Raw genomic sequence first — 288358 nt, 5'->3', positions numbered from 1 at the left:
TATGAGTGCTCATAAGCAAGGAATGTCTAGAGTCAATGGGAAACAAGCAAGAGAACTTGTGGCCTATCCATTTTTGATAAGTTTTGCGGCTTATGAATATTCTAAGCAGGGTAACCATGTTTGTGGCTTGAGTGTCTGCTAGACAGGAACTATGTTGGTGGAGAAAGCTAGTAAAGCAAATACCAACAACCTTGCTGTCTGTTAACTCTAGCCTGCCCAATATCCTGCCTAGGGAAATGAGGCCTGCCGGAGGAGTTCTTGAGAACCACTTGGCAAGTGACCACCGGTATGATTCATGCAAGCTTAACGAAAATTAAATACCCAGTTTAGCCTCTCTCTCTCTCTCTCTTTCCTTCCAGTCACAATAGAGCAGAAGCTGTCAAATGGCAGGCGCATCTAGATGCCCTTCTGCTTTCTTTCCAGAGTGGTGGTTGCACCTTAATGCATAAGTGGTACAAAAGGAGTACTTGTTTGTGGCTTTGAGTCAGGCTTGCAAATGAGTGTATTCGGCATTTAAAAAATGAATATCTAATTAGATCAACACAGACCAACAAAGAGGAAAATGGTACAAAAACCTGCACGGGTATTTCCTTTTGTCCCAAGTCTGCCACTTGTAAGAAGAGACAGCAATAGCAACCTGTTGTCCTTTCTAAAAATGAACTCTCGCCCTTCATATAGTGCCAGTTTTTGACCTTGCTAGCCCCGATTTGCTGCTCAGTGTTTCTTGCAGAGCTGGAGGGCCCGCCACCCCATTTTTCTTTTCCTCTTAACGCTCCTTGGCAGCGTTTATTCTCCGTCTGCTACCAAGGGGCCAATTAGTGCTTCACTGTTGTTGAGCTTTGTGATTTACCTAATAGGAACTAGATTGGAATTAAATAGGGCACCAAACAGCCATGAGCAGGTATCAGCATTATGGGCTGCATTCAAACAGGTGGAGATCCTTGATGCGAAGCAGTAAGCGCAAAGAACAACAACGGTGTGATAGGTCTTTCATGCCAAAAAGCTTTTCAGTGAAACAAAACACATACTGGACATACTTAACTATGCTACAAAACTGTAAAAAAATAAAGCAGTGCTGGAAGCAAAGGCTCTCACAACAATGAAATCAGTCCCTGATCAACATAATACACGTTACTCTGGACCCAATGTGATGACATGTGTATTTAGTAAGAACATAGGAAGATGAAGGTGTCTCCAAGTGGGACAGAAATAGGAAAGTCCAGCACCTGTGTGGAGTATGTCATAAAAGGGACGCAGGTGGCGCTGTGATCTAAACCACTAAGCCTCTTGGGCTTGCCTATCAGAAGGTTGGCAGTTCGAATCCGCACGAAGGCGTGAACTCCCATTGCTTTGTCCCAGTTTCTGCCAACCTAGCAGTTCGAAAGCATACCAATGCAAGTAAATAAATAGGTACCGCTGTAGCGGGAAGATAAACAACGTTTCCGTTTGCTCTGGCTTCCGTCACAGTGTCCTGTTGCACCACAAGCAGTTTAGTCATGTTGGCAGCATGACCGCGAAAGCTGTCTGTGGACAAACGCCAGTTCCCTTGGCCTGAAGCAAGATGAGCGCCGCACCCCATAATTGCCTTTGACTGGACTTAACCATCCAGGGGTCCTTTACGTTTACCATGTAATGAAGTTATACAACTGGGGTGCATCTAGGCTGTCTAGCAACTCTTAGCACTCCTCAAATCATTGCCTTTCTGCTGTAATCCACATGCCAAACTGCAATTGACTTTCTGCACTTCAGGGGTTGCAACGCTCCATACATCCCACTGTTCCGTTTACACTACAGTACTTGCAAGTTTGCAAATGGTGGGGAAGAGACCATAATTGCCAGCACAGCATTTTAGAAATCAATTATCTAATTTATGTTAAAATGCTTAAAAAGAAAAAAGATGCTTTTGCAAAGCACCTTGGTGGCATTTTAAAAGGCTAAAAAGTGTTAAATGAATTAGGGTGGGGAGCGCCAACCCCAAAGTGTTAAAACAGTACCGATTGGAAAAGCAGCATGGGTTTTCGAATCAATTTCTAAACTTACCCTAAAACCCTTTTAAAAAACTATATAAACACTATTGTGCAAATATTTCAATTATCTTTTAATATATATATTAAAATTATGCATTTTAGCATAACTCAGAAGTTGAATTAAAGCAAACTTAACTCACTGACCCCCCCAAAAATGTAAACAATGTAGTTATGCTGTAGTAGATGCATGGTGAGAGGTTCACTCATCCATCACTGCACACATAAAAGCCACACCTCTTTTAAAATGTGAGTGAGTAGTGTTAAAAATAACCCATACTTGTGGTCCTTATGGGGATGGTCTATAGAGAGAGTAGGGTTATAAGGGTAACTAGCCTCTGTCCTATCTTCTTGCTTTGTGGCCTTCTTCTATCTGATGGGGGAAGGCAGACACTTGTAGATCACCATGGCACCTTTTCTATAGTGACAGAGAAATGAAGAGGTAGAGCCCTACCCTCCAATCCCTGACCGGAGCCAACTGCCCTCCCCAGCCTCTGAGACGCTACTCCTTGCCACCCCCTGCATATTCAGGTTCTCCTCGTTGCCACCCCCCCCCATGAACTCCTTGCTATGGGCATTACTTCAGAAGGTCAACAGCAGTGGTGTAGCAAGGTCAGGTGGTACCCGGTACAGAAAATCTCTTGTCACACACCCCCATTGAAATTATTTTTAAAAAAAGGAAAAATAAGATAATTACAGTTGTAAGTGTTATTTTCTGGTTTATTTACTTAACATTGTGAGCATAAGCACTTAAAAACCTTTCGTTTGCGATGGGAATTTCTTAATTTAAAAACACATATTTTTGCCATTTTGTCACCCCCCTCAGTGATGACACCTGGGTCGGCCCGCACCCACCACACCTCCCTTCCTATGCCACTGGTCACCAGCACACTTCTAGTAAATCAAATGATGAAATTCTGCACCTTATACCACATTCAAGTTTTACACAACAATTCCAGGGAACACACAAAACTCAGATGGTAACACACAAGAAGAGCAGAAACATTCTAATCTCATGTTCTGTTATGAGGTACAGAAGATACGTTTCTGCACCTCGTAAAGGAATACATCTGACATTTTTGTAAAGTATTCGGCATTTGTATTTATTGTATTAACCATTAGAATAGGGTAGAATTTTATGCCTCCTTTGTGCTGCTGTAAATGCCTATTAGACATGGAAAGGAAATAAGCTCGTCTGGCATTAATACAGGTATTATATATTTATGGCATACATATGTTTTGCCTCATGAAAGAAGCGTGCTTTATGTAGACAGAAACTCTTTGCCACATGCATTTTACGTATTGTGCGACTGCTCATTCTGATATGCATCTGTGAACATTTATAACTATGTATGAAATAAACCAACAAATTTAGTCTTAACATCAATATAAGAAAGTGCACAGATTGACCAGTGGCAGATGCCCAATTCTGCACAATACACACAAATGTAATGAGCAATACCACATTGTTAAGATAAGAGTTAGAGCTTCAGGATCTATGCTTCTTCACTAGATCACCAACAGAGATCCTTCCTTCTCCACCAAAACCTCACTAAAACTTCAATCCTCTCTCACTTATAATCCTTCCTACAAGGCCTATCTACATAATTCTCATAATTTTATAAATATATCTACCTCCCTTTTCACAAACAAACAGCAATGCTCAGTTGTATCCCTCTCATTTTCAACAATGACCAAGAGCTCCTCTTTCATGTCAAAATGTACCTTGCAGAAAGAGCTTTCATGGATTATTCTGAACCTCAGTTCTGGAGTCGCCCTGTTACCTTATCTGCATACTTGCATTGTCTCTCTCCCCCTTCATACTACCTCGATCCAACTATACACATTTTCGCACTCATAATTTCACCCATACACCTGCACATACGCAATAACACTTTCCAAGTATGTGAATATGCTGCACGCACATACACACACAAAGCACATGTAGAATTTTCACCTATAATGGTGTGCATAGATGTAACCACTCTTTCTCCCAATATCTGTTTGGGTAAAGTGTCATGTGCAAAGCAGCCCTGCATTAAGAAAAAACCGTGCCCTTCCTCTCTTTTTCTCTCTTGAGCCTGTCCTGCATCCAATGGTCTCAAAACTTGGGTTCCTTCTCTTGTCCTGACTTACTACACTTTGATCTTCCTTCCTCCTATTTACTCCTATAACTGCATTGTACATTGTGAGCTGCACCTAACATTAAAGATACTATCTCACCCAAATAAAGTTTGGGTGTGGGAGAAGTGCTGGAGTGAGTGTGTGTGTGTAGAGGGATGGGACTAGTCACTAGACAGAATTCATGCTTTGCACTTTGCAGAGGCAGAAGAGAGCCTCCATTTTCCTTGCTAGACTGAGGAGGGTCTCAGGCCAATTTTGTCTCCCTCCCCCTTTCTCCCATCCTGCTCAGTCTTTTAACGCACATGGTAATCTCCTACAGGCCTGGGAAAGCATTAAACCTCTTTCTCCCTCTTTTCCTCACCCTCCTCAACCCGCTCCTGTATGGTTCCAGTTGCATTGGGGGACATTGGGGAGGGGGGAGTATTTGTGCCACTCAAGACTTCTACAGATTTCTAGATTCTTGCTATTTGTCCAAAAGTAATGCACTTCAGACTTATGGTGTGTGATAAAAGCTATGAGACCTCAGAGAATTCAGTTTCAGTTAAAATCCCATCAATATTTTAAACATAATGGGAATCCACAGGAACGAAGAGCAACGTTATTGTTTTTAAGGAGCAGCAATAGCGAAACAGCTCTTTCCCCTTTTGAGCACTGCCTCAACAGCAGTTAAGGTTATCCCCTCCAAAAGCGGCAGCAGCAGTGAGCACACAGACCTCTTACATTGTTGCCCCTCACACTCGGCCAGCTATTTGCTGAATGATAAATAGCACCGTTCTCTACATAAAATGTTGTTTACTCTCTCAAATCCATAAGAGATGTTGCCCTAAAAAAACACAACCCGCAAGCTTTATTGCAAACCGTCTAGATTTGGACGTGTCCGCTAGACTCAGAACAACCCAAGATTCTGGATATAACAATGACAAAAGATTCATGGTCTCATTCTTCCTGGCATCCAGCTTTTTGAGGGGGGGGGGGCAAAAGAACACAACATATGTACAATTAGAGAGGCGGGTGAAAAAACCCGATTCCTCCTCCCACCTCATTCTCAGTATCAATCGCCCAGTAAATCTTGCAAAAAAGACACAACAGAACACGACAAGGAGCCAACAGGTGGGGGTGGGGGGGCGAGTTAAAACATTTTCCTAAAAGAAAAGCTTTGTGTTCATTTGCAAACGGCCGAGCTCCTTCCCTTCGCCTCTTTGTAAATCGGAGGGGCTCATGCTTTCTGAAACGCGATTAAAAAGACAAATACATAAAAACCGCGCTAAGTTTGACCTTCTCATTAACCCTTGTGGCCAGCGAGAACAATTTTAACGCCACAATGAAACAATTCCCTTGGGTGGGTTAGATGGGTGTGCATCTTTTCTTTTCTTACTACGGGGGGGGGGGGGGACTGAGGCGCATGGCAAGGAGGCGGAGATCGCCGCCGCCACCCCTAGTGGGAAAAGTTTCGTGATGCCCCTTCCTTCCCTGCCCCATTCCAGTCTCAGCCCTGCAACCTCGGTGCATCTTTCGCTCAGCAGTAGTGGCGGCGGCAGCCCCAAAGCTGGGCTGGGTCTTGTGCAAAGGCGCCCCCCCCCCGCCCCCCAGCCAAGAGGGCTGTTGCTCGCCAGGCAAGCGGCTGCGGAGGCTGCTTTTAGCCGGGCCAGCAGCGGCGGCAGCCCTTGCGCTCTCCGAAGCGGTGAATGAAGGAGCAAAGGGGAGGTGGGGAAGCTTGGAGCTGCGAGGCCGCCAGCCAGGAGCCTGCTGCTCCGCGCGCGCGCCCCTCCGCTTGCCCAGCAGCGGCAGCCGCCCCCCTTCTCTTGGGCTTCGCGGGGCGAGGAAGGAGACGGAAAGCGGCGGCAGCGGCGGCGGCGGGGGGGGAGGGAGAGAAGAGAAGCGCAACTGCAACCAAATAACAGCGCCTACCAGGAGCCACCTCCAATACATGCATGCATAGGGAGAGAGAGGAGCACGCATTCCCGGGCTCGCTCTCCCCGGAGCGCCTGCGAGGCGACCAGCCGCCTGCCACTCACTGGCCCCCAACCCGGCGAGGCAGCTCCAGCAATGCGTGGTCCCCCTCCTCCTTGCCAAGCATAGAGCGCTCCAGGCTGGGGAGCAAACAAGCTCCTCTCGGGCTGGTGTTGCTGCTGTTTTGTGGTGCCACACAGAAGGGGAAGGGAATGTAGCCTCTCTCTTACCTGTTTTTCTTTCTCTCTCTCTGTCTCTTTTTTTTCCCCTCTCCCTCTCTCTCCCTCTCTCTTTTCTCTTTTTTAAATTGTGTGTTATGAGGAGAATTTCTGGAGAATCATTTTCCGCCAAGGCGAAAAAAGAAAAAAAAGGGGGGGTGGAAAGTGAAAGGAAACAAAAAAACAAAAACAACACCCGAGCCCCTTTCCTTGCAAGCCCCCCGGCCTCCTGGTACCAAGACACGAGGACAACATCAAAGCAACTTGGGGGGAACACTTGAGGGGCCTATTGTCTGCTCCGGGCGGCTCTGTTTTTCCTTCGGCCTCCCCCCTCTCGCTGCCGGGAGACTTGGTACGGCCCAGGCATTCATGCCAAGTAGCTTTCACACATGGAAGCTTGTCTCAAGCAATTGCTGACAAGCCACAAACAAGACATTCTCCCTCCCCCTCCTCCTTTCTTCAGAATGCAAACTAAAACTCCAGTGACAGGCAGGCGGGTTTGGCTTAGCCCCCCCACTCCTCCCTCTACACACACACGCAGAGCTCAGCTCACTGCTGTACTGGTGGAGTTAAGAGACAGGGAAAAAAGCCCAGGCTGAGTTGGGGGCAGGGAAAGAGCTGTCTGCTGTGTCCCAGTAAAATGGCAGAGAGAGAGAGAAGCTGTGCACACAACATTGCAAAGCATTTGCCTTCTTCGGGTGCAAGGCGGGGGGGGGGGGTCAAAGAAGGAACAACTGGGGCGGGGAGAAGGCAGGCGAATCAAACTCTTTTGCATCGTATTTTGGGCATGGGGGTGGGTGAAATTCGCCTTGCAACCTCAGTCAGATGAGATCGATCTCCCTCTCCTTCTCCCTCCACACACACACAATAGATAAATAATAGGGTGTTTTACATAATCCATTCCGGGTTTCATTATTTCACTTTCTCCCCAGCGTCCCTCACATCCACCCATTTCTCCAGCGCACTGCCAGGGCACAACGTGTTCTACATCCCACAGGGCTGACCTTCTTTCCGTGTCCTCACAACAACCCTGTGAGATGTGGGTGAACGGTTGTTGTGCAACCTTGTGGAGTGACTTCCACAAAGCCGCCCAATGAACTTCAGGGAGGAGGTCAAACCTGAGCCAGAGGCTCTCTCACACATTGATCCTGATGCTGCCCATTGCGCAATAGTAACACTTAAAAAAAACCACACCACACACTCCCGAGGGCAACACAGCATTGTTCCAAGGAAAGGGAGTCAGCCGTCCAAGGAGTTGCTCAAGGTCATGTAGTGCACTTGTTGCAAACTGGAGCTAAAGCTCATATCCGTTAACCGTCCGTTTAGGGTATGTTAGGTAGATGAGCTGGTGTGGTGCAATGGTTAGAATGCCAGGCTAGGACCTGGGAGACCAGGGTTCAAATCCCTACTCAGCCATGAAGTTCACTGGGTGACCTTGGGTGAAGTCATGATGCTCACTGGGTGACTGTCTCTCAGCCTAACCACAGGGCTGTGGTAAGGATAAAATGGCAGCAGGAATCATGTGCCCTATTTCTGAGTTCCTTGGGGGTGGGATAAAAGAGTAATGGAATTAATGAAGGGCTTGGGAGGTAGTAGATTCCGCTTAAAATACTGCGCTTCTGATATTGAGTCCAGTGGAACTTAAAAAAGAATAGCGAGAAAGGCAAGCATGCTCGTGTGATAAAGAAGTGTGATAAATTGTTAGACTCACATAGGTAACAGTCAATCACCCCCATCCCCAAAAAAGCAACTACTTGCATCAACATATAACTCATGCAATAAACATGTTTATTCAGATTTGTTATGGTCCCCAGGCTGGGAAGGGTTGCGGTGCAACAATCTTGCTAGAAAGCTAAGCAGGTGGAGATCTATTCAGGGCTTGAATGGGAGACAAGAGTACCCTACATGTGCCATAGATGGGAGACATGATAATTAGTTAATACAAAGGCAGTCCCACTAAGTTCAATGAGATGCTTTAGCACTGAACTATACATGATCATGGGGACGTGTCAATATATTCCCTCCCTCTTAGGTTTTGCAAATAGTGGCTGCTTGGGGATGGCTGATCCAGATTTGGACTACAACCCCTTCTTATTTGTTTTTTGTTTTAATTTCATAAAATGTATATATACTGCTTGATTGTAGAAAAACCTTCAATGGAAATCAACAGCCATCCCCCTGAAGCTACTTATTGGACCCATTAGAATAAATGTTTATGTGGCAAAATAATGACAATGGCATCTTGGGGTGGGGGATTTTCATTGAGAAGATGGGGCAAGAGGTGGAGTTAAGACACCTTCTGCCTCCATTATGGTCCCAATGGCTGTTATCTGAAACCCATCCATCTCTGTTAGCTACTTGGTGTGTTTAGGCCTGCAACCTTTGAAAGGAACAGCCCACAGTTCAAGAATTACAACTTGCTTCTATCAGTTTGGATCTGAACAGAGTCAACTTTCTTGCCCCACTACGTGTGTTCATTTATTCCACAATGCTTGCTTCTGTAGCAAATGGTCATATATTGTGCATATATTTATATTTAAGCTCTTAAGTGAATTGCCACATTTTACATTCCATTCCTACCAGCAGAACAGCAGTCCTGTCAAGATATGACAGGTGCCCAGTATCCGCACCTTCCAGAAACAATTGAAGATATTTTGTTCCATTGGCTGTCTCAGCTGGATGGCTGGGTCTCTGCCATGAATGTCTATTTTGTATTGCTTTTGGTTTTTAAACATATCTGCTGTTCTTTTTTCATCTGCTCTTTTTCTTGTACAACACCTTGAGACACTTGTACAGAAGGCAGCTAACAAATTAAGAAGAATAAGAATAACAAACACCACCTTTTATAATTCTCCTTTCCCCTCTACACCATGAGAGCATGGCAATTCATGGATCTGATTATATGGATTTTTGTTCCAGGAAACTTCCGTCATCATAAATTTGTTAGTCTTTACTATGCTACAATATTCTTTATTAATTCAAGAGTTGAGAAGCTGAAAACAAGGACTTGTATACCTACTTCTCTATAAGATTGGGGATGGAGTATGTGAAATGCTTGTGCCTGATCTATTTATTGGTTGTCTGGTTTTTGGATTTGGATTTTTTTATTTCTCATATTTTCTTTCCCCCCAGAATCCTTATTTGGAAGTGCAAAGACTAAACAAAAATCTAGGTGGTACAATGCATTATGTTCTGCATACTATGTATGAATTTGTGTTGAACTGCATGAACGACTGTCGGAAGTTTCATGAGACAAAACTGCAAAGCTCCACCTTGAAAAACATGCACTGTGCCCAGAGACAACAAAAGGGCCGGTTTCTCAGCTTGTCAGAAAAAGGATTGCAAGGCCCTAGGAAATGCCACAAAAACTTCAGCAGGCTTCATGTGTATAACAGTGCCTTTCATCCAAGGATATCAAAGTGATTTTGTAAATAAGAGCAAACGTTATTATCTCAGTTTCGTAGGTGGAGAAACAGACAATGATTAAGCACTTTGCCCAAGGCCACCTAAAGGAGAAGGAGAGAACCCAATTCTTCTGACTCCGTGCTGACTTAAGTGTTGAAGCCATAAAAAATTCTGCCTACCTTAATACTCATTCACAAAGGTAGCTGGGGGTTTTTCCAGGTCTCATTTTAACTGGCACCTACTGTGTGGTTTGGGGATTAGATGGAGAAGAAAGAGGAATTGATCAGAGAGAGGGGAAAGACAATGGGGGAGGGTATTTTTGCTTTTCAGAAGCATGTGACATATGAAAAATGGAACATAAACAGAATGTTGCAAAAATCCAGATGGCATGAAAATGGAAGGCTCAGATGATAAGGAAAAATGTATCCAAAGCAGCATGAAATGTGCATGAAAAAGATGTCCAGGTTATATAAAGGAAGCTATTAAAATTTGCTATTAGCCAAGTTACTTGCATTTATAAAAATATATATTTCACCATTAGCAAAGTATTTAAAATCTACAGAATACAGCCACTAAAATTAAACATAGTATAAATATAGACTTTATACTAAAGATGTTAAGTATATAAAAGTTATACTTCAAACTATAAAAAATATTTTTTATACTTACTTTCTCCTGTTTATATATGTTGATCTGTATTTATTTTTACATTTCCTGCAACATACATTTGTACACATTAAACAGATGTTTATCATTAAAGCTATTTAAAAGAGCTATTTATGCAACACAATTATTTTATCAACTTTTGATGGCATTATAATATCACTCCACTATGTAATCCTAGGCCAACATAATGGTTAGATCCTTAACCTTGGCTATAACTAGCTAATCGGAAGAGGGAGGGCTGAAAGAGACTGCAGAAATATTTAGAGAAACAGCAGGATTAGTCAGCCTCTGGGTTCCAAAATCTGGGGATGTGTTTGTACAAGACCTGGAATGTCAGGAAACCTATCTTGCAAAACAACTTAGAAAAATATTCAAAATGAGCAAATAATATTGCTACGTTTAGTAGCATTACTACGTCCAGAATTTCCAAGGCACCTAGGAAAATAGATCCTAAACCTAAGGAATTAACCATGATTTTTTGTTGAGGGTGATTCTTTGCTTTTGACACAGCCAGAACCAGAGAACCGCTTTGGTCACACAACTTGCAGCTCTGATCCAGCAAAGCAATTATTTGCATTGATAAGCCAAAGGCGTGGCCATCCCTTTGAGTGCCATTCCTTCAGGCTTAGCATGAGGCTTAGGGTGCCACTCCATTTGGTTCACTGATTGTGGCACTCTCCTAGTGACAGAAGAAGGAGACCACTGAGGATAATGCCTTCTCTGAGAGCTAGGGGGCTGGGTTGTCTCTGTGAAGAGCAGGGCTATTGGGTATTGTATGTTGAGTATTTGGAAACTCTCGACATACCCTATTTGTTTTTTTTTTTGTTTTTTTTATAAAAATTTTTATTGGTTTTACAATACTTTTAAAACAAAACAAACATATAAAAAGACATACAAACGTGTATAATTTCGTAACCTTTTTTTCCTAAACCTTATTTCACAGACTCCCCCATACCTCCCCTTTCTGCATCCCAATGTCCAAAGTTTTTTAGCAACTTCTAAATATTTCTGTCAAACCTCTGTCCTTTTAATCTTTCCTTCAGTCTAATCTTATATCACTGTCACCCTTTCTTTCTCATAACCTCAACATTCTAGCATTCATCAAGTTTATAATAATCCTTAAGATAAATTTTAAATTTCTTCCATTCTTCTTCCGCTGTCTCCTTCCCCTGATCGCGGATTCTGCCAGTCATCTCAGCCAGTGTCATATAGTCCATCACTTTCATTTGCCACTCTTCCAGAGTGGGTAGACCTTGTGTCTTCCAGTACTTTGCGATGAGTATTCTTGCTGCTGTCGTAGCATACATAAAGAAAATTCTATCTTTCTTTGACACCAATTGGCCGACAATGCCCAAGAGGAAGGCCTCTGATTTTTTAGGGAAAGTACATTTAAGTACCTTTTTCATTTCATTATATATCATATCCCAGAAAGCCTTAATCTTCGGGCACGTCCACCAAAGGTGATAGAAAGTACCTTCAATTTCTTTACATTTCCAACACTTATTGTCAGGCAGGTGATAGATTTTTGCTAGCTTGACTGGGGTCATGTACCACCTATAGATCATTTTCATGATATTTTCCTTTAGAGCATTACCCTATTTGGAAGAAGATCTGTGGGCAACTTTCACTGCTCCCATGTTGACAGGGGTTAATGGGATTTTTATGTTTGCATTCCTGCACTGTAATTTATGCATTTTATATTACTAGTGTAGTTTAATTTACTTTTTACCGCTGCAGACGCTTTCTGCAGTTACTTTGCGTTTCTGGCTTACAGTTTAGAGTATGGCATGCTCTGGAAGTAAATTATTATTGAAATGGATTAATTGCTAATTGTTTGTAATGCTTACATTATTATTTTACTCTGTGTTGCTGTTTGTTACTGTCCTCTTTTCATGTGCTGTAAGGTGCTTTGGGCACAATTTTTTGGTAGAAAAGTGGCATACAAATTGACGGATTACAAGTTCTGATCTATGGAATCCTTTCACCACTTGGTAGCTATTTAATTAAGTGGAATGACTTTCATTTTAAATGCTGAGTCTCACCGTATTACAGGGGAAGCCGTCTCCTGAAACAATTCATTCAGTCATGCTGTCAGGTCGCCCAGGGGCTTGAACCGTGAACTTTATATCCTAGGGCTCCACTGTATCAAGAGGTCAGAGCTATGCAGCAACAGCTCCTAAAATCAGCAGGCAGGATGATGCCATTGCCATAGCTAGGCCTTCTGTAAATGCTTCTAGAAGATGGCCTTCTGACCTGGATGGCAATTCTGATACCAGTAGTAGTCCCCCTGCCTCCCCCCACAATTTATGAAATGCTCTCCCTAGCGAGACCTGCCTAACTCCAACCTTGACATTGTTTTAGTGCCAGACAACTATGTTTTTGCTTTCCTGGGTATTTGGGCATCACCAATGATATGTCATTCAACTATTAATTATGTTTGCAATAATGTTGACATGATATTTATGTGGGTTATTTTACTTTGGTTGGAAATCCTTTTTGGTCTTTTGGCCACCTCATGAGAAGAGAAGACTCCCTGGAAAAGACCCTGATGTTGGGAAAGATTGAGGGCACAAGGAGAAGGGGACGACAGAGGAAGAGATGGTTGGACAGTGTTCTCGAAGCTACGAACATGAGTTTGACCAAACTGCGGGAGGCAGTGGAAGACAGGAGTGCCTGGCATGCTCTGGTCCATGGGGTCACGAAGAGTCGGACACGACTAAATGACTAAACAACAACAAAAAGCAATGGATACAATTAATATACCAAATAATAAACTTCCACACACACCAGACTACCGAAAAGGCTGTCTCCATTTCATTTCACTTTATGGGGGCACTGAGAGCAGGGACTCACTCTGAAGAGGCTCTTGCAGTTCAAATAAGCATCTGAGGGAGAAGGCAGTGTTTCAGTTGCCAAGCTTTTGCAGACTTTCGTAGATTAAAACCAACATTTAAATTGGTCCCAGAAGCAGAATGGGAGCCGCCGCAGCTGGCAAACCACGGGCACGATATGGTAAAAATTCCTAGCCTCTGTTAAATGTCTTTTGACCCTGTTTTGAACCAATTGCAGTTTCTGGACCATTTATGAAAACAGGCCAGCATTGCAATAGTCGAAGCAAGAAGTTATCACAGCATGGGTAAACTGTGCCTAAGCTATCTCCATTCAGGTATGCTGCATCAGCCAAAGATGATAAAAGACACTTTAGCAGCTGCTTGAACTTCTAATGGCAATGTTGGAGCTGATCGAGTGCAATCTCTTCCAGAACAGGGTGAATGCCGTTCACCAACCATAAGTCCCTCCATCGTATCACAATTGAGTCTCAGCTTGTTCACCCTGATCGAATCCATTATCACACCAAAGCTTCTCTTTAGGAGGCCCAGAGCCTTACAGAATCTCTCTGCTGTGAGGAGTGAGCTAGAGCTGGATGTCAGTTGTATACTGGTGACATCTCAGTCCAAACCTCCCAGCGCTTTCATGTAGATGTTAAACAGCATAGGAGAAAAGCAGATCCTTGTGGGACCCTAAAACACACCTTCCAAGAGGTCAAGCAATAATCCTCACACTGCACCTCCATGAATTCGCTCCCCTTTTAAAAAAATAGCAGAACCAATGCCAGGAACTGCCTCCAATATGGCACTCAGGAAGCCAATGCAGAGAAGAAGATGATGGTCGATGTAGTAAAAGAATAAACACAGTCAATCTTGCCTTGTTTCTCTCTCAGCAAAGGTCAAGTGACCAAGCCACACCTAGGCCTGAAGCCAGATTGAAATGGACAACACTGATATATCAGCACCAAATTGACTGAACTCCACCTGAATGGTACTGAAAGCTTCTAATTAAATTAGATAGATAGAACAGACACAGGTAAAGTATGAACATTCAGAAGTGTTTTCACTTCAAGAAGTCACATCGCTGAAAGAAAAAGATGATAATCAAGAAACAACACGACTGCAGAAATTAATAATCAATCAGGGATGAACTTTAACAGAGTGTTCCTCAGTCTCAGAACAATCATATAACACAAAACACTAAAGAGCAAATAAAGGATGGAAGTTCCGTTAATTCTGATTACAATAATTATGATGAATCCATAATGGTGCCAATGCTATTTAATATTTTTATTTACTGTGCTTATTTATTCCTAAATCTTGACACCCCTTGTCTTTCAGAAAAGCACTCAAGGCTGCTTACCTTTAAATCAATAGGAAAACATGATCATATAGGCTAGTAAAATCAGTGCAAAACATCACAACACATGTTGCATAATCCAAGGGTTACCACTCAGGGAAATATGTTGAATACTTGAGCATCATACATGCTTTAGTGATGGATGATTTATCATGTTGCATATATTTGGGAATAAACATCCAAATCATTATTCTAGCCCACTTGTGCTTATGAAGTTAATTTTGAAGAATAGGAGCTGGTTTGGTTATTTCCCCCACCCCTTTCCCTAAGTGTTTGCTCTGCTCTTACCCTATTCATTTTTAAGGGAAGTGACTAAACTAAAACTATCCACAGTATTCCAAGTGTGGTTGAACCATAGATGTGTAGAATGGCACTGTGATATTAGTAGTTTTCCCCCCAATCTGTTTTCTAATGAAACCTAACATCAAATTCATTTTTTCCACAGCTGTCACATGCTGGTTGATAACTTCATGGAGCTATCCACTATGAGCCTCCCAGGTCTTGCTCCTTCCCAGTCACCACCAGTTCAGACACTGTTAGTGTATATATGAAATTAATATTCCCCCACAATGTAAATCATTTTACACTTCTTCTTTTACAGTCCATTCACCCATGTTGGAAAGATCCTTAAGGAATTCCTCATAATATCTTCTTCTTTTTTAACCACCTTCAACAATTTCCTGCTATCAGCACACCTGGCTAGCCCACTTCTCACCTCTGTCTCAATTTTTATAAACAAGTTAAAAAACACAAGTCCCAATGCCAATGTTTAAGCAGCTCCACTGGGAGAACTGTCAATTTATTCTTACTGTCTGCTTCCTGTTCCTTAACCTGTTAGGGATCTAAGTATCCTATGTCTCTTTTCCTATGACTGCTAAGCTTACTCAGAAGCCACATCATCAAAGCTTTTTGAAAGTATATAATATACACCAGACCACCTCTATCCATTTGCTTATTGACACTCTCAAAGAAATCTTCTCCAGACAGGACTTACCTTTTCATAAGCAATGCCGTAGCTCACATTGACTTCAATGGCACTTGTTCCCAGGTATTAAGTGTTCCTAGGATTGTCTCCTAAAATGGAAAATGCTGAGTCAAGATAATGAAGTCAAATGGGAAAAGGCAACTGGATAATGTATGAATGTTTGTTTGTGTAGGTAGTTGAGGGACACTAAACGCTCCACCTCTAGCCAGCAGTGCCAACAGACTTGAGCAAATCAATGTCTCTCAGCCTTCATTTCTCATTTTATTAGAGAGGAATTATCATAATATATACACGCTGCATTACATGGGCTGTTGCAAGGATAAACTAAATAAATATTGTGAAGTGCTTTGTACATTAAAAGTGCAATATACGTAAATCAAATTAGGGAGAAAGCTGTTTATTCCTCCTTGTTTCATAAGCCAGTCACATTGCTGTTGATTACTTTCCAGGTTCTAACATGCTCTTACATTGCTTAACATTTCAGATAAGCATACCCTGCACTCTGAAAACTAATGGTATATTTATATTTACGTACTTACAAGTCTGCAACTTTGAGCTGAACCTGAGCTGAATTTCAGCAGAACCGAAGGAACCGCAAGTGATGCAGGGGAAAACTTTGGTAATCTTTCATAATATGGTGCCCTGTGTGAAGCCAAAATTTGTTTTCCCCCAAATGGATCTTCTCAACTATGGATCTTCTCAATTATGCTCTCCCTCGGCTCAGTGTCCTGTGCAGGGGAACTGCCTGCAGAGCCCTAAATAGAAGGTGTGAGGTCAGTGATTGGAGGCATCTTGCTTCCCTTTGTGGGAAGGTTCACAATCTAGGAGTTATCCCAGACCTCCAGTGCTGTCCTGCCCACTACTGCTGCACCGGGAGACATGAAAAAGTGACAGTTCCACTCAGCAACTACTAGCCAATCCTCATACATCACCTATATTGCTTTATTGCTTAGGAAAGCAGAAATACTTGTGCTGATGGGACAATCTCCTTAGTACAATGCTGAATACAACCCTTAGTTATCCTCTTCGTCTTCTGGGATAGGTTTTGGGAAGGAATTGAGACATGACTGGTAAATACACTGAGAGTGAGGTTCTGTTGCATCCAAGTCCTGCCTTTGTACATGGTTCCAAAATACCAAGTTTGGTCTACCTAAAGTCTGCACAACATATGTCCCTCTACCAATTATGCTGCCTCACAGTCTAGGAGGTGGCCAATGGAACAGGATGTAGCACACAAACAGGGAGATGTACCCTAGAATTTCCTGCTATGCCACAGAGGCTTGTGACAAGTTACCGTACACATGTGTACAAGTTCAAGAGCATTTCCAATAATTCTGTGGCACACTGCAAAGGCTAATCTTAGCGGATCATCTGCATGGTCATCTTGCAGTCTAGATTTGGGGAATGTTTGGTCCTCCATGTGTTGTTGAGCTGCAACTCCCATCATGCCAGGACATTGATCATGCTTGCTAGGGCTGATGGGAGTTGTAGTTCAGCAACATCTGAAGGGCCAAAGGTTCTCCACACCTGTTGTAGTCCAATAACATTGGTGCCAGTGTAAGGTGGTTGAGGGCAACAGTTGGCATTCTAAATCAAGGTGACCTTCCTCATGTTAAAATCACATTCCAAACCTTGTAATATTCTTGTTTCCCCTTGCTTCATCAGCAAACAGGTAAAATCTAGAGGGAGAGGGGCTGGATATGTCAGCTCAATTGCAACAGATTTTGGACAAAATATTTATGCAGATGTATTTTTGTTGTTGCTCTGATTTCTGGCTCAGACAAGACACAGTAGAAAGAGCTTCCACTCCCATAGCAACTGTCCACACCTCACTTAGAAAGGCCCCCTCCAAGCTGAAGACCAACTGCAGAATTTTCTAGCTGTATTAATTTGCAGGCTTTTAGCACAAAATTCTCATTTTCTTCCCACTTACCCTTATTAAAATGCACATTTATTTATCAGAGGGGAAGCCAGCTATAGATTAATACATTTGCATTATTTTATGGGAGCAACGTGCTAAAATCATGCAATTTCTAGTTGGGTCCAGTAGGTGGACTTGGGCTGAAGGAACAACAGAGCTCTATGCTTAATCACTATGTCAGAGCTCAGTTGCTTTTCTTTCATTCATCTCTTTCCTTTCTTTCTTTTTTTCCTCTCCACCTCTCCTAGCAACACAGATCTGCAAGCGGAATAGAGCGATGTCAAACCGGGGGATGAATGGTCGTAGAAGATGCTCTCTTTCGTTTCCAATTATTCCAATCCAGTTTTCTGTAGAAACTGAAGGAGCCAGGCATAATTTGCCTCTGTGATTCATACAACAAGCCACTTGATAGAAACATTGCCTGCCTGTGAAGTGTTCAGCCGAGTCCATTTTACGGAGTTCCGTCCCCTGAATTCCAAGAAAGAATAGGTGACAGGCAGGATGTTTGCAAAGTATGGCATGCCACATATGCGGCCGTCAGTCTCTTGTTCATAGAATCATAGAATCATAGAATCATAGAGTTGGAAGAGACCACAAGGGCCATCGAGTCCAACCCCCTGCCAAGCAGGAAACACCATCAGAGCACTCCTGACATATGGTTGTCAAGCCTCTGCTTAAAGACCTCCAAAGAAGGAGACTCCACCACACTCCTTGGCAGCAAATTCCACTGTCGAACAGCTCTTACTGTCAGGAAGTTCTTCCTAATGTTTAGGTGGAATCTTCTTTCTTGTAGTTTGGATCCATTGCTCCGTGTCCGCTTCTCTGGAGCAGCAGAAAACAGCCTTTCTCCCTCCTCTATGTGACATCCTTTTATATATTTGAACATGGCTATCATATCACCCCTTAACCTCCTCTTCTCCAGGCTAAACATGCCCAGCTCCCTTAGCCGTTCCTCATAAGGCATCATTTCCAGGCCTTTGACCATTTTGGTTGCCCTCCTCTGGACACGTTCCAGTTTGTCAGTGTCCTTCTTGAACTGTGGTGCCCAGAACTGGACACAGTACTCCAGGTGAGGTCTGACCAGAGCAGAATACAGTGGCACTATTACTTCCCTTGATCTAGATGCTATACTCCTATTGATGAGGCCCAGAATTGCATTGGCTTTTTTAGCTGCCGCGTCACACTGTTGGCTCATGTCAAGTTTGTGGTCAACCAAGACTCCTAGATCCTTTTCACATGTACTGCTCTCAAGCCAGGTGTCACCCATCTTGTATTTGTGCCTCTCATTTTTTTTGCCCAAGTGCAATACTTTACATTTCTCCCTGTTAAAATTCATCTTGTTTGTTTTGGCCCAGTTCTCTAATCTGTCAAGGTCGTTTTGAAGTGTGATCCTGTCCTCTGGGGTGTTAGCCACCCCTCCCAGTTTGGTGTCATCTGCAAATTTGATCAGGATGCTCTTGAGTCCATCATCCAAGTCGTTGATAAAGATGTTGAATAAGACCGGGCCCAAGACAGAACCCTGTGGCACCCCACTAGTCACTCTTCTCCAGGATGAAGAGGAACCATTGATGAGCACCCTTTGGGTTCGGTCAGTCAGCCAGTTACAAATCCACTGAGTGGTAGCATAGTCAAGTCCGCATTTTACCAGCTTCTTGTTGTTGGGAACCCAGTAAGGTCAAGGAAGCTGGTGTTTCCAGGCGTCCACAGCCTTCCCTCCATCCCTGTTTCGTATATTATACACAGCAAGCATATGGTCCATGGATCTGCTATGTACCACTCCCTCAGAATCTTCCAACTTTTGTCAAGTATGTCATTTGAAGTGTTTGCTGCTGCTGCAATTGTCACACAAATGCCTGTATTCCCACGAAAGTCTTTAACCCTTCCTCATGATTCCCCCCCCCCCACCCCGCCATAGCAATGCTTGAAAATGTTACTGCTACGTGTGCTCCAAAAACACAGTCATTTTCACAGACTGGCTCTTTTGCATTGGACACAGTATGGCTGCCTCTATGATCATTCTCCATATCCGTGACCTGCTCTTCGAACTTCATCCTAGTGGCTGGCTGTGCTCACCCCACCTGGTATCGGGAAAGTGTGCAAAACGACAATAGGCTTTTCCTGTGTGGACCTTTCTCCCTCTAGATAACCCTCCCACAACCTGGCACCATCCAGAGGCTTTGGGTTACAACTCCATCAACTGCAGCCAGCACAGCTTAGCTCCAAACCTCCAGAGAGCGCCAGGTATACAGTACTGTCTTGTGAAAAAAGCTCCTTTAGATTGTGCATGTATTTGTTACGACAACAATTTCCAAGGGCTTTTAGCGAATTCACTGGACCAAGAATAATACCAATAGCCAACGTTAATTGGAGCTGAATCCAGAGTCCTCGTGTAATCGACATAAGAGATCCAGAGTAAGCATGAGCCAATTTCAACTAACCTGGTTTGCTAGCAGAAGTCAGTGCAAGGGCACCTGCTAGTGCAATGGGGCTTTCCCCTTCTCCTCCTCCCATACATCCCTACACCTCCCCAAATCCACAGACATCCCACAGACATCTGGGTGGCCACTGTGAGAATAGGATGTTGGACTTGACGGGACTAGCCTAGAAGGAAAGGCGTCATAAGACCTAGTGCCTCTCCATTGGTCAGTGGACCACCTCAGTCTGTGAGGTTCAGCTGAAGGCACTGAGGCCTAGAGATTTCCCTTCAGTGATGAATCCTACTCTGACTGGTTAAAGGCCCAGAACACCAGTAGCACCAGTGCTGAAGGCTGGCCAACGTCAGGCTCCAGCTCAACACTTTCTCAGTGCTTCGCATCATTTCATTATGGCGGCATTTGTTAGCAAGGGCAGGAGCAAGGACTTTTCCCCACCAACCCTTCAGCCGTCACCAGCAAACCCAGCAGTGCAGCAAAGCTTCTCCTACTGGCTACCTGCTCTAACTGCAGGCATCTCCAAACCAAAAAAGAACAAGCGAGTCGTCATTGACAAAGGCACTTGTTGTGCCAAAATGCTTGGCCAAGGCCCAAATAGTTCTTTTGGATTCAGACAGACAATAAAGACACCCAAGTTGATGTTTAACAGATTTTATTCAGAGGATAAATCAAGAACGAAGCAAACAGAGCAGAGATATTCTTACGACCCTTCTCAGTCTGCCAAGAACCCCCTCCTTTCTGGGAGGCTGTGGTTTTAAGCATCTTACAAGCAAATGGTGCTGGGCTTTCGTTGACAGCAAGATCTGTGGTGTTTGGGTTTTGGTTTATCACCTGTTATTCTGGCATTTTCTTGACATGGATTATATCTACCCTGCCAGAGCAATTCTTTAAAGGGAGATGGCAAGGTGGCTAGCAGGAGACTCCCATGCCATCCTTAAACACACTTATGGGTTTGGCAAGCATAGTGTACCCACAGTTCACCTGTGGACCCTATTCTGGTTTGTCTCTATAAGACAGAGAACCCCCACTTCAGCTGCATTTCTACCAATTGCATACATTTCACTAATTCCCACAAAATAGATGCTGAACTTGCAACTTCAAATAACTGCTGCCTATACAGATTCATATTAGCTGATACATGCATAGGCTATACTTATTAAAGCAGTGCTAGGTCCAGGCCTGTTAGGCTCAGTTCCAAGGCATCAAGGGGAAACTTGATGACAGCGCACTACCGCCTTGTGATGCAGTTCTCTTCCACATATCCCAATACGGCCATGACTCCATTATGCTTACTGTAAGAACCCACTCCGTAGGATCTGACTGCCTGCTCTGTAAATGTCCTAAGAAGGATGGGGCATAGGCCTAGAAAAACTGTAGCTTTTGAAAGAACCGAAGGTAACGGCTGATGTAAACGCACACAATATATTGCTGTCAGTGAGATATTTAATTATTGGAAGCTGGTGAGAGCCTAAGGTCACTTTCAGACTGTCAGCACTATTCTGCAGACCTCTCACTCATTGAATAGATGTCAGTATATATGTCCTTAGAGCAATAATGTGCGCTTGTGTAGCCAACCCAAGAAAGCATCTACATTGTGATAAACAGCAACAGAACTATAGCACTCTTGCTCAACATTAGAACATAAGACGAGCCTCTTGCACTGGACCAATGGCCTGTCTAGTCCAGCATCCTGTTCTCACAGTGGCCAACCAGATGCCTGTGGGAAGCCTGCAAGCTAGACATGAGTGCAGCAGCGCTCTGAACATCTGCAATTCCCAGCAGCTGGCATTCAGACACATTATCCTTCTGATAGCCAACATACCTAGTTGTCAGGCAACAGAGGAACCAACCCCCATGGCAGATTGCCAGGAATGGACAAGACGAGGGGAAGTCCTTACCATCTGCTTTTATTCAATATTCACAGAAAGAGGCTTAGAAATGCATCCACTTGGAGTAATGGCGTTGCTCCGAGTGAGTATCATCCCCTCCCTTTCTCCCATTATGCATCATCACAACAGGTCTGAGATGTGCCCTCTGTCTCTGAGCTCTCTGCTCTCCTACTTTCAATGCCTGCCAGGTTCTGGGAGAGGGGGGTCTGGAATGCTTTCTAAAGACACTGCGTCTGTCAGCTGTCCCCACTCTGGTGCTTCTTCTCCCTCCTCTCCCGTTATTTCCCAGCTTTCCCCCCTCATCTTCCTCTGAGCTGTGATATCCCTCAAACCCCTGCTGTAATTCTGAAGTCTTCTTCTCTGGAAAGGTCAGGCTGGGGAGGCAATCTCCACCATTCCTCCTCTGCCCAGTCCCTGACATTAGTAGTCACTGATAGCCTTGTCCTCTGTGAATTGGTCTAATCCTCTTTTAAAGCCATCCAAATTCACTTTTTAAAAATTACAGACTTTTTGCCGTAATTAAAGTGATGGAGAAAAGAATTAGAAAGCATGAGATAGCTACCGCTTGATGGTGACATCTTTTAACCTCCACAAACAAATCAGGACTAAAGCTCATAAGCAGGTTGTCTGGAGGTGGTCAGAATTTTTGTTGTCGTTCTAATACAGCTAATGCTTTAAAGGTGTTTGTCCATTATTTGACATTAAGTGACCAATATTGGAGTCAACCGGCCATTTCTTTCCTGCCCATTGGCTAGGGGTTGCTGTCAAGCATCTGGTGGTGTGCCCCAAAGAGCAGCAAGTCTGGCACCTGCTTGACTGAAATGATGGATGAGACTCACTCAGTGTTAATGGCCTGGTTCCTGTTCCACATGTCAATCTTTCAGAAACAAAAGATGTCTCTTAACCAGATGTCAATATGTATCAGTTTAGCATTACTCAAAAGAAGTTGTGAGTTGGGTTTAAGCCAGACAGGCAGATCAGATGCTGGAGACTAGCCACCTTCCTTTCTAGCAAAGCTCTCCAGCAGTGGCCAGGCCACGGTGAGAAGGCAAGGTCTGAGCAGAGAATAGCAGCTCCACAGAGGCGCCACTGTCCTATTGTTAATGAAAGCACTGCATGGTCTGACCTGTGCCCTGCCTGCCTGCAGCCACAGCACTGAAAAAAGAGCATGCTTAGCCAATCCTCTCCACCCCTACACACACACACACACACACACACACACACACACACACACACACACACTGGTGTTAGTTTATGTCACCTTACAAACCTACCTCGTAGCCTTTCACCTGTCAGAGTGTTATCCCCGAAAGTGAAATGTGTGACAATAAGCTCAAAAATGGGACCTACACACGCATACATAGTTGGGCTTATTTTACAGTTGAGAGATCATGTTTGCTATTTTGCTTTCATGTTTAAAGTTCTCCACTCTCTCACTCTCTCTGTGCAAATGTAATAATGCAATTTTACGACAAACAATCCTGGGAAAATCCATTCATGTGGAGGGTGAATTCAAGTCCCAGAGCTACCTCAGGCTTCTAAAATAGCTGTTACTCTCTTTGTCAACCAGCTACAACAGGGGAACTTGACACTCAATTTGTCAATGTGTTACAAACTGTTTACTAGACAGCAATAGAACTCTGGAGAATAAGGGCACAATCCACCGGGAACATCCTCTCATGCAAGCCCAATTGATTGCAAGATAACTTCCTGCTAGATTTTCACCCTTAATCTCCAGCATCTATTACTGTCTAGTAAACAGGTTAATTTCACCAGGGCTTACACAAAGGAAATTCCTGGTGAGCACATTTGCACAAGAGATACTGAGGGCAGTTTTTAATCTCTAGGACGGCACTTTGGAATGTTGGCAAGTTTTATAAATCCAATGGATTAAGAAGTGTGGTTCTCTTGTATGATTTATAAACCAAACAATCAGTTATCCCACTGGGCTTGTCCAGAATAGAGTTGCCAACCTTCCGAGACAGAAATGCAATACCAAACAGCCACAGCTAATCTGTATTAGTAAACTGTGAGGTGCTTCAGTGGGGTATGGTAGCAATTTTAAAATATAGATGATTTGAGGCTGATCAGAAGCTCCCAGGATCCTACACAAGTATCCACCAAAGTTATCATTCCTTCTGTTAGCAAGACCCTTGCACTGGGTTTGTTTCATAAAGTAAGTAAAAAAACCACAGGTTCAACTATACGGATGGTTGCTGGGAGAGGCATTGAAATCACAAAAAGCGGCAACATTGTCCCTTTATGTGAGAACTGGTGGCTCAATGATGGATGCTATCAGATTCCGTCACACCGCAGGAGCTCAATGGATTAGCAGCTGTGTGTTACTTCCAAGCTGTCATTGCCACTGAATGGTGGACACAAATTGGTGTTATCTAATTTCCAGTGTGCAGTTCTTCAGGCTTAACTGTGATCTTCAGCTCTTCTATGCAGCCTAAAGGCCTGCACTCTTTGATTTAGCACAAGCTGATGACCTAACCTCCTTTGTCTTTCCTTGCCAAAATGAAAACACCCATAGGCCTTCCTCAACAGGTTCCCCCCCCCCCTAATCTGTACTTAATTTTGCTGTGTTTACTTCAAGAAAAGCAACCTGCTACCAGCGGGGGAGGTACCTATTGCTTTGAACTTCTGAAATAATATATTTGCAGTTGGCAATTTCTGCTCTTCCTCTGCCAGCTGGCATGAGATAGCGGGGTTATGTCTTCTCAGTACTGAGCAGTGTCATCTATCAGGAGCTGGATTTCAACATCTGGGACCAGTTTATGGAAACCTGCTACCTGGGCCTGCCAATAGATAAACAATGTTGGCTGGTGAATGGGGCAGATTGGAGTGGCCATCCCCAACTTTGTGTGTCTGTGCCTTCCTTCTGTGAGACACCCTGCAGAATAGGGATTTGAACCTAGATCTTCCTGGTTCACCTCTTATGTTCTAAACTTGGTATTTTTAAGCCTTGGGCCTCCAGATTTTGTTGGACTACAACTTCCATCTTCCTCAAGCAGCTTAACCAATAGTCAGGGATGATGGGTGTTGAAGAAGACTGTTGCTTCTGTTTTTAGTAAATTTATTACCCATTCTTCACCTACAATTCCCAGGGTGGGTCACAACAATTTCACACCCCACCGCCTCTATATAATTTCACACCCCACTGCCCAGTGACCGGAAAATATTTGTGGCACATTTTTATACCTGATCAGAAACCTGAAGAAGCAAAGGATGGTAGACTCTCCCAATCATTCTGTTGTTGTTGTTGTTGTTAATTCAACATAACAGCTGACCATCTACCAAGTAGTTACATTTATATAACACGCTCTTGAAGGTTGAAAGGTAAAGGTACCCCTGCCCGTACGGGCCAGTCTTGACAGACTCTAGGGTTGTGCGCTCATCTCACTCTATAGGCCGGGAGCCAGCGCTGTCCGCAGACATTTCCGGGTCACGTGGCCAGCGTGACAAGCTGCATCTGGCGAGCCAGCGCAGCACACAGAACGCCTTTTACCTTCCCGCTGGTAAGTGGTCCCTATTTATCTACTTGCACCCGGGGGTGCTTTCGAACTGCTAGGTTGGCAGGCGCTTGAAGGTTAACCTCTTGAAGGTTACCAGGTAATAAATGGTTGCCTGAATTCACCCAGTGGATGGGAGATATGAATGAGCAGAGAACTCCTTTGAAGAAGAAAATGGGTGAGATAAAAAAAGATAAGGAAAAGAAAGGAATTTTTGAGCAGGAGAAGATTTTTCTGAAAGGAATGAAATGATGAAATCTAAATAGCAGACCATGTGAAAAAGAATCTCTGTGTGTGCTCACACATCTGCGTTTGGGGTGGATCTACCCATGTTCTAGAATAAAATATGAAGAAGGCAAAATAAAGCGAACAAGAGAAACAAAGGTTTTTCACTGAACTGAAGTTTAACAGGAGAATGTCACAACAGAGTGAATACAAAATCATGTACACATTATGTAACTGTCATCCACTGAACAGCTCACAAATATCCAGCCCCAGCAACTCAACATACAGGAAAAGCTGCTCATCACCATAGACTCAACAGTCCTAGGAAATGTAAGAGGGTGAAAGAACAAAAGTCTTGCTGCTGTAAATTTGGAGAATAGCTGTTCCATCTACTTCTGGACCTCAGAAGTAGAGAGACCGTGGGATGCCCATTTACAGGGTAAAGACTTTATTATTATTATTATTATTATTATTATTATTATTATTATCATAATTCTGTTGAAAAGTGGTCTCCAATAAATAAGAGCATAAAACCAGAAGCTGAGTCCCGTTAGATCAGACCAGAAGTTAAAAAGGTAAAGGACCCCTGGACAGTTAAGTCCAGTCAAAGGCGACTATGGGGTTGCGGAACTCATCTCACTTCAGGCCAATGGAGCTGCTGTTTGTCAGTTTTCTGGGTCATGTGGCCAGCAGGACTAAACCACTTCTGGCACAACAGGACACCATGACAGAAGCCAGAGTGCACGGAAACACCGTTTACCTTCCCGCTGTAGCAGTACCTATTTATCTACTTGCACTGGCATGCTTTCAAACTGCTAGGTTAGCAGGAGCTGGGACAGAGCAACGGGAGCTCACCCCATCATGGGGATTCGAACCACAGACCTTCTGATCGGCAACCCCAAGAGGCTCAGTGGTTTAGACCACAGCGCCACCCACACCCCAGAAGATCCATCTAGCTCAGCACCAGCACCCAAAGCACTCTGTCCATCCTGGGGGAGGGATGTTAGCAGGGCTTTCACTGCTTGCATCGGTGAGGGCTTAACACTTCACATTTTCCATTCTTATGGAAAGAAGAGTTAGGAGAGCATTGGTGCTCTTTCCTATTATTATTATTATTATTATTATTATTATTATTATTATTATTATTAAAATTTCTACACTACTCTTCGTGTGAAGATCACAGGCTGGTTTACAATATAAAGCCACAAAAATACATACTATAACAACACCCTCCCTCCACAGTTTAAAGGCCATAGGTTGCTTAATTCGCCAAAGACCTTGGAGAAGAGGAATGTTTTTGCCTGGCACCTAAATATATAGGCAACAAAGGCACCAGGTGAGCCTTTTGGGGGAGAGCATTCCACAAAGGGGGAGTCACCACAGAAAAGGCCTAAACTCACGTTGCCACTCTCCAGACCTGTCATAGAGGAGGCACATGAATAAGAGTCTCAGATGATGCTTGCAGGGTCATGTGGAGAGAGGCTGTTCTTGGTATTGTGGTCCTGAGCTGTTTAAGGCTTTTTAGTTCAAAACCGGCACATTTAATTGGTTCCGGAAACATCTATTTTCTGATCAGATTGTACCCAAGTCAAATGGTTAAGCAGGTTGAGATATTTTAGCCACTTCAAATCACTCACTTCATCCTGTATATAAGTGGGTGAAGAATTTATATGGTGGTATTGGGATATTTTCAGTGCTTAATTTCTTAAAGGTTTGTAACATTTGACTTCTATAACCAACACCAGCTATTCATTGAACATGGGTATGGTTAATTTTGATGTGGTGTGATCCCTTCACCATAGGATCAGGGCCCTGAAGAAGGGGCTTAAATAGCATATTTACTCTCGTTTCCGTAGGCAAAGGAATCAAGAAGCCACTTTCTTTCTTCAAGTGGCTAGGTAGTCTTACCTATAGCGAACCTTGTAAGCAGATAATGGCCTGGCTCACACATAACACCAAGCCATGGTTAATGTTAACCATAGCTAATAAACCATAGTTAAAGCTGAGGTGTTTGGCAGCAAAAGGACTCTTCACATGTGTTTCTGTAGCTTTAGCTCTAACCTGTAGTCCCAGCATAAGGGATTTAAAATTCTGGCCAGTTCCTAATTAATTTAGGGTCCCATTGATTTCAGTGAGTCTACTCTAAGCATGGCTAAGTCTAAATCCGACCCAATGCTTTAAGACCCTTTAAAACTTAGCACAGGTCCCAGTTACTAAACAAATGTCTGGCATGAATATAAATTTTTGGCTAGGCGGAAAGATAATTAGGAGTCCTGGATAATTGTGGTGGTTCGACTGCATTTGGCTTGATGACCCAAGTATGAATCAGCAGAAAATGCCGCAATCCAGCCCTTGCCATGATATTTTTGGAGCACATGGCGGTGCTCCAAACAACGCAAGCGAGGTAGTGTCTCAGCGTATGTGCAATTATTCTGTTCCCTTTCAAAAGGGTGATTCAGAGAGAGGGGGAGCTGCGTGGCTGGGAAAGAGACGGAAAAATATGTGCGGGTACATGCTTGCATGTGCCAAAAAGCAAGGGGGGGGAACTGACAGGCGAGAAGGGAGAAAACGGAATGCAAAAGAATGAAGACAAAAAGCTAAATTGAAAAGGAACCCACCTCACAGGGATATGTGTGTGTGTGTGTGTGTGTGTGTTAGAGAGAGAGAGAGAGAGAGAGAGAGAGAGAGAGAGAGAGAGAGAGAGAGAAGGTATTTAGAGACCATGAAGGGATCAAAATGCAAACATGATAATCTCAGCCTCCTGCGCTCATAATGCTTTCAACAACAACAAAATGTAGATTTTGATTTAGCTGTGTAACTCACAATTCTTTCACACACACATGCACATACAAAAACACACCTGTTTTCTCACTACCAGGCTCTGCTGCCCTCTTGTGGGAAGCAGAAGAATATCTAAACAAATGATGTGATTTATTTCATTGTGGTGGTCTTCATCCATTTTAAAGGGGGGGGAAACCCTTTTATTAGGAAGGGAAACCACCAGTGCAACTGCATATTTCCATAGGTTAGCATACAGGAAGAAAACAAATCTCAAGGGTTTAATATTCAGAATTGCTGGGTTGTCATCTCACCTCTGGTATTGACCTTGGCCAATATATTCTCTTTGCCTGATTTCTAGTTGTATGAAATAGAGATTGGGTCCATTAATTCACAAGGTTATTGTGAGGGTTGGAGCAAGGGGTGAGGAAGAAGGATCTGTGATTCAGGAGCAGAACTATCACACAGGCTCTGATGATGATAAACATGTTGTTGTTGTTTAGTCATTTAGTCATGTCCGACTCTTTGTGACCCCATGGACCAGAGCACGCCAGGCACTCCTGTCTTCCACTGCCTCCCGCAGTTTGGTCAAACTCATGCTGGTAGCTTCGAGAACACTGTCCAACCATCTCGTCCTCTGTCGTCCCCTTCTCCTTGTGCCCTCCATCTTTCCCAACATCAGGGTCTTTTCCAGGGAGTCTTCTCTTCTCATGAGGTGGCCAAAGTATTGGAGCCTCAGCTTCACGATCTGTCCTTCCAGTGAGTGCTCAGGGCTGATTTCTTTAAGAATGGAGAGGTTTATCTTCTTGCAGTCCATGGGACTCTCAAGAATCTCCTCCAGCACCATAATTCAAAAGCATCAATTCTTCGGCGATCAGCCTCCTTTATAGTCCAGCTCTCACTTCCATACATCGCTACTGGGAAAACCATAACTTTAACTATACGGACCTTTGTTGGCAAGGTGATGTCTCTGCTTTTCTTTCTTTTTCTTTTTTGGATAAGCATAGACAAGCACTTTTTCAGCCTCTGTTGATGGGTAAGTTTAGGGGTAGAGTGTGTACCAAAAGGCTGTCATCTCTCAGTCCAGCCTATGTCTCATAGGTATTGGAATAGGTAAAAACAAAGCATCCTGGCCAAGGTCTTCTGTTGGTCATGAGAAGAGAAGAACCCTCCTTTGCACAATCTCATGCTCTGCTCTCCTTTCTTGAACTGCTGAAGCTGATCCTATCCTCACTTGGGAGTAAGCCCAATTTACCGTATTTTTCGCTCTATAAGACGTACCAGACCATAAGACGCACCTAGTTTTTGGAGGAGGAAAACAAGAAAAAAAATATTCTGAATCTCAGAAGCCAGAACAACAAGAGGGATCGCTGTGCAGTGAAAGCAGCGATCCCTCTTGCTGTTCTGGCTTCTGGGATAGCTGCGCAGCCTGCATTCGCTCCATAAGACGCACACACATTTCCCCTTACTTTTTAGGAGGGAAAAAGTGAGTCTTATAGAGCAAAAAATACGGTAATTAATTGGGGCTTATTTCCAAGTAGGAGATACTGTTGTTGTTGTTGTTGTTGCTGCTGCTGCTACTGCTAATAAATTTATACTCTGCTTTCTCCCTTCACTTTGAGTTGCTCAAAGTGTCTTATAAATAAAAAGCAAAGGTGAAAGCAAAAAGAGAAGGCAAGCAGCAGCTGCGCAGGATTGCAGTGTAAAGACCAGTAACCCCTTCAGTAGTTGTTACACTTACTTACACACACAAACACACTATATGTGAAGGAGAGCAGGGAAGAGCTCCTGAAGTTGGTAGGCACTTGCAAAAATACAACAGGCCCTGCATGTTTGCAATCTAAGGGATTGTGCATGTGATTCATTGTGTTTGGAGGAGAGGGAGTATTTTGTAGGAGAATTCAGGATGCAGAAGGAGTTGGGGAAGGACTGGGGTGTAAAAAGTCACATCCTCCAGTGCTGCTGTTTCCCACCACCACCTTCTGCACTGCTTTGCAGATGCTGCCATACCAAATTCTCCATTTTATAAAGCAACTGGGGAGCAGTAAGAACTATTTAGCAGAACATTTTGGAAGGTTTAACTTTTCACATTTTAAATAGTTTCTGGAGTCGGTTTTGTTTTTACCAATCCAAGGATAAGGGTGGATTACAAGGTAAAAGAAAGGTGACCTTAGTAAGTGAAAAGAGCTATAATGAAATGGAAAATTGTAAACTCCCCTTAAATAAAAATGCCAGCTCCCACAACAAAAAAGGAAGAAAGGAAGGAGTTTGTTTTTCACCAAGATCATCAAATTTTTGAGATTCATTGTAGCAGTGTTCAGGTGATTGCTACCGAGACAGTAAGAAAAGGCAACAAAGTTTCCCAAATTATGAACAATACATTGTGTCTGTGTGTCTCCAAACTCTACACCATTAGCTACTTCTGCGGCAATTATTCCTGTTTAGCATTTAGGGCTTTTGTTCCCTCTTAAGGATGATGTTCTACTACTGCAGTAATACGTTTTCCAGTTCTCAAGCAGCTGCAGCTTGAGAGATAGAAAACCTCTTACTTTTACACTAACGTCAAGGCCTTTTAATGTTACTCTGGCAGAATGAAACCATAATATACAAGACAATCTGGCCCTTAACTCAGGTAAAGCCTCCAAGGATATTGCAAGGGAAGTCTGTAATTGACCCTCCTAGGTGGCACTCAAGCACTGCACTTATAATTGAACCACTGGTATTTAGGAATCAACTCACAGTGGCATTCCGCTCCCTCTCTATACTTGACACAGGTGGAGCCCAGCGGAGTACACTCAACCACTTCCATTCATCCAGTTGCAGAGGTTCAGCCTCTCCTAAGATAGATGGGAATTTGGTGTTCTAAATGCCCAGGAGGCAAAATGTGCAGGAAGGAGGCTGAGATGGAGAGAAATACATTGCTGCTTTGAACAACGAGGTGCCCTAAAAGATCTGAACTGAGCGTTTTGAGGAAATGCCCTGATTTTCTGGCCACAGAGGGGATTAAGCACGGCCTGAGATACATGGACACGAAGGGGAAATGTGCCATTGGTAAGCATAACATAAGAAGAGTTGGCTGCCTACTGGTCCATCTAGCTAATAATTGTCTGCACTGACTGGAAGTGGCTCTCCAGGATTTCTGGCAGGATCTTACCCCAGTCCTGCTTGGAGATACTAGGGACTGAACCTGGGACCTTCTGCATTCAAGGCAGGTCCTCTGCTAAGGCCTTCCCATAACCAGTAAATCTCAAGTACTGGCTTGTCTGCACATGACAATGAGACATGCTCAAAGCACTTCACTTATGTCAGCTTGCAATCCTTACAACAACCTTGCAAGGTCAGCCTGCATTATCTCCCCCAGAATACAGATGGGGAGGTAAGCTTAAGGACAGAGAAGAGAGCCTAGCAGAGCGGGGACCTGAACCAAGGAGTTCCTGATTTTTAGCTCAGTTGCTTAGCCACTCTACTAAACACATCAGATTGAGGAGGAAGAGCCTTGAGACAATATTGTGAGTTACAGGCAGAAAATGGTGAGGGTCCCCCCCCCCCCCCCAGTTTTGAAGATGCTTCCACATTAAAAAAAAGAACATTTCCCCGCAAACAGAAAATGAGTGCAATAGGTGGGATGCTCCCTGCTGTGCTAATTTTCTGCTTGCAGGGAGGGATTTTTGTATATGTGTGGGATTCAAAAAAGATGAGTGTGAGGAAAATGTTGCCCCTCTAATCAGTTTCCAAACTTAGAGCAAAATGTTAATCAAGAGACCAACCAAGGCCATACCTAAAATGTTAACTGGGAATCATTGGTAGAGTACCTGCTTTGATGCAAAAGGACTTGGGTTCAATCCCTGTCATCTTCAAGTCAGATTGAGAGAATATTCGTGTCTGAAACCCTTGAGAAATGTTGCCAGCCAGTATAGACCATATGGAGCTAGTATAGAATAAGGTACCTTCCTCTGTTTGCTAATGGCAAAACAGCTGCTAAGCTGTTTCTAGAAGAGTAAACTTGTTAACAATAATCCTTTCATTCATTAAATGTTTGTATTTTGCTAGGAACTAGTAATGTTGAATTAATATAGATTTTGTATATGTTCAGCAGAGCTTCCACAACTCAGATTATACCTATGCAAAAGTTCTAGTGATCTGAATCTGAATGTGTTTCCTTCGTATAAATAGCTCTCACCCAAATGCTTGGCTAACTAACAGTTCAGATACAATGGTTGTAGTTAGTTAAAGTCATCTCAGGCTCACCTACCTGGGAGTGACTCTAACTGAACTCCGTGGAAATTGCTTCTGAGTGAACATGCATATGCAGTGCTTTGGGGGGGGGGTACGCAGGGGTACGCATACCCCTAAACATTTTGTGAATCTAATGGGAGAATAAACTAAAATTTAAAAAATAAATTAGTTTCTTCTCTAGCACGGTGAATCGTCAGTTCCGTTGAATAGTACAGTGAATCGTCAGTGCCATTGCTACCCCCAATGGCGGGCTCATTTCCTTTCCTGGTGTTTCCTGAAGTGAGCGTTTAATGTGTGAAGCAGTGTGGAATGTGGATGTGTGGAATCAGGAAGATGTTAGTGCACACAACCTCATGCCAATGTGGAAGTTACTATGAGCTCTCAGCTGTGTAATATGAGGTAATGCATGTTCTTTGTACTTTTGTCCATTTACTGTATTTATTTTTCCCAATTCGAATTATAAAATGGTGAGTTTCTTGAGTCAAAATGAGAGTACCCTTAAACATTTATTATTATTATTTCTTTTTAAAAAGCATTGTACATATGACTGTGCACTGGAGTTCTCTTTTTGCTCTCCTCAGGTCCTAGCTGAGGAAGAGAAATATTTCTTGCCCATTCTCATCAATCCAGCCTTTACCTCTTTATTCCTCAGACTGTAAATGATTGGATTCAACATGGGTGTTATAATGCAATACAGTGAGGAAACCAAAGTATCTACATCCAGGGAGTACCCTGAACTTGGCCTGTCGTAGTTGAAGTTGGATGTGCCGTAGAATATCATGACCACCATCAGGTGCGAAGCGCAGGTGGAGAAAGCCTTTATTCTGCCCTCAGAGGAATTGATCTTCAGGATAGCACAGATGATGCGGACGTAGGAGACCAGAATAAAGAGGCAGGGGCTGAGCCCTATCAACGCACTGGCCAGGTGGAGCACAGCTTCATTCACGGAAGTGTCTGAGCAAGAGAGCTTCAGAAGCAAGGGGACATCGCAGAAGAAGTGGCTGAGCTCGTTGGACTTGCAGATGGTTAAGGACGATGTCAGGAGGGTGTGCACCAGTGAGTTTGTCAAGCCGCACATCCAGGAGAACGCGGCCATCTTGGTGCAAGCCCCCTTGCTCATGATGCTGGAATAATGCAAGGGGCTACAGATAGCCACGTATCGGTCGTACGCCATGACAGCCAACAGCACACATTCTGTCCCTGCGCAGGTAATGAGGGAGAACAGCTGGACAATGCATCCCGCATACGATATGGTTTTCTTTGCTCGGAAGAAGTTAGCCAACATAACGGGGACCGTGGCAGAGATATAGCAAATGTCTAGGAATGACAAGTTGCTCAGGAAGTAATACATAGGGCTATGAAGGGTCAGATCTGTTCTGATCAGGGCAAGTATCAGAGCATTTCCCGCTAGAGTTACCGTGTAGATGACTAGGAATACTAAAAAGAACAGAACATAGAGGCTGGGGTGGTTTGTAAAGCCCAGGAAAATAAATTCGTCTACAAAGGTTTGGTTTTCCATTTGCTGAGGGGCCATTTGTAGAAAAGAAATGGAGTAGCCTTTTGAGATGGGAGAATGATCGACGTGTGTGAATACTCAGAATGCGGAGTCAATCCGCTGTAAGCAATCTAGCAAAGATTGGCATCTGTGCCTTCATATCATGTAGGTCCCAAGTAGCATTTTGCTACAGAATTAACCCCACAATTACTAAATCACCAAGAGAAGGAGCAGTTTATAAAGAAGAGCGTATAACCCAATCCCTAGTAACTGGTTACCTGTATGGAGAAGGGAAAAGAAACAAATGATGCCAATGCGAATGTGAGGATCACTAGGAGCTAAAGGAATCACGATCAAGAATAAGGACCCGTATGAATATAATTTACAGTAAAACTCTGCTATTCAACTATCAGCTAACACTTCCCATTGTCAAAATTCTCTTAGTCCCTCATGTAGCCTTCATATTCATGTAATTTATTTTTTAAAAAAACATTTCTGTTTACTTCTTTCACCACGTTCTACAGTGTTTCTATGAGAAGGGCTGTAGCTGAGGGGCAGAAAATCTGCTATGCATGCAGAAGGTCGCAGGTTCAATCCCCAGCATCTCCAGGTAGGGCCAGGAGAGACCCTGGTCTGAAATCCTGGAGAGCTGCTGCCCACCAGTGTGGACCAAGGTTAGCCAACATGGTGCTCACCAGATGCTTGGGCCAAAATTGCCAGTGGTCAGGGATTATGGGCATTTTAGGACTGGAAGACACCATGTTGGCTACCCCTAGCATAGGCAATTCTGAGCTACCACTGTTCTGGCCCAGGTCTCACCCACTACAAAGCAGCATTCCTAAATTCTTATGTTTTGTGATTACTCCACACACACACATGCATACCCTCTGACCTGCAGACTCATGATCTCTGCAGCTCATTTTGGAACACCGGTGATCACATTTTGCCAATGCTCCATAATAAATTCCAATGAGTTCATATATTGATCCTGTGTATATGAAAGAGTGAGCAATTCTCACAGCTGCAAACAAAACATAACCCTGCTAAGCTTGAATGTAAAGGACAAATCAGATTTAAGCTCCTTTCCTTGCGTATCATGCCAATTTCTACTACCTAGTTACTCCTTGTATCACAAAATGTTTAATTTTTCAGCTGTGTTCCATTATTTTGATCTTTTCTAATTAAATGGCATTATGGTTCTCAACAGTATTCGTTATTTGTTTTTGTTTTTTAAAAAATAAAATTTCTGCTTGCTAATGCTCATTTGAAAATTGAACGTATGAAATGTTTCAGACTTTTATATGAGAGGTTCTCTTCATCCTTGGTTCTTTCTACTACTCACTTCCACCCCAGATTTTTGAAATGCTTTTAAATAACTAAAACAACTGCAGTGCTGATGGTCAGCTCCAAGCTGCAGTTTTCCTTCTGATGGCTTATTATCTTGAAACCAGTCACAGAGCAGACAGCCCTCAGAGTAGAGGCCACCTTCAGAGAACTGGCCTTGGTAAAGGATGTTGTATGGCACCCAGACTCAGGGGCCAAAATAACTTTGCTGGCTTTGGGCGGCCAACAGTGAGACTTGACTGTAGGGGTAATGCCATTTGCTGCTCTGAGACAGGCTGCAAATTGTCCTGAGCCAGCTCTGGCAGCACCTCACAAACCTCCATTTTAAAATATGGCCTCCTCAAGGAGACCATTTTAAATAATTCCTGAGGTACTCATTTTCAAGCAATAAGCTGGACAATTTTCTCTTTAGATGCAAGACAACAAAATTATGGTCTTCTTTTCCCAACTTATTTTTTTCCCTGTCACCCATATAGCAAGATAATTTATTTAGCTTCCACATCCTTGAAGCAAGATTAATTTTTAAAAATATCTTCTACCTCATAAATAATTTCCATGCACCACAGTTGTGCTAAATCTTTGTCTTTCCTTCTTTACCCTTAACACAGCATAGAAGTTGATCTTATTTCCTGAGTTTTTCCTTGTGTCCTACAGGGTGCATATTTTCTCATAAAAACGTAATTTCTACTAAATCAAAGATAAGGTTTCTTGGCTGAAACTTATATTTATTGCCATTCTTTAGACATAACATCCATTTGGATATTTTCATGAGAAATTATTTTGTTTATCCCAAATAAAACATTAATGCAGCTTCTTACAGTTTGTGTGGGTGGGTGTTAACCCTGCATTTTCTCACAAAGGAGCAAATCAGATCCGTAAGATGAACAGTCCCAAATCCAGAACCTATTAAGCTAGTCCTGTGATCTCAAGGACACCTCAGACCCGTTTACAGTAATAAGCAGCCCCACTACTACCACTGCTCTGTCCTTTATGGCAAACTCTGTTTGAAATGAAGCGGTGTTTCAAAAGCAGCTGATAATAAGAGATAGCAGCCAATTGTTGGGAGGGTGGGGGGAGTAAGTCCAAAATTCTGTTGGCTGACAGTCTCCCCAAGCAACTGCCTGGATCCATTGAAATATCTTTTAAACATAAAAGCCATGGAGTCAAAAGGAGTGCTTAAGCATCTTCAACCTGATCCAGGAGGATCTATATTTTGATTGTTTTAATTTATATTTGTTGTTTGTTTATTGAGCTAATAGTTTTTATTAAGAGTAAAAGAGCCACATTCATTCATGCCAAAGCCCTGTTTAGGGAAATTTTGAATGTTTGATGTTTTATCTCATTTTTAACATTCTGTTGGGAGCCGCACAGAGTGGCTGGGGAAACCCAGCCAGATGGGTGGGGTATAAATAAATTGTTGTTGTTGTTGTTGTTGTTGTTGTTGTTGTTGTTGTTGTTACACCAGTATTCTGTTCTGACGGTAGCACAAGAGCCCTCTCCCCTCCGGTAGTTTCCAGCAACATTGCATATTATATACAGTGTTACTGTACATCTTATATATTGTGTTTTTATTGTTATTGTTTGGCAGGGGGTTCTTTAATTTCCATTGTAAGAACATAACACTGGTATGTAAATGTCTCAGATGATCACACAGACTTATGTGTGTATCATTTGATGGATTGGGACCTGGGGGCATAAACTGGATTTCCATTCAGAGTCACACTTGAACAGACAGTGGGATGCACATTCTGACATGCATTCAGATGAACATCCCAATTCACACGTTACATGTTGCGCATTAACATCTGGTTCGTTTGCATGAACAGAGCTGGGTTGGAGCCCTTCTGGTTTCAGAAGACTGGTACTTGCCTTATCATGATGTACCAGGTCCAACACTATTCTACTCTGACTGTCCATAGCTCTCCAAATCTCTCAACTAGTCCCCACAGGCATAAGCTATTCCAACCTTCCCCAACTTGGTGTCATGCAGAACCTTTGGAGCCTAGCCCCTGAAGGCAGATCTATTGTCACTGGAAGTCAGAGGTGGTTTGTGAGGCATTTATGGTTCTTCTTACAGAAGTCAAAGACACGCAGAAAAGAGGGGGGGGGGAAGCAACCTGATGTGTACGTGCAGAGGTGGTGTGCACCTGATACTTCACCATTCTTTTGTCTCACAACACTGGAGGATATACACGACCAGCCAAGACAAAGGTTCATGGTTCCTCATGGTTAACTCAAGGCTATGTCTCACATAGACAAAGCCAAGCGCAATGCATACAATATTCATTTCAAGTAGGATTCTTTATTGAGCTGAATCAATGGATTGGATGCTTAAGTCGGTGAGCCACTCTTGTAGTCAGAAAAAAAGAACCTATGCATCTTTTCATGTATTTGTAAAAGCAAGCAAAAAGCAAAAGCAAAAAAGACCACATACCTAACCGAATAGAATTATGCGATGCATTTAGGGTGCTTCCAGACTGCCAGCATTTTGTGGGAGGGAGTGAAACAAGCAGTGGAACTATTGACTTGTGCAATTAAAGTGGACCAAAGGAAGGGAAACATCCGAAGCACTGAGAGGGGAAACTGGGAGCTACAGGAAGATGTCCAATTTGAGAAGGCAAAAATGTCCACCGAGGAGAAAGAAACAGTGTGTTGTGGGATGTGTTGCATGGATTGAATTCATTTAAACTGTCTTTAATATTGTGTAATATTGTGTTTTAATATTAATGTGGTGCTTTAATAGTTGCAGTCCACCCCAGGACCTTATGGTAAAGGGCAGGAATTGTAACAACAACAACAAAATAGTGTTTCACCTGTAGTTTTAGGAGGATCAGTAAAATAAGCTTCCATGAATGAAATGTTTAACTAGATTGCAAGATTGTGATCTAAACCTTGAGCCCCTAGGCGTTCAAGAGTAAGTTCAAGGATGGTCAATGGCTCCAGTCCTTAACCATCCCTACTTCTGGGTGAATCACCTGAGTTCAAAGATCCTTGCATGCAGCAGCAGGTTGCATGTATATGGCTGTTCACACAGATTTCATTTTGGGATAGATGGTTAGTACTGTTAACTCTTTTTACTCTGATTATTGTTGCAAGAGGGGAGGAAAAGGGACACATCCCTCATCCGCAAACAGGTAATATCCGCTGTCAGAGCCAACCATATTTCCCTGCTCTGTTCCTGGTCTTGTTCATGAATGGGGAACTATGTGTATAGAGTATGTGTATACTCTATAATTGTATAGAATGGTTTGACAAAGGAACCAATGACATAGAGGGGTTGTGGGCTTTCTTTCACTTTTCAAGGAGATGCTGGGCAGTCATCTGTTGGGGAATGCTCCATTTCTGCATTTCCTGCATAGAGGTTGGACTATGTGGCTTGCAGGACCCCTTCCACTCTATATGATTCTATAGACCTTGGATGGAGAGATACTGCAGAGAGACCCAAGTGAACAGCATTCATTTCCAAGCAAGAAACCTGATTTGGATGAGGAATCATGAGTGTTTCTCAGTTTCTGCTTATGAATGGCCCTTGTTGGCTTGGGAAAGTAGGCTTGAATTGCAGCACCAAGAGGTAATCCTCATAGGAACCTAGGAAGCTGCCTCAACAGTCCACTAGCTCAGCACTGTGCACACCAGCTGCTAGTGGTTCTCTGAGATGAGTAGGCTGGGATCACTCCCTACCCTACCAAGAGATGTTGGGACCTTCTTTATGCACAACAGATGCTTTACCACTGAACAATGGCCCTTCAAAATTGAACCTGGAGGTAAAACTCAGGACTTCCAGTAGCTTAGATTGCAAACTCCACCTCCACAATGGCCATTCCGTTATAGCTCATCCATTTATTTAAAAACCTGTACCACCCTTCATCCCAAAATGGGTTTACCTACCTCACATTCATGCACCCCGCTTGATAGATCACTCACAGCTGAATGTGTAAAGTTTACACATTGTACTGTATTTGAAGTGATGTCAGATGATATGAATGTTTCGCTAACACAAACTGGTTTACGGGTGTTTCAGACATGTAAAGTTTCATTTGGCTACATTTCTCGAGTGACAAGCAAAAGTGTGAGCTCATTCAAGGTAGCATGGAAATACTATTACAGATAGATCAAGCATAATCGATATATTTCATTCCTGACAGTCTGGTCCTAGCAAGAATGAGACTAGAGTTCTATTGGCAGGATAATGTGACTTATCTATGTGAGAACCCAAAACGCTGTTAAGAAAGCATACAGGTACCTACCTGAAATTGCTGTACTGTATTTACCAATGAACATCAGCATCGCTTCCTCTCAGGCTCCTATAGATTAATTCAGGAAGCACTATTTAACCGTCAGTCTAAGACCTGGGGGACATATTGTATTCGGAGAAGTATCTCAGGGACATATGCAAATAACAGGTAATTTAACTGTTTATTGCTTTTAAGGAAAACAGCAAAAACTACAAAAACATAAAATTTACCCATCCAGAGAATATACATATATATGTGATGAAAGCCTGGCTGCATTTAAAGTCAGCTGGCATTTTGCCATTGTTGCACTTGAATGAGAATTTCATTTACAGTGAATAATGATAAAGATGCTATTTAGGGTACAAAATGGATTTTATTTGAAGAACAGGATTAGGGTATAATTTTCTAAGAAATAGCTTTTGCAATACTGTAAACTTCAGCTAAGGATACTACCAAAGCTTACATATTATTCTCCCGTCAGCAATCTTCCACTTGCTCAGCTAAAACTGATACCCTGGAAATGCAAGTGTGTGTGTGATTGTGGTGGGTTGGGCATTCTGAGCTTGAGCAATAATGAAAATATGACTAAGATTTGGTTTTCCCATAGCTGTTTGAACTTCAGCATGACAACTGAACTGCATTTGAAGATTTGGGAGGTTTTAATATGTGGCAAGTTAATCTGTTTTTCACACTTCCCCCAGAAGCTGCCCAGAGTGGCTGGGGTAATAATAATAATAATAATAATAATCTTTTTCATATTACTTAGGCCCAAACATGCATTTAAGGTCTTAAATTTTAATTTTTTACCATATGTTTTCATAGTGGAAGTGCTACTGTTGCAACCCACCTTAGTTCAAATGATGTGGATCCTGATGCACCAGCTGAAGACCAATTATCTATTTGATTGAAAATGACACTCTTCTATTTTCTGTAGCACATTAACAACACTCAAACATCTGAATTAAAGCCTGTCACTTGAGAAAAGCTGTCATTTTCTCATGTACTGTAATGTAAAACAAGTTCAAAGCTCAATTCCAAAACATTCAGTTTGTTTAGACCAGGCTTCCTCAAACTCAGCCCTCCAGATGTTTTTGGCCTACAACTCCCATGATCCCTAGCTAGCAGGACCAGTGGTCAGGGATGATGGGAACTATAGTCTCAAAACATCTGGAGGGCCGAGTTTGGGGAAGCCTGGTTTAGACATTGCTTTCATTAGCTGCATTCTTGCTTGGTGCTGCTTACAGATGCAGAGGTCATTCCCATCAAAATACCACTCTACGGTATCTCCCCATTTAATTCAGGTCTACCATTTCAACAGACTATCCACTACGTAACAAACAAGACAGAAATGGTAAATCTGGATTAGATGGGGTGGGTGTGTTTGTGGAATGGCATTTTGATGAAGATAACAACATTGTGTGATCACTGAAGGGAAAAAATAAACTTGCATGCATGAACATCTTAGGCTGTATGAAGAAGAATAAGTATTGTGGCCATGATTCTAGCATCCACTATGTGCTTGCATGAATACACATCTGAATGGCTGATTATTATTATTATTTAATCACACGTTTATCCCTCTCTTCCACCAAGGAATTCAGGGCAGTATAAATGGTCCTCCCATTTTTTCCTTACAACACCAACCCTGAGAGGTACTGGAGAAAGAGAGAATCTGGTCCAAGACCACGCAGTAAGTTTTGTGGCTCAGTTGGGAGCTGCTGCTCCAGCAATTGTAACCCTTGTACCACATTGGTTCTTATGAAATGGCTGTTTGTGTATTACATTTGTATCACTCTTTTCCTCCAAGGAGCTCAGAGTGACAGGGAAGCCTCAGAACAGCCCTGTGAAAAGGAGAGTCATTAGAGGAGCTTCTGGGCAGGTGGCTTCTAATGCTACCCAGTATTGTTTTTCGACTGTAAGTTCCAGGAAGAACTTTGCAGCTGACCTTTAAGAGTATTCCAACACCTGGGAGCTTGGGGCTGCAGCTGAATTGCTCATCAGTTCTGAACTAACAAACTGATAAAAGGATGTCTTTGCCACATCTGCTTGGTCATTATGACTTCAGTGTCTGTATCTACTGTCCCCAGATTTAAGCTGCATGTATTACAACCCCAACATAAGAGAAGTAGCAGCAGAGCTTGCAGAAACAATTGAATTTGTTAGTATTTATTCAAAATAATTTCAGGGGGGAAGTGGAGAATTATTCACAGCAAGCGTCTAAGGCCAGATATTATCTTTCCAAAGAGATGCAAGCTTTGACTGTCTTTTGCAAACACACACTGTATTTTCTTTCTAAAGGCAGGGAGTTGGTTATCTTAGACTTATCCAATTCACAACATGCACCTCTGAGGCAGTGTCGCTCATAGTGCAATTCCACAGGTCTGCCATCCCCATTGAGTTCAACAGAGCTTACTTCTCTGCAAGTGGCCTGCGAGGGCACCAGTTGGAGAACAGCCTTTACCAAAGGTGTCATGGGCTTTGAAGACACTCGAACTCAGGACGCAAGGGAGAAATGTGCTAAGAGGAAGGCACGCTTGGCAAATCCACACCGTGATCAACTCCTGCCTGGAAACCAATGTCCCCACTGTGGAAGGACGTGTGGATCCAGAATTGGCCTCCACAGTCACTTACGGACTCATTGTTAAAACCATGTTTATGGAAGACAATCTTACTCGGCTACGAGTGATCGCCAAAGAAGAAGAAGTAGGATTGCAGCCTAAGTGACTCAAATATAAAACCACTGAAGGAACTGAATGAAAATACAAATGCAGCACAGAATGTTCCTTGCTCTTTGCCGCTTTTATATTTATGACTTTTTTGTTTCTTCGAGTAAAGATGTAAGAAGAAGTTGAATTTGACTGAAGATCAGATTTACTGCTTCATATTCATGCTAAAACTAAGGGCTGATCTACTTGAGCAAACACACTCATAAACAGTCCTAGTCCTCGGATGGTTTTTTATTAAAACTCCACAGAATAATCTAGCCAGGTTTCATGTAGGGTCTTAATCCAGAATAAGGAGATGGAAAGGCAGTGCCAGATTTAGTATAAGCTAAACAAGCTTGGATGTACATTTCCAAAATATAAGATAAAAAACTAATAAAATGGCTTTAGATAAAAACTAATAAAATGGCTTTAGGTTTTCCCAGTAGTGATGTATGCAAGTGAGAGCTGGACCATAAAGAAGGCTGATCGCCGAAGAATTGATGCTTTTGAATTATGGTGTTGGAGGAGACTCTTGAGAGTCCCATGGACTGCAAGAAGATCAAACCTCTCCATTCTTAAGAAAATCAGCCCTGAGTGCTCACTGGAAGGACAGATCGTGAAGCTGAGGCTCCAATATCTTGGCCATCTCATAAGAAGAGAAGACTCCCTGGAAAAGACCCTGATGTTGGGAAAGATGGAGGGCACAAGGAGAAGGGGACGACAGAGGACGAGATGGTTGGACAGTGTTCTTGAAGCTACCAGCATGAGTTTGACCAAACTGCAGGAGGCAGTGGAAGACAGGAGTGCCTGGCGTGCTCTGGTCCATGAGGTCACAAAGAGTTGGACATGACTAAATGACTAAACAACAACAACAAGGTCCATAAATTACCATATAGCATATATTCAACACAAACAACAGCGACAATTTGTTGTTGACAAAGGACAGCTGGACATATAAAGGGCCCCATTACCTTCAGTAGCTTAGGGCCTCATCAAACCTAAATCTGGCCCTGTAGAAAAGTCTAGTAAAGACAAAACCTGCTTTTGTGTCTGATTATGAAGGCATGGAATTTATGCATCTCTTTCTTTGCTTATTTAACTCAGGGGCCTAGTCATTCAGTTGCAATTTGGAACCCTGGGAATGGAGATATTCCAACAGGTAATCATTCAGTCACATCCTGTTCTTGATCTTCTGAAGTGCAGAGTTTCCTCTGCAACGACATCAAATCTATGGAAACGTTTGAGCTATGTAAATACTCCTAGCAGTTGCAGTTAGATTTCACCCTGTTCTTTCATCATGTGAAAATTTCCAAAATGTCTGATGGGATTTTAATTTCTTGAATTTCTAAAGGTTAACCTTCTAACTTGAAATAATTTGACCTAGTAGAATAAAGCTCTGGACAATTATACACACAAACGAAAACAATGCAGCTGCTTTATGACTTTATTAGCACACATTACAAGGTTCCTGTCAGAATTAGAGCTCTGTCTCATTCTCTCTTTTGAAGCAAGCACACTTGAAAATGTCAGGCACTCCCAACTATAGCAGCTTGCAGTGCTTATATATCTCAATGGAAAGTTTCGATAAATGAGGCCATAAAATTAGGTGTTGAAAGGTCATATGGTTTGACCATCAGTGTATCTAAGCAGTAGTCACATTGTTCACTTCAGTGTAAAGTTGTTACTGTTTGATTTTCGCCCCCTACCCGCCTGCCGCCCCACTTTTTTAAAAAAAGAAAACGTCAATCATTTTGTATGCTAGAATGGAAAGGAAGGTCTCTGGAGTTCTGTCTTGATGTTCCTGTCTGCAGCACAACTGCATTCCTTAATGAATGCTCAGGGCTCTATTTCTAATTTTGGAATTGAGTAAAATGAATTTGCTGCAATTCTCAATCACTGGGGAATAATCTTAATGTACTTCCCCCTACTGTTTATGTCTTTATGCAAACAGTGTCTCCTTAACAATGCCCATTGCAGCTAATTTGCAACTACAGATCTCAAAAATATTGTCTTCTAAAAGTTTTAATAGAGCCCCATGCAACTTAATTATCCATTATTGGCAGCTTCTCTCCTGGGGTGATTAGTTGGATGAAGCTAGTGAACTTTGAAACTGCAAAATCTCAGATGGAAAGATGATTAGTTTATTTAGCAAGAGACTGGGATAGGAGGGAATGATGGGACTCCCTCGACTCATCTTTGATCAACTTGTTTTCTCTATGGCAGGCTATTTCTTTGCATGGAAGAATCTCATTTAAAGTTTTGTTGGAGAGTTCTCCCTAACTGGAACAGTCCCTGTGTAAAGTTCACATGAATATGAATGAAAAATGAATTCATCCATTCATCAGTGTACTTTTCAGATTTTAGTTTCTTCTTCTTAATAGGTCTCCTGATGTTACCGAAATCCATTCCGGGCACTCTGCAAGGCTGCCCATTTCCTCTCAAGTTCCTGCCAGCTGAAGTGGTTTATCATGTTTTGATTCCCAAAAGGAAAAAAAGGATAATTGAAAATCAATGTGGAGTCACATCAGGGACATTTTTTTGACATTATGATAGTTAGCTATCTAGTTAACTCTATTTACATGCAAAAGACAGATGGCAATAATAGATTGCTATGTCCCAAGAAAGTTAAGGCCTTGTGAGATTAGACCACAGAATATGGTGCTATATTAAAATACATGAAACAGAGTGGTCATTGAGATTAGCAGTCTAAAATCTTGCATCTTGTCTAGACAAACAGTATAATCCAACACATGCCTACTCAAAGCAACACCCTCAGAATTCAATGGACTTACTCCCAAGTAAGTCTGCATTAACTTTAAAGCCTAAGTATGGCTAACTAACTGGTTCATAAATATTCCTTATGAATTTAAAACAGAAAGCAATATGGATATATACATTATATATTTGCTTTCGTAGATTTTCACGGGTATAGGAATGCAGGTTTTGGTGTCCTCGGGTGTCTTCCCGTGTAAAAGTTGGGGTGTCTAGGCGACGTTTCGACGAGGTCTCACTCGTCATCTTCAGGCTGGTGCTTTCGGCTTCTTGTTAGCTCTGTTCCAGTAACAAGAAGCCGAAAGCACCAGCCTGAAGATGACGAGTGAGACCTCGTCGAAACGTCGCCTAGACACCCCAACTTTTACACGGGAAGACACCCGAGGACACCAAAACCTGCATACATTATATATATATATATATATATATGCAGGTTTTGGTGTCCTCGGGTGTCTTCCCGTGTAAAAGTTGGGGTGTCTAGGCGACGTTTCGACGAGGTCTCACTCGTCATCTTCAGGCTGGTGCTTTCGGCTTCTTGTTACTGGAACAGAGCAGGATCTCAGTGTTTGAGTTCCTATAAATACTGTTGAGGAGGTGTGGCCTCTAATGTTCTGGGCAGAGAGGAAGTTCCCAGGCTAGTGTGCCTTTTCTTCTTTTGTTTCTTAATTACTTGAGGGATATCTTGAGTGATTTCTTGAGTTGTATCCTGAGTACCACTTAGGTGGGTCATTAGGTGTGGATTAGTTGCTAAAGCCTTTGTGTCTTGACCTCTTGAACTTTGTGAAGAGTTTTTCTGAGAAGATGGTTGTACTGCATTTTGTTGTGCTCTGGCTTGGCTTCGTGTATAGGGGCGAGCTGTGGTTTTGTGGTCTGTGCCAGCCAGATCTGTGTAGGGATTGCAGGGGGGTGCAGCATCCGGAGGTGCCACCATGGTTTGGCTACTGGATGGTATCTGTAATTCATCTGTGGAGAGGGTCTGGGTTTGGGTCTGGTGTGGTTGATTGGTGATGGCGTTCTGTGTGCCTCTGGCTCTGGTGTCAGTTTTTGTGGGGAGGGCTAATTTCCAGATGTCTGGCAAGCGGGATGTGTCGTCACGCTTGTTCATGTTGTGAGGGTGTTTCTCTATCTCGATGGCTTCCATGATTATTCTCTTGTGGTGATGTTCCATGTTAAAGAGCAATTTGGAATCTGCAAAATTAATTTCGTGTCCTGTTTCTTTCATGTGTTGGAAAAGAGAGGAAGTTTTTTCTTCTTTTTTGACGGCATTCTTGTGTTCTGCGATACGTGCATTTATTCGTCTGTTAGTTTGTCCAATGTACGTGGCTGGGCAGACTTTGCAGGGTATTTCATAGACCCCTTGGTTTTCCAACTGGATTTTATCCTTGGGGTTTCTGAGGATATTGGCTATTTTTTTGGTTGGTGCAGAAGGCTGTTTTGATATTGTGTTTATGGAGGATTTTGCTAATTTTATCTGTAGTGCCCTTGATATAAGGAAGGAGGGCCATGCCATTGTTTTCTTCTGTGTCTTGGTTTTTGGGGGGTGTTTCTTTGGGGGGTGTTTCTCTTCGAGTGAGACCTCGTCGAAACGTCGCCTAGACACCCCAACTTTTACACGGGAAGACACCCGAGGACACCAAAACCTGCATTCCTGTACCCGTGAAAATCTACGAAAACATATATATATATATATATATATATATATATATATATATATATATGTACCAGTATTGCTTTCCAATATTGGGTCTGGTGACTTCTGTTTCAGTGTATTTGAAGAAGTGTGCATGCACATGAAAGCTCATACCAATAACTAATTGAGTTGGTCTCTAAGGTGCTACTGGAAGAATTTATTTTATTTATTTTATTTTGTTTCAATATTTAAACGTTTACTCAGAAGTGCCACTTAGGCCAATGGTACAGTTGTAGCCTTAGGTAGCCTTAAATCTCTCTCTCTCTTTCCCCCTTTTTGGCCTCATTGGGACAATTCTGCAGAGCAGCATACATGGCTTTCCCCCACCAACTATCGGTTTTACCGTAACCCTGTGAGGTGGGCTAGGTGCAGGGCCTTGTTTTAGTGCCTTCTGAGCATTCTATTTTTAAAGCACATTTTAGTCCCTGATCCTCGTTTTTCCTCGTATGGAGCATCTTAGCATTCACCTTTTTTTACAGAGTACTGAATGTCAAGTGTGGCCCACGGTGCCTAGCGTTCAGGATTCCCTTTGAGAAGGAGCGCCGAAGACACGCGCCTGGGAGAGTTCCGCGCTCCGACGTGCCTCTGCGCACGGGAAACGGCATTGGTTGACCCGTTTGATCGCGCTAGCGACGAGGACAGCAAGTCTGAGCCCACCGCCGCTCCGATGCTACTGGAACGGCTTGCCGGCTTCCTTACGGAGCTCGGGGAAGCCGCCGTCTTACGTACATTAAGCACCATTGAACCCAGAGCGATCAGTTAGTTGCAAGTAAACAGCGGTTGCAAGTCAAAAGATTGGGTTGCATAAGGCTGATTTGCACAGGCCTCGTTCCTTCTCCGTTGGGCTCCGTCAGAGGACAGAATCATCCTGCTGGTCGGACAACGGGAAGCGCATTAATAAGGTTTCCATCCAGATATTGTATTTTTTTAAAAATAAACAATTTCTGTAATGCTCCGCCCGCCCCCCGAAGATCTCAGATCTGGTGGTTCCAGTAGGTCTTCCGAAGTGGTCGTGGCCCCAGATAAGAGAGCCTTATCTTATTGTTCACGCCTACTTTTGTGCATATTGACTACTCGCAAGCAAGCCCATTGAGTTCAATGGGGGGGCGTAAATGCGCATCGGGATATTTGCAGTCGTGCAAACGCGTCAGAGACATCTAGGGCGCAATGCTGCCCACACTGACTTTTCCAAGAGGCTTACTTCCGCGTAGACATGTAACTGTGTACTGCTACTCGCCGATGATAAACTACAAGCCCCATAAATCAGAGCGGCACAGCAGGGACGTAATTTTCGCGCCTGCGTAGTTAAGGGCTCGAGGCGCTGTGAGACCAGAGGTTCCGTCCTTTCCGTAGCTCAATGAAACCTTCCTAATGGAGCGCCGGAGCTTTTGATGGTGCTGCGCAAGCGCTGTGGCTGGAGCTGGCACGATGGAGCATCCGCGGCTGCTACAAGTTGCAAGCCTGTTTCTGTTTGTTCTGTGCTGGGGAAAGAGCTCGGCTGGTGAGTCTGGAGTAAATGCCGCCGGGATCCTGCTTTGCAGGGGGGTCGCGCCCCCCGTTGGCATGTGCGCAGCCCCGGCGCGCCGCTTTCTTGTCCTTGCTTCTCGTTGTTACAGCTTTGTTAACAGTAGGCTGCTGTGTGTGTGTGTGTGTGTGTGTGTGTGTGTGTGTGTGTGTGTGAGAGAGAGAGAGAGAGAGAGAGAGAGAGAGAGAGAGAGAGACCTATAAACACCGGCGTAGAAGGGTCTTGCAATCTTGGATCGTTGCCTCCGGTCCTGGTTCTGGCCACATGGAGCGATGCGTGCCCAAAGGCAAAACTGATACTTCCTAAGTGGCTCCCTTCTCTTTGTCCCGCAGAAATTCTGAAGTCTCCGAGAACTTCCCTGCTTAACTGCTCAAGAAGTGCTTCTGCGGCTGCTGGTGGGGGCAGTACAGTACTGCTCAGCAAACAGGAACTGATTTACCCAACTTAAAATATTAAGTGTGTGTGTGTGTGTGTGAGAGAGAGAGAGAGAGAGAGAGAGAGAGAGAGAGAAGGAGAGAAGGAAGGAAGGAAGGCCCTGATGAAACTCATACCCTTAAACACATGGGGGTCGTCTTTGTCTTGGAACTTGTGTCCCCACCCCCCTCCTGCCAGAGTAATGGCAAAGCGGACCTGCAGGCAAAATGAAATGAGTGTCCCAATTTTAGACACTCTTGGAGTGCACTGTTTTCTTCAAACATTTGGGGGTAAGGATAAAGTTGCTCTTGCATCATTAAAATGTCAAAACTTGTGACATGTTACACAGTCCTCTTCTGCTGGTGATAGCAGACTCTTTGTGGGGCCTGGCATTCTCTTCCAAAGTTCCAATCCATGCATCTCAGTCAGGCAATCTGGTCTAGAAATGGAAGGATGTGCATGAATTGAACAGCAGCATTTTTTTTAAAGAACACAACAACTTCACTTCGCAGATTGGGCGAAATATCAACCTAAAAGGCTCGTTGACAGAGGAAGGTCCTTGGTAGGCACTGAAAAGACAAGGAAGCAGCACCTGACTGATATTCAAGGATTGTAACTTTTTTATGTTGCTGAAGCTGGGTTTCTGGGTTTAAAGCAGATTTCCTGTAAGACAGGCTACCCTTTCTTAACTAGATTAGGTCTCAGAAACAAGCCTGCCACTACACCAGTCTCATGTGGAAATGTGATAACAGAAAGCTACAAAACCAAGACCCTCAACCTCCCACATTGTTGCTGATCTGAAGGTCCATGAGGTTACCACCTTGCTGAAGCTAAACAGATCTAGGCCTGGTTAGTGCCTGGATGGGTGGCCTCCTGGGAGCAACATGCACCACCTTCAGTTCCATGACAGAAGAAAGGCTGAAAGGAAATAGAATTAAATAAATATACAATAAAATCCTTCCCTTCCTCCAAAGAGTTCAGGGCAGTATAAATTAATGATACAAGAAAGTTGACCAATACTCGTTACTGAGAAATGCAACTCTTTGAGAAGGGATTCAGCAAGGAAATACCATTATACATTCAGGGGAGTGTTGAGAAGTTCTGGAGGGCAAATAAATGGTGGGGGAATTTGGCCAGGTCCCCCCACAAGGGGTTCAGAGTATTTTCCCTGAAGGTGCTGTGGTTAAGTCACTGAACAGGAGGCTGGATCCAGATTCATTCTCAACACACAGGACAAAGCCTTGGCCAATCTTGGCACCTTTATCCTGTGTGGGTGGGCAGTGGGACCTCTTGATGATTGTGTCAGATTGGCCAGAATTTAACCCTCCTTTTGTATCTTTCAGATACAAAATGGAGCAAATTCCTGGTTCAGATAGACAGAGCTGTGGAGAACTACAAACCATGTATGCAGGCAAACTGCAGCTGTCATCAAAGGTAAGGGGCCAGCATCTCTCACAATCCTATTAATACTTACAGTGTGATATAACTCACCAACTCTAGGTTGAAGGTGTTACCCTAAGTATGCTGAATTATAAGCACCTCATGTTATTGGGGATCATTTGCAACAACCTCGTTATTGGGAAGCAGATGATGTGTGCCAAATCAGACCTGACACCATTTACACAGTTAATAATTGTGACGGTTTCTTTTAAAGAATAAATAGCATGAGTGGTGCCCTGCTTGAGATTGAGAATTGATTCGAGGGTTAATCCATCTCAGGTCCCAGTCTGGATTAGCACCTCACCTGCCACTGGCTTTTAACAATTTTTGCACATGCAATTCGTTCACACAGTTGCTAACTGCATGGCATGTCTAGTTGGAACTTGTGCTGTCTTGAAATAGTAATATTTAACATCGTAACCACCACCACCTGTTTATGAATCGCTTGTTGCAGATGACAGAGCCTCGCAGTGATAAAGCACTAAACACAACAGAATATCAGCTTGAAATATAGCACCTTAAAATGTCAATCCACAGTCAATCAGATAAAGGATGGTATAGCAGTTTAATAAATAACAACTATAACACAGAAAAATCCCCCTCAACACAGAATTGAATTAATATTCCTATATTAATTCCTATACAGTATTTAATATTTAATGACACAGGGTCATTAAAAATAGGTTCTGATTATTTGTGTGTATCTATTGACCAAAAGTAGAGAGGAAGTATAGCGTCTTTGTTGGAAATATAGTAATATTGTTACTCGGTGGACCCAATGGTGTTAATAGTTGAAAGTAGCTCCCTGTTTCAGCTCCTTCTCTCTCTGTGCAAGGCAACAAGTTCAATATTCTACTAAAGTGATTGTATTGAACCATCCCATGCTAAAATCCCTTCCTGGAATGACTTAGCTGTTATACTAATTTTCCTTAATGTGTTTAATGATGGGTGGAATCTTTCTTCCCTTAGAGTTAGGGAACAGGACTTGGCTCCCTTCCGAGAGGGGATCTCCGAGGAGCTGCTGTCAGAAGCAATCAGTCGAAGGCTTGGGGCGCACTACCAGATCATTGAGAAGAAGTTGTACCGTGAACATGATTGCATGTTCCCTGCAAGGTGAGAGCAATACGGAATGTATCAGAGAGAGAGAGAGAAACAGGAAAATCTCCCTAGCCTCCTTAACCTATGGGTCACTGAGCAGAAAACATTTGAAAGGGCTAAATTCCAGTGTAAGAGGAAGAAACTGATGAGGCATTGCTTTGCCTGAAATGTAGAAATTGCATTTGCTTTTGTGAGAAATCAATATTGACATGGCACTTTAGTTGTACGAGGGGGTGATGCGGGTTAGAAGCTGAAAGAAATCGGCAATAAATGCCTCTTGGGAGCAAGGATAATGGAATAATGCTGAGTTGTATAAAAACAGTTGTTTGGGTGTCAGAAGGAGCTTGTGTCTGCGCCCAGCTTGGTTTATAGTCATAGTAAAAAGCAAACAACACCAGCATTGCAATGTGTCCCTATTGCTTTCTTGTTTCATTTCAGTCCCTGGGCTTTTTGTGTGGTCATGCTGTTCCTATGGGTATAAAAGCCTTTCTCTGTCCTCTGCTTGGTGTTTCCCTTCAAGTCTATCTAGAGAGACCCCATTAGCCTTTTATCAATTGCCTTGCATTCAACCGACTCTTTCCTTCGCTATCTCTGCTGCTTGTGTGGTGTGCCTTCATTCAAGTCTTGGTCTCCAAGACACGGACACTTTACCTTCAGTGCGGTGTAGTGGTTTGGGTGCTTGACTAGGGTTGGTGAGACCTATGTTCAAATCCTCACACAACAGCAAGACTCAACTAGAAGACATAACCTACCATACGGGGAGGATAAAAGTGCAGGTGAGGGAGGAGAACCTGTAGTTCTTGGGGGAAGGAGTAATACAAAAATGGGTGGGAGTCAACAAAGTTTTACACAGAGTAGGCCCATTGAAAAGGGGACAAACTTAGTCACATTCATTAATTTTAGTGGGTCTACTCTGAGTAACATGCAGTTGAACACTATCAGTGATAGAAAAATGCTATACATATACTCTCATTAATCCTTACAGCATCCCTCCATATCCAGTTAGTATAATTTTTCCTCTGTTGAATTGTGCGAAGCTCTATAAGTGCAAATGTGAGGCAGAGGAAGACTGCTGAAGGGGATAATGAGAGATGGGGAGTTTCTTGCTTGGGGCCACCCGGTAAGTTTGTGGGTGAGGCTCAAGCTCAGGACTTATTGACTCTTAACTCAAACACTTAACACTGGTGCATCCCTCCCATCTCATGCGGGTAGTTCTCTGAATCTTTTCGAGCTTATTTTCACAATATAACTGAGTTTAAGTTATACTGTAACTGTGTCCTTACAGCACAGAGTCCTAACATATGGACAAGTAATTCCATCAACATTGTCTATAAAATTTTCAAGGGTTCACCCTTAGGTAGCCAAAATGGCACTACCCATGCACAAGGAGATGATATTGGCAGACATGGGGGAAACTGCTTTGAGGTTCCATTACAATAAATCAGTAGGGACATTTACTTCAATAAAAACTGAATAAAACCCGAATATTTGCATAAGTACAAATTTTGGCATCTGTCTGTTTCATGACACAATTGAAAGAGTGTGCCATCGGGGTTAAAGTCTACCTGTTGGAGTTACTGTAGAGACCAATACGAGAGAGACATGTTTCATTGCAGCTGGGGCAGATGAAAGCATCCAGTTATCCTGCTGCAGATGCACCATGGCATTTCTTCTCTCTGCTCTTCTCCCAGCAGTCATTTCTCCTCTGGTCACTGCTGTGAATACATGACCTGACTCTCTGTCTTCAGGCACTACAGTTGTCTGCAAGGGATTCCCACACAGCAGGGTTGATGTTGCCAGCCTTCACGCCATGTTTTCAGACATCTTTGTAACACAGAGTTGGTGTGCCAACAGGCTTGGTGCTTGAAGCCAGCTCCACAAAATACGTTAGTACGTGTTAGTTAGTGGCCATAGCACACTAACTTTCTTTTGCAGGCAAAATCTGAAAACTGAGTAGGAAGGGAAATGAAATGGAGGATGATCAATGAAGGCATGGCTGGGACTTCATTTTCTTACAGGTCTCACCTGGTATGAGTAATTCTCAAGGCCACCCCTTGCCCGTATTGATATCCACAGGTGCAGTGGGGTTGAACACTTCATCCTTGAGATCATTAACAACCTCCCGGATATGGAGATGGTGATCAATGTGCGAGACTACCCCCAAGTGCCCAAGTGGATGAAACCAAAGATACCCATCTTCTCCTTCAGTAAGGTGAGAGAGAGAGTGGACAACTCCTTGGTCATACTTGGAGGGGACAGCTAATACGCTTATTTGAATATCTTGCATCACGGAGATATTTTGCAGGAACTAATGTGCTTCTGTCTCTCTATTTTCTGAAAGACGTTGGAATACTATGATATTATGTACCCTGCTTGGACATTTTGGGAAGGCGGGCCAGCTGTTTGGCCAATTTATCCAACAGGCTTAGGACGTTGGGATCTAATGAGAGAGAGCCTCAAAAGGTATGTTTCTGGAGAGAAGGATGAAGCTTGTTTTGTGGAGCTTCACTCCGCAGTCTGAAGTGCGTTTCCTAAGAAATCAATCATACTTTGTAAGATGGAAGTTTGCATGACATCAGAACTGGCAGGGATCCACAAGCTTTGTAAGTTGTGAGGCACATCTAAGCTAGCTGAGGCTGGGGCCCTATACCCACTTACCTGCGAGTAAGCTCCATCAAATCCAATGGGACTAACCTCTAAGTACACATGTATGGGATTGCACTGCTAATTTGGGGGGCTTTAAACAAGCCAAATTGGTGGAAATCCAAACAGGAGTTAGCATATGGGGCAGCGATGACTTTGCAGACATCCAACAGTAAGATGCAAGAGTTTTGGTATTTTTGTGAGTGTCTATTAAGGGGAACTTCAGCTTCTCTGTATAGCAACTCGAACTTGCTAACATCTCCTCTTTTTCACAGCCTTTAATGGCATAGAGGCTGCCATCGTTGCTTTCTAGAACATCCTGCAGTGATGGAAATAAATACATTGATTCCCAAATATGACACAAACTGACCAGTTTCTCTCCAGTGTCATCAATTTTAGATGTAAAAGAAGTGGCACATTGATCAAATGGTAAAATGCCTTGCTAGAATAATGGGTGATGCAACTTATAGCATGGAGCAGAGTTTGTTTAGTTGAGGTTACTTAACCTAAAACCAAAGAAGGGATTCAGAGAAATAGGATGGATTTCTTTGCTTCTCTTACTAAGGTGTTATATGTCCATGTTTTTAACATCATGTACTGATCAAACTCTCCTTAGCTCTGCAGAAAAATGGCCCTGGAAGAAGAAAATTTCGAAAGCCTATTTCCGAGGGTCCAGGTGGGTTAGCTCCGTTCCCACTTCCTAACACTGATATACTACTGATGATTTGTATAGTGATAAAACCAGGGCATTAACAAGACATGGGCTATGTACTGTGTTGCTCAGGAAGATTCAATGTTTACAAATGATATAAACAGGCCTCTGACACATTCTCAACAGGGGTTGATATTTTCAGTTCAGAACAGGCCGATTGTTACCTAGTAAAACAGCTGTTGTTGTTGTTGTTTAGTCGTTTAGTCGTGTCCGACTCTTCGTGCCCCCATGGACCAGAGCACGCCAGGCACTCCTGTCTTCCACTGCCTCCCACAGTTTAGCCAAACTTGTGCTGGTAGCTTTGAGAACACTGTCCAACCATCTCGTCCTTTGTCGTCCCCTTCTCCTTGTGCCCTCAACCTTTCCCAGCTTCAGGGTCTTTTCCAGGGAGTCACAAAACAGCTGTACTATGTACTAACATTCTCAATTGTTGATTGTCTTTCCTGCATTCGGGTAACTATTAGTGTGCAGCCACTGTTCCAAATATTTTACTCAAAACATACTCATAACAAAAGACCCCCAAATGATTTACATATACAAGATACAGAGCAGCTTAGGCTTTGCTGAGGTGGTGGAAATGCTAGTTTCCTGCACTTCTTGTTCATGTTCCTTCTCTGCTTTATTATATTCAAACAGAACTTTCATACTTTCTTGATGACAGGATGGCTTGTGGGTTTTTTGTGTGTGTTTGGATGCAGTAAAGAAGCAAAAATACATTCTAGATCGCCTGTATCTCAGGGGTGGAGAACCTGTGGCTTTCCAGATGTTGGACTAGAGTTCCCATCAGCCCCAATGAGCATGGTCAGTGGTCTGGATGATGGGAGTTGTAGTCCAGCAACATCTGGAGGGGTAAACATTCCTCACACCCGCTTATATCTGCAATGATGTGTTATGTATTCATCTAATTATTGATGGAGCTCAGCTTCCTACCATCGTTCCTGCGGCATATCAGTAAATTAGATAAGTTTGTCTTCCATGGAGAACATTGTTTAACAGATTTATGTGTGGTTTCACTGGTAGGACAAGTTCAGAGCGGGATCCCCTCATTCTTCTTTCTCGAGAAAATCCAGACCTTGTTGACGCAGAGTACACGAAGAACCAAGCCTGGAAATCCGAAAAAGTAATTACTCTTGAAGGCAGCTCTTTCCTTTCTCTTAGAAAAGGGGTGTTCTGTTGTTTCAAAGTCTGGCTTCAGCAGGAAGAGAGCCCCTGTTTTTCAGGACACATTCATAAGAGCACACACTGATATCCTGGAATAATGACCCCTCCGTGGTTCCATACTTGCCAACACTAGCACAGGTTAAGAACCTCACTTCAACAATAAATATGAATTGAAAGGAGGGGGGGAAATGTCTCCTGTTGACTACGTACTTGTTAGTTCTCCCGGGAGCCCAGTGTAAAAGTGCCATTGGATATGTGAAAAGGAAAGGAAAAACTTAACTTATTCGTAAGTAGTGTCATGTTTAAATTAGGTGCTGGGAACTACATTTATGGCAGTAAGACATTGGTGCATCATGCAGCCAGAGCCCTGGATTCATGTTTTTGATTTAATTATGAAGCCTAATGTCACACACTTGTTCTGGGAGAGTGTGCGAGGGAAGATACATTGTCTTAAGACACGGGTGGGGAATGCTTTCCAGACTGAGGGCCACATTCCCTTCTGGGCAGCTTTCAAGGGGCCACATGTTAGGGCCAAAGGAAAAAGTAGGCAAAGGAAGAAATGTGACTGGACTTGCTCCTGCACACCCTCGCAATGTCTTCCCTATCCTCCATCCATCCGTGGTGGGGGGGGGGAGCATTTTGAAAGTTCAAGGACATTCCAGGCAGGGAAAAGAACTCAAGGAGGGTGCAGAGGGAGGCTGGTGAGGGGTGGAGCTTGGGAAGTGGGTGTGTGGCTGAGGAGGAAGTGTGAAATCTTAAGGGGTGACTAATCTTAAGCATTGCCTTAATTTATTGGTTGTGCCCCAGGAGCAGGGTTGCCATACGTCTGAAATTCTGGACATAGCCAGAATACTGCAGTCAGAAGCAGCATCTGGGTAAAGCTCAACAACAACAACAATTTTATTATTTATACCCTGCCCTTCTGGCTGGGTTTCCCCAGCCACTCTGAGTGGCTTCCAGCACAACTTTTGTGTCCGGATTTTCACTTTTTAAAATATGGCAACCCTACCCAATAGGAATGTGTCAGATAGGCAAATTCTGATTCTTTTTTGGTTGAGCGTCCCATAGCTTGTTGGCTGATTTGATTTTCATTGAGATGCTTGGTTTGGCATTTACCTTATGACATAACTAATCATTCTCGTGCTCTGGTTTTATTTTGTGGCTTGCCAGTTGTGTCTCTCTGCCATCCTCTAGTTATGTTGTGACTGAGTGGCATGTTCTATAGGATGTAATTTGGAACTTCTCCACTTAAATATCTGTATTGCATTTCAAGGTGCAGAAGAGGAAATAACCAGGACTGTAGTGGAATTGTCACTTAGATGAAGGTGACGGTTTGCTGTGAACCTTAATGATCCAATGAGCTTGTAACTGACCTACCCACTGCTCTGCATTGTGAGGAAACATTATGCAGCTCCAGCCTCTTTGTAAGGAACATATGACAAGAGGACTTTGGACTGGCACTAAAATAAGTATGAAGGTTCAGATATACACATGACAAGAAAATGGATTAGGAGAAACCACTGCTTTTTGCAATCTTAAAAAAAAAAAATTTAATAGGTACCTTAAGCCTGTGCATGTTTACTTAGAAGTAAACCCAGGTGAGTTCAACAAGGCTTACTTCTAAGTAAACGTGTACAGGACTGCATCCTTAGAAATATTTGGACTATTACATTTTCTGTGATAGGTTCCAGGTTTATTTAGATTTCCTTAGGAACAGGGACTCTAATTTTGTGCCTTCTGAAAATAAATCTAACAGAGAAACTGTACTTGTGCTTATGGTGTTTCACTTTGGTTGTAGTCAGTAGGTAGATGATATATAACAACAATTTAAAATAAATATATATGTATATATTGTTCTTAAAGGACACTCTTGGGAAACCACCAGCTAAGGAAATTGCACTAACAGACCACTGTAAATACAAGTAAGTAACTCAGTCAGGCTGCAATTCTATACATAAATACATCAGGAAAGTCCATTGAACATAATAGAATTTACTTCTGAGTAGACATGTGCAGGATTGAACTGTCCGTCTAGAATTTATTGGGACTGTTTTCATCTATCTATCTTGCTTTATGTTAAAATAGATACTGGAAAAGTCTTAAGACCATAAAGATGTTCAATTAACCATTAGTTGCAAGACAAGGCATTTACTCCTATCTTCATGCTGCTGCTATTGGCACCTTTTGCCTTACCCTGAATTGTTTCACAAGCAGGAATATATGCATTCTGTTTGTGCCTTAGAGAATTGCTTGTCCGCTCCACCCTTATGAAAACTTTCTGTCACACAGTTGTGTTAGTTATTGTAATTTAAGGAAGGCATTCAAGGAATCCCAAAGAACCACGATATCTCCTGGGTGCTACTAAGGATAATAAGTAGCTGATATGATTATACTCTGTGGAATATCAGCAGCTCTTCTGGTAAAGCAAACCGAAGTCACTCTCATCTCCGGTCCCTTGAGTATCTCTGTGAGATATTTCAGTGCCACATGTAGATGATGATCCTGCAATACTAGTGTGTTAAATGACTTCCCTGAGGTCTTTTGGGAAGAGCAGAATGGTGCCTGGAATAGAAATTATGGATTCTGGCATGGAGGTTTTTTTAAGCAGAGTAACTTCTGCATTTGTGTTTTGATGCTGCATCCTGCCATCTCCCTGACTTTTAAGGACAAAAACTTTGGCAACTAATGTTCAGGCACTGTTGTGTTTTTATCTAAAGTATTTTTTAGATAAGTGTACTCTTGTAGACTATTTATTTATAGGAACTCACTATAAGGGCCAGGATTGAAACCAAAATGCAAACCAACACCATAGATCACTATTTCCCAAACTTGGGTCTCCAGCTTGTTTTTGGACTACAATTTCCATCATCTCTATCTAGCAGGACCAGTGGTCAGGGATGATGGGAATTGTAGTCTGAAAAAACACTTGGAAACCCAAATTTGGGAGGCACTGCCATAGATGGAGCAACTGTGGTTGTGGAAGTTTAGATTTGCCGTATTTGTCTTTTGATACTCTGTGGCAAGCGTCAAATGTTCTTCCCATATGACCCTTCTGTAAAGCAATCAATGTAGTGCATAACCAAGTTGAGGAAGAAAAGCCATGCCCTTCTCATAGAACTATATGAAGGAGACCTAACAGATCTTCGGAGATGCCCTTCAGACATTGGACTACAATTCCCATCAACTCTGACCCCATTGGCCCCACTGGCTGGGGGTGATGGGAGTTGTAGTCCAACTATGTCTGACAGGCACCTTGTTGGCTAACTTTGATCTAGTCCTGCTTGAACAATGATCAGATCTTTAAAGAGCGTGCAAGCATTTATTTAATTGTTGTAAATTATTCAAACAAGTTTAAATCTCTAGAAGAATAAAACTCACCAAAAGCTTAATATCCCAGTTTTGTTCAATGATTAAGTAAGTGCATTGGTTGCTGGAGGAAAGGGAATATTATAAGATGGTGTCTGTTTTTATTATACAGATACCTCTTCAACTTCCGAGGTGTGGCTGCCAGTTTCCGCTTCAAGCATCTCTTTTTGTGCGACTCGCTGGTGTTTCACGTTGGGGAAGACTGGCTGGAGTTCTTCTACCCTCAGCTGAAACCTTGGGTTCACTACATCCCAGTCAAATCAGATCTCTCTGATGTCAGGTGAGAAGTTGAAACTGAAGCTGGAGTGGCATAATAACTGCTCCTTGCGTACTGAGATACAAAACCTCAATGTACCATGGGAGCTTCCAGACCAGCTGTTTGTTGAACATCCTTGCTGATACATTCACTTGGAGGTTATACAACTTTGCCCACTTTGTTTCAGGGAGCTGCTGCAGTTTGTGAGAGAAAATGACGAGGTAGCCCAAGAAATTTCAAAGAGGTAAGTTTTCCTTATATGTAACTTTTCTGTAGCTTCCATGAGGCAATTATTCCCACTGCAGAGCACCAGCTGTTGTGATGACTGGCAGAGGTCATAATAGCTTTTGAAAATAAAACTTGCAAAGGCTCAAGGGCAATGAAATTCAGAACCCTTTTAAACAGTCAGTGAAATTCCATCCCAAATTCCTTCCTTCAGTATTAGTGTGGTATCATGTTCAGATATGTCTCCTTCTAAGTCATACTTTGAGCTGACCTGTTGAAATCAGTGGACATGACTAACTTAAATTCAATGATCTCAGTGACTCTGACTTATGTATACAGGTCAACGCGCCCCAACAAAACCCTGTGTCAGGGAGAGGCAAACGGGGAAAGAGCTGAGGGGAGAAACCAGCACTTACAGAGAGCCGAAAGAGATAATTAGTAGTCTGTCGTCTGACAGCGAAGAGGAGGCAGCGAGGGGGGAGGATGAGCCCGGAACTAGTCATTCTGTAAACAGAGGAAATCAGAGGCGTGGTTTCCGCAGACTTGCATGTTGGGCAAAAAAAAGTAAAAAGAAAACAGACATGGCATCTTTGCCGACTGGGTCGGACATGATTTGAAGCACTGGAGATGTTCTTTTGAACTTTGTAAATAAATCAAAGAGATTGTAACTGGCAGCGAGCCCGGAGTTTTTATCTATGCCGGCTTGGCAGCACACACCTCTTACACCCTGGTTGGGTATGTGCTCTCATGCAATATACCTAACCTTCAAATAATTGTAAGGAATGTTCAGCATAAGGTTGGGCATTATTATGAGGGGAACAGAGGAGATCGTTTACTGTTTGTTGCTTTGGAAAAGAGGACCACTCCTGAAAGGGAAAGTTACTATGCGGATCAGTGGTTTTTAGTAGTTCTTAAATTAAAAAAGCATTGACTTTTTGATGTAAAGGAAGAATGCACTCCCAGTTCTTCTCCCTTTTAGCCGTGGGTGGAAGTTTCAAGACATGAGCTGAACATTCCTGTGCCTGATGTTGATCCTGGGAAAGATGGGCATGGTTTGCCCACAAGGCCCTGGCAGGCCGGTCTCTGAGACCTGGAGGGCATAGTTACTCCTGTGTGTCAAAGGTCTCCCACCACTGGGATCTTCAACATAATCAAAATGAAAATCCTGTGACACCTTAAACACACAGAAATGTGCTGAGGTTAAGATCTGGGGATTGAATCTACCTGCCAAATGTACAAAAGTTGCCGATGAAAGATTATCCCACAAAATGTTAATCCTTACCATGTCTTATAATTCCTTGCATTTGCTGCAAGTGACTGGTTTGGTTTCTGTACTGTAGTTTCTCCCTACAAACATTATTGCTGTTCTCTTTAAAATCAAATTAACTATCATAACTTCATGCCCAAGGAAACCTGAGAGCTCTAGCTTAATGGAGCAGATAATTTTCTGTTAGCGATCCCTAGCCCTTCCCTCACAGCACTCCAATTCCTTGAAGAGATGCACTGATCATTAAGCCAGTTTTCATCCTTAGTTCTTGAGGTATGAAAGCCACTAACTGTAGTCATCCTCTTTGCTTGTCTTTCTTGCCTCTAGAGGTCGCCAGTTCATCATGGACCACTTGCGAATGGAGGATATCTCTTGTTACTGGGAGAGACTTCTGACTGAATACTCCAAAACCCTAACTTACAAAGTTAAACGAAAGAGTCACTACAGTGAGATTTCATCCAGAAACTTGAAAACAGAACTGTAAAAATATTTTTAAATATTCAGGACCAAGACTTGTGGACACTGTGAAATCCAAAGAGCAGAACGGTTTTCTTCAAGCTTAGAGGAAAGAGTTATTGTTACTTACTGTATTAAACTATTTTATCAAATCTGGAATTTTCTTTGATATCATGGAAAGTAGATTTTTCCAGAAGTGTTCAGCTATTTGGGAAGCCAAAGTTCCACTGAATTCTAGTATTCCTTTGTGGTGAAATCCTTTTGAAAAGGGAACTGATGTTCCATGATGTTTAACTGACTCACCATTTAACACCAGATTAATCCTATGGAGTGGGCTGTAGTTTCTTACTGGTGAGTGAATCATTTCATGAATCATCATGGATGCAACATTTAATAATGTGATCTGTGTAGTGTTTGGACAATAGTTCTTTGCAAACTTCGAGTCTTTATATATTGCCCTCTTGCAAAACATCAATGTGGTACACAGCAATATGAAAAACTTTTTAAAGCAATTCAAAATAATCATTAAAATGAATGATTACACAACCCTAATAAATAACAACAACAACAACAACAACAAATAATTTTATTATTTATACCCCGCCCATCTGGCTGGGTTTTCCCAGCCACTCTTGGCTGCTCCCAACAGAACACTAAAAACAGAATACAGTGGCACCTCTGGCTACAAACTTAATTTGTTCCGGAGGTCTGTTCTTAATCTGAAACTTCTTAACCTTAGGTACCACTTTAGCTAATGGGGCCTCTCACTGCCACCACGCGATTTCTGTTCTCATCCTGGGGCAAAGTTCTTAACCTGAGGTACTACTTCCAGGTTAGTGGAGTCTGTAACTCAAAGTGTTTGTAACCCGAGGTACCACTGTAAAACTTCAAACATTAAAAACTTCCCTAGGCTAGGCTGAGAAATGCTGACCAACCCAGCTTTATAGAGTTCATGACTGAGTGAGGCAAAGCTAGACAGTATGTGGGAGATCTATGGTCAGAAACTCTTACTCCCCTGCTTTTCTTATAACTAATTAACAGCCTGACGTAGCCCCTTTGAAGATTGGGGAAGTGATTCTAAAGACAGAGGTTTTACTCTTTTCCTGATCTGAACTACTTCCCCAAAGCTGCTATTAGCTAGAGAGAGAAAAGATCAGCACAGCTTTCTCCTTCGCTCTTGTTTGTGAAAAGCCACCTTGCCACTTCTATTCAAGGACTTATTTCCATGTCGCTGCAAAATCTGGGGAGGAATGAGAAAGCTTGCAGTGCTATGGAGCAAATGGCAGCCCTGCAAAAGATGGCAGTTAAGCCATTCCACATCCACATGGAAATAGCTTGAGAAGTGCACAGCCAGGTTGTGTGTCCCATCCCTCACATCTCAAATATAGATAGGTAGCCGTGTTGGTCTGCCATAGTAAAAAAAAATTGGAAGGAATCTCAAATATAGTCCAAGTTTCTGGCAAATGATCTCATAGTTCACTTTGCATAAATCAACAGTATGTGTTCAGCGGTAGTGTACTGGCAAATTCAGAAGTGCAGGGTCCCTTCATGATAGTGTGGTATAGTGGTTAAGAGTGCTGAACTAGTGCTGAGGAGACCTAGGTTCAAATCCTCAGCTATGAAGCTCACCTTTTTATTTAACTTTTTTTTAAAAAAAGTGTACCATCCTTCATCTGGAGATCTCAGGGTGGTTCACAATATAAAAATACAAAATACATAATAAAAACAAGAAAAAACCCACAAACCAATAACCGCCCCCCTCCCCACATCCTCCTATGAACACATTTAAAAGGGATATAAGATGTTAATCAGCCAAAGGCCTGATTGAAATGTTTTTGTCTGGCACCTAGAGGTGTATAATGAAGGCGCCAGCAGAACCTCCCTAGGGAGAATATTCTACAAACGGAGCCACCTCCGAAAAGGCCCATTCCTGAGTTGCATAGCTGTCAATTCTTGCGAGGAATCCTATTCGGAATAAGGGAATTTCCCTTTAAAAAAGGGAAAAGTTGACAGCTATGCTGAGTTGCCGTGCTCTGAACCTTTCATGGAGGAGGCACACAAAGAACAGCCTTAGATGGTAATCACAGGATCTGGGTAGATTTATATGCAGAGAAGTAGTCCTTAAGGTGTTTTGGTCCTGGCCTTGGGCCTAATGTATTTCACAGGGCTGAAATAAATAGTCACAGCCATGTTCCTATACAACCGAAGAGTATACAGTATGTAATATACAATAATTACACAATAATCTTATACATGCTGCAGAAATAGTAACAGGTTTTTGATCCTCCGCACCCCTGGATCACTGCTATACAGGCCTGCACTCACTGGGAGGCGGTGAGAGAAAATTTCATATGCCACAGAATGCTATATTAATTACTGGTTGTGTCTCCTGAGTATGGCGTGTGTGTATTGTAGATATTGGAAACTGGTGCTGCATAGTATTCCTCATTACCTTCCTCACTGAGCTTATAGATGATGGGGAAGAAGAAAAAACAGCACGACACTAAAACAAATTTGCAGATGCTGTGTAAGGAAGAGGGACCAATACCAGACATGGAAGAATTAACTCAGGAAATCAAACTACCGTATGTGGCATTATTGTGCTGGATAAGAAAGAGGAGGAAGAATGTTAAAAAATGAGACAAAACCCTAAATTTATCTTCAGTGAAGGGAATTAATCTGGTATGTTCTAAAACTCATCTTTAAATGATCTTTTAGATTAAAAAAGAAAAACCTGTTTTGATGGCTGAATTAATACTGAAATTCGATTTTTTTAAAGCATCGTGACAACAAAGAACCTGGGCAACCGACACATCATGCCCTACATGATATAACAAGCAATGAACTACTTGTATTTTGTTTCTGTCACAAATGTGTTTTGGGCTGGTGAGAAAGGTTATAAACTTAAGGATTTACTTTACTGCTCTATTCCAATTACGTATTGCAATTTGCCCATTGGGTAGCTATGTGTCGGGAAGCTCAGGCAGCAAGCTTTTCTTGTTTTCTTTTCCATTCAGGATAAGAGCATGGAACTTTGCTCAATGATGAAAACTAAGGTAACTTTAAGTACAACTGCTGCTGACAGTGGGTATCACTGGACATGATGGAACTTATTTTTAATCAAAAGTGCATAGGATTGCATTACATATTTACCCTTAGTACAGTTAAAAGAACCTTGCTTTAAGTTCCTCAACAGAATTTGGAGCAAGTTTGCACTGTAGTCTCCAGTAGCAGTGCTTTTTAAATATAGCTGGAAGCGTTAAATCTTACTAGCTTTGCCTTGATAGGCTTCGTCAAAGGGAAGGAATACATACAGCAGTGGACGTATATCGTTCCGCTTTTTTTAAAAAAAAGCCAGAGCAAATAAGTCGTCTGCAAAAATAGACAGGGCTCTTGAGCCTCAACAGCCGTGCAAAAAAGGGAATTTCCGCTTGTCGTGCCCCAATATTAATATCTTGCCACCACGCTCTTTTTAAAACCCCAAATCCTTTCCACTCCATCGACAATAGGGGCAGAGGAGGTGCAACAGAGTGTGCACGGCGCTTCCAGCAAAGCAGCTGGTCAGGATTGCGCACGCGCAGTGGCGGGAATCCATCACCTCCCTCCCCCGAGCTCGCGCCGCCTCCCGCTTCGCATAACCCACTGGCCGGGGGTTGGTGGTGGGGGCGGCGGGTGGAACGGAAATGCTTTCCAGCCGGGGAGTTGCCTGCGCTGCGTCCTCCAAGGCACCAGGGCGGCGCGCTCCTCCTTGGCCCACTTCCGGCACAGCTGAGTCCTCGAGGGAAGGTCCTGGGAAGCGGCTTCTGGGGGAGAGCGCTCGGCTGTTTGGCTATGGAGCCGCCGCTGGCGCCGCCGCAGGGGCCGGTCCGAGTCTCGGCTGCCTCTTCTCCCGCGCTGGCCGCGGGGCAGCCCAGGGCTTTGAGCAGGCCGGAGCCGCCGGGCTCGGGCTCGGGCTGGGAGCGGGTCCGGGAGCTCTTCCGGCGAGAGTAAGCCCGAGGGTTTTGTTTTGCAAGAATGCGAGGGTGTCCCGGGAAGCGGCAGGCGCCCCCGTCTCCTTGCAGCCAGGCGGGGCGGGCGCGGGGCTGGCAATGGACGCGAAGGCAAAAGCTCTGCTGAAAGCCCACTCGCATGCCGAGTTAAGTTGTCTCGAGCCTCACACGGGCACTTTCAGCCTCTGTTGATAATGTGGCTTCATTTAACGCTGGGGTTGCATGGGGGGGGGGGGGGTCGGGATTTCTGAAACGTGAAGGGGGCTTTTTATGTCCAGAAGACTTGCGTTCTCATCGAAGCATTTTCTCCCGCAGCGAGCTAAATCGGTATCCTGAAGAAACGGTCAATATCATCAAAGCAACGTTTTGCGGGGGCATTGTCGGCATGGTCTATGGCGGGGTACCCGGTTTTATAAACGCCAAGAGACGGTACATTGAGCAGAGCCAAGGAGAGATTTTCCACAATCGCTTGGATGCTGCGGTACGGACAGATTCCTGGCATGGTAGAGCACACATCGAATCAGTCTTCTCAATAAAGCCGCTACACAAATCTCCTTAAGTGAGCACACTAGGACTGCTATGGACACTTGTCACTAGCACTTCAAAATGTCGGTTGTAGAGCTTGGGAAGGGCAACCAAAACTATCAAGAAGCTGGGGCAACTCACCTGAGAGAAATGTTATGATGTTATGCGCTTTTTAGTTTAGAGAAAGTGCAGGGCATGATAAAGGTGTGTACTTGGTATGGAAAAACTGATTACAGTAGATACAAGTTTTTCCCTTCTCGTATAATGCTAGAACCTGTGATCATCTGATGAAGCTGAATGCTGGAATATTTAGGACAAAAGGAAGTGCTCCTTCACACACCACATAGTTAAGGATGGTATTTGCTGCCAGAAGATGTAATAGTAGCTGCCAGGTTATGTGGCTTTACAAGGGGATTATTCATCAATAATAAAACTGTCGATGGCTACTAGTCATGTTGGCTGCATACTGCCTCCAGTCTTGTTAGTTGGTGTACCTGTGAATAGCAGGAACATACCGTGGAACATGTGGGAATGTGCCATTGTGCTTATGTTCTGCCTGCGGGCTTTCCATAAAGATTGGGTTGGCCACTGTGACAACAAGAAACTGGACTTGATGGGGCTAGATCGAGGATCACAGCCAGCGTTTCCATATTGCCTGGGTTAATAGTCTGGATAATATAACTGAAGGCAATTAAAATGTTTAGATCTGAGATGAGTACTGAAAAATCCAGAAATAAAAAAGCAGGTTATGTGCATGTACAAACGAGCTGAGTGGTCCATAGTTTTGTCAACAGTAAAGCCTGCTGAATTGTTTCTGGTGCAAGGGTCTAGTCCAGAATCCAGACTATAAAGGCGCAGGTGGGGATGTGCATGCAGAAGCAAAATAAATAACTAAATTGTGTGAAATGGGAGATACTGGACTTCTTTGATTCTTTCTGCTTCTAAGCAAATATTTTAGTCCCTATGTAAGATACCTTACTAGTAGGCCTCCTTTTCTCATTAACCTCAGGAATGGTACATATAAAATGTCATTTGGGGCATAATAAAAATTGGTAGTGTGGCCTGACAATGTCTTTAAACTTTTGTAACTTTCTTGATAGCGAACTGCACATCGTGCAGCAACCAGGGGCTTCATCCGTTACGGTTGGCGTTGGGGCTGGAGAGTTGCTGCCTTTGTGGCAATATTCAAGTGAGTATGCTTATTCTTGGTTGGAGGAGGCAGTTCATGTACAATAACTGTTCTAAAATGTTACCATTGTCATATCTGTGAGCAGTTAACTTGCAAGATGAGACAGTTTAAATAGAACCTCTCCTTGTGTCCTTTCCTTCTGACCATCATCACCATCAGATGGTGTAGAGTCTTGTAAAAACAGCTTATCTACCCCCAGCCAATCATTAGGCCTTGCATAAGGCAAACCAACCATTTCTGTTCTATCAAAAAAAGATATGTTGGCATATTGAGAGCTGTGACTGCTTCTCCTCAGAAGGTCTATAGTCATTCTGTAACATCATAGCAGACCAGCTAATAAGAACTCTCAGGCGACTGGTGAAAAACTGTCTATTTTTCTATTTATATCTGGGGTGGGACCAGGGTCTGACTGCGGTGCTCTGGGCCTATATTCAACCCTTATGACCCTCCTCAGACCATAATCCCTCCCAAGCTTTTTCCTTGGTTGGAATGTATGAATGCTTCCTGGACAGAGGATGGGAGAGGGTATGTTGAGAAAGCTTGCATGTGTGGAATGTAGCCTATTAGTGTCCTGTTAGTCATTGTATATTTTTAAGCTGTAATGACTGTTTTATATAAGATCCAGGGATAGGCTTTATTTTACTTATTTTTTTAGTCTGTCATTTATAATTAAAACTCCAATTATTTAAAACTCTTACCTCAGGTAATTGATATTGTCCTTGAACCTGAAATGGCATACTGTACTCAGTATCCAAATTACAGCCTGCTTTGTACATTATTTTTTCCTCTAGTTTCCATTAGTAGAAAAAAACATGCATGCTATCACTTGTGAAGTATGTGTTTCACGTTTTGCCATAAATATATGGATCGGGAAGTGTATATTTTTCCTGTATGTTGCATGTAAACTTTGTCCTGTGTAGAAAAAGTCACATGTGAAATGATTCCAAAAACTCACTGTATCGTCTAAAATGGGAAGAGTTAGCAAAATTTTTAGTCAAGAACTACAGGCCACTGTTTGGACCACCAGAAATAAAAGTCTTTTTCTTTCATTGGGCAGTTTTCCTTATTAATCCTTGTTTTTCTCACAGCACAGTGAGCACTGCTATGTCTGCATACCGTGATAAAAACGCCCTCAGTCACTTTGCCGTTGCAGGAGGTGAGGCGATGATATTTGAATGTTCCGTTTTGAATGAGGCAGAAAAGTTGATTAGAGAAAATTAGTTTCAGAGCTCAAGAGTTCTGCTTCTTGGTCTATTAATCTTCACTTTTTGACCCCGATCAAATTCAAAAATACGTTTTGTTACTTAAAATGATTTTTTTTTTTAACCAGGCAGATCTTTGGGATTGGCATTTCTGTCCTGCTGATTTCAGAAAAACTCATTTCCAAATGTGTATGCTTATGATGACAGCATTAATATTGTGCAAGCTATAGTGGTTCTTTGGTGAAAGGTTCTTAAAGGATTATAATATTAGAGGATTAGTAAATAATTTAGGCTACAATCCTATTCCCAGTTACTTGGTAGTAAGTTCCCCTGAACTCAAGGAGACTTACTTCTGAGTAGATATGTAAAGGATTGTGCTGTCAGTCATGTTAAATATGAATGGAGAATCGGGAAGCCAGCAAAGGAGAGGCATCTTCTCAGTTTCTCTTTCATTGTGAGATTTTGCTACTAAATTAATCTTATATTGAGAGAAGCCATTTTTTGCTAGCTCTGAAAAGTGCTATAAGTGGATACTAATTTGTATTTTTGTACATGCAGAAATTAAATCTTATAATTAAAAACACTTAAAAGGGAAACTTAATCCCTGCCCTAATTTTTCTATCTGAGTAAGCTGTCTGCTGTGAAACTGCTATAGTCCTCTGACATAAAAATGGCCCTATTGAACCGACACATCCAGATTTTTAAAAATATATAATAACTGAGAAAAATCTAAAGGAACAGTTCACCATATCCTGCTTTGTAATCTCCTTTGGTTTCAGCTGAGTTTGTACTGAGTCCTACATAAACCTCGCTGAAATTATTAGAGGCTGCACCCTTTTAAAGGTACATTGTCAATCTCTTGCAGATTCCACTTGGCATCTTGTCCATCTGTTTTTTTGCAGACCCATTTTTGTAAAGCTATCATGACAACATGAAAGGACAATCTAATTCTCTTCCTAGATATCTTTGGTCAGTACGTAAGAAAATAATTATGTGGGAGAGGTCTTTGTTTTATCAACATCTTTTCTCTTTTGTGAAAGCCCCAGAGCTGACCCGTTTTAATGCATTTCTGCATATTATTGAAACTAGTAGTTTATGACTTGTCAGCATTCCCAGCTTCTGGCTCTACAAATGGAATTAGGAATTCTTCTAATTCATAAGGGAGCATCACATTACCCAAACACTGCATGGATGAAGGCAGCAGCTCCTGCTGGTTGCATATACCTAGAAAGAAGTACCAACTTTCCTTTCACAAATGGGAGCCATAAATGACTGGTAGATTATTTTCCCCATAGATGGTAATTGTTATGATTCCTTACAGCACTCAGCTATTGTAATTTGGTACCTCTTTACGCTGGTCCTTGACACTTGAGATGTACATTTTTAGGATCCTTTATTGTAACTTGTTTTAATTGGGTTTTCATGTTGCTTTTAAAATTGTTGTGAGCTACCTTGGGACGTTAGAATGAAGTGAGGGTAATAAATCAATGAATAATGATAATAAGCATAAGCAAAAACCTATAAAATCAGTTGAAACTTTGAAGACAGACTGGTTTCTAAGTTGTGCTGACAACATAGACTTCTCATATTGTGTTCTAAAATGAAATAGACATTACAGTTGCTGCAGCATACACTTTTAAGTGCGGACGTAACAAACATGTGCACAAGTTTTTTAAGATATGCGTACGGTGCCTGTACATTTGCTGTAGGAAATACTGATGGTCCCCCCCCCTCCAAAAAAAATAAATTATAATATTTGGAGCTGCCCGTAGCTGAATCTTTAGTATGTAGTCCTGGAGCAGAGTCCAGTTTTACTGGACAGGACAGGAAAAGGGGAGGCAGAAGGAATGACAAAAAAGCTTTTTCATTGTAGCTGAGACTTCTTGCAAATCTCTTGTGTGTGGTCTGATTCTATTGTTTTTCTTATTTCTAGGTTGTACAGGAGCCTTGTTCAGAATGCACTTGGGCTTGAGAGGTTTGGTTGGCGGGAGCCTTTTTGGGACGTTGTTGGGGTAGGTTGCTCATAGATGTACAGTACATGTACACACAGATGCACTAGGAACCAGAAGTGCTTCCTTTTGTTGGGTGTGATAGTCTGCAGGTGTCATTACAAGGCAGTTTTTGAATCTTGACAGGATTTCCTGCAAACTTCCTTCTAGCCTTAGACCTCGTCTGTTTTCTCTCTTACTGCAGAAGGTGGCTATTTTTCTTCCAATTTCCCACTTAGTTTTTCTGCATTCTTCTTAAACAGAAATTGATTTTTATTTGCCTGTCTACTAATGTTTAAATGGGTAGAGGTGCTGATTTTTTTAAAAAACACACACAAATGTATTGATTGCTGTGGTGGGTCAATTGTTAATTTGGAGGATCCATTGTCCTTTTGTTCTCAGTCAGCTTTTTCAGCCCATCATTTCTTTTCTTCTTGGAGGTGGGTGGGAGTAAATGTTTAGTAGACATAGGGTCAACATTTAGGGAATCAGTTTAATAGAGAAGACCCACACAGAATTATGTTTTCTAATTATAAGAACAAAACAATAACAGTTAAAAATGATGGATTCCCTTTCCAGATTTGGGACACTTTTCTTCACCTCTACTACATCAATAGTTTTGATGTGTGTTGCATGCTGGGTATGGGCAGTAATGTTTAATTTTAAAAAGACTAAAGGAAAAGGAAGATCTGGGACGCGGGTGGCACTGTGGGTAAAACCTCAGCGCCTAGAACTTGCCGATCGCATGGTCAGCGGTTCGAATCCCCGCGGCGGGGTGCGCTCCCGTCGTTCGGTCCCAGCGCCTGCCAACCTAGCAGTTTGAAAGCACCCCCGGGTACAAGTAGATAAATAGGGACCGCTTACTAGTGGGAAGGTAAACGGCGTTCTGTGTGCTGCGCTGGCTCACCAGATGCAGCTTGTCACGCTGGCCACGTGACCCGGAAGTGTCTGCAGACAGCGCTGGCTCCCGGCCTATAGAGTGAGATGAGCGCACAACCATAGAGTCTGGCAAGACTGGCCCATACGGGCAGGGGTACCTTTACCTTTACCTTTAAAGGAAGATGGAATGTTCTCTATTTGTGTTTGACAGTAGAATTGAGCTCCTATTTTGCTACTGCTTTTAAAAAAGCCTTCAATCAATCTTTATTGTGGTCAAAGACCAGACAGCAGAATTAACAACAGCCACATATACTATAGCTTTAAAAAAGAAAATGGATGAATAGGACAAGGCACAGATGCAACTACTGGCAGAGTGACTGGTCCCCCATTGTTTATAAGTAAGAAAGTGCTCCATATGGCAAAATGTACTTCCTGTGTCATCATCTTGCAGTGTACCTGCTGGAGCATTACTGATGTCAATGCAAAAATTTGCTGGCGAAACCTTGATCGAGAGAAGAAAACGAGAGCAATGGGAGCTGTATGAACAGAAGCTGGCAGAATGGTAAGGATTTCTTAGTGTACAAAAACACGTGCGTTATCTCTTTTTTCAAGTTGTGTTTTCTACAGTTTGGTTTCATTTGTTGTGAGACATTAGTGTTACATACAATGTTAGGTTAGGAAGAAAAGAGGGGGCGAGAGGGGAAAGGGTGGGTGGGGTGGGGTGGAGTGGTTATGTCTCTATTCTTCTACTTAGTGTATGTGTGGGGTTTTGTGTCAGCGTCACTTGTCTGGGTTCCCTTACTATTCGCTCGGTGTGTTTCCTTGGTGGAGAGAGAGGTTGGGGTTGGCCTAGGGTGTGGTTGGTTGTCTTTGAGTGGCTGTAGTGAGATTTGTTTTTGTGAGTGAGCGGTGTGTGTGTGTGTGTGTGTGTGTGTGTGTATTTTTGAATCCGGTTAGCCAGATTGATTCGTATGCTGTTGGTGGATTCTTGTCATTGTCTTGTTAGGCTGTGTATGTGATAAAGGGGAGCCATACTGGGGTGAAGGCATCTTCTATTTGTCCCTGTGTCAGTTTCAGTTTATTAGTTTTTCTAGTAAGTTTCAGCCTCCAATGTTAATGGTGATATAAGCATATGAGGTGCAGTTTTGTTTTCCTCTCAGAAGTACAACCATGTTCTTTTTTCTTGTTCTTTTTAGGAGGACCAGGCTCAGCATCACTGAAAACATCTCAAAGGAAATGGATGATGTACTTCAGGAAGGAGCTTCTCCCAGATCATGAGTGAAAACAAATGTTTTTAGTATTGCACACTGGAACTCTTAACAAGTGGTGTTAAAAGTTTTTCTTGTGGCCTGTTGCTCAGTACACAATGGACTCTCTTGAAGAGCTCCTAGGTTTTGTCAGATAAACCAGGAACATGGAAAGTTCAGCTTCAGGTGATGACTAGCTTCCTCTTTAGTTGGGAGAGGAATAAGATTGAATTACTTCTCTGGATAGAGAAAATACAAAATTCACTTTTTGGGGATATGCTCTAAGGGATAACATGGGTGTATTCCGAAGGTCTCCAGGGTAAGTTGATGGGTTGAACGGTGGAGTAAATCTAAAACAATAAAGAAAAATAATTATTATTTTGAATGTTCATTGCTATATGAATTCTTGGGTTTGGTGCCACTCCTCTTTTGAATGCAGTACTGTAAATCTTAACTTACCTTTGACCTTACTACATACCAGGAGACATAGGTGCTGGGGGGGAGCTAAGGCTCCCCCAATATTTCTGAATAAAGCGCTGCCCCCCAAGGTCTGCTGCAGCCATGTGTGCATGCTCATGTCATGTGTGCAAGCTGTGGGGCTTCCACACAACACGTCAGCAAAAATGTTCTGCCATTACAATATAAAACAGCATTGACTAGCTTTGGTATGTTTCACTTGGAAGGAGTTCCCTTGGAATAAATGAGAAAATAATGGTGATATTGCAGTGTCTTGCCTCCCTGCCCCTGATGTTCCATGTCCCCAACAGCCATTACTGGGCTGCTCTTTATTAATATACAGTAACCATAAAACATAAACAAAAGTAATTAGTAAATTCAACAATAAAATCTACAACCTCCTTACAACTGCAGCAAGTTAAGTTTCCTGTGGACTTTAACAGGATACTACCAGTATATTTTTTTTATTGGGTTGTCAAAATGTTCTGTGCCTGTGTGTTTTGTTGAGAATTGTGAAGCTGCACATGCTTTGACTATTTGTTGCTGGTGGTTGTAGTATTTGTATACTGACCCCCCCCCCCCCACGAGCTCAAGGATGTCTTCCACTTCCCCATTTTTATTTTCACGACTGCCCTGTGAAGTAAGATATGCTAAGAGCTGGTAGTTTAGACACTGAAGTTGTGAAACTACACATACTTAAGAACATTTTCTGCTTTTTATTTATTGGGGTTGACAAACATTTTTTGTTTTGTCATTTTGCTGTAAGTATGAAGACTATGAAATGTAGTAGTTAAAGCATTGTATTACATGATCTGTGATACAAATATGTATCTTGCTTTTCTACTCAGGAGCCCGAGGTTGTATACATTATCCTCTCCTTCCCTCTTTTATCTTGGCCTAGCCTACCTCACAGGGCTGGTGCAAAGTTAATAAGCAGCAGGGGTAGGAGGTGTGTATACTGGTATGCCCCACAGAGAAACCTACGGTCTGCAAATAAAAACATCCTGAAGGTCCCAGGCCTCAGAGAGGTTAGGCTGGCCTCTACTAGAGCCAGGGCCTTCTCGGCTGCGGCTCCAATCTGGTGGAACGCTCTGTCACAAGAGACTAGGGCCCTGCGGGACCTGACATATTTCCGCAGGGCCTGCAAGACAGAGTTGTTCCACCAGGCCTTTGGTCAGGCCGCAGCCTGACTCTCTCCTCTGGCAACCTGCACAGAATTTTGCTTAATGGTTGCCATCAACTTGATTTTAATTAATTTTTATAATGAAATATTTTTAGAATGTTGGATTATTTGATTGTATGATTATTTGATTGCTGTTAGCCGCCCTGAGCCCGGCTTCGGCTGGGGAGGGCGGGATATAAATAAAATTTATTATTATTATTATCATGCTTGGGGAGGTGGCAGGGAAAAGAGTCGTTTTTCCAAGGGCAAAATAGTGTTGAAATGGAGGAAACTGGCAAAGGAGTTGATTTTATATGATTGTTAAAGCTAGGTAACTTCCCTGAGCTGTCAAGTCGAAAGGATACATTTATGCATTATATTTATGCATTATGCATTATATTTGTAACAACTTTAAAGATGTGCACCCCCCCCCCTTGTAATTTCTGTAACAATAAGCATACTTGAAATCACAAGTTGCCTTCTGCCCTAAGGGTGGAATGTCTTTGAAAAGATGGTTTTGATGTAGTGAAAACTCTTGGCAATTGTTCTGAAAAGGGGGTTTTGGCCCCACCTATTTGGGTACGGTGGTACCTCTGGTTGCGAACTTAATCCATTCCGGTTTGTAACCGGAAACCACTCATAACATGAGGCGAGCTTTCGCTAATGGCGCCTCTCACTGCTGCCGTACCACCGGCGCGCAATTTCCGCTTGCATCCCGGGGCAAAGGTCACAACAAGGGACATCTACTTCCGGGTCAGCAGAGCGCGTAACCCGAAGGATTCGTAAGGAGGATGGTACGTAACGTGAGGTACCACTGTACATGGTAGCTATAATTTGTCACTGTAACCATTGTATCTTGGCTTTCTTTAGTGCTGGAAATCAGCTGTGTACAGAGGTTCTCAGGAAGTCTCCTGTCCAAGCTCTGATGAGACCATGAATTGCTCAGTTTCTGTAAGGATTACCAGAAATAACCACAAAATATTTGGGCTTTCTTTTCCTTCCACCATTGCGATAAAACCGTTACCTAGTAGAATACACAGATTTAATGAGACAAGTGATCCATTTGCCACAAACAACATTGGGGAGGAAAGGAGTAGGATGAAATCCACAAACCATAATTGGTTTGTGTACATTGTGGCTGAGTTTTTATGACTTATTGTTCATGTCTTTGCTCTCTTCAGGCACTCTTTTTTGCCCATAAGAAAATGAGAATAAAAGGCCTGTTAAATGCAATGAAAGAAAAAAAATCCTAAATAATCCAGTTCACTTACTGCACTGGCTCATTTATTAAAAGCCTGAGTCTATATAACCATACATTTCATTAAATGGAATAACCAGGCACAAGTGTGTTTGAAGTGCAAAAAAGCCAAAAGTTTAACTTTATTTTATTTTATTGGTATAATTGTATAAAAATAGTTTAAAAACAACAGCCACCATCTCAGGCTGAGGACACACACACACACACACACACACACACACACACACACACACGTATATACAGTATATAAGGATGATTTGCTGAAAAGCTAATGCTAAAATATAACTTGGCATAATTACAGATTTAACCTAGTTTACAGTCAAGAATAAAGTGAAAATAGGAGACAGCAATGCTTGGATACATTTTGCACAGCTGAGAAATACATTGTTTGGGGAGCCTGCAGAAAAGCTGGGCTGCTTTAAACAGACAGGACTTCTAACGTTACAGTTCCAATTGTGATATGAAAGGTTTACAAATAAGCAGACACCCTAGAAACCTGTCCACGTCCTTTGTCAATCACCTTAGAGACAAACTTTAATGTGGCAGGGACAGTTTCTGCTAAAGTGTTTGTGAAACTTGGGTCTGCTTTCTTCAGTGGTTGGGTTAACTCTCGGTTTAAACCAAATAATGGTGGTTTAGAGCCTGTTTACATGACAAACTGAGTGAGTTAGAAGATAAACTGAGTTAACCCCTGGCTCTTGGGCATTTTCTTCCTCCATTGAATGCCATGGAAGAATCCTGCTTAAGAGTTAAGTGTGCTTATAGTATTGAAATCCTGATGCTCAGGTAGGCATATATCCCATTAAAGCTAATACATTAAAGCTTTATACATTATAAATCTTATTACAGCAATAGCAAATGAATATTTAAAAATACTCATATGGCTAATAAATAGTTCTTGCTACCCCTACATTTACATAGAGGGTCCATAGCAACAAGTATAATAAAGCTATAAGCATGCCAGGCTTATTTTCTGGTAAATAAAATTAGGGATGAGAGGTGATAAATTATGTGCAAGCCACAATTTAAGTTGAAGGAGAGTTTCCAAAATGAGAAAACATTCTTTACCCTACATAGCAGGCAATAATACTGTTCCTGGGTATGGCTTCTCCAGCTGCAGAACCATACTAGTACCTTCCATTCTGTTGCAAACTGCATGTGCGTGGATGGCAAATAATGGCGAGAACATCTCACCCTTACACTAAATACCCCCCTAACTGAGGATTTTATTACAACGCGAGTGAGAGCTAGTTTAGCAAAGATCAACGGGCTCTGCAGCTGGGGACAAGTGGTCCAGTCTACCACGCATCCCATGTGGTGCCCCCAATTAGTTTTGGGTGCTGGGACGCCGATACCTCATAAAAGGAGCGTTTGCTTTCCTTGGTGTGATTTCGGAGACAGAGCATTGCCAAAGCATTGCTCCCTTTTCCACTTGAAACGGGTGCTGCTTTGCTGGTGGAGTTGCTCACAAGTCACAAGGAAGAGGTGGTTTCACGCAGTAAGATGGCTGGAGATGTCCAAGCCAGCGGATCTGTCCCAGCGGGAGTGGGGGAAGCACTCTTTGGTTTGAAATGAACTTCACTGTAAAATTTCTGCTTATGAAGAACAACGGTTCATTTCCCCTTCCAAATCAGGCAGTTGTCTAGAAGATGGTACTACGCGTTGTATGTAGTTATCTGATCGTTTTGGGGCGGGTACTTGTAAAAAAATGCTGTTGAGGTGGAACAGTCAGTATGATGGGTAGTGCTTTTAACCCTTACCCCTCCCGCCCTTTTTCTGAGCAATGCTTCTATCACACCTGGAAAGAGAGAGGTATGCCCTGTGTCGTTGTGAAGAGTGATGCACTCCAGGTTCTGGGATCCAGGGTGATTATGTCCATTTCTCCAGAGCAGAATGTTGAAAATCAAACGCCACTGCCCAGGTTTCTCTATGGTCAGGCACATGCTGCTTCCGATGTCCCGTTGGAAAGCTGCTGCGATGTCATTTCACTTGTTGCCACTGGCTGGTGAGATGTCACAGGCTCTGAAACGTCAATTGGTTCAGCAACATTGAACAGAAAATCTTTACCAACGTGACTAAGAATTTTTAAAATATGTCAAAGAGTGGGGGTGGGGGGAACTCCCATTTGTCAAGAGGGAGGAGCATGGGTCAAAAAGTCAATAAAGAACAACAAAACATAGGCTAAGAGGCTATGACCGGTCAGGGTCACTCAGTGAGCTTCATAGCTGAGTGGGGTTTTGAACTCTAGTCTCCCATGTCTTAATCCAGGGGTGGGATACTTTTGGACTTGCAGATGTCACTAAACTACAGATCTCACCATCCCAGGCCATTGGCCATGCTTGCTGGGGCTGAGGAGAGTTCCAGTTCAGCAACATCTGCAGAGGCAAAGGTTCCCCACCCCTATCCTAATCCAAACTCTAACCCATGGGTTGGCAAACTAAGGCCCAGGGGCCGGATGTGGCCCAATTGCCTTCTGGATCCAGCCCACAGATGGTCCGGGAATCGCCGCATGGATCAGCGTGGGGATTCTGATGGTTCGGGCTGCGCCATTTCCCCCCCTCCCTCACACACACTGTGGCAGCGCCTCCTCCCTCCTGGCTTCTCCCAGCCCTGCCTAGAGGAGGAAGGGGGCTGGGCTTTGTTGATGGCTGAGCGCCATTTTAAGCATCCCCTCTCTGGAACCAGCCCTTTCACGTCATTCATTGTCCCTCCGCTGCCGCCGCCAGCCCCTGCCACTCCCAAGGCACGGGTAAGCGACCACCGGGTCTCATCCAGTGTTGTGGAGAAGGGAGGGGAGAGTCGGGGGGGATTTTTTCCTCCAAAATATAGTCTGGCCCCCCACAAGTTCTGAGGGACAGTGGACCGGCCCCCTGTGGAAAAAGTTTGCTGACCCCTGCTCTAACCACTACACCCCTCAGAACTAGCACTCTGAATTGTTCTCAGAAGTTAGAAAAAAGTTCAGATGAGCAAATACGGCCTATCAGCGGACAGAGTAGCAGAGTTCAGTAATAGGCAAAGCTTTGGAAGTTTGGGACTTATTCCACTTTGCAACTAATTTTAAGACTGCAAAGGAGTCTAAATACAAAGTAGTTTCTGAGTTTGTATTTAGATTGTAAGCCTGCAGTCACATATGTTACCTTCCACATGCCTAACTATTTGACACAGCATCTCTTGTAAATAAAATAAATAAAAATAATTTTAAACTTCATCTCTATTATCCTGCAGTATGTGTTGCTTTCCATAATACTGCTGCAGTGGTTCCCACTAGTGCATCACATCCATGCATGCTCTGAATAATTCATTTATAGTTGAAGAATACATTTAACCAATCCCTGATTTTTTTCAAATAAAACTGGTGCAAATTGAAATGTTTCATGGTCATTTGGTTCTGGGGTGGTAGTTGAAAATACCACTTTGTGTATATCACTAGCTTCATTGGCCTAACATTATGAAAACTGGAACTGTCTTCTTGCCTGCATACATTAGAAGAACCAGCTACTAGAATTGCCTTTTCATTCACCGAAAGGGGAACCTGAAGACAACCAATGTAACTTGCAGCCAGAGGCATTTTTAACAGGCAGTTGCCCTGAAGAACAAACTCACTGACCCCCCAACTCCCCTCTTTCAAAGGTCAGGTTTAATTCTCAAGATTGCGTGCTAGGGGTGTGGGGAAATTCTTTTACATATTTATTTACATTGTGGAATATAGGCTAGGGAAGTTGGAGCGTTCTTAAGAAGCAGAGAGTATAATGTTTTCAGAGTGTGGCTTCATTCCCTTTTACGAAGCTGCAGCAGTAAGCTTAAGGAATCTGGAGGCAACATTTTCTCAGGAAAAATGTTTGCAGACTCACAACTCAGCCATGTAACCTGGAAAAGAATATGGTCCAGCACTATGGCTCCAGCTGAATATTGGGGCTCATTCACACTTGTTTCCCAATGCACATATATTTCAGTTTGCCGTGGGATGATGGCTCCCCTCCCTCCCCACCACTTAGTGCTATTTTTTTGCTGAGCTGAAATATCCCTGATTTGGGAGGGGTTGTGTGTTGTTGTTTTTTAAAGTATGATTTTAGCTTGTTGCTTTTAGTCCTGTAAACCTCTTACTATATTTTTTATGAATTCGCGGGCAGCACGCCAGGGAAAGGGCCCATTGCCCTAGTGGGACTAGAAATATTGTTAAACAAATAGGATTGCATCCAATGCTGGCCTTACTCAAAGTAGACCCACTGAAATTAATGAACATGATGAACTTGGGCTCATTAATTTCAGTGGGCCTAGTCTGTACTGAGCTTAGCTGGATACAACCCATAAAAAGCAAACATTCATTTCCTAACATGGCTACAGTTTAAGTTGAGCATGTACTGAGCCTAAGGATCTGCTTGCAATGTTTGGCCACAGCCCTGGAACATGTAAACTATGAACAATGGTTTGTTTCCAGTGGTAACCTAGGGGTTTATGAAAAGATACCTATTGCATTTATATGCTGCCTTTCTTCTTGGTGGTGTGCATGGTTCTTCTACCCCTATTATTCTGGTAACAAGGCTGTGAGATAGGCTAGGCTAAGAGACAACTGATTAGAAGTCTTGACGGCTAAGTGCGGATTTTAACCTGGGTCTCTGAATTCCTAGCAGGGCTCTCAACCACACCACAGTTTCCTACATTGGTTGGTCACAAAGGCATCGGAACTTACTGCGGCGGCGGCATCGGAGGAATGTTGGCACTATCACGAGAGCAAGGACGAGGATAACAATGGAAGCCGCTATGAAACCATGCGGAGGAGGCGGTGGAGATGAATTGGGGCACTTCCCTATTGCTGAAACGAGAGAATTGAAGATAAATCTGTGACTGCACTGAAGAGCCCAAGGGGCACATGAGAAGCAATACTTTGGGGCACTGAGTGCCACATATCTGAGTGGAGCACTTCCAACATTAAGTTAGTTTTCCTTTCTCCTGTTTAAACTTGAAACCCACCTACATACGGAAATCATGGCCATCGCTTAATGTCTTACATTTCCCTCCATCTACTTGATAATATTGCAAGGATAAACAAATGGATACCACATTCCAAGCTGAGGCACAGGAATATTTGCTGCCTGCACACACACACCCACACCCACAGGAACATATAAATAATCCAAGACAGTGACTCGGTTTTGCATTTCTCACTGGTTCAGCTAAATAGTTACAATGCTATCTATATTTTTTGCTAGTGTTTCTGGTACTGTTCAGGATGGAATCCATGAAAAAGCAGAAATGTCCCATCAGCTGACCAAATATTTTCAGCTGTGATGCTAAACTTCTATAGGAAGAAATAATAATAATAAAAGATACATTGTCTTCCTAACAACACACAGCTATTTTAGATCCAGAGATAAAGACTCGCCAAATTAATGGTCATTTGTCATTTGTAGATCTCCCTAAATGGAACCAATCTCATTTGAAAAATTCTGAGGTTTAGTCCTTGTAAGTCTTCTGAATGGCTATATTTCACAAATGAGAAACACTGTCTCAGTGTATGATTGAGGGAACTTACACAAGAGGTGGTCAGTGGACACTTGTAAACCTGCATAATGTATTCGACATTGGACCAAGATATCTTCAGACACGTTTTGCTGTAAGTTGCCAGTAATATTAAAACTTTCAGTGTAGTTGTCCTTTATGGAAGTATAGGAACACCGCACTGTCTCATTATTGACCAACCAAGACATCGTAGCCTCTGGATATCCTCCATAAGAAGAACACATCAGTGTCAACTGAGCTGGGCCACAGGGATTATGTGATACATGTATGACAGGCTTCCTATAGTCAGCTAGAGGGAGGAAAAGACAGTAAGATCACAAGTTACACTTGTACATATTGAGATGTCAAACAATGTTATTGGCACTATGCTTAAGGATTATTTTTCTACAGAAATATCAAATTTAATCTGACTTGCACTTGAACAGCAGAACAAAAAAAAATTCCTTCCAGTAGCACCTTAAAGACCAACTAAGTTAGTTCTTGGTATGAGCTTTCGTGTGCATGCACACTTCTTCAGATACACTGAAACAGAAATTGCCAGATCCTTCTATATAGTGAGAAGGTGGGGAGGGGTATTACTCAGAGGAGGGTGGGGATGGGTGATTGGCAGATAGCTGTGATGAGCCTGTTGACGACTATTAACGACTGCAGTAGGTCTTACAGGAAAAAGCAAGGGGTGAGAAGGTGAAAAATGGCTTTGTCATGTATAGTGAGATAAGAATCCAATGTCTTTATTCAGGCCAGGTGTCTCCATGGTTTTAAGTTTGGTAATGATTTGCAATTCAGCAGCTTCTCTTTCCAGTCTATTTCTGAAATTCCTTTGTAGTAAAACAGCTACTTTGAGATCTTGTATAGAATGTCCTGGGAGATTGAAGTGTTCTCCTACTGGTTTCTCTGTCTTGTGATTCTTGATGTCAGATTTATGTCCGTTAATTCTTTGGCGTAAAATTAACGGACATAAATCTGACATCAAGAATCACAAGACAGAGAAACCAGTAGGAGAACACTTCAATCTCCCAGGACATTCTATACAAGATCTCAAAGTAGCTGTTTTACTACAAAGGAATTTCAGAAATAGACTGGAAAGAGAAGCTGCTGAATTGCAAATCATTACCAAACTTAAAACCATGGAGACACCTGGCCTGAATAAAGACATTGGATTCTTATCTCACTATACATGACAAAGCCATTTTTCACCTTCTCACCCCTTGCTTTTTCCTGTAAGACCTACTGCAGTCGTTAATAGTCGTCAACAGGCTCATCACAGCTATCTGCCAATCACCCATCCCCACCCTCCTCTGAGTAATACCCCTCCCCACCTTCTCACTATATAGAAGGATCTGGCAACTTCTGTTTCAGTGTATCTGAAGAAGTGTGCATGCACACGAAAGCTCATACCAAGAACTAACTTAGTTGGTCTTTAAGGTGCTACTGGAAGGAATTTTTTTTTGTTTTGACTATGGCAGACCAACACGGCTACCCATCTGTAACTTGAACAGCAGAGTGCTCTTTAGGAAATCCCATTCATTTCAACGGGAGACACTTGTAGAGGTTCCTGCCATGGCCTGTAATCTAAATGGTGCTATATTACTAAGAGTTCTAAATTACTTTCTATGGTAAGAGTTCTTATTATAACGAGTTAATAGCATCCTTTCTCTCGGACATAATATAATGCTGGAAGATTGGGAAAGGTTATGGAAGAAAGGGGTTAAGTTTACTGCATGTACAATGTTAAAGGAAAATATTATGAAAATGATGTATAGATGGTACTTAACCCCTGTAAAATTAGCAAAGATGTATCATAATAGTGATAATCTCTGTTGGAAGTGTAAAGAAAAAGAAGGTACCCTTTTTCATATGTGGTGGACCTGTCCCAAGGTGAAAGACTTCTGGGAAAAGATTTACAATGAATTGGGAAAAAAATATGTTGAAATATACCGGGTACATTTATTAAGAAACCGGAGGCCTTTCTTCTTGGGATAACAGGTTTGGAATTGCTCAAGAAAGATGTTAAATTATTTTTGTATGCCACGACGGCTGCTTGAATTTTACTAGCCAAGAACTGGAAAATACAAGAAGTATCAACTGTGGAAGATTGGCAGATGAAGATGATGCACTTTTCGGAGCTAGCTGACCTTACGGGAAGAATCCGCGACCAGAAAGAAGAGGAATACCAAGAAGATTGGAAGAAATTTAAGGACTACCTGAACAAATATTATAATATTAAAAACTAGAAATCATTTGAAAGCACCAAAGAGGCCTAGGATTAAATTAGGATTTATTAAATAAATTGGGTTTAGAATAGTAATAAAAGTGAATAAGTTAGATAATAATTGAAAATATTTTTGTTGAAGAATGATATTGGAAAGCTGTTACATACAGATACATGGAAACTCAGAAGGGAGGGATTAGAGGAAGTCAACCAATATGTAAACAAGGTTGGGTTGTAAAGGTTTAAGATTATTTTCTCCTATGTTGTGGTTATGGTTATGTCTTTCTTTTTTCTTTTGGTATGTGTGTTCTTTCCCTTTTTTCCCTTTTCTTTTTTGTTAGATTGTTAGTGTTGTAACTGTGGAAAATTCAATAAAAAAATTTGGGGGAAAAAATAGTATTCTTTCTCTCAAATTCACATTCCCCTCATAGCAACGTTGAGTAATGTTGGACCCTGTCTAACACAAATGAATAGGACCCTTAAGCATTGCTTGGGTACTTAAAATCCTGTTTTGCTAGACAAGCACTTACCTGACACTGATAAATGTACCCATTTATCACCTTTGTGTTCTTCCTCCAGTAATATGATACACCTATATTTGCCTTGATCGGACACATTCACACCGGAGATCCAAAGTGTAAGAGTCTTCTCATCCATCTTTGTCCTGTTCTGGAAATGTATGTCTTTTACGGTGTTTTCTTCGCCGTTGCTGTAAGCTATCACAACCAGGTCAGATATACCAGGGCCTACGTATTTCTGCCAGTAGATCCTGTAAGATGCCAGGGGCCGTTGCATTTTGTAGTTGCAAGGGAGTGTGGCTACGCCCCCTATTTTGGCTGTTACCGGGACAGGGTCTGGGGAGGAAGAAAACAAGAAACAGGATCTCGTGAAACAGATGCTTGTTCTTCAAGTCCTTCCTCACATCTCTGCGTTGAAACAATACTTTGCAAAAAGGGAAGGGGGATTCAGATATACAACACACACTGGCCATCAGTCATTAATGAAACAAGGATTTCTGAAGGAGTTGAACCTACTATTAATTCCACAATCAGTTCCCATTAGTAGTGCAATAAATTTCCCCATACTCTCCCACAAAGATACCTCTCTTTGACTTGTCAGTGACTGTTTGCAGCCTCCATTATTTCTGCTTTCTGTTTCTCCTGTCCCATTTCCCTGATTGCATGATCCCAGGATACCAGAAATTAAATGGTGAGCATGATGATGCCACAACATGGCACAGCTTTCATATGTGACGACCTCCAAATGGGTCATTTCAGTGTGAGGAAGCTGGAGTAGCTCAGTTGGTAGACCATGGTAGGGCACAATCTCAGGGTTGAGGGATCAAGCACCACGTTGGGTAAAAGTTTCCTGCATTGCTATATGATCTTTGTGGTACCTTCCAACTCTATGACTTTTTAGCACATTTGCCCTCATTCTGAATGGGGCAGGTAGGGGAGAGAGAGCAACACAAAGCGTGGAAGAGATCTAAGTAAGAGTAACTGGAATTACAATATGGAATGAGTAAAGAGGGGAGCACTTTGTCACCTTTTAGCATAGTTCTCTGAAAAATTGCCAAGAGAGGGGTGTATTTTCATGGGGGAGGTGAGAGAACATTTTTTTCAAAACACACACTCTTCAGCTTAGTCCTATTTAGGAGAAAACGCCGTTATGAGGGGATTTATTGTCTGAATCATACTTGTCTGGATGAAGGATAAAGAGAGCTGTGTGAGTGTGTGGAGAAGTCAGCCTATTGTATAAAGTCAATAGTTAACTTTGTTGTTGTTCTGCTCGCTTTTGCCTCTAGCCTTACCCACCACTAGAATGTGGCTCCCAAAGGGTTATCCAGAGGGAATGAAAAAGGTTCCCCAACCCTGGTTTGAATCCACTGAATGTTATTCATGAAATATCTCTGAATTGCAAACCTCTATACATCTAAATTTCAGAAGACAACATCAAAACTGGTCACATGCATCGATTCCATTGTTCTATTCCGGTTTGCCTTTTCTCCTTGAACTATTGGTTTGCATGCTTGTAGGCATTTCCTCTGCTGTCAGGACTGTTGTTGTTGTTTGGTTTTTTTTTTAAAAAACTTCCCTAAAATAAATGAATCCAGGCTAATGTAGCTGTGTCTCTCCCCCCCCCCCATCTTCAGTTGTGATTTGTGTATTGCAAGGGGTTGGACTAGATTACCATTGGGGTCTCTTCCAACTCTACAATTCTACGATTCTATGTACATATATCATGAAATAATTTGGTACAGGCTGTGAATAAAAGGGACGGAATCTTTTGACAAAATTACGGAGGATCTGGGGGTATATATGTAGAGAGTAGATCTAGATTTATATAATTTAATCTTTTTAATAACTATAATAGAAAGGCAGGGTGGAAATGATTGGCAATAAATAAGTTAATAACAGTTTTCATATACCAAAGCCCAATATAGGTTTCTGAGTTGAAACCACAGGAATAACTTGGTAGCATTTAATTATTTATGGAATTTATGTAGTGCCCAATTAGCCACGTCCCCTGGGTGGTTCACAAATTTAAAAACGATAAAATACAACTACTATTTTCCCCCCAAAAAACCCACAAAATCATAAAAAATAGTGTATAAAAATGGCACAGAAATCATCATAAAGCCATCATGAGGCAGCATAAGATGAAGAACAATAAAAACAGCACTAAAACCCAGCCAAGGGGGAAAACAAAATACTTCAAGGAACTAAAATGTACTAGAACCATAGTTACTAAGAGAACATCACTTGCTAAAATGCAGCTGGGCTATGTTTAGAGTAAATACAGCAGAATTTGGCAACTGAAAATTGTTTGTAGAAAGGATCTGTCAAGATAGAGATTGTATAGAACTTTCCCTAACATTAGACAAAGGGAAGTGGCTGCCTCAGGTTGTGAATTTGGGGTGTGATAAAAGTTCAGCAAACGGTTCTTTATTTAATTTATCATTGCTGTGTGTTTTTTTGCTGCCAGGAAGAAGGTGCCAAAATAATTTGCCTCAGGTGTGAAAATAATTTGTTCAGTCTCAGGTGCCAAAATAATTTGTCTAGCATATCACCTGTACTTTGGTTATCTCCAAAATCCAGGGGCAATTTCAGACATTTAAGGTCTGGTTTCACCTTGAGGGCTCAGTCCTATCAGCATAGGCTGCAATTCTTACAGAGGAGCAGCACAATAGTACTGTGATTGGTGCCCAGCTCTGCCTTGGGACCTCTGAGAAGAAGGCATGTGTGGTTGCCAGTCCATTTCAGTTTTAAATGCTGCATCTGGTTTTTTGCTTTACTTCTTACTTGTTGTTTTAACTTTTTATTCTAAAACTGCAGAGAACTTTGCTTGCTGGGTAGCATATAAATGTTGTGAAGAAGAAGAAGAAGAAGAAGAAGAAGAAGAAGAAGAAGAGGAGGAGGAGGAGGAGGAGGAGGAGGAGGAGGAGGAGGAGGAGTTTGGATTTGATATCCCGCTTTATCACTACCTGAAGGAGTCTCAAAACGGCTAACATTCTCCTTTCCCTTCCTCCCCCACAACAAACACTCTGTGAGGTGAGTGGGGCTGAGAGACTTCAAAGAAGTATGACTGGCCCAAGGTCACCCCGCAGCTGCATGTGGAGAGGCGGAGACGCAAACACGGTTCACCAGATTACGAGTCTACCGTTTTTAACCACTGCACCACACTGGCTCATTTAACTAATTACTAAGTAACTATTTATTTAGATAATAACTATTTATCTAGCTAATTATTTAATGACTAAATAAAACATGACCCAATTGCATTTGGTAACCGGTTTCAGTGATCTGCCTGAAATCCCCCCAGCCCTGTGAAACTTCTACTATTATCTACCCCTTTTCTTACAATTCAGGGTGGTGGTGCTCTGTCACGTTGTCCTAGAAAATGTTATGGGGGCAGTTTCACACCACCCTAACCACACCAACAGAGGACATCACACCAGAAAGAGACCATGGGTGTGTGGATGTCAGAAACACAACTTGCTGTGACTTGCCTAAGGAGCTTTCTGGTTGGCAGGCTAATTTTTCCCCTCTGCCCAGAAAAGCAGAACAAAAACCTTCTGTGCAGGACAGCCGTGAGCAAGCACACAGTTACTGGAATTTTTTTGCTAATGTCACACCTAACTTTGTCTTGCATAACACCTAGGAAACTGCAAGTAGAATATGCTTACAGAACATAACAGTTGTAGACAAGAGGAACTATGCTGCCCGCAAATATTCAGCAGTTCAGTTAACTCACAGTGGAGGTGTGCTGTTGCGCCAAAGCAAAAATGAAAACGAATCTGGAAACTGGAATAGACAATATACTAAATAGTCCCTGTAACTGGCCTGTGTGGGAGGCATCTCTCATTCAGCATGTGATCCTGATGAAATCGAAGGTACCAGCACCAAAACCCTGTGCATAATTTCTCTCACTGTCTCAGTGAGAGGGACTAATCTTGTTTTCTTTTCCTGCCAGTACAAAAAAATGGGCTCAGTAACTCTAATTCAAGGTCTAGCTACAGCTGCTTTACATATTATGTCACAGAAAACTGATTTTCTGCTGCATGGACAGGCAAAATAGGTTTGGTACCTGCATATGTACATTCTCAAATATACATTTGCTGCTTGGACACATCATATTTATATATGTACAGCAATTTGGATGGGAGCCCCATGTATAATGATCTACAGTGATACCTCTGGTTACGTACGTAATTCGTTCCGGAGGTCTGTTCTTAACCTGAAACTGTTCTTAACCTGAAGCACCACTTTAGCTAATGGGGCCTACTGCTGCTGCCGCACTGTCGCTGTGTGATTTCTGTTCTCATCCTGAAGCAAAGTTCTTAACCCGAGGTGCTATTTCTGGGTTAGCGGGGTCTGTAACCTGAAGCATATGTAACCTGAAGTGTATGTAACCCGAGGTACCACTGTATATCTATTTTTTAAACACTCAAATATTTACACCCCCCCTCTTGAATGAGGTACAAGCCCTCTCTAAATTTGTTCTGTATGATTAAATGCCACACAATCAGATATGCATCTTCTCATTTGTGTTGCTGATCGATGATGTTCTCACCAATGGAGCAACCACACACGTGGTTGGTTTTCATAGAGACCTACTTTCCTGACATTTCTCCCTTGAGATTGTTAAATCATTTCCACGTTTATTTATTACATTTTTATCCCACACTTTTCTATGAAGATTGGGGGCTTGTACACAGCCCCCCGCTTATTCTCACGATATTCCTATGAGGTAGGCTACGCTGAGAGAAAAAAACTGGCTTAAGGTGATCTTTGCACCCAAGTGGGGATTTGAACTCGAACCTCCTCAGTCTAAGGTCCAACATTCTGGCTACTATTCCATACTGATCTTGACATGCACTTCTCTTATTTCTCCATTGCAGTGAATACTAGAAAGGTTGTGGCGTTCCTAGCATGGCAAATTATTGTGTTACTACAAGATGACCTTACTAGATCCACTTAATTCCTGATGTAGATCTTCCTTATTCCCTAGCGGGGGCGGGGACAAAGCCATTTGAGGTTTTGCCTCAGCCACCTTGCAGGGAGATATAATATGTTGCCATTATCCAGCATGGTTTTAGGTTTTAGTTTTCAGTCAGGGAATCCCCTATGACCAGTGAACTTGTGACATTTAAATGAGTAAGAAAAGAAAGCAGAAGCCCAGCCTACAGCAGAAACAAGTTTGGCTTTTCAGTTCCAGATCTGGCATTTCTAGTGAATTCACTCATTCCACAAAGATTTATGAACCATGGTTTTGTACAGACTCACTCAGTAAGCAAGGAATTCTAGTTTTTAAAAATATATATCTATATCTATATCTATATCTATATCTATATCTATATCTATATCTATATCTATATCTATATCTATATCTATATCTATATCTATATCTATATCTATATCTATCTATATCTATATCTATATCTATATCTATATCTATATCTATATCTATATCTATATCATCTATATCGTCTATATCTATCTATAATGGTGCCATGGTTCCATGTTATATGGAAGCTCGCTAAGCATCCCCGCCCCCCCCCCCCGGCTATGATTCAATTACATAATTTAGACACCCTGAGTGCCAAAACCCCTTGATCTGTCCCTCAGGCTGTTTTATTTTAACTGTCCCACAAGTCCACCTATAATATAGTAAATACCATAATCACTGAGTTTCATTTTATTACTGCTATTATCTGTTTTCCGTTTTACTTACAGCATAAATCTGTGCATGTCTACTTAGAACAGGGCTGACCCAAGGTATTTTGGTGGCTGAAGCAAACCCCCAAATGGCGTCCCACCCCTGCTAGGGAAGAAGAGGTGAGTGAAGGTCTACATCAGGAATAAGGTGGAGAACGAAGTTATACATTAGGATCTGCTGCCCCTGCCTCCTGAGGCAGTTGCCCCACCTTGTTTCATGGTGGGCTGGCCCTGACTCCACAAAACTAGAAAAGTGCACAAGCAAACTACATTAAAAATCTTTGTCCTATTCATTTCATAAATTTTATATACTGCTCGATTGCAAAAAGTCTGAAAGCTGTTTAGAAATACATATATTAGTATTGGGCAACAATGTGAAAAGTGTGTGTGGAGAATGAGAGAGAGAGGGAGGGAGGGAGGGAAAGAGAAAGAGAGAGAAGCAATCTGAAAAGTGTGGGCTGGTGAGAATTTAAAATTGATTTCATTTCTTTTTCAGCCTGCTATGGTCTAATTTGAGTAGAGGAAAAATAGACTAACAGTGTAAATAATGTTCCAATATGGACATGCCCTGCATCATGTATGACATAATTATTGCAAGCACTTTGCAATAAACTACTTTAAAATATTATTATTATATTATTATTATTCGTTAAAGGTCCTTAATGACTTAGAGATTTCCCAGTGACTGGACTGAGGAATTTCTTAAGAAAACTGGGGAAACCCCACGCGGTGAGAGACCATGATCTGGGAGAATCCCATGCTGGGAGGGAAACAACAGATGCAATCTTATTCTTCCCCTGGGAGATTTACTGCTATTCCAAGGCCAACCCTATCATTAATTAGAGTGAGATGGCTGCCTCAGGTGGCAGATGCTGAGAGGGGGCAGCAGTAGCACCAGAAACCTGGTTGTACTTCCTGAGGTCCCCTAAAGCCATTCCCTTCCTCCTGAGTCAGGATCCTGATGGTGGCCACATCTGCTTTCTGCTGGCTTGGTCACCTGACTGTCTTGCCTTGAAAGGGACCAAGGGAGCAGACAGAAAGACGGCCATCCCTGGCCGCGCACTGCAGCATGCATCTCCAGTGTGCCTGCCCATGCGCTTGTATTTGGCATAAAGCCTTTCAGAGCTCTTTGAATCATTTGGTGTTGTCCACAAACATGGCCACCTCCCTGCTAACCCTAACTCTAGATCCTGGGTCCCAGGCTAGTTAAAGTTTGATCCCAGGACCAAATAGGCAACTTGGAGTGCCTGAACATTGCTGAAGTGATACGACTGAGCACCTCACGCTGGACAACAGTCTGGCTGCTTCCAAATGCTTTCTCAAGGCAGCCTCTTGTAGACTGTTACAATAATCCAAGCTTGATGTAATGAGGGCGGGGAGAGAGAGGAATGAATGGCCATGTCAGATTTCTACAAGCAACCAACACACCAGCTGAAGCAGCTGAGAAGTGCTTCCGGCCACTGCTAATAACTGGGTCAGTTCTAAGTCCTGGAGCACTCCCAAGCTGCACACAGAGTTCAGCTCTCCCCTAGACTCTAGCAACTGCATCTCAAGAGCAGATACTGGCTACATCTGGGCTCTGGTGCCCAAGCATGCAAAATTCGTGTACATAAATATTCAGGCACCATGCAGTGACAGATTGCCATTTCACACCCTGTATCTTCTGAGTTAAATTTTGAGCTGTTGATAACTTACTGTAGATAATTTTGCTGTCTATCTGTATTAAAAAGAACAAACACTTTACCAGCTTTTAGAAGCAGTAGGATGCAAGCAAATGCAGAGTAAATTAATACTCATCCCTTCATTCAATTTATAGCCCATGCTTCATTGTGAGGTCCTCAGGCAGGATGCATATAATTCCATAATGCAGTTTAACATAATAATTATAACTTCAGCTAAAACTGTAACCAGTGTGACTACACTGGAGGGAGGAACAACAAAATCTAATTTAATACATAATGACAAGAACAACATATTTGCACCACTTATCTACCCAGCCACTCTGGGTGAAGAGATGCATCTTGACCTGCCAGCAAAATACATACAATGACAGAGCCAGATACATCTCAGAGGGGAGAGAGAGTTCCAGAATCTGGGGGTCACCACAGAGAAGGCCCTCCTACACACCACTATTCCACAGACTGCAGAATACACTGGTGTATAGGAAGCATTCAGGTTTGCCACAGAAGGTGGAGAGAGCTGTCCTGCTTGGCCAGCTCCAGATTTAATCTACTTCTGTTCTCCAGTATTACAAGATTTAGGAAGATTCATGCAATATCCAAGTAGAATCAAAATGCAGACCTAGGCATATGGCTGCAGCTGTAAAACTGCACGCCCACAAACTATGAAACATTGGCCACAGACTATGCAATGTCAACACAGCACTGTCCTCCAAATGAGGACCACAAACAATCATTTCTAGAATGTTATTAATCTCGTGCTCATTGGATCAGTGCACAATGTGACGCAAGACTCCTGTAAGAGATCAGCAGGAAGGAAGTATTAGAAATATATTAGGGGTTTCCCAGAAGCAGGGAGAGGCAGTGGCCAAAAGGAACCTGGAATGTAACCCAAGATGGAGCATTGCTGTTAGCATATACAGTGTTACCTCGGGTTACAGAAGCTTCAGGTTACAGACACTTCAGGTTACAAACTCAGCTAACCCAGAAATAGTACATCGGGTTAAGAACTTTGCTTCAGGATGAGAACAGAAATTGCGCGGCGGCAGCGGGAGGCCCCATTAGCTAAAGTGGTACCTCAGGTTAAGAACAGTTTCAGGTTAAGAACGGACCTCTGGAACACATTAAGTTCTTAACCTGAGGTTAACCTGTAACTGTTTCCAGCATTTCTTTTTTCAAAATGCAAGGGACAGCACAAATCAGTTCCTGTGTCATTGAAAGCAGGAGTTCAGGCTGACTCAACTTGCGACACAGCAAGGCAAATGCAGCTTGCTGGTAATGACTGCTGAGTGCCAGGTGCTTGGCAAGCCCCCCCCCCCCCATTTCAGCCATCCTAGGCAGTCCGCAAAACAAGGAGTATTTGTGGGTTGTGCACTGCATTAGGCTGGGTGGTCCAAATGGCCCAATGTGGTGGTTTTGACAGGGGCCATATCACTGGCCAAGTGTATTTATTTCAGATCAATACCATCGTCAGCAAGATTGCTGATACTCAAACTAGGGCAATCCCAGCCTGTTTCTATTTTCTGGCGAATTCAGGTAGCACAATTGAAGTAGATTTGGTGGCATTGCACAGCAAACCCACTTCCCCCCAAATTAGCCCTTTTTTTGCAATAAGGAAAGTGATAAGGAAATGATTTGGAAAGTGTGAGGTGTTAATTGCTTCCTGCAATGTCATATAACCCACCCTATGAAAAAATAAGAACGAATGCTGAGTGAACAGCTTGTCTGGAAGTGTCCACAGATATAGTTAAAAACAGCCACTGGAGTGGGGCAGTTTGGTGGATGAGTGATTGCTTAACCTTTTCCCTTGTCTCTACTCTCCAAAGCTGCAATTAGCTATGGAAGAGAAAATGACAGGTACAATATCTGCATTTCTTCTTCTTCTCAACTCACAGCAGCGTGTAGTATGTGTGGATTAAGGTTGTGGAAGGTTAACCCCCTGCCTATAGAGCAAACTGACATCTCTCCCATAGCAGCTTTTAGCTCAAAGGGACTGTGCGATTTAGTGACGAAAGACTGGGATGCTTGTCTTTGAATCCCCACGTGGGCCACGAAGCTCACCAGGACCTTGCTCACTCACTGGTGAGGTAAACTGGTGTAACTCCATGCCACTCCTAGTTTGGCCCCAGACACAAATGATTTGAGACCAAACTGTATCCGGCATTACAAGACACATTTCATTCAGTACACTTTGGTGTGGGTGTGGGTAGAGGTGTGTGTGATTTCAATTTCTATTTGCTTAATTGGTTAACACTTTCCCCTGTTTTCTTTGGGGTTTTCCCCAAACTCATTCTTAAATTGTTGTTTCACATTTCGGTGTTGCTTAAGGCATGATTTCAGAAAGAGGGGGAAAGCAGTTTTCTGAATTCAAAGGAAGCAGGAGACAGAATGCTGTGTCCATTGCCCACGGCTGGCTCCACCATTTGTCAGAAGCCCTTACTCTCAAAGGCTTGATGAAATGTGTGAGAGGTCAATGGAGACGAACTGGCTGGCTCGACCCCTCTGCCATCCCTCCGTTTGCCTTCTGGCTTCCCTGAGGGGCAAAGTGACCGAAACAGTGACAAAGGGAGCAGAGCTCAGCCCCACTGTGGCCTCCTGACGTTTTTCCATGGCACTGGCCACTGAAAATCCTGCCACTGTTTAATATTGTTTTAATTGAGATATTTTATGTAGCGTACTTGTATACATCATCATCATCATAAACTTTATTGCACCAGCCAAAGGCCAGGGCATCATTCACAAAGGGAACAAAAAGAAAAGCAACAATAACCATAAAAACATCAGGCACTGCAGGTACAATAAATCACGATCACTTCTCCTAAAAATTATTTTTTGCATACAATAACATAGCAAGGGGTTCTCAGGTAGAGCGTGCCAGCTTAAATGTCCAAATCACCTTTGCAATTGACCACTATTTTATCTAGTTCTTTTATCCTGATCTTAGCTGCCAATGCATATAGTGCTACTTTATAAGTTACGAAGTCTACTTAGATACATGGGCTTATTTTGTACTAATATGTCATAACATTGTTCACTGCTTTGCGGACCTTTGTGCTAAAAAGCAGTGTGCAAGTAAACCACACCAGGCTGTACCGGGTCACTAAAGACAGTAGTGGCTGAAGAGCGAGACGGTTGCCTCAGCCAGGCAATTTTAAGCGACAATGACAGGACAGCAAATGGTTACTTATTTAATGTATTCTTACATCTGAGGAAAGGGGAGAGGTGCTTGTGGGATTTTCTGCCCCAGGTCCCAATATAACTTGGCTGGCCTGGGGTAATATGTGCCTGGAATCGGGTGGGAGGTTTGCCACCTGCTGCTCTGCCTCACACAGAATGTCTTTGGGCAGCCCTGCCACTGCAAAAGAGCATGTGGCGAGGTTAGGTACTTTTAGAATAATGCTCCCTCATCAGATGGGAATGCACGGTACTTTATTTATGACAAAAATGAGATAAGCCAGCCTCACTGCATTTGGGGGAACTCATTCTGCCGAGCTGAGTACTGGCCTTCCGGCCCAAAGTCCTGTAGAGGTCGCACATTCCAGTTCCAGTATTGTTGGGCACCCACAGGTGTTGTGTTTTATTTTGAGGTGAGGGTGCTAAAACACCAAAAGGATGGAACAGACTATTTTATGAGAGAGAGAGAGAGAGAGAGAGAGAGAGAGAGAGAGAGAGAGACAGAGACAGAGACAGAGACTGTACATTTTTGCCTTATATACTGTATCATGTTCTGCCAAGATAGGTCAGTTGGTTGAGCATGAGACTTTTAATCTCAGTGTTGTGGGTTCCAGCTGCATGTTGGACAAAAGATTCCTGCATTGCAGGGGTTAGGTCTAGATGACCCTTGTGGTCCCTTCCAGCTCTTGTTGTTCAGTCATTTAGTCGTGTCCGACTCTTCGTGACCCCATGGACCAGAGCATGCCAGGCACTCCTGTCTTCCACTGCCTCCTGCAGTTTGGTCAAACTCATGCTGGTAGCTTCGAGAACACTGTCCAACCATCTCGTCCTCTGTCGTCCCCTTCTCCTTGTGCCCTCAATCTTTCCCAACATCAGGGTCTTTTCCAGGGAGTCTTCTCTTCTCATGAGGTGGCCAAAGTATTGGAGCCTCAGCTTCACGATCTGTCCTTCCAGTGAGCACTCAGGGCTGATTTCCTTCAGAATGGATCAGTTTGATCTTCTTGGAGTCCACAGGACTCTCAAGAGTCTCCTCCAACACCATAATTCGAAAGCATCAATTCTTCGGTGATCAGCCTTCTTTATGGTCCAGCTCTCACTTCCATACATCACTACTAGGAAAACCATAGCTTTAACTATACGGACCTTTGTTGGCAAGGGGATGTCTCTGCTTTTTAAGATGCTGTCTAGGTTTGTCATTGCTTTCCTCCCAGCTCTACAATTCTATAATTCTACAAATGCTAGAAACTTATTATTTCTCTCTTTAAAATGAAAGTTAGGATTATGGTTCATCAGGAGGGGGGACAGCTCCCTCTCCCTCTGTGGATGACCATGCCACTATATTCAGAAAATTGATACAGCCATCACTGTGGCCTATGTGACCCATTTAAGCTGCCATTTGTAAACTCAACTGATGAGACATATGTAGTGCTGTGGAAGGGGCAAGAATGCATAAGTGCTGGTTTCTGGCCCCACCCTAGATCAATGGTGGTTGTTCTCCGTAGGCCTCCGGGGGCTGCAAGGAAGTTCAGGCAGGGGAAAGAGAGGAAATGAGATGTAAATCCTCTTGATACTCCTCATTGGGGTCTGGGGAGTTCACTGCATCCCTCAGTGTTGCGCAATCCTGTGTCTGTCAACTTGAAAGGCAGAATGGGAGTGATCTGGGAGTGTGCCCCTGCCATGGACAAGCCTCTGATACCGGTATGATTTGTGGAAGCTTCCTCCTCAATCTGGATAATTGACATTAATCAAGAGGCGCTCCCAAAGCATCATATGCTAATGAGCTGTAAACAATCAGCTGCCAAAAGAACCGGGACAAGTTTTCTGAAGCTATTTGGATGACTTTCTGAAATTTCAGAATACTTACAACAGCCTGAAAGGAAAAGGGGAGAACAAGGAGCTTTGTGCTTTCTTATGGTTTTGTAATGGTCCTTTTTTCCTCTTGTCCTCCTCTATTATGAAGAAATGTGTGTAGAGTGGGAAACCTGATTTTAAGAAACTGTATTAAATTAAAGTAATTTGGTTTTTTTTATATATATATATATATATAGTGACGGGGGGAAGTATTTGATCCCCTGCTAAATTTGCCCGTTTGCCCTGTCAAAGAAATGACCAGTCCATAATTTTAATGGTAGGTTTATTGTAGCTGTGAGAGACAGAATAACAACAGGAAAACCCCCAGGAACCCAGAAGACAAAAGTCACAGATTGATGTGCATTATAATGAGTGAAATAAGTATTTGACCCCTTTGCAAAAGTTGACTTAGTACTTGGTCGCAAAACCCTTGTTGGCAATTACAGAGGTCAGAGGTTTCTTGTAGGTGGCCACCAGGTTTGCACACATCTCAGGAGGTGTTTTGTCCCACTCCTGTTTGCAGATCCTCTTCAAGTCAGTAAGATTTCGAGGCTGATGTGTAGCTACTCGAACCTTCAGCTCCCTCCACAGATTTTCAATGGGATTAAGGTCTGGAGACTGGCTAGGCCACTCCAGGACCTTAATGTACTGCTTCTTGAGCCACTCCTTTGTTGCCTTGCCTGTGTGTTTTGGCTCATTGTCATGCTGGAATACCCATCCTCGACCCATTTTCAATGCCCTGGTTGCGGGAAGGAGATGCTCATCCAAGATTTGACGACACATGGTCCCATCCACCGTCCCTTCGATGCGTGTATATGTGTGTGTGTGTGTAATACATAAGTGCCGATCCTAAAAGCAGTGTGCCCACCCTGTCTGAATTAGAAAAATGGGGTGATTGTATGCCTCATATCATAAAAAAGCATAAGCTTGTTTCTGCTTGTAATATGTGAGATAGGTCTCCCCTTGGGTTATTATTTTTTTCTGGAGCCACTTCTGTGCTCAGCAGAACTTTAGCACTTCACTGCTTCTGAATAGGTGCAGAATTGTCCTCACGGCTTGGCAACACTGTGTTAAGTTATGATATGGGAAGTAGGCCATTTACTCCAGGGTCCCACCATAATTCAGGCTTGAGATTTTGGTGGTGCCATGAATCCCTCTATAGTAGGGGTGGATAACTTATGCCCCTCTAGATGATGTTGAACTCCTTTCATTTGTGACAATTGGCCTTGTTGGCTGAGTCTGATAGAGCCACAGTCCAACAACGTATGGAGAGATCCAAGTTCCCCATTCCTTCTCTAAAGCCTCTTGCTTCATCAGCAGATGGAAAATAAGTACAAAAGAATAAGAAAATAAGTTCTTCCCATTCAGCACCTTGGGGACCTTATTATTATGATTTTATTTTTTTTACTGTACTGTATGGAGTGGTTACAAACCATTAATCTTTATAAGCAGCCAGAAGATGGATATTAATGTTCCCACAATGGAATGTTGGAACTGTGTACCATTTTGAATCATTAAGGAGGCTAAACCACAGTGATTTGGTTAAGGCTGTTCAGTGATTTGGGATTTGAAAACAGCTCTCCAAGGTCCAAGACTAACATTCTGACTACTGGAGAGTATTGACTCCCAGCTCCCAGATCTTTGAAATACCCAGAGAACTAAATAAATGTTGTGCTCATGTTGGACTAAATACTTCATCAAACAATCTCTTTGCATTGCCTCTCCTTTTGATTTGCCCACCCTAGCAACTCACTAATCCAAGTAATTTGAGAAATTGCCGCTTGACACCAGTCACCTGAGAGAAAGGCAAAGTCCACCAGTGTGAGTCATAAAACCAACATAAAGTTGCAAAAGAATCTTATATGTGTGTGATAGCAAGAGATCAACCCGGGAGTAAAGGTAAGACCTGTACCTTTGATATGAGCAAGAGCAGCCTGGCATCTTCCACCAAAACAGGAAAACCCACAAAGGCTTATATCCTCTCCAGCCTAATAACAGTGTCTGAAGGGATGATAAGAACCTTAGCACATTAATAGACTCAGAGTTGAAAGCAACCTCAAAGATCATCTTGTCCAACCCTCTGTTGATGTATGAAATCCACTACTATTGCATCTCTCTGATACCTGTCCATCCAGCCTCTGCTTAAAACCTCCAGCAAAGGGCAGTCCACTACCTTCTGAGTAGACTCTCCCATTGCTGAACAACACATATCCTCGGGAAGTCCCTGTCCTAAATTTCCCATTACAATATAACACAATAAATAAACAATTATATACCACTTTAAAGCACTCAGTGCTTCATAGAAATAAACTTACAATCCCACACCCACTTGGCAAGGTAGGTTGGTATTATTATTCATGAAAACATTAAAAGAGCCCTGCTAGATTAGACCAAATGTCCATCTAAACCTGAGGTCGCCAACATTACACCCATGGGGAATTCACCTGCCACCCACGTAGTCTATGAATCTCACTCACACTCAATCTCTCCTTAGTCATGAAGTGATGAGGTACTTTCCCCCTGACTGCAAACACACGAACTTTAATTCTATAATCAGATCCATTGCATCTTTTTTGCCCCTGAAAAAGTACTTATTGAGAAACTGGTTGTATCGCTGAAATAAATATCAGTGCAGGCGAATTATTCCTTAGTGTGTCCATTTCAAAACAGATTACCGGTATTTGTACTACTACATCCAGTTTTTACCTCATGCAGCTACTACAAACTGAAATGATGTGTTCAGTGAGCTGAAGTTCTATTTCCTAATAAGTTACCCCACCAATCTATAAGTGAAGTTAGGCATATGTGCCCCAATATACGTTACTCTACAAGGGCCTACACTGAAGCATTTTGTTGTCTAGTCACCAAGTTTCATCACCTTGAGTAAATTGGTGTGATCTGCAAACTCAGCCATTTCAAGGATCAACTTTGACTCTAGAAAATGTATGCTTTAAATCACCGGCACATTATGGATCCTTATGGGACTCTACATTTTACTTTCCATTGTGAAAACTGCCTGCTTTTTCCTACTCTCTTCTTGTTTAATCAGTTACTAATACATAAGAATGATGGACGCGGGTGGCACTGTGGTCTAAACCACAAAGCCTAGAGCTTGCCAATCAGAAGGTTGGTGGTTCGAATCCCCACGATGGGGTGAGCTCCTGTTGCTCGGTCCCAGCTCCTGCCCACCTAGCAGTTCGAAAGCACGTCAAAGTGCAGGTAGATAAATAGGTACCGCTCTGGTGGGAAGGTAAACGATGTTTCCATGCGCTGCTCTGGTTCACCAGAAGCGGCTTAGTCATGCTGGCCACATGACCCGGAAGCTGTCTGAGGACAAACGCCGGCTCCCTCGGCCTATAGAGCAAGATGAGCGTACAACCCCAGAGTTGTCTGTGACTGGACTTAACTATCAGAGGTATTTCTACCTTTACTTAATACAGTGGTACCTCTGGTTACGTACTTAATTCATTCTGGAGGTCCGTTCTTAACCTGAAACTGTTCTTAACCTGAAGCACCACTTTAGCTAATGGGGCCTCCTGTTGCTGCTGTGCCGCCGCCGCACGATTTCTGTTCTCAACCTGAAGCAAAGTTCTTAACCCGAGGTACTATTTCTAGGTTAGAGGAGTCTGTAACCTGAAGCGTATGTAACCTGAAGCGTATGTAACCCGAGGTACCACTGTACATAAGAATACCAACCTTCCTAATCCTCAGCTGCTAAGTCTAAATAAGAGCCTTTGCTAAAGGATTTATCAAAAGTGTATTGAAAATCTCTGTAGATAATATCCATTATTATTATTTTCAAATAATAATAATAATAATAATAATAATAATAATAATAATTTTATACCCAGCAGGTCCCAGGGTTGGTTACAATGTTGAATATTAGTTAAAATAGTTAAAACAAATAACAGTCATAGGAATAGGATGTCCCCTAAAATACACATATATAAGGTGTCAAAGACCAGGGTGAAGAGCTGTGTCCTCAGCATTCTAAGAAAGCTGTATAGTGAAGGTGCCACATGCTTCTCTGTGGATTACCCTACTCGACTAGACTGTTCCCCACCCACAAGTTTGTTTACATCTTCAAAAATTTCCAAAACGTTGGTGAGACAGGACTTCCTTTAGGAGAAACCATACTGATCCATTCCCATCAAAACTCAATGTTATAATGCTTGGCAACCTTATATTATGGCATTTCCCACCAGTTTCTCCAAAGCAGATAAACTAACTAGCCAGTGAGGATGGAAGAATCTGCCAATTTTAGTTCTCTCAGTTTCTCAATTTTCCAGTCTTAAATTCAGTATTCCACATTTCTGCAGCAATTTGTGATTTTTATAAAAAAAAGAAACCCGCATGAAAATTCTTCACTATTATGGTGCAACTTTCTCCTCATAAATACATATTTGTATGCAGTTTTGACTTGTGTATACACACACTTTGGCCAGCAATTTCTCCTAAAACAGTGCATTTTTGCAATGCTCTTTTCATGAATATATTCAATGCACACTTTCCCCTAACATATATGCATTTGTGTAAACATTGGTGGTTGGAGAAATGTATTGCGAAAAATCACGAACGTGCGAATTTTGAAAGATTCATGCTTTGGTTCTCTTATCGTTTTGAAACGTGCTAATTTGATAGGTTTGGCTTAAAATGAGAACTGAATTTCTCCTCCATCTCTGCTGGCCAGTAATGTCCTGGATTCTATTTTAAAGAGCAGCATTTACATTGGCTTCTTTTCAATTCCTCAGTTTGGAGGATGATTCTAGTGACACGTTGACTGTTTTAGTTACAAGATAAAGGTAAAGGTACCCCTGAGCATTACGTCCAGTCATGGATGACTCTGGGGTTGTGCGCTCATCTCGCTCTATAGGCTGAGGGAGCTGGCATTTGTCTGCAGAGAGTTTTTCCGGGTCATGTGGCCAGCATGACTATGCCGCTTCTGGCACAATGGAACACCGAAACCAGAGCAGCGCACGGAAACGCCGTTTACCTTCCCGCTGGAGTGGTACCTATTTATCTACTTGCACTTTGACATGCTTTCAAACTGCTAGGTGGACAGGAGCGGGGACCGAGCAATGGGAGCTCACTCCGTCAGGGGGATTCAAACCGCCGACCTTCTGATCGGCAAGCCCTAGGCTCAGTGGTTTAGACCACAGCACCACCTGCATCCCATTACAAGATAAACTACTGAGAATTTTGAGTTATTGAAGAACACCTGGGCACATGCTGTCCAGAACATTCCATCACCATATAGCAAATGGAAGGCTGAGGGAGGCTTGCCTAATGCTTCTAATTTCATGGCAAAGCTGAAATTCACACAGAAACTCCCTTATTGTAAACCACAGTCCTGTGTACGCTTGTTTAGAAGTCTCATTGAGTTCAGTGCAAAGAATGAAGCATCCACCACTTTTTAAACACACACACACACACACCAGTTCCTCTTGGGAACAAGCAAGGAATGTCAATAAGGACAAACACAGTGAATTGTTGGGCTTACCTGAACAACCAAAAGGAAGCACAAAGAGGCCAAGCCAGAGGAACCACGTTAGAACGGGTGTGGAGAACATCAGTTCTCTCTTCTGTGTGTGCATCATATTTTCCAAGACCACCTTGACCGAAGCAGTGAAATGGCAAGAAGTTACAGAGAGAAATGCAGGATGTTTGTGCAGTTCAGGTGATTTAGTTTAATTTATAGGTAGTATTGCTTTGTCTTGACAGCTCTGTTCCCCTACCCATTCTGCAACCCACATTAATCTATCAATCTATTTAGATCTATCAATCAATTTAGCACATGGCTTCCACGGTGGCATATGATACTCAGGGCATCAGCAATTGCATAAGAATTTGTTATTAAACATTAGTGAACACACAATTCTGCTTGGAGCAATAATTAAATAATCAATCAACATATAATTAATTGAAAGCAGTTCCAGAGCAAGTCCTGTGTAATGTGCATCGGATTTTTACCATCTTAATCAATTGCTTGCGAAGATAAAACAAATGAAGAACACTGGTTCACACTTTATGTGCTGGCAAGTGCATATTAGGTTGACACAACAGAAGGCTAAATTCAGAGCATATACCTTGGTGATGCATTTTTTTTTTATGATGCTGTGACACAAGTTATGCTGTACCACAACTAAGCTTTGGACCCCAGACTCTAGAAGCAGTCGTACATAAACAGGTAAACAACTATAGGCGGAAAACTGTTTTCAGATGCTGATTTCTAGGCGAGATTATCAACAGGCTTTCAGGGACAGAATGACTAGAATTTGATGCAGGCATGAATGTAGCCAGAATTTATTGGGTTGGGGGGGAGGCTTTATGTTGGGGGAGAACAAAACTGAGTTATTTGCGATGTAATTGGTCAGTTACCTAAGTATTTTTATTTACGTGATGGGGCGGCAACTGTACCCCTGTGTGTCCCCCGGGCTATGCCCATGGATGCAGGGATTATGAATGATCTAAAATGAAAGTCGTATGAGGAAAAGCTGAAATGACAGGAGTTCCCAAAGATGTTTACTACTGTCTCAGAAAGAAAAGGAAAAACTATTGTTTACTGCGTCCAGTGAGAATAACATATTGGTGTAGATCTGATTAATATACTGTTGGGCAGAGTTTTTTTTTTAGCTGGAACTCATCAGAACTCAGTCCCGGCCCTTTCTCAAGTGGGCACTATTGCCATTCTAAGAGAAAGAGGGAGGTGTTCTGGCACCTCTTTTTCTAGAAAAATAGCACTGCTGTGAGAGACTTCAGATTTCTAAATTCACAAATGAAACAAGGTAACAGAAGATGCTGTAGAATTGCCTCCGCTGGAGTTTCTAAAGAGTTCCTACCTCATGGTAAGTGGCCTGACTAGCAGATCTGTAGCCAAGTTCAAAGCTCCCTGAGACTTTAAAATGTCCTTAATACTGCTATCAAATGAAAAATGAAATGAAACACAGGCATGCATACCATACATTTAAAGCAACCTCCCTCAGAATCCTGGGAAATGTAGTTTACTCCTTACGCAGCAAAAATCCCAAGCACCCTTAACAAACTATAGCTCCCAGGATTCTTTGAAGAAAAAGTGCTTTAAATGTGCTTCAATTGCATTGTTTGTATGCAGCCATGCAAAATTCCTCTTTCAGTACCCCATCTGACCGTTTGCCTAACCCCCTCCGGTTTTCCTGTCATTTCTCACCATACCAGCCTTCTCTTAAGGCAAAAAGATGTGGGGCGAAAGCACCAAGAAAACTAAAACTAAATGAACCTTAACTCCCTGTTTATGCCAGTCTCATAAGAAACAATCTATCTAATCAGTCTGCACTGTAACTTAGCAAATTAAGAAAAAGGAAGGAAGAGGGTCCTTCGCCGTCAACTTACAGTAAGCAGAAACCAGAGAATGATGATTTGCCTTCCAGATATATGCCTCTTCCTTCAGTGATTGGTATAAATACTAATCTTAATTTGGCTATGTCCCACGCAACAGAAAGCTCCTCTAAGTAGTTCGTTCTTAACCTGTGATTGCATAGAAAGATGAGCTACATGACTTTAAGACAAGCCAAATGTCACCACCCCCACAACTTCCCCTTTTTGCCGTCGGAAAAAAAATCAAAAACTTTCAATCCTTGTCCAGCACTTTCCATATCATTAGAGTAACAGAGGAGCAGGCTAGATTGATAATCTGTGGTAGCACACTGGCATTCAGCAGGATCCCTAGCAGGATCCCTAAGTTTCTAAAATGGGCTAAGAAACAAATATTAATGGACTAAATGTAGGAGTGGTGCTAATAAATGGAATCCCATCCCACTTTCATTTCTAGGCCAGCCTGGCATTGGCCCACAAAGCATGGGCCGATAAGGGGACAAAATGAGTGGCTCTGTGCCAGAAGACAAAGGGCTGGACCTTCCTTCAACTGTTTGTTAGAAAGAAAAAGGCCAGAGTCGAGAGTTGAATAATATGAGCTAGAAGCTGGATGCAAAAGCTGCAAGCTAGAAAGGCAGAGAGGTGGGGGGCAGAGAGTCAGGGGGTGCTAATGCTGTGAACTCCTCCACTGTAGGCTCAGGTGGTATATATATGTGTAAATAAAGACACCTCAGTCTCTGCTGTCCAAAGTGAACCCTGAGTAAACACCCAGAACCTCTGGAATCTCACACTGCTCCGAGATTGGGGTGGCATGCAACACAACTCACTCGCCATATTCTGGCCTTTACTTCTTTATTTCAAAATTATGTCATCATCAGATAGGCTTATTGCACATTAAGAAGAGATTCCCTATTCATAAACTATCACCTTGCAACAATTTGTTTATTTATATTTAATTACATTTATGGGCCACCTTTTCTACCCCCAAGGAGCTCAAGGTAAGAGTACATGGTTATCCCAGTTCTCCCGCTCATTTAATCCCCACGGTGTGGAGTTCTGGGATTTCTTCCAACTCCCCTCCCCTGTATACACATTCAGATTTGGGTAGGCGTTGGGGTGGGGAGGGGGAAGAGCCATTGCACTAGTGGGACTAATTGTTCTGGGCAGTAGTGTAGCTATCCGCTCGGATGCCTGGTGCGGGGGTGTGTGTGTGTCCTGCAGCTGGGGGCAGGGCAAGTCTCTCCAATGCTTGGAGCCTCTTCGCCGCCTCCCCCTCAGCTTTTGGGTGGCTGAGGGAGAGGCAGTGGGCAGACGCAAGTCCCACGCTGCCGTTTTAGGCAGCGTGGAACCTGCAGGCGCCTAAGCCACCACATCACTCCTAAAAAGTTTTGTGAGCCCAATTTTTATTTTAAACTCATTTTGTCACCCCCCTCAGTGATGACACCCAGGGCAGACCACCCCCTCCACCCCTTCCTCCCCACTGGTTCTGTGTTCTGTTCGTGCAACCGATTTACTTTTTTTACTTGGCCATTTGGATAGATGTTTTGTCACTCTTGCAGGGTGGTGATATAAATGTGATTTGTTGTGGTGGTTTGAATTCTCATGTTGTTTTGCTTTATTGTCTATTGTACACTTGTTCTGGGACTGATTTCAATAATGAGCAGGTTATAAACTACCTAAATAGTGTATCAGCCCATTAGTGGAGCTCATCCCGATCTGCCCAGCCATTTTCTTCTGTTGCCACAAGGCACGTTTGAGGCCTGTTGCTCTTATCACCAGGGTTGAGGTAAGACTCAAAGGCTGGTCCATTCAGCTTCTGTACGTCTTGTACTCCTCCCCCCCTCCCTTCACTAGAAGCAGCAAAATATTTTGGGCTGATCTTGGTCATGATGTTCTGTGGTTTAATTATGTTGTGTTTATTCCTGCAGATTTTGATATGGGGATATATTTTTTAAGCGTTTGCTTTTACGGACATGAACATTAGCTTTGTCTTTCTCTATTCCACTCCCCACCTCCAGTTGCCATTGAAACATTTGGCCAGACTCAGTAATGTTCACTTGACTTTTTTCTTTAAATGGGAATCCCCAAGTGATACTGTAGCTGGGTGGTGCCTTTTCATTACCTAGCTTGGCCAAGTGGTATTATTTGAACAGAGTACTGTTTATTTTCCTCTCCTGTCACAGCAACTCTGACAAAGCAGTTTCTCTTCATCCATTGCCTTTCCAATCTGGGAAGGAGGGGTACACCCATTTCTTCAAGACTGGTGAGGAGAACTTGCAATGTAGGCCTTTCCCTATCTGGTCCCTTTTATGTTTTGAAAAACTGGAAAATAGATTAGTGTTCTTCAGCTTCTTTACTTCCCTTTAAAACTTTTAAAGGCTTTACATTTCTGTTTGTCTTTCTATTTCTAGCAAGATATAGCAGTATGTAAGGTAAAAGGTAAAGGTAAAGGACCCCTGGACAGTTAAGTCCAGTCAAAGGCAACTATGGAGTGTGAAGCTCATCTTACTTTCAGGCCAAGAAAGCTGGTGTTTGTCCACAGACAGCTTTCTGGGTCATGTGGCCAGCATGACTAAACCGCTTCTGGTGTAATGGAACACCGTGACAAAAGCCAGAGCACACAGAAATGCCATTTACCTTCCCGCAGCAGCGGTACCTATTTATCTACTTGCACTGGCATGCTTATGAACTGTTGGGTTGGCAGGAGTTGGGACAGAGCAATGGGAGCTCATCCTGTCATGGGGATTCGAACTGCTGACCTTCTGATCAGCAAGCCCAAGAGGCCTAGTGGTTTAGACCACAGCGCCACCCACATCCCATATACAGTGGTACCTCGGGTTACAGACACTTCAGGTTACAGACTTTGCTAACCCAGAAATATTACCTCTGGTTAAGAACTTTGCTTCAGGATGAGAACAGAAATTGTGCAGTGGTGGCATGGCGGCAGCAGGAGGCCCCATTAGCTAAAGTGGTACCTCAGGTTAAGAACAGTTTCAGGTTAAGAACAGACCTCCAGAACAAATTAAGTTCTTAACCGGAGGTACCACTGTACTAATTATACACAAATGACAAATGTTCTTTAGATGATGTTCCCTATTCCTGGGGTCTAGTAGAGACCAAAGGCCTGAATCACTTAGTCATACATGGTGAATAAGAAATGTTGCCCATTCTGGTGTAACACTGCTTCTGATTGGCTCACTGGGGTATCCAACATGGCACCATGAGGACTTTCCCTGGCATCTACAAAGCCTTGGAGCCTACCCTTCCCCCCCAGGTCATTCTCCCCTACTGTGGCAAATGTGGTTACCTCCTCCCACTCACTGCTCTCAAAAGTACGTAGAGTTGAAGGAAGAAGTTGGAAGAAGAATTCTGTTTCTCATTTTCTCTTTCAAGTCTATCTGCTTTTCAAGGCTCCGATTGGCACCTTGAGAAGCTGAACAGAAAGTGGAGCCACTGAGAGGGGAGAAGGGATGAAGGGGGACCCCAATCTGGGAAACTGAGGGGGTGTTGGTAAAGTGACCTGGGAAGAGATTGGAGGGGAGGAATATGAGGTGCCACAGGAATTGGGTGGGGGCATGCAGAATTGTGCTGGGACTGGTAAAACAGATAATTTCAACTCTTGATCTGTGATTTGATGGTGGCTTTATTACCACCCTATCTAAAAGTCACTAAGCTCCAAGAGGAGGGTCCATGCCTTGGATAAAAGTTTTGTGGTGCTGAGTTTACTTGGCAATCTACCACTGCAAGGTATGATATGACAGTGGTTTTGGGGGACCCCGTTTAAAACAATACAAATTAAAGGGAACCCATTTTAATTCTACTAGATCAGTATATATGTAGGCTCCATCTATTGGGGGGGGGGGAGAGAGAAAACCAACCTCATAATCTGTTTGTGATGATAAACTAAAATCCATTTTGCATTTATTTCTGCCACTCTGTCTCCCCCACCCTATATTTGTGCCTTTGATAATTTGCACCTAAATGTTTTTGTTGTTGTTGTGTGTTAAACTGACAGTTCCACTTATGTTTTACCTTAAGAATGTTTAATAGGATGTTTTCCATCAGAGCTGGGTGAATTTATTACAGAACAGCTGCAATCTGAACATACATAGGGAGATTTACTATCAGTATAGGTGGTTATGAGCAGGAGGGGAAATAGCCCACAGGTGTGCTATTTTTGTGTGCAGTTGACCTCAGTGCACACTCCATGCATTCACTTCCTACTCTTAGGATGGGACTGAAATTTGAACGCTCTAATGCACAGGTACATAGGGCCAAACACAACATGACACTGATTGCATGAATGCAATTAACAAACTTTTTTTTTTAAAAAAAAATGCAGCAATGAGAGCCCAAGCAATATTGGAGCTGTGAAGGACGGAGAGAGAAAGCTTTACAATTTAACTCCTTGCCTTAATCGGGATGAAAATATCCCCTATGCTATTTGCTTCAGAAGGAAAGCCTCTGTTGGCAGCATCATTTTCAAATGCACCCCTAGCATTTGTCTAAAAAGTAGAAAAGAATAACAAAATAGTGATAGTCAAAGGACAAAGACCAGTAAGGGATTACCCTTGCTAACTTCAAACATTTGGAGCACATGTTGATGGATGGAGCAAGCTTGCTTTCTCCTACTCCAAAGGCTAGGACCTCAACCAATGGCTTCAAGTTCCAAGAAGGGAGATTCCGACTAAACATCAGAAATACCTTTCTGAAAGTAAAAATTGTTCAACAGTGGAACAGACTTCCATGAGAGGTAGTGGAGACTTGTTCCTTGGAGCTTTTTAAGCAGAGGCTGGATGGCCATCTGTCATGTACGATCCAGTTGATGCCTGCATTTCAGGGGGTTGGACTAGATGACCCTCGGGGTCCCTTCCAACTCTAGAATTCTGTGCTTTTATTTTATAAACCTTGAAGGATGCTGTAAAGGCACTAAAGGCCATTAAAACCACTGGAATGATTTCTTTTAAAATTCAGAGGAACTGGTTGGAAATCTAAAGGTTAAGACTTTATTTCCTAAGGAGCTAACATGTCACAGGCTAAAAAGAGGAAGAACACTGGTTTAGCAAAAGAGGAAGATGCTTAAACCATCCGGCATGCCTGAGAAAGTTTTCATCTTCTCTCTCAAACAAACAATAGAAAATAGAAGCCATTTGGAAAATTATATATCGTTCTTGGAAATTCAGGCTTCTTAGCAGTACTTGTGGGATCTCTTAGAAATGTTGCCAGCAGGACAGTTACTCAAACTGATAGTAGATCCTTATTTTATCAGGTTGCCCTTGTTACTAAAATAAAATGAAATAAAAATCTTTATCTGTTAAACTGAAAGCAGCTCACAGGATTAAAAATAAATCCTAATTCAAGCAACAATCAATAAACTGTTACATACAACAAAAGAAGTTGCAGCAGCAAAAATTAACCAGAATCCCTTACGATTCTGCCACCTGAGGCAGCTGCCTCAGACCACTTCATGGGCAGGCTGGCCCTGCAAAGAAATTCAAAGTCCCACAGAAAGTTTGCCCTAATGGCCCAGCCTGCACCAAGTGGTTCAATTAAATAATTTTAGGTTCTGAATTTAATGGTCTTAAGGGGCATCCCTCTTTAAATTCAGTGTCTTACTTCATTTGCTTCAAAATGTGGTAAACCCATCTTGCTGCACATTGAACCTACAGTGAGGGGGGGGGAAGTATTTGATCCCCTGCTAAATTGCCCATTTGCCCTCTGATGAAGAAATGACTACTTTGGAATCTGCTGGATTGATTGCTTCTGTCGACAGGTGTCTTTTGTACAGGTACTGTAACGAGCTGGGATTACAGGTAAGACCTCTCCCTTACAGCAGGTACTTCTAATCTCAGCTCGTTACATACAGTGAAGATACCAGGTAGCCTGACATCTGGCTGGTTGATAGGGGATCATATACTTATTTCACTCATTATAATGCACATCAATCTCTGAGTTTTGTCTTCTGGGTTTCTGGGGGGTCCTGTTGTTATTATGTCTCTCACAGCTACAATAAACATAACATTAAAATTATGGACTGGTCATTTCTTTGTCAGAGGGCAAACGGGCAAATTTAGCAGGGGATCAAATACTTTTCCCCAGCACTGTAATTTAGACACCCTGACCGCCAATAGCCCTTGATCTGTCCCTCAGGCTGTTTTATTTTAACTTTCCCAAAAGTCCACCTATAATATAGTAAATGCCATAATCACTGAGTTTCATTTTATTACTGCTATTATCCGTTTTCCGTTTTACTTACAGCATAAATCTATGCATCTCCACTGACCCAAGGTATTTTGGTGGCTGAGGCAAATACTTTTTCCCCTCACTGTATCTTATCTCCAGTGCTATTTAATATCTACAGTAAGCTGTTGAGAAAGATCACTAGGAGTTTTGGGGTGAGGTGCCATCTGTATGCTGATGGTACTTGGATGTAATTCTTCATAACTTTTGCATCAGGAGAGACTGGGCTATTGCCTGGAGACAGTGATGAAATGGATGAGGAAAAGAAAGCTGAGCTTGAATCTCACGAAGATGGAGGCACTGCGAGTCAGAAGTTCCCATGTCTGAGAAATTGGTCAGTTGCCTTTCCTGCATGGGGTTGCACTTCCTCTGAAGGAGAAGGTTCTCAATTTGGGGGTGCTCCTGGATCCAGCTCTGTCACTGGAAGCTCAGGTAGTCTCAGTGACTAGAAGTGCCTTTTACCAACTGCAGCTGGTTCAACAGCTACGGCCACTGCTAGACCAGGAAAACATTGCCACAGCAGCTCATGTGCTGGTTAATTCAAGTCTTGATTACTGCAATGCACTCTATGTGCCTGATTCCAAAGCTGCAGTTAATAATACAGTGGTACCTCTAGTTGCGGACACGATCCGTTCCAGGGTGCTGTTTGCACCCCGAAAAGCCCACAACTAGAGTGGTGCTTCTGCGCAAGCGTGAAGTGCGAGAGAGTGCTTCTGTGTGCGTGGCGAAACCCAGAAGTATACACATCCGGGTTTGCCGCGTTCGCAACCCGAAAATCCGCAACATGAAGAGGTATGACTGGGCAGCTCCCAACAGAATATTAAAAACACGATTAAACCTCAAACATTAAAAACTTCCCCAAACAGGGCTGCTTTCAGATGTCTTCTACAAGTCAGATAGTTGTTTATTTCCTTGACATCTGATGGGAGGACGTTCCACAGGGTGGGCGCCACTACCGAGAAGGCCCTCTGCCTGGTTCCCTGTAACCTCACTTCTCGCAGTGAGGGAACCACCAGAAGACCCTCGGAGCTGAACCTCAGTGTCCAAGCTGAACGATAAGGCTGGAGACGCTCCTTCAGGTATACTGGGCTGAGGCTGTTTAGGGCTTTAAACACTTTGAATTGTGCTCGGAAACGTACTGGGAGCCAATGTAGTTCTTTCAGGACTGGTGTTATATGGTCTTGGTGGCTACTTCCTGTCACCATTCTAGCTGCCATATTCTGGATTAATTGTAGTTTCTGGGTCACCTTCAAAGGTAGTCCCATGTAGAGTGCATTGCAGTAGTCCAAGCGGGAGATACGTAGAGCATGCACCACTCTGGCAAGACAGTCTGCAGGCAGGTAGGGTCTCAGCCTGCGTACCAGGTAGAGCTGGTAGACAGCTGCCCTGGACACAGTTAGTGCAGGATGATGCAGCACGATTGCTGACAGGAGTGAGGCCCTGTCAGCATGTAACACCCGTGCTCAGAGATCTGCATTGGTTGCCAATTTGCTACTGGGCCAAGTTCAAGGTGTTACTATTAGCATATAAAGCCCGTAACAAACTTGAGACCAGTTTACCTACAAGATTGCCGTACCCCACATGTGCCCAGTCAATGGCTTCAATTAACGGTACTGGCACAACTACAGGTGCCACATAATACTCCTTCTGCGTTTGTAAGAACTTAATTGTTCAATGTGGCAGCACCTGCACTTTGGAACTCCCTGCCTATTGAAATCAAGCAGGTTACTTCACTGTACTCTTTTAAGTCCCTGCTAAAAATATTCCTGTTTAAACAAATCTACCCAGATGCTAAGGAAGTTGAGGTAGATTAAATCTGTTTCAATATTTTAACTGTTTTATATTTTGTAAACCGCTTTGAGGGTTGTTTATTTGTTTTTTACAATCAAGCAGTGTATACATTTTATGAAATAAAGACATAATAGACACACACAAACCCTACAGCTCCAGTTAACACACACACAGAAGTTTCCCACCACTTTCCCTCCCAATCCTCCTTCCCGGTCACAAAAATAATTGCAAATTAAAATCAATATTACAGAAATATACTCACACTCTCCATCCATGGATCTCTCTTAAGAAATATGAATGAAAAAATAAATTACTTAAACTTGCAACCACACCTTTCTCTTTGCTAGCTACAAAGAATGACTGTGAGCTATTTGGTGGCGCGGCCTATAAGGAAACAATTCTGTGTATACTCAGGACTGATCATAAAACAGCCCTCCCTTATCTTACAGAGTTGCTGGAGTTTTCTTATAACTAGAGGCAGGTGAAACCTGCACAACTGGGCTGAAACTGGGGCAGTCTTACTGATACTCAAACTTTCACATAGCTTTTCTGCTCTGAAACCTAAGGGGTGGGGTAGCCTCTTGGCGATAGCTGTACTTTTGGATTAGGGTTTGCTGAATGCTGCAGACTTGATTGACAGACATGTTTGTAGAGCGTTCTAATAGAAGCATAACATGTGTGTGGAACAGGAAAGAGTGTGTGGCTTTAAGATCCTAGGAGGGGAAAAAACAAAAACAAAACAAATTGCTTGACCTTCTCCTTGGGAGGACTGTGCCCCAGTAGGCAGTGGAACAGCCTCCACTGCTATGAAGGCTTTCTAAAACTACAGTGGTACCTCGGGTTACATACGCTTCAGGTTACAGACGCTTCAGGTTACAGACTCCGCTAACCCAGAAATAGTACCTCGGGTTAAGAACTTTGCTTCAGGATGAGAACAGAAATTGTGCTCCGGTGGCGCGGTGGCAGCGGGAGTCCCCATTAGCTAAAGCGGTGCTTCAGGTTAAGAACAGTTTCAGGTTAAGAACGGACCTCTGGAATGAATTAAGTTCTTAACCCGAGGTACCACTCTACTGAGTAAAATGACCCACCTGTATCTGTTCCTCTTGTGACATTCACCAGTACTTCCTGATTCTCCTAACTGCAAAATACAGTTAGGCAAAAACTGAAGATGTGGCAGCCTCCCAGGAAATGTTACCAGAGAAAATAATAAAGTCTCCCTTATGCAAGCACAAAACCAATGCATTCCCTTGGTATCCTGGGATGGGGGGGCGGGGAATGGTGTTTTTGTAGGTACACAAACATCCATTTCTAGGATGCTGTTGTAACAAAGTGAAATCTCAAGGGGGGAAGACACATGGAAAATGCACAGTGCACAGCACATATATTATGTTCAAAACTTCAGTGATAGTGGAAAGAGACAGACAGAGAGGAAGACTTAAAATTGCCAGTGGGGTTTTTGGTATTTTATGTTGGACCTACAAAGCCCTATGAAATGGCATGGGAATGTGGCTTGCAAAGCTGCACTTAATATTAATGTTAAAATTTCAAAGACCTTTTGAAAATGCAATACACTGGATCCTTTGTAGCTCCATTTTGTAATTCTGCAAAACACAGGAGATTCAAGCCACTTTTTCTTGACTAGGTTCAGACTGGCTCAGAGCAGTTTCACATGTACATTCTGCTTGCCGAAAGTTCAATGGGTTTCGGTAGACATGATGTATCCCAGGAAGCACACAAGTGCATGCTCAAGTGTTGTCTGGCATTACAAGGAGCCTCATCTGTAGTAGCAGTGCTTGTCTAGGAATCCGGACGACATTTCCACGCACAGCACAGGTAACATCCAGCTGCATAAACAAGACAGCTCTCAGAGTCGGCTCACACAACCCCACCACCCACATTTACTCAAACGTTGGCCCTGGTGAGTTCAATGGCACCTACCATGCAGTTCTAGGCTCGGAAGTTAGCCCCACCGAATTCAGTTTTCAGTGGGGTAGCCCTATGACTCCACTACACAAAAAGCAACCACCACACGTGTCCTGGCACTTTAAAGTTTAACATGGTCTGCTGAGCCGAAGCAGAAGTTTTTGTTGACTACAATCTATCCATAGCTGTCAACCGTCCCTTATTTGGTGGGAAACTCCCTTATCCCAGCGCCGTGTCCCGCTGCTGTCCCTTATTGATGATGTCCCTTAAATTTCCCGGGTTTCATGCTCGCCCGGCTCAGGAGAAAAGCAGTGGCTCAGGGTCCTCCGCATCGAGAGAGAGAGAGAGAGAGAGAGCACGAGCTGCCATGTCTCCGTCTCTCCCTTTTCCCCCTCAGGGGTGCGTCGTGAGGAGACGGGTGGCAGCGGGCGGGCAGGCAGCCCCTCTCTTGCGAGACTTCCGCTGCACTGCCAGGGGAAGCCGGAGGCGGCAGCAGCAGTGGTGGCTGAGGAGGCGGCCTGAGGGAGGAGGAAGAGGAGGGGATGGGGAGGGACGCAGAAGGGCGGTGCTTCAGCGGCCACCGCCGCACCGCAACTGCCTCATGCCGGGCTTGAGGGCGGCATGGGCGAGAGTCTCTCTCCCTCCCTCCCTCTCTCTCGGGCAAGGAAAGGCCGATGGAACTCCTCGCGCCAGGATGACGGCAGCCCCGATGTGCTGCTTAGCATACCCTCCAACCAGTGCAGCATCTTAATGTAGTGATTTCCCCCTCTGCATCCCTTTCATAACTCTATTTTTATAAATCATTTGTCCATCCATAGTTCAAATTTTTACTACAAGTTTTCTGTCAATCCTACCAATGTATGTAACTCTTTACAATAGCTTTTCAAATAAATTATAGATTTCCCCCATTCTTTATTAAAGAGGTCCTCTTCCTGGTTTCTAATTCTGCCTGTAAGGTTTGCCATCTCGATGTCGTTCATCAGTTTTGTCTGTCACTCTTCTTTGGTCGGAGTTGTAGACCCTTAGGATGATCTAGTGACCACTCCCTGCAAAACACAGTCAGTCGCAGCAAAAGCAGCATGGCTCCATGAGTGCCGGATTTCTGTATAAGCTAAGCAAAATCCCTTATTTTGGCTGCTGATCCCTTATTTTCGAGGCTGCTGGTCCCTTATTTTCAAATCTGTAAATTGACAGCTATGAATCTATCCCATCAGATTCTACGGGGCGGGAGTGGAAGGGAAGTCACCGTTTCTGTTTGTTATTACGTGATGTACCTATTTTGTGTTTTTATACTGTCATTCGCGCTGTGATCCTCGGGTGACGGGCGACATATACATTTAATAAATAAGTATTGAGCGTTAATTCTAATTTACAGTTGTGTGTGTGTGTGAGAGAGAGACTCCCTGCGTTTTAAATCGTGCAGCCTCGAAGAGGGACGCTTCCCTCCTCATATTTCCACTCTTAAATTCGCTTCCACACGGCGTCTAGTCGCGTGTTTGTTGACCGACAGATTAGAGGCATCCCCCCCCCCCCCGGCCGCTGCTTGCAATCCAGCCCCGAAGAAGCGATCACATGATTAGGATGGACCCTCCTCTTCGCCCGCTCTCTCTCCCAAAGTAGCTCCTCTCCAGTTCGCTCGCCGCTGACGAAGAAGCGCAGGCCAGCAACTTAGTCAGGAGGACGACCGGCGCTCGGAGATTGGCTGCGGCGGCTGCTGTTTCTGTTTCTGCGCGGCTTGGGCGCAAGTCCAGCCTCTCCTCCCCTTTCACTTTCCTTTAAGGGGCTTTCCTGCCCGGGCTTCTGCCTGCATCGCCGGTAAAACTCAACTGCAAGTATCTTTCGCGCGGCGAACAAATCCATGTTTGGGAGCTTGCAAAGCCGACCCAACTCAGGGGGCGCCCGCCTGGGCTTGTGCTTCTGCCGCTTGGTGCTGGCGGCAGCGTGCAGCGCCCGAGTCTGTTCTCTCTCGGAAGTAAGGCCCGCGAAGCGCAGAAGCTCTTCCCTCCCAATCCAGGCTAGGCATCAGACGGCCGGTTTAACCCGGCAACCCCCCCACCCCCAGGGAGCGCTTACTCGCAAGCAGGGCCCGCTGCAAGGGCACAGAGTTGTAGTAGCCTCGGAGTAAGGAAAACCCAGTGGGTAAGCCCCCCTCCCAGTTCCACACCGCAGCGTGGAGCCGCCGAGTAACGGGCTGCAATCCCAAACCCGCCCACCCGGGAGTGGGGGTGGAGGGGGGCGTTGAACTGAACAGGTCTTGCTTCTGAGCAGAGGCCAGATTGCGCTGTGTACTTAGGATCGCAGCCATGGATTTATGGGGGGGGGGGGCGATGGACACCGACTTAACATCGCCCTCTGCCTGGCTCTGTCGAGCAGATTCAGATTCGGAAGGACACGTTCGACAACGGTTGTTTAAAATTGCTTTCTTTTGATTCCAAGTACTCAGAAGAAAATCTGTCAAAATCTTTCCACAATTTCTACTTTTAGTTTTTATTTATTGACTTGATTGAGGGGCGGGCAGCTGCCCCCCCCTCCCAGCTACGCCCGTGCAGCCTGAGTCACGCAAACCAAGCGCGCATCTCCCAAACCCGGGAAGTTTCCACTTTGCGCCTCGGCGGGTCCCGCTTCTTTGACGGGGGATGACTTAACTCCGAAGTTTGCATTGCATTGCATTGGCAACCGTCGCTAAGGATGGGTGGCGCGGGCTGAGGCGGCTGCCTTAGCTCAGAAGTTTGCGTAGAGTGGGAAGGAAAACCTTATTTTTTCCTCCTTTTTAAAACCCGGGCATTATGAGGAAGGGGTCAAGCGGCGAGCCCAGGGCGCTGGGGGGTGGAGGGGCGAGTCATCTTTCAGGGGCGGTGTACTCCCTTCTGCTGGGAATCGACAGGGCGTGAGGAAGCGCAGCTGCTGCCTGCTCGGAAGAGGGCAGGAAATGGTCGCGGAATGCTATTCATTTCTACCCAGAGCAGCCGGATTTTACCACCACAGCCGCCAGAATAAGACAAGGAAACGTGACAGGGCCAGCTAGAACAAGGCAGCTGGCCTAGGATGGCAGCCAGGCTTTGCAAGCTTAGGCACCTTTCTCTCAAGAAGCAGCCCCACACATACTGTGTGAATTGGGCCCTCTTGCAAAAAACAACAAACGGGAGCATTATATCACATGCATGTTGGTAACCGCTTGTGGGCCGAGCAGAGTTTCCTTCCACACCTCCAGTATATCGGGGCTACATGCAAATAACACTGTATGATGTCTGAGGCACAGGATGTCGACAGGTGACACTTTCCCCATAATTGCATTTCCCTACTGGCAAAGGTTTATTTAACCTGTTGAACCTTTGACTGCTGTTAAAAGCGCAAGAGCCCCGGAGCCCCGCAACGCCAACCCTAAGACGGTCAAGGAATGCAAGTTTCATGAGATATATAAACCAGATAGACAACCCTTTAATTGGTGGCAATGCTCCCAGAGTCCATGCAAGACTGGGTGTGGTATTTTAGATGGCAGTGGGGGTGGGGGGTGGTCTGTGTCAAAAGAGACTTACGATCTACCGTAACCAAAAGGCAGGTGAGCGTGTTTAGGAAAACCCAATATGGAATTGTTCAGAAGCATGCTTAGAACATTTATTGCAGGTATTTATTATTCATACCTCACAATATCTACAGTGATGTAGATATTCTGCCCTTTCCCCTTTCCTTTAGGAGCAAGAAAAGGAATGTGAGCCTTTAACATGATGATGTTGATTTTAGTGATTGTACCACCAGCAGCAACTCACCACCAGAAATCCCCCTATTTTCTCTCCATGAGTGGGAAAGCAGTGAATCACTCTCCCCTCCTCTCCATGTTGCTGCTAAAACCAATCTAACTGTCCCACAACTGCATTTTCATTAAACAACAACAACCCAACAGCAAGAGATTAGGTAACAACCTTTGATCACCCTGCAGGGTTGTCAAATGTTCTGTGCCCTTCCTCAGAACAACATTAGTAGAACAACGTACCTCCAGTTGCAAATGGAATCTGTTCCGGACGTTCAGCTGTATCCTGAGGATTTTGCAACCAGAGGTGCCTGTTCTGTGTAGAGCGCTTCTGCGCATGCATGAGCTGCGAAACACTTCCAGGTTTGCCGGTTTCGTAACCTGAAGTTTACGTTACCTGAGGATAACATAACCCGAGGTTCCACTGGATTCACATTCACATTATCAGGGAATTTTTTAATGCTTCTGCAGCCAGATTTTTTTAAAAAATGCATAAAACTAAAGCCGTATTAGAAAGCACATGCACTTCTATCATTGCGGCTACCTTTTAATTTTGGGTGACTTTTGCCCAGTCATTGCTGCAGTATAATCCTGGATTTCTCTGTTATTTTACCTGAGCGACTACAGTGGTGCCCCGCAAGACGAAATTAATTCGTTCCGCAAGTTTTGTCGTCTAGCGAATTTTTCGTCTTGCGAATTATTATTTAGACAAAGGAAACAAAGTCGCGAGACGTTTTCGTCTTGCGAAGCAAGCCCATAGGGAAATTCGTCTTGCGAGGCAACTCGCAAACGGAAAAACCTTTCGTCTAGCGAGTTTTTTGTCTTGCGAGGCATTCGTCTTGCGAGGTACCACTGTATTGCTTTTCTACCAGGAAATCAAAAGAAACTAGCTTCAAAATGAACCAGGAAGTTGCTTCAAAATAAAGTAGGCAGGGCTTCTTCATTAGTGGAGTCTTGAGAGAAAATATAGAGTGACACCCCCCCCCCCAAGGAAGTCTCAAAAACGACTCCAAAATGAATCAGAAAGTCCCTTCTCCTTTATCTGTAGGAGTGACTTCTTGGGTCATTTGAAAGCTTATCGATTTATTTAAAATACTATTTAAAAGCTAGTGTGCGCGCGCATATATACCAATTGTTTTCAGAAGTTACCTTTTTAATGTATATGTCCTGCAGGCAGACTTAGGTGGCAGGTTACACCTACAGCACTGTTCACATGATCAAAACGTTCGCACACCGAAAAGTCCGCAGCTAGAGCAGTGCTTCTGCGCAGGCGCGAAGCGCGAGAGAGTGCTTCTGCGCGTGTGGCGAAACCCGGAAGTATACACATAATGGGAGCAGGCCTAAGCTGGAGCAGGACCGCAATGGTAAGTCCTGCCCTTGGAGATATGCGCATTTGTTTGCACATCTGCAGTGTGTGTACAGGTTTTTGATCATGCAGACAGTGCATGAGCACTGTTCATAGGATCAAACATATGTAGGGAGAGCAGGATTGAGGCTTGATCTTTCTAGGATTTTGAAGGATGTGTATCAAGCACTCACAAGCATGAACGAGACTGAATTTATAGAGACAGGCAGGGACCAAATATATTTAACAGGATCCCTGCTCTTTGTGTACTGTAGGTTGATTTTCTTAGACATTTTGACCACGATGCAGTTTTAACCTGTTTTTCATCAGAGGCTTTATTGATTGCAAACTATTGTTTTGCATGAGGACAGAACATGTGTTCGGGCCTGCAAGAGAACTATGAGGCTGCCATGGTGCTGAGTGCCGTTGGAGACGCCTTGGGCTATTACAATCAAAAATGGGAGTTCGTGCGCAGCGGTGAGAAGATTCACAGCGAGTTAGCCAAAATGGGCGGCCTGAACAAGCTCAACGTGGCAGGCTGGAGGGTCAGCGACGACACCGTCATGCACTTGGCTACTGCTGAAGCCTTGGCAGCAGCTGGGGAAAACCCAGACTTAACCCACTTGTATAAACTCATTGCAAGAAACTACAGAGATTGCATGGATGACATGGATGGACGAGCTCCAGGTAATCTTTCCTAAACTTTTATACATATGAAAATAGAAGGCAGCAGTTTCTGGGTCATGCATGGTCTATGTGTTCAGATTGGAACATGTTGTTTCCCAAAGGCCTTAGATTCCTGCAGTACAGTGGTACCTCGGGTTAAGTACTTAATTCGTTCCGGAGGTCTGTTCTTAACCTGAAACTGTTCTTAACCTGAAGCACCACTTTAGCTAATGGGGCCTCCTGCCGCCGCCGCGCCACTGGAGCACGATTTCTGTTCTCATCCTGAAGCAAAGTTCTTAACCCGAGGTACTATTTCTGGGTTAGCAGAGTCTGTAACCTGAAGTATATGTAACCCGAGGTACCACTGTACTATTAGAAAGGGTTCCTTTCACAACTCTGTCCAGTGGCTGCAGTCAACTTTTACGGCTCTCATTAATTTAATGCTCAGCTGTGTTTTCTAGTCAGATCTCATAAAAGCAGGGAGTGGGAACCTTCAGGCCTGCCAGAGGATGTTAGCATCTCTGACCACTGGCCATGCTGGTATGAAATCTAGAGGGCTGCAAGCATAAAGGAAGAGCAGCATGGGGATATGAAACAGGAGACATATAGCCCAGAATAATGGCTGTGATACCCTACCATCACTGTGCAAGGTAGGCTAGGTGGAGATATGATGGCATTTTAATATTTTGTATTTTATAGCTGTATTTTAATATTTTGTTGGAAGCTGCCCAGAGTGGCTGGGGAGACTCAGCCAGATGAGCGGGGTATAAATTTAAAAAATTATTATTATTATTATTATTATTATTATTATTATTATTATTATTATTATTATTTTTATTTCCACATGAGCTTCAAATCTGTGCTGAGGTTTGAACCTGTGATTCCCATGGCTGTAGCCAAATCTCTCTCAATTTCTGGCTCACCTCATCTCATACTTTGATATCAATAGGAATGGACCTCGGTGCAATGAGCAACTTTCCCTCTGCTTCAGCTTTCCATCTTCAGGAGGACACTTTGCTCTTCCACTTAGAATACAAACATTGAGTGTGTTATCCTCCAGATGTTGGACTGCAGCTTCTATCAGCCGTGATCAGTATGACCAGTTGTCAGGGATGATGGGAATTGTAGTTCAAGAATATCTTTAAGGTTACAGATTCCTCCAGCCCTGACTTAGAGTTAACATCCAGCCTTCCCACTAAATATACTCTGTTTAGAATCTAGTATATTTTAGTTCACTTCCATTCTGTGAAATGGATATCTCCTAATTCAGTAAACATGCTGGCTGCTACATATTGTCCATTGTTGGCAAAAGGCCTATATATCTTCAGAAAGAACCACTTTGTTTCTTTGCAGTAAGAAGCATGGGCTCATCTGGGCCTTTCATTTCAAAGTATTTAGCTCCTGCCAGAGAGCTAGGAAACAAGAGTAGGGCTGCATGGCAGGTTGGCATTTATTTGTTTGCTTTTTTCATCCCAAGATTGAGAAACCACTTTAAGGAAGAGGTGTGCTTCCTTTTTCTTCCATCTCTCTTCAGTTACTTTCCCCTCCTGTGATGATGATTACATGTGTGGCTGTGTTACATTTTCAGTGGCTGGAATAGGGAATTTGGGAAGTTTTGATTGTATGCACTCCAGTCGGTGGATTCTGAGCTTTTCAACAACATAAGAGCCAAGTGTGCCAGAGATGATAAGCAGCTCAAAACGGGATTTGCATAGGACATCTGTTCATAAAAAAATAAGATGACTGAATCTATCTATGCAAAGTTGTACCATATGCTCTGCAAAAGGAATATTATGATGCACGAGGGTGATATGAACCCATCACAGGAACCTGAAACACAATTCAGAGTTTGTCTTTTGACTGCATTTGGGTGATAGGAAGAATCCATTGCTTCTAAGAGACTGAGTCCAGCTAGGTTAGAAGGAATCATTGGGCAAAGTTGGTTGCTTCTGCACTAGGTGTTTTCTGACGACTTCCACTCCTTCACTTCATGGAAAATCCTGGTGATGTTCCTGCTGAAATGTTGCATTCCAGCATTTCCCATTATGCTTTCTTTTAATGTCTGATTTGGGGTGTTTGTTCTGAGTTTCAGAGCACTTCTGGGCCTCTGGGCTTGCGTCTCTTCTGCTATTACATTGCTAGCTTGTGGTAGGCTTTTAAATTTATTTATTTATTGCCTACCTGCACTTGGGAAGCTGCCATCTAGCTTAGTTCTTATCTACTTGACTAGCTTGGTGATGGCTCTCCATGGTTCCAGACAGGTATTTCCCAGCATGCAAAGCATATGCTCCTCCACTGAACTGCAGTTCTTCCCCTGAAAACTTTCTGATTGCACCAAAGCAAAAGTACCATAGCAAATAACTTCAGGAAAACGTTGACTGGTGTGATCATTGTAGCCCCAAACTGAGAGGGGTGGAGCTTCCTGCTACACTGAGCTGGGAAAGAGGATTGTGAAACTGTCAGATGATTTGCAAACCTGTTAGAGACTGATGAAATTCAGGGGATTCCCCACTGCTCCACCCCTGAAAAGGCTTTGGGGGGGGGGGGAAATCCCCCTACCTGCACTGTCCCTGGGAAAGGCTTTCTCAGCAGGAAGACACTGCTGCTTTGCCAACCTCACCACGGCTTGATTTGACTGGAAGGCCCAATGAAGCATGGAATGCGCCAATGAACTTTTAAAAAACAACAAAGTAAGCTTTATGTACTTGCGCTTCAGTGCAACAAGGCAGTTCTGGACATGGACACCCACACGCCCCACAGTGTTATCTGCAAGCTTAGCTGTGACACTGCCCTTGTTAAGCCACATTACTATTGTCTTGGAAATTTCATGGTGTAACAAGGAGCACACACACACAAAGGATAGAAAATATGGCATATGAACCCTTAAATATATACAGTGAGAAAATGCATTTGAAAGGGGGAATGAGAGAAACAAAATAGTTTGAATGAGAGTGTCAACTGAAGTTGGAACATTTGAGGCAACGTAGAGTTCCCAGCCCTACCTGGAGATGGAAGGGATTGGACCTGGGCTCTTCAAATATGTGCTCTGCCACTTAGCTACGGTCTCTCTCCCGGACACGGGCAATAAACTGTGTCAACTGAAGTTGGTGGAGCAATCAAATGGGGACAATAAGAGCATAGTTGTACAAGCAGTCACAGCTGATGACCAGAACTTGAATAATATCATTACCAGGATCTGTTGCCCCACTTGCCAGCCCAACCTATCTGCCTTCCCCCCTGCCCACCCACTCCTCCCTTTTGCCCTCAACTATCCCTTTACAGCTCACCCAAACCACCACTCCTTCCCCAACCCCCTTTAAAAGAGAGGGATAAGCGCTTTAGAGAACAATTGGCCAAACTACTTTCTGAAGTGCCTCTGCCCCTTAAAACAGCTTGCCTGGGCTGCCTGCCCTCCACACTGCTTGCTTGCTTGTCTACCTGCTGTTGTGCTGCAACTGCAGCATGACAACAGCTTTACATGTTTATGTACATAGGAAAAAGTCAGCAAGCTGACATAGGCTGCAATCCTATGTATGTTTACATCACAATAAGCCTCATCCGTGGGGTATTGTAAGACTTAATTTCTGGGTACACATATAAGGATCTGTTTTCCCTATGAACCATGGTATGCAAATGGAGCATAGGAAATGCTTTTAAGATTGTACAGCAGATGAAAAGATTGTCTATAGGGAGCTGGGAAGAATGCAGTTCACTTCATTTAGAGCTTGTGTGTGTTTAGATACGATGCTAATTTCCTAATGGTACATATTGAATATCCTAAATAACTGCAGGCCAATACATAAAAAAAAAATCCAACTTTAAAGCTGCGGCTGCTTTAAAGATGGGCACCTGGTATCTATGAACTCTTGGGTGATGCAATTCAAGAATGCTAAGAGTCCTGTCCGATTAGAAGGGTTGATTTAAGAGTCTGTTCTGTGAACATGAGCTGATCTTGGGAGACACCCCAGCCACTTTCACATGTCTGAGCTGTGGTAGTTTCCTGGTTATAACATGCTGTCATCATGCAATTCCCTCCTAGTATGGAGTAAGGGTACACTTGTCACCTCTTTTCCACTTCCACAGTGCACTTGCTTGCTAGTACCTGGGCTGGGAAGAAAGGGGACATTATTTTTTGCTTGATAGCAACTTGGCAGAGGTCCTTGATTGAACCGTCCACCCCCCCAAAAAAAATTCATCATTGATTGGGATCTCTAGAGATTTATGGAATAAAAAACACCCCCTGCTCCTACCCAGCTCAAAACGGAAGGACCACCTTCTGCCAAACCCAATATCTGTTTCAGGGGTAGCCAACAGGGTGCCCTCCTGATTACGTTAGACCACAACTCCCATCAGCCCCAGCCAGGATGACCTGTGCCCAGGAATAATGGGATCTGTAGTCCAACAATACCTGGAGGGTGCGGTATTGGCTGTGTCATAGGGAGGGTGACTCTTCTCTGGTAACTTTCAGACTGGATTGTTGCAGTGCTGGTGCTGCTCTTGAGAAAGATTCAGAAACTTTGACTGGTCCAAAAAAGCAGCAACCAGATTACTGGCTGGGGTTCACATTTAGAACTCACTCTGGAACCTTATGACAGATTACTAGTAATAAATATAATTAATAAGAAATAATGATAAAAAGCATTATTAATGCATATAGTTGCTAGTGTTATTAAATCTTGTTATTCATGATAGACCTATTAAAACCTCAGGAAATCAGTGCTTATTGATTGAAAGCATTAAAGTTGTTACCTGGTGTTTGTGCGTAGACCATACAGGTTGAGGATGCTTAACTGCAGGTCAGCCTGAGATGCAAATGAACAATCAGGGCAGATGTACAAGTTTCCCACCTCTCCCACCCTTCTTAGGTGACACCTGCATGGCATACGCCTTGAGATTGGATCCAGACAAGCCGGATAGCTGGATACCCGACTTCTCTGAAACAGGAGGAGGGTGTGGTGCAGCCATGCGGTCAATGTGCATTGGACTGAGGTTTCGTCACCCAGAAGAGCTGGGAAACTTGATCGCAGTAAGCATAGAGAGCGGTCGGATGACTCACCACAACCCTACTGGCTACCTTGGATCCCTGGCTTCTGCTCTCTTCACTTCTTATGCCATAAACCGCAAGCCACTCCAGGAGTGGGGGAAAGGGCTCATGGAGGTGCTACCAATGGCAAAAGCCTATATCCAGAAGGCAGGTTCCTTTGTGGAGAAGAACTTGCAGCGCTGGTAAGTAATACACATTTTGGAAGTCGGAAGGTTCTAAAAGCCACCTGATAGATTGAAATAGTTACCGATATGATGTTGAGAAAGTATGAAGTGTACCTCCTCCTCCTCGAAAAGTCCGGAGGGTGGCAACACAAGAACGGGCCTTCTCTGCAGTGACTCCCCGTCTGTGGAATGCTCTCCCCAGGGAAGTTCTCCTGGCGCCTTCATTATATATCTTTAGGCGCCAGGTGAAAATGTTCCTTTTTAACCAGGCCTTTGGTTGATCTAATTTGCATCCTATGCCCTTTAAAAAAATTTTTTTTGGGGGGTAGCTATTGGTTTGTTTTTATTTTGATTATGTATTTTGTGGTTTTATATTTTGATTTTATTCTGTGAACTGCCCTGAGATCTCCGGGTATAGGATGGTATATAAAATCAAAAAATAATAGTAATGTTCCTTGTGCTGGTGACCAAGATAGAGGGGAAGGAAATGGGTGCTGCTTATTACCCTGGAACAGGATTCCCCAAACCTGGGTTTCCAGCTGTTTTCAAACTACAATTCCCCTTATCCCTAGCTAGCAGGACCAGTGGTCAGGGATGATGGCAACTGTAGTCCAAAAACATCTGGAGACCCAAGTATTTGAAACCCTGCTGTATAATATTGAAACATTGACCCTGAAGTACATATGTACTACAACAGAGAAAGCATTTCCTGATCTGCAGATGTCTCAAAATGTGCTGGATGTTAAGACTTTCTAAATTTATACTGGGTTTATTTTTATATTCATACAAGGCATATACAATACAGTCTTAATGTGAAATCCTAGATATTTACATACCTTCCCATGGGTTTCTGTTTCTTAGGAACTACTTTGAAAAGCAATGGAAGAAGTACCTGGAAACTAGAGGCATTTCAGATGGGAAATCTCCTCCATCCTTCCCCGAAGTGTATGGTGTGAAAGAGAGAGATGAATTCTACACGTCCTTGAGCTACTCTGGCTGGGGAGGTGCAAGTGGGCATGATGCTCCCATGATAGCTTATGACGCCATCCTTGGTGCTGAGAACTGGATTGAGTTGGCTCACAGGGGTTTCTTCCATGGTGGGGACAGTGACTCCACTGCGGTCATGGCTGCATGCTGGTGGGGGGCAATGCACGGCTTCAAAGGCATCAATGCAAATAACTATAAGGAAATTGAGTATAGAGACCGATTGGAGAAAGTAGCGAGGAAACTCTATCACCTGAGCTTGACTGCAGGGCAGTGAAGTCACACTTGCAGGGCAAGACATCCCCTGCAGAGAACTCGAAGTTGCTAACTAATAGCCTCTGGTGCTGTTCATTCTTGCCAAGCATATAGTGCAGTAAATCAAGAGATTTAAATATAGCAAAATAAAAGGCCTACTCTTACAAGCTTTTACTTGATGCATTAACACCCAGTGTAAAGTCTGCTTGGATGCAAATTATCAGTGAAATACTAGTGCGGGCCAATAAACTTGAGAAACCTATGAGACAGTGGTGTAAGTGTGAGTGGCACAACACAAAAGTTAGGTAGCGGGGGTGGGAGATATCACAGCAACTACTTGTGGCCATTATTTCTAAAATTTGTCATGAACAAAGATATTTTGGTGGTGTTTTTGCAGGTCTTTGACTTTGAGAGTTTAGTATCAGAGACAACTTTGCTGTCAAATTCTATACAGTGGTACCTCGGGTTACAGACGCTTCAGGTTACAGACTCTGCTAACCCAGAAATAGTACCTCGGGTTAAGAACTTTGCTTCAGGATGAGAACAGAAATCGCGTGGCACGGCAGCAGCAGGAGGCCCCATTAGCTAAAGTCGTACCTCAGGTTAAGAACAGTTTCAGGTTAAGAACGGACCTGCAGAACGAATTAAGTTCTTAACCCGAGGTACCACTGTACTTTGTAGGCTACAAATGTTTTTCCTTAGATCTTGATTGGGAGTGGAACATTTTCAAGATTGGGAATCTACGGGCACATCTTTCCCCAGTAATACGGGTATTATTTCGTGCCAGTTGTGTGCTAGACCCTACCAAAAAGTTGCCATAGTCACAATGTGCCTCTGTTTCTAAAGCTGGTATAAGGCTTTTCAGTAAGGGTTGAGGCATCAAACTTCAAAGTGGAAACTGTGCCTTCTAAGTGATGGGTTGATAGATCTGATTAGCTAAGGCAAAGGTGGGGAACCTGTGGCCCTCCAAATGTTGCTGGACTCCAGCTCCCATCATCCTGGCCATTGGCGGTGCTGGCTGAGGCTGATGGGATTTGGAGTCTAGTTACCCATTTGTGGAATCTTCTCCCAAGGGTTAGATGCCTGGCCTCACCGCTGTCAGTTTTTAGGTGCAAGGCTAAGACAATTTTTTATTTACCTAGGATTTTGGTGGTGAAGTGTATCAGACATAGTTTGCAGTTTGCCTTTCAGCTGGTTTTATATGCTTTTTATTAAGTCACTTTGCGAAATTTCTTTTCTGACCGTTCATGTGATATGGAAGTTAAGCGTGTCAGATTAGATGAAAACTAATAAAAAATAAAAATTATTAATTACAGAAAGTGTGTCAGATTAGGACCTGGGAGACCAGGGTTCCAATCTCCACTTGGCGACCTTGGGCCAGTCACTTCCTCACAGCCTAACCTACCTCACAGGGTTATTGTGGGGGTTAAATGAGTGAGAGAACCATACACGCCACATTGAACTCCTTGGAGAAAAAGTTGTGCAGTACAAACCCAGTAAATAATTAAATAAAAAGCAAGCAAGCAAGCAAGCAAGCAAGCAAGCAAATAAATAAATAAATAAAGAGTGATGAGGAATACAATCAATCAGCAACAGTATCTGGAAGGGCAGAATTCCCCCTATCCCTGCCACTTATGGAAGACCTTCATCTGAATTAGAATGGCTTTAGGACATGTGGATTTCTCCAGAGTAGTTTTTGCACTTGAAGACAAGAATAAAACCCAAAGAACATTGAACTTGTAAGCACTGTTCCTAAGGGGAGTTTTCTATGAACTTTTAACCTCTTCCTCATAACATTAATTTCCAAGACTCTCTTAGACAGGGTCCAGAAATGGAAAATGTGTAATATAAAGAACTCAAATGATCCTTTGCAGGCGAAAAGCAGCAGAAATCCAAAAGTCCCCATTTCAAATCTCACCTCTGCCATGAACTCAGTTGGAGCCCTTAGGCAAGCCACCCTCTTCCTGCTCCAGTCCCCTCATCTGCATGATGGGCAATAAGAATACTGACTCACCTTATGGAAGCCCTCCAGATGTTTGGTTTGGCTGAGGCTGATGGGAATTGTAGGCCAAAACATCTGGAGGGCCCCAGGTTTGTGAAAATTCCCATACAGGATTCTTGCAGAGGTTACTAGATTAACATGTAGTGTTCTGAAGAATTGAAATTGCTGCGCACATGTTAAATATTACTATTGAACTGTAAGACATCAGGCAGATAAGGAGGAGTTGCTGTTTAAGTACTTATTTTTGCTCTCAGTGTTCTTGTGGGAATTATCTGTTGCCTTTTTGGAAGGAAAAGGGATCCATTTTAATACTTTTGAAACATTAAACAAAAGAAAGTTTAAGATTGCCTCTCATGGGAAAATGATGAAAGTTACTGACCATACAGTCCGATGCCCACCCCACTATGGGGCTTGGCTATGGACCATCATCATCATAGTCTCCTCCTCCTCCTTTCTCCCAAGCAATCTGTTTTGCTGGCTTAGGGGAGGTTGTCCTTCTAAGTACTTGCCAGGCACTTCTAATCCCAAGCAAAACCGGGTGTCCACAGCATTAGCTTTCAGCACAACAGGGGAAGGGCAGGCTAATGAAACCCACCCTCCAGCACTGCAGGTGGCTCTCATCTTAGGCCACTTGGCAGCGCCTGGGGCCAGGCACTAGTCCAAGTGCTGGCACTGGCCGTGCATGTGACAGCTGCTCATTCATGAGGAATTGCTCCCATGCGTAGCAGCTGAGCCAAGTGCATGGCTAGAGCAAGAACCTCGGGGCCTGCGACAATTTAAGCATACAATTTGACATTGCAGGCCTGGTAGGGAGTCGTCCTTTTGACAGCTGGGTGGCATCAACAGGGAGAAGAGGAGGGAAGCTCTGGTAGCAGCGCCTCGAAGCCATCAACACAGGACATTGAAGTCACACTTTCAACACAGTTTACTACAGCTCTCTCGTGTAATGTATAAAACATTTAGTGCAACATGGTACAAAGTTCTTTAATAATAATAATAATAAAAATCCCACACTGTTTCCCCACATCATGCAAAGGTAGCTTGTTCCTTTTCCTCTGGGTTTATTGGCAGAGAAAAAGTTGTCCATAAAGCTTCTTATAGGCAGTGTCCAACGTTTTGAAAAGAAACGAGATCCTAAAACTGGGCAGCAACTTGGCAGCGTAATGGACAAGTCCTCTGCAAGGTAACCTGTGTGATCATCGGTGCTGCTAAAGGGACAATCCTCCCACTTGTGTCTACTGGCTTTGATAAAACACCTGCATATTTTCCAAGAGTCCACAGCTACAGACTGGAATGACTGGCCGCTGGAGGCCGCTGTGGGACAGCTTTCCGTAGACAGAAGGAGCTGGGAGGGGAAGGGAAGGACTGCTGGTTATATAGAGAAGCATTGATGCTACTAGGTCAGTACAACAGATTTTTCAACGCGAAGATAAAGAGCAATGTTCTTTAGGGCAGGAAATCATCTTGCTGACTTGTTTCCTTTTTAAGAGCTGAATTGAGTTAGAGCTCCTGCCCCGAAGCAGTATATGTACAGGACATTTTACATTTATAAAACAATAGACACAACCTAGGGGCTCTCTTTCTGCTTTGCTCTTCATTCCCATTCACTTTTTTTGTTTCCTCCCTTCTGAATACACTAGGAAGGCAAGGAGGGTGGAAGGGTGTGTGCGTTCTCAAGTTACACACACGGAGGGGTTTTTAATCTAGGAATAATAGTTTGCAGAGGCAGATTTGGTCCGGGGAACATTCTGAATGCTTTACTGGAATGCTACAAAGCCCTCCTTTGCGAAGGAAAGAAGATGATTTTTTGAAGAAGCATTAAAGCTTGGGTAAATACAGCAAGTTTACCCAGAGAGTAAGTGAGGTGAACATGTGCAACCAGCCGCCTGGCAGAACACATGGGTGACATAAAACCTCTGCGTGGACACATACCACTCGCAAAGCACCATTAATTAAAGCAAATGCGTTTATCTCCACAAGATGCTCTGATAGGGGCAATCAAAATTTACGATGTCACTCCACAGGAAGAGCGCGCTCTGCTGCCCCCCCCCCCGCCTCCTCCTGCCAAAGCAGCTAAGCAGACTGGCATGTGTGGCTGGCAGCATGTGCCCTTGCGTAGATTCGGTTGTCTCATGAAAAAGGTTGCAACTAGCTGCCAGGAAGACTTTTAGGAAGACAGCAAAACAGCCATTTTCTAGAAAGCACAACTTTCCCCCCTTTATCCTAGAGACCAGAACGAGGGGATGTAAGAGTGCTGGTCCACCAGGTAGAATATGCATTTCCAAAACAGCAGAGGAGGAGCACAGCTGGCTTACTCTGGCAGAAAGTAGGCACCCTGCCTTTACTGAGCCCCAACATTGTTAACACCATGTCTTTCACAGAAAGAACAGCAGGGATGGTTTTGTTTTTTGGCCACAGCGTGTCCTTGAAGTCCACTTCTTGTGGCTTCTGCAGGGCTGTGAGGAATGGTGGTGAAGGGTGTTGCACCTGGAGAAATAAAGCTGAAGAAGCAAAATGGCACACACACATAATGAGAGAGAGGGAGGAGGCTATTCAGAGGCCCTTGCTTGCCTGGTGAAAATTCCTTGGGGTAGTTAGTGCAACTGGAAGTAAAACTTGGGTCAATGTGTCCACACATTCTCTGCCCTGTGTTTCGGTATCCCAGAACCAAGTCAGAGCCAGGCCCACTTAAAGAGGCAGCCACCTCCCCACTTCCTAAATCATTACTTTGGTCAGTTTGAATGTCTTTAAAAAGTTCAGGTTTCCACCCCTGCAGTCTCCAGAGGCGTGGCAGTGGGGTTTAATAAAACCCAGAGGGCAACCAAATGCCTTTCTAGTAAACAGAACTGTGTATAGGCAGCAGTACTGGGGGGAGTCAAGGCTCATGGGCTGTACCTCAGTGACACACACACACACAGGTCGTTGCTGGATTGCAAGTGGCACAAGCGATTCAGTTGTGGTGCCAACGGCAAAACAACCCTATATGCATTTTCCGTCCCCAAAACAAATCAGAAACACCTGGAGACGGAGGGAGGTGGCAGAGGCTCTCTGCCCTGGAAGAACTGCTTGGACTATAGGAGCAGTTCTGGTGCTATTCTCTCCCACAGCAATAGGCAGCCCATTGAGTCCTTTCTGGCCTTCTCCCAATACCAAGGCTCAAGTTCTGTCAAACCCAGCCCATTTGATAAAACAAGCTTCCTCGAAAAACAACGCGCCCAGCTTTGGCACAACGAGAGCTCCAACAAAATCAATGCACTCTGGGGATTGTCCTCTGCATAATAATACAAGAAGAATATTGTGTGTCTTTGAGCAACAGAATGAAGGACAACTGATGAGAACTGATGGAGGGGGAAAGCCCAGTTAGAAAAAACCACTATATACAGTGAACACATGAACCTTCCATCTCCCTTTGCAGTTGGGCTGGGTCTTCACAAGCATTCTGGGGTGCCTGAGTTCTTCCAGTCCCAGAAGTTCAGAGGGACCTCATGGTGGAGCTGAGTTGGGATCCAAAAAAGTACAAAGGTTGAATAAAAAGACAACAAAAACACTTCCTTTGGGTTCCAGGTGCATCTTCACCTCTCTGTGGGTCTCTCACTTTTAATCTATAGTCCCTGGGTGGATGCTGAGGACAGGAGGCTCCAGGCAGGTGGGCGAGTAGTTCAGGTGTGGCTCTTTGATCCACAGCAAGGGGACTCCGTTCTTGCCTTCGGAATTCTTGCTGGAATTCCTGCTTTTGAATCGCACCAGCAATATGGTGATGATGAGGATGCCAAAGATGGGGAAGGGGTAAAAGAACACAAAGTAGAAGAGGGAGTCATTGGAGCAGATGACGGACTGTAGAGACGAGCCTGGAAGAAGTTCACACAGGAAAGGGGGAAGAGTTAAAACATTCAGAGCAAGGAAACTTCACTTTCTGAGCACCTGAGCCTAATGGCCACTAAGCAAAGGCAACAGTGGCTTAAATGGGGGACCAAGACAAGCCGAACTATGTGAAGCAGCTGCCATTTCCCCCCCTTGGCTTTTCTGCCTCAATACACCAAAGTTTTATTTTGTTTACCCTGTGGAATGGGCACTAAAGTGGGAATGTTTTTTTTAGATTCTCTGCTCCTATGAAAAGGGCTCTGTCCTAGCCCTAATCTGTTTAAAAAACACAGTGCAAAGGCTACAGCCTGTTATACTCAGAATTTTAGGATGTAAACTTGAGCCGAGCCTTGGAGAACAAGAGTAGTGTCATGCCTATTTTGCCTGGCACTGGGCCACTACAGCATAAAGAGAGAGCTCCTGCTACACAGAGGTGGGGAGGGAGGTTGTAGTCCTCCAGCTGTTGTTAGACTCCAACTCCCATCATCCCTAGCTGGCAATGCCAATGGTCAGGGATGATGCAGGTTGTAGCCCAGCAACAGCCTGGATTGGGCCACAGGTTGCCCACTTTCATAACACTAGATTTAACACTCATTACAAAGCCTCTTTGTCTGAAAGCTGGTGGGCTGTCCTACTTTTGGAATGCAACAGGTGCCTCATTGGGCTGCAGGAGACATGTGTTCAGTGTCATCACAATACATACTCGCCCCTCTCAGCTGATTCAAGGAAAGCTTCAGCTGTTAATCAGCTACACAGACTGCCACAGTCACTATTATTCTGCAAGTTGCCTCTATGCTCCACCCAGTGAAGTTTAGAACTTCCATATGGTTTCACCTTCGCAACACGCAGCATGATATATGTAATTTTCAACCCTAAACACATGAGCAGAATTTGCAAGTGTTACCAGGAACAGCTGAGGGATTATAGCAAGATGCGAAACGGGACATTCTCGAAGAATAAGGAGACTCAGCCAAGCCCATGCCTTTAGGCTCAACTGTAATCAACGGTGAGTGAGCCCTGACAGCATTGATAAATTGGGAACTTCTCAACCAAAAGAACCACTGTCTCTGTTAAGTTCTGGCTTCCCTACATAATTGAAATTCCAAGATCTTCTCCATTAGCTGAAAACACCTTAGCCAATTTCGCTCCCCTCAAGCTGTATTGCCCCTGGGCCTCTACACACAAAATCTTCCCCCCTCCTAAAATGCTCACCATCACCTCACCTGAGTCTTGCACATAAACAGCCATAAGGCCGGAATCCTCCTCTGCGAGTTTGTACCATGCTCCCCTGGGGTTGGGCAGCCACTCTTCCACCCGGCAGGAGTAATTGCCAGCATCCGTAGCCCCTGCCTGCAACACAGTCAGCCGATAGAGCACAGACGAAAGCCTCTGGAAGCGCAGCCGGCCTTCCCAGGGGCTGGCTTCTCTGCTGAAGATGGCATCCTGGCCTACTCTTAACAAGGCCTCCCTTTCTTCCGCATACTTGCGACCAGCAGGCCCACTTTTCTCTTTAATCTTCACGCTGAACCACGTCACGGCAAAGCGGGAGTCCCGGCTGGAGAGGGAGAGGATGTTGCAATCCAGATGGAACTGCCCCTGCTCTGTCACGGTGAGGTTGGCCATGGTTGTGTCCACTTGCAACGAGGCATCTGAAGATGGTGGGAACATGCACAGAGACTGGTTAGCTTCTCTCACTGTACAGACATAAATACACAGACATGGCTTCTTCAGGAGGCCTGATCACTGGCCAGCTAAGCAGGACTTAATCTCCCTGAAATTGGAACGGAGTTTGCCTGTGAGGGCTCTCTCCTGTCTTCAGGACTAACAGATCCAAAGAAGGAGGAGAAATGGAAAAGAGCAGCCTTTATGGATGCACTGGATACTTTTAGATCATTAAGGAAGGAACTGTAGGGAAACAAAGTGTCTGAGAAGAGAGTAAGCCCATGACACAAACAACACAATGGGCGGGACTGTGCAGGCTCTTTTATTACACTGATTGCAACTTGCTGACAATGATCTGAAGGCCATGTCTCTGTCCCAATCAAGACACCCTCTGGGAAAGACAAGAAGTTGCTGTGCAGCCTATTCCTTACTCCAAGAGCCACTATTATAGAGAGTCATGATGTAACAGTAGACTGCAAAATTTTTTATTCTGCTCTCTAGCCAGAAAGAGCTCCTAGAGTCGCTTACAAATAAGCTTGAGGTATCCTGTTGAAGGGTGGTATTTGCATTAACAGGAAGGGCATAGCTACTAGGCTCCTGACACCTCTAGTAACATTCAAATGAGGGAGATCATGACTAAGGGCTGCAGTAAGTGAATATTTATAACACAGCCCCTCCTCACCCCCATGTCTTGTTCACCATTACCGGAGGTGTGTGGGATAGGACCCCAGGGAGCAGCAGAGATGCCACTCCTGGGACACAGGAACTGGCACCAAAATGCAGCCAAACATTTTCAAGGGTGGAATTTCATAAGCCCTAGCACATAGCAATAGGCACAAGGACTGCTCAATACATACAAAAACAGAGGGATATAGTGCATTGGTATCATTTGCTCCAAGACATACGGGGGGGATATAAGCTATGTTATTAGAAATATGGCAGTACTTATACATTCACATTGCACTAATTAAAAAACAAAAGCATTTCTTATATAATTAAGAATACAACCAACTGTATATTAATAAAGCCTCATCAATCTTTCCCCCTTCTTCAGAGTTTGTACTATTTCAATGGCCTCAGGGTTGGAAAATCTGATCAACAGCCTCAAAGGATGTTTTTGGGAGAAGCAGAGAATTCATAAAAGTAAATGGACAGGACAAAGAATTCCTGGTGTGTACAAAGACATTTAATTATTTTTGAACCTTGTGAATGAGTCAAAAAGTTTATGGGGCATAATGATTCCCACCACCTCTTTCCCATTCCTCACAACTCAAAAGTAGCTGTTAAGGTTTCCACCCTCAAATTAGAACCGTTGGGTCTATCTTGGGGCTGTAACAGGTCATCTGAGAACTTTCAGCCCAAAAGGAAGATTTTGGAAGCTTAGTTGCAATGTGTGCAGCGTTCGCAATTACTAATGCCTGGAGACAACTCTTTCCCCACAGAGACACTTAGCTCTTTCTTCTTTGGCCTGAAAAATGTTTCTCTAGCAAAGATGTTAGTGATAAGATTTTCACGTTCTCCCAAGAGCTGGCTTGCAAATCCTGTCCTCAGCCCTGGAAAATCCTATTCAATTGCAAGCTACGTTTTGGACATTCCACAGGCACCAACCAGTCTGGCTGAAGCACACAGAGACTGTGAGAGGCATCTGCAAGCAGCTGCACCAATTTGAAGGGTATTTCAGAGGCCAAATTTCACCATCTTAAACTTGTGCTGCACGTTAGAAGCTGTGACTGAAATGCGTACAGACTTAATTTAAGCACTTCAAAGCCACATTATTTCCCTAGTTCTTAGAAATTTCTTTTGTACTTTCATTTTACCTAATTTAAAACGTTACCCTTGTGGGAAATTGTGTTGCCAGTAAATTCACTGTCAAACTTTCCGCATGGACATCTCACCAGTCAAAATGACTGTGTCCTCACCCTTCCATCCTATGAACTCTGAGGTTAAAATCTTAACCTGAGCTGCCAACCAAGCATCCAAAGGATACAATTATCTCCCATTAACTCACACACAATATCACAACAAGCCAATGTGAGTTTGTAAACAGAAAGCTGTTTTATAACCCTCTCCCCCCCAACCCCCCCCATTTAAATGCATTAAATCAAAACAAGATGGCCTTGTTTTCAAAACATGCCTAAGCTACCTTTGCTCTTGTCAAGCTCTGGGGTTTAGGGGCTTAGAGACCTTGCAAAGGGGGAAGGAGATGACAGATCCTTCCTCAGTATCAGAGAAGAGAGATGGCAAATTTCAAAATCCTAGTAAAGGATCTCTGTGTTTGGAACACGACTGCATTTGCTGTTTCATATTTAGAACAGAGGTTGTGGAGGGTCCTTAAGAAGCTAAAGTGTGTATTACTAGCTGCATCCTAGTGGCTTAGCTGCAAATGTTAAGGTGTGATGAATCTAGGCAGAAAAAGAAAGGTGAGAGATATTGACTATGTCCCTACTCCTATTCCCCAGCCTAAAGGGTGAGTGCCAATATTTACGTAGCCAAAAGAGCACCGCCCATGCAGAAGAGGGTGGTAAAAGCATGCTTGGAGGAAAGCCTCAAGATTTGCAGAACAAACGGAAAAATAACTGAGGAGGCAAAAAGCTCCCGAAACCTGGAAAGGGGAGCAAGGACCGTGGGGTAGGGGGAAAGGGGAGAGGAAAGAAGTAGGAAGAGAACAAAGGTACAGCTGCCCCTAAATATTCAGCCTAGGCAACTTGTCTTTCTCCAAATATTAAGCTGCAGTTCCTGTATATATAGGGTGAGCAGTAGAGAGAGGCATTCTATATATTATAGCAGCTGGATGTTTCTCACAGCAAGTTCCCTCACCATAAGCAGTGATTGAGCTTTTCTTTCTTGGTGGCCCAAAGCCCCAGACCCACAGATAACTTTACCTGGCTGTTTCACCACAATGGTTGTCAGCCCAGACAGGTCCTCTGCCCGTTTGTACCATGCGTTTGTGGGACCCAGTATCCACTCCTCCACCCGGCAGTCGTAGGTCCCGCTGTCCTGCACAGTCATGTTCTGGATGGTGAGCAGGTAGAGGCCTGGAGAGGGGCTTTCCAAGCGCAGCCGGCTCTTCAGATCATTCAGGGCTGACAGCTCTCCGTATAACAGGGTGGCCTGGCGAGTCAGCTTGAGCACTGCTTCTTTCTCCGGATGGCCCGATTTCCACACATACCACTCCACAGACAACTGGGAAGCCTGGCTGCTCCGGTTGGTGACCAGACACTCTAAGGCCACCCATTCATTCTCCAGGATCGTGATGTTCTTCTGAGTCTGGTTCACTTCCAAAAGGTTATCTGGGGTTTTTTTTGGGTGGGGGGAGAAGAGGAAAAGCAACAACATAAAATTAAAAAGAAAACCAGTTGACAATGCAACAGGACTTAAGGAGTAGTCTTTGTTTTATACTGCTTCAGCTCAGCATTATATATTTGCTTTTAATGGTATTAATCTAAAGAGATCCCTCCAGGGGAAGGTCATTGGGTTCCTTTGTGCTCCGCACACTGTTCAGGGTGGCCCTGAAATCGGAAGAACAATAAGGCATTTTTGTCCTCCATGCAATCTGCAGACACAATACCTACTAATAAGATTTAGGGATTGCAAATGTACCAACCAGACTATTTGGAATATCAGCAGCAGGTCATCACCAGGGATTAGGAACTTCCTTTACAGCTGGCCTTAATTGGACACAACTTCCTCCAGACTGGCTGCCTGGGGCTCTTTTATACCAATTTAGTGTGATTTGCTCCACAGTGCCAACCACATGACAATGTGATTTCTTGAATAGCATAGGCTCTGATTTTTCTTGCAAGCTTCTCACCTCTTTCTACAGAACTGAGGTTCAGAGGACTTTCTTCAACAAATGCAAGGACTGAAATGCAAAATGCCACAATGTACTCCATCGCAGTGAAAGCATTAAACACCACTTGAAGCTCTCCAAATGCAGCGTCAGCTAGTTACTGAGGACTAGCCACACCTTGGGCCTGTTACTGAATCCCCTGGCATACTCAGAAACCCTGATATTGTACGGTCTGGAAATTCAGGTCTCAGCCTAACTTGTGGGAAACTCCCCTATGTGCTTTTGTAATATTGAGGATTATTTTTCAATGCTGAGAAAGCAAATAGCCCTGGCTCCTTCCTCTTTGCTTCCTGTGTCAAAACTGTGACCTGTTGTTCTTTCCCAACTCTGCTGGGCCTGATATGAAAAAGCAGGTTGTCCTTCAAGGACAAAATGTTTAGATGTCAACACAAAGCTTTCTGGAGCAATGCTTAGCTGCTGGGAATTGCCAGCCCTCCCAGGCTCTGCTCTATAATAGACCTCACCTTTCTGCCTCTCTATTTGTTGGCTGGCGGTTCATTGATTTATTCAACACTTCCTTACTTCCTTCACTTTCCATTCCTGTCAGGGAAAGGATCGCCCCTCAGCAGCCAACTTCCCTCTTCATTAAACTCTCATTTCTAAGAGCTCAGCACATGAGAACAGAAACCATCACTCCACATCACCACTGGGACCCAGGCAATAAATAAAATTAAAGTGTACAGGAGGGGAGGAATCTGACACAGAGCTTTCCCAAGCAAACAGATACCTCTCCATCTGATCACTATCAATGAGATACCATCTCAGAGGCATAGAAGAACGTCTCCTTCCATTAAAGCCTGTTTGAGCAAACAGGGGGAAACACTTCCTTGCTCATGAAAATCTAGACTCCTGGCATTCTCAAAGCCAGAGGTTTTATAACAGCCTTCCCCAACCTAAAGGTAAAGGTCCAGTCACGGACTCTGGGGTTGCGCGCTCATCTTGCTCTATAGGCAGAGGGAGCCGGCATTTGTCCGCAGACAGCTTCCAGGTCATGTGGCCAGCATGACTAAGCTGCTTCTGGCGAACCAGAGCAGCGCACAGAAATGCCGTTTACCTTCCTGCCGGAGGCTTTTAAACTGCTAGGTTGGCAGGAGCAGGGACCGAGCAACGGGAGCTCACCCCGTCGCGGGGATTCGAACCACCAGCCTTCTGATCGGCAAGCCCTAGGCTCTGTGGTTTAGACCAAAGCCACCCGCGTCCCCAACCTAGTGCCCTCCAAATGTTTTGGACTACAACTCCCATCTTTGCACACTGGCTGAAGGCTGATGGCAGCTGGAGTCTAAAATGTCCAGGTGAGGAACTAGGCTGCAGAAGGCCATTTACAGGCTTTCCCCATGAACCACAGTCTGCAAACAGTATTATCAGTTGTGTCCTGAAATACTTTCGAATAGCAAAAGCAGCAGTCTGGTGCAGGCAGGGCAGCGTGGTGTTGCTCACTTGCCTTCCCCACCCTAAGTGTCAATGCCAGTTCCTGAGTGGGAGAGGGGGGAAGTGTGGGGAGTTCAGCACAGTGCGGGTATGGCGGTGGGGCTATTCGGATGCTCCTGCTGGCAAGCCTGCACTGCGCTGAGCCAACCCATGCCTCGCCCTCCTCTCTCTCGGGAACTGGCATGGATGCTTGGCACTGGGAAGGCAAGAGAGCAACACCACCCTGTCTGTGATGCCCCACTGACTGCTGGTGAGAAGCAGGAGATCCTGAGCTATACATAGGTTGCCAGAGTACGAATATGCAGGAGAACATGATTTTGCTGTGAGAATTTACTGAAGGCATATTGCCCTTTCTTTCTCTCAGATTTGCTCTCCTAAAGTTCCTGTGACGTGCGGAAGAATGGAAATGGGGCTACAGTGACACTCCCACACGGATGCGTCCGTACAGCAAATGTGCAGTGGGGCCAAGATACATGCTTATGGTGGGAACAGAGGCTTAACTTTCCTTTGGGAATTTGCCAGGCAGAGTGTGCAGATAGGAAGTTGCTGCGGTTCAAGAAACAGCTATAGACATGAAGTCTTAGGCAAGCTTCAGACATGGCAAGTGAGATATTACCTGGCAACTTGACAGTGACTTCCGTCCGGCCAGACACTTCCTCAGCCAGCTTATACCAGGCATGGTTGGGATTGAGCAGCCACTCTTCCACGTGGCAGTAATAGCTGCCGCTGTCGCTGACCTGGGCTCTCTGGACTGTGAGGCTGAAGAGCCCCCCGGACAAGGACCTCTCAAACTGCAGCCTCCACCTCAGCCCCTCTTCCTCAGCATAGGTGCCGTACTCAAACACAGAGTTGTGGGTGGTCTTCAGGATGAGCTTCCCGTCTGTGTCCGATGGCCTGTGGACATACCACAGGACGGCAAAGTGGGAGTCCGGGCTGGTCTGAGACTTCACAGAGCAGTTCAGGGGAATGGGCTTGTTCTCCACGAGGGTGATGCTCCGCTTGGATTTGCTGACCTGCAGCTTTGTCACTGGAGGAAGGGGATTTTTTTTGGGGGGGGGGGGACACAAAAGACAGAAAGGTTAGGGCAAACAGCAACTAACATTCCAACCTATGTATAGGATGCCTCTGTACATGTGAAGAGTGCCTTTCTTTCATCAAAATTCGCCATGTCTGGGAATTTTCTTTCTTTCTTTCTTTCTTTCTTTCTTTCTTTCTTTCTTTCTTTCTTTCTTTCTTTCTTTCTTTTTCTATCTGCATCTGTTTATAGAGGTAGGGAACCACTTTGGGGTCCAAGGCCACCCTTTCAGGGGATACATGCCAGTGATGGGCGAGGCCATAAGCAAAAGTGGGTGAAGCTATGGATGTGATTCGCCTTCATACAGAGCACGCATAGGCAAACTCAGCCATCCAGTTGTTTTGGAACTACAACTCCCATCATCCCTAGCTAACAGGACCAGTGGCCAGGGATGATGTAGTCCCAAAACATCTGGAGGGCCGAGTTTGCCTATGCCTGATACAGAGGGCTACATTTCAGCCACAAGGTTTCTACTACAGGCACACCTGTTCCATGTTCCACCAAAGCAAGCAATAGGTGTTTCTCCCAGTTCAAAGGCACATCCCAGAAAGACAAAAGCACCCAATAAGGGCACAGAGCTGGGCTGATGAGCAGCAGTGCTTGGAGAGAGCCCTGAGTGACAGAGAGAGAGAGAGAGAGACTTGGGGGACACATTTGCCCCCAGCTTTGAGGTTCCTCACCCTGGGTTTATACACATCTACCTAAAGGTAAAGGACTCGTGGATGGTTAAGTCTAGTCAAAGGCAACTATGGGGTATGGCGCTCATCTTCCTTTTCAGGCCAAGGGAGCCGGTGTTTGTCCACAGACAGCTTTCTGGGTCATGTGGCCAGCATGACTAAACCGCTTCTGGTGCACAGAGGACCGTGACAAGGACCAGAGTGCACAGAAATGCCATTTACCTTCCCACTGGAGAGGTATCTATTTATCTCCTTGTGCTGGTATGCTTTCGAACTGCTAGGTTGGCAGAAGCTGGGACAGAGCAACGGGAGCTCACTCTGTCAGGCAGATTTGAACTGCCGACCTTACATCTACCTACCTATAGAGTGCTCTCTTTCTCGTCTTTTATCTTAATTGGGCTGGCCAGGCCTAGGCTAAGTCCTTTGAGCATCACTTCCTTAAACTTCTTGCTGCTTGCTGCATTTAGCTTAGTTATATCTGCCTTGTGCTTTGTTTTCTCTCTACTTTTTCATGTAATTTTTAGACTTGCACATCTGGCATTAGCCCTCATTTTCTTATCTGATCAGCTTTTGTGGATGCAAGTTGCTACTTTAGCATTTTGTACTGTTTCTTTCTTAGGACAAAAAGGTGTGTAACTGGATCCTCTTTTTAACACCTTACTTTTCTTCCGTTTAAGATTGCTTCAGCCTTGATTAACTTCTCAATGTGTCAGCAAACAGAAGATGGAGTTAGCTGAGGAGTTAATTATTCCAGGATAATGTAAACAAACTCTTAGCAGACTTTACAATTAACTGTGAGTTTGAAAGGATAATTGTGTGTGTGTGTGTGTTTAGAAACCCCTGTATATTACACCCATCCATGTCAATATGTAGATCATCCCAAGTTTTATAAACAGTTCTTCATTGATCATTAAAAAAATATATCAGAGAATCCTACAGCAGTGGCAAAACAGGAAATATAATGCAATTCCCATCTCACTTGTGTCTGTTCCTAAACTGTTCCCTGGAGGAACAGACGCTACAAAAAATGGAACTCACAATTCTCTCTAACTGTAGGTCTGGGATTTCATCGTAAGGAAACCGAAGACAAAAAAAATGATATAATATGGAACAACAACAACAACAACACCACCACACACACACACACACACACACACACACAGTCTGACACCAGCACATTGCTACAAGTTTCAAAAGGAGAGAGGGCACCCTCCCTGGAGTCTTTCAAAAGCTCCCCAATTCCGTTAACCCTTCCATGCCAGACTGCTTTGGAGGGAATGGAGATACGGTGAGGCACAAAACATTCTGATAAAAAAGCACTCTCGTGACAATAGAACTTTGCTTTTCCTAATACAGCATGCAAGGTTTATGCATCCTGGCAACACATTAAGAAGTTCCCCTGGAGCCTATATTGCCGCTGGCTTTAATCAGTATGCTAATAAAGACTAGATAGCTGTGCTCTGCAATGACATGACATATAGAGGAAAGGAGCCCTCATCTCCTCTCTCTAGGGAGCTTGCTTTAATAGGGAGGCTTAGGCTCATACTGCTGAGTAGATACTTTCCACCTTATTAATTTTAGGAGAATAACCTCAGCCACCAAGAGGGGGCAACGTGACCCAGTGCACCTTCCTGGCTGGTGCCAAGAAGAAAAACGTTATTTCATGTCTCTGCCAGTGCCTGGGAGTCCTTGGGATGAAAAAGCAACAAGGGAAAGGAACCAATTCACAGAAATTCTACTCCTCCCACTGCTGCCCCCCCTCCCTTGCTAACAGTTTATTTTTAATTGGTACCGGATTATTTTCTGGCACTGTTGCTAAGGAAACCTCAGTTGCTATAGTAACTGTATATGTTAAATGGGCAGCCTATATCTGCTAATAAAGTACCACACACACACTCCAGCGGAGCAACGGTGTGTGTTCACACACATGTGCACATGCTGAGCATGCTATCTGCCCCTCTGGGTTTTTTTTGGGGGGGGGGGCATTTTGCTGTGGCATTCAAGATTTTTGAAGTCCTCTTCCATTTTACTTCCTCTGAGTTGTAATAAGATGGAAACATGTGACAGTCTCTGTTCTGCATTCACATTCTCCAGACTGGAATGGTTGAGCTAATAAGCTGTCTGTGCTGGCAAAAGACAGACTTTGCAAGGTTTATTCGTTCATACTGAGTTGGGGTGGCCCCTTGATGTACAAAGCATTTGCTTTGCGCCACCATGTGGCCTAACACCATAAGCCCCCCACGTCTTTCAATTATAGGTGCCCATGTACAGTGTACCTCTGGTTAAGAACTTAATTCATTCCGGAGGTCTGTTCTTAACCTGAAACCGTTCTTAACCTGAGGTACCACTTTAGCTAATGAGGCCTCCCGCTGCTGCAGCACCACCAGCGCGCGATTTCTGTTCCCATCCTGAGGTAAAGTTCTTAACCTGAAGCACTATTTCTGGGTTAGCGGAGTCTGTAACCTGAAGCGTATGTAACCCGAGGTACCACTGTATTGGGAACAGCTAAAAACATATCTTGCAAATGGTGGGCAGAGCATGCTCCGTGGGGTAGTGAGATCAGACATGTCTCGCCGCTTTCAATTTCAGGGGCCCCCAGGGTCCTTTTCAGACAGAGGACAACCAAAATCCTGGAGCCATGACTCTTATAATTACATGTAACTAAAGAACCTCTCTTGGACTTTCTTGGATGGAAAGCAAAAGGAACGAGTAAGCGCTGCCTGGATTGAAGACTGGGAAAACATCAGCAGAGGGAGGAATAAATGGATATTACTCTAAACTGAACATCGGATTAGGATGAGGAACACTTGCGAACACAACCGACAGATGGATAGCTGGAAGTCATTTCTATCGATCTCTCTTTCTCTTAGTATTTTGTTATTATTCTTATCTTTCTGTCTTTCGGCATTCTATTATTATTTCATAGAATTGTAGAGTTGGAAAGGACCCTGAGGATTCTCTTGTCCAAGCCCTTGCAATGCAGGAATATGGTGCTGTCCCATGCGGGGATTGAACCTGCGACCTTGGTGTTATCAGCACCATGCTCAAACCAAGTGAGCTATCCGGGCTCAGAATGATTTCTCTTAATATTCCTACTCGTTATATTTGCATGCAGATGAAGATGATCAATAGTTTGCAGGACCTTGTGTGAGAGACAGGGAAGGGGAGAACTGGGAGGGTACATCATTTTCTGTATGGGACAAAAAATGGGGTATACTTGTGATAGAGAATCTTATATTTTTCTCTCTTTCTTCTTTTCTTTTTGTTATCTTGGTGTGAGTTAGTGTGTCTTTTATTGTACTGTGAATTGTTTTTAACGAAACTTTATTTAAAACAAACAAACAAACAAACAAACAAACAAACATCCTGGAGCCAGCACTGATTTCCAACCCATGTTAAACTCAGCACTGAGCTGGCTGCACGTTTAGCTCTGCTTTCTGAGCCTCTGCACTTTTAACACAATACCAGTTCTTCCAAGGTTTGAAAGGAGAAACCATGCACGCCTATCATAATACTGTGCCAGAAACACATCAGCGTTATGGAAAAGGGCATATTCCATGGGGCAAGTACACTTTGCCACTTAAGTGCTTGCAATTATTACTCACTCCAGACACGCATCAAGGTATGATGCTGAGTTATACACTGACACGTATCGGTGGCAAATTTGGGATTTTATTTCTGCCTGTATCATTGTAGTCAGCGATGGAATCATGACTGAACACCAGCTCTTGTCTAAGAAACTAGCCATGCACCAAGAAATAAAGAACAGGGAGACAATGTGAAGAGCCACTAGCTGCACATTGCTTTGGGCAGATGTATCTGAAAGGCACAGAGACACCAAGCACATCAAAAGCCATAGCTGCTTCTGTGTTTCAGGTGGCTCAGCTTGTAGCAGCTTCTCCTACACAGCAAACCAATTTCACGTGTGGAGTAACACAGTTAACCAGTGGCTGCTGCTGAGATGCCAGGAGACCAAAGCCTTTCCGCAACACCTGCTCAATAAGCTCTGGGGAAATAAAGCAAGGACCTGAGAGGAAATCATACTTATGCCCGTTCATTCCTAATCCAATTGCTACACCATCACTTGGTAACCTGGAGGAGTTGAGCAAAGGAGTAGTTAAGCATTAGGCACAGTTTATGTGGACATTAGGTTATTCCCAATGCCACCTGCTACTGCACCATTTTAACTATTTCTGGTCAAAGCAGCAAGGTTGCTTAAACTTGGCAAGGTGTAACAAGTCAAAACATGTTAAATATGGGATTTAAGATTAGCTGTGAGCAGTTATGGTTCCCTTGGCCCCAGGGCAGAATGCAATTGCTATCTCTCTACACACAAAAGAGGCCGTCTGGGGACCAAGAAGTGAAGAATGATCTTATCGGAAGCTACTGAGGGAATTTGGCAAGGAGAAATGTAATTATCTACTGGAATTTGTCCGCAGGGATTCAGACTCCCTCCTCACACATCCTTGCTCTTGCAACACAGGAGAGGAACTCCGACTTACAAGTGGCCAACACACACAGTTTAGATTTCTTTGGAATCATCTGCAGTTGGCAAGCAGCTCTGTTATGCCTGTACAGTGGTACCTCTGGTTACGTACTTAATTCGTTCCGGAGGTCCGTTCTTAACCTGAAGCACCATTTTAGCTAATGGGGCCTCCTGCTGCCGCAGTGCTGCCAGAGCACAATTTCTGTTCTCATCCTGAAGCAAAGCTCTTAACCCTAGGTAATATTTCTGGGTTAGCGGAGTCTGTAACCTGAACCGTATGTAACCTGAAGCGTATGTAACCCGAGGTACCACTGTACTAGTAGTTTGGGGGCTATATCAGAGTCACCAGAACAGGCTATAACAGTATTCAGTGTGGGGTTGTTGTTTTTTAAATAGCTCTTTCACTTAGGTGTTCCTTTTTAAAAAAAAAATGTGCAGGAGACCAGGGCCCTGTGGGACTTGATGTCCTTCCGCGGGGCCTGCAAGACGGAGCTGTTCCACCTGGCCTTCGGTCTGGGCCCAGTTTGACCCCCCCTCTATGGGACCCTGTACCTCTTTGGCCCTTTTATTGGCTCATGTGGGACCAACATGGATAGCTGGCCCTGATGAATACTTGAGGTTCCTGATCCCTATGGTTGTGATTCGTGGGCAGTCATTTAATTTTATCCTGATTCTAATTTTTAAGCTGTATTTTAATCAATTGTTTGATTGTGTTTAGCTGGGGAGGGCGGGGTATAAATAAAAATTTACTTACTTATGAGTTCATGGTCACAAAACAGTGAAAGTTCTGCAGTCACCATTCCTGTTTTTAAACAGGCGGAGAATTTCATTATTTTTCCAGAAGGCATCTAAGCAAGCCCACTGCTAGCTAAGATCTGAACCCAAGAACAAAGCAATACTCCCACTTCTACTGTATTTTTATAACTGCAGACACATTGTTCAACTTTGCTTCGCCGGTGTATAGTTTTGGGTGGCATGCCATCTGTCTCCTTTATAGTCCCTAGTCTATCTGAGAGAATCACAGAATTGTAGAGTTGGAAGGCTCCCAAGGGTCATCTAGTCCAGCCCTTTGCAATGTACGGATCTCAACTACATCCATGACAGATCATAGAATCATAGAATCATAGAATCATAGAATCATAGAGTTGGAAGAGACCACAAGGGCCATCGAGTCCAACCCCCTGCCAAGCAGGAAACACCATCAGAGCACTCCTGACATATGGTTGTCAAGCCTCTGCTTAAAGACCTCCAAAGAAGGAGACTCCACCACACTCCTTGGCAGCAAATTCCACTGTCGAACAGCTCTTACTGTCAGGAAGTTCTTCCTAATGTTTAGGTGGAATCTTCTTTCTTGTAGTTTGGATCCATTGCTCCGTGTCCGCTTCTCTGGAGCAGCAGAAAACAACCTTTCTCCCTCCTCTATGTGACATCCTTTTATATATTTGAACATGGCTATCATATCACCCCTTAACCTCCTCTTCTCCAGGCTAAACATGCCCAGCTCCCTTAGCCGTTCCTCATAAGGCATCATTTCCAGGCCTTTGACCATTTTGGTTGCCCTCCTCTGGACACGTTCCAGTTTGTCAGTGTCCTTCTTGAACTGTGGTGCCCAGAACTGGACACAGTACTCCAGGTGAGGTCTGACCAGAGCAGAATACAGTGGCACTATTACTTCCCTTGATCTAGATGCTATACTCCTATTGATGAGGCCCAGAATTGCATTGGCTTTTTTAGCTGCCGCGTCACACTGTTGGCTCATGTCAAGTTTGTGGTCAACCAAGACTCCTAGATCCTTTTCACATGTACTGCTCTCAAGCCAGGTGTCACCCATCTTGTATTTGTGCCTCTCATTTTTTTTGCCCAAGTGCAATACTTTACATTTCTCCCTGTTAAAATTCATCTTGTTTGTTTTGGCCCAGTTCTCTAATCTGTCAAGGTCGTTTTGAAGTGTGATCCTGTCCTCTGGGGTGTTAGCCACCCCTCCCAGTTTGGTGTCATCTGCAAATTTGATCAGGATGCCCTTGAGTCCATCATCCAAGTCGTTGATAAAGATGTTGAATAAGACCGGGCCCAAGACAGAACCCTGTGGCACCCCACTAGTCACTCTTCTCCAGGATGAATAGGAACCATTGATGAGCACCCTTTGGGTTCGGTCAGTCAGCCAGTTACAAATCCACTGAGTGGTAGCATAGTCAAGACCGCATTTTACCAGCTTCTTTACAAGAATATCATGGGGCACCTTGTCAAATGCCTTGCTGAAATCAAGGTAGACTACATCCACTGTGTTCCCTTCATCTACCAGGCTTGTAATTCTGTCAAAAAACGAGATCAGGTTAGTCTGACATGACTTATTTTTCAGAAATCCATGCTGACTATTGGTAATCACAGCATTCCTTTCTAGGTGCTCACAGACTGTTTGCTTAATGATCTGCTCCAGAATCTTCCCTGGTATTGATGTCAGACTGACTGGGCGGTAATTATTTGGGTCCTCTCTTTTCCCCTTTTTGAAAATAGGGACAACATTTGCCCTCCTCCAGTCTGCCGGGACTTCGCCTGTTCTCCAGGAATTCTCAAAGATGACTGCCAGTGGTTCTGAAATCACATCTGCCAGTTCTTTTAATACTCTTGGATGCAGTTCATCTGGCCCTGGAGACTTGAATACATCTAGACTAGCCAAGTATTCTTGTACTATCTCCTTAGTTATTCTGGGCTGTGTTTCCTCTGCTGAATCATTTGCTCCAAATTCTTCAGGTCGGGCATTGTTTTCTTTATCGGAGAAGACTGAGGCAAAGAAGGCATTGAGGAGTTCAGCCCTTTCTGTGTCCCCTGTTTGCATTTCACCATCTTCTCCTCTGAGTGACCCCACGGTTTCTTTGTTCTTCCTTTTGCTACGAACATACCCATAAAAGCCTTTTTTGTTGCTTTTAACCTCTCTAGCAAGCCTGAGTTCATTTTGTGCTTTAGCTTTTCTGACTTTGTGTCTACACGTGCTGGCTATTTGTTTGAATTCCTCTTTGGTGGTTTCCCCCCTTTTCCATTTTTTGTACACATCCTTTTTTAATCTTAACTCAGTTAAAAGTTCTTTAGATAGCCACCCTGGCTTCTTTAGGCACCTTCCATGTTTCCGTCTCATTGGTATTGCCTGAAGTTGTGCTTTTACTATCTCCCTCTTAACAAACTCCCAGCTATCTTGAACTCCCTTTCCTTTTAGTATTACTGTCCATGGGATCTCACCCAGCACTTCCCTAAGCTTTATGAAGTCGGCTTTCTTAAAGTCGAGAAATTGAGTCCTAGTATGCTTGGCTGCTCCTTTCCGCTGTATAGTAAACTTCAGAAGAGCATGATCACTCGCGCCTAATGATCCTTCCACTTCTACCCCACTAACCAGGTCATCAACATTGGTTAGGACCAGATCTAAAATGGCTGTTCCTCTTGTTGCTTCTCCCACTTTCTGGACAATGAAGTTGTCTGCAAGGGCAGTGAGGAATCTGTTTGACCTTATGCTCTTGGCTGAGTTTGACATCCAACAAATATCCGGGTAATTGAAGTCCCCCATTACTACTATCTCCCTTCCTTTTGCATGCTTGGCCATCTGTTCCAGGAAGGCATCATCTATGTCCTCCGTTTGGCTTGGGGATCTATAGTAAACTCCCACAATGAGGTCACTGTTATTCTTCTCTCCCTTAATTTTGACCCAAATGCTCTCACTTTGGCTTTGAGGTTCTAAATCTTGGATCTCTTCACAGGTATACACATCCCTGACATATAACGCCACTCCTCCTCCTTTCTTGTCTGGTCTGTTTCTTTGAAATAGATTGTATCCCTCCATTATTACATTCCAATCGTGGGATTTATCCCACCAGGTTTCAGTGATTCCTATTATGTCATATTTAGTTTGCTGTACCAGGAGCTCAAGCTCATCTTGTTTATTTCCCATGCTTTGCGCATTAGTGTACAGACATTGAAGTCCATTAATCATTCCCCCGTGTCTCTTATTTAAGGATTTTCTCCTCCCACCACTAGGTCTGCATGCTCTTTGCTCCATTCGGTCTATGACATTTGGATGATCATCTTCATCAATTGATAGACTCCTACCTTCAGGAGCACTGTCTCCCTCCCCCACATTAGTCAGTTTAAAGCCCTCCTGATGAGGTTTCTGAGATTTTTTGCAAAAACATTCCTCCCAACCGTTGTGAGATGCAGCCCATCGCTTGCCAGAAGTCCATCTTCAAGAAACTGCATTCCGTGATCTAAGAATCCAAACCGTTCCTGTTTGCACCATTTGCGAAGCCAGTTGTTCACTTCCACTATTTTTCCCTCTCTCCCTGGGCCACGTCGTTCAACTGGGAGGACAGATGAGATGACAATTTGTGCATTTAATTGCTTCAATTTCCTGCCCAGAGCCTCATAATCTCTTTTGATCTTCTGGAGGCTATTGCTTGCAGTGTCATTGGTTCCCACATGAACCAAGAGGAAGGGGTATTTGTCAGTGGGTTTTATGATTCCTTGCAGTCGTTCAGTTACATCTTGGATCTTAGCCCCGGGGAGACAGCACACTTCCCGAGACATCTTGTCAGGCCCACAGATCACTGCTTCTGTTCCCCTCAGTAGGGAATCCCCTATCACCACTACACGCCTCCTCTTAGGTCTGGTCGGGGTTCTTCTGTGAGCTGTCGGTTCCAAGGTCGCCTGGACATTCCCAGAGGACTGCCTTTGCTCCTCGTCTTCATATACCTGATCGACTGTAATGAGGGAGAGATCCTCAAACGGAGTCTGCTCTTCGTCTTCCATGCTAGGGGAAAGGACCTCAAAGCGATTGCGTATTTCTAAACAATCAGAGCGAACCCTGGGCCTCCTACTTCTTTGAGTCACGTTTCTCCATATATCTGGCTCCTGTGTTGGTGAACTAGCCACCTTCTCAGGGGAGTCCCCTGTCTCTTCCTTGGTGGAGACGGTGTGCTCTGTTGCTTCCAAGAAGAGTTCCAGCTCTCTAATTCTTTGGAGCGTAGCTACACGTTCCTCCAGTTGCTGGACTTTGTCTTTTAAGAGGGCAATCAACATGCAATTGCTGCAGGTAAAGCTGCCTGCAACCTTTGGCAAGATGGCAAACATTGCGCAGGAACCACAGGCGACTGCAGCTGTTCCCTCACCCTCCATCTTGGGAACGTGTCGTTGGGGGTGACTACAGTGGTCCTAGAAGAAAACCCTTTTTGTTCCTTCTTCAGCTGCTGCCCTGAAGCTCTGATGGCCATCCAACCTCTGCTTAGAAACCTCCAAGGTCCACAACCCCCTCGAGGGAGTCCGTTCCACTGTCAAAGAGGAACCAGAGTAAGAGCACTCTATTTTTATTAATTTACAAACTTAAAACTGCATGTTTGTATACTCAGTAGGAAAGGGCCACACCTCTTTGTCCTGGATCACTCCCGCATGGGCTGCAAGGAGCAAATAGGAAGGCTATGCAGTCTTTGGTGCAAATTGCATTTTCCTCAGTCAGCCATGTAAACAGGCAAGACACTCTGAACTGCAAGGGGCTAAGCCAGGCTTCCTCAAACTCAGCCCTCCAGATGTTTTGAGACTGCAATTCCCATCATCCCTGACCACTGGTCCTGCTAGCTAGGGATCATGGGAGTTGTAGGCCAAAAACATCTGGAGGGCCGAGTTTGAGGAAGCCTGGGCAAAGCAATGTCTCCATCTGTGACTGGATGCATCACCCCTTGGGCAACCAATTCCTAAAATAAGTATGTTGGTGTAGATGCACCTTCAGCTTCCTGCCCCTAGAGTGACCCAGCTCTCATAAAATACTTGGATCTGTAGGGCAGAAGTGCCAGACACGAAGCATATTATCTTTTATGCTTAAAAAACAATAACATCCCTCCCATGTTATATTGCAAGATTAAAGAAAGAGAAAATCAGATCAAATACCGCGAGCTCTCTGCTAGGGATAAACTACAGAGGCAGGACACAATTCAACTATTAAGATGATTAATCTTGCCAAAGACACCCTTGGCAAAACATTCTATTTAAAAAAGAAATGGGAGGGAAGCAGAAGGAACTGGTCAAGAACTGAAGGGGAGCTGGGGTGGGAGAGGGGGAAACAGAATGACGATTCGCAGAGCAGCGCCAAAACCAGCAAAGAGTCCCATGGGTTACCACATCTGAGCTCGAAGGGGAGGCAGTCAAAGGCTGCTTTGTCCCACTTTGAAGGCACTCTTCCCCAGAGGCTAGCAATCTTCAAAGACAGCCTTCTCCTGGAGAGAACTTATGAAATATTACGAAGTTTCCCAGAGCTTGCCCTAGTTTTCGGAGCCTCTGACAGAATTTGGCCTTTTTGATGTAAGAGAAGGGAGGGCAACAGGCAAAAATGAAAAAGATACAGAGCGGTTCTTGCGAATCACAGGACAACCTTGCACATACGTGCACACGTACACCCCCACCCCACCCTCCATGGCTAGTCCAATTATTCTGATGTGAAGTTACAAGACTTGGGCTACAATCCTAGAACCACTTGCCACTTACTGCAATGAACAGGCTAGGTAGACATTCTGTAAGCACTGCACTGTAAGGCCACAGATTTCCACTACAGGTTTCACACTGAAAAGGCATTTGAAAATATGCAGTAAAACACAGCTGAGGTTTCCAGGAGTATTTATAGCTTGTTTGCAGACGTGAGAATGCCCTTCAAACACTAAAATGAACCTAAGAGTATAAGACCCCTGCGGGATCGTTGTAGCTTTCTGTTTTCACAGTGGCCTAAGGGAAGCCCTCGTGCAATAGCCAGAGCTGGCCCCAAACCATCTAGCTACCTGAAGCAAATGCGCTTCCACACTCAGCTCAAGGTGTATAGTACCCAAGGCTAGACACTTTATTTTGGCACCTGAGGCAGAAAAGTCCCACAAGCGTTCCTCCATCACAACGGCAGTAAAAATACAACAACCATAATCACCATGAATTAAAATAACTAACCGATACTGCAGATCTGCTATCTGAGGCTGCTGCCTAACACTGCCTCATACTAGGGCCGGCCCTAGCAATGGCACTGTCCTGCTCATGTTCCCCAACAGCTGTCATTCCAAGGTATGTAATATTTGTGGTGAACTACACTTCCCACTTCAATGCCCATTTACCAGTTTGGAGAGATCTTTTTGGAGGTCGCTGAAATCCCTTTTTGTTTTTACCAATCTGGCCAATTAGGCGTCATTCAGCAAACCCAGTCACCACATTGCTCACACCCAACTCTTTATGAAAGAGTAAAAAAAAGACTAGTCCCAATACAGCGACTTGACTGCTCCCATGTTCTGCTGTAATGCACAAAGACAGGCCTTGCAATGCCTAAACCCTTGGTAACCTCCAGGCTAGATTATGTTGGTTTCTGCTTTCCTTCACTGTGCAGCGAAAGGGCTTGTCACGAGACAGGTGTTTACATTCCACAGTCTGTACTGTTGGAGTTTCTCACGGGAAAGGGAGACTGGATGTGACGTACACTGGTTTCCTGTTTTTCACTGTGTGATTCTCTCCAAGCTGTCGAGGAGAGAGGATGCATTATCTGCTCCGGCAGAGGCAAGATGTCTTTCTGTAATATAACTGCTTTGAACTGTAAATAAAGCAATATAGAGTATGTAGTACGTACTCCTCATCCTTCCGCTGGGCACGGAACTCTGCTTTACACCAACACGTGGTTATGGGCTCCAGAAGTCGAATCGGAGTGCCGGCAAAGGATCGGAATGCAGAGGGACAGATCGGATCGGAATCTGCTCTGCGCGTAAACATGATTGATGAGGTATGTGCTACTGCTCCGGGCAGCCTGCCAGCTTCTAGTTAATGGCTTTATGGCTGGACTTTGAACTTTTAAAGCCGTTTTGCCGGGACTACGCAAAAGGCTCCCAGGCACAAGTTACTATGCTGGGGAAATCGAAAGTAACTTTTAAAAGCGCCTTTGGAATAAGGCAGCTGCAGCAGTGACGCAGCAAGATTTAAAGCAGCATATATGACGCTGAAGGCTAATGCCAGAGTCATGATGGCCCTTCAGGATGCTTGTGGGATTCCTAAGCTCAACAAGAAAAATTATGCGGACTGGGTTTTGTATGCAGAGGCAATTCTGCGGAAAGAGGGTTTGTTTGAGGTGATTACAGAAACCCCCCCAGCTCCAGTTACAGATGCATGGAAAGCTAAGGATTCCAAAGCACGGGGAACACTTACATTGATAGTATCCCCAGAAGAGCTCTGTCTATTGCGTGATAAGACCTCAGCCAGAGAAATTTGGGATTCTTTGAGGGAGGCTCACTTAAGGACAGAAGCTGGATCTACTATGTTTTACTTCAACAAGCTGCATAATATGGCTCTTGCTGAAGGTGGAGATGTGCGTTTACATCTGATGGAGATGCAAAATCTGAGACATGAGCTGCAACAGAGAGGACTCAACTTTCCAGAGGCTGTGTATTCTTTCATGATACTACAATCTTTGGGTTCAGGTTGGGAGTCTGTTGCAACCCAGATTGCTGTGCAGCCAACAGCTCAGCTGACAGTGGACTATGTTACTGCCGTGGTTTTAAATGAAGCAGATCGCCGGGGTGCTAGCTGCATGGGCAAGGGGGAGTCTTCACAGACGTCATCCCATAGTGCAGTGGAACCACCAGATGGCGCCAAAGCTTTGAAGGCAGTGAAATGCTACTCATGTGGACGTCTAGGCCATATGAAGAGGGAATGCAGATATCCCAGGGCCAAGACAGAGCAGCGCAGCGAAAGCTCATCGCGTGGAAAAGGCCGAGGCAAAGGCAAAGGTCCGGTGTCTAGGACAACGCAGCACAAGGCTATGGTTTCACGCTTCACTCCAAAGGTTGCAGAGGTCCAGAAGACGTCTAGATCTTTCTTCGTTGTTGATTCGGCGGCGACCCACCACATGTGCAACGATAAGAGACTGTTTGTGTCTTTTACACCGCAGGAAGGTGCGATTCACCAGGCGGATGACCACACTATTCCCAGTAAAGGCTACGGAACTGTTGTTCTTCACAGTTTGGACTTATCGATACAGAATGTCCTTTACGTGCCAGACGCCAAACATAATCTTCTCAGCGTTGGACAGCTGAATGAGCGGAACATTGACGTGTCCTTCAAGAACAAGAAGTGCATCATCACAAAGAAAAATGACTATGAATTGCATGCTGAATATGTTGATCGTTTGTTTGTTTTGTATTATGATGATGTTGTGCAGGATGACACTTGTTGCATTGCAGGTTCTAACAAAAGTTTGCATGCAGAATGTATTCATGATTTTCATCGAAAATTTGGTCATTTGCATTTTGAGGCAGTATCTAAAATGCCTGCCTTAGTTGAAGGTATGACTATTAAACCCTGCAAGTACCACATGAAGTGCAAAGCATGCGCAGCAAACAAGGTGAAAATGGCTGCGAAAGGTAAGGTGTCTAGTAGGCAAGCTACGGAACCATACCAGGTTGTTCATGCTGATTTGGTTGGACCACTAGCGCCCTCTTTGGGTGGAAATAGGTACTTCATGGTTCTCATTGACGCATTTTCGAGGTATATTTTTGTGTACAATCTCAAGCAGAAATCAGAGGCTTTTCCTAGGTTCAAGGAATTCTGTGCTTGGTTGGAAAATGTGCATGGTAAGAAGATAAAGACTCTTTTCAGTGATCGCGGGGGAGAATTCACTTCTCAGCAGTTTGAAGCTTTTCTGACTGAGAAAGGAATTCAACACGATTTGTCTAGTCCTCGCTCGCCATGGCAGAATGGACTTGCGGAACGGGCAAATCAGACATTGCTTCAAGGGTTAAAAACCTTGCTGCATGATGCCAATCTTCCAGAGAGTTATTGGGCCGAATCTCTCTCGTGTTTTGTTTACAGTTACAATCGCAGGTTATCTTCAGCGATTGGTTGTACCCCCTATGAGAAGATGTTTGGCAAGAAGCCATATATCAAACACCTGAAAATTTTTGGTTCTGACATGTGGATTCATTCACCACAAAACTCCAAGTTAGACAAGCGTGGTTTGCATGGTATCTTTCTAGGTTATCAGAAAGGGTCTTACAGAATAATGATGACTGACTCTAAGACAATTAAGCTCACGAGAAGTGTTGAGTACAATGCAAAGTGGGGGGAGAATGTGGGAATTTTCCAATGTTATCCTGATGACGGTGATGAGACTGAGGATAGTCAAAAGCAACCACAACAACCCACACCCACTGATGAAGGTTCTGAGTCTGAATCTGAAACTGAATCAGGTGATTCAGAGGATTTCAAGAGTGCGAAAGCCTCTATGCGACCCTCTGAAAGCTCTGATCAAGAATTGGAGGAACCATTGTTCACAATAGGACGTTTTTCTCCCAAGAAGGAAGAGGAGAGTGTTGAAGACTTAAGACTAATTCGTAGGTCACAGAGAGCCACAAAGGGCAAACCTCCAAAGAGATTTCCTATTGAGTTTGCTACGATAGCAGTAACAGCTGTTAAAAGCTCCAAGAAGGTATTTGAACCTTCAGGTTTCCAAGAAATCCAGGGTTTGGATTCAAAGGAAGCTGAGCCATGGTTAAATGCCATGAAGGCTGAGCTTGATTCCTTAGAAAGGAACAAAACATGGGAGCTAGTTCCAGTAGTTCCAGGAATGAAACTGCTTGGAAGCAAATGGGTCTTCAAAGCGAAGACTGATCAAAATGGCAAGATAGTCAGACACAAAGCCAGATTGGTAGCCAGAGGTTTTGCACAGGTACCAGGTGAAGACTATCATGAGACCTACTCACCCACAGTGAGGTATGAAAGCATTAGGCTTATGCTCAAGCTAGCTGCAGAGGAAAATCTACACATTAGTCACCATGATATTAATACAGCTTTTCTGTACGGATCTCTAGATGAATCACTTTATATGCTTCCACCTGATGGCGTACAGGTAAAACAGGGATTTGTTTGTGCTCTGAAGAAATCCCTTTATGGTCTCAAACAAAGTGCACGGTGTTGGCACACAAAACTCACTGAAGTATTGTTTTCTCTAGGTTTTCAGCAAGGGAAAGCTGATCCATGTGTATTTGTCAAAGAGGAGGGGCAAAAGAAACTGTACTGTTTGTTTTATGTTGATGATTTATTATTCTTTTGGAAAGATGTCGCAATGTACAATAACGCCCTAGCTCAACTGAAAGAGCACTTTGACATGAAAGATCTTGGTGAGGTAAACAACTACCTATCTCTTGAAATAGAGAGAGATCAAGATGGTAACATTCTAGTACACCAGTCACGGAAAATTGCTGATGTGTTAAGCAAACTAAATCTGATGGATGCTAACCCTGTAGACACACCGATGACAACAGGTTATCAGGTAGATGACACTGAAGAAGCATTTTCTGACACTACACTGTACAGAAGTGTGCTAGGCAAGCTAAACTTCATTGCCAGATGTTCAAGACCAGACATTGCTGTTAGCTGTAATTTGCTAAGCAGACAAGTCAACAATCCTAGTGTCAAGGATTGGAAAGCTCTGAAACGCATAGCGCGGTATTTGAAAGGCACTATGCATTACAGACTGAGATTTAACAATAAGAAGTCTGGTGGTCTTGAAATATTTGCAGATGCAAGTTTTGGAAGTGACACTGCAGACAGGAAAAGTACGTCTGGAGTTTGCTACATGTACAATCAGGGTCTGTTTGATTGGTCATGCAAGAAGCAAACAACAGTTAGCTTAAGTACTTGTGAAGCTGAACTGAATGCACTGTCTTATTCACTTAAGGATTGTGAATGGTTGTTACAATTGTGCAAAGATATGAAGATTCCTGTCAAATGTCCAATCCAGGTTTACCAGGACAACAAAGCATGTTTGGCTTTGCTGAAGTCTGAAGGTTGTAAGCAAAGCACGAAGCACTTGCAATTAAAGTTGCAGCATGCTAGGGAATGTATTCAGAAGGGACTCGTGACGGTGTCCTATATGCCAGGTAATGAAATTCCTGCTGATGTATTGTCCAAGGTTGTATCAAGGGATCAACACTGTACCTATGTGCAGAAGTTGGGTTTGTACTGATGTTGTACGAACACGCTGCCCAGTGATGTTCACAGAAAGGGGGAGGATGTTGGTTTCTGCTTTCCTTCACTGTGCAGCGAAAGGGCTTGTCACGAGACAGGTGTTTACATTCCACAGTCTGTACTGTTGGAGTTTCTCACGGGAAAGGGAGACTGGATGTGACGTACACTGGTTTCCTGTTTTTCACTGTGTGATTCTCTCCAAGCTGTCGAGGAGAGAGGATGCATTATCTGCTCCGGCAGAGGCAAGATGTCTTTCTGTAATATAACTGCTTTGAACTGTAAATAAAGCAATATAGAGTATGTAGTACGTACTCCTCATCCTTCCGCTGGGCACGGAACTCTGCTTTACACCAACAGATTATGGCAACGCGTTATATGTAGGGCTGCCTCTGAAGATGGTTGGAAACTTCAGCTGGTGCAGAATTAAGCGGCCAGGTTGCTCACTGGGGCAAGACTGTTTGCACATATTACAATGATCCTGGCTGGACTGCACTGGCTTGCTAATTAGCTTCTGGGCCCAATTCAAAGTGCTAGTTTGGACCTATGAAGCTTGAAATGGCTCAGGACCACAATACCTCAAAAACCACCTCTCCCCATATAAACTGACAGGACTCTGCAATCATCCTCTGATGCCCTTCTTCATGTGCCTCGTCCAAGAGGGTTTTGAAGGTGGCAACATGAGAACAGGCCTTTTCTGCAGTGGCTCCCCATTTGTGGAAGGTCCGTCCAGTGCCTTTGTTCTATTTCTTTTAGGTGCCAGGTAAAAATGTACCCCTTTAACCAGACTTTTGGCTGATTAATATTCTAAAAGGTAAAGGTACCCCTGCCCGTACGGGCCAGTCTTGACAGACTCTGGGGTTGTGCGCTCATCTCACTCTATAGGCCGGGAGCCAGCGCTGTCCGCAGACACTTCCGGGTCACGTGGCCAGCGTGACAAGCTGCATCTGGCGAGCCAGCGCAGCACACGGAACGCCGTTTACCTTCCCGCTGGTAAGCGGTCCCTATTTATCTACTTGCACCCAGGGGTGCTTTTGAACTGCTAGGTTGGCAGGCGCTGGGACCGAACGACGGGAGCACACCCCGCCGCGGGGATTCGAACCGCCGACCTTTCGATCGGCAAGTCCTAGGCGCTGAGGCTTTTACCCACAGCGCCACCCGTGTCCCGATTAATATTCTACAGCCTTTTAAATGTGTTTGGGGAAAGGGTGTTGTTTTGTTTTTGTTTTAACTACAGTGGTACCTCGGGTTAAGAACTTAATTCGTTCTGGAGGTCTGTTCTTAACCTGAAACTGTTCTTAACCTGAAGCACCACTTTAGCTAGTGGGGCCTCCCGCTGCTGCTGCACCTCAGCTGCACGATTTCTGTTCTCATCCTGAAGCAAAGTTCTTAAACCAAAGTACTATTTCTGGGTTAGCAGAGTCTGTAACCTGAAGGATCTGTAACCTGAAGTGTCTGTAACCCTGTACCATTATATATCTTTTGTGCTTTTATCCTGTATTTTTATCTTGTGAGCTGCCCTTAGATCTTCGGATGAAGGGTGGTAGATAAATAACAACAATACTTTGGAAATATATTGGAATTCCCACAAAATCTGTGCAAACACATTGAGTGAGAGAGTACTAAGCCTGTCCTTCCTCAAAATAATATTATTATTACAGCTTCACTTCCTGTGGTTTTGTCCCCACAGGGAAAGAAAAGGTTAGGAAAATTATGCAGTGGGACTTGACAATGTTGGAGACTTTGTACTAAGCAATGCAGGTGTGCACCTCCACAATATAATCCATTTTGTGATTACCTGCTTATGAAATGGCATGAAGTCATTATGGTTTATCTTTTTTACAGAAGGAAGTTGGCACATTTAGTTGCATTAAGGAAGGTGGTGCTTGAGAATAATTAAAGAAAAACAAGCAGAAGTCACTCTGGGGGCAATCCTTTCTATGAAAGGACTACGGAAAAGAACAAGGAGAGGGGGAGTTAATTCACAACAAGGTTAATTTACTCTCTTGGAGAATCAAGGACAAATAAAAAATAATACAATTACAAGGAAGGGCAGAGTCACAAATAATGTGGCCAGGTCCCTAAGGTACATGGTACCCCGGCTCCTGCATGTGCTATTCTCTTGCAGAGCAGAATAAAATTCCTACTCAAACTGGATTAACAATACTGGAAATTGCATTAGGCAACATGGGCGGCAGGATGGTGCAATGAGAGTATGAGCAAGGGAAACAACATTAGGCTCTGCGACTATTATTACTGCCGTTATTAACTTGTCACTTTGCCGTAGTATTGCCTGAAAGCAGGCCAACATGATTGAATTACTGGAGAGGAGAGTGGAGAACTGTTTCTTGGTAAATATGACAACATTAACTCTTTCCTGAGATTCTCACAACTACTCCCTGCTTCCCCCCATCCCTATACCCCTTCCCCAACAAGCTGGAGAAAACCACTAAGGCAGATTCATTATGAAAGAATCTTAACAAGAGAAGGACTTATATTCCAACCTTCTTCTCTTTTTTTAGCATACAGTACTGCCACAGTAGGTTCAGCTAGGCAAAATACTGCCCCGCCCTTGAATCCAATTTATTTATTTTATAATTTATTGAATGCATTTGTATCCCACTTTTTTAGGCCTTCTCATTTTTGTGCTCCTGAAGTAATAGCTCTCAAAAGTCCTGTGACAGCATGGAATGCACATCCCTCACTCTGGGAAGCTGACAGTGTGATTTCTTAAGCCAGTTCAAACAAAATGAATTGTCTTGAGTGTACCTACCATGGAACAGCTTTCAAAAGCTGCAGTTAAAACTCCCACTTCAACTGCTTGCTGAATTTTCTGCACACCTGTAGTGACAACCTGCTTGGACTACTGTAATGCACTCCATGTGGGGCTGCCCCTGAAGATAGTGGCAGAGGCTGGTGCAGGTTGCTGTTGCTGGATTGGTAGGTGGGGCAGCCTATAGGACAATGTGACACAGGCCCTGAAAGCCCTGCACTGGCTGCCACTGAGCTACTGGGCCCAATTCAAGATGCGGGTACAGTGGTACCTTGGGTTACATACGCTTCAGGTTACAGACTCCGCTAACCCAGAAATAGTACCTCGGGATAAGAACTTTGCTTCAGGATGAGAACAGAAATCGTGGCGGTGGCAGCGTGGCAGCAGTGGGAGGCCCCATTAGCTAAAGTGGTGCTTCAGGTTAAGAACAGACCTCTGGAACGAATTAAGTACGTAACCAGAGGTACCACTGTACTAGCATATAAAGCCCTAAATGGTTTGGGACCCAAGTACCTAAAGGTGTGCCTGTCCCTATAACAGCCACCTTGGGCCCTATGATTGCCCGGTGGGGTTTTGGGGGTAGTACTGAAGAAGAATGTCCCATTTCCCTCTATTTCTCTGTTTTGTTAATCACAATAACATATATATTAGTGATTAACTGAATCCTAAAATGGATTCAGAGCAAGATGACATGAAGTGGTGCTTAATACTTTCATAACTCACTCTCTCCTCTCTCTCCACCCACCCCTAATTAGTGTAAGATAAATTATGTTGGCAGGATGGAGAGGAAAGTTCAGGCAGCTAGGTGCTACTAGTGAACATCCTTTGTGAGATGAGGAAGAAAACGGTCACTGATTAGAACATAAGAAAAGCCTGCTGGATCAGGCCAGCATCCTGTTCTCACAGTGGTCAATCAGATGCCTGTGGGAAACCAATATGCAGCCTCTGAGAACAAGAGCACTCTTCTGTGGTTTCCAGCAACTGGTATTCAGAAGCATTACTCAGAGCCATCGATAGCCATCTGCTCCAAGATCTTGTCTAATCCTCTTTTAAAACCACCCAGGCTGGTATCCATCACTGCCTCCTTTGGGAGTTCCATCGTTTAACTAGGTGCTGCTGGTGATTTTGGCCAAAGCAACTTACATCAAAATAATTTCACAAGAAAGAAGCATGAGCAAGAAAACCCATCTGAACTATTAAAATATCTAGACACTACCAATGTTTTAAAATACCCATTTCCTTAGTTAGGTCATTTAATTATCACATAGTTATTTGAGACCCTTTCATATAACATCCGAGGCCAGACATACATGGTAAAATAATGGGAGAGTGGGAAGAATCCAACAGGTTGGGAGGGCCAACCAAGCCACTTAGAGTCAGTTTAGGGGATGTTGTTATTGGCTACACTAAGAACAGTTAGTAATGGTCCTTAAAAAGATAAGCAGTGCTTTATAAGCACTGATGCATCAGAATCTGTCCATGTGGTTAGTGTTGGAGGAACAGCCTGCTGCAAGTACTAGCTAGGAAGCCACAGGTCACACAAGACAATGAGATACTCTAGGCTTGAGTTCAAACCTTGACAGAAATTCATGTTTTGAAATCATCAAGGAGATTTAGGGTCAACTCTGATTTTGAAAAGCAAAAGCTGATCTGAAATAAACAGGTGCCACACACACACACACACACATATATGAAGAAGGCAGCTATAAAATTTGGACGGGAAGAAGAAAAAGAACATCTATAACTTTTTCATATATGTACGTCTGTGTCTGTGAAAAATAGAAGACTTCACAGCATGTCAAAATTTGAAGCACACATAAATAAAAAGGCTATGAGGGAAGAATTCCAGTGCAAGATGCATCTGCCGTCAGAAAATGTGTACGCCTCAATGATCGCTGGTGAATTAGAATATGGAGATGTGAAAAATGGAAAACAGAACTTGCATCAAGCAGCAGATTCAAAGGGCAAAATCACACACTGAGCTGTTTCATCAATGGCTCATCAAAAAGCCTTCAAAATAAATGGCGCTGGCACAAATAGGAAAACATTTAATTAAACTCTATTCGAATAAGTCATCCTATAAAGAAATATGCTTATTTACTCTGCAGGTTATTCATTAAGAGCCAACATTTGTAAAAAAAAGTCATTTAAAAATAGAAAAGTAGAAGTAAAGTCTGTGTGCTGCCAAACTTTTCAAAATTATCTGTATGCAAGTTCAGAAACAGGTTTTCACTATTTATCACTATACTGTGTACATCTAAGCAATAAAGTTTCAAGCTGGAGAAATGACTTTTTGCAAAGTGCACGAGCAACAAAGAGCAAAAAAACCAAAACCCTTCCAATAAGGTTGGTAGGAGTAACACACGTGAACCAGATGAAAGTCAATCACTTTCAGTCACTGATGCAATCCCAGGTATGAAGTCTTGAAAACATCTTTATTTGTCTGCCTCTACTGGAAGCCACTCAAGCAAACTGTCATTCACAGGTCCATAGTGGGTAGAACAGATGGTAGCAACAAAACCCAAGGGCCAGTGGGAAAAAGAAAAGCAAGGTATTAATCAAAGGAATCACATGATAAAGAAAAAAAAGCCCCTCCCTTCACTGGTATGGAAGAAAAATATGTAAACTCTCTCTCTCTCTTCTCCAGGAAGCTAAGTATGTACTGTGTTTAACAGCTGCATTGGCAACTTAGCTCAATAATAAAACCTTGAGCTTGTTATGATGCTGGACTGAGTGGTAATCCCTGCTGTGGTGAGTCTTCCTTTCCAACTTACTTGCAAACATACTGCCTTGTTCCGACAAGGTGTTAGAAAGTGAGAATCAAGCTTCTGATCTCACATGCCCCTTTCATGAAAAGCATTTCAATCACCAGAAGCACCTGATATCTCTCATTCAGTCAATTTTAGGCAAACAGAACTACTGGGCTTCAAAACACCTCACTAAGGTCATGGCTTATGGTTACCCAAATGGCAGAGGAGGATCTGCAGTAGGTAGATGGACAGTCCTCCTCTGCTCCTGAGGATTTGAGTAGGGAGCCTTCTATTAAACCATTTTTTAAAAATTATGCTTCAGTCCCATCAAAGCTGCCTTTCGATGAGCTGAAACTCTGGCTATGATACTGTGCTCTAGCCCCAACCCTAGAAATCCTTATTCAAAGACGAGTTGGAATAATTGCAATAAACAAAAGCAGGGCATGGACTAAAACGACCCTGCTCGTGCACATTTTGCTCTCTCCAGCCAAAACAATTCTAAGTCACACAAATATACCAGAGTATATTTGTCGAGCGTTCCTTGCTTCATGCTCCCTCCGTTGGACTTGTTGAAGTCAGTCGGCCCATAACCTGTTATACTGGGCCCACCATCTGCTGTTGATACTACACTGCACACTGACCGGTGTGACCAGCAGAGTATGCACAGCTCCAGCAGAGTCACCCAGCAAATGTCAGGGTGTTTCTGCTTCCCAGCAGTCAGCTTTTCCCAACAGTTCCTGGTTGAGAAAACTCCTTACCCACTCAGTTCGGTTCAAAGTGTTTGTTGTCCCATGGCACAAGATAAGCATAAACAGACTATCTACATAAACTTAAAACATAAACATAAAAAAATGCTAGTACATCACGAACTAATCTACCGTGATGCAGTTCTCTGGTCTTAGAAATAAAACCTTGTCCAGATACAAGTTTACAGAGAGATCCACTAGCACTTCACCATGCTAGCTTCCCATGCTGTACTATCACCATAAAGCACTGAGCAAAAACCCCACACTCACACCAATACTGCTGACTCTGAACCCAACCCCTGCACCTACACCCATTCCGCAGAGAAAGGGTGGGTGGGTGAGTCACACAAACATGCAATGGGCTAGCGCAGAAATACGGTGGGAGATGACTGGGTTATGGCAAAGTACATTTCACCCCCTTGACAGGTGTATTGGGAGACAGCTGCTGCACTTACCACTAGCTCTGAACAAGTGTCCGTCTCAAGAGGTAAGGCAAACAACTTTCAAGGGAGAGTCGCCATAGCAGCAGCTAATTGTAGAGCATGGATTGCCTTGAGCAATCCTGGATAGAGGGGATATAGCGGTAGCCATACAGAGGTAACCATCTGTCCCTCCCTTTACTGGTGTCCTCCTTGTGCGATTCACCCATGTCAGGCAGAGAAGAGAAGGAAGGAATACCTTTCTTTCTACTTCCTGAAAGCTGTGCCCTTTACACCAGAAAAAGAGAACCTTCCCTTTCTGAATCATCAAGTTTATAGCCCCTCCTCCTTGTGAATGAAGGGGAAGGACCACTCCTGAAGTAACTGAAATGCCTCCCAGAGTCAGTGGAGAATAGATAATATCTCAAAAGCTTGTAGGCTTCACTTTTGGAAGGAAGAAATAAGTCTTTAAGAAAGATCCCGTTGAGAAGCTCCATAAACAAACTTTGAATTCTACACATTTATGCTTTCTTTCATGAAACTGGCTGACTGCAGGCTATGCTTTAGTACCCACTGATTTGCAGGGAGATTATCTTAATTTGGTAGTCCATACCCGGGACAGATTTTGGAATTACTTGCCTTAAAATAACTATTCTTTTCGGCCCACTGGAATTAGGAAACGGGTTTTGGTCCCTGCCAGCCACTCACCACCAATTAGAGGCTCAACCAGCATATTGAAAGCGAGGTTGTAGGCCCTACTGCTGAAGTTAAATAATATTTCATAGTCCTTTCCTTTTCTACAGTTGAGCACAGTTATACAAACTTATCATCCCATGGCAATAAGGACTGTACAATGGCAGACTTTGGTACCGCTGACTTTGGTACCATCAGGTAATGGCCGCTGGTGCAGGGAAGCGCCTGACCGGCAGGGCTTCTTAAATTAATTGGCCAAAGAGTTGAACTAGCTGAGAAAATGAAATTGCTCTCTGAGCCAGAAGTTCTATGATAGACCACCACCATGCTGCTGACCTTTTCTAACCCTTAGCTTCTGACTGTTCTGCTCTTTACTGCAGTTCCAATCAATTTGCCTGTTCAGTGGCCTGCAGTTTTCAGAGATACCTTAACAGACTGAACTGCCTTTACATTAACCACAATCCATATCCCTGGCACAGAGGCTGATTTCCGTTAAATGCCGCTATTAGCTGCGCCATTATATGGGGCTTCCTTTGATAACCCAATGCCCCTGCCCAGCCAATCTCTAAACCTGAGAGCCAGCAGGTGTTTGTCCAATCAGAAGTGTTGCCACATCTAAACTGACCCTTAAATTTTGATACCAACAGGGCTTTGCAGTAGTTTTTGTTAAAGCAATTCCAGAAGCACTTAGGTTTTATGGTTTGTAGCAAGAGAAGAGAGTATAAATGATTGCTACAGTTAAAGAGACCCTGAGAAACAGGATGTTCCATTCTCAACTCTATACTCAAACACACAGTGACAATGGGCATTGCTCCAGAGCCAGATCCCAAGTTCCCAAAAACATTTTTTAATCCTTACCTATCTCAAAGGTTGAGACAATGTGTCAACGGAATAAACTTCAAACTCAATACTTAAAGTCAAGAATGGTAGATACGTTTTTATTAAAGGGACAATTGACGGCAATTAAAAATAACTGTTAGATTTGCATGTGCACCAAACTCAAAGCTACTTGACTTTATTCAGAAGGAATTATGTAAATTAAATAAATTGGCTGAGGGAGAAGCTAGACTTCAACTTTAATGTACAAGCAGTGTCTCTAAAAGCCTTGAGCAAGGGGCAACACCTGGAAGAACCTTTTAAAAGATAAAAGACCTCCTACGACTTACTACAGCTCTTCCAAAAATGGGGCTTATACAAGATACGGAGAAAATACAAAAGATTTCAGTTTGACATTTCCTTCACCCCAACATGACTCCTGATCTGTATTAGACTTTTTATTGCTTAAAAGATAAAGAGAAACCCTGACCGTTAAGTCCAGTCGTGGACGACTCTGGGGTTGTGGCGCTCATCTCGCTTTAGTGGCTGAGGGTGCCGGCGTTTGTCCACAGACAGCTTCCAGGTCATGTGGCCAGCATGACTAAGCTGCTTCTGGCAAATCAGAGCAGCGCACGGAAACACCGTTTACCTTCCCGCTGGAGCGGTACCTATTTATCTACTTGCACTTTGACGTGCTTTCGAACTGCTAGGTTGGCAGGAGCAGGGACCGAGCAACGGGAGCTCACCCCGTTGTGGGGATTCAAACCACCGACCTTCTGATCAGCAAGTCCTAGGCTCTGTGGTTTAACCCACAGTGCCACCCACGTCCCTTATTGCTTACTCCACAAGTTAATTCCATTCACACAGTGAACATTGATAACATCACCGATCATGCTCCAGTAGAAGTGACCATATGACCGAGCAATGAAATCCAAACCTTGACATCATGGTCATTTAACCAGCCAACTACCTAAAGGAAAAGATAGCAGAAACCCTACAATTCTATTTCAAGGAAAACGACAATGACAACACCAATTCTACCAACCTTTGGGAGGCTATGAAAGCAGTGACAAGAGGTATCTGTATCAAAGAAAAAGCATATATTAAAAAACAAGTCTCTACAACAATAGCCAAACTAGAAATGGAAATTACTGAGCTGCTAACTAAATATAAAAGTTCAGGTTCATACCTCCTTAGAGGAATTGAACAAAAGAGACAAGAAATAGACTCCTTAGAAATTAATGACTCTAGACTTTTGGCAGATGTAAAAAGAAAAAATCTAAGTCAGGGGTACACAGTATGCAAAAAAAAGCAATGGCATTAAAACATTTTCTCCTGATTCTGCTCAGAATTTGCCTTTGATTCTAAATTATATACCTCACGATGCCCAAATTAAAAAAAAGAGATATCCACAATTTCTTAGAAAACTTACCCATACCATCATTAACTCATGATGAAAAAACCTTTTTAGATAGCTCCATCTCCATAGAAGAAATTGACAAAAACCGAAACCACATAAAGCCCAAGGACCTGATGCTTTCACTTCTGAGTTTTATAAAAGATTCAAAGAAATATCATTACCATATATGGTCCGCCTATTTCATGACCTCTCCCCCAAACAGATATGAAAATGGCAGAAAAATAATTACTCCTGCAAAAGACCCAGAATAAATGCCAAATGAAGGAGGCTGGGGTATCCCAAACCCTGATCTATATTTTATTGCTAACCAAGTAAGACATGCTGTCCCTTTTATTTTAGATGACACCTCAAAGCAATGGCTCCAGTTGGAAAAGGAACTTATCAAAAGAATACCAACCTCTGCAAACCACTTCTTAGAACTGGGCTAAACGTTCAAAACAGATTCACACAAACCATACTTAATGCATGTAAAGAGAAGCCAGGACTCCTAACTCTAGCACAGTCTCCACTGACACTCCTTGAGTTCCACCCACTATTTTACAACACTTCATGACAATTTTATGTTGCAAAGGGTCTATACTGGTTATCTGACTTTTATAACAGAAATATAGCACTATCAGACCAAGAAATATGGACTAAACTAGGAAAATTTAAAACCCCTTGGCTGCTACTCCACCAAATCCACACTTTTCCTGGCTAACCCAGCTTAACAGTAAGGCAGTCACAAGACCATTAACCCCATCTGAAAGACTTGTAATATCCACAGAAGGACATGGCCCAGGTATAAAATCTGCAATCTATAAAATTCTACTCAGTGCATCAGTGGGTTCACTTGATGCTATTGAATACCAACGGGATGAGATTTCAACTATGAACTTGACCCAGGTCAATGGCTTAGACAAAAACAACAACAAACCTTTAAATCCATTTCAGTGAGCCATAGGAAATTAATCCCTAATCTCTAAGAACCTGGTAATGGCACCTCACCATGTTGCTAGAGGGGAGCCCCACACCCGGTACATATCTCCACGTGTGGTGGGAATGTACAAAAATCTAGCCTTTCTGGAATTCCATATTCCAATAAATTAATAAAATATTGAAATAACAATTGGAAGTCAAACCATAATTAGCTTCATTATATATATTTCAAGAGTATATGGACTTACATAATAAATAATTAATAGGCCATTTATTACAAGTGGCAATACAGAACGTAAGCCAACACTGGATTTTTCTGGCACAATGGTAGACAATTGGTACAAAACAGTTTGGGAAATAGCCCTCCCTGAGAGATTAAAAAAAAAGAAAAACTTCAGTTGATGTGGACAGATCGAGAAAGATGGCTTTACTCCAGTGTGGTTTAATTTCATAACATATGCCAGTATCCCAGAAAATAAACAATTTCCCCCATCAGCATTTGGCTCAAACTGGTTGATCTAAATTTAAATTTAAACATAAATTGTTACCTTCACTTCCACACACAAACTGTTTTCATTGATAGCATAAAAGGAAAAATGACTGTTACTCACACTTAGCCTAAGCACAATCACAAGGGCTATGTGATGTTGAATGCTATTTGTTAACTCTCTTCTATCGTGTTTCCTCATTGTTGCTGTTATTGCTTAAACCAATTCACAAACCAAGAACTTGAACATTGACCACTGATAATGAGGCATATATCATAGATATTACAGCAAATTTATTATGTTATTTTTTGGATATACAAATGAGGAGACTTGGTCTACTTACTTGTATCATTTATCATTCCCATGATCCTTGTTTATGACCCCCTCGCCCAAGTTATTTAAAAAAGCAAGCAAGCAGCTACAGCATGATGCTGTGTAGGGATAAACCAGGGATTAGGCGATTGGTTAAGTTAATGGGCCATATTGTTCATGGTGCTAAAAGGGCCTGTGGGCATCTTGTTGCACATTACTAGCAAACAAGCCTCCTGTGAACCCTGTTAGCAGTAGTCTTCAGTGACCTTCAAGATATTTAAAAGCAGCAAACCTGGAAAAGCCAAGCAGGGCAAATGAAGCCACTCAAACCAGATCAGAGTCCTAAAAGCTTAAGGGCAAACCCAGATTTCAGACATGATCACTTCTTATACACCAGGCCATTTTAGCACCATGAACAATAAAATCCTAAAAAAAGCTCAACAACTTCAATCCTAAAAAAAAAGATTAACAAGTTCCTCCAAATCTGGCCCTCTTTGAAAAAAGTTTGGACACCACTGTCTTACATGAACATGTGAGAAACAGTTCTAACATGGGGTTTCGCATTTTCTCCTACACAAATATTATCTGTGCAGGTAACTCATAAGTATGAAGCAGTCTTGTGGTTTTCCTCAGTTTATAGAAAGGAACCAGAGTGCCCTTTTTAGATGAGGCAAAACAGCAGCTTACAGTACTTCTCAAATCATTTCCCTTAATTATTCACGTACAAAAGAAGAGCAACAAAGGTTACTGCCTGCTCTGGATGGGGACATTGCTGATTTGCATGTATAAGCAGCATCCTTTCACCCTTGGTCCTTTCCAAGCCTTAATGCTGCTCATGTTTGAAAACTTAAGTGCACTAATGATGATGAGGTCGGCAGCATTTGATACAGGCACAAATCATCGGACAAAATTCCCTGCTGGGGGTCATATATATCTGTTGTCTGCAACACAGCCAGCTGTCATGTGCTCAGTTCCCTAAGTGGGTCTGTTGTCCTTGTCTGAGTCCCTCAGACGTCTGTGCTTCAGCTTGTGGCACTGATCGCACCTTGAAATGTTTTGCAAGAGGATGAGGTAATCAATAAACATCAAGCAAAAATGGAACAGGACATTCCACTGGATTCAACCAAAGTCTTCAAGTCTTAACCTGAACTCTACCCCAGATCTACACAGCCTAAGTGCAACCATCTTTCGCTCCCTCAATCAAATTTAGACATTGCAGTCATCTGAAGGAGAATACTTATGAGATGGCTAATTTGACATGTCCAGTGGGGGCACCATTTGGGGCAATCAGCCAAGCCTGTAAAGAAGCCGGTTCTAATTGGAATAACTTTAGAAGTTTTATTTCCTTTCCTTTCAACAAATGTTTGCCACCATCTAGGATGGCTTGCATTTGCATGAAGGCAAAGTTTAGGTCCAGAATGAAAACTAAATTTGGGGAGTTAGTGGTATTTAGAGGCAATGTATTAGTTAATCCTAATTTCATGATTGCCTCCTGCCCCATTATTTTGTATCTAGCTCTGGTTAGTTGACTTTAGGATTCTGTTGCTACTGCCACTACTGTTTGTTGCATAGTTCAATAGATAGATATGGACACTCAGCACAGGGATTTAAAGGTTTCAGAAGTCTGCAGACTAAAAACCACTGTCTCTGGTTGTGCACTGGATAGGTTACAGTCCTGAACAAGATATGGTGCTGAGTCCTTTTGTCTAGCTACTATTCACTATTAGCAGTGAAATCTGAGATCACAGAATTAGAAGGGACCCTGAGGGTCATCTAGTCCAACCCCCTGCAATGCAGGGATCTTAACACATGGTCCGCCATCCAGTTTGAGATCATAAAGGACCCCACTTAGCTTTGCGGATGTGCTAGCAGTTTTATTGCTGCACCACTAGATGTGAGGAAGGAATTGCTATCTACATTTTAAGAGGCATCAATGTCCCATTCATTTTATATAATTATCTGTAAAGCGATTTCAACATGCAAAACTTGATACTCTTGAGAAGCCTCAAATACGTCATCTGTCTGGAGGACAGGAAGCATCAAGAGATCCCACACTCACAAATGCAAAAGGAACACATTTGATAAAGGAGCAGTTGCAAGAATGCAACTGAAGGGCAAAAACAACATGTCCTAGACACACGTACGTGTCTGATTTGTATGAGACACGGAATGAGACTTGCATAATAGATGCCATACACAAAAATAGTATCTAGCTGAAATTAGACTGAATGAGTTGGATAAACAGAATTACTGATTGATGTTGGAGCAGAGCCACAATATTGTGCCTGACATCATCTCTCCTTTAAACGGCACTTCCTTGAATCCTTACTGATCACATTCATTAGAAGTCTGTCTTATTGACCTTAATAGTACATATCCCTCATCAATGTGACCAGACCACCAATCTCAAACCAGAGCTCCTCTTAAAACGTACCTTTCTCAACTGATTAGTTTCATGATTACTCAAATGAGCCAAGACATTTATGGGTTAATCTACACACAGAGAGAAAGCACTCCGGTGACAGTGCTTCTTCAGAATGCACATCTGAGGCTGCATGTTTCATTGCTAACTCCAAACCAGCTGACTGTGGAAATCTAGCTTTGTCTTTTCTCCAACATGTTGATTTTAATTTTACACATGCAATCCTGCATGTACATTTTGTACTCCAAGAACAGATGCACCGTTGTGTTTTCTGGACGTGTAAGATTGGTCATTAATCCTCATAAACCTAATGTGTTAAGCCACAGCACAAACTAGGAAGGCTGCAAACATTTCACAAGTGCTATGAACTGTGATTTGGATGTTTTCTGGAAAAAAACACCCCACAAAACATAACTAATAGGCAGACAAGCTTTTCAAACCATTATGTAATTCGCATTAGATTCGAAGATAAGACGTGTGGGAGAGGATGGCTTGTCTAAGCTTAAAACTGAGTCCCTGTCAGGAAATGAGGAATGAAATTGGTCCTGGAGACACATTTCATAGGTACCACCAAGTTGCTCATACAACTATGAGCTAAGAACACATCTTAAACTGCTTTTTAACAGACGTTTACACCTGCCTCATGGAGTCGGGAACAAGCACAGTGGCACTACACTTCTCTACAGTGAAAACTTCAGGGAGGTCAAAAGAGATTTCTCTTTTGTTTCTGTGGTTAAAAAAAAACAAAACCCGAGAATTCCTGCTCTGAAACCAACACAAAGCAAACAAAAACTGCATCTCCAAAAAAAGGTACCAAAGCAAAAAGCCCTATAACCCTAAACACAATATTAAAAAAGGATGAGTAATTCCATGCAGCTGGAATGGCAAGCTTTCGTACCGAAGTCTCTGCACTAGGTAGAGTCTTGGCAGCATTGCCAATAGGATACTTACCAGGCCGTAAGACCCTGATTTCCAGCAGGTTAGAGGTTCTGTCTGCCAGTCGTGTCCAGCTACTGTTGTAGTTCTTCCGCCAGAGCTCTGCCACACATTGGTACTTTCCCGCCTCTGTGTCACTGGCCCTGCTAATGCTCAGGCGCACGTTGTTGCTGGATTCCGATTTTTCAATGGCTGTCCTGGTTCGAAACCCAGCGTACCTATCTCCCCACTGAACACCTCCATCCCGAGTGAAGGTGACCAGATCGTGAAACTCGGTGCTGCCTGCTGGCTGAAAGCGCCACGTCACAGACACTGGGACCCAGGATGGGTAATGTGGTTTGATGATGCATTGTAAATCAAACGACTCGTTGTAGGTCACTCCAGGGGTGCGGGAGATGGCTGTAACTGCAAAGCCAGCATCTACCAAAAAGCAAAAGACAGACACACAAAGTGAATATTTCAACAGTAACTGTAATACCATTTCTGCAACTACAATAAGAAGTGCTTTCCTAACAGCAGCTCACAGGAGGTGGGTCTGGTAAACTCTTATTCTCAGTAAATAAACACACACATTAAAACAGGGATGGGCAAAGCTGCCCCCCAGGATTCTACAAAACAATCCAATCCCTGAATTTTGGAGTTAGAAATTCAGCAGGCAACATACAAAAATCTACTGACAAACCTCAGTGCTACCAGCAATCTCCTTTTACGTTCTATATAGGGCAAACAGGACAACCTCTGCACAATAGAAAAAATGCTTGCAAATCTGGCAATACTAAGAGACATTTCAGCCTCCTAGAACACACTGTAAGTGACCTTAAGGTGAGAAATGACAATCACAGGAAGCCCAAAAAGCAATGAAAATGTGTAAAAAGTTATTTTTGAGTTAACAGTTTAAGATTACATGTAAAATGAACATGCATATATTAAAAAGAATCATCAGACATAAAATTGGATTGTTTCTTGCAGTAGGCAGCTGTAGATCCCCTCTGGTTTGATTTTTCCAAATTGTATCAATCTTATTCGCCTTAACGTATTATAATAAATAATGTCTATTAAGTCACCCCACTTGAATGGAATCAAAAATTTGAGAGAGAATAAGACACAGGTGGCACCGTGGTTTAAACCAAAGAGCCTAGGGCTTGCTGATCAGAAGGTCGGCGGTTCGAATCCCCGTGATGAGGTGAGCTCCCATTGCTCGGTCCCAGCTCCTGCCAACCTAGCAGTTCAAAAGCACGTCAAAGTGCAAGTAGATAAATAGGTACTGCTCCGGCGGGAAGGTAAACGGTGTTTCCATGCACTGCTCTGGTTTGCCAGAAGCAGCTTAGTCATGCTGGCCACAGGACCTGGAAGCTTTACGCCGGCTCCCTTGGCCAGTAAAGCAAAATGAGCGCCGCAACCCCAGAGTCATCCGCAACTGGACCTAATGGTCAGGGGTCCCTTTACCTTTAAGATACCATTATAAATTAAATACTTGGGATAGTTGCTGCCAAAGACTGCAGTGTAAACCCCCCCCCCCGCCTTTTTTTTGGAAATTCCTATTATGCAGCTCTTGAGAAGGCAATATTTTTGATGAAGCGGGCTTTAGTCCCTGAAACCTCTTGCCATAAGAAATGTATTGAATTGCTAAGGTGCTGCAGATATCTTTGATGGTTTTGCTGCAAGAGGCGAGCATGGCTATCCCTCCTGAAATAAAAATCCTCTGCAACTTTTGAAATGCTCACACCAGATATATATGCACCAAATGTTCCTGCTGGCTAGCTTTAATCCACAATGCTATCCAATATGCAACACATGCCTGTGAATTCAATGAAACTTTTAACACCATTCTCTGAACTAGGTGATAAGCTTGCACAAACCACAATTATTACAGTATGACTTTCCAGCCGGAATATGAACTGTTCAGAAGACTAGCACAGGAAGGTTTTCTGTGTGCTCGCAAATTCCATTTGTTTGACCATACAGGACGGTGTGAAGGCAGTAGCCTTTGGCTCTGTGCTGTTCAGGAAGCCTGTACCTCTTGACCCAAAGGCTACAAGATATTAATTAACAATGGCCAGGCAGCTGGGACATTAATTGCTGCAAGCAGATTAATTTTAGCCTGCCAACCTTTCCCCAGAGCTGCTACAGAGATCTCTGCACACTTTCAGCAAAGGGCTCAGGGATTCTAATCATCAAAGGACGTCACTATGGCACAGCTCCGGCCCATGTAATTACAGCAAAAACAGGTCAATCTTTGGGATTAAAGCCTTTTGAAAATGTGTTTAATGGTTATCCAGAAGAGGAAGAGGCTAGGGGAGGGAGAGAGTTAAGCACTCTCTCTCACACACATAAGCACTGAACTGCAAGTGAAATCCAGGCACCTTGTGGCAATTGTCTCACCTGCCTAGGTATTTCAGACACAGCTGCAAGAGACTGGTAATACAGAAGACGCGAGGCAGCACTATACTTGACGATTTCAAGCCTAAATTATCTTCTGAAGAACTCTGTGCGTGTAATATACACACTGCTCTTGCTGAGGAGTGGCAGTCAGTTTTGCAGGTGCATCAGATGAACCACCTGATGTTTAAGCACCGGGGGCCTCCTGACAAAAGATGGACAAAGTGGCAGCTCCTCTCGCTGAGAAAGCTACTCCTGCAATCCTGCAACAATTCTAGCATCTAAAACTTCCCCATTTCTTATTCCAGACTTCTGTCACCAGGCAATTGAACTAACCTTGCTGGTTTTCCTGGGGAACGTGTGGCTGACCTAAACAAGCTTTTAGAATTGGTAAACATCTTGCTTCCTTTTTCACCTAATTACACTTACATTCTTGCTCTTCTAGCAAAGAGCTCCACAAAGGCTACATATGTTTCCAGGTAGCCTTCCAAACAGGTAGTTTTATAGGACCAGAGCTACTTAGAACCTACCTTTTAACTGCATAGCATTTCTTCAGATCATTGCTTCTGGACCTTGGCTCCATAGACATTTGAAGTGGAGCTCGCTGCAGACTGAACACAACCTCTTAACCTGACTCTTTCATAAACTTTTCTGAAAACCTCAGTGACATACAAACCATTAAATCCTGCCAGCTACTTATTTCCCCCAACACTTCACTAGAAATTCTTTAAATCTGCATTATGTAGCCTTCCTACACTCCAGCTGCCCCACTGAGACTTAGTTCTGCAAATCTCACAAAATTTGATTTTCCTTCTCTGCTCAACCTCCTCTTTTCTGTGCTGTTATTTCAAGGGAACTACAAATTAGTGGATACTATAGATAGTTGATGAGGGACCCTGTGTGAGAGGCAGGGAAGGGAATATCTCCTGGGGTAGGAGGATGGGAGAAAAAAAGGGAGGCTCCTAGTTGAGGTTCACCTATCTCTGTGTGGGACAAGTTAAGATTTACCTGTGAAAGAGGACTTTGTATTCTTTTCCTTGTTTTTGTTTAGTTTGTTTATTATTGCAACGTATTATGAAAAGTCTTAATAAAAAAGTCTTAATAAAATCTTATTAAATAAACCATGTGTGCTATGATGCCATAGTGCTATGGCTCCCTGCTGCTACATATTGCCAGGAAGAAGGAAGGTCAGGGGGCAGGCAGAGTATGTTTCAATAACAACTACAGTATTTTTCGCTCTATAAGACACACTTTCCCCCTCATAAAAAGTAAGGAGAAATGTGTGTGCGTCTTATGGAGCAAATGGAGGCTGCGCAGCTATCGCTGAAGCCAGGAGAGCAAGGGGGATCAGTGCTTCAGGGATAGCTGCCCGAAGCCAGGAGAGCAAGAGGGATCGGTGCGCACCGATCCCTCTTGCTCTCCTGGCTTCGCTTTGCTGGAGAGGCACGGCGCAGCTTTCCCTCTCTGCACAGCGCTCCTTCAGCGAAGCGGGAGTAGAAATGGAAGGGGCTCCGCTTCTCCTGCCGCTTAGCTGAAGGGGCGGTGCGCAGAGAGAGCTGCGCAGCGCCACTTCAGCGAAGCGGGAGGAGAAACGGAGCCCCTTCCGTTTCTCCACCTGCTTTGCTGGAGAGGCGCTGAGCAGAGAGGGAGAGAATTTTTTTTTCTTGTTCTCCTCCTCTAAAACTAGGTGCGTCTTATGGTTGGGTGCGTCTTATAGAGCGAAAAATACGGTAGTTTCATCCTCGAGTTTCCAGGGGAACACACAAGGAAAGAAGTGTGCAAGCTGTGAATAGGATAACAGGCTCCTTTATCTCCAGTCATCAATCACTGAGCTTAATTTTTTCTCTTACCGGGACATTTGTGGTGTCTAAATAACTGAAAGTGGGGAAATGGTTACACAAAACGCTTAACCAGCATTGCATATATTTAATAGCACTTTTAATACCCACCCAGGGCAGTGATGGATACTGCAGAGCCATTATGTCGCTCCCCGATCATCTGCCACTCCCCATCCAGCCTACGTGTCCACTCTGTGATGCGACACTCATAGTGGCCCTCGTCTGCCTTGAGGCTGTTGAAAATTTCGAGCGTGAAGGATCCAGGACGTATCTGCTCCATCTGGATCCCACCATAGCTGCTTCGCTCAGCGTAAGACGGGCCAGGGCGTAGGGTGCCATCCCGGTCAAGTTGAACAATGTCACTTCGCCGGTTCTGCTTGTCCACAAGTTGCCAGGTGACAGAGAGCCGGTTTTGAGGTCTAAATCCTGTGCGGATACTGCAGCCAAATCGCAGGCTCTCTCCTTCTAAAACACTGCTGGCATTGTTGGTCACCTCCACAGAAATATTGGTCTCTGCAGTTAAAGGAGAGTGTATGCAATTATAGTTAGGGTTGCCTGGGGCCCGTACATATATTCACTGGCCGCTTTTCTGAACAAAACAGCTCCCTAGGGACTGCATGGAAAAATACAACATGTGATCTAGCAGTAAATGGATACACTCAGTAGCTGATTTCTATGAATGTGGCAGGTCTACAAAGTGCTATTGGTATTGGTAATGCTGGGATTATGTACCTGGAAATGTTCAGAGGAAATCATGTGGACAAATGTGGAAGGTGATATAAACATCTGAACCACTATTTTGTCTTCTACAGTTCTGCAATTGGAACAGAACAATGTATGAAAAGCAGCTATGGGGGCCAATTTTGATAGATACTGCAGATTCTAAAGAATCTCTGCTTTCATTTCAGATTCAAACCATGAAACATAAACATTCAAGGCTAAATAGAGATATGTCTAAAAACACAAGTTAAGCTGCCAGCCCTAGATGAATGCTAGCCAGTGCTAAAAATGGCTGAACTGTTGACCAGAACAGGCTGAACAGCACATCTACCATCAGTTCTTGAACAACTTCAGAATCTGCTAGTGAATTCACAACTCATAGTGTTGTGATGGCTTACCTTTAAAACCCTATGCAGTTTGTGATCCAGCCTTAATTTATGTGGGGTGGAAAAATTTTCTGAAATAGAACATTTCCACGTCTATCTTTTTATTTTCTTTTTTTCACTTCTATATTTTTCTGCAAATAATTTTCTAATTTTGCATAATATTAATTTGAAATGTAACGAATGTACAAAATGCAAGTTATATTGGCCAACTGGAATGGATTCAACACCAGTCAAACCTAAAATAAAACTTCTAATTAGCTTCCTTCAGCTAACTATCCTTGGAAACACATATATTTACATGAACAGCTCTTTAGGGATGCTAAATTTAGTATGCGAAATACTTTTCAGCACCTTTGTTTTTTGTTTCCCTGGGCTGCAAACATAAGCATAGTTAGTAGACAGTAAGCCCTAATGAATCTTCATTCTGAATAAACATAAATAGGATTGTGTTGTTAACATAGGGAAAATATAAGCTATTGCTGTCATGCCTTACACATTTGCAAATATTCCAATAAAAAAAATTTCCAAGAAAAGGTTGGGGTTTGTTGTAATACGACATTTACAGCACGGGGAGTACACATTATGATTTCCCCCTTTATCAAAGGGAAATGTTGTATTTCTGCTGGCACTGCTTATTTGCATAATGTTAATGAATTTATTACGTGTTGAGCCTTTTGGGGAAAGTGGCATGGATAACTAACCAGTCAAATGAGCCTGAACTTCCTATGCTCATTATGTTCAACAACAGCCAAGGAGGTCAGCCCCATGAGTTGCTCTGTCTCATAACCATGCCTGAGGCCCAGTAACTCCTACAAATGAACACACACACAACAGAAACAACCAACATCTCTGCTTACTGAGGGGCAGGACGGTGATGGGTGTGTTCTTTGGTCGTTTGCTCTCCCCATCAATAAATTCACCAGTCGATGTCTTCAAGCGCTCCGTCACCCGACAGTTGTACTTGCCGCTGTCCTCCAGGCGGAGTCGGTAAATTTTTAAGACGTAGATGCTGTCACTTTCTTTGGCCACTTTCAGTTGTCCCAGAGCTTCTCGTTGGGCAAACTCATTGTTAAGGACCGGCACGGCATTTGCCCCAAAACTAGCAATCAGGGAACTGTTGAAGGCCCATGAGATGGAAAAGTATCTCTTGGCAACGTTCTGTACCTCCAGAATGCACCTGAACTCCACTGGTTCCCCCACGGTGTAAGTCCTCTTCTCTGTCTCTAGCCGGACATTGATATCCATATCTACAAAGGAATAGAACACACACACACAAGCACGCACACACACACATTCCCAATGAAACTGTGTCACAGCACTGAACACACAGAAAAAACCAACGAGAACTTGGAAACGAAGACAGTTCATACTCCACCTACCCACCCTGATTTTATCCACCTCTTTAAATGCTATTCTTCTAACTGTGTCATCTGTATAATGCTCAAGGCGGCACAGGTTAAAAACAATTCTTAGTAGAAGTTAATTTGGCACCATTGCCTATTAAATATATACTAATTTTCTGCAAAGAAAGAAAAGGGAATAGATCTGATTTTTCTTTCCTAGTGTCTTACTCTCTGCTGTTTTGAGAGATTATTCCAACCTCTAGGTACACTGTATGTTACAAGCACATGGCGTTCTCCAAAAAATCATTGGAAGCCTCTCAAAGGGCTACAATTTCCAGAACCCTTAACAAACTACAGTTCCTAGGATTATTTGGGGGAAACCATATGCCTTAAATGTATGGTTTTGATGTGCCTCAGTTTACATATTTTGATTCAAAGGTTGAACTGTGTACCAACTTAGCAACAGACCTTTTACGGGTTGTGAACTTTATCGAGAGGTCTTGGTCTGTAAAATGTCAAATAAGATTTCACCCGCTGAAAGTATCAAGATACAGGAAACAAGTTTTATTTATAAATCAGGAAAACCTACCAGAACTAGAGCGAGTACTGACTGATAGGCCAAAAGAACACCACCATGAGCACAACAAAGGACAACAACAACAACAACAAAAGGTAAAACACTGCTTAGTAAGACCCTGAAAATAATTATCTCGTCTAGATTTTGCATTAAGGAAAACAGGGTATTAAATGTTCGATATAGATAAATATTATTTGAGCATTAATTAATGCTTCATTTACTGGAAATTTCCTTTCTTAACACCTATGCGCAAAAGCCATGACCTGCTGTAGTGGTTGAGGATTGCTCGTGGTCCAATATATGCAATGCATCACTTCCAAACATTACCTGTTTTTAATCTGACAAGAATGACTGGACTGTACTAAACACTTTAAAGCAGTATTTCTCAACCTGCTACCCTCCAGATGTTTTAGACTCCAACTCCAATCAGTCCCAGCCCAGTTGGCCAATGCACAGGGATGATGGTAACTGAAGTCCAAATCAGCTGGAGGGGACTAGGTTGGTGAAGGCTGTTAAAGTAAAAAGGTACACTTTACAATTGTTGGAAATCTTGGTTCTGCCTTTCAGGAAAATATTATTCCACCCATTCAAGAACACATTTCATACTTGAAAGCTGAAGTCTTAGTTACCTGGAAGAAAGTCGCACTAAACCAAATGGGGCTGACTCTTGAGTGGACAAGTATAAGGCTATACTGAAAGAGTTGTACACTGCCAAACTACTTATTTTCACTACACTTTCTCCCAAGATCCAAATTTGCTTCTCAAACAGCAACTGAAGTTCCCTGCAAAAACTCCAGGTGATTATTTTAATGCCAACATACCTTTATTTTGCAATGATACAATCAGTGTATGTCTGCTCTAAAATACATGTGGGCTGTTCAACAGTTTCCTTTTCCTTGTCATCTTTTCAAAAGCACTTTCATAAGCAGACTTTAATACATTTTCAGAGCTACTAACACCTGAAATATCTAGGTCATGTCCGGCCAGTGTATCGTTAATTGAGCAGGCCCTTTTGATACATCAAAAGTGTAGCGCCACGTCTTCCATACTGACAGCAACACTCCTTGGTAGCTCCTTCCAACCAGAGGGAGGAACAACAATAACGTGCAAGTAGAATGTCTCATTCCAAAATCCTTTTCAAAAGCAGTATCAGAAAGGAGCCTGAGTTCTGAGTTAATGGGAAGAGACTAACAGGCCAGATACAGAGAGAATGAACAGGTAAATGAAATAAGATAAATTAAAGGAAGGAAGAAAAATGAGACTAGGGAAAGGGAGAAGAAAGCAAATCTGGAGGGACTGGGAGTGCCAAAACAGTACTTCTGATCTAAGAAATAAGAGGCATAACATCACCATGCTGAGATATCACTTAGTGTGTGTTAGTTACTCCTCCAGTGCCTTTTAACTAGTGTGATGTACCCACAACCCTGGTGGCTAAATAGCGGTAGTCAAGCGGATGTTATTAACTCAAGGAAAATATGCTTAGGGTCATGCTATTGTATATGAGAAATTATGATTAGAGGACCAACAGCAGGTGAGATGGCTGTTATCCCACTGTTTCTCTTCTCTTTCACTAATAAAAACAGACTGACTCCTCATACAGCTCCTCCAATATCTTTGTTTGAAAGGAGGGAGAGAAAAGTCATGTGAAGGTATTGTCCAATAAAAGTGATTGTGTAAACTCACCCCAGATGGCCTAACTTTGCAAACTCAAACCAATTAGGGCTCAGGAAATGGTAAACGGAGAGAAAGAGAGATTTTGGTGTGCCAAAGCTTTATCTTACTCATGCATCACCAGTTTAAAAATAAAAATGAATGATCATGGCTTCAGGGCTCCACTCACATTTCCTGGAGAAATTATTCAGCCAATAATCAAATGCTCTCAGTATCTGTTGGCAGAAAATGACGTCCAGGAACTTAAGTCACTTGCAAGGCAGTCCCAGCCTATCAAACATTTCCTTGTAAATGAGTCTTTCCCACAAAATTGCACCCACTAGCTTCACTGTTATGGGCTGGCTGGATGCAGAGCAGTGGTAGGACGCACCAGCCGGAGAACCCTCTAGGGAAACCCCAGGGGAAGAAGGCTCAGAGCCAAGGGATTGGTGATGGGATGAAGATGAGTGGTCAGAGGGAGAAGACTGGTGATCAGAGGGAGATGGAGCAAACTGGGAGGAGGAGATGTCAGAAGCAGAAGGCAAGGTTTAGTGAACAGGAAGAGGCTGAGGAAGAGTACAGTTCAGACTCTGAGGCAGAAGTGGGGGCTGGAGAGGAGTGGAGCAAGGAGATGCAAGATGCTGAAGAAGCCAGGGAGTCTCCCGCTCCTGCTGCGAACACCTCCCCTCTCCCCTGCCCTCCTAGAATATGAAATGAGCAAAGCAGAGGGTGGTTGTGTGCAGACGCGGCCTGAAACTGTGTGGGAAAGACCCTAGAGAGAAGAAGTCCTATTGGGCTCCTGGGAAGGTGGGGACCTTCAGTCCTCACAACTCCTTCATTGGGGCAAGACCTCCTAGAAAGAGTTGCTGAGACCACTAGGCTGGAACTGTGGTTTGCTTCCTTGAATAAAGAATTAACTTCACCGGCCTCGGGTGAATATTGCTTTTGTTGCTGACCTACGCCTGACTCCAGCCCCAACATCCATTCAAACATTAACGCTGAGCCATGGTTTAGTGCAACCTTCCCTAAACTTGGATCCTCAGCTGTTTTGGACTAGAATGCCCATCATCCCTGACCACCAGCCCATGCTTTCTGGGGATGATAGGGGTTGCAATAACTCTGGACCCAAGACCAGGAGAGGCAGGTTTAATGATACATGGATGGGCCTCCCTCCAAGGTAGAGTGAAGGACTAGGCTGCTGCATCCACACCTCCTCCTCCAGCACAGCCAGGAAGACATCTGCAGAGTTAAGTTTCAATTTAAAAAAACCAAGGATCTTGGTTTAAAACCAACAGATCCATTTCACAATAAGCCAACTTCAAACCGTTGAGTTATGAAACTGTGTAGTTTGGCAGTAAATTGTTTTGTTATAAACCACAACACCTAGCACATAGGTAATGCTAAACCAAAACTTTTTGAAATCTAAATTCTCAGCAGAAATCCCTCTTCCAATTGCAAAGAAGGTGATGGTGTGGGAGCCGGATGCTTCACTCATCCACATAGTACTAGACCACAACTCAATATTGCATGTGAACTGGACTACTCTAAGACATAATGATTAGAGCACCTTCTCTTCTCCTTCCACCTCCCTCCTTCCCAACACTGCTACAAAAACACAAAGAATATTACAGTCTATGAGAGAGGTAACAAAAAAGAAGCTTGACACACTAACCAGTTCCTTCCACATAGACCATGGTGCCTTCCGAGCGCTTGCGGGTCATTGCGTACCAAGTGCCATCAGGGTCCTGAATCCACTCTGCTGCCTCGCAGTAAAACTCGCCTTCATCAGAAGACTGCAGGTTGTAGATTGTAAGCTTGGACTGAGTCTCGCCTACTTTATCCAGGCGGATATCTCCACTGGCATGCCGCTGGGTATAATCACTTCCCGCACGCAATACGAAATCCCGGCTGAGAGAGATCACCTCCACGGCAGGCTCATCTGCTTTCCGTCGATACCAGGCGATAGAAATATGGCTGTGCTGAACGGTACTCTTGGATACCTCACACTTTAGCTCCAGAGAATCATGTTGCACTTTGTTTAGGGTCTGGGCTTCTGAGGTCACTCTCAGGGAGTCAGGAATAACTGCAGTAGAGAGACATAGAGAAAGGACAAAAGTTAACATCTGGTGCTTAATGGGTCTTATACAGAGGATTATGTGCAGCAAATAAAAGTTAAGACTTTACAAAGCAATATGAAGATATTTTCACATTTAGATCTCTAAAGGGAAAGCCCTCAGTGGGACTGTATCTCAAATAGGAGAGTCTGTTATCACCTCAGATCGGGGAGGTGGAATCCATGATCATTCAGATGTTGTGGGATTCCAACTCCCATCACTTCCAGTCACGGACGATGGTAACTGTAGCCAAACAACATCTGAACAGTGAGAGGCTCCCCATCCCTGGGGAAGTCCTGGGATCAATACCCAACAACTCCAATTACAGGCATCTGTGGCAGGGACAGGAAAGGGTCTCCTTGTAGGTTTTCCATGGACATCTGGTTGACTACTGTGAGAACAGAATACAGGCCTAGATGGGTCTTTGACTTGATACAGGAGGCTCTTATATTCTCTTCCTAAGGCTCTGAATACCTGAGTTGGGATTATTGGATATGAGGGACAGCTTGTCTGAGACAATCGTATATCAAGCCACATTTAATCCTCAAGTCTGCTTCTCCAAAGCTGTTAGCAAATACAGAGCACTGGCTGCATATCTCCACTGGCAAATGATTCAATATACTAAACCAATGTGTGCACACAGCACCTCATTGCTACTGCAGAACTTAAGAGAGCCCACTTACTCTTAGAGATTTATTTTATGATTTTATGAAACTTCACTGTAATCTTTAAAATTCCAATTATGTTCTCAAACCTTCAAAAGGATCTCTTTCCAGAATTTTCTTTTTAACATTTATACTACCTTAGCTAGGTTTTCTTTCTTTCATTTCTCTCCAAAAAAGCTACGAGATCAAATCTCTCTCCTTTTTGCTTATGTCCTTTCAATATTTGACAATGCCTGTGAGCAAAATTAAGATGCTGCACTCACAGGAAAAATATCTACTGCAAAGAGAGAAAATTACAAAATCAAGGAAATATTCCTGCAATTTATGGCGTTGGCTGTAGAAGATATGCAAGCACCCTCCAGATGCTTTGTCTTCCATGCAGGGATTTTGAGGCCATCACTATTTTCTTGTTGATATGGCATCAGCAAAGATTCTTCTTGTTGGAAGACCTGAGTGGCAATTGAGGATTACACTTCTGATGAAGTAAACTGTGGTCACAGAAAGCTTAGGCCATGGGGATACTTTTACACATTCAAAATCCACCTTGAGTCAGTGGAACTTTATAGAGTATTTTTTAATTTTGTAATTGAACAGCAAACACGAGCGATATGCTGTCTTGGGACTAATTCTGGTGTACAAAAATATATTTATATTTTCAAACAGAATATGATGCATTTGGTTTTCTTTTCTCCCTACACTTTGCAGGATGTGTCATGTGCACCCATTTCCCCTATCCAGATTATTAATAAATTCATCAGGCTGCAACTCAATATTTTACCCATGATTCTCACATCATATTTAAAGCCAACTATGAATAATTTCAAAAGCAGATTAGATCTCTTCTGCCCTGCAGCCATGACACTCGCTTCGAACTTAAAGAAAATAAATAAATAAATCAATTAAGTCAGATGCAAAATCTGTACAGCAGCATATGGCATTACTTCACTGATCTCTCGACTGATACATTAAAAGGACAGTAAAACTGAACAATGTGTGGCTTTCCACAACCCAAGAGACATTTCCATCCTGGAATACAGAACTGCTTTGGACACAACCCTTTGCTTTGCCTTTGTGAAGATAACCTAAAAGCAGAAACTGCACAGAATCCAAGTACAGCCATACCTCGGGTTGCGAAGGTGATTCGTGCGAGAGGCACATTCGCAACCCACAACGCTGCGTCTGCACACACGCGTGACGCGATTTTGTGCTTCGGCATGTGCCGAAACCCAGAAGTAACCTGTTCCGGTACTTCCGGGTTCGGCACAGTCCGCAACCCAAAAACACGCAACCCGCAGCGTTCGTAACCCTAGGTATGACTGTATTGTTATGTCTAACAGCAAACTCTGATCCTAAGTACCAACAAGTTTGGATAAAATAAGTAAACAGACAGGATTCCACCAAAAATGGAGCTACCGAGACAGAGGTATTGGCATGCCCTGGGGAACCATGGCATTTACAGAAAGACATTAAAAACATAAGAATGAACTTAAGGGGAACCCCTCTCTGGGCAAAAAACACCAGCCCAGCAAGAATGGTTGTAGATCAAAGATAAATGGAAAACCAGTGAGAGTGGGGTGACCAGCTTAAAAAGAATGGCAGGTCAGAAGCCTGAACAGGAACATTCCCATTAGGATTGAAGACACTGCAAACTTTTGGTTTCAGGTCTCACTCATACATATCTGTATTTGATGGTATTTAAGGAAGGCTCAGATCTAGTCCAACAAGTTGTCTACTAAATAGTGATCACCTGATTAGTGTTTAAATGGGTCAAAAGCTACAAACAGGAGGTACATTAGGGATAGAGGGAGGGAGGAAAGGGAGGTCATCTGCTTTCAATGAAATAAACTGAAAAACCATTAACCGGCTGATAAATCATATGACTAACAAAGGACCTTTCCCATCCAGAACACAGTATTGTGTGGCCCAATTCTGTAGAACACCCTCAAGGCTGAGATCAGACAGCCTTGTTGAACTTTTATAGTAAGCTTTTCTGATTCTGTGGTTATTGTTAACTGATTTTTTTCCTTATGTATTTATTTCATAGCCTCAGAAGCTACAGCGTTAAGTGATATGTAAAACATTGAAATAAATTAATAAACATGACACAAGCCCCTCTGAAGTGAATGAGACTGGCAGAGCTGAGGAATCTTTCTGGACAGCTCTCATTCATTTGAATGGGTTTTCAGTGAAAGATGTCCCCACTTTATTAAGCTTGTGAGCCACCAGAGAAGGTGGAACATGGGCAGCAAGCAAGCTTTTGATGGGAAAGAGACAGGAAAGGGAGAGCAGAGCAGATTGGACACCCCCTTTAACCACGAGCTTCAAAAGAGCTAAACCAGACAGCACTTTAACACTTGAGATATTAAGGAAAGCTGAAAATACAGATGCTGCTGCTATTTTCAGTCTGATTAGGCGAAAGGAGGATTAGTACTTTTGTGGAGACAAGACAAGGGGAGGGAGACGGGCCATGCTGTTCTATTAAAGACCCGAGTCCACATTAAGAATGTTTGACAACTTTTGTAATGTTTGAGGTTACCACTAGGTGGAGTCAAGGTAGAAAAGATTGTAATTAAGCAAAGAGATTCAAGTAAAACTGCAAGAAGGAATTAACACAAATGAGAGAAATGGCCTTTTTTGAATACAGCTAACCACTTTTATTTTCCTTAGAAAAATCTCTTATAAAAGTAGCACCCAAGAAAGAAAACCTGTGTGCACTCTGAAAATACACTATATGAATTATTAGCCTCATTTTAGAGCCCGATAAATAAAATTGTCATGGTATATATATTTCCGCATTTGCATGGAGAAAATGCAGCCCGAATATTGAGAATCATTAAAAAGAATTGGGAATACAGAGGAAGAGGATAAAAAGGGAAGCTGTTATACAAGGAAGAAGTGAAGTGACTCTAAAAGGAGCCCAGAGAAGGGCTAAAAGACAGGAATAGCGTGCAAGTGTGAAAGGAGACGAAAGAATAGAAGGAGGAACAAAAATACTTTGAGAGGCATGTGTGTGGGGAGAAAACTTAAAATAAAAAGGCATCCCCCCAACAGAGCAGCAAATTCTGCCCAAAATGAGGTTTAAGTCACAATACCTCCAAGAGCCAATGTTTATACTTAGCATTAAGAAAGCTGAACTCCCTGCCAGAAGGAAATTACAAAAGAAGCTAGCAATTTTGAAAGAAATATTAGACATCGAAGAAAATGTCAACAATTGCCAGCTGAGTATGCTAACTTCAACCTCTGCTCTCCTTTACAAACATTTTGTACAGTGGTACCTCAGGTTACATACGCTTCAGGTTACAGACTCCACTAACCCAGAAATAATGCTTCAGGTTAAGAACTTTGCTTCAGGATGAGAACAGAAATCATGTTCCGGCGGCGCAGCAGCAGCATGAGGCCCCATTAGCTAAAGTAGTACTTCAGGTTAAGAACAGTTTCAAGTTAAGAACGGACCTCCGGAACGAATTAAGTTCTTAACCCGAGGTACCACTGTAGTTGGAAATTTTAGCCATCTCACGTGGGCCCTTGAATAGGTTTTGAGAACCCCCTGGTTCATGGCTTACTGTTGCACCAGAATTTGGCTGATGAGAAATCAAACCATAAGGGGGAGGGGAAGGTGATGTAACCATCACCTTGCCCCTCTGCATTGCCAACTCTCTGCCAATCATGGCTGAGTCGCAGAAGAGCAGTGGGAGAAGGGAAGGAATGAGATAGATTAGTGAGAAGCACACATTCATGCAAACAAAACAAGAGAAACACCAAATAAGAGCCTAGTGGAATATCATCCCACACAGGTCACATGAAAATCAGTATAGGTACTTGTTATGTACTGAAGTTCTCACCCTGGGCCAGCAGGGGGATACTGTAGATAGTTATGCAAATAAGGGATCGAAAGTGACGTTCAGTGATTGGATAGTTTTAGAAAATTGTTACAGTTACGTTGTACTGGAGCTCTATATAAGCAGGCTGACTGAACCCTTCAGTTCAGTTCTGTCCTGGCCTGTAAATAAATAAGAGCTGTTTGAAGAATCGCTGCGTCGTCTGATATGTTCACCCACAACCTAACAGTACTCATGGTGCAGGAAAAGGGGGTTGAGAAAGGATACCTTGCATGCATATTCATACACAGGGGAAGCAAGAGCTAAAGAAGTAAATATGTTTCCACCTTAAAAACGATTAAAGGAATTTCCTAGAGTCACTACACATTAGGAAAGTGCAACTTGTTAAAGGTAATTAACACATATTCTCATTAACCTTACATTTCTTTGTGCTCTGGTGAATTATAAATGATATGGAAGTTCATTCTGCTTTTAGATGCAATAAAATACACCTATGAATTCTTTCAACATATAGATGACTAATGCACTTTTTATACCAGAGATTAAAGCATCCTTTAAATGTCTAAAGAGAGTCAGAGAGACGTGAGCGTGTGGGGGCTGAGGGAGGGGGAGAAATAATTAGTATAAGTTGCTTTAACTTGTTTTTAATCCCCCCAGTGATTAATTTTTTTAAACATCGGTAATCCTGTAATTTTGCTGTATATCATTTGCTGACAAGTTTTCCAATTGGAGATTAACCTTTTCTACGGGAATGTTTACTGTTGGGGCTTCTCTTCAGGAACCATGAAAAAACTATAGTTCTATACAGGAGAAATGAAATACAACCCTCTACTTGGCTACTCAGAAGTAAGCCTCACTGAATTCAATGGGATTTGCTCTAGCAAAGTGTGTATAGTATTGCAGCCTTAAATCCTTAACATACATTCTTTTGGGCCATCAATAAAGCCACATTTTCCAGTGCTCTCTGAGAAAGCGTATAGTTTATATATATATACAAATCTTCCCTACCCTGCTGGCTTCCAGATGTTTTGCGCTGCAAACTCTACAGCCATGCCGGCAGGGGCCAATGGGGTTTGAAATCCAAAACACCGGGGGGCTGACTGGATATGTATATATATTTACGTATAAACACACACGTAAAACTATAAATTACACTATTAAAGCAGAGACAGAGAATGATGATAGGCTCCTGAAAGAACTTATAGTTTGACGGTTGCTCAGAGGACAGCAGCAGCTGTGATACAAGCCTATAGGACTTTTGGAACTGCAGGCATGACCTGTCGGTAAAAGAAGGGCAGCTTTTCAAAGGCAGCAAGGTGATTATTCCAAGGACCCTCTGGCATGAAATGCTCAGAAAAGTTCCTGAATATCATCTGGGAATTGAGGAGAACACAGTAGGTGGTGTACTGGCCACAGATCAACTGGAATATTCCTAGTAACCTCTCCTCTACAGAATTTAGTTTATAGTTGGCTGTTGGTGTCTGCTAAGTTTTTCTGAGAATAAAAGATGAAATGAGAGTAGTTTAGAGACATTTCTTAACAAGAAACATTGGGAGGGTTTTTTAAAAATAAAATAAAGAAATGATCCCTGGAAAATGGTCTGGGGGGGGGGGTGGAGCCTGACTGGCAGAAGAAGCTCTCAGTTAGTCAGATGGGCAGGGTACAAATAGCTAGTAGTTGTTGTTGAATGTGTAAGTATCTCTAGAGGAAATGGATAAAACAAGCACCAATTAGATGCACTGCTGGGTAAGTGTTTAATGGTTACCATACAGTGGACCCTCGGGTTACATTACCTTCGGGTAACGCAATCCTCGGGTTGCGAACGCAGCAACCCTGGAAGTGTATGCTTCTGGGTTTCACCATGCGCGCATGCACAGAAGCACTCAGTCGCGTCACATGTGTGCGCAGAAGGGCGCTCCCAGTTATGAAGTTTTTGGGATGTGGAACGGATCCTGTTCATAACTGGAGGTACCACTGTATTTGTTTAAAAGCTAATACAAATTTGTTTTTGTTTTTAAGAAAACAGTTTATTGTTGTAACTATTTAATACAAAGACTATGATAATCTTTGCCTCAAGTTATTGAACCCAAACTTACTACACAGATTATTTTGCAGCACAAATATTTAAATAGCACATTTAAGAGCAGGGTAGTGTATCTTTCACTTATTAGCAACTGTTTTAGCTCTTAAAAAGAAAAAGAAAAAACCAAGAACACTACTCTTTTAAGTTTACAGAGTTTCTTTTTTTCAAACAGAAGTAAACTTTGCAGTTTATTATAAATTTCTACTGTCCTGCTACAGCAGAATACATTGTAGTTTATTAGATTTCCGGAAGGGGATAAAAATTAATTGGCTGCTCCTGTACAGGAGTACTGCTGATAAAGCCTCGATCACAACAGCTTCCTTGTTTGTGCTTTAATGATTGTGTCAAATGATTAGATTGAAATAAATGCATCTGCCAAAGCAACTGGATGTGGTCAAATGGCTGAGGAAAAGGGGGATGGGCAACTGACTGAACCTTTCTTTTCAGACAGGAAATTAGGTCAGCTTTCTGACTCAAGGCCTTGGAAGGAGTTACTCCTCCCGTGATGTTACAATCCCGTTAGTCATGCACTATACCTGATCCACATGCTCATTTAACACAATTAAATCAACCATATCCAGCATTTACAAGAGTGCATTATAATCTGAATCTGCTAAAAAACATTACAGCACCACAATACAGCAGATGCTTGAAGCAGGCCCTAATCTGCCTAAGACCCTTGTTGGTGGAAGCTTGGGGAAACAGTATGAACACAGTAAGAAGGGGCTATGGATCAGCATCTGTTGCAAGACTGGCTGGACTCTGCTTTCTGCGAACTGGTATAAGGTATAAGGCACAGGGGAATCACTTTCTATGAATAAACACAGCTTACTCAGAAGCTATAAGGCAACTGCTCCACTGGGAAATCGAGGCTCCAAACAAACAGCAAGCAACACCAAGAAAGCGGACAGTTAGCTTGGCATCAATACCACCAGCAATAAATAATCATCTTTGTAACAAGATTTGGAACTTTTTCACGGCACTGTTTATGGTGAATACAAATATGTGTTTGGAATGCTCCCACTAGAGGAGCAAGATCATGGGCATTATATCTTTGAAGCTAGGCTTGTTTGTGTGCGTACCTGCCTTTGCCAACCTTCCAGATGTTTTGGGCTACAACTCCCATCAGTGCCAGCCAGCAAATCCATGGGAGTTGTGGCCCAAAACATCTGGAATGTACCCGGATGGCAAAGACCGGTGTATATACAATGGACAGCACATATTTTGAGATAGCCACCAGGCCTTCTTGGATAAAAGTTTAAAAGATAAATTTATAGCTAACATTTGCTATCTCAGTGGTAGCCACAAATGATATACGTGGGCCAGGACTGGATCATAAACTGGCAACACCTCCTCTGGAGTTAAGATGATTATCTCTGATGGGGACACTCACGAATCACGCTGGCAACTTGCCAAGAGCCCAAGGGCTCCAGCTAAGCATGTTTAATGAGAAAATAAATGCATGCAGCTTGAATTCTGGCTTTTTTCCAATGCCTACCTTGATATACAAATAGAAGTCTCTCAACTAGGAAATGCAGGGTGGGGGGGGGGGGAGAGAATCCTCACAGTTCATTAGTTAATGCTGAAATGAACAGTTACGTGATAAAAGTACCTTGCTAATGATCTATGGCCTAGTTTCTTGTGTAATGTACTGGACATATAGTTAAATGTGCCACACCCAGGAGATTATGTTGTTTTCCCCCTCATCAGTGTCTGTACCTCTGAGGCACATTAAGATCTCCTGCCATCTGTCAAGCCCATAACCAACATTCTTGGGCCAAAGTTTGCCTATTATCCTGCTGATGAGCAATATCTGTGCTTCATGCTTCAGCCCATTTTCCAGGCAGCTTCTGAAATAAGTATCAGAAAGCGTTGGGAGGCAGAGTATCAACACTTACAATTTTACCTGTTCCCAACTCAATATAACCTTCGATATTCAATCCTAAATAGGGCTGTCAGTCGATTAAAGAAACCTTAGTGGATTAGTTGTATGAACTTTAGTTGGTTAATCAATCTAATTAATTTAATTATCCCGCTGCTGGGGCAGACAAGTTGGAGAGTGATATTGTGCTCATTTTCTGCCTTTGGGCTTCCCATATGCCTATGCCTATGGTTTGTTACCAAGAGAGCAGAATACTGGAGTAGAGCAGCTTTTGGTCTGATCCAGCAAAGCTTATCTTTATAGTCTCAAATGTGCATATGAAACAACTCTGAAACAAAAAAGCTCGCCTTTGGTTAAGATGATATGTACTGTGATAAACGCGTGCATTTTCTAAAAATAGATATTCCTACGAAGGGAAAAGGGAATACTACCTCTTTTAGGATAGTGGTCAGCATATGTAAGTTTTATTTCTTTTAAGATAGTGGTCAGTATATGTAAGTTTTCTTTCTTTTTTTACATCTATTATTACTATTTTAAAAAATTAATCAAGGCATTGTTAATTGACTAAAAGTTAGGAAAAACAACAACAACTGAATAATGCGGTGCTACTCTGAAAACAATCTCCTCAGGGTAAAGGGGTCTGCTTATATGGGTATGGAATGAGTTTGGTCACCGCAGGTTAAGTCCTCAATAACAAAACTGGAGATAAGAGGAATATGTAGGATGGCAGTGGGAATATGTGGGAACTTGGCCCTTAAAGTGTCCAAATGTTTTTAAATGGACAGGTGTACACCATGAACAAGTGGAGACAAAGGCTCTCAAGGGGAAAAAATTAAGCAGCAGCCTAGGAGCCAATTCCTAGGGGCTGGTCTCTTCGTGCCCCCCCCCCCCCCGCAAAGTATTTGACGGGGGGCAGGCCCCATAAAAAGGTGATGGGCATTGCCATTCCAATGGCATGTACACATCACATCTTGTAATCGATTAGGTAGGGTGGTATTTTATTCAAGTTGGCACTCCTGAGCAGCAGGAGATCCCTCCAGAAACAACTTACAGTGTTTTATCCACAGAGGAACACCCCTTTAACAAGGAAACTGGCTTTCACACCTACATACACTTTCACAAGATCTGTCCATTCTGAAAGAGGAAAGATTAGTGCAAATGTGGCACTAATGGCTGACTCTAATAAGAAACATGGCAAGCTAGCTAGCTTTACTAGAAGGTGTGTGTCCTTGAAGTTTCCTTTGTGTGGGAAAGAGAAGACGACAAGTGAAAATCACGCTGAGAATACTGGGGGTGGGGGGGGACTGAAGAGTGCATATACACTTAATGTAAGCTTGTTAAAATATTTTAGTTCTAATATTTTTGTTTAAAACTTGAATATTTTAACGCAACATATAATGAGATGAACATATGTTATCTCAATTACAGTTTTCTGACTCACAAATTCAGCGCTTGGAGGGTTCTTCCTTCATGCCCACTGCCAATTTTGGCAACTCAGAAAAAAATATATTTTCTTTCTATACCGATTACATAATTTGTTATTCTCCTCCTCGATGAGGGAATGTGGAACACTATTATTATTATTATTTATTACAAGTTTGCAATCAAAATTTAGAATGCAGCAGGGCAGAGAGGAATGTAAGAAGCAAAGCTATGAATATGAATCAGGGCTAAGGCAGGGATGGAGAACCTGCAGCCGCCCAGATGTTGCTGGAATACAGCTCCCACCATGGCTCACTGGTCATGCTGGTGCTAATGGGGCTTGGAGTCCAGCAACATCTTGGGAGCCATAAGATCCCCATTCCTGGACTAAGGGATTAAGTCAGGGGCTTTATGAAATGATTCAGTTTGGGGGGGAAAGGTTGAAGGGGACTGAAAGATCTCATCATATTGTGTTCTGGGAGGCAGTTTTAGTGAAAAGGGGAAGGAAATGAGTGGAGTCGTAAGGCAGTAGGAGACTGAGGCTCCCAAAGTTGGAAAAACTGAAAATCATAACTGCAGATAGTTCAAGGTACAAGGCTAGGGAGAGTTTTTTAAGGACAAGATTGTGTTTGTACAGGAGGGAGAGGGAGGAGAAGGGGAAGGGGAAGGGGAAGGGAAGACATGGTAAAGGGTTTTGAGAGGACCAAGGTGAGATCTGAGGGATAAGGGATGACTGATTTTGGCAACAGAATTCTAGATGTTTTGTAACTTTCTCTCCAGGTAGGACCACCTTGCTATTTGTTTAATGGCTTTTCGTTGCATTCTAAATAGCTTCCTTTTTAGGAAGGCTTTTGCTTAAGTACAGTGGTACCTCGAGTTACAAACGCCTCAGGTTACAAATGCTTCAGGTTACAAACTCCGCTAACCTGGAAGAGTTCCCTCGAGTTGAGAACTTTGCCTCAGGATGAGAACGGAAATCGTGTGCCAGTGGTGCAGCGGCAGCAAGAGGCCCCATTAGCGAAATCACGCCTCTAGTTAAGAACAGTTTCAGGTTAAGAATGGACCTCCGGAATGAATTAAGTTCGTAACTAGAGTTACCACTGTATTTCTTTTTCAATTGCTTCTCTGGGTTTCATAACGTAAGAAGAGACCTCAGTTGCAGCTTGTGGCTTGTATGCAAAGCACTAAACCATGAGCCCAGCTTCAGCTGGCAGGTTAAGTTGAACAATGACAGCACGGCGTCAAAGTGAATGGGGAGGAGAAAAGCAGCTGTGATCTTGTGGGAATGAGGGCAGTGTGTAAACGATGTGGATGGATATTTTCAAGCAAAGGTAGATAAACCTCCTGGACAGAAAGAAAAATCACAGAAAACCTGTTTTAGCCTCTATATCAGCTTGCACCTCAAGTCCAAATGCCATTCAACCTGTTGGAGAAATAAAACTACGCTACACACATGGCAGCTTCCTTTTTCCTGCTTAAGTATTGCAAGTAAGAAAATGATTCTGAGAGCAAGGAACATGGGATCTTTAACAGCATTCTCGTCTATTACATTAATCTGCAGTTCTTACTGTAATAGAACCACCAGTTGGTTTAGACTTTACAGCCAGATGAGGTTTGAAGGGCAGAGGAGAGTTGTCAACATCCATCTGTCTTAAGAGACAATGGAGTGTGCCTCCGGGGGTGAAGCCGAATTGCTGCGTTAGCAGCACCGAAGTGACCTTCCCGGGGCACAAGCCTGGGCAGTGTGTACAGAGGTCCTGAGCTGCTCAGGCGACAAGACCTTCCTGCCCCGCTGGCCTCGCTGATGTGGTCCAAAGGAAAGCAGAGCAATAACTTTTGCAACAGCTTGACTGCAAGAGTTGCCAGGAGGAGGTGTACAAGGCGCCATCCAACCATTTTAGGGGCTCTACTCTGCTTTTGTGTAGGGTTTACTCCTTAGCCTTTACTTCTCCCAAAGATATCCCACAAGGCAGCAGAGGTTTAGTATCAGAATTTTCCTTCTCCTAGATGGGCTACAGCCCCAGGTTGATGAGCCCCATCTGCCCCTCACTTCCCTCTACAGCAGGTGCAAAAATCGCCTTCTTGACCGTTGGACATATCTAACCTGGCCATTTCTTTGTTTTGTGTATATAGATCATCCTTTCTCAACTTATAGCTGATTTGGACCACAGATTCCAATATCTGGGACCATTGGCCACGTGGCTGGAGCATCCAAATCAATTGTCCATCTTGTGCAGGCAGAAATCTTCCCAGGGACTGAGCCTGGAAATGCCACCTCCATCCGTGTGTGTGTGTGTTAATCTTCTAGGTGGAAGAAATATAATCATAGTGACAACGGATCAACACTGTTGGAGAGGTAGCAACACAGCCACTACCCAATATACTCTTCATTTTATAAGCCACCTAGACTATGATTCCTAGAGGATTCATTGCAGTGGCACAGCCCACACTAGCTTTTGTCTACCATAAAATAAAAAGTTTGGTAAAGGATGCATCAGAAATAGTTATGGTATTGAAAATTGGTTTCTGGAGGCACATGAAATAAAATGAAGCCAATGCCCCTGCCTTTTCTTTCCCTAATTGATTGAAAAAAATGTTCTTGAAAAAAACAGCAGCATACACAAGACTTTTACAATAGCTAGTTTTAGGGCTTTCTCAGCCTCCACAAACATTTTTATTTTATTGTGTAACAGTGAGATTCCTTCATTCTCATTATTTTTGTTGAACCACCAGGACGGGTAAAAAAATTCCATGGTGAGTACGAGGATTCTGTTATTTTCTGCTACGATTTTTAAATAAGCACAGCTGAGTATCCTAAACTCTTTCCTGCTTCTCCCACCTTAGGCAGTCAACCTTTGTTGATAATACTCCCTACATTTATCTTGAGCTGTACCACTCAACCAATCTTAGTAGTAAAGATGAAAAGTTCTATTAATTTAAAAACAAAGGAGGAAGTTAGCCTTAACAGGCCAATTGTCTTAAGCTTCATAATGAGCCTTAGCTCTAGTCCTGCAATGTCACAAAGGGGGGGGCACTTTTTTACACAGTCTACAATTTTATTCCTGTGCAATGCCAATTAACGCTAGTATTCTGCAGACCTGCAGCTTAGCAATTACCTGGTCTAGGTGTAAATGTCCCCCCCCCCCCTTGCAGTAAGTTATAAAAGCCTTCTTGCACATGAGTGTAATGAGATTTATCGGTTATGTTTTTTAAGCACCTCTACTACAGGAACATAGTAAGCTGCCTTATACCAAGTCAGTTCACTAGTCCATCTAGCTCTGCATTGTCTACACTGACTGGAACCGGGGACATTCCCAGCCCTACTTGGAGATGTTGAACCTGGAACCTTCTGCATGCAAAGCAAATGATCTACCATTGAGCTATGGTCCTTCCACAAATGCTTTCTTTGGATGTACTGCCTGAATGTTGCAATTTCCATTCTTGACAGTGCAAGCAAAGAATGGAATCAGGGTACAGGTTGTGCACGGCCCATAATAATAGTGCAACTCAACTGTCAGAGTGTACAGATTTATCTGTTCTATCTGTTCCAAAATGTTGTTTTTGACTTGGAACATCTGCAACCGTGTAGAAATAATTTGTGAAGGTATCATTTGTCATCCTTCCAGAATTCGATACACAGAATTTCAGCCCTCCCCATTGCCCCTGCGTGCATGTTAAAAATGAAATGCCACGCTTTTGCGCAAAACACAGTAGGCCTTTGTTTTATATAATCTGTCCACCAGCTACTTCAATCTGATACAAAACATGTGGCTGAGGAGATCATTCACACAGCTACTCATTTCACTGGAATTTCTAGAGCTCCTTCCTTAAAAGGTAGCGCAGCGTATGTTAACCCAAAATGGTCTGGCAGGCTAAGAGATGACAGAGGCAAATTCCCACTGAAACTACTCCGTGAAGAGCTTCATCTGCTGTTTCTCCCACACCCCTTCCCCCACATGAACGTCACATTCCAGAAACTTACTAACCAAGGCATACAGTCAACAACAATTTCTAATTTGTTCTCCTGCCAGGATAATGCAAGCCAGATATTCTTTCAAGCTTCTTTAACATTTATACCTAAGTTCCCTAAGATAGCATTTGGATTACTTATTTAAAGAATGAACTGATGATAGAGTACTATTGCTGCTTTTGACTAAGACTTAAAGGTAAAGGGACCCCTGACCATTAGGTCCAGTCGTGGCCGACTCTGGGGTTGTGGCGCTCATCTCGCTTTATTGGCCGAGGGAGCCAGCGTACAGCTTCCGGGTCATGTGGCCAGCATGACTAAGCTGCTTCTGGCAAACCAGAGCAGCGCACGGAAACGCCGTTTAGCTTCTCGCCGGAGCGGTACCTATTTATCTACTTGCACTTTCGAACTGCTAGGTTGGCAGAAGCAGGGACTGAGCAACGGGAGCTCACTCCGTCGTGGGGATTCGAATCGCCAACCTTCTGATCAGCAAGTCCTAGGCTCTGTGGTTTAACCCACAGCGCCACCTGCGTCCCGACTAAACTTAGGGGCCAACTAAATTCAGTGTTGTGAAGTATTGATGCATGAATCTACCCACTCATGCATACAGCAAGGTCTTTATATATTATTCAATATAGATGAGGGTGTGGAGATGGACCTGCTTTATTGGATAAGGAGGGGCTATATACCCTGGCCCTGACCTCCATTGTAGCACCTAAGAACATAAAAAAAGCATGCTGGATCAGGCCAGGGGCTCATCTAATCCAGCATCCTGTTCTCAGAGTGGCAAACCAAACATCTATGTGAAGCCCATAAAGCAGGACCAGAATGCTACAGCTCTCTCCTCTCCTGCAGTTTCCCACAAGCATACTGCCTCCAACAGTGAAGGTACTTCTCTCAGTCCAGCACTGCTACTAGAAGTGAATCAGGATGCAGAGAGCAGGGAGAAAGGTGGAAACGAGTTTAGCTCTCCTCATCCGTTTGCTCCTTTTTATGTAAGAAGTGCATCCCCTTGTTTTATCTGTGAATGGGTCAGTCATGGGCAGAAATACTTGTGGGTCCCCGTCCCCCCACAAATCTCATATTTCTTGGCACTTGCCTACAGTCCGTTTTGCTGGCATGGCTCCTAAATAACACAGTCTTAACTCTTGCCTGTTTGCAATCTGCTCTCTTGCTTTTGCTGCTGGCTACCTGAGGCCTGCCATCCATCTGTTGCCCTGTAGACTTCAGACATGAGTCAGAGCAGGACATGTGCCAAGTCTTAGCATGCTTAATGGGTGTCACTCTCGCAACCACTCAATCACTCTTGATTAGGGATGACTGACTTTCCAGGGGAAATCGCATTGTGGCTATTTGAAGCAGAAAGTCAGTCAAGAGAACAAGAAGCCCAAACAAAAGGAATGCTGTCAGCTTTGTGATTAATTAAAGAACTTGAGTGATTATCTCATTACAGAAAGCAGAGAATGCCAGACTTGTAAAAGGTGCAACATTAACAAATAGCTTAAGAAGATTAATTACAACACATGGTAAATACTGTGACATTTTGTCTTACCTTACTACACATGCACACTCAGCACAAAAAAACCACTTGCTGCACATGGAGCACACCAAATAACACTTCTGCACAGAATGTTCCAAATTCATAATATGGTGTTACTTCTTTCTCTCTTACTTCACACCCTTGTTGTATCTGACTTCTTTCATGAGGTCTTTGACTTTAAAAATATTACTATTTGGTTAGAACAAGCAAGTTCTTGGTTTAAGAATTCTCAGGTGTTTAGCTGAATTTTGTGTGTATGTGTGTGTGTGTGTGTGTGTGTGTGTGTGTGTGTGTAGGTAAAGGTAAAGGACCCCCGACAGTTAAGTCCAGTCGCAAATGACTCTGGGGTTGCGGCTCTCATCTCGCTTTACTGGCCGAGGGAGCCGGCGTTTGTCTACAAACAGTTTTTCCGGGTCATGTGGCCAGCATGACTAAGCTGCTTCTGGCAAAACCAGAGCAGCGCACCGAAATGCCGTTTACCTTCCCGCCAGAGCGGTACCTATTTATTTAGTTATTTAGTCCACGACTGGACTTAACTGTCAGCGTACCTTTACCTTTACCAGAGGATACAATGATAGCTTATTTAAAAGAGGGATTTGAAGGAGATCCAGGGAATTACAATCCCATTGGCTTCAGATTTGTCCAAGTTAAATGGCTATATAACCGGTATATATGATAATACTATGCCAGCACTGAACCATATGCACTGGTTATTCAATTTGTTTCTGAGCCGAATATAACATGCTGGTTTTAGTGTTTGAAGTGCCAAACAGCTTGGGGCCAGGCTATCTGAAGGAGCAACTTCTAAATATACCACTGTTTAATCATAAATGATTAGCGCTCAGGAATTAGGAGTTTGCAAGTAATTCTAATGAAACTGCAGAAGGAGCTCCCCAAATTGGGTGAGTGGGCAACCAAATGGAAAATGTGGCTCAATATAAGTAACCTGACATGCATACTGATGTGATCTCAACTGGCAGTGACTAACGAAGAAAACTATATTGGTGATTGCGTGGGCTAGCTCGGAAATAAAACAGTCAGTATCTTGATGCCTTAATATAAATTTATAATGGAACACTGTATACAGTCCTGGGCACCAAAACACTAGAAAATGTACAGGAAAAGGCATTCAAAACATTTGGGTGCCTTAAGAAAGGCTAAACTCAGTTGGAGCTTTTAAATTTGGGGAGTGGGTATGGGGGAAAAACACTTGCAGCACAACCCTTTACATGTTTGTCACTGGAATGTGCTACATGAGGTTTATACCTAGTAAGTGTGCCTAGGATTGCAAGTCGAAGGGCATCATTAGAGACCCTTATACAGTAGTGCCCCGCAAGACGAAATTAATTCGTTCCGCAATTTTTGTCGTCTAGCGAATTTTTCGTCTTGCGAAGCACGAAATCCCATAGGAATGCATTGAAAATCAATTAATGCGTTCCTATAGTCAAAAAAAGTCCAAACAAAGCCAAATTTGGTACAACAACAGTTTATTAACTGCTCTTTAAAGTCACACATACTGTAAAGAGCAGTTCAAAAATTGAAGGGAAAATAAATTAACTTTATAAACAAAACATGTCTTTGTTTTTAGACAAAGAAAACAAAGTCGCGAGACGTTTTCGTCTTGTGAAGCAAGCCCATAGGGGAAATTCGTCTTGCGAGGCAAATCGAAAACGGAAAAACCTTTCGTCTAGCGAGTTTTTTGTCTTGTGAGGCATTCGTCTTGCGAGGTACCACTGTAAAATTTGCATGGTATGTACTATGGTACTATGGATAATTTTCTTTCTTTCTTTCTTTCTTTCTTTCTTTCTTTCTTTCTTTCTTTCTTTCTTTCTTTCTTTCTCTCTCTCTCTCTCTCTCTCTCTTTCTGTATCTTATGATACTGAAACTTAGGATCAATCTATCTTCTCGAACTCTTAAGGCATCATTTTGAGACAAAGATGCTATTTAAAGAAGTAACCCCCCCCCCACAAAAAATTGTTGACATGAAACAAGTGCTTCTATGAAAATTCTCCCAAGCTTGTTTGCAAAGACAGCATAATTTTAGCTGATATTTCCAACTTCCAAATATGATTATATAACAGGGGTCAAGACCCTGTGGCCTTCTAAGATGTTTGCTATATCATGACTCTCATCATCCCTGAACACTGGCCATACTTGTGGAATAATGGGATCTGGAGTCCAGCAACATCTGGAGGGTCACGGGTTACACACTCTTGGCACTACAGAAGACGCAACCACCAAAAACCACAATATGTTGAGGAATCAAAGGACAAAAGTTAAGACAGAGATGATCAAGCTTAGCTGTGGGATATTTAAAGTCTGAGTTTTCATAGCTAGCAGCCAGTTCTGGCAGCTGAAGCACAGAAAGGGAAAGCTAAACTTGCACCATAATTAAGTGTCTTCTAGTGATCTATATCCAGCTAAATAAATTGGCTCTGTTTCCTCCTCCTCACTTTGCATGACCAAATTTAGCAACACACAGGAGGACCTCTAACACAGATTTCAACAGAAAAGCCATCAAAGTATGAGTTGGGTAGGGAGAGAATCTTTCACATACACGTCCTGTTCTTCCTTTAAAGGATCTCATTATACCTTAAAATATGGATTCTAGGAGCAAGTCTGAATATGAAGCAACATCCAAAAGGACAGCACAGGGATACAGGTTGCTTTTAAAGGGACAGCAACTACTAATAAGCGTATTATTATATACCAAGTCAAAGCAAATGTCCAAACCGAAAGAAAAAGGCCAAGTAAGAAATGGACCATCATTTTCAAATGGAACGCTAGCACCTGTTCAGTGGAATGAGACTATCAGTGATCACTCCAGGGCCCACAACTGCTTGTCTTTAGGCTGCCTAGAACAACTAGATTTTCTCATTAGTCTTTCTTTTGCAATGTAGGAACACAGATTTGCATCATATGCTGCACAGGTAGACTCCCTTTTCCTGTTCTTCTCCTACTTTTAGAAAAAATTGGGAGAATGTGGGTGGCTTCAGGGACGAGAAGAGGAAGGGGATGTCCCACTACATGAGCCAAAATCTGGATTTGATATCCCGCTTTATCACTACCTGAAGGAGTCTCAAAGCGGCTAACATTCTCCTTTCCCTTCCTCCCCCACAACAAACACTCTGTGAGGTGAGTGGGGCTGAGAGACTTCAAAGAAGTGTGACTAGCCCAAGGTCACCCAGCAGCTGCATGTGGAGGAGTGGGGAATCGAACCCGGTTCACCAGATTACGAGTCCACTGCTCTTAACTACTACACCACACTGGCTCTGTTCCATTCACACAACAACTGTGTTGGATATAACCATAGAAACCAAGTACAGAAGGCTGGGGCAGTGGGTGGCGAGAGAGAGGAAATGAGGGCAGGAGAAAACTCCAGGTATTGGTCGTCTAAGATATTGATGTGGACTTTCAGGACTCTTGAAATATTGTTGAGGTTTCAGGATGGCAATCATTGAACGTGCTTTCAATAAAAACACACTCAAAACCACCCACATATGAGGATTGTTTACAAGAGCTGCAACAGTAGTTGCCATTCCTTTAAAGAACAACCTGTATTACCCAACACTATTATTTTAGACATTTCCTGGAAGGAACCAGTGCTATGTGACCACATCAATTAGGATTCAGCCTGAAAGGAATCTAAGCTGGCAGGTGGCACAAGAACATCTGTAGCTTGCAGAATATCTGTAGCATGCCAACGGAAGAAAAGGAAAAAAGGTACCACCAATCTAACATAGCCTCATAGCCAGTGAAAACTAGAGTGATTTGAAAGGAAATTCATGCTCTTCATAGCTTTATCCGCCCCCACTATCGTTTCTCCATAGAGTCACTTCTTTAAAATTATTTTGCTGAAACATATGAACTGAGACACTTGAAACTTCTTCAAAATATTCCTGTCTGCACTCCTAGAAATATGAAGTGTCCAAAGCAAACATGCTGCCTTCACCAATATGTTTCTGGTTCTGCCACTGTCTGCCACTACTGTCCATGGTAAAGGAGGAAATCACAAGGGGGGGGGGGGAGAGACTGAAGAAACACAAATGGTCATGACAGTGAAGGACTTCTGGCACATGGTGTGTAGACTTCCTTGCTCTCTCAAGCCATCAGAGGCCACTCTTAATTTTAGTCATTTATTTCATTTTTGCTTTTTACTTCTCACCTTTCCCCCAAGGACCTCAAGGTGGCATACATGTCTCTGTTAGGATCATTCTACTCGCTTGTAGGACCCCGGCAGAGACACATGCCTGACTGGCATGTTCTCTCCTTCCTGGTCGTTGGTTCAGGAGCTTCAAAAGCTTTCTCCAGCCCGAACATCACAGTGACTGATACCAAGAGGCATTACCACGCTTATGGATCCTGCAGAGTATTAGCAATTTGCGTAACAGACTGAGCAGCACATCATTTGGGCTAAACTACGTTTATTTACATATAATACACTCGGAGCATTCTGACTTAGCTCCTTCCTCTTTCTCATCAGACAGCAAACAGAAAACAACAACAAAGGATAATAGTCCCATACCACGGGACACAGTAATACCAAAACATCCTGTCTCCGTCACTTCCCACACTGTGGAATTAAAACATACATCGTCATGTGACATAAAACAATCCCATGACTGCAAACACGGAGCAAGAATCCTAACATCCTCCCCCGATTCATGAACTGTGTTGTAGTGATCAGTGTAACTGCAACAACCATATAGATGCCATACACATAGTATACCCCTGTATCACCCGTTCCACCCTTGGAACTACCTGCAAATGGATTGGCCTTGGGCCTTACCATCTTGCACTTCTGACTAGTCTTGGCGTCACAGCACTCCTGACTATCACAAAGTTTTACACCTGGCTTCGTCGGGACTCGAACTCTAGTCTCGTTCCTCTCTGAGGAATCAGTGTTGGCACACACGGCTTTTGGACATGGTTCAGCTTCCTTCTCCAAGGAAACAGTGTCTACCCTTCCAGCCTTTGGGTGTGGTTTCCTGTCCTTTGAGGACAAACCCTGTACCCCTTTCAAGACTTCGGGTTCCAAGACCTGTCTCGAGCTACTAGCCACAGCTAAATCTGCAACAGCCGTGTTAGCAAACTCCTGATCATATCTGGTGATAGCTGTCTCAGATCTGCGCATCAGGCGCACGTCCATCACTGTATCATTGGAACTCACCTCACTTTCAGCAACAGCAGTAGACTCAGTATCTGAGTCTTTAGAAATGGGATAGCCTTGGAAAATACACACATTTCCTCCCCACATCGCACTGCACTCAACATCCCTAGGCCTCAGTACTTTGTACAAGCCATCTCCATACCTGAGGAAGAATCAATGCTTCCTGCCTTGTGACGTCTCCACCCACATGTCAGACCCATCTGTTGGTCCCTTTGCACATCTTGGATTTACCTTGTCACAGAACCTATCAGAACTTTTGTCTGAATCCAGGGAAAGGCCTTTCAAACTATGTTTGCCGAGCGTATCACTCTGTTGCTTCTGAATCCACACATCAGAATCCCCATTACCAATAGGGTGCCTCTGTGAGATACCCATATTGCCTCTCCCTTTTGCTTTGTCCTGAACACATTCAGTACACCTGACCATCTTCGTGTCAGATATCAGCATTTTAGAAGACCCATCTACACATCCTGCATGATAAATGGGGAGTCCTAGGCCCATAGGGCAGAGATCCCTCACTATGGTATTATCAGGTTCCACAGAAATGATCCAAATGCACACACCCCTTCCAAAAAGAGGCACATACCCCAACAATAATTGCTGTATTCAAGGGATGGACAACTCAAATTGACATCCTTCTGGTGGGGATCATAACCCATGGAAAACATCCAGGTTTACAAGAGTGGGAACATCAGCTGCAAAGCCACAATTACGCTGTGGGGCTTCTCTACAAGAGTTTAAGCAGCTGCTAGTCCAATGGGGAGCCTTCTACGGATCTTACAGAGGACACAATTCTCCAGATCGCTATAAGAATTCTCCTTTTCAAAATTCTAGTATTTATTCTGTGGTATACTATATTGCCTCAAATGCTAGCTGATGAAAGAACATAGGAAGCTGCCTTATATCAAGTCAAACCATTTATTTCACTGACTAGCAGTGGCTTCTCCAGGGTTTCAAAAGGGCTCTCTCCTAGACCAACCTGGAGACATCAGGGACTGAACCTGGGGCCTTCTGCTTGCAAAGCAGGTGCACTACCACTGAGATATGGCCTTTCGAGTAAGAAAGAGGGAAGAATTATTTTTGAAAGACCCTTCCAAGACGACTAAGAACCAGAAGTACAAGCTGACAGCCCCCCTGTTTGAACATACAGATCACGTCACGAACTATGAGAATGTTAAAGGGGAAAGAGTGCATCTTACTATTTTTCTAACCAACTGGCCAAGTTGGGTCCCAGTCCTCTTATTCAGGAGACAGAGAAAAGGCCTATCTCCAACAGAAAAACATATTTTACTTACAGTGTACACAATGACAAACCCTATTTAACGCTATGGTTGTAGTGGGAATGGCTTCTAGTGAAATGGCCTGCAGCAACATTGCTGTAGGCTGCTATCGTGTCAGATCTGATAAGCTTTTAGGTCAGGAACTGCACTCTAGGTTTTCTTGCAGATCCATTACCAACGTATTCTAGAAAGTAAGATAGCCGGGTCAAGAAAGCAGTCATCTAATAACTATGCTTATCTGGCTATTCTTCCAGCTGAAAAAAAGCATGAAAAACTGGTTGGCTTAAGAAACTATTAGAAGCATTGGTTAAAAGCTACATTCTCCTTGGCTTATTTTTTCTGGATAGGCAGGCATAATTACAAACAGTATTAATTGCTAATATTTCAAACCGATGAGCAAAGCTGCCAAAGCCTAACATTGGGGGATTAGATCCCTTGCAGGTAAGTTGTTCAAAAAGTTCTTGTGTGCTTCCATGCTGTGAGCAAAGAACTCTCGTCATATTCTCAGACACTGGAGAGTCATAGAATCATAGAATAGAATCATAGAATCATAGAGTTGGAATAGACCACAAGGGCCATCGAGTCCAACCCCCTGCCAAGCAGGAAACACCATCAGAGCACTCCTGACATATGGTTGTCAAGCCTCTGCTTAAAGACCTCCAAAGAAGGAGACTCCACCACACTCCTTGGCAGCAAATTCCACTGTCGAACAGCTCTTACTGTAAGGATGTTCTTCCTAATGTTTAGGTGGAATCTTCTTTCTTGTAGTTTGGATCCATTGCTCCGTGTCCGCTTCTCTGGAGCAGCAGAAAACAACCTTTCTCCCTCCTCTATATGACATCCTTTTATATATTTGAACATGGCTATCATCTCACCCCTTAACCTCCTCTTCTCCAGGCTAAACATGCCCAGCTCCCTTAGCTGTTCCTCATAAGGCATCGTTTCCAGGCCTTTGACCATTTTGGTTGCCCTCCTCTGGACAAGTTCCAGTTTGTCAGTATCCTTCTTGAACTGTGGTGCCCAGAACTGGACACAGTACTCCAGGTGAGGTCTGACCAGAGCAGAATACAGTGGCACTATTACTTCCCTTGATCTAGATGCTATACTCCTATTGATGCTGCCTATTCACCAGGCGGGGGGCGAGGAGAGCTTCACCAGCTGTGCACCTTTATCTGCATCCTCCCCTTCACTCTGACTCCTGGATCAGTCATAACCTTATATGTACAAACCAAAGCATTTTCATCAACCACCGTATCAAGGCTTGGACTCTTGTTCATCGTTACCACCAGTTGTGGTAACACTGCATCTACCCAGAACCTGTATTTTGCATAGATTTTTGTTTCAACCCACAAGTTGTTCACCTTAAAACAGAGTAGTCTGAGAAACAAAGAACGACTCCGAGAGGTTCCGACATTATTGCTACAGCATCTGCTAACCTTTATTTCCAAAAACTGCTGAGTTAGAGAAACTTTTTGAAGTCGCTTGCAACTGCTGAAAACCAACTTGTGTCACATCTGTAAAGAACTAAACACCACCAATCCCTTTTTAGCACACACTCTCTCAAACATACCCAAACTTCTAGAGGTTATATATGGTGTACTGAACCTGTATTCAAAATTCCCCAGGCACCAGGCACATTTTGCGAGTGGCGCAGGTCCAGTTGAGACCAAGTGAAGATATTTTGTCCCCAGGTATGGTGATTGACATCTCCACCATCTGGCTGGTGCAACAGCGTTTTCTGTTGTTGTGCGCCCCCCACCCCATGTGTCCCAGCATCAAAAGATGCTGCTGTGTGCCAGCCAGCCAGGTAATTTGTGGGGATGTCTTATCACTGTTTTATTCTGGATTGTTTTATTTGATATTTTAATATGTTGTAAACCACTTTGAGACTTGTTTCTTTAAAATATAAAGTGATGTAGAAATGAAATGAATAACAATAATCATCATCCTCTTCTAACAAAACCCAACAACCTGTAACCTAGGTTTAAGGTGCCATTTGACTTATATATCTGAGTTTCTAACACTGTACCCAACAAAACAAAAAAATTCCTTCCAGTAGCACCTTAAAGACCAACTAAGTTAGTTCTTGGTATGAGCTTTCGTGTGCATGCACACTTCTTCAGATACACTGAAGAAGTATCTGAAGAAGTGTGCATGCACACGAAAGCTCATACCAAGAACTAACTTAGTTGGTCTTTAAGGTGCTACTGGAAGGAATTTTTTTGTTTTGACTATGGCAAACCAACACGGCTACCTATCTGTAACTGTACCCAACAAAGGCAGCAACAGAGAAAACCAATTTAGTCAAGTTTCCCTCACTGCAGGACAGATTCTTACTTACTGCTGGTAATCAGCCAAGTGGACAAAGGTAAAAAAGGTAAAGGACCCCTGGATGATTAAGTGCAGTCGAAATCGATTATGGGGTGCAGTGTTCATCTCTGTTTTCAGGCTGAGGAAGCTGCCATTTGTCTGCAGACAGCTTTCCAGGTCATGTGGTCAGCATGACTAAACCACTTCTGGCACAACAGGACACCGTGATGGAAGCCAGAGTGCACGGAAATGCCATTTACCATCCCGCCACAGCGGTACCTATTTATCTACTTGCACTGGTATGCTTTTGAACTGCTAGGTTGTCAGAAGATGGGACAAAGCGACAGGAGCTCACCCCGCTGTGCGGTTTCGAACTGCTGACCTTACCACAAAACTTTAGAGAGAACAAATTAATATTATCGCTGAATGTTTATGGCGCACAAAGCTAGACAAAGAAAGCTAGACAAAAACTTAACTGACTCTCTCAAACAAGAAAAGAACAGTACCAGGAAACATCTGACACCATCCAGATACGTACAACAAAGTCCACTGCCACCTAATGAATAAACTATATAATGACACTATCCACATCTGATAATTGGATTCATTCTATTGCAGTCATATTTCAAGCACTCCCTTAAAAGCAAATTTGAAGCACATTTACAGACAACAATAATCTATCTTCTTTACACCCCAGCTTAAAACCCTGTCTTCCTGAAGCTGTTTGAAGGAGAATTTAGTCCAAAGAACATGTTGCATCCTGGTAACCCTGGTCTCCAAGCAACAAGAAACCTTCCACAGATGGTATGTCCTGCTACAGAGTTTTCCATCTCTAAATCTGCATTTGAGATTTTAACTGTTTCCCTGGGTCCCTTTGCAGCACAACATTTTCGTATTACATGCACTGTTTCTATGGCTATCCATCTGTTTTAGGTAAAATTATGAGATTCTACTGGGCATTTATTCCCCATATCATACCAATCACAGTCCTTCAGAATGGCAGGCCCCAGAAATTATCTGCCTTTTTCTATTGCTCTTTCTACAAGGATTTTGGGATGGGATATCTAGTCCTTCCTTTACCTTCACATCCACTTTGGGAAGCAGGTTGGGCTAATGACAGAAAGCAACTGAACCAATGTGATGCAGGATAGAAGTGGCTTCAAAAATAGGGTTAGGAAGGTGAAAGGAGCCTTAGTGGTTGCATGAGATAGAAAGGCAAAGCTGTGGGGAGTTAATACTGGGGAAGTAGTGGGGAGCTGGTAGGGGAACAACCAGGGGGATAGAGCTCCCCCAATAGCAATAACCATAAGAACCTCTGTGCCATTCTTTTTATAGACAAAAACAAGAGAATTAACCAACTAAATTCTCTGTTACATCTCTGTGTGAAAGCCTCCTGGATAGACTATTTCCAGTTCATTGTATGCAAATAGCTATACATTTTACCACAGAGGATAGTTAAAGGGCCACATTGCAAATATGTGAAGCTCAATCACACATGAAGATCCAGCTGCAAGCAATGAGGCCACAGAGAACCAGGAAGGGAGTATATAAGTCTTTCAGTCTCCTCTGGACTCCTGTTTGGTTAACAGCTCCTCTTCAAGCTCATCAAGTGTCTTAGCTCTGAAACTCCCTGGCTCAGCTCCTCCTCCAGCTCTGACTCCAACACTCGCACCAAGTCATAGAAACGAAAGCTGTCTGCAGAAGGAACAGCTGTGAAGTGTCCAGCACGTTAATGCAGTACAGCAGTCCAACTCCCAATAGAATGTGATCTACTCACAGTATAAAAAGGCTGGCAGTGATCTACTACCCATTGTCATTGGATGGACCAAAGTTGTTAGGAAGCCAAAACTGTTGAGCTTTTTGGGGAAAGACATGCCTGCATTACAGGAATGTTTGGACTGGCTAACCACAAAGTTTGCAAACAAGAATTTGCAAATTTCCCCTTTGGACTTAGGGGAGACTATTGGCTGTATTGTTCTTGTTCAAACCAATTCCTTATGCAATTATTTCTACATGGGCAATTTCTGTACAGTACTGGCTTGTATAATTGTGGTTACCGTATTTTTCGCCCCATAGGACGCACTTTTCCCCCTCCAAAAATGAAGGGGAAATGTGTGTGCGTCCTATGGGGCGAATGCAGGCTTTCGCTGAAGCCTGGAGAGCGAGAGAGGTCGGTGCGCACCAACCCCTCTTGCTCTCCAGGCTTCAGGAGAGCCCCACCGCCAGCCCCACAAGCTCGGGGGACAGCGGGGAGGCGCAACGCGCCTTTCCCGCTGTCCCCCGACTTGGTTAGGAGGCTGGCAGGGGGGAGAAGCCTGCTCCTCCCCGTCGCCAGCCCCGCAAACTCGGGGGACAGCGGGAGGCGCAGCGCGCCTTTCCCGCTGTCCCCTGACTTGGTTAGAAGGCTGGCGGAGGGCTTCCCACTCCTCCAGCCCCGCAAGCTCCCAGAGCGATGCCAAAGCTGCACGCAGCTTCGGCATCACTCTGGGTCCTGTTATGGGGGCTGGCGTCGGAGGAAGCCCGAGCTTCCCCCGTCCCAGCCCCACGCCTGGGGGGGGAAAATCATTTTTTCCCCTTTATTCCCCCCCCCCCCCAAATCTAGGTGCGTCCTATAGGGCAAAAAACACAGTAACTTTCATACCTTTGCAGGTCTTGTTGGAGCAAAGCCTTGCAGGACTCATACAGACAAAACTTGCACAACACACAAAGCAACCCAGCACACACAGAAGCAGGCCTTCATCCCTCTATTAATACACACCACTGTGGCTGTTTCTAGTGGTGGCCATTTTTCTTTAGGGTAGCAAGTTCTAAGAGTGAAGCAACATTCTGCCACACGCACAAGCTGAAATACTGCCCTTGATAAAATAACTTACTACAATAATAACTCTGAGATATAACTTTAAGAATTCATAATGGATTCTCCCTAACTAGCTGGGGCCACCTTGTAATATTGAATTTTTGATATAAATCTGAAATGCCAGAAGGAAAACATTAAGATGTGTTTTAAGGGACTATAAAAATTGTTGCAAACATGGCATCCATGCCTTCCATTACAGAATAGTTAGATTGCTATAACCCAGACATTTCCTGAAATTTGACCCAATAATGCATAGGTACAAACTGAAATTACTCCAAAAAAAGTCTGAATGAGTTCATACTTTAATACATGTGCTGCAATACTCTATGTGAGTATTGCTTCATATGTAACCTTTGTTACCCATGCCCAACAGAAAGGACTCCTCTTAATCGTCAGTAATGTTACATGTAATGTGAAAATGGAATGATGAAAGCTATTGTGCTAATGCATGCACATAAGTCTCCGAACATTTATCAGACAGTACTTCCGTATTTTAAAAAACTTTTCTTTGCAACTATTAATTCTACAAACGTATCTCTGAGATATTCAACAGCATGAGAGATCAAAAAACTTCCATCACTTATTGAAGTCTGACACAGATCCTTTTATTATATCTGTTGGAGGTCCTTTTGATGTAGTAGAAGAAACTTCATGGCACATGAGTCATGCCATAAAGTCTTCTAGTACATCAAAAGGACTTGCCTCTTAACACAGGGATGGGGAACATCTTCAAGATGCTGTTGGACTCCAAAATTTCATCAGACCCAGGTAGCTTAGCCAAGGATACAGGGGGTTGTAGTCCAATGATGTCTGGACAGCCACAGATTCCCCGTAGTGATGCCTAAATGGATGTGAAGGGTTCTATGTCAAAGTTAGAGAACAGTTGCTGAAGAAAAAAAAGATGGGGGTAGAACCAAGATCTCTTATCCTCCTCTCTCAGATGATGTTTCCTTCACCCTCAATGTTTTACTTCTTCTGATATTGGACTCCCCATAAACATTTCAATGATAGCCATTGCAGGAAAAAAATTAAACACAGTTAAGCTCATTTTAAAATAATCTCTGAAGGAATATTATCAGCTAGAGGCTGCTTGTTGACTTATAGTAATTCCCCATGGCCCTGAAAAATCCTCTTAAACCCATATCAGATAAAGACTGTAAAACTGTTATCATCCTAAGCTCACTGGACAGCTACAGCAAGTTGGAAAGCATCTTCCATTTGTTTCTCAACACCAAGAGGGCAGCTTACTGCTAATAATTCAGGCCACAGTTCCTGAACATCCCTTTATCCAAGGTGGCGCAATGAGACCAAAGGGATTTGCTCCAGTGTTTCGTATGGCAGAGGTTCTAGTGATCTAGAGCTATTTGCCCTCTCTATAAACATGCTTTCCACACTGCACTTGCTCTTTGCTCACAACACAGTGCAGATTGGAATACTTGGCTTGCTCTTTACTGCAGAGTGGGCATTAGTTGGTCAACAGAAGCACCTGTCTGAGGCGTGGACAAAATGGCTGCCTTCAGGGCCTCTTCCATTCTAGGAGGGCAGGTTATTAAATGGAAGCTGAAGGGAGATGTAAAAATATGTAATGTCTTGCGTACATAATGTCTTACGGCAGATTGTTCTGTCTGAACTCTGTTTTTCAGCACACTCTTAAATTCTCATTTTGCATACAGAAACAGAAGACACCAGTTACTTGAAGTCCTAACAATTCAGTAGCACATCCTTGCTTGGTCTCTCTGTTTTCAGTCCTCCCAATTCATCTCAGAAACCTCCCTGTTTAAAATTACTCGGCATTCATTTGGATGTCAACTGGGTTCCTTGAGGCTAGAATTAGAACACCACAGGGGTCCTTCATCAGCACTGTTTTATCACACCTCCAAATCATCTGACTTTCACTTCCCTATGTGGGGTAGAAAGCTTAGAACAAGCAACAAGAAAAGAGGAATAATCCCTGATTGTTTTGCTGCCCCTGGAAAGTGTGGTGGAGATGGAAAAATCATATGCCCACTAGAGTGTGAAGCAGGGTTAAGGCAGATGTAAATATTCCAAAATTTGTCCAAAATTGTTTCTGACCAAATGTATTTGTCGTAGTCATAGAGGAAAGGTAAAGAACAGGGTGAAGTAAAGAACAGTAGTAGTAAAGTTATTTTATAACAGGAGCTGTTTTTTGTCACTTGTTAAGGAGCCATCACTTAGTACAGGAGTAGCCAGTATAGTTCCCTCCAGTTGCTTTTGAACTACAACTCCCATCAGCCCCAGCCTGCATGGCCAATGGCAAGGGATTATGAGAGCTGTAGTACAACAACATGGAACCCACACTGGCTACCCCTGTCTTAGGGGCATGGTGCCATGTTTGTATGCAGCAAATTCCAGGTTCAACCCCAGACAATTCCAATTTATGGATCTCAGGGTCCAGGACTGGTACATGATGCTAGGCTAAACAGATCTGTAAAGGTACACTGTATAGAACAGCTACATAGGTTAACATGGTTAGGTTGGTTCTTTCATTCACTATCTCCCACAAAGTATGTAAGATCAAGTAAAAAGGAGGGTACATAAAAACAGAACTCCAGACAAGGCAAATTTATGATATCTATGACCTTGATATTATATATGTATATATTTATGATATATGTATCCCTCTCAGACACACACTCAATGAGATCCTTGTGCCTGATGGCTGTCAGCCAACTCCTTAATATTAGGATCAATACTAGTAGACAGCTTGAGCCTCAAGTCTTCATGATCTGGCCTTGTTCCTTGCCAAACACATTAGCAATGGGTACACTTGACTAGGTACAATGAGAGCAATAGCAAAAGTAGGTCCTCTCATTGTCTGAGGACAACTGACAGGAATTTCATTCCTCATTGCTGTATACCACTTCAAGTGGGGCACATATTCTACAACTCACCTCTGCCCACTGTCACAAGCTGCCACGGGAGGAGAAGAGGCTGCCAGAATACCAAATGACCCCCATTTCCCTGTAAAAGTTCTGAATGTGTTACCACCCCAGTGTAATTGCTCCGGGGTAGGGGTGGGGTGACCACATATGGTCACAGTTACAAATCACTAGGCTAGACCTTTGTTCTTGCCTGCAACCCCTTTGGGAGCCAAAGCAGACTCGCTCAGTACATCAATCACAGTTGCCAAAATAAAACTCTGGCATCAACTGCAGTAACAGCTGCCCCTGCTCCCCCGTCCTCAAATGCAACAGGCAAACTAATACAAAAGGACTGAGGTGACAAGAAAGTGGAGGCAGAGCAAGAGAGTGAGCCAGCCTCAGGGGGGAAATGAATTTTGAAGAGAGTGTTGGGTGGGGGAATAGAGATGAGGGAAGTAAGTATACTAAAGCCTCCTCAGAGAAACAGCAGGAGAATGGCAAAGTTGTGAAATGGGAAATTTTCACTGGTAATAGAATAATGGCTTCTTTCCATTATAGGGTTTCTCAGAGCTGCATCTGGCTGAAGCTACAGGGACCACATTCTGCTTTCAGAGTTCACTGAGCAATTGCTAAGGCAGGGGATGGGTGCCATATGTTACCAGCTGCACTTACGGTTATCACTTTCCCCACTTAATGCTGAGAGACTGTTCTGAGGCACAGAGGCAGAGAAACCTGCCCAGCTCTGGCCTCTCTTCTTGCTCAGACAACCCATTATTCTTACATATCTGCCAAGAACTGCGACAGGACCTGTCAGCAAGCTGAAAGAGATCCCCAAGCAGCCTCAAGTACCAGAGGGCTGCCAAACCATTGCAACCACTCATCAAGAGAAAGGAAGGGAAGAAGGAAGGAAGGGTGGAGGAGACAAGAGTTTCTTAGCTGTCATCGAGGAAGCACAGTGCATGCTGCAAAGTGCCACCCTGCCAACTTTACGGCAGTGCCCATGTAGACAAAAAGGGTGCATTCTGCATGTGTGCTTTCTTATTCTGCAAGAAGCATAACTGGATTCTACAACCTGTGAACATTATTGTATCAGACAAATTCACATTCATTTGCCCATTTTGCAGGCAATAGAGGGAGAAAAGCATGCCACCAGGACCATCCCATCTCCCCATACAGCCATTTACCACCAGCTGTCATGTGGGAAGGATCATTTTGACTTGCTGCATGTTGGGTATGCGTGTTTCAATGTGCTTTTAAGCCACCTTTCAGGGATTTGTATCCTGCAAAGGATGGTTGTAATTAATTACAAAGGTTAGATGTGCCACCACTAGTTATTTGGAGAGACATCAAGCTATGTGTGAAACTGAAGCATCACATCACACATATTAGAAATTTTTCTAAGCCCATCTGCAAACCCCAGATTTGCAGTATCTGATTTGAAACACACAGTTAAGAAATCAAGCCGCAGAGTGGTAGTCCTAGAACGAAGAAAGACAGAGCCAGCAGCTTTCAAGGATCTAGCTTACATCTCCCATCTCCATATCTGAGCTCTTCAATACAGCACTGGTGCAACCTGAACATTTAGGAATGAAAATGGATATCCTTGGCAGGCAGTTCATAATTCATCCTACCATGAGCAGACACCCCACACAAAGGGATGTGCATACATAACCGTATGCTAGCATACTATGACTTTTAAAATAAGTTTCTATAGTATTACAGTACTGAATTTAAAGAGAGTAAAATTCAGTTGACAAAGCAGAAAATCTAAAATGGAAGAACCAGCTGTTGATGTGCTTATCTTTTAAGGCCATGATCAAATGGTGTACATTTGTAAACCCCTGACCTGTTGTTTTGGTAGAAGCCAAGATAACAGCATCAATCATTGCAAATAACAGAAGACAAGAAACTAGAGTGGTACAAACCACAGGAGGTTATAAGGAAACAGCAAAACCAGCAGATCTAGTAGTTCAGAGCCACCTTTAGCATGTGGCATCTTTGGGCAGCTGCTGGGGCCCCAGCACTCCAACAGACCCACCTATAACACACACAAAGCAGCAGCACTAAGTAGCTGGGAGCGACCATTTAAATATGGGGACATAATGGAAAACTTAAAATGGCTTTCCACTGCGCAGCATTCATTTAGAGTGCTTCCAGAACCCATCAATGTAAGAGGAGCCCCCAAAGGCCACTCCAGTGGGAACCCCCACCACAAGCGACAGAGGCAGAGTTCAGGTTCTGCTGCTTTCAAAAACAGGGCCGCACGTCAAGGTATTTTTCAGACTACAATAAGTAGTTTTCAGATTTAAATAGTTTTAAAAAGCAAGGGGGAGATTCCCCCCCCCCACTCGGGTTGGATTAGAGGGTGAAAAGAGAACTGTGGCACTAGAACTTTTCAGGGGGAAATAGAATTATTCTGCTTCGAGAGCACAATTTATTTCACAATATTTATATGTACCACTTGATTGTAACAAAACCTCATGGCTCCTTGCTTAAGGGAGAATCTCTATTTTGTTTATTTAAATAAATTTATTTTTCAATTTTATATCCCACTTTTTCTCCAAAGAGCTCAAAGCAATTGACTTGAAGTCCTCTTCTCACTGACTCCCACCACATTTTACCCTCACCACATTGTATCTTCAAAGGCCTGGCCCAGGATATTTTGCTATCTGAGATGTATGAAAAGATGGTACACTCTCTTTCCACATACAGAAACCACATGGAGAGGGGCAGGTGAATCTTCCTTCAACACTGGTATGGGATGGCTTCCTCCATCAAATCTGATGACAGCTCACTAAATCCAGGGGGCATAGGGCAGGCCACATAGTACAGATGCAGCTCTGTCCTCTTAACACCTCACAGCTACCCAGAATTCACAGCCTGAAGCAGCTGCTTCACTCTACCAAAGGGTAAGGTCCGGCTGAATGTTGATTACCCCATGGCCACCTAGTGAACTTCAAGGTTCAGTGGGGATTTGATCCTTAGTCTCCTCAGTCCCCATCTGACATTCTAACCACAATGAGGGGCATGCTTGACTTGTAAGCACTGAATTGGCATGCTTGACTTGTAAGCACTGAATTGGCAATCTCTTGATTCTTCGAAGAATCAGGTTTGAAAGGATGTCATCCACAAATGCTACCGGAAGTATTACAGCTCTACAGCATTACATATTCTCCATCCCAGTTCAGTTGTATGCTATTTATATCCTCATTTGGTTACCGCATTTAGTTAACATTGCAGTTGATAACCTTGGTTATTAAGAGACTGAAATGCCTGTGATACTTATCAAGTTCTGGCAATGTTCTCTTTTTAGGGTAAATGGCTTCTTAAGGCACCTGCTGCTACAGGTTCTGAATGTAATTTTTAAAAGCAAAGGAGGAGAAGGAGTGAAAAAGATTGCCAAATTACACGGTGAAAATCAAGCATATAATTGCATATCTGATAAAATATCAGATGGCATACTTTATCAAAAGGTGAATAACTGGGTGTGTTTTGCTTAGAGCAGCTGAGCAACAAGCGCACTGAATAAGCCATGCAAACTAATGAGCAGAACAGAGAATGCAGCCTGGGGTCACTCTTTTCCTCCACAGAGCAGCGGCAAAGCATCTTTCCATAAATTGAACAGTATATCATTTAAGCAGAAACAGCAGCTCTCCACCCCCCTCCCCAGTCCTCTTGTACGCAATGTACCATTAGCCTGCAAATTCATGGTTACCAGACAAATCAAGAGCAGAGGAGAATCTAAAAACAAACCAACATAAAAGTTTGGCAGGATCACAAAACATGTCAGTTCCAAGACATAACATACCCCTTAGCTGATGGGAATTAAAAAGGCGCTTCCTCTGTTATGAGGCAATTTCATGCACTTCCGCTTGGAGCATCCAATATCCACCAATGTCAGCGAAAATGCTAAGCTAGATGGATCGCGGCTTGAAGCTGCTGTAGCAATCCCTGTACTCCCAACAGAATGCCTACTGCACTTAAGTGCTGTGAAGTGTCTCAAGAAAGCTAGAAACAAAGAAAGGGAGCCTAGGTGAAGTAAATCTCCATTTAGCTGGGTCCCATTTAGCCATAACAGCTGCACATTATTTGAAGAACTTCTGCTGTTACCGTAACATTGCTATTTAAGCTGGCAAAGTACTATATCCCACTAGTAAGCAGGAAAACAACAGGGGTGATGGACTCCAGCTTTTGCCAACAAAAAGTCATAGCACCACACCTAAAAATCTGAGCGCAGAAGACTCTCAATGCCAGCATTCCATACAAGCCCAATAGGCCGGTTCCCATGACTAGAGTTGAGTTGACAAGATTTAACACACACCTCTCTCTCTCTTTTTTTAACTTTAAACAGCATGAAAGGGGAAAAGTGAAATAATAGGCTCTGGCATGTGCCAGGTGTACATTCAAGTTTGCTCAAACAGAAACAGAGATGGAAAAGTAGGCTGCGCGAATGCAAAAATAGATAGGAAGAGCAGTGTGGTGAAAAGTAGGGTCTACCCCAGTTATTTCAGGTCAGGAGATGCAGAAGTACCCTGGATCTGCCTACCTCACCCTCCCTGCCCCCTAAGTTTCTTTATAGCTAGGAAAACAGCAGTGGCAGTAGTAGAACAGCTGCACAGTTGCGCTCTCTTCTGCCTTTAAAACTAGGAAGAAATGAAAAACACAACAGAAATATTGCCCCTGCAAAGAGAGCTGTGATCCAGGCTGTCTCCAGTCACCACCAGTTTACTGTCATCCAACAGCACGGCTGTGGCTAATTTTGTTCTTCCTCAAAAATCATGGGAGTCCCTGGTACACACGATCAAGGGAAACCATGCCTGTTGCCATGGGCTGATGGGAGTTCCAAAACATCTGGAGGGCACCAGTCTGGCCAAAGCCAGTTTAGGTGATCACGAATGCGAAAGAGTGAGACTTGGGCTCGTGTGCTCTCCCTTCACTCTCTTCCTGTGTCCATGAAAGGAGGTGAATGCTTTTACAAACAAGAAAGTGAAACATTTTACTCTCCTCTTGCACACAGAAGGGGCGAATGCAAGGCCAAGGCTCCTCACACCTCATTTGCAACCACCAAAAACCAAGGTCTGAACCAGGCCCTAGTCTGCTGAATGTGTATTTTGCAAGGATATTAAGCCAAGGAATCTCTTAGCTACCAAAGAATGAAGAGGAGGGTGTGTAAGACGACAGAGAACTATCCCATCTGGCTGACTGGTGTCTCAGATTTTTCCATCTATAATACGCTCCCATGTATAAGACCCCGCCCCCACTTGTGGCAACAACCAATCGCCAGTCTACCCCCAGCACTATCCGTGTATAAGACACCCCCTAATTTTTGACATTATTTTTAGGGGGGAAACCTAGTCTTATACAGTACACAGGAAAATACGGTACTTTGAGTTAAGTCCCACCAAGTTCAAGAGGATTTACTCTGATGTTCACTGCAGACTTAGATAATGCAAGAGCTTCTACATAAATGAAGGGGGATTTTGTGTGTGTGTGTGTGTGTGTGTGTGTGTGTGTGTGTGTCTGTGTGAAAGAGAGGTCCATCTGTCAAACCTTAGTTATTCAAAACTTCTAATTAATTATTTGACTATATCAGAGCATACCTGTGTTAATATCATTTGGGTTGAAGTGTTTTGCTCACAAATATTGAGGTAAGTGAAGTTCTATTAGCATGCAAGAATATGAGTGTTTATGGGATTAAGCTACTTCTCCCCATTGACCATGCTCTGTATCTCTGAATCAACAGCACTGTTAACATTAACAGCAATAATAACAGTAATACATTGATTTTATCATTTATGACTGCTCTTTTAACGACATAGTTAATAGAGCAAGATGTGATGCGCACAACATATAGGTCAAAGTTCCTGATCTTCAGCCGCAACAGACAGCTGTCGCCTATATTCTATTGATAGTAAATTATCATCATACCAGATTTCCAGTTTTTAAGCTTCATACTAAGGAAAAGACATATCTTCTAGCAGGGATGGAACACTTCAAGAACACATAAGATCAGTTACAATCCAAAATGATACGGAAGGATCTCTGAATTACAGCATCATCTTTCCACCAATTTTCCATTGAGTGAAGCCACCTGTGTCCTGGCCGACAACCCAAATAAAATAAAGAGCTATTCATGGCCACAGGCCCCATTAAAACATAGCTCAGGTCCAAATGGCAGCGTGATGTTAATGAGAACCAGGAGATATAAAGCCAAGGAGCACAATGCTGCATGATTTATTCCTTCTGCTCAAAGTGGTTGCCAAGTAGAATCAGCCCATGGCAAATCTTCAAACAGGAGGAGGAGAATTTGCATTTAGCAATGCAAATTCTCCTCACTTTCTTTTTAGCCTTCCGAAGACCCCTGCTTACTGGGGTAGAGAAACAATTTTCCTGGCTAAAGCTGCTTTAAAAATTGCTAAGAAAGGGAGGGAAAATGGCATATTGTACTGCACTCCTCCAGCTGTTCTTCTTATGCACCAATCCAGGAAGGGGAAAGACCCCAACAACAGGCTTCAGCAAAAACTTCAGTTCACATTTCTAAAACAAATCCACTAGAATGCTTTTCCTGTGGTTCTTTAGTCAAATACCCCTCATAATGTACCTCAGGAGTGATCGGTCTGATAAGCAATGCCTCAGATGTGGTTGATGCTGAACATCTGTCATATCCAATAATCATCCAATGAAGATGAATAATAAGTTCCTGAAAGGTAGTTTGGGTTTCACAATCAACCATAAATCTCTTCTGGGTTTTGGCTCAATATTTGTGGAGACATCTCCAATAAAAATACTACCTATTTCTACAGTAAAAATAGCTGTCGGGCTGCGCTTGCCCCACAATAAAACCATAAAATTTGATAATCATGCAAATCATCCTTGGTAATCCTTTGTTCCAAAAGCCTAACGAAGTAGTTTGAAGCAGGGAAACTATAGTTTGGATAGTTAAAAGTCACATGGAGGAAGGTTGTGTGAAAAATTACTTCAGAGAGTGATTATGCCCCCTCCAAAATGGCCTCTCAGCCTTCAAGTGGAGGTGTTCTTGTGATTGATTTAAACATCTTTTTTTTTCTACTTGTGACTTTAAGATGCGTTCAGAGAAAATAGAATATGGAGAGACTGGACAAATGTGAGAGAAAGAGACCTTCATCTGATCACAGACAACCCAATCTGGCAAAGCTCATCTGAGAGTTGACTGAAAGTAGGTTGCCAGGTTTGTTGGACTGTGGTCATTAAAGACTTGTGCTTTCATCCATTTCCTACCCATCTTAGGACTGTTTACTTGTTACAATCACTATATGGAAGCATTATGGAACAGTATTCCCCAGCCTGTCTTCCTCCAGGTGTTTTGGGATACAATTCCCATCAGCCCTTGCCAGTATGGAATTCTGAGAGATGTAGCTCAAAACATCTTGAGGAAACCAGGTTCAGGGAAAATGACATAGAGCAACATTCACCTGGAAGCTGCTTTATGATAATGCAATAACATGGAGAGTGCCTCGCTTAGTCTATTTGTATGAGCACCATAATGGTGTAAAAGTTGGATGCTGTCTCAAGCCGTTTTTTCATGACAAGCAGACTGCTCTTTGCTTTAGCATTTCTGCGGCTTCACTGGATCAGTCCCCATCTTTAAATAACAGCAAACAAAGACAAAATAATCATTTAATGTTTACCACAAACTACCAGGGCACTAAGTGGTATAATGAACCAGCAAGTGCATGCTTTTTTGTTTTGCTTTTTAAATCCTTTTTACTCACCCTTCCCCCACACACTTCAGAGCACTCAGAAAAACTAAAACTCCCATCTCCCCCAAGGTCCCTTGGGCAAGTCTGCTGCCAAATAAAAGCCGCTGAACCTAATGAGGGAATTAAAAATTCATAACTTGATGAAAGAAGAAAGTTCGGTTCCACTTCTGAGAAAATGAAAAACAGTAATTCACTCATAGTTCAGAAGTGTTTCTTGAGTGGGTATATCTAGCTAACCCACATATGATAGAGGAAAAGGATATTCCAAGGTTTTTCAGAAATAATGAGCAATGTGGTCAAAGTCTACGATTACCTGGTTCGGAATAAGAATTTGCCCAGTTCATAATGATGAAATGGATTACAAACTAAGCAACGATCTCCCCAAATGTTCTTTGCCAGCTCAGAACGTAAAATGGTTTTTTTTCCTGAGCATGTGTGGTCAGGATTCAGCAGACCACATACCCTAAGACAGCTACTTTAAAGTGCCAAGCCTCAAAGTCCTTTAATGTTAAATCTCTTCCTTTCATTGTAACTCACAAGTTAATTACTGTGAACTATGGAACTTTACCAAGTAGGTTTTTCTATTAGGCAAGTATCTTCTTTGGGGGCAACCCGCTTGATATTTTTTTTTCTTGTAATTGTTGCCTACCCTAGCCCCAATCATACCTAAAATTCCCACACATTTCTCTCCCCCCCCCCCTTTGGATTGCTAGGCAACTTTCAACCCATGACTATAATGCTAGAACGATTAAGTGATGCATGCAGCACCTTCTGTGAGCATTGCAACCACTCTAAGCTCAGACTGAACTCTGAAAACAGGTAAGCTTTTCCACTGACAAAATTCATAATTACCAGATCAAGCTAAGGGGGATTCTTCTATCACCTTCAAAGCAAACGGCATCATTCTCAATCACATGAAAATCCCATGAGAGGGGATTTTCAAAATAAAACTGCTTACATTTTCTCTCCTTGTCACTTTTCTTACCAAAACGGAAAACAGGAGAGGGAAAAAAGGTCACGGTCTTTCCCCCTCCCTTAGACAAATCCTTACTAGGCTTGTAGCATTCACATGAGATTCATTCTCTTTTCCACATGGGCCATGTCACCAGCCCATATGGACAGCTGAGAACTGCCTCTCAGGAGGATCATCCATGTGGTCATTTTCAACAGATATGAAAGGCAGAGGGAATCTCTAAAATGTGACTATGGAACTCCCTTTCTGCAAGTCATCCAAAGATCAAGGCTACAGGCTGTTCAGAGGCCATGATGGTATTGAGTACTAGAGAAGAACACACTGTGCACCACCTACATCCTTGTAAAAATGTTAGCAAATTCATTCTTGTAACATATAATTTTCTGTTTGGTATTAGTTATCCAGCTTGAGCTTTGAGGCTAAACTAATTAATGCTGTACATTAAAATTAAGTTTTGTCCTGCATGGCTGGCAATACCCCCAAAAGCGTTTCTGTACATTCAAATCACTAGTTTTCAAAGACTGCAAGAGATGCTAATAAATACTGGAGCTCAAAGGGTTTGGTGCCTCCAAGTGTGGGTCATATTGCTTTTGCTATTCTACTGCTTTCTCTGTAACAGGCATGTCCAACTCCCAAGAGACTGTGATCTACTCCCAGTACAAAAAAAAAAAAAAAAAACAAAACTGGCAGTGATCTACTCATTGTCATTGGTGGGAGGAGGAGTGTGTGTGGGGTGGGTGGATTGCCCAGAGTTGTTGAGCTTTGTGGGGAGAGGATTACACAGAGGTTTTTTTTTAGCTTTCCCCCTGTAACTTTTTGTACGCGGTAAGGATCGCAATCTACTGGTTGGACATCCCTGCTCTATAACAACTGGATGCATACTTTCTCCTTCAATCACCTCCCAAGTGTAATTATCTACTGATGCATCAATCTTTCACTTTATCTAGAACCATTATATTATTCAACACCTCTCTTCTACACTAATTTCAGGGGCTCTTCTTTCCCCCTGTCATGTACTTGCACTATTTCGCTCCCATTCACGAGTATTTAATTAAACCAATCTGGATTTATACTGAATTATTAAACACTTTGAGACACAGCTCTGCACAAAGAGTCACATTTGCACAGATGGGGGGTGTAAACAGCTATTTTAATACTACTGTCTATATTATCTGTATTCTCTTTATTACTGCACATTTCTGGGGATTAGTAATTCTCCATTAAAAGCCAGAGTGCTTTCTTAAGAACCCCATCTGTGCCTGCTTGAAAAAATTATAACTGATTGGTAGATATTACTGACATAAAAAGCTATTGCTGCTTTAGGAGTGAATTCTGGGGTTGGGACAGTCAACAAAGCACTAATAGGAGGTAAAGGAAGGCACTCCTGAAGGTACCTGGGCCCTCCAAGTCCTTTAGGGCTTTAAATGTAAGCATTATTCAAACAAACAAACAAACAAACAAACAAACAAACAACTAGCACTTTGAATCTGGGCTGGAAGCAAACAGGTAGCTAGCAAAACTGTTGTGAAATTGGAAATATATGATCAGAGCAAGCTGTCACAGTTAAAAACCTTGCAATTGTATTTATTTTCTGAATTCACACTTCACTGTTCAATATAATTCCCTGTACTTACTGTTTAGCCAACAATATGCAAACAACTTATACTGGTACAGTACAAACAGGAAAAAAGTTACAGGAGAGACTTTCTAGGAGACCATCATATTCTATGGTGACAGTGAACTGACCTTTGGAATTATGTTTTTGTCATCTGTAGCTCCTGGTATTGCTTTCCCTGGTCGCAATTGGTTCAGTTTAATTTCTCCTAAAATTTATTCACCTTAATTTATAGTCATTATAATACTATTTGCCATCTTAATTTAAACAAGAGAAAACAAGGTAATGTCTTCATGCAGGGTAACATCGACCTGAAAAATAAAACAACTTACCCATTAGCTTCATCTTGGCACTGTAGCTCCCAAAGTATCTGTCATCAGTGGTGGGTGTGTGACATTCATACTCGCCAGCATCCCTGTCTTGGAGCTCCTTGATGTGCAACAGAGCAGAATCCCCTTGGACCCTCTCTACATAGATTTCTCCGCTCCGGACACGTTGGGTGTAGATCGCATAAGGGAAGGATGGGTCCATGGTGCTAACAATTTGTACCTCCCTTTCTGGGGCAGATGGGAGATATATGGACCACTGGAAATTCTGTTCTGATGGTCCTTGGTAGCCACTGACTTTGCACCAGATAGTGATGTGGGAATTTTCAGTGCGGTACAGAGGTCCGTCTTGAACGGTGACTTGACGTTGTGCAAATGCCAATCCTGAGGGGAAGAAAACGACAAAAGAGTTCAGATACACCTAGCTTATTAAATAAAATAAACACATATACTACTTTTTAATTAACTGTTCCAAAGTAGTGTCTTTCGTTACACAACTCACTCAGGTTTTCCAAAAAAGGCCATTATTAGAAAGCAGGTGAAATAGGTCCATTTAAGAAGAAAAAGAGGGGAAGTTGTTTGTATAACAATGTAAATTTATTGTTCTAGCCAAAGGCCATGGCAGCAATGGTACCAAATAATACAGATCATGTATCCATAACAGGAGCCAACATCCATGATGCAAGAGAAAAGCTGTTTGTTTCTCAAGGTCATGAGGGGATCCGTGATCAAGCTACAAACATTTACACTTCTATTGAAACATTTTTACTTCTATTTCCACTTAAGTCAATAAATAAACCTGCTTCCTAGCAAAGGAGGCTCTTGTGCAGAAATGAACATCAAAATTGATTGATTTTTTTTTTATACTGAAGTTCATGGGCAAATCCTCAAAAGGTAGCTTCCAATACATAAAAATACAATCAATACTCAAATTTAACCATAATCTTCTTTTGCTCCATAGAGGAAATTGCATGAATGTTTGTGTGGATTTTTTTTTTAATTTCAGAAAAAAGAACCGATTTAAAAGAATACCCACCAAGCGAGTAACAAGGTCCTTGTAGTTTTCTACATGTACAACTGCTGACTAACCATATATGTGACCTCAGGGCCTGTCCATATCCTGGCTTAATGTGGATTGTGAAGCCCTTGTGCCCAGGGGCGGCCTGTCTCATTTTGCCTCAACCTGCAGCTCCCACCTCCTCTGCTCCCCCACCCTCAATGCTGAAGCTGGGATCACATGGTTTCAGTATTGGGTTCCAGCAAGATGTCACTGGAACCCATAACCGCTTCTCCTCAGTTCTCTGGTGACAGGGTGGGGTGTGAGGCAACTACGGTTGAGTTGAAGAACTTATCCAACACCACCAAAGGCACCTCCCACCCACCCACCCACCCTGCTGCTGGAAAAATGGTGGCACCAACCAGAGCTCAAAAGAGCTCATCTGTGGTGGCAACGCCCATGGCAACTCCCTCAGTATGCTTCATGGGCGGGCAGGCCCTGGCCTTTCTTTAATTCTTCCTTATCCATGCAGGATTATTCTACAACAGGCTTCCTCAAACTTGGCCCTCTAGATGTTTTTGGCCTACAACTCCCATGATCCCTAGCTAGCAGGACCAGTGGTCAGGGATGATAGGAACTGTAGTCCCAAAACATCTGGAGGGGTGAGTTTGAGGAAGCCTGCTCTGCAACTACTGCTGTCCCACACTTTCTACTCCCTAAATCTGTAGATTCCCTATGCAATCAATGTAGGTCTCCTATTAGGATTTTCAAACACAGGGATTTTATTAAGTTGTCCTTTATCCTTATTCACCCACATACATCAATAAATGAAAGTTTCAACATGCCCTCTTAACTCTTCTTACAAGGTACTATTCAAAAGTTCCTCAGGGGACTGACTGTGAGTAACTTTTGTCACCAATACAGCTTTCCTCTTAGTGCAATCCAGCATCTCTCTCTCCCAATTCTCAAATCTCTTGGGAAACATTCAATTAGAACTGGAGAATCAGATGCGTAATCCAAATGCCTTACTAGCATACATTATAAACATTATAAAACCACTAAGACAGAATTCTATGTATGGATGTAGTTAAATGCTCCCAAATTATATAGCGACTGAGAAAAGAGCCAAGTTACAATAATATATATGCAACAGCAGTAGAATGGTCAAATTGTAGAGTGTTTGGAATGGAAACTACTGGACTAACAGCATTCTAATTTTTAGTCAACAGCCTTTAATTGAGTAATTTTAATATTTAAAATAAATCAATGAAATCTACTAGCCTACAAAACATCTACTACCTTGCTAGTGGGATTCCCTCCTATGAAAACCCACTCTTCTTTGCTGAACAAAGAAGGGCCAAGTAGTGCTCTGCATAATCCTATGCAGATTTATATATGGAATACTACCTGGCAAACTTATACAAAAACACACTGAACAGCTTTTAGAGTTTTAATCAGCCAAGTGAAGCTATATGCCTCTGAACAATAACATGTGATATCTGAGAATAAAGAGGCAACTTGAACTTCAGATTATGGAACTCCCCATGGGAGGTGCAAATGACCCCAAGTGCTCCAAATTTTAAGTAGGGCTTAATACACAATGTTTATCATTTTTCTAAAAACACACACCATGGGCTGTTATTTTGAAAATCTATTCTTGAATGGACACCATTTCTGTTTGCTGTTTGATTTAAAATCGCTTGTGTTTTGAAATACTAGTTGTACTACTGCTTTTAAAGTATTCGTTTCTGGGTGTTATTGAGTTTTGTGGGATATAAGTCACCTTAGGTGGACTATGCCCCAAAAGGTGGTCCATAAACTATGAACAAATAAACTCTAGGCCTATTTAATACATGATGTACCCTGGTTGACGTTGCTAAGCAATATCAAATAAAGATGCTTAAAACTGCATTTTTTTTAAAAAAAAAACCTGACTTCTTAACGTTATCTTTATTTTAACCATTTTAACCAATTGTAAATAAGTTTCTATATATTTACAATTTCCATATTTAACATACAATTGCCAGTAAAATGTTTTTGCACCAAGCTTCTACCATAGAAGTGATATTATACGGAGGATCACATTCCATGGTGACAAGTGAAAGGCACCAGGGTTTTAACCAGCTAGACATGCCTCTTCTGGGATACTGCATTCCATTAAACGTCCCCCCACCCCACCCTAAAAACTTAATGTGAAGTCTGCACCCACTGAGCATGCTGAATCCACAATGGGCTCTATGGCTATGGTTTATGTGTGTGAAAGGTGCAGTTTGGGCTAGAACCACATTGAGAATGAGTTTGAACTCACACATTCCTCAGTTCAAAGAACATTCCCCAAGGCCAGGGGGGCATAAACAAGAGGCAAGCATGTCAGTTTCATTTCTAACATATCTGTTAAGCAGCAATTAATTTCTCTAGGATGCTTGCAAAACTGTGACAGAGAGAAGAGTTGTGATGAAGATTACTTATGAATGTTCAGCTAATCCAGTAGATGAACATCCAGTCCACATTATCTTAAACACACACACACACATATAAAACCCTATGAGGCTGGACTTGAAAGAGCATTCACGTGCATGGAAAATAGACGCAGAAAGCAACATGTTAAGTAATAAATATAGGACAGGGGTGGACACTGACAGTGGAAGAGGTTTCAAAAGGTGGCAGCATATCCATGCCAAAAGGTAAAATTTGCATGTCCTAAACACTTGTGTACATAGTTGGGGAGCACTGCATATGTTGCGGTAACTTTATTATGTTAAAAGAAACAAACTCAATTAGCTGTACTGCTGGATAAGTGTTCAATGGTTATTGTACAGTGGTACCTCGGGTTAAGTACTTAATTTGTTCCAGAGGTCCGTACTTAACCTGAAACTGTTCTTAACCTGAAGCACCACTTTAGCTAATGGGGCCTCCTGCTGCTGGAGCATGATTTCTGTTCTCATCCTGAAGCAAAGTTCTTAACCTGAAGCACTATTTCTGGGTTAGTGGAGTGTGTAACCTGAAGCGTATGTAACCCGAGGTACCACTGTATTTATATGTGATTAAAAAAACCAATAAAATTTTGTGTTTTTTTAAAGTTGTATTTCCCACCCATTTTATTACACTAAGCCTCAACGTACATGGGGGTTACATTCTGCAGATCCCACCTAAAGCAAAAATGTTGTATAGTCAAAACACGTTGGGTTCAATGGTGAGTGGGATTGCCAAGGTTCTTTGCCCCAGACTCACTCCCACCCCCCTTCTGCCCTCTTTTACATTTTAAAATTATTTTTTGCCAAGCATGTAAAGCTGAATGTGCACAAGTTAAATGCGCTTAAGTTGCAGCCTTACTGTACATCTTTACTCTCCCCCCCCAAAAAAAATAGTTCCTGCATTTGCTCAGCATGCCAATGGATGCTTAAAGGCAACAAATTATGGGTACATTCATTTGTTCAATTTGTATGCCACTCTTCCCCCAGAGCACTCAAGCATAGTAGGTTTAACCAGTTTGAAAATTGCTTAAACAAAAGGCTCAAACACAACAAAAGCAGAACAAAACCCCCCACCAATCTTTGCTGTTTGGCTCAACAGTTAAGTATTGTGTTTTGGGACGTGAGATTATCAAGCAAGCTGCAACACTGGCAGAAAAGGAAAGAATAAGACAGCTGCTATCTGCTTCATTGTATAGCAATTATATATTGCCTGAAGTTTCCACCACACTAGCAGTAAAGCCAGAAACTTATGCTATAGCAGAGACCCTGGGATTTGGATCTCATAAAGATCTCTCCTCAGCTACTGAATTACTTGCAACACAGAACCCAGGTGAAGCCAATCAGCATTGCTCTCTCTCGTTGAGGTTTTAACAAAGAAATAAGCCATTTGCAATAATTGTAGTGTAATCATGCAAAATATGTTTAAAAAAACAATTATGGAATGTAATATTTGTTTTTTTTTAACAATACATCTGAGCTACTGAAAGAAAGAGGGGTAGTTTGCCATTTGAGGATTATTAGCTAAATTGTCTTCTCCTGCTGGACTATAGGCTCCAGATATTAAGTTTTCCCACCAGAAGCCTTGGAACAGGTCCAGGAGAAAATGTTCTTACCAACTCTAAAATAAATTGTGAAAAATGGCTCAGCAGATCCATCAGACCATGCAGTTGAACAGATGGAGTGCAATTCAAACTATTATGCTGGGTAGAACACATTGCTGCTCCAAATTATATTTCCCCTCATTATAAAAGAATGTGGTTTTAAGAGGAAGACAAGGAAAAAAAGTTAATAAATTTTTAGCTAATGGGTACTGGAAAGGGAGTCTAAGAGGCTACTTTGAAGCCTATTATGCTAGATTGACTAATACTCCAAGTCCCCATTTACAAGAAATAAAGCCAATTTAATGCACACTGAATTAGGATCTTTGCACTCAGGATTAATAGTGCTTTTTAACAGGTCACTACAGACAGAGTTAGATATGCGTATCTAGCAACAGGGAAACATACAAATAGTACATTTCACAAGCAGAAAATAAACCCCATGGAACAAAATATATCATTGGGGGCAGTGTTTCAATAGATTTTCCAAATTAAATCACTTCTCAGTCTTACTGTATAGAGGTTTGGTGTTTGTGCCCATGCACATTCCTTTGAATAAGGGCTCTTTTTGGCAGATAATTTTAAATCTCCAATGAAAAGAGGAGGGAAGAGCTCAAGGAGAGAGCGAGTTTGAATAGCCTGGGTTACAATTAAGGGTGACATCTGGCTAATATGCCAGTGACACAGCTGGCATCCCACTGCAAACCCTTGAACAATATACCAACAATACAATAACTGCTATAAAAAATAGGAAGCTGCCAAGCCGTATTCTAATGGGTACAGAGAACAGAATGCGATTGGGGGGGGGGAATTGTGGTCTTTTTCTTTCCCCCCCTTTTAAAGCAAACCAGAGAACTGGTAAACTATTTTATAGCAATATTTAATTTTGTCATCTTGAGGTTTTTATTATTATTATTACATCTGTGTCGATTTACGCTTTAAACCACTTGTTTTGAAGTGTTGTCTGTGAAGGTATCCCATTAACATGTAAGAACACAACCGTGACAGGCCCATAACGAATCCATGCAAATGCACACCAGCATCAACTGCTGTCTGCCACGAGAATGCTGCATACATATGTCCTGAATGAGATCATTTTAAACCTTACACAACTGTGTGAAAAGCCTACACAGAAATTGCTTCTACACTTTCCTATGTGATCTCTGTCACATTTAAGTTTCTGATGGGCAGGTGAAAGGGGCGAGAGAAGAAAGCACAATGCAGGACAGCCACAGTCTTGCTCCAAGAAACTCAGAGCAACATACATGAGGGTTATTCCATATATGATTCTCACAGGAGCCACAGCAGAACTACCATGAACTGATAAAGTGTGACACATCTGCTATAGGGATAAGCAGGCATCTGACCCCCCCAGGTCTTCCTAGTCAAAGTCCAACCATCTACCAGATATACTACTTTAAGATCTATCACAAGATAATGTAGTGACCAATTTGAACCTCCCCCCCCCCCCCCAGCCTAGGGGTCTACAGGTATCAGACAGCTTTGCAAGCAGAGCAAAAAACTGTGGTTCCAAGGAAGCCCTCCCTGTCAACCTTTTGTGCAAAATAGGCAAGTGGGTAGCATGCTTGGCAGCTACTTGAAGCACTGAAACCAAGAGGAAGTCCATCCTCCCAGCTGAATTTCCCTGCCTTGGTTTGACCCACCTGGCAAACAACCTCCAGGGAGGGAATGCAGTCTCTGTTCAGCAGCTGGGACCATCTTTCTTGCCAGCTTCGGGAGGAAAGCTTGGCTTCTTGGGCTCACCAGAGGCCAGTGAGAACGCTTGCCATGCTGAGTGAAAGCAAAGCCTGACCAGTCAATTTGCCATAAATCAGGCCCATAATACTGAAACACTTAAGAGAGGGGAGGCCATAAAAGGAGCACAGCAGAGTGGTTTCGTAGCCTTTACTTGAGAACAGCACTGTACAGAGTGCTGTATCATATTCAAGGTATATATTTAATAAAAAAGTACATACATCTTTCACCTACGCCATGAAAACAAGGAGGAGCTTCAGTGTATATTCCACTACAGTGGCACCTCGGGTTAAGAACTTAATTTGTTCTGGAGGTCCATTCTTAACCTGAAACTGTTCTTAACCTGAGGTACCACTTTAGCTAATGCCACCGTGCCGCTGCCACGTGATTTCTGTTCTCATCCTGAAGCGAAGTTCTTAACCTGAGGTACTATTTCTGGGTTAGCAGAGTTTGTAACCTGAAGCATCTGTAACTCGAGGTACCACTGTACTGCATTAGAGACTCTTATTCCTCCCACCTGCAACTGGAGACCAATACTTTAATTTAAAACAAATCAAAAGTCATGACACATGTCCATTTCTCAACATTTCTGAGAGAGATCACAACAGGTCTTAAACCTTAGTCTCAAGAGGTAATAGGTATGGATTCAGTCTGGATGCCAATGACTTCTCAGGGGTCAGCAAACTTTTTCAGCAGGGGGCCAGTCCACTTTCCCTCAGACCTTGTTGGGAGCCAGACTATATTTTTTTTGGGGGGGGGGGGAATAAATTCCTAAGCCCCACAAATAACCCAGAGATGCATTTTAAATAAAAGTACACATTCTACTCATGTAAAAACACGCTGATTCCCGGACTGTCCATGGGCTGGATTTAGAAGGCGATTGGGCCGGATCCGGCCCCCAGGCCTTAGTTTGCCTACCCATGTTCTAGATAGACTTGAAGAAGGCTTTGAATAAAACAAGTTTCCATGGAAAGTTTTTTGGTATGAGCAAGAACAGATTTAACTGTGCTGTTGCTTCTTGCCGCACCCTTGACTTGCCTCCTAGCCTTTGGACCTCAACATGGCTGGGGCCATATCTGACAGGCACCGAAATGTCACAGAATGATAGAATTGTAAGGGGACCAAAGAGTCATTTAGTCCAACCCCCAGCAATGAATCCCTGACAGAGGGATATTCAACTTGTTAAAAAAAACTTCCAATGAAGGAGAGTCCACCACCTTCTGAGGTAGTTCATTCCGCTGTTGAACCCAAGAGTTTTTCCTAATGCTTAGTTGGAATCTTCTTTCTTGTACTCTGGATCCATTGGTTCAGCTCCTGAAGCAGCAGAAAACAAGCTTGTTCCATGTGACAGCCCTTTAGATATTTGTAAATGGCCACTTTTCAGCTTTATCTACTCATACTAACCATACCCAACTCCCTCAACCGTTACTCATACAACTTGATTTCCAGACACTTTATAATTAATCCACAGAAGAGCTACAACATTTACAGAAACTTTAAGGCCCAGAAGTACTGAAGAAACTATCTTGGAAGCAGATGCTTTCTCAGGAACCAGAAGCAGCTGTAGACGCTGCAGAGAGAGAAAAAGCAGCACAATGATTTTGGAAGAGAGAAAGGCTCTGCCTTCCGCAGCAAAAGACAGAGGTGGAGCTCTGCCCATCAAAGGTGTAAAAACCATAGGGGCAGCCAGCCACTGGATGCAAGTAACTTACAGGCAAGGAAACGTATCAGCCAGATAATGAGAAGAGAGGAGAGCTCAATGGCCTTTTAATAACCATTCTGAATCAGGTTAGCCAGATTCAAAAATACACACTCACAAACAAAAACAATTCTCACTACAGCCAACCAAAGACAACCAACCACACCCGATGCCACACCCAACCTCTCTCACCACCAAGGAAATACAACAAGTGAATAGTAAGATAACCCACACAAGTAACAGTCACAACAACCTCTCTCACACACTAAGTAGAATAGAATAGAATAATAGAAGCATAACCACCCCACCCTACCCCACTTGCCCCTCCCCTTTTTTCCTTCTTCTTCCTAATTGTTTAAACCAATTCATAAACTAAGAACATATACACTGACCACTAATAATGAAACATATTGTTGCAGATATTTTTCCACATCTATTATGCTATTTTTGTGATATACCATATTTTTCACTCTATAAGACGCACCAGACCATAAGACGCACCTAGTTTTTGGAGGCAGAAAACAAGAAAAAAAATATTCTGAATCCCAGAAGCCAGAACATCAAGAGGGATCTGGCTTCTGGGATAGCCCCTTGCTGTCCTGGCTTATGGGATAGCCGTGCACAACCTCTCCTGGGCAGCAGGATGAAGGCTCCCCCTGCTTGCTGTCCTGGCTTGCTGTCCTGGCTTATGGGATAGCCGCACACAGCCTCACCCGGACAGCGGTAGGAAGCCTCCCCCAAGAGCCACCCTCCCTTTAAAGAGAGTGCGGAGCGTGTGTCTTTAAAGGGAGCGCTGGGCAGAGCCTCCCACCTACATTCGCTCCATAAGACGCACACACATTTCCCCTTACTTTTTAGGAGAGGAAAAAGTGTGTCTTATAGAGCGAAAAATACAATACAAATGACATGAGAAAATTCGGTATACTTGTTTGTATAACGTTATTCTTGTTTATAAAATTCAATTTTTACCCCCCCCCCCCAAAAAACCCTAACCATTCTGAATCCTGGCACAGAACTAGGATGGGGGAGAGATCCAGAACTGCAGTACCTCACACACCTCATTTGCAGTGTTAGAAACTCAGATATATAATCTAATTGCCAAATGGGACCTTAAACCACAATGGCATGAATATCCTAAATTGGGCCAGGAAACAATTAGCAGCCAATGCAGTTGTTTTAGAACAGGGGTTTATAGGATTTCTAAAGACAAGCCCAGGCAGCAATCTGCCTGCTGCATTTTGCATGTTGAAAAGCCTTCAAATTAATGTATGCAGGTCAAGGAGTATTGTGAGCCACTTTTCCTACCTGCACTGAAAGGAGATCTGTGAGAGGCTGCTTCAATAAGCAATGATAATACGTCTTGCTGTATTGTTAGAATTTTCTATTGTTTTCTAAGATGCCCTCATGGTATTAAAACCATCTCACACTATCACTGCTTGTTCCATATTTGATTCACTGCACCAGGCAGACTGTATATCCTTGACAGTAGGTCTCCCAAATAAAATCCTTCACAGGAACATCAGAATAACATTGCTTTTGTATTTTCAAAACACAATTGCTGTTTGCCCAAGCCGCCCATTGTACACAGCAGCTTAAGGTTCGACACTAAATCTAGGGCTAGAGCTACAATCACAGAAGCTTTACTATAAACTGATTTTGCAATGAACGGCCAAGCCTCAGCTACTAAAACGATTTGCATAAACTTTGTTAGTTTGCATAACTGACATAGAATGTGGCAGGCCATATCTTTGTGCCAACTGAGCTCCCAGTCTTACTTTCAAGTCATCCTCCTCTTCCCCTGCCCCCCCCCCAAAACAGGACAGTATCAGGGATGGTTTGCATGTTATCAGAAGGGGAAAGAGATGCACTGCTATAATCTGTCAAGGAGGATATTAGAAATACAGAAATGGCTCTGGGTACTAACCCACAAGTGTTTCATTCTCAGAAACAAGCTACGGTCAGTTTAACACAAATAGGAGGAAACCAACCAGATTCTACATAGACACAAAATTTAAAAGTAGCTAGTACAACCCCCACACTTGCAGTTTTGAAAAAGCCAGGTCCTAGCATTTAATCCTGCTCAGATTATTAAGGATTTAATTACTGCTATTTGCAATGCATACAGCAGCATCAGTGTGCATGATGCATAACAGATAGAAGAGGAAAGGTTCCTACCACAAGGAGCTTACAAACCTAAAATGTGAACTGCAATTCCTCCAGCTCCCTGTACAATTTCATGACAAGTTCCATCTGCTAGATCTGTCCATCACTGCAACTGCTGAAATAACACCCATTAAGTGCTTACCTTGTGTTCTTTTTATTATTATTTTTATCAAATATGACTATATTTTGTAAACAAGTCCACAAAAGTTACTAGCCTCCTGGGGAATGGTGGAGGAAGGATGGAGAGTTCTGTTGCTCTTGCAGCATCCAATCACTTGCCTGCATGCAATTCCTTATCAGCTATGACCTATACCAGGTGAGTGCTGAAGTACAAGGTTGAGTTTTCTATATGTAGCACCACTGGGTACTACTACAAACCTGATACTTTCTTTCCTTGAATTAAGAGGTCTCAATCCATTTATTATTATTATTATCTCATGCTCTGGACATGTTCAGTTCCTTTTCCAATCACGTTTGCCTGTAGTTAGGTGAGGGGATGTAGCTCCATGACAAGAGCATTTGCTTTGCATTCAGAAAGTCTCAGGATCAATTCCTGGCATTTCCAGGAAGGACTGGGAGAGACTCCTGTCTGAAATCAGAGAGCCACTGTTAGTCAACAGAGACAATACTGAGCAACGTGGACCAATGATCTGACTCTGTATAAGGCAGCTTCCTACAATCCCAATTGATTTTCACAAATGGCTATTTTTTAATTCTAACTGGGGGGGGGGGGGCACAGACACTCTCCTTTGCAGTTAGACAAGTAAAGTCATCTCTATATCAAGCTGAAAAGGATGGTATATATAGTGCTTGTTTGTGAAGCCTATCCTATGGATCTACAGAAAATTAAAATTTGCAGATGTAACAGAGGACCAGAGAGATGGTCAAAACATGGCCTCAGCCTCCAACAACCATTATTTTATAGCTCAAAAAAACAATTTCTGAACTGCTCCTGTCAACACAAAGCAGAATTTTGCCATAACTTAATTAGGCTGGTTCCAATCCTCTGCAATATTTCAGACATACCCCTCAAGGTTAGGCTTACTGAATTAAAAGAAAAGAAAAACACTGATTGAGTATACGCTTGACAGCAAGGATATATGTTTTCAATTGATAAGGAGAGCACACACACAAAACAAAGGCAGAAACGATCCACAACAACAGGATGACTGCTCCAGTCTAAATTCCCTAGTTATACCAAGAACACAGAAGCTTTGATCATCCTCTACTCCTTTACATATTTGGTCCCTTCTGATTAGAAACTGGAGGCAAGGCTTACATAGCTAACAAGAAGAGAGGATTTTTATTTATCTGATTTCAGTGTATCCAATATAGCAGACTCAAGTGGGATTTATTAATGAATAAAAACACTTGAATGATTCAAGACAGAAAGGTACTTCCTTGTTGCAAACATCCATAGAGATGTTAGACTGAACACTGAGCTACCAATCCGTGTTAAAACACAGCTACTAAACAAGGAGGCTGAAATCCAAACTGGATTCTTTGCTGTGGTTTTGTCACCTGGAATTTCCCAAGGTGGACAAGTGAACCCATCTTGTTCCTTACTTTGAACTTAACAAGTCTTGTAAGTTCCAAGAAAATGTCTACCATCTACAGGATAGGGCAAGTGTTTTCAAGTTTCCTTCCTTCAAAGAGCACTTTCCACATCAATTCACCAATCAATGAAATCATGAATATCTGTCACAAATCCCCTGAACATATTTGAAGTGGCACACCCCAGAATACCTGTAGCTCCTGCAGAGGAGGTTCGGTAATGGTAGAAAAGCCATCTTGTGGGTAAATTTGTCCCCCATTATGGATTTTTTAATGGATAAATAAATCATAGTTAGATTCCACGGTGCCTACTCCTCTAACAATTAACCCATTTAGCTATAAGCAGGTATTCATTCTCCACACTACACTCACACCAAGTTTAAACTACCAGGAGCTAAGAAACAACAAACCCTTTCTGCTCCCTAAAAGCAAGAGGTGCTTGTTATTTCCTAAAACGTGAACAGTTTTATATGCAATTTTCAAGTAATGCTTTCTCCTAATATTTCCTTCTCGATAGCTTGTAAGTGAGAACCAAGAACTTCATATATTTCAGAGCTAGTCAATTCATTTGCTGCCCCGAGGCAACGTAGAGCGGAAGCTTTCCCAAATGGGAAAATTTTTCCAATACTTAATTTCTCCATGGAATGTTTCCCATTTTGTAAGTTCATCATTAACAATAAATGGATGACAATTCAAACACAATATTAGGCACAGCAAGCTTGGCTTTTAGCTTTGTTTACAAAATGCGAGTAAAACAATTGTGCTAAATTATTTTGCTCTCTAGGGACGCGGGTGGCGCTGTGGGTAAAACCTCAGTGCCTAGGACTTGCCGATCGCATGGTCGGCGGTTTGAATCCCCATGGCGGGGTGCGCTCCCGTCGTTCGGTCCCAGCGCCTGCCAACCTAGCAGTTCGAAAGCACCCCAGGGTGCAAGTAGATAAATAGGGACCGCTTACCAGTGGGAAGGTAAACGGCGTTCCGTGTGCTGCGCTGGCTCGCCAGATGCAGCTTGTCACGCTGGCCACGTGACCCAGAAGTGTCTGCGGACAGCGCTGGCTCCCGACCTATAGAGTGAGATGAGCGCACAACCCTAGAGTCTGGCAAGACTGGCCCGTACGGGCAGGGGTACCTTTACCTTTACCTATTTTGCTCTCTAGAACACCAGAAAATTTTCTGATGCAAATTGTAAGTTTTTGTGTGTAAAGTACAGTAACTTGAACTGGTAAAAAAAAAAAAAATCCAATTCAATTTTCTCCCAGGAAACCCACATCACTGCTCCTCAGCAATAGCACATTTGAGGTGCACTGGAAAAAAATACTGTTAGCTTAAGTTCAACACCAAACAAATAAAGTGAAAAAGATGCACAGCACTGATTAACAGACACGGTTAAGAGGAATCGCAGCAAAGGGCCACAAGTGTATAGACTGGTAAGAAAATTGCAGAGAAAATTACCCACTAGAGCACAATCACAAAGTCAGACAACAAGACCTGGGGTACAGGGCGAGCAAGACAAAAACAGAATTTAAGAACTTTCTTTAAAAGGGGACACGCGTTTGCCTCACCAAAAGGCTATAAACAGAGCATTGTTTTAACCTGTTACAAACCACCACCAGGTCTCCAGAACAAGCATTAAACAAAAGCAGAGCGATTTTTAAATACCCAACAGGTTTGCAGTTATGAGATGCAGAGTGCAAAGGTTATCCAACAGTACTGTCTCAATAGATATATCCAAAGCAATTGAGAAAATTAATTCTATCTCTTCCAGTCTTTTCCAAAAGCAACCAAGTCTTAATTTCCCCCCAAAAAAGAAATAGCCTAAGAACATTTTTAAAATGAAGCTGCTCATCTCATAATAAACATACGCAGCTGTTTGAAGGCGATGTGGATGGTCCCCTAATCAAAGCAGCAACATAAAAAAATCTAAAAATAGATCCAAAAATACATGAATGCAGGTATCAAAGCATGTCCTTATGGAGGCTTCAATGGATTTTATGTTGCTATGTTTGTGTCGAGTTGCTGTTCTGTACTGTTTGTATTTTGGCTGCTATTTTAAAAACTTTTTTTTAAACAACAACAACCAATGTTTGTAAACTACTCATAGGACTGAGATAATGTAGTACTGTATCTTAAAGCAATAAAGAAATATTTATTATTACTATTTTTCTCTCTCCTACTCTTACATTGAAGAGCCTAGCTGAAAGATTTATCCATGAAATGTGGGCTGTGGTCTCTACCACAATGACTTCCAGGATTAATGACAAGTGCCCATCTTCCATAACTTTAGAGGACTCCTTTGGAGAAGGCGATTTTAAGCACACAGAGACCATACAATAAACAAAACTGGTTACATGCCAGCACAACACACATACACATGCCTGAGGTATGTTTCCATAATATTTAAGCTTGCAGAATGTATTTCACACTGTATAACATCATTCATCTATCCAGCTATTTGGATGTATAATAAATTTAGTTTTCAGTAACCAAAAGCAATGTTGTGGAAATCCCTCCAAGTGGATTTCCAAAGCTCAAATCTATTACATCAGTATCATCCCTATGCTTTTAGCAGCATCTCTATGGAATTTCTAAAGTAGCTATTATGCCTTACAAGCTTGTTGCGTGGTAACTTATGAGCATCACCACCAACCTTGCTAACCTCAAGGGCCATGGAGGAGAAAGCCAAATTTAGCATCACTGTCAGATTATTCCAGATCCATTTGTATGACAGTTTGAGGAAGTGTTAATAGGGAGGCCTAAGATGCAAGAGGAAGTAGTATTCTATGAAAGGCATATACTGAACCACAGTCTCAACCAGGTACTGAAATTAATCCTTGCCAGGGGAACTCCTTCCCTGCACCCTAATAACTCGGATCTTTAAACGTGGTAACCTAGTTGTTTACTGGAAAAACTAAATCTGTATTGCATTTCCCCCTATTATTTAAAATGAATATTTTGAATGTGCTGCTTTTAAAATAGAACCCACCCACCCCACCCCCGCAAAATTTAAAAAATAATAAAGAAAAATACAATAAAGACCTTTTCGTTTTGCTTAGTCAGCAACAGTGTATAGGCTGCAAGATAGCTCAGTTGGTAGAGCATGAGAGTCTCAACCTCAGGATCATGGGTGAAAATTTCCTGCACTGCAGGGGGTTGGACTAGATTAGCCTTGTGGTCCCTTCCAACTCTACAATTCAAGAGTCACCATGAGGCTAAACTGGGGTTCTGGTACTCTCAAAGCAGAAACATGGTCAATTGCATCGGCTTTTAATTTTTTTACTACTTTTTAACTTTGCATAATGCTGTTAACTTGGTTTCAGCAACCCAAACAGTCATACAAGATATGCAGTGTAGCATGGCTCTTCTTCGTCTGTTCATAATCATGTAGTTTGCTCAGCGCATTCTCTGTGGAGCATCTTGTAATGGTGCAAGTTACCAAGGTTCTGTGCATAAGAGCCATGCTGGGAAATGATGAAATCTCTGCTGTCAGCTAGAAAGGCTTTATGAAACCATTAGTTATATTGTCTGTGTCAAGTTGATAGGTTGTAAACCAACTTGAGTACAGCGATGTGTGTGTGAAAGAGCAGTATACAAATTAAAACTGAAATTAGAATCCATAATTTTCTGGGTTTTTTGTTCATTTTTGAGTCACTGTATCTTTATCTTGAATTTCATGTTTTCTCATTATATATTATGAAAGTACTTCTCCATTTGTAAATACAAATGTTCCAATATGTTGGGCTGCAATGCCACTTTACAGGAATCCAAAGCCTAATTCTCACACACCTTGTATGTGTTACACCTGCATTTAATGAACACAGTTTTTGCTCACTGCAGATAATTCTTTGGTGGGCGGGTGAACACATCAATTTATTTCATCATGTCACAAGCATTTCTTTCACTATGCCACATTATGTAAAAATGATATTGTGGTGGTAGCAAAAGGTAATCCAGCACTGTGGTGTAAATCTCACAAATTGTTGGTTCATCAACAATAATATTGTTGTAAAATTTATTACAACATGCAGACTCATCTTTTTCTCTGCAATCAATGGCATTCTGTGTAGGCATGTCCAAAACCCTCTCTCATTTTGAATACAAACCCAACTTGTATCACTTCTGCTGTAGTTCTCTTTGTAACTTCTCTTAGGATTATCTGCACAGCACTCATCTGCATGACCACCTCTTGAAAAGATGGGATAACAAGAGTAGATACCTGAAATATTTTCAGGCACATTAACACTCAAGGTGCATTCAAAACTTGCCAACCTTTTTTCACTGCTTCTGCAGCACTAATTTTAGGGAATTAGTGTATAGAATTTGCTGCCACAAAGGTAGTAAAGGAGATTAGACAAATTAATTCATGGAGGAAAACTATAAATGGATATGAGCCATGATGTGCAACCTCCAATTTTCAGAGCAATATGTCAGAACCAGCCCAGGTAATGTGAGCAAAAATAGGGGGTTACAGTGGTACCTCGGGTTATATACACTTCAGGTTATAGACTCTGCTAACCCAGAAATAGTGCTTCAGGTTAAGAACTTTGCTTCAGAATGAGAACAGAAATTGCGCGGCGGAAGCGGGAGGCCCCATTAGCTAAAGCGGTGCTTCAGGTTAATAACAGTTTCAGGTTAAGAACGGGCCTCCGGAACAAATTAAGTATGTAACTAGAGGTACCATTGTACTGCTTTTGTGGTCCATTTGTGTGCATTCCAGAGAAATGTTGGTGACAACTGCTAGAAAAAAGGATGTTAGACCAGAGAGAACTTTGGTATGATTCAGAAGAGTTCTTCTTATGTTCTTCTTAATATTGTTTGTCCCTGATGTTGTCACTGCTGGGAATTCATAGACATGGTAAAGGCAAGAACATTTGCAACAACATACTTCAGTGTGTTCACCTTTGTTCCAAGATTCTTCTGAGAACTGAAGTAAAGACAGCATGGAGGTAATGCCAGTTCATCAGTTCATACATTTCTTCATGAAAACATGTTTCACAGCGCTACAATATTCAGTTTTTCACAGCTTTTTCAATGATCAAAGCCAGTATTTGTTAGCAGTCCCAAGGGCAAGTGCACCTCTCCATCAAACTGCCAACATCTACACATAAAGGTCAATATTTGAAAAGGGAACCTGCATGTGCTGGCTCTTCCACCCATCAACTGGTAGGAAGCTGACTGGTATACAGCCGCCATTTTGCCTCTATGAAGCATATTGGGTAAAAATTCCCAGAGATACAGCAGCAGCCAGAAGTTTTTCACTCCAAGTTCAGTAAATAAATCTTCTTTACTTCTCTGCCCCATTTGAGCACTACTGCTCTCTGTGCATCCCTGATGTTTGTCACTCTGAATATCCTTGACTGTGATCAAATGTACTTCTTAAATATCTCCACACTGTACTTTAGAGTTTAGGCAAACTTAAATTAACTCACAAGCCATCACTGTTGGCTTGACTGGAGATCCATCAGCCTTAATTTCTCAGTTCAACATTGTCCCATCTTAAGTGATGACACAGGTTAACTGTTATTAGTTTTGTGCCGCTAGTTTTTATAATTTTGCTTTTGTAGACCTATTCTGACATGAATCATAAGGACTGCGCCTCTTTTTTTGGCAAAAAAAATAAAAATACATTTTCCTACTACTACAGTTTCAACAGTGAGCTAGGAGCTGTACTAAAAGTAGGACCTATTTACATGGTTGGTTATCCTGGGCTCACTTTCACCTTTCGTTGACATCAAATCAAATTTATACCAGTAGAAGATATATCCTTCCATCAATCTACATCTTCGTCAACAACCTGAGTTAATTATAGTTACTGATGTGCACATACAACAGTTCCCAAGCCACAGCTGATCTGGGCATTTGATATATTGCAGTTTGGGTTTCAGATTGTGAATATGTGGCCCTTTTTCAAAACATGATAATATAGATTTACCCTCAGAGATTTTCCATGTGAGATAGGATGACATCAGTTGTGTGCATATTAAGTATAGGACAACCCGCCTTAATGCAAGTCATAGGGACTAGATAGTCCATGTGTATGTTTCCCAACTTTATAGTTCTATGCAATATCTATGCAAACGCATTTTGTGCTTTTTCCTCCCAAAAATATTGGGAATGTATTTGCAGTATCTGATGCAGGGCTGTGTAGGATATACACAAGATGCAAGTAGGAGTAGAAACAGAGAAGAAGAATGGTGGCAGTAGGAGGAAACAGGAGCAAGCTCTGCAGGAATGAACAGAAGTATGAGCACTTTCCACCCACATAGTGCTGTAGAATAAGAGAGCATCATTAGGCAGAAATAGATTACAAGAACAGTAGCAAACTGTTATAGTAGTACAGAGTCTCTTGCTACCCTACCATTGCAAATCAAAGCAAATTTTACCTATAGCAGCTAGAGTGAGCTTTTGGCAGTTTAGTGCAATAGTCTCACTAATACATGCCTCAGTTAAAGCAGCCACTCTTCTAATATTTACAATATGAATATATGTCTACATATAATCAGAGAAACATATTACGTGGAAAGCATTCACAAACTTATGCTGCCTTTTGTATATTCTTCCTCCTTCTAAATTTTAATGCATACTACTGCATATACAAGCTGAACAATTCTTTCCAATCTTGGAAATGCAATTTGTCCTGTTTTAAACCAAGAAGAGAGTAGTCCTTAGGATAGGTATCTCGTTGCTTGCATTGTACCAAGTACTGCACAGAAGAAGCTTCTTCTCAGGGTACACAATGGCTTGGTTTGCACTTCACACTAAACCAAAACATGGCTTTGTGCATGTGTGCAGGCTCCAGAAGAATAGATCACAGCCACTTTGCTCCTCCCCAGTCAATTCCGCTGTTTCACTAAACCATGGTTTGGCTTAATATGTCATTCAAACCAAAAATCATAGTTCTCTGAAGACTAACCACAAGCTGCAACCAAGGTTTGTCCTATGGTGTACAGCTTTTGATTTGTCAGGAAGAGCTAAACCATGAGCCTGCGTTCAGACAATTTGTTAAGCCAAACCATGGCTTGGTTCAACGCAACAGCAGAACAATCTCTGGAAGTCCACACATTTGCACATTCATGTTAAACTGTAGTTTGGCTAAGCATAACGTGTGAACCAGGCCTAATCCTCTAAGAAAACCTTCAGTTTTTCACACACACCTCCATACATTACTTATACATTACTAAGGCTTTAACTCGTTTTTATGCTCCTGAAGCACACAAAAGCAAGTTAAAGGCTTGTTTAACGCAAAAGAATATGCATGAACAAACCTACGCAGAATGTCATTGACACCAATGCTGCAATAGGTCTAGCAACAGCTGTTCAAACTACTAGTGCCTCAGCTGCTCAGATGAAGTCTTAATTAGTGGATAAATTATCAGCCCTGAGAGGACAGACAAGTTGGTAGCATATTCCACCTTAGGAGTAATCCAGGATACTTATTTCCTGTCAGCTTTGGTCAATTTCTGAAGGACATAATGGGGCACCACGGTTTGCAGATCTTTTTTCTATGCCTACTTGCACCTCAGCTTTGTGTTTCCTCTCCTGACCACACTTGTCAACCACAGTCTCTCACACAAGAGAAAGGCCCAGGCTTCATCTTAAACTCTTTGTGCTACCTTGACACTTTCTCCGATTTTGATTCCATTTAGGTCACAAGATCCAACCTCCATCATTTTCTTACCTGGATAATTCTATTTGATTGCAAGGGCAACAAACCTTCTGTTTGCCTGGATTCAGCCATAGCTCCCTAGGCTTGCCTCTAGTGTCCACTCAAATCCAGCCTCCAAGTAAGACCTGAGATTGCAAAACCACAATACAGCAAATAACGGAGCTAGGCATGTGTATTACTGGGACTTGTTGCCACCTTCTTATTCACTGTACGGTTTTGCTCAGTACACATATTGGAGGAGGTCTTGTGTGGCAGGACAAGATGCCAGACCTCTTTTAAAAAAGTACTGTGCTATTACATAACTGTAAACCTGAATACAGTGGTACCTCCATTTATGAACTTAATTCGTTCCGGAAATCTGTTCTTACACCGAAAGCGTTCTTAAACTGAGGTGCGCTTTCCCCAATGAGGCCTCCCACTGCCGGTGCCCTTCCACTGGTCGGCTTCCGTTTTGTCTTCCAGGGCAAAGTTCGCTAGCCGAACACCTACTTCCGGTTTTGCGGAGTGCGTTGCCCGAATCGTTCATTAACAGGACTGTTCTTAGACGGAGGTACCACTGTAGTTACTAGACAGACAAAAATGTAGTCCATGGAATCCTAACAAACTTCCCAGTGGCATTTATCTGAAAGACCCTTATTCTTGATTGATGAGGGCAGAATATTTTGCCACAGTTAGGCCAGATGTGATAGCAGATACATGTTCAGGAAAGATGAAAAGCGGTTTTTAAACTTTCCATTCCCCTTAAGAATGGAGAAATCTCAAGTTTGCCTGGGGAAACAAACTATTCTGCTTCCCTACATCAGATAACCAACAGCTAATAAAAACTTTTCCAGAACAGTTATCCAGCAAGTATCTAAGAGCACTGTATGGAGAAAGAGGAAATGGATGCAAATACAAATGTGGAGTCCATATACACACCAGGTTGCAAAAGGGTATCTAGCCATTTAAAAGGCAAAGACAGTCATACTATTGCAATTCATGTCAGACAATGGCTTGAGGCCCTATATGCCCTTGATGGTCACAGGCAGGTCAATCAGTGGTATCTGGGAAGTTTATCCTCCTACCAGAGAATGCAAACGTCTGGCACAAGAAGCAGGAGAAAAAGATCTGCAGCCTAGAAATTGGGTAACATCAGAGTTTGCATTGCACCACAGAAGGCATGTCAGAATGTATGCTTCATTAACTTATTGTTAGGTTGAATAACTTTTGTGTTCTACCCTTCCCCGGCAACTGTTTGTATAGACCTTGCAGTTTACTTTGCAGCAGAAGCAACAGCAGTAAAAACAAAACCCCTTTTCTGAAACTTATGCTTCAGAGCCTTCATAGTTCTAAGAATTCATCAGCTTCTCAGGTACTGAACAGAGGCTCTATTTTCTATACTGACTCCTAGCCCAATACTTCCCTATGAGTTAGATCCAGTCATCCAGTAGACCTACTGAAATAATTGAGAATTACTACAACATGACTGCTAAACATATAACTGAAATTAAGTAGGAAAGACACAAAAATTGAAATCTCCAGAATTAATCTGTAATTTGTTGTTGGCCATCAAACAAATTTGTTGTTGGCTTAGAAACAAATTAATAAAGTTAAAGAGTAGTCTCACAGAAAGCAAGACACCTCACAGAAGTCTTCCTACTGATCTAGAATCATTTACTTCAATAAACAGTATACCAACATACACTCTTCCAGTTTAGAACAAATGTATTATCTCAATGATCTCTACAGCAAGATCAAAGCTCACCACTAAAGCTCCAGAACCAAAATTCAATGCTTTGTCTTGGAAAATATCTAGCAAAAATGTTTGTATACACACAAAGTGTGTTTTCTCAGCACTGAGTTAACAAACCCAGTTAGAGGGGTTCCAGGACAAATGATATTACTTCCTAGTTAGTGGTGCTAAGACTCAAGTCTGGTTTTACTTTGATTTAATTACTTTGATTTGTATTATTTGCAGAAAATCGCATACACAAAGATAACCCATATCCAACAAAACCAATGAAATTTTCCCACAGACCCCAAAAATACATTACGAAAACCTGTATTTCCATCCATACAACACACCTTATAAAAGCATACATCTGTAAAACACGTTCCTATTACATGATCCACACGTTTGTTTAAATCTTTGATATTGGGCTTCCGTTTCCTGGGGTACTTGTGAACAAAATAAAGCTCCACCATTCTCCTGAAAAGGTGTGCTTGTTCTTTGTCCCTCTTGATAGTCTCAATTTGTCCATCAATTTTTCAGTAACGGCAATACGCCATACTCTCTTGTAACAAGTGCTCACGTTTGCACCTTTTAAGTCCTTCCAGAATGTGGCTACAACCATACTTGCTGCCATTAAGAGAAATCCAATTAGTGGTTTATCCACCAAGTCTTAATTCTCATTTAAATACTGATTCAGTAATGCAAGCTCTGGAGACTCCTATATGCTGAAGAGTGATTTTACTTTTATTTCATTGAACACTTGCTCCCTCAAATATGCCACCTTTGGGCATGTCCACCACAAGTCCCTATAGCTGCCTCTGCCCCCACAACCTCACCAGCATATAGATGAAGTATGTTTATGCATACAGGAAAGTTTAACTGGATTTATAGTCTGGTTTTATAGATTAAGGCACTGGCAGAAATGCAGAGGGGAATCTTGCACTGGAAGCAGAAATATCTCTCAGTGTTTCTTCGTTGCACCCTCTTATACAGAGAAAAGTGGACTATCACTGCTTGCTGCCAGTGCCATTCTAGAACAGGTTAGTGCCCACTGAAGAGTTATGTGCTTTTCATGGGCTATGGTCTTGTGCACATAGCAAGAAACATAAAATATCAAGAGTCTGGCCTAGATGAAATCAAAGTGTAGTGCTGAGGGACTGAAGTGTATGTCTCCCTTGTTTGAGTAGCTCTGTTAACGAAAGTCAATTGATGTGAAGATTCTCATGTTTCACAAAACACTGATTTAAGCCATTCCCTGCCTTTCAGAATTATTATGACCAATAGTTATTAGAGCACTTTTAGTGCCACGGAGTGCTCAGTCTCAAAAGATCCTTATGAAGTAATTAATTTCATTAAGGGAAGGCCAACAGTGCATTGGCTCAAACAATTGTGTCCCTAATTAAAGGATTACATGCAACAAGGCTAGAAATGTGTCTTTTGCGTGAGGGCCAGACCATAAACAACAAGAGGGATCTATTATGGCATCTTCCGTAACTTTATAAATAATGGCAAAGAGCTCCCTGGGGGATGCTATTTTCCCAATTTTAAAAATTCCCCCATCTGCTATTTGCACCTTTAAGGGAAACCTACACACACAGTCCCTGTGCATGCCAAGTATTCTCTAATGGGCAAAACAACAACTGGAGGGAACAGTTTTCACTGGGAAGGTGACATGAGTGGAAAAGAATTGCATTCAACTTTTACTCAGCGTACACTCATTTTTTTTAATAAAATGCCAATGTCTAACTTAGCTTGATTAATTTCAATGGATCATCTCTGAATAAAACTTGGTTGAATATAAATCAGAGTCCTAAAAAACTTTCCACACCTCCCCCCATGCCACAGCCCTGATCCAGATCCTGCCCATCAGCTGCTTTTTAAAAAAAAAAAAAACTTTCTTACAAATTTAAATAAAAAGAAGACCCACTATGGCCATCCTGTCGTCTCAGCTTCTTAGGCAGTGGATTAATGGCCTGACTCAGCAGAAGGTAGTGTCCCGTCTCCATTCTACAACAGCAATTTGCTCATGGCTGGAATGGCATTTAAATCCAGAAGTCTAAATTCCAAGTCCACCAGCATCCACTGGACCACAATGTGTGTCAAGGGGCAGTTAAACAGCTATTAACACACCCATCCTATTTTATGCCTACTTTAAAAACAACAACCACAAAACAAATTAACCGTTATAATGCAAGCGAGCACAGAGGGAACAGAAGAAGAGCTTACATAGAAATTCAGAGAATCCCTTTTGTTCACAGCACACAATTTACAGTCCTTCGGTGTTCAGTCACTGGTGGGAGTCTAGCTATTATGAAAGAAAGAGGGAAACTATTCATAAACCAGCCAGGGGAAAATGAGTTCCATAACTTTCTCTAAGCCTATTATGTTTTGTTTCCTATATATTACACTGCTGATATTGGTATCAGACTTTGCATCTTTGGAGGAAGCAAGTAAATCTCGGAAGTACACACAGGCCCAGCAGCGCCTGACAGAGGCATTAGCAGTCTCATTACTGCGCAAGGGTTATTTACAATACTTTACCCTATTTCGCCCCATTATATACTCAGCATGATGAAATGCCACTTGCTCAAAGCCTTGTAACTGAAGCACTGCTGGGCAAGGAAAAGAAACTCAGCAGTACCCTCTGTACGACGCCCACATGCCAGATGAGACTTTTCAATCCATGGCTCTGCAGGGCATTTTCCCCCTCCTGACTTCTCCCATGGTTACACCAGAGTTGCGTTTCATCCTCCATCCCTCTTAAAATTCCCAATTTCTTACTTCCCTGACATTCTAAAATGCGAAATGAAACGGTAAAAGAAACACGAACTACACCGAGATCTGACGTCGTAAGTTGCTGCAAGTTCTGAGCCACACGATGAGCACCTTCAACAAAAAAGGGCTTTCCAAACCGTTCAGTTAGAAAATTCGAGTTATAGAACAAGATAAAGCTTTTGACTTCACATTACCCACCTCTCTTTGGAGAAGCAAATCAAGTTTAGCTTACGGATGCACTCCATCCCCCCCACCCGAAAAACTTCCATGTAGCGCAGAGCCTCCAAGTATCACAATACCTTCAAGGCATCGCCAGATCTGTTGTGTGTAATTTAAAACATCAGTTTAGCATACCTAGCAAAAGTGCCTGAAGAAACAGAAACAGCCTTGTGTGTTTCAAATCTACTCCACATAGACCACCAGCAGCATTCATTCTTTTCGTCAAGGTGGAGACGAAACAGGAATTTTGACATTTGAACAAAAAACACGAGATACAGCTGCACTGGTTGAGATAAAAGTTGTAAGAACGGGAGCTTTGCAGAGTGGTTTGTTGCTTTTTTACTGAAGCTGTCAGTGAAAGACAGTTAAGAGGTTGGCACTGAACCAGGACACTGGGGCCAACATTTAAATTATTTGAAAACTCCGTTGTCAGATCCTTGCTTCTATATCACCATAGAAGACAGCTCCTCTAGTAACACAGAGCCCTCTACTGTTGGGCTGGGACACTGACATTAAAAGGAGATCAGGGAAGCATTCACACCATATTAGGAATACGTTACTCACAATGATATTGTCCTTAAGCCAAAGGGATTTAGTGCTCAAGCTAGTCATGTTTACTGAATAAGCAATTCCAGTTCATCCATGTCAGCTATCAGAAAACAATAGAATCACTTGACAGATTATGCCTTAGGCTGCAACCGTACGCACCAGTTACATGGGAGCAAGTCCCACTGATTTCAGGGGGGCTTACCTCCAAGCAAACATGCATATTAAGGGATCCCCAAAAACTTTCCTGTTAGTAAATAAGGTCAAAGGATTTGCAGATCAAACAGAACAGTTTTGCAAAGGTGTCTTGCTCAGAAGACTACTGATTTTTAAATAAAAAATCAGCATTGCAAATAAGCACAAGATTTATTCACAAAACACCAGCAGACCCACCTGAGTGTATCCTTATGTCACAGGTCTGAGTAGCAGGTCTGGAAAGCTACTCACTGCTGATAAACAAGCAAGTGACTAACTGCACGGCTGTTTTAAAACCAATATTATAAAAGCCACACTAGCTGCTTGGCTCATTTTCCTTCAAGTATTCAGAACTGCCTTTTTAAAAAGTCATAGTGGATAGTCGCCCAGAGTGGCTGGGGAAACTCAGCCAGATGGGCGGGGTATAAATAATAATAATAATAATAATAATAATAATAATAATAATAATAATAATTATTATTATTCCATGGCTGGAATGGGGAAAGAGAGATCTTATCAACAAAGCACAAACATTTTTGCTCATCTTCATCAACCACACTCCCCATTCCAGCCATGTATTCTGCTGCATTTTCCCTATCCCTGGTTTTATTCAATAAGCAAACTGTGTAATTGCCAGACTAACCATGTGAACCTCGCCGGAGACACATGGGATTTTTTCACTGCCTTGCATTCAGTCCCTCTTAAACGTGTACAAGAACAATTACAGCGTTGTAGCATCTCTCATCCAGAAAAATCACAATGCACTTTACGGAACTACATACAGTTTCGCTTCATCTACCCATAGTCACTTCTGGGATATGAACAGCAGCTGTTTAAGAACACAGGCAAGCATTGCAACAAATCACTTGATAGCAGACAGCGAAGTATATTGTACCGAGAGCGTCCCTTGTTCCCCGAGTTGGAATTTAGCCAAATCACTACTTCTACTGTTGAGGGGGGGTGGGAATTCCCAGAGGGCAGCTATCTTTGTTGTTTTACTTTTAAAAGCCTAGAAGGCTTGTGGTGCTTTAGACATCAATAGAATTATTGTAGCGTACGTTTTTGTGGACTAGAGCCCACTTCATGCACAGGCAGAGCTATCCTGGGGTCAGGGGTGCGCAACAGCAGGCCCACCATCACATCCCAGGTCCTGCTGGCTCATGCTGGTTGGCACAGGAGGGGTGGGGAAGGTTTAGACATATTCTCTATGTCAGCTCTAGGCTGGTATAGCTGACTGGTACCCTCAGGGCATCCACAGGATACATTATCTGGAAAACTGGGGTTATAACTCTCCACCAACTGGGGCCCCACTAGCAGTACTACTCTTCTCTGGCAGAGGCCAGGAGGCACCAATGGGCCATCTTAATGCCGCCCCCTCCAGTCATCAACATAGGGGGAGTAGCATTGCACCCCTAGTCCACCCATGCTTATGGCACATGCCACAATCAACATGTTAAGTCTTTGCGGTACCACCGTGTTGCTTTCCTTGCAAAACATACATTAACCAACTGGCAACCTCACATCTTCTGTTGCCCGCTGGCTCCGTACTTGTCCTCAAAACTCAAATACTTCCTTCAGCATGAAAGCCCTGCTGACTGAATTCAATTCTGCATGTGGCATCCCAAAACCAGACACAATTCTATTTAAAGCACAACAGAAAAAGGGCTAGAAACGACAACAATATAAATTAAGCGAGTTCATGATGAGAAGTCCCCTGTCTTTAAGTTGCAACAACAACAACTCTGCTTTTGGAGGGAAACAACATGATGTTATATACCAGAAGGAACTGCCCAGAAGATTATGATAAAAGGCAGACTTGCTATAAGAAAGCACTGCTAGATGGGGGGGGGGGGTTAATGGTGAGTTTAAAACTTGCCAGGGACTGTTGACAGAGAATGGCAGCCTCTTACCCAGTAGCAGAAGAGATGTCAGCTCCAGCAGAAAGCACCTCATCTTTGTAGAAGAGGGGAGATAAAAGGGCATCACTCTCATTCCCAGTTCACCTCTTGCTTATTCTTTTATCTTCAGCTGTCAACCGCCACCTGGTTTATATTTCCAGAAAAGAGTGTTTTGGTAGAGTCGAAACACACCGGGGAGGGGGTACGGAAGATAACCAGCAGGGGGAAGGAATAATACTAAAAAGACAAAGTGAAGGGCAAGCTTAGTGGGAGGCGTGAATGTTTCTTCAGATGCTAAATGATTATTCCAAACAGACACCGTTGCTTTTCCAACACATTGTGTTTTGCAGCATCTACTTTGATTTCTCCTACTCCCTCTCCCACAGCACGGTAAAGAAGTACTGTACACAGTTCCTTGCTTGATCAACCCTCTCCGTAAAGAGAAAGGTGCAGGAAGATCCGTCTCTCGGCTCAAGAAGTGGCTATGTGTCCAAGGATTAACAACCTGGGCTATTTTGCAAGCTCTTCACGTGCACAAAAAAGAGCCCGAAGGGTCAGGTCTGCCCACATCCGAACCAGTTTTGTAGGTGTCTCTTGCTAGTTTTCCTGGACGAGAGGGAAAGCGAGGCTGAGAGCGTCCTCTTGCACGGACTGCATCGACAGTTCGGGAGGGGCTTCGTCTCTTCGGCTTGCTGAACTGTAAGGATGGGGCAGATCAGCAACCCGAGCTGGGATGGCCCCGTTCAGCAGCTGCTCGCGCTCAGTTTCGCTCGCTCGCTCGGGTGCCTACAGCTCAGGTCTGCTCCTCCCTAGAAAAGAAAAAAAGAGGCAGGGAAACTTATAAAGCTAAGGCATAAATTGTTGCTCCTTGCTGCTAACTGCCTCTCCAAACACGCGGTGTGTGTGTGTGGGGGGGGGTACATACAGAGACGAAGGGGCGGGAAGAAGTGGGGGCAGACCGAGCACCAGTTCCCGCCCCGCCGCCCCTCTAAGACCCCCATCTGCGCGCGGGGAAGGAGACCAGCCCGCTATTGTTTCAGCCTCACGCGCAAGACGGCCGCCTCCCCTTTCCCCAAACTGGAGGAAGGGCTGGAGCAGGGCGCCCTCGAGAAGGGAGACCGGCGGCCCGGAGCTTAGGCGCTCTCTTTCTCTCCCCTTTCCCCGCCCTCCGGTCATAAAGCCAAGCGTAGCCCACTTTCCGCGCGCCACAAACACCCCTTGAAAACAAGCGCCTCGCGCGCCCGGCGGGTCCGGGAGACCAGGGCGCGCTCCTCAAGGGGGTCTCTCTCCACCCGCGCGCTCTTCCTGCCGCCGACCCACCCTAGCCACTCCCTTGCCCGGCTTGCTCGGCTCCACGTGCCGCGGCGACACCGGCATCCCCTCGGACTCTTTCCCCGGTACGGCTACTCGCCGCTCGCCTCAGCTTAGCTCTCCGCCCCGCGAGGCGCCTACCTGGCCGCTCTGGCTGTTTCCCTCAGCCCGCCGCCGCCGCTGCTGCTGCCGCCTCTCCTTCGGCGTCTCCGCTCGGGCTTCATTCTCTGCTCAGAAGCTGCTGCTGCTGCTGCTGCTGCTGCAGGGGGTGCCAAGCGCTTCCTCCCGGTCGGGAAGCTCCGCCTTCTCCCCCCTGCGTCCCTCCTCGTCGGACTCGTCGTCCTCCCCTCGCTGCTTCGTTCCCTCGCCGCGTCCCTCCCCGCTTCTTTCCCGGCTCACCTTCAGCTCCAGGCGGGCGCTGGCCGGTGCGAGAGAGAAAAGAAACGGGGCAGGGAAAAGAGCGCGCGCGCGCTTCTCTCTCTTTCTCTCCACAATGGCCCAGAAGCGAAGGAGGCTTGGGGAGTGCGCCGCGGAACCTGGAATGGGATCATATTTCACCCCAGGCTGTTGTGAGCCTTTGCTTCCAGCTGGCAGCGAGGTATAGAGCAGGGCGGGAGAGAAGGATAAGCCTCCCTTTCAATCATTAACCATTGCGGGCCAGTAAAAGCAATCACTGCACGTATGTCAGGCTAGACCGGTAGAAGGCCGGGTTGGCACCTTTCCCCTCTAGTGCTGCTTCTTGTGTTGTCGCTTAAGAATTAGTCCTAACAGGACAATTTCGAGAACCCAATATGGTGAGCATAATAATTAAAACACACACCCCATTAGGTTATAGGGCTTGTCCCTTCTGGGGTGCTTTGAACTGAAAATTTACAGTTTTAGAATTAGTAAGGCTGTGGGAGCAAAGGAGACACCACATTCCAGTCCTGTTTCCGCAGTTCTGATAACAAACGCAAAATACTGCAGCCCCCATGACTTAAAACTGCTTTGTATTTGGAGTAGTCCCGCTGGGAGTTGCTCCAAGCTAAGTGGTTTGGAGAAAACAGCTGTCAAACGGCCAACAAGTTCCACCCACTCAATAACCCGTTAACAACCCTTGTGTGTTGAAGCACAGTGTGAAACAATAAAAGCGAACCTGGTCAACAAAAGCCTGCGATACTTCATAGAGTGGGATGTTAAGAGCTACGATAATGGGACAAGTTCTATCCCTAGATACCTGTTTTAGCAGTGCAGTGGTGTGCCTTGGGTGTACTGCTGCATCATGCATGTTGCAAGAGCAAAGGTGACTGTGCATTTACGCATGAAACACAAGTTGCAGCATGACCTGGCACAGCACAAAAGACTTGTTACCGGTTCTTACCTGTGGGACCAAATATTCTGGAAGTGAAAACGGATGCTTCCAACTGAGTAGCATGGGCGAATTAACTATGTTGAAATTCCATATGCTGACTTGGCCATAACCAAAGTTCTTTTGAGTCATGATGTTATAACGTAAGATGTGTCTAATGTGGGAAAGAGTGAAACAGCAGGTTTAGAGCAAGTTCGTGCAAATAAAGTGGGCCTTTCCTTTTCCTAGGAAATAGATGGAGGAAGTTCTGTGCTGAGTCAGCTGAATGGATGACGCAGTGGCGCAACATGAATAAGGGATGGAGGGGATGGGTTGGGCAGGGTGGTACAGAACTGGTACATGAGCCAACCTGGCCCAGTGCTAAATTTCCAGTTCCAAGTTTTAGGATTCAGCCAACTCACTCTGAACATGTATATAAACATAAATTTATTCTAAGGGAAGTGTACTTAAAGGAGGTTAAATGGAAGGATTGTCTCCTCCCACATTTACCTACCCAGAGGCTTCGATCATCTTCTGAGCAGTGGCGTAGGAAGGGGGCGGAGGGGGTGGTCTGCCCAGGGTGACAAGATGGCCCCTGACTCCCCCTGGCTGTAGAGCTAACAAGGGCGCCCGCAGTCCGTATGGGCGCTGCTCACGTGGTGTCCGTATGGGCTGCCGCTCTCATGCGCCGGCCGTACAGGCATCCGGACGGACTGCCACTCTTGCCTGTATGGCCGCTGTGCAAGTGGCAGCCCATACAAACTGTGCACGTGCAGTAATATCAACTGATTGATAGGATGCCTGGTCCTAGAAAGAACTGTGGAGAGAAAGAAATGTATTTGTGGTGTTAGGAAACAAGTGACAGTGCCAAAAAGAATTGGATCTCCAGTGGATTGTATATATTTTATGTAGCATACCCCTATACTATTTTAATGGAGCATTTGATATTTTTAACCAGGGGTAACCATAGAAATATGTATTATAGGATATTTGGAAGAAGCAGAAAATTAGCAAGTGCCGTCAGAAAGCTTATTTAGCTGTTACACCCTGCTCAGTCTTCTTTCAGACTATTGCATTCATGCATAGTAACAATAGTATATATAAAGAGACCATGGAAATGACTTTATAGCATTATAATATTAAGCCCATTTCAGTTAAATTAGATTATTATAATAAGCACAGTCTGTTAAAGACTGTTAATAGGCACCTGTGTGCTCTGTCTGGATCCCCTTAATCTCTGTCAGCTCTTTCCTGACCTCAGTAATAACATAAAAATAGCTTAGCTCTCATTCTTCTTCTTTTTGCCTTCAGAATTCTTTAAAAGTAGGCATTAATTTTTCAAAAGCATTTTTTAAAGCCCAACTTGTTGTTTATTCCCATTGCACAGAAGGGTCAAACGAGGCAAGGCAAATTCACTTCTCTTCATGGCCATTTCAAAATGGAGTTGTGACAATTCAGAAATCCTTCTTTTGCTGCTTGGTGCCCCCCCCCCCACCTCCCTCTCAAAGCATTCATTGGCCTATGCCTCATCTGTCAATTTTCCATCGTACCGCATACAAAATGACTATGATCCTAAACACAAACATAAACTGATGTAGTTTCAAATTCAATGTTTTGAATTGGTTAGAGAGTTCAAAGAGGATCTTCTCTTTCATCAACTACTGTACCAAGCACTAAAGAACCACTTTGCATATGCATACCAGAATGCTACTGCTGTTCTTGCACACATATTTCCACATAACAATCAAGTAGAAAACAGGCCCACGGTCAGATGTGCGTTAGTGAAAATAGCAATGAGATACTACTGTTCTCACCCTGAACAGTAGGTACTTGTCCAGTGGTCATTTGGTAAGGTGTTTCCTCTAAATCAAGTGTGAATAACCTTTGACCCTCAAGATATTGCTGAACTACAAATCCCATCAGCCCCAGCAAGCATGGCTTTGGATGATGGCGGTTGTATCCAGTTCAGCAAATCCAGAGGGCCAAAGGTATCCCACATCTAGTTTACTTTTTCTAACAACCCAGAGGCTTAAGTGGAATGTGGATGCATGGAGGACTCAGAATGACTCCCAGGGAAAGACAGGTTGAGATATCCTTATCCATAGCAATATCCTTTCATTTTAGCTGTAAAGAATAATGGGGCCGTCATTATCGGCATACTTTTTGGAAAGAGAGAATCTAGTACAAATTGAGAGTTATCTGATCAAAAATAATTACATTGTGCAATCACAATTAGAATACAGTAGTTATGTGTAGCCGTAATAGAAACATGATTAGTCTGGGAGAACAGAATGCATGTTCATTTAAGATAGGCTGATATGACTCTGACATAAAGGTCCCGCTTGTTTGAAACATTAATTCAAGAGCTTGTTTGTTTTTCTAAAAGGCCATTGGATGCAGGCAACGCTTTGAAATAAATGGAGCTAGATACCTATATAACTAAGGAGGCTTCTACTTTGATCCTTCCTCACTAAGACTTTGTGAAAGAGGATTAGTTGGGAGTAAGGTGTTTGGTGCTTGTACTATGTGGTTTAATGATGGTAGCCTTCTCTTACCTCGTCAACATTCACCCTATCTACATGAAGGCCTCTTGCTGGTTTGACACTGAAGAAGCCACCATCCTTATCTTTCAGTAAATTGCAAGTTCATCTATCCCTTTCATTATAAATAATTTAATTGCTTTACTTTATTCAAACTGCTATCTTGCAGTCATACACGTGCTTAAACTCTTTACCTTGAGCAAGCATAATACGCTTCAATTTCTCAATATTATGCGCCAAAATATTACCTAATCCATTGTTGCAAAAAGGTGACTCTCCCACTGAAAACTGGGTACACTGATTCTTAAGTGAGCATCCTTAAATAGCCAAGTTTAAATCGTTCTTTGCTTACAGTGTTCTGCTTCAGTATCATCTAGTGATTTTTTTAAAAAAAATACTGATCTTTTAAGTTCTTAGAAATGAAAGCAGCTCAAGATCATGTTTAGAAACCTCAGTGACTGTAGCTGTGCACTAGCAGCAACACTGTGATGGCAGAAATGTGGGCATTTATAATTAGAATGTCTGAGTTATTTATGCTTGCGGTACACACTGATGGGTCAGGAATTCGACCTGTAGTAGCAGACAGACAATGGTTCTCATACGGCACAGTTGACACCAGGGAAATTCTTTCTGCAATGCACCATATGAAATAGGGGAGAAGGGGACTATTTTAAGATAAATCAACATGTTTCCAGATTTTCAGGGCATCTGTCACCAGGCACTACAGTGTATGCTGGCTAATCCCACCGCAAATTTTATTTTAACCATTTCTTGACAGGAAAGTCTGTCAATATGTGTCTGTACCCGCCATTAATCATGCCTGCGCCAGTGCCATTCTTGGGCTATGAACTGTAATCTGATTGGAAAGAATGATGTTTATCCTCGGTTTATACTAGTAACTGAGGTAAGAAATCCTATCACTCAGGAGCAGGGCAGGAGTCGGTGGTTCATTATAGGGATATTCTTGAGCAGATGTTCAGAACTGCTTGTTCAGAACTGACTGCCACACCGAAAAAGTTATACCGCACTGTAGGAATGTGGCTAATTTGTTTATTTCACTTCATGTCATTAATGTAATATTTTAATGAACGTGACAGATGCCAAACCACACATGTTGAAATCTTTCTGATGTTACTGATTTGAAAAGTGGTGTGATGTGGCATAACTAGGTTTCAGTCGATGGGCTGGGACTCTCAGCTCAATCATACCAGTGGCTGCATCAATGTTTTCACTGTCTTCTGTCTGTCACTTTTTGAGGGGTTGCTGTCTTTTAAGAGAGTGAGAGTTGGAAAAGAAGGTAGGAAAAGGTGGAAACGGAGAAAAAGAAAAACACAGAAACGGATGGTGAAATGTTTAAAAGTTGTCCCACATTGTAGGTTGAAGTTCAAGGTCGACCCATGGTCTGAAAAAGCTAGAGACTATTGAAGTCATGGATACAGTTTTGAATTTGGACTAGTTAAAAATAGCAATAGGCCATCGATAATAGAGGCAAAGTAGGTAGCTTTGGGAAGAAAGATTCCATCTAGGTATAGTATGGGATAACCCTATATATGTCCCCTGAAGATTGGAATACAAGCATTATGGATAAATGTGCTACACCTGAGATAACTCATCTAAAAAGTTAACAACTAGAGTTGAGATAAGTAAATTATTGGTGTGCAGTCTTGGATTCTGTGGTGGAAGCCTCCTCTAAAGTGAATAGGCTCAAGCTTATGAGTCTCTTCACTAGCATTTACAGTATCTGAGGCAGTGTCATCCAGATCTGTCTCCTGTCAAACTTGGTATAAGAGCTGACTTAAGCATTACCACTCTGCTACTTTCTTCCCCCTAGAAATCACCCGTGACCCCCAGTGTGCCCACTCTTCCTGTGGCGCCCACAAAATATCTCAGTAAATATCCCTTCCACAGTCCACCATACACAATGGATGGTTTGCTTGCCCTGCTCAATTTCTGTCTGCACAGGCTCAGCCTCTTCTGCCTTGAACACACTGCTTATGTATGTCCACATTTCAATGGAAGCCAGAATTGAACACGCTGTTATCTATTCTGAACAGAGGAGAGATGCAAAGAACTTCTCTCTGTGAATGAGAGCCTTTTTGCCATTGATGGGGCAGCTGATGGGTGGCCATGTCCACACAATTTAGTGGTCCCTTTCTCCTTTTTTTAAATCTTGTGTTATGCTATGCCCCCCAAGCGTGCTTACTGTCTCCAAAAGGCTGGCAATCCCAGCCTTAGCTGTTACAGCTGTGTCATGCAAGGGTCTTGCAGCACTTTGAGGGACAATATTAGTTGTCCTGCCCATGTTCATACAATGTGATAGCTCAGTCGGTAGAGCATGAGACTCTTAATCTCAGGGTTGTGGGTCCTGCCCCATTTAGATAAAAGATTCCTGGATTACAAAGGGTTGGACAAGATGACCCTCACAGTCCCTTCCAACTCTACAGTTCTATGATTCTATAATCCTTTGAGTGTCTATAGTCCATAGGAGACTCAGAGGCCAGCACAACTTCTTAAGCCTTTTGTGCTGGCTCAGCTAACATGCATCCTTGCCTTTGAATCAAAGGACCTTGGTCCTTCTAGTCCTATGGATTGCTGATGGCATCTACTGTATTTGGTGGGTCCATTATATTCACCACATAAGTAGGGCTAAGCGATCTATTGCTATATCGTCCAAAACCAGTTTGAAGTCCATATTGTGATACCGATTTCATAATTTTTTTCCTGGCAATATATAGCAAATCATGGTGTGTATGGGGTATGCAAAAATCACGATGTGGGGGAAACTGTGAAGCCAGCCAGTGCCTCTACATAGCTCCATACTTATTTCAGTTTATTGCACTGTTTAGCTGGTGATATATCACAGAGTTGAAAACCAGATATTCCCCAGCCCTACACACAAGTAGGCATATTGTTTTGGGCTTAAGGCAGTATATCTAAGTGTTGGGTACAACACATAAATATAACTGAAACTGGATGTTACTCAGCGTAGTTTCTTCATAACCAAAGGAATAAGAGTCTTTGTTGTTTTTTAAACTGCAGCAAAAGGTGGAATCTGTAGCTGCTATCAAAAAATCATAGAGTCGTGCGTATAGGGAACATATTTTCTTTGATCAACAATATGTTCTTCCTCTCAAACAGCTTGCTCCTCATGAGGTCAGAAAGTGTTTGGCTAGAGATTTTCCCTCTTGCTGTTTCATCTTCTCATCCTGTCTTTCCTGTCAAAGGCTGAAAGGAGTCGAGTGAAATTGAAACAGGCACTTCCTTGACACTGAGAACATTCATGCTTCACCCCCAATATAGATGATCCATGTGCTGCAGAAGCATCCAAACATCCGCTTCTGACCCGGCTGGCACCGGCTTTCCATATTGTATGGTCAGGAACCACTGATAAAGTACATCACATGTCAGACAACAAAGGTGTGGTAACGATAGCTGACACGCAGCGTAAAACTCAAACACTATTTTCTCTGGTGCAGCCAAGTGGTGCATGATTACTAAAGGGCAGAACTAGATGAGAGACATGGCTGATTCACGCCATACATTGAAAGCACATTCATTGCTCATGTAAAGCACATGACTTCTGGGAGAATGCTGGCAACTGTAGTTTCCCAGAGTTGCAATTCCCATCATGCTCATAGAGTTACAATTCCCACCATGCTTAACAAACTACAGTTCCCAGGATTGGGGGGCGGGGGTGAAGCCATATGTTCTAAATATGCTTTAAATGTATGGCGTGGGTCTGCCCACACAGTTAATGGTTGTTTAGTATCAATCTCTTCCTCCCATGTTGCGCTTAATTTAATATTGTCACACTGTGCATTGCCCAACTCTATCAGCGGCTGCCAGTAGAAATGGCGGCAGTGTTCATCACACAGCAGCAGGTTGTTGCATCATATATTTGCAAGCTAAGTTTTCTTAGAAAACTGAATTTTGTGGCTATCACACAGGACCTTAGACCATTCCTCTAAGTCAGGCTGTCATGTATCTTATGCCCATTCTCTTTAAATTTTTCACTTATTGGGTTTTCTGAGATAGAGAGAAACCTGAAATAAATGTTTTAAATAGATGTTGTTGTGTTTTTTTTAAATGTTTGGCCAATGTTGATGACATTGTTGTGTGGAGGTTACAGAAAAATCTAGCAGCACCAATTCCACAATAACTTCCTATCTAGAAGTGTCCAAGGTAAATTTTTAAAAAAGCCATCCATCTACAAAACTAATTCTAAATTGGACTTCAGTTCATATTCTTTGGATTCTACCTCTTGAAAATATATTCTGTTCTTTGTAAGTAGCTGACAGACTGAGGCAACTCTTTGTCATTGTTGCTTGATGTTTCATATCTGACAAGGTGAACATAAAACTGGCAGTGCTGGGCTATTGTCTGAAACAGTCTGAGAGGATTTTACTCAGGGACATTCCTTATGAAACTTATTACTTCTGGGCTCTTGGCAATCCTTTTAATAAGCAACACATCTTTGGGTGTAAACCCCTGCTGTTTGTATTGGAGTGTAGGTTTAAAGAGACTGGAAAGAGGTGGGAGGGTTTGTTTATATTGTTATTTGTGTGTATATCTCAGAGCCTATGGGCAATATGGTGCATTAGAAATCTGTGAATAAATACAATTAAATTTTAAGCAGTGGAAAAAATTACCCAAGCAAGAGCTCCAATCTCATACCTATTATTTATTCACAGGGCAGAGAATGTTATATTCCTTCCTTGTCAATGCAATGCTTCCATCATGGAAGAACTTTCTGATCATGTGAGGAACTTGCTGATCAATTCTTTTATTTCTTAGGAGTGGGCATATAGCTTAAGGGCAGAACATATGCTTTGCCGGTAGAAGGTTCCTGGTTCCCTAATCTCTCCAGGGTATTTTTTTTTTTTAAATCAAGTAGAATGATGGGAAAATACTTCTGCTTGAGAATCTGAGGAGCTGTTGTCATTCAAAGTAGACTGCTCAGGACAAGATAGGTCAGTAGTCTTCCTCAGGTCAAAGCAGTTTTTGTATGGTCATTTATCTGCTAAGACTGCCATCAGTCTCTGACATCCTTACTACCTTTGTGAATTTGTGACATACACTTGCCATCCCCGCTATGGTATCTAATGCGTATCAACTACACCTGCGACAAATGTGGGAAAGTGTCCAGATCAGTGTGCCACTGTGCTAATAGGATCTTGTTTGCAGACAACTTGATATTTGACAAACTGAGTTCAAGGAGCGCTACAAGGATGGTGAAGAGTTCAAAAACAGAAGGAAATCCATTTTTGGATGGTTTAATGGATTAGATTATTTAGGCAAGGGTTATCCTTTCCTAGGGCATTGTTTGAAGTGGATACCTGCAAGATCCATTCTAACAAAGATTCTGTTATCTGTGTCCAAATACTGTGCCCACTTCTCCGGGGTCTTAATAACCATGCTGCAGCTACAAAGCAGAATGAGCTCCACTTCCAGTAACTTCCAGAAAAAAATGCAATTCAGTACGCATCTAAAGACAAATCAGACTGGCACGGATGTCCTTCCAGATGTTTTTGGACCATAGCTCTTGTAATCCCTGATCAGTCACCATGTTGGCTTGGAATTATGAGAATTGTGGTCCAAAACACCTGGAGGGTGTCATGTTGAGGAAGACTACAGTTTTCTTATAGACACAAAAACTAAAACTCTCTCTAATCCTAAGGCTGGAACTCAGAGTCACCCACTGACATTGATTGGCGGCAGATTTGAGACAGACGAAAGGAAGCACTTCACATATTTATCCTACTACTGCAGTGTGTGTGTGTGTGTGTGTGGGTAATCATTAAGGTAGGCAGCTTTTTAAAAAAAGGATTAGAAAAAAATAATGAGGGGAAGTGTCAGCTGCCCTTAGCCAGGGTAGCAATACTGAGCTTCCTATTCAAGGGCTATATACCTTTGAATATCAGATACTGGACATAGACAATGGGGAAGGCCAGTAAATTTATGCCTTCACTGTGTGCTTCTAAAGATGGTTAGAGTTTTTGGACCAGATGAAGCCTGATCTGAACCTGCAAGCTAGTTCTAATGTGTGTGTATTGAGCTTTATTTATTAAACAATACTGTGTGTGTGTGTGTGTGTGTGTATATATATATATATATACATATATATATATATATATATATATATATATATTGTCTTTAGGCCTTCTGAGGCAGTTTATTAACAATTAAAACCTCAACACTATTAAAACCAGGAAACATTAAGAACAAGCCCAAGATAAAACATATAAAATAAATCCACAAACAGGCAAGACTACTCTTTGTTTTCCTTGAGCCAATACATTTAAAAAAAAAAACATAGAGTGGGAGGGGGGAGAGAAGGAGCATGGGAAGGGGAAGGAGTAAAAAACATAATTTAAGTGTATTTTGATTTGTTTAAGCTGTCAAGACCTGCCTCACAGCATCTGCAGAAGTATGAAACCCAGTGGGGAGCTAATTTCCTACCCACACTAGTCCAAGATCAGGTCATTTCACACAGGTGTTTGCAATAGTCAGATTCCTCAAGCATCCCAAGACAGCCATGCAATACGTTTTGCCAGCATAACAGGGTTTATGAACACCCCACCTCAAATACCCCACCTCCAGAAATCTTTGCAAATACTTGACAAGCTGGTTTTGATATTCAGGGGAGTTCTGAAACTCTGGTGTTGCATTCAGAATTCCTTTTGAAAAACGTTAATGTTGAGGAAAAACACGATAGGCCTCTTGCGTCGGTGCTGCAATCGTAATTGGCATCTCTGGATCACTAAAACTGAAAATGAGACCCATATGCAAACGGAAAGCCTCATAAAGTCCCAAGAAATCAAACCAGAATGTGAAGATCACATCATGTGTTGTAAACTCCTTTGCTTTTGAAGACATCCATAATGCTCCGTGTACCTTACCAATGATCATTAAATGCCATTGCTGAGGATAGAGCTCAAAACTGCCCTGTTAAAGGCAGGAAGGAACTTTTAAGAGCAGAAATGGCATTCCTGGTGCAAATATTATTTCTACCATGCTAAACTGTTGCCTGCACAGAAATTATTTAAAATGTTTTTTGGGAGGAGCCCATATTCTCTCTCTCTCTCTCTCTCTCTCTCTCTCTCTCTCTCTCTCACACACACACACACACACACACACACACACGGGGGGGCATGGAGAGAGAGAGAGAGAGAGAGAGAGAGAGAGAGAGAGAGAGAGAGAGAGAGAGGATGCAATGTTAGCTATATGAATAAATATATGTTAGCTATATGAATAGAACTCTTCACACGTTTCCAGGGTACCAGGGTTATATGTCATAGGTTCTCTGATGTGATTTGAAAGGCACATTCTCAATAAGGAATGGTGCCTAATATGCTTTCAGCATTCTCATCCATTTCCTTCACCTGCGGCCTTAGGGGGCGGGGGGGGGGGAATGCAATGTATGATATCCAGTGTGCTGAAAAGGAAGCAGATTTCCTTCCCCCTTGCAGGTTTTAGTGCTCTTGGCTCATCCTCTGTTCATCATGTTTCATAGTGGGGTTTCCTTTAGGTTGCTATCCTTTCATTCCCTCTCGCTAATAGGAAGCTCAGCTGGTGAGAAGATCTTAGCCACGGAGAAGTCAGGAGGTATCAGCATGCTCAGGAGAGTCCCAAAGTTTGTAGAAGTACAACAAATCTTTAGGGGCAGAATCCTGAAGGGGCAAAGCACCTCACAAAGCAGTCCAATAAAGACTGAGCGTGGCCACTTTCCACAGGGTGCTGAATGTATGTTTCTGGGAGTTTGGTGAGTGGAGAACAAAATGGAGTATCTTGGAGGAGACTATGGCTGGTCTGAACATGGAACAGGAGCACTTCGCACTGCAACATTTTGTGGTGGGGCCTGCTTGTTCCCTCTGATTGGTTAAAACACACAATGGTAAAGATTCTATTCAAAAATCAAAGAAAAGTATAATTCCTAAGGAAGCTAGTCTAGATTCTCAATTCACCATAAAATTCCTACTGGATGGCCCAACAGTACAAGGGAGTTAATAGTGTGTTTGGACTTTGAAAAAGCTTTTGGCAAAGTACCTCACCAAAGATTCCTGAGTAAGCTTAGCAGTTAAGGAATAAAAGGAAAATCTGTCAAAAGTGGGAAAATCCCATGTCGCCATCTCCTAATTCCTGGGAATGAGGGTGTTTTGTTATGGCTCATATGGTGAAACAGAGTTAGAGAAGGCAAGCAAAAAGACTATAAATTCATTGAAGAATGGAGTTTATTTGTATTTTATTCGAATAGTAAAGCACAAGTTCAAATTAACAGCTACAGAATAATATAACAAAATGTAGTCAACTTTGTTCTTGTAAAATCTTTCCATAAACTTTGAGTAACTAAATATAAACATAACAATTTTCTTTTTATAGTTTCTTTGGAGTCATTATAGAGCAGAACAATTGTATTATTCTGTAAAAATTAAGATTTTTATGTTTAGTTTGTCCATATATGCCATGTATTTATATGTTTATTTTATCTATGAATCCAGTGTATAGTTTAGTATTCTATATTTTGCAAAAAATAAAGAAAAATAAAAGGCCAGATTTCTCTTTGTTTCTCTTTGTCTGTCCGTCTGCCTACTATACAGAGCCCCTGTCAATTCCAACGCATTTTCCCCTCTGCAGCTTTTGCTATTTTGGGATATTTCTTTCTGTGTGTTTTTTCCTGGTGGGTGCTCTGCTGTTTAGAGAACAAATACCGAACAGCATCCTAAAGCGAGGAATCCAATTTTTCTATTCTGCAAAATGCTGTATAAAATAAAAACTTTTGGAAAGCCACTTGATTGCATTTTGACCTCTTGGCCTTTTTTAGTTTCTCTCTTTTTCTTCTTCTTCGGTGTATTGTGTAGATTTCAGCAGACCACTGAACAATTCCTAAGGGGGTAGTAGTGTTCTGTTCTTTGTAACAACCTCTGAGCAGCACCCTATAGAGAAGAAAGCAGTTTTCTGGAGAAACTTTTTACCCTGGGTGAGCAAAACAGGTCCTATCTGTGTAAATCTCCTTTCTGAACTAACCAGTAGATCTGCATAGGTCAGCTCTCTGGGAGGGCGTCTGGGGGCGGGTTTGGATTGTGGCCTCCTGCCTTTCCTCACCAAACACCAGACTGGTAGAATTCAAGCATCTCCAAAAGATCTCCTTTGCACCATGCTCTATAGTTGAAAGGAGAAGAGTTAAACATGGGCTAAAATCTCCCATTGAAACCATACCAGAAAGATATTGTCTGAAAAAAGTATTGGTTATGAAATACTTTCGTAATTTCATTCAACATAGTGTTAAGCATACAACTCCATCAGAATACCTCTAAATCTGTTCTGGAGCTTCTCACAACCCTCCACAGCAGATTTGGGGGTTGATGCAGGGCATACACGGTGTGTGTGTGTATTTGTGTGGTGGGGAAAGGAGAGGAAATCCTCTTGCACTAATGCTGAGGAGCAGGGCAAGGAGAAACCCATGCCTAAAATGTGTGCGTCAAGCAGAAAATGGCTCGGACCCATGCTTTCTAGGCACTACGCAGGCAAAAGTATGGACAAGCCCTAAACACTCTTCTTGGGGATAAATGCCATTGAATTCAATGTAACTTTTGATTCAGCATGCCTGAGATTGTGTTGTCAGTGTTGAAAAATATCAGGTAATTTATTTTGTAATCTGTTAGACCAACTCCTGAATTAGATAGTTGTATCTTGTTTTCATATCTGCAGATCTCTTGGAATTATGGAGAAATTCTTTCAGAAAATGACAACTCCACTGGGAACAGACTAGAGAAGAGACAAAACTTCACTGATGCTAAAAACTAGGGATGAAATTAAAGGGGAGGACTGGTTTCTTGTTTTTGTTTTGCAAAAGCTTTTAGCAGCTGTAAAAAGTGATCCTGTTTCACTGATTTTTTTTGGAAGGGTGCTGTGAAAGGCAGACAAGGAATTCACCTTCAGAGTGAAGGGCAGGAATCGTATTCTTTGCTCTAAGTTGGCTTTGTGATATCATGTAGCTGTGTCTGATCATATCATTGTGATGTCTACATGATCCCTGGTTGGCCACAATTGCATTATGAGGAATAAAATGCAGTTTAAAAATAAACAAAACAAAATGGACCAAGGCAACTGTTAATTGGACAATGAGCAGTAAGTAAAAAAGACAAACATGGTGGAAAATTCCCTGCCCCACCCCCAAATAGCATCTTTACCCAGAAAATATTCCTGAGAGAATATTCAGCAGAGACTTCTGCCTTTTTGCTGATACTGTATAATTGTGGTTATCGGAACATAGTTTATTTGGGTGTTTTACTCATATGAGAAGGAAATGCCAAATCCTTTCAGACTGCTAAGAACAGAGGGTCATGACATATACTATTTAGAAAGGCAAATTCTGCTGAGCATGGAATAATGGTTTATAATAGGCACTATTATATCAATGTCGTAAGTTATTAATGAGCTCCATTCATGTAATATATTGAACGGGGAAACAAATGTATAACATGTATTTATTGCCCCTGGGTATATAAATTGGTTGTGATAACTGCAATTTAAATTTTAACTTACTGCAATTGCTAGCTTTCCAAAAATGATGCTAACTAACAAAGGGACCCTAAAGTTATCTTGCTTGTGGACATCCCCAATAAAATAAAAAACCCGCACACATTTGCAGTTGATTTAATATTTCCAACACATATTGTTTGATTCAGAGGAATAATTCCAAAATGAATCCAATGGAGGAAAATGTTACATTGGAGTGGGCCAATAGAGGATTGCAGGGATTGGCATTTTTGAGCACATTGAGCTCTTCTGTTCTAGCTTCATGAGAACAGATGTGGTTCCTTGGCAGCAAATGCAGAAAGTACATTGTGTCCCTTATGAGACTGTAGAGCTTCAGTAATGTCCCTGTTTTACACTACGAATCTATTCAGACAATGGTTTTAGCCCATGGTAGCCATGGTTTTCAATTGGTCTGTTGCAAAGAGATTGTGCACATGTTTCCTACCATACTTTGAATTCGGCCTGGATCAAGCTATGGGATTCTGCTGCCAATGGCTACATATGCATCAATGTGCCAAAAGGCACTTTGGCATATACATATGCGCAACTAACCCCATTATTAAAACATTGAAGATGGTGTAAAAATGCCTTAATTTTCATAAGGCTACTAGATGAAGTTGCAACAAGCAACACACTTTCCAGCTACTGGTATCTTGGCAAGAATAGAACAACAACAACAAAAGCAAACAGTTCCACCAACAGGAAAATCATTTTGTTCTGCTATCCCAACATGAATGGTGAAGTTTTGCAGATAGGATTAGATTTCATTTTTGATACATTGGGTGATTGCAGTCACCAGGGGCATGGATCAAGTTTAGCCTCACCCTGGTCTGTATCCTGTGTGCACAGCTTTACTTTTCCCAGCTGAATCTTATAAAACATTTTTGGAAATAGAAGACACCCAGACAGATGGTTAGAAAGTCTAGAGTGCAGAAGTATATACTTTATTTATTCAGAGATTACTGTTGCACTTGTTGGTGTGATTGGGTTCTTGTTTGTTGGGGTTTAGTGTTAATTTGATTGCATTTTATAATTTCTGTTTTAATTTGTTATTTATATCTGTTCATTGCTCAGAGAACATTTATTATATAGCAGCTCACACGTGCAATGAAAAAAGAAATCTGGAAACTGAGAGGCTGATCTGGAATTCAATCTAGGTAAAACTCTGTGGAAGCAACCATGTTGTTGTTGTTGTTGTTGTTTAGTCGTTTAGTTGTGTCCGACTCTTCGTGACCCCATGGACCAGAGCACGCCAGGCACCTCTGTCCTCCACTACCTCCCACAGTTTGGTCAAACTCATGCTGGTAACCTCGAAAACACTATCCAACCATCTCGTTCTCTGTCGCCCCCTTCTCCTTGTGCCCTCCATCTTTCCCAGCATCAGTGTCTTCTCCAGGGAGTCTTCTCTTCTCATGAGGTGGCCAACGTACTGGAGCCTCAGCTTCACGATCTGTCCTTCCAGTGAGCACTCAGGGCTGATTTCCTTAAGAATGGATGCATTTGATCTTCTTGCAGTCCATGGGACTCTCAAGAGTCTTCTCCAGCACCATAATTCAAAAGCATCAATTCTTCGGCGATCAGCCTTCTTTATGGTCCAGCTCTCACTTCCATACATCACTACTGGGAAAACCATGGCTTTAACTATATGGACCTTTGTTGGCAAGGTGACGTCTCTACTTCTCAATATCTTAAATGCCCAGGAAAGTAAAGTAGGCATACAAAGGTTGTAAAATGGTTTATTGCAAATCTATAATGGCAGTATATAAGCTGTTCTATGTCTTGTTCCAGATAGTATCCTTCAGGTATATTGGACTGTGGCAGTCCTCACTGAAGCTACTGCTAGTTCAGATGACAGACGAGCATGATCAGCAAGAACAACACAGTGGAAAATAGGGCTTATCCACACTTAACTTTCCTCTGCTCTTTCCAGACATGGTCCACGCTTGAAAGCTCCAAGCACTCTTCTTTTTTCCTCCAAAGCTTTCCCTATTAACGCTTTCTCTTTAAAGCTGAACTGGAGCAAACAGCAATCCATGGGAAACTTGAATTGCTGTTTGCTCTGAATGAGTGCTAAAGAGTGGGTTTTTGCAGGGAAAGATCCAGCACAAAAAAAAAAAAAAATGTTCAGACATGGAGCTTTAAAGCACAAACTTGTGCCTGGAAAGAGTAGGGCAAAAGATAAGTGTGGATTAGCCCTAGTTGTAAAATCCCCCATAAAATAACCTTTTCGTCTTCTACCCCCTCCCATATCCTCCACCCCTTGGTATTTTCTGTCCCACTTTCGGTTTAACACTATTATGCCAAGAAAGGCAGAAAGCAACTCTCTGGGCAATCCCTATTAATCACGCACGTCAATGAAACAAAGTTATTTTGTATAAATTTGTCACAAAAAGCAAATGGAGCTTTGCAGTTATTTTTGCAAATAATTGCAAATTTCAGGATGAAACTGGCACCACACAAACACACACAAGATCATGTGCTTGTGGACTCTACATTAATTAACTATTCATTGTTCTTATTCATAAACTCTAAATTGCATTAGATTCCTCAGTTAACTCATAAGAATTCTCTGAAAAGATGAAAACGCCCACTGTCAGGTGAATACAGCAAGATGCTATGCTTACTAATTTTTGTTTCTTAGATTGTGTGCACACTGTATCTTTAAAGCACATTCGAACCGCACTCTTTCCCTCAGAGAATTATGGGTACCCTTGTTTGCTTGGGTTGCTAGGAATTGTAAAATGGTCTTAGAGGTAAACGACAATGCCCAGAATTATTTGAGGGAAACAATCAGTTTCGAATGTGCTTTAAAGATAAGGTGCATGCGCAGCCTTAGACAAAAACCAAACACTTCTACACACATTGCCTTCTTTTATTTGGACAATTCTTTGGATTTGTGAGTGGGCTTAATGTTGCCTTAAACATCTCTCTCTCTCTATATATATATATATACATACGAACAATCCTTTTAAGATTCCAAAGTATGTTACCAAAGCAGAAAAAAGAGAAATGTTGAAAAGATTCTTAAACTGAAGCAAAGCACCAAAGTAGTGAAGCAAATAGACTTTTTTTAAAAGGTCAAATAACATCGGAAAACTGTATGGACAAAGCATGGAATAGGATGGCTAAACAATGTGTAATGGAGCCCCAATACAACAGAGTTCTGCTACAAGCTTCTTTTAGGCAGATGACTCCAAAACGATACAGCGTTCCAATCCAACACCTTTGCACCCTATTGGTCCAAATACTTGCAAGCAGAAAGAAGTTTTCAACTACCCTTGAATCCCATAATACTCTACCATCAGGCATTCTATTTCCCTTTTGTGCCTTGCATTCACTATTTACTCATTTTGGTTCATAACAGCTGTGACAAAATAAAAGCCTCTTTCACAACAGAGAAAATTGCTCGAAAATGGAGACGTCAAACTTCACAAGTTTCTTGTGTAGCGTCAAGCCAAATGAGGGCAAGTGATTTTGGCCTGATTCTGTAGATGGATATTATTTCTGATAGGCAAAAGCAACCAGTACTAAACTCAAGAACACAAAACACTTCTATAGAATGTATTATCTATATTAAAAAGGGATTCTCAAAAGCTTGCAACACAGCTGTGAAAGCTTTCTCATGTTCTGGCTACACTGTGCTGCACACAGACATTTCTCCTAACCGAAAACTGGAAAGGTTTTGCACAATTATTTAACTTAGGTAAGAAATGCTTTTTCTTAAATACTCAAGGCACAATCCAGTCAAATTTACAGCATAACCCCATGCATGTCCACTCAAACCCCTCCGAATTCAATGGGACTTATTCTTGGGTAAGTGTGTATATTGTAGCTTTATGCATTCCTATGTCTCACTGATTTCACTGGGAGAGTTAAGCATATGCTATTGTTGAAATCAATACCGATAAAGAGTGCTTCAATTTGGCTGGATGCTGTAGGTAATTACTTTGTGCCAGCCATAAACTATGTTCAGTGGAGGGAACATAAAACTAGCACAATTTAAGTCTAATGAATGGGTACATGAAGCAACCATTTGGACTAATTAATATTAAATGTGCAGTCGAAGAAGCTTCAGTCTTCTGAAAAGTGAGTTCTCATATGGTCTGACCACCTTTTCTCCCATTTTCCAATGGATTTTTACTGTGCTGAGTCCTCAGTCTCTGGGTCCTTGCTGCTAGTGAGCTTAGTGTGTAAGTCCAATAGTGGTTTGGTTTCATGCAATCTCTCTTTTGCAATTATATTGGCTAATGTGACACCAGAATCCAACCCAAGTTGGGTTGACAGTTCTGTACCTTTTACACCCACAACTACAGAATTCTGTCCCTTATAAGCTTCTCTTTCAGTGTTCCATAGTTACAATGTTCAGCTGCCCACAGCAGTGATAAAAGCTTCTGCAGCTTCCCCTCGTTCCTGGCACCTCCTGTTCCATTTTGCTTTTTCATATTTGATATTTTGTCTCCCTATAAAATGGTTATCAAAAGCTTCTTTCGAATTTTAATAAACCTTTTGGTTCCTAGCAGTGAGAGGTAGGTCACGGAGAATATCGTCTGCTGCATCCCCCGTTGCAAAAATGAGAGTATTCGCTTGGTCTTCTTCTGGTTTCTATGTCAACCCGGAAGCCATTCTTTATCTCTTAAATTGCCTAATTAAGCTGGCCCAATTACTTCAGTTTTGAAAATCACATTTTCTGAAGTTGAGCCATTTGTGTTATAGGATCCATAGCTTGTGCATTTTAATTGTCACTTGGGTCTGGCTATTTCATAATGTCCCCCTTTGTTTCCCTTCACTAGGAACTTCTTTTACTTTCTCTCACTTGGCTGCGCTTCTTCCCTGCTTAGTCTCTTCTGATTTAAAACCTTGCTCCTGTTCCTTTTTCTTTTATTTGTACACACAGTTAAAGTTCTTCTTTCCTTACTCAATCCTGCCGAGTCAAGAATTTATCCCATTCTGATGTCATTTGGGTGCATGAAAGAAAGAGCAGCAGCTATGTGGAAGTAGAAAACTGAAGTGTCTCATCTAGAGAACATAGGACCTTCTCTATGGAACTCAAGCTCTCCTTCCTAGATAGTTAATATTGACATCGTTTTTTCTTAGAAAAGGAATGAAAGCTGACAGCCACTGTAAACTTTTTTGGTCCCTGGAAATGCTACTACCCACCCTGTAGCCACAGACTTAGAACTCAATAAGATATTTCATGTAAGCTCTCAGTCATGCACTGTGCCTTGTTTTGTGTACAGAACCAAAAAGACAATTGCGTTCCAAGGCCCCCGTGACCCACAGTTCCCTAATGGACAAACAAACACACAGACACAAATATTTTGGTTTATGGGTTCAATTAGGCCACAACTTCATTGGTTACAGATGTGAGCGGTTTGGCTTAGGCATTAGAATCATAGAATCATAGAATCATAGAATCATAGAGTTGGAAGAGACCACAAGGGCCATCGAGTCCAACCCCCTGCCAAGCAGGAAACACCATCAGAGCACTCCTGACATATGGTTGTCAAGCCTCTGCTTAAAGACCTCCAAAGAAGGAGACTCCACCACACTCCTTGGCAGCAAATTCCACTGTCGAACAGCTCTTACTGTCAGGAAGTTCTTCCTAATGTTTAGGTGGAATCTTCTTTCTTGTAGTTTGGATCCATTGCTCCGTGTCCGCTTCTCTGGAGCAGCAGAAAACAGCCTTTCTCCCTCCTCTATGTGACATCCTTTTATATATTTGAACATGGCTATCATATCACCCCTTAACCTCCTCTTCTCCAGGCTAAACATGCCCAGCTCCCTTAGCTGTTCCTCATAAGGCATCATTTCCAGGCCTTTGACCATTTTGGTTGCCCTCCTCTGGACACGTTCCAGTTTGTCAGTGTCCTTCTTGAACTGTGGTGCCCAGAACTGGACACAGTACTCCAGGTGAGGTCTGACCAGAGCAGAATACAGTGGCACTATTACTTCCCTTGATCTAGATGCTATACTCCTATTGATGAGGCCCAGAATTGCATTGGCTTTTTTAGCTGCCGCGTCACACTGTTGGCTCATGTCAAGTTTGTGGTCAACCAAGACTCCTAGATCCTTTTTACATGTACTGCTCTCAAGCCAGGTGTCACCCATCTTGTATTTGTGCCTCTCATTTTTTTTGCCCAAGTGCAATACTTTACATTTCTCCCTGTTAAAATTCATCTTGTTTGTTTTGGCCCAGTTCTCTAATCTGTCAAGGTCGTTTTGAAGTGTGATCCTGTCCTCTGGGGTGTTAGCCACCCCTCCCAGTTTGGTGTCATCTGCAAATTTGATCAGGATGCCCTTGAGTCCATCATCCAAGTCGTTGATAAAGATGTTGAATAAGACCGGGCCCAAGACAGAACCCTGTGGCACCCCACTAGTCACTCTTCTCCAGGATCTTCTCCAGCATTGGGTGAAGCCAGGCTATATCACGACTCCAGTCCATCTGCTGGGAGTCCAACTAAGTGTAAACCACCGAGAGGGGGAGCCCTATGACTTACATAAAAAATGGGCACCCACATAGGGGTTGTGACATGGCCCTAGCCCACGTCCGGGCTTCAGACAGAATCCACACCCCCAGCTCCCTTTAACAGGAAGGGCAGGTGAAAGATACAACCTTCCTATAAACAAAGACTTACACAGCACCTAACCCTCACTCATGCCCAAATGGCTCGCTGCCAACACCCTCACACCTGCAACCAATCCCTGACACACTCTAAAATATCATTCAACCAGCTATCATTGCAGACATCAGAAAGGTCTACCCCATCATCGTGAAACAAGGCCTCCTGGTCAAAGGTGATGGCAGGGTGGTGGTGTATCACACGGCCTCTCAAATGCTGCACTTTTTGTCCAACTGCATGCTTTGCTTTCTTTCTGGCTCTCTTAATGGCCACCGGGTCTGGGCAACCATGCCAACCACGCCTCTCCAGCAGAACCAAAAAGACAATTCACTAGCAACGCTCCCTGTCTGGCATGCCGTCACAAGAGCCACTCAGATACTTCTTTGTAATTGGCTATTTGGAACTGGAATATGGCACCCCAAAGTCAAGTAGAGAGTCCAGAAGCAGGTTATTTTGTTTTTCACTCACATCAACTCAAGTAAAAGACAGACATACTTGTGTAAGTGTGAATGTCCTCCTTCCAAAAAAAATTTAGGAGGCCATCAGTCTTCCATTACTCTTCTATCTATCCCTGGCTTGCATCCTTTCCTGTGGAACAAAAACATGTCCTCAACTTAAGTGAGCTCAGATACCCAGCTTCATGAATACTTTATTAACCAGTCTCTCATAAGATTTTGAGAGTGGAAACTCCATCTAAAAAGTCTTGTACAACAACCTGATATAAGAATGTTGCTGAAGCTAACCAGGTCTAGGTCTGAGCAGGGTCCTGGTGGCCTTTTAAGGGCCTTTTAAAATGTACCAAATCTTGCCTAATTTTTTTGCTTATTGTCTTATTTATTTGTACATATATTGTGCACTGTCCCGATATATTTTTGATGAAGGGGAGTGGAAACCTATTTAAAATAAATAAACGCTGCAATTTGCTCTCTGGAAGAAAGTTGGAATTGAAATTAAAGTTGCTATCTGACTAAGCCATATTCAGAGAAAATCCACTGAAACCGATGGACTTAGTTGGATATCACTGGAAATAAATAAAATCAGATTGTTACACCCACACCCAACACTGGATCGGGAGCAAGGTAGGCTGCATAAATCAGAGAGAAGAAGCTAGATGTGGAACCAAGGGCTTCAAATGTCTGTTGAGATTAAAACTGACTCTAAAGCAAGGATTTGATGCAGAGAAGACATGTGGTATCTAGAATTCTGCATACATAATAGTGCCCCAAATTGAGTGTGGGATAAGCAGGCATAGACGATGGTCCAAATGCTGTTGGACAATGGTTGCTATCATCCCTGATGTGAATTGTAGTCCAGCAAAATCTGGAGGACACCGTATGTTGGTTAGGTAAAGGTAAAGGTACCGCTGCCCGTACGGGCCAGTCGTGTCCGACTCTGGGGTTGCGTGCTCATCTTGCTTAAGAGGCCAGGAGCCAGCGCTGTCTGAAGACATATATTGGTTACCCCATCATATACCACAATCTGGGACATAATGATGGTCTCAGTTCAACATGGGAAGAGGTGCCCTCAATCCCTTTGAAATTCAGAGATTTAAGTGGGCTTACTGTGTTAGACTGTGGCCGATAATTCTTAAAACAAATCTGCATTTAAACATATAGGAAAATGCTTACTAAGATGTAAAATGCTATGAGCTAAAAATAACCAAAACCTTGGCACAAGAGCCACAGTGCTGCTTTAAAGTAGGCCTTGTTTACACAATAAGGATCCATTGATTGTTATCCTGAAGCAACAAATCCTGACTTCATGTTTAATATATTAGATTATTCACAGGTCACTGTATTTCTCTATGGAACTGTATATGCTCTCCAGCAAACGTAATACCATGCTATTATTGATATTAGACCTTACACAAGGATTGAAAGAGATGATTGAAAAGCCTAGCTCAGTGTTCTTCAATCTCCAGTTAAACCCTTGAAAATGTAAAGTTGAAGTGAATTCACAGTTTGGTTTCGCAGCACAATTGCTGACATAAAAAAAAGCCCACATTGACTTTCTGTCTTGTGCAGGCATCACCAATGATGAGACATATTGCATGTCAGAAGTCTAATAGGTGGCTTCTATTATTATTGGCTATCTTTTGGAATGTAATCTTTCGAATATCCTGCATCCATTGAAGAAATTGTGAGTTAAGGTTGAATGACCCAATATTCTGTAACCAGACTGCAGTTCTAGTCAAACCTTATACATTTCTGTTAATTTTAAGAGGTAATACTCTTTGCTTTATGTTCAGAAAGGGATGTGCTTTTTTAGATGCTGTAAGAAATTTTGATTTTTAAAGAAATCTGTAAGGCATATATCACCTAATCCTTGGAAATAACATATTGCAATCAATTCATTTTTCTGCTCAGGGCATTTAGATAACACTTATTCAGCCAATTATTATTTTTCATGAATATTGGAAATCATTACAATTAGGATGCAGTCTAGTGCAGACATATACTGGTACAGTCCATCTACGACTGCTACCCTAAACATGCTGACTAGGGAGTAAGTCGCCTTGAATTCAGTGGGATTCACTTCTGAAAGCATAATCATAGGACTAGGCATGGATTCAACAAAGCATTAAATTACAATTTCTTTACATATGTGATCTGGAATTGTTCAGCTGACATATAATTTTGACAAGAAATGTTCAAAGTTTTGTAACTTGACTTTGACTTTTTGCACAGTATGCTCTTTCTTCTTCCTGCAAACTATAGCTAGGGACACCCCCCCCCCCCGGGATGAATTATACAAGCAATTGCAACACTGGAATTGTGGTGCAGCTAAGATATTTATTTTCAGAAACTGGGCAGTCTTCTTAAAGCACTGTTTTATTGCAGTTATAGGTACCTCAGTGATAGCATTCTTTTAACTGTGAGGACCAAACTAAGGCTGCAATTCTCGACACACGTGGGAATGAGTCCCACTGAATTCAGCGGCGCTTACTTGTTAAGTATGATATTACAGATATCTGTGTGTCAGAATATGGTTGCTTAAAGCATTAAGTGGGGAGATGGTGCTGTACCCTTGCCCTTTCCCCACAATAATTTCTTCCCATTTTCTTCCTACTCAGGGACCATAAATATCACTCACCATGGGGGGGGGGGGGGAAGGGCCAAGGAGCAGTGATGGGTAGGGGAGGCATGAGTAACAGAAAGGATTGTTTGTTTGTTGCATGTATATCCCACCTTTTTGTCCAAGGAGCTCATTTAATCCCCACAACGACCCTGTGAGGTAGGCTAGGCTGAGAGACAGTGGCTGGCCCAAGGCTACTTAGCTTCATGGCAGGTGGTCTCCCAAGTTGTAGTATGACGCTCTAACCTTCACCACACTGTCTTTCAATAGGGAAAAGGAGAAGCTTCCAGAAGAGAGAGCCCAACAGCTTTCTGAGGCATGTGACATGCAGAGCTGCCTCCAGGGCCAGTATGTCCCAGTGGGGCAGGTGGAAGCCCCAGAAAGGTGGGTCAGTTGCACCCCTCCCCTCCCTCTGTTATGTTTTAAATTGACCACACCCCTCCCCAACATATCATGACCCTGGTCGGATCGTTCTGGCATCAAGTCTAGCTGGCCTTTAAATGATTTTTTCTTCTGTATACTGTATATTGGTGCAATAATAGTGATGTTGTAGCCGTTAAAATATTTACGTGCATTTCTTAAACAGCGAGATTATAAACCATACAGAGGATGATGTATTGCATTTATATACATTCAATATAATTGGTTGGGGGCGGTTTAAATGTATTTTTTTGATACATGATACATTGTATGAGCTATTAGTAATAATGCAGTATTCATATATGCATGGGAGTCTCATCAGGAATGGTTTTCAATTCACTTTTGAGGCTAGTGCTGTGTTTTTAGGTTACTTTTCAGTTTTAGAATGTGATTTCTCATCTTCATTTATATCTGCTTTTTATCACCTTGGAACACACTGTGATGCAGTGAAAACAAATGATGGGAAATCATGTTCATGATATCAGGGATCCAAGAAGCATATTGTGCGGGTGGGTTTTGCTGTTGTGGTTTCCACTCCTAAATCACAGGGCATTCTATTTCTCCCTCCAACTTTTCCACTCGTATCGTACAAAGAAATGTAATACCTCTTCATATTTTATGGTGGCACAGACGTTGTTAAATCATTCCAGGAAGGTTGTCAGGCACTGAAACTGCTCCATAACTTGACAGCTCCAAATATTTTCCTTCCCTGTTAGAAGAGATTTAGGCAGGAGGAAAGTTTAAAATTTCTATGTACAGAAACAAATTGAACAATGTGAAGCTATAACAAATTGCATTGAACAAGCTTGTGTTGCACTGAGGCTGGGTGAAGGGGATGCAAAAAGAATTCCACACAGAAACACATGCCCTGAATGCAGGCTGGAGAAGAAGCAGATTGTGTGTACTTGAAGAAGTCAAGTCCACTTGATTTGGCACGTTTGAAAGATGTCTAGAAACAAAATGACTTTGAATAGACGTGATATCAAGCATTCCAACATCTCAGAGTTTGAAACAGCACTGCCCATTGAAAGACTGTCAACAGTGCAAGAAAAATTGTGAAAAGGTAACCTCAACCGTCAAAGAGTAGCCACAATTTAGCCAAAGTTAGCAGTTAGCAGTGACTAAGAGAAGACTCCCTGGAAAAGACCCTGATGTTGGGAAAGATTGAGGGCACAAGGAAAAGGGGACGACAGAGGGCGAGATGGTTGGACAGTGTTCTCGAAGCTACGAACATGAGTTTGACCAAACTGCGGGAGGCAGTGGAAGACAGGAGTGCCTGGCGTGCTCTGGTCCATGGGGTCACAAAGAGTCGGACATGACTAAATGACTAAACAACAACAACAACAACAAAGCCCTGCTGAAATCAGTGGAATTTAAATAAGCCATGATTAACTGCATTTGCAGTGCTTTTTTATCCTTTTATTTCATTTATTTGATTTAGCTACTGCCCTTTATCAAAAGATCCCAAGGCAGTGTACAACATTAAGAATACATTTTAGAGAGCATCAATAATAAAAGCATAATCACAGACAGCATAATAATAAAATAATCATAATAACAGCTCTCTTCCCCCATTAGGCCATAGATTATTTAACAGGCCATAGATTATTTAATGGCTAAAGGCCTGGGTAAAGAGGAATGTCTTTGCCTGGTGCCTAAAGTCATTACATGTGGCACCAGGCGAGCCTCTCTGGGGAGAACATTCTACAGTCGGGGAGCCACCACAGAAAAAGCCTGTTCTCTTCTTGCCGCTCCCTCCAGACCTTTTGGGGAAGGGGGACATAGAGAAGAGCCTCAGATGACAAATGGGTTGTATTGGTCCTTAAGGTATTGAGGTCCTGAGCCATGTAAGGCTTTTCACAAGACATGATTGTGTTTAGGCTTTGTCTATTACACACAACAGGGATGCGGGTGGCGCTGTGGGTTAAACCACAGAGCCTAGGACTTGCCGATCAGAAGGTCGGCGGTTCAAATCCCCATGACGGGGTGAGCTCCCATTGCTTGGTCCCTGCTCCTCCCAACCTAGCAGTTCGAAAGCACGTCAAAGTGCAAGTAGATAAATAGGTACCGCTCGGGCGGGAAGGTAAACAGTGTTTCCGTGTGCTGCTCTGGTTCGCCAGAAGTGGCTTAGTCATGCTGGCCACTTGACCCAGAAGCTGTATGCCAGCTGCCTCGGCCAATTTAGCGAGATGAGCGCCGCAACCCCAGAGTCAGTCACGACTGGACCTAATGGTCAGGGGTCCCTTTACCTTTTATTACACACAACAAGAAGCCCAGCAGAAGTACAAGCTGCGGTCACGTTGGTGAAGCAATGGTCTTTAGTTCTGCCCTGGGAGGAAGGACGGTGGTAAAGGCACTGCTAGTCATCACATCAAAGACAAGAAGCAATCACCTTCCAGCTTCACGGCCATTTGTGTGTGTCTACCTCATGCAATAAAGAATCGGTGATTAATAATGGTGACTCATCTTGTCATACAGCTGTTTCAGCATGTTCTGATTGTCTAGGGACAGCTATAATGTTTTCCCATGAATAACTCAGGTTGTAGTGTCAACTTAATAGGTCTTTTGACAAAGAGTAAGGATTGCTTCCGGGATGGGGAAGAAAAGAGATAAATATTAATTTAATCTGTGTAAATATTTCTCCATTATTGTGATACTTGGAGGTTTATCATGAGTGTGTGTTCTAATATGCATGTGTTCACCTGCATTAAGGAGTTATTGATGCCCGTTGTGTACTTTGCTCCAAAAACATCCACCTGTTTGAATAGCTGATAGGCGGGAATCCTATTCCATTGTTCACAACACCAATTAGGTTTATTCCTTTATAATTTCCTTCTTTAGTTGATTGACAGTTCTTATATTTCAGTGGTATGTCACTGTCATGTCAGTAGGGCATGGTGTTTGGGTTAACATGGATTTATCATGTTTGGGTTAATCCCATAAAATGGGATGTTAGCATTATTTCTATTGGTGGGGCAGAAACCAAGGGGAAAGTCCAGGGAAAAATAGGGGGGAAAGTGGGGTATTTCCCCAAAAAAGTAAATGTGCTATTATGAGATGAGCCAGCTGGGACTTTGGAAAGAAGTCTCAGGGTTTCATCCTTCCAGGTGTCAGCATTTGTAGAATAAGTTTCAGATGTCTGGAGGCATTTTTGGAGGATAGAAGTATGACTTTGGTGAAGAGAGCATTCATTTATTCTGTTATTACTATAATGATGGTAGACTATATTACCGAGTACCATATAATTAAGAGATTGTATCAGTTCAAAGCAGTCTTGTCTCGGGATAATTGTCTCCCACTGCTACAGACGGGGCAAGTATTAATGGTTATTTGCACAACAGAAGACTCTGATCTTGAGACACATTCTGAGCTGACAAATTGGTCTGGTACAATAACTATAATTAATAAGGCTGCTATAATCTTTTATCAGATGGATATGCATGCAGGAGGGACTGATGGTCGCTCATAGTACTGCACTGCATTCTCACTGGCTTTAAAAACTGAATCTGTATGTGCATCTACCGGGATTCTTTGGAAGAAGAGTTAAAGGCATTCAGAACCACACTGGACAAAATGACACTCAATTAGCAGTTGTGTGAGTGGCTTTTAAGCAAGCAAATGGCAGGCATAGGGGACCTGATCCAGATTGGGAAGTAGAAGGGCTTTAAACCATTGATCTGAGAGTGGTCCCAATACAGATTGAAAGCCATTTGGATTGGGTGGGGGGCAGCTTTTCTTACAATGCAAATAGCAAACATGCATGCCTCTGATCTGGATCAGGATCACAAGGGGGAATTAAAGCCCCTGCTACCTCCTCACACCAAGATCCAGGATGTAGACCCATGCCTGCTATTTAATTTTTTAAAGGCTAACCTTTCTGGAAGTGAATATCCTATATCCAGGATTCAAATCCCCACTGAACTATAAAGCCTGCCAGGTAACCTCTGACTGCTCACCAGTTCTCCATCTAACCTACCTGACAGGCCTGTTGTGGTGATAATATGGAGCGGGGGGGGGGGGGGGAGAGAGGGAAAACCCATAGATATATTGCACAGTGGGCTCCCTGGAGGATGGGTGGGGGAAATAAATAAATAAATACGATGCAGCTTGAACCAATCAGAAACCAATCACCCTATAAATAGTGCAGCTATCAAACTTATTCACATGGTTTAGATCAGTGCTTTTCTTCTAGGAAAAAAATGTTCCAGTTGTTACAGTGAATGCCACACTTTTAACCAGTGCTTTTCTTCTTGGGGTGGGGGGTGGGGAGATTCCGGTACTATGTACCCAGAAGAAGAAAAAGCACTGGTTATCTCTGAACACATGACTGCCCCCTGTGACTTGTAGTGACAGATTAGGCGTTGGTTACAACTTTGGACTGAGAGATGCACTAAGCAGAAATCAGCAGCTGTCCAACTCTTGCAGCCAGATCCATGCATTTGCCGGAGGCAAAGGAAACTTTCCCTTCCCTCCACCTGCCAAGTCTTGCCACCCTCACTCTGCCTCCTCTGCCACAAGTCCCAGGGCGCCACGCCCCCTTTGTTTCATATTGCTAAATCATTCTCTGTACCAGCTTCACTGCCTTGGGGATAGTCTGTCTGTGCACCACCATCGCCTGCTTGCATTCCTTCATGCCTAATACATTTTCGCCCAATTACTGCAGCCCATATGAATGTCTCTTATGCTTTAATGTGTTTATCCACACAACAGTGCGGTGAGAGAGAAACCTATTATCCCTCAGTTCCTTCAAGGGGAATGGAGGTATTAAGAGAACAAACGACTGGCCCGAGAACAGCCTAGAAATCTGTGGTGACAGAAAATTGCATCCTCCCAATGAGCCCTAGATCAGGACTCTCAAACCAAAGACCCTAATTATGGAATTCTGAATGCGACCTGGGGTGCCTCCTACAGAATCCGTGACTGGCCTCGGTATACCTCATACATGAAGCACATATGACGAGAGCCCAATGGCAGCTTTGAGAAAGGGATTTGGAGCAGAAAAACATGGTGGGGTGTGTTTGTTTGTTTGTTTAATACTTAACTCTTTCACTGCCTGTTGCTTTCTAGCTCCAAATTCTCTCTTCTGCAAGGAACCAATTGGGTGTTTCCATTTCCAAACCTGTTTGGAACCTTTAGGATCATAGAATCATAGAGTTGGAAAGGACCCCAAGGGTCATCTAAGAGACACTGGCCGAGGAAGAGGCGTGAGGGGAAAGCGCACCGCCCCTGGCAGCACGATCCCGGCGGGGTGCCATTCTGGCTGCCCCCCTGCCTGCGCTGGGCACCACACCCCTACGGGCAGTATGCCATGCCCCCAGGATGCGTGCCATGCCCCTACGGGCGCTGCACCACACCCCACCCCTGGGACGCGCACCAGCCCCGCCCCCACCTGCTCTCCGCCCACCGGTGCTGGAGCAGGAATCTCCACCACTGCTTACAGAGGAGTGTGTGTGTGTGTGTGTGTGTGTGAGAGAGAGAGAGAGAGAGATGTGCCAATAAATGATTAAGCATCCCTCCTACCTCATGCTGCTACTCTGCTTCAAATTTCTTTCTTGAAGCCACTATGATTTAGTTACACATTTGTGATGTAACATATAGTGCAATGACTACTTGGAAATAAGCCCCATTGAGTTTAGTGGGTTTTCTCCAAAGTAAATGTACAGCTGTAGGCCTTTAAGAACTAGGAAAATGATGATGATGGTGATAATTATTATTATTTATTACTTATACCCCGCCCATCTGGCCAGGCCTCCCCAGCAATTATGGGCAGCTTCCAACAGAATATTAAAAACACAATAAAACATCAAACATTAAAAACTTCCCTAAACAGGGCTGCCTTCAGATGTCTTCTAAAAGCCAGATAGCTGTTTATTTCCTTGACAAAGAGGATGATTCTAAGAAGTCACTCCAAACAGTATGAAAATGTTCTGGGTTTATGAGCCTTTGGAAACCTTTATATTATGGGTTATCTTTTCTGCAATCGCCAAATTCCATACATTTTTTTATACCACAAGGATATCTGCAGATCCTGAAAAGTCTTCCATTTTTGTGCCATGGATATACCAGCAGCCATGTTACCTGTCCTTTAGGTTGCAATCTTTTGAGTATGACCATTGCATATATTTACAAGTGAAAACTGCAGGGCCATTTGTACAGTAGTCTTTAAGATAGCAGATACCTCCTGATACAGATTAGACCAGAACTTTTTTGCCAATGGGTTCTCCCACCATAAATGGAAAAAAAAGTTTCTTGCCCTCCACTTTCCCATCAGCATAGCGTTATTTTTGAAGTCACATAGCACAACCGTGTCAGCGTGCAATGCCACCTATGTGAAATGTTCAATGAGCATCCCTGGATTTGAGAGGATTTTGGAGGTCAGACAAGCCCCCTGCTGTGAAAACTGTTATTATCGCAGCAGTTACGTTCAGAAGAAAGGCAGTTTTGTGTTTTTCGACTTCCAAGGAGTTGGTGACACAGACACTTTGCTTTCTGTCAGTCTATCTAGATCTGTACTCCATGTTTCAACAATGCTGCCAAAAGTGTGTCTACAGGGAGCCTGAAAATCGTAGCTGGTATGATTTGTAAAATGTTATGGCCGCAAACGGGAAAGAGCATCAACACTGACGGGACTTCTGCATGGGTGGGGAATTTATTATCCGCAGGATCATTTAGAGGAGGATTGGGGAAGCTGTGGATCGCTGGATCTTGCTGTATTCCTAACTTCTACAAGTCCCTACCAGCATGGCCAATGGTCAGTGACGTTGGGAGTTGAATCTGAAGATTTTGAATGGTTGAGAACAATGAGTGAATATTTGGAACAAGGGGTCAATCTATGCATGTTTGCCAAAAAGGAAAAACAAGTTCCTACGACTGATGGCTATCTCAAATGAACAGGACTTAAAGAAAAGTCACATTACAGGACAGTTATGTCCATTTGTCTAGAAACACCCTGACAGGGCCAGAGAAGGAATTGGGCTTTATTATCCTGGTCTGCTAGCATATAAAACAAGATTGTGTATTTTTACCTGTCTGCTCTTTGGGGGTAGTATAGGGTTAACTTGGGTTCCTAGCAAGTGCCCCAGGGCTCATGAAACATATAGGCATAGATTGCTGAACTTCCTTGAACAGGTATTCCAAGGGAGCAGCACATGACTGACAGGGGAGGTTTATGAAAAAAGCAGATAGACAGCCACTGTCTTGATCTCTGGGCCTTCCCTCTCTGATCCCAAGCTGCCTTCATGACAGTTCCCCATCCCTTACTTAGGTCACATTGACACCATTCATTTCAAGCACATGGCTCTCCCCGCCAAATATCATAGGAACTGTAGTTTACCTCATAGAATTCTCTGTACCCTTAAGAAACTAGTTCCCAGGATGATCTAAAGAGGAAGTGTCTCCCCTCTTCCTGCTTTCAAATTGGGTCAGCCTGATGGTAGATAAGGGTGGATGGACCATAACTTAAGGTTTGTCCACACTTCCCTGGGAAAACTCCACTGTTTACTGCTGAATTGGAACAAAGTCAATCCACATTGATGTTTACAGTGGTACCTGGTACCTGAAGTGGTTACATACGCTTCAGGTTACAGAATCTGCTAACCCAGAAATATTACCTCAGGTTAAGAACTTTGCTTCAGGATGAGAACAGAAGTCATGCAGCGGCGGCACGGCAGCAGCACGAGGCCCCATTAGCTAAAGTGGTGCTTCAGGTTAAGAACAGTTTCAGGTTAAGAGCAGACCTCTGGAACGAATTAAGTACTTAACCTGAGGTACGACTGTATTCCGATTCAGCAGTCAACAGGGGAAAGTTGCAGGACAAGAGAAAAAGCTCTCTGACCATGCCTAGAAATCACGTGTAAGTGTGGATGAGCCCTCAGTGATCTGCATGCCAAAGTCCCAGGTTCAATCCCTGGTATCATCAGTTTTATAAAAAGGCAATTCGGTAGCAGGTCACATGGGCGTAGCCAGGGGGGCAGCTGCCCCTTCCCCTAAATCAAGTAAATAAATAGAAATACTTAACTGAAGCTCAGTTCTGCCCCCCTCCTCCACATAAATCCTATCCCCCTAACATGAATCCTGGATATGCCCACTGCAGGTAATTGGCAGGACTGTCCCCTGAGACACTAGAGAGGCTTTGTTCATCTGAGGAAGCTATGCTGGGCTAGGTGAACAAAGCGTCTGATCTGGTTTGAGGCAGTGTCCAATGTACAAAAATAAGGAGCTATTGGTGTTTGTTTTTTTGTTCAGTTCAGCAGACCTCTGGGAAAAACCAAGTTTCAAGAAAAATTCTGAACAAAGGAATTTGGTGGGTGGGTGACTGCCGTGTGTCTACACCAAGTGACCTTTACCTCATGTGTTCCAGGAAATGACACGCACAGTCTATAGCATTGTTGGCATAGTCTGGAAGGAGTCACCCGCATGACCAAACTTCCAAGAAGGCTCTTCTCACAGTGGTCAGGTATAGATAAAAGAAAACCCACAGAAGGACTCACATAACTTTCATTTGTTGACCACAATATTAACTAGAAACATGGCTGATTAAGTAAGGAGGCAGAGATTTAGGCAGGGACAGGAAATGAATCATTACCAAATGTCATACTTTGTCTCTGAACTGTCCTTAACAGTGACTCAGCCACTGGTTCTTTTAAAACTTTTTTTTTTTTTGAGAGAGAGACAAAAGGTGTTGCAGGGAGGGAAAGAAAATTGACCTGCTAAGGCCTTAACAGCTTACTGTATGCTGAGCATTTTGGAGCAGGCATGAGAGTTTGGGGGTGTGGGAAATGCATGTTTGTTGTTGTTGTTGTTGTTTAGTTGTTTAGTCATGTCCGACTCTTCGTGACCCCTTGGACCAGAGCACGCCAGGCACTCCTGTCTTCCACTGCCTCCCGCAGTTTGGTCAAACTCATGCTGGTAGCTTCGAAAACACTGTCCAACCATCTTGTCGTCTGCCATCCCCTTCTCCTTGTGCCCTCCATCTTTCCCAACATCAGGGTCTTTTCCAAGGAGTCTTCTCTTCTCATGAGGTGGCCAAAGTATTGGAGCCTCAGCTTCAGGATCTGTCCTTCCAGTGAGCACTCAGGGCTGATTTCCTTAAGAATGGATAGGTTTGATCTTCTTGCAGTCCATGGGACTCTCAAGAGTCTCCTCCAGCACCATAATTCAAAAGCATCAATTCTTCGGCGATCAGCCTTACGAGGTTAAAAACTAACCATTCTGTATTATATAGGGATGTTGCGGGGGAGGGATAAGAACTTTTCCTATTTCCCACTTTGCAGAACACCTTTCTCTATACAGTGATAAAATTCCCAGAGATGGGGTTTGCAGCCACCAGCGCTGTCTCTCTGAAGCCCAAACCAGAATGCCTTTGTCTCCTACCTTCAGTATAAAAGGAGGGGGGAAAGGTGTGATTTGGGGAAAAAATTAATGGCTGTTGCTTAAAGCACTAGTGACAAAAAAGGGGTCTGCTTACACGATCTTGCACCTGCACGGTGTAGTAACAAACCTTTGTGAAACATGCATTAATGCACCGCACATGCACGACACTGGAAGGGCTGTGTGGATTTAATTATTTAGCTCTTGTGCATGTGCAGTTATTTCTTGCAACCTCTGTGGTGAGACAGAGGAGGAGAGCCATTGGATGCTGTCTGCTTTTTGACATGTTGTACACCCTGTATAAGTAGATGTCGGGAACTGAAATATTACCGGAATCATGAGTTTATAGGAAGAACATAAGTAGATTACAAGGAGGGCGGGGCATTGAACAAATAGGAGACCCCACGTTACTGATCCCTGTTAAAGGGATAGTTCTGGTGCTGGAATTGCCTTTGCTTTGCAAAATGATCCACAGGGGAGTTTTGTATAGAGAGATGATTATACATGACATAGTATGGATTCTCAAATAAAAGCAGGTGCTGAACTATGACACTTTGAATATATATGTACCATATGGAAAAAAACACTCCCAGCAATGGTGCACAAAGTAATATTGTATGGGTGTGGGGGTGTGGGGGTGTAACTGATAAGGCAATGCTTTTTTCGGGGGGGGGAATGCAGGGGTACACATACCCCTAAACATTTTGTGAATCTTTGTACTTTTGTCCATTTACTGTATTTATTTTCCCCAATTTGAACTATAAAATAGTGATTTTCATGAGACAAAATGAGAGTACCCCTAAACATTTTTTTAAATAGAAAAATAGCACTGTGATAAGAGATTGGCGAAGCTGAAACGGCTTTCCCCACACTGTCTCAGAGTTTCAACTCAGAGCCAAGGAGTGGGCATGGTGAAGAAGACTGGGAGGGGGGTGGGCAGGTGACTCACACCACCCTCATCAACCACACAACACCCACCCACACCTCCAGACAATAGAGCTGGGAACTTGAAGGTTTTTGTGCTGCAATTGTTCGTTAAGCTGAGAGAAAAGAAATTACAATAAGCCTGTCAGGAGCCCTGCAGTGCTGTTGCGATGGGGCTTCAGTTGACAGGCCCTGATGCAGGAAGAGGAGGAGGAGGAAGAAGAAGCAGAGGGGAGCCCTGATTGGTGGGAAGCAAGGTTGGAGAAGGGAGCTCTCCTGGCAAGTGCCTTGCTGTCAGCCACTTCAGAAGGAGGAACAGAGCTTGGGGTGTGTGGGGGGTGAAATAGGTGAAGAGTGCAGCCTGGGCAGAGTTCTGAGGGCCAGATAGAGAGGTCTGGAGAGCCACATTCTTGTTTAGGTGCGACCAATGCACACCAGTGGCTTTTAAACATTGTTGGCATGCGCAAGGTATTGAAGATGGTGACTTTCTACAAGTGACTTTCTACACATCCTGCCGGTGTCTTCTTCTGTGGGATGCCACAGAAGAAGACACCGGCAGGATGTGTTCTGCGATTTTAAACAAGAAAAGTTGTGCTTCTGTACCAGAGCCCTCATTGAAACCAACAATTTCCCCACATAGAATTGGATCTCACATTTATCAGCAGTTGCAACGGAATGGCAGGATGTGTACAGCACCATAACGTCTCTCATGAGTGCCCTCACTTGTAGAAAGTCACCATCTTCAATACCTTGCGCATGCCAACAATGTTTAAAAGCCACTGGTGTGCATTGGTCGCACCTAAACAAGAGCTCCTTTGCTCCCAGCTTGGTGCTTTTGATGGAAGCGTGAGAGGCTGCAGGGCCCACAAAAGAATAGGCCCAGGTTGCTTAGCATATTTCACATTACTCCACGTGGATTGTGACATCTTCATACGCAGATAAGGGAACCGTATTGGTTCTGGCATGGAAATAACCACAATAGGCACAGGCTCAGCTTCTATCGCTGCGATACAGAGAAGCTGGGGATCAATGCTTTCTTCTTCCATTGTGGGCAGTGGCAGAAACGTGGCCCAGCAGTGCAGGTTGATAACACCACTGCAGGATAATAATTGTCTCTTGCAGTCAGCATGAGGGGACGGTATAGGGGAAGCTATGGTGAGGAGCCTTTCCCAACCTTCCTTCCAGATTCTGTTGGTTTCCCCCACAGGTGTCTGTTCACAAATCTATGAAGTAAAGAATAGCCCTGCTTGACCAAACGAAAGGTCCTTCAGGTCCAGGCATCCTTTCCCTCATAAGCAAGATAAGAAGGGGATAGCTATCTCCTGTTGTTGTTCTGCAGCAACTTGCACTCAGTGGCACGCTGCCTGGAATCTCCATTTAGCCATCATGACTAGTAGCCACCAATGCAATTCTAGGGGTAGACCTCTGAATCCACTGGGTTTGCTTACTCGGACTGTGCAAACATGTTTGCTCCTCCCTGGTCAGTATGGGCAGCATCTAAGCCAGGCATAGGCAAACTCCGACCCTCCAGATGTTTGGGACTACAATTCCCATCATCCCTAGCTAACAGGACCAGTGGTCAGGGATGATGGGAATTGTAGTCCCAAACTTCTGGAGGGCCGGAGTTTGCCTATCCCTGATCTAAGCCACAAGTTGGCTTATGGTGCTATCTGAGCCCAAGGTCACAGTTAAGGTCTCTTTCTCAACCACAATCTGCAGCCAATGTTTGTCCCATGAAGCCAGCACAGTTCCAGTAAGCCACAGTTCAGATGATAATGATGTGTGAATGAGGCTTCTCTGTGGCTTGTGAGGAAGGGTTGCACTGAAGAAGGCCCAATCTCAACTTCTTAGGACTCAAGTGCCATCAGATTTGTCCTCTAGAGAGGATGGTGTGGTTGGCTTCTAACTCAGCTTGGCTAATGGTCAGTGATAATGGGAACTGTACTCCAACCAGGTTGGGGTTTGTGTGGCACAAGTTCCCTATTCCTACTCTAGAGGACTTGCCCTTAGGAAAGATCATCAGTATGGAACATAAGACGAGCCTGCTGGCTCAGGCTAGTGGTCCGTCTAGTCCTGCACTCTTTTCTCACTGTGGCTGACCAGATGCTTATGAGAAAACCGCAAGCAGGATTTGAGCACTACAGCACTTCCCGGCCCCGTTGTGATTTCCAGGAACTGTTATTCGGAAGCATTGCTGCCGCCAACTGTGGAGGCAGAGCATAGCCATCATGGCTAGTAGCCATCAATAGCTCTTTCCTCCATGA

General features: G+C 43.0%; 6 protein-coding genes across 18 annotated transcripts; 3 read left to right on the top strand and 3 right to left on the bottom strand.

Moving 5' to 3' along the window:
* Positions 1-33133: 33133 nt before the first annotated feature.
* On the bottom strand, positions 33134-34090 carry LOC114595476 (olfactory receptor 5V1-like). The gene has a single exon (XM_028725749.2). It carries the CDS (start codon positions 34088-34090, stop codon positions 33134-33136), a length of 957 nt encoding a protein of 318 aa, XP_028581582.2.
* A 14016-nt stretch (positions 34091-48106) lies between these two features.
* POGLUT1 (protein O-glucosyltransferase 1) lies at positions 48107-61512 on the top strand. The gene is made up of 11 exons (XM_028726885.2): positions 48107-48298; positions 50080-50170; positions 51146-51289; positions 53351-53486; positions 53616-53737; positions 54534-54593; positions 55650-55749; positions 57654-57712; positions 59269-59436; positions 59600-59656; positions 61232-61512. The coding sequence occupies exons 1-11, from the start codon at positions 48226-48228 to the stop codon at positions 61386-61388; spliced, it is 1167 nt and encodes a 388-aa protein (XP_028582718.2). The 5' UTR covers positions 48107-48225; the 3' UTR covers positions 61389-61512.
* Positions 61513-65126: 3614 nt separating this feature from the next.
* Positions 65127-72764, top strand: TIMMDC1 (translocase of inner mitochondrial membrane domain containing 1). The gene is made up of 7 exons (XM_028726884.2): positions 65127-65346; positions 65665-65830; positions 66975-67063; positions 68152-68219; positions 70199-70277; positions 71584-71694; positions 72329-72764. The coding sequence occupies exons 1-7, from the start codon at positions 65192-65194 to the stop codon at positions 72408-72410; spliced, it is 750 nt and encodes a 249-aa protein (XP_028582717.2). The 5' UTR covers positions 65127-65191; the 3' UTR covers positions 72411-72764.
* Positions 72765-75382: 2618 nt separating this feature from the next.
* Positions 75383-113122, bottom strand: CD80 (CD80 molecule). 3 transcript variants are annotated; one of them, XM_077927258.1, is made up of 7 exons: positions 111553-113122; positions 103278-103412; positions 101410-101521; positions 83518-83841; positions 80789-81064; positions 79946-80068; positions 75383-77277 (listed from the first exon to the last, which is right to left on the bottom strand). In XM_077927258.1, exons 3-7 carry the CDS (start codon positions 101504-101506, stop codon positions 77189-77191), a joined length of 909 nt encoding a protein of 302 aa, XP_077783384.1. In that variant the 5' UTR covers positions 101507-101521; positions 103278-103412; positions 111553-113122; the 3' UTR covers positions 75383-77188. The 3 variants fall into 3 exon arrangements, with proteins under 3 accessions (XP_077783384.1, XP_028582715.2, XP_077783385.1); XM_028726882.2 differs by lacking the exon at positions 111553-113122 and having other exon boundaries at positions 103278-105072; XM_077927259.1 differs by lacking the exons at positions 103278-103412; positions 111553-113122 and having other exon boundaries at positions 101410-101677.
* A 1694-nt stretch (positions 113123-114816) lies between these two features.
* Positions 114817-125684, top strand: ADPRH (ADP-ribosylarginine hydrolase). 9 transcript variants are annotated; one of them, XM_028726877.2, is made up of 5 exons: positions 114819-115028; positions 118135-118325; positions 118678-118993; positions 123838-124198; positions 125042-125684. In XM_028726877.2, the coding sequence occupies exons 2-5, from the start codon at positions 118290-118292 to the stop codon at positions 125439-125441; spliced, it is 1113 nt and encodes a 370-aa protein (XP_028582710.2). In that variant the 5' UTR covers positions 114819-115028; positions 118135-118289; the 3' UTR covers positions 125442-125684. The 9 variants fall into 9 exon arrangements, with proteins under 9 accessions (XP_077783380.1, XP_028582709.2, XP_028582710.2 ...); XM_077927255.1 differs by having other exon boundaries at positions 114819-115045; positions 118139-118325; XM_077927256.1 differs by lacking the exon at positions 114819-115028 and adding an exon at positions 115085-115185.
* Positions 125685-128328: 2644 nt separating this feature from the next.
* On the bottom strand, positions 128329-251849 carry IGSF3 (immunoglobulin superfamily member 3). Of its 3 annotated transcripts, XM_077927251.1 has the most exons (12): positions 251422-251847; positions 249982-250778; positions 222729-223106; positions 181731-182141; positions 178421-178441; positions 177346-177735; positions 175494-175895; positions 171181-171585; positions 138839-139249; positions 135827-136234; positions 132506-132931; positions 128329-131269 (listed from the first exon to the last, which is right to left on the bottom strand). In XM_077927251.1, the coding sequence occupies exons 2-12, from the start codon at positions 250061-250063 to the stop codon at positions 131019-131021; spliced, it is 3585 nt and encodes a 1194-aa protein (XP_077783377.1). In that variant the 5' UTR covers positions 250064-250778; positions 251422-251847; the 3' UTR covers positions 128329-131018. The 3 variants fall into 3 exon arrangements, with proteins under 3 accessions (XP_077783377.1, XP_077783379.1, XP_077783378.1); XM_077927253.1 differs by lacking the exon at positions 175494-175895 and having other exon boundaries at positions 251422-251849; XM_077927252.1 differs by lacking the exon at positions 178421-178441 and having other exon boundaries at positions 251422-251846.
* Between the last annotated feature and the right edge of the window lie 36509 nt (positions 251850-288358).

Source organism: Podarcis muralis, chromosome 4 (assembly GCF_964188315.1).
Source record: "Podarcis muralis chromosome 4, rPodMur119.hap1.1, whole genome shotgun sequence".
Classification (NCBI taxonomy): Eukaryota; Metazoa; Chordata; class Lepidosauria; order Squamata; family Lacertidae; genus Podarcis; species Podarcis muralis.
The sequence above is the reverse complement of the archived record's forward strand: the minus strand, read 5'-3'. Positions and strand labels throughout refer to the sequence as shown.

Excerpts from the sequence above, each read along its gene's own strand:
- LOC114595476 (XM_028725749.2), bottom strand. The coding sequence starts at position 34,090 with ATGGCCCCTCAGCAAATGGAAAACCAAACCTTTGTAGACGAATTTATT.
- POGLUT1 (XM_028726885.2), top strand. The coding sequence starts at position 48,226 with ATGGAGCATCCGCGGCTGCTACAAGTTGCAAGCCTGTTTCTGTTTGTT. Across the intron at positions 50,171-51,145 it reads AACTGCAGCTGTCATCAAAG|AGTTAGGGAACAGGACTTGG; the intron begins GTAAGGGGCCAG and ends TTCTTCCCTTAG. Across the intron at positions 59,657-61,231 it reads GCCCAAGAAATTTCAAAGAG|AGGTCGCCAGTTCATCATGG; the intron begins GTAAGTTTTCCT and ends TCTTGCCTCTAG.
- TIMMDC1 (XM_028726884.2), top strand. The coding sequence starts at position 65,192 with ATGGAGCCGCCGCTGGCGCCGCCGCAGGGGCCGGTCCGAGTCTCGGCT. Across the intron at positions 65,831-66,974 it reads ACAATCGCTTGGATGCTGCG|CGAACTGCACATCGTGCAGC; the intron begins GTACGGACAGAT and ends CTTTCTTGATAG. Across the intron at positions 71,695-72,328 it reads GAACAGAAGCTGGCAGAATG|GAGGACCAGGCTCAGCATCA; the intron begins GTAAGGATTTCT and ends TGTTCTTTTTAG.
- CD80 (XM_077927258.1), bottom strand. The coding sequence starts at position 101,506 with ATGATGCACACACAGAAGAGAGAACTGATGTTCTCCACACCCGTTCTA. Across the intron at positions 80,069-80,788 it reads GTCCACTGACCACCTCTTGT|CAATAGGGAAGTGCCCCAAT; the intron begins GTAAGTTCCCTC and ends CTCTCGTTTCAG. Across the intron at positions 77,278-79,945 it reads CCTCCGATGCCGCCGCCGCA|AGCCTGTGACATCTCACCAG; the intron begins GTAAGTTCCGAT and ends TTGACGTTTCAG.
- ADPRH (XM_077927254.1), top strand. The coding sequence starts at position 115,072 with ATGTTTGGGAGCTTGCAAAGCCGACCCAACTCAGGGGGCGCCCGCCTG. Across the intron at positions 118,999-123,842 it reads ATGGACGAGCTCCAGGTAAT|ACCTGCATGGCATACGCCTT; the intron begins CTTTCCTAAACT and ends TTCTTAGGTGAC. Across the intron at positions 124,199-125,041 it reads GAGAAGAACTTGCAGCGCTG|GAACTACTTTGAAAAGCAAT; the intron begins GTAAGTAATACA and ends TCTGTTTCTTAG.
- IGSF3 (XM_077927251.1), bottom strand. The coding sequence starts at position 250,063 with ATGAGAGTGATGCCCTTTTATCTCCCCTCTTCTACAAAGATGAGGTGC. Across the intron at positions 177,736-178,420 it reads CAGTACTCGCTCTAGTTCTG|ATATGGATATCAATGTCCGG; the intron begins GTAGGTTTTCCT and ends ATTCCTTTGTAG. Across the intron at positions 132,932-135,826 it reads CATTGTGGTGAAACAGCCAG|ATGCCTCGTTGCAAGTGGAC; the intron begins GTAAAGTTATCT and ends CACCATCTTCAG.